General features: G+C 38.5%; 2 protein-coding genes across 8 annotated transcripts; both read left to right on the forward strand.

The window, feature by feature from the left end:
- The first annotated feature begins 18901 nt into the window (after window positions 1-18901).
- On the forward strand, window positions 18902-181358 carry LOC119795927 (mitogen-activated protein kinase kinase kinase kinase 4-like). Of its 5 annotated transcripts, none has more exons than XM_038304170.1 (32): window positions 18902-19215; window positions 19428-19493; window positions 83626-83682; window positions 106922-107047; window positions 111167-111277; window positions 111390-111480; window positions 114599-114729; window positions 114926-114980; window positions 117026-117104; window positions 117192-117367; window positions 117459-117531; window positions 127302-127512; window positions 129671-129832; window positions 134957-135043; window positions 135820-136155; window positions 138051-138206; window positions 146702-146992; window positions 148716-148822; window positions 151946-152094; window positions 152237-152334; window positions 152909-153087; window positions 153174-153291; window positions 155589-156050; window positions 158399-158513; window positions 160235-160402; window positions 164799-164942; window positions 167315-167449; window positions 173306-173406; window positions 173528-173677; window positions 173758-173917; window positions 174639-174778; window positions 177962-181358. In XM_038304170.1, the coding sequence occupies exons 1-32, from the start codon at window positions 19159-19161 to the stop codon at window positions 178043-178045; spliced, it is 4575 nt and encodes a 1524-aa protein (XP_038160098.1). In that variant the 5' UTR covers window positions 18902-19158; the 3' UTR covers window positions 178046-181358. The 5 variants fall into 5 exon arrangements, with proteins under 5 accessions (XP_038160098.1, XP_038160099.1, XP_038160100.1 ...); XM_038304171.1 differs by having other exon boundaries at window positions 155697-156050; XM_038304172.1 differs by lacking the exon at window positions 146702-146992.
- A 17078-nt stretch (window positions 181359-198436) lies between these two features.
- LOC119795924 (interleukin-1 receptor type 2) lies at window positions 198437-211199 on the forward strand. Of its 3 annotated transcripts, none has more exons than XM_038304166.1 (10): window positions 198437-198844; window positions 203457-203498; window positions 203865-204123; window positions 206362-206536; window positions 206619-206772; window positions 208724-208810; window positions 208919-208978; window positions 209085-209220; window positions 210123-210268; window positions 210446-211199. In XM_038304166.1, the coding sequence occupies exons 1-10, from the start codon at window positions 198745-198747 to the stop codon at window positions 210595-210597; spliced, it is 1311 nt and encodes a 436-aa protein (XP_038160094.1). In that variant the 5' UTR covers window positions 198437-198744; the 3' UTR covers window positions 210598-211199. The 3 variants fall into 3 exon arrangements, with proteins under 3 accessions (XP_038160094.1, XP_038160093.1, XP_038160095.1); XM_038304165.1 differs by having other exon boundaries at window positions 198438-198844; window positions 208718-208810; XM_038304167.1 differs by having other exon boundaries at window positions 198440-198844; window positions 203405-203498; window positions 208718-208810.
- The last annotated feature ends 3869 nt before the right edge of the window (window positions 211200-215068 follow it).

A 215068-nucleotide genomic window follows, 5' to 3' on the forward strand; every position in this document is an offset into this window, starting at 1 on the left:
ATTAAACGGAGTCGGAATTGATGGTACCAAATATTATAGTATATCATAAACTTGCTAAAAAAGACTCCATGCCATTTAGACAAGACTGCCAGCACTGTGAGGATTATGTCCTTCTGCCCAGAAGACTCAGGTGGCGGTATCAACAATAGCCTGCAACAGTATAACTAGCTCAGGATAACCTGAACAAGAATCAGAAACAAATCAAGTTAATTGCCAAGTAGGTTTGCACTTACATAGAAGATGACTTGGTGTTGATGGTGCAGACAGCCTGAGCCATGAAGCTGAGTACATGCAGCTGGTGAACCACTTTGTTGCATGGCAAGAAAACCATCATCTGATTCTAAATGTGAACAAAACAAAGGGAGTGATACCCTGTAAACATCATGGGAGAAGAAGTGGAGGTGGTGGATGAGTATAAATACCTTGCTGTTCACCTGAAATAAAAAGGTATGTAGGCTATACGCAAACGAGAAGCCATCTACAAGAAGGGACAGAGCAGACTGGACTTCCTAAGGGAGATTAGGCCATTTTGTGTTTGCAGCAAAGGCTACATATCTACTGTCTACTGTGGAGAGTGTGATCTCTTCTGCCGTCATATGCTGGATTAACAGCATCAGAAAAAAAAAAAGATTTAAAGAAGCTCAACAAGCTGATAAAGAGGGCTGGCTCTGTTCTAGAACCTCTGGAGAGGATTTTGCAACGAATAATTCTTTATTAAAAGAAGAACATTGTGAAAAACAGTGACTTCGCTTTTCATCCGATTGTTAAACACCAACAGGGGAGTGAGTGGTGGCCTAGTGGTTAGGGCTTGGAAACCTGAGGTTGTGAGTTCGAAACCCACTCTGCCGCTCTGGGTCTCTCAGCAAGACCCTTAACCCTCGGGCGCTGCACAATGGCAGCCCACTGCTCCCCAAAGGCGATGGGTTAGATGCAGGGAATTGATAAAAGTTTAATTCAGTTCAGAGTAACTCCAGTCAGAGGCATCTCCAGACATAGTGTAAGACAGTGGTACGGAAGATCACTACGGTGGCCCTGAGGTGCAAAACACTACAACATTAACAAATGCACAACAACATTAATGAAAACACAACAACGCAGAATCCCACAGAGCTGCTCTGCAATGGGCTTCAAGATCAGAAATACTTATTAATGCTGGTTTTATCCCAAACATTGTGGTCTTACCAAATAAAAGAAAGCTCAGAACATGAACTTACTGAGTTTCATTAAAAACATCTACCGAATATAATCAAAAGTGAGTGAAATTTTATTCCATTACATCACATTTTTCATGCAATCAGGCCAGCTCTGCGTATGATAGAAAGTAGGATCCTAACCAAATGGTTATATTTAGAAATGAAGTTTAAACTCTTCAAAGCTGACCTTAAAGCAGGGACAGAGGCCTGGCTATTACTCCCTGAGCTTCTTTTAGCCAACTAGCAAATTATCTGTGTGTGTTTCTACTGTAGGTTTGAGGCCAACTTTGTAATTAAGATGTCTGTCCAGCCTAAAAATCCTCCACAGATTTGAACTAAAAATATCACATGAGAGCACTGAGGACTCAGTCAAACACGTGGGGAATTCCTCTGTATTTGATGCCTGTATGCAATCCCAAAAAAGTTTGACAACTTACTCTTTATTGGTTTCTTTGCCATCACGATAAAATCACTGACAATAAAAGCAGCAAAGATACTTCATTTCACAGTCTAAAATGGTGTACCCATTTTGAAGGTAACAAAGCCGCTTGGTCTTTTATCTGTTCTGTCATATGACAAATATAAAATACATTTTAAAAACCCACACAAAGTAGTGTATATTTGTATAATGGAGGAGAAAGATACCTTTGATAGTTCTACAAATGAACCTGAAAGGTGCGGCATGCAGTAGTATTCCTCCCCCTGAGTCAACACTTCCCAGGTTTGCCTCTACCAGCGTAGAAATGTATTTTTCTGACCATCTTTCTTTGCAAAAAACTCAGACTATACAGAGAGTATCTTTTAATATCAAACCACAGAATCTTAATTACATTTTCTGCATGACTGAGCTATCTCTATAGCTATGCTGCTATAGGCTTAGACTGCTGGAAGGCATTTAATTGCTGTGGTGGTGCAAGGAAACTTCTAAAACCTGCAGGACAGCGGCCCTCGCGGACTGACTTTGGGGATGCCTGCGCTAGAGTCTAGATTTACCACGGACGCTCCTCTGACTGATAATTCCCTTGCTTTAAAGGACCAAGGCAAAAGACACGAAGAGTCACAGGAATTGCTAGAAAATCAGGGCTTTTATTAGAACCCCCCCCAAAAAATTTGTTCCCCCAAAAAAAGGCTGCTTATACAAGAAATTTAAGAAACAGAATTTAACTCAGGCAACAATGTGAACAGACCACACATCTGCACAAACAAAACAACTGACCTATAAAAAGAAATAACACATAAGGATTTACACGCTGGCTGATCAGACTATTACAGTAGGGGTAACAAAACGATTCAACATTCTAACTGTAACAACACATTACAGTTAAATTTGTTAAATTAAATTAAAGCAAAGAAGGAAATCGAAACACTTAAAATTTTAAATACCAAGTCATAAATCAAACACAAAAAGATGAAAAGTGAAGAAACCAAAGAAAACCCCTGCTCTATCAGGAGCTGGTGGCGCATTCCTATCAGCTCTTGTTCAGGTTCTCTGAGCCCTGGCTGCCATCTTGGTGAGGGCAAAACTATGACTTATGGGGGAAAAAAGATCAGACAAACGATTTCATAATGATCAAACCAAAAAACTGAATTAAGAGGATTGCACAGAAATGACCTAACTGAGCGTGCTAACAATTAGAGCAAATGTTTTTAAACCAATCAATAAGCAAATAAAGATTTTTAACTGTCACTGGATGAATAAATGAATGTCGGGGCAGAAGAATGACCCTCATCCAGGAGTGATGCTTTTGGCCATCATATTCACCATCTTATATCAGGTGCAGGGTCAGTTGTCCATGTGTGACAGATAAAGCTTAGCTTATGGTTTTATGACCCAATCTGCCTCAAACTTGCCTCTCATCTCTGTGTTCTGCTTGTTCAAAAATACCCATTAACAAACAAAGCTGGACTTACACCAAGATCAAGTTATACACATGTGGGCTCTGTTTACTACTCTCGTGACCTCCAACGGCAGTTGATAAAACTGGATTTTTGCCAGAAGTATCAAACAGGTGCAAAACGCAGCACAAGCAAACTGGGAAAGCAATAAATGATGGCAACTCCAGAACACAAACATTCAAATTTGTTCGGTTCGTTTGGTCACTGAAAACCCAATTGGTGGAGCAAATTTACAGCCTTCTGTTTTTGTGTTTAACTTGCTGTTTTTTGCTAGTATTTGCTGCACTTTTCCAAACATGTGTTTTGCTGGTTGTACGTTTTTGCTTTAACTTACTTTTTCTTCTCTTTTTTTGCAGCCTTTTTCTGTTGCATTTGTCTGTTTTGGAGTTTGTACTTCTTTGCAGGCCCTTTTTTATCCATGTTTGGTATCTGGTGCATACCAAAAGTGTCAGAATGAAATGCTCAGGTTTTTGTTCCTTGGGATAAAATACTGAACTATGTGGGATTTAAGTTCAACATCAAACATCTATGCTACTTTTTTTTTAGTCTTTTATCCAAATAAAGCCAAATCAAGTGTGAAACAGTGAAAGTGTTTGAATATTTTCACAAGGTACTTTAAGCTTTTCTTTTCTCTAACATCACTATGTATAAATTTGCATGTCTTACTTTATATCATTTCTTGTTTTGTCCAGGCTTCTTTTGCATGTTAATGTCCAGCTATTTTGTTTGCTTGAAACTAGGGTGTGATTAATCAAATCACACCAACTTGCTGTTAGGATTGCCTCAGTTAGAAATGAATCACCAAACAAGAAGTCCTGCACACAAGTATTGCTGCAATAACATTTTATTACTAGTGACTAAGCTGTGACTAATGCTTTGTGTCTGAGGGAAGCAGATAAAATGGAAATATACATGTGTTTGTTTCTTTTTTAAATGTGGTCCCTGATTGTGAATAAATCACTGCAGTTTTTTTTTTTTTTTTTTTTTTTTTTTTTTTTTATGGATGCCAGCACAACAGTGGAGCAAAGATCTGGCTAACCAGTGATAATAACAAAGAGAAAAAAACAACACAACTCCACTGTAAAAGAGAGACAAGGATTAATAAGAAAACACATTTTAAAATATATCAGAAAATAGAAAGTTTTATGTGATACTATGTGGAGAATATTAATACAGTTATGGCGTCTTTGTAGGTTTTTTTGTTCTGGTTTAAACAGGACCTCTTCAGACAGGGTGGTGATGTGTGACCTCTTCACAGAACAACAAAAAATCTCTTAAATTTAAATGAAATCAACAAAACATAAAAAAGTGTTTACTATGTCAGAAGTAAATGTCATGATCTGGCCTGTTTGCTCTCCCTTAATTGGATATTTCTTTCACCTGTCATTTCCCCTCCCTGCTTCAACTATCATTTATTCCTCTCACCTGTTTCCTTTGGTTTATATTCTGTTCAGCCTGAGTATTCGGGGCCAGATCATTATTTGTTTTTCTGTTAGCCTGTTATGTTGATGCCAAGGTTCTTGTCTTGGATCCTGGTGGCCAGTGGAAGGAGGGTTTTGTGTCTGTCTCGTCTCCTGCTCGTCCACTGTTCTTCCCCTGCTGAGTCCTCTGGGTTTTTGGCTCTATACGTGGGGAGGTTCAGTTTTTATCTTAGTAAGCCTGGCTCCAGGGAGGGGACCATTTTAAAGGTCCTGCATCAAGTTCTGGTTCCACGTCCTGTCTCGGCTACCCTCTTCCACCTAGACTCCCTGTCTGCACCTTATCCTGTCTGCTCCTGTGCATGACCACCTGGTCACGCTTCCGGACTCTGCTGGACTCTGAACCTGCCTCGGAGCTCTACATGGCCTGGAGGCCTGGATCCTGCCTGTTCTTTCTGTTCTGGATCCCTGACCAGGATCGGCTGCCTGTAAGACCTCTGGGACTGCAGCACTGGGGACATTCTTGGACTGGACTTTTAAACCAGGTAAGTAACCAACTCAGATAATCATCTTCTGTCAGATGATCTTAGTCACTTACCTGTGTTTCTCCCTCTAACAGAGTGTCTGAGATTGGGCGGTGCCCAGTCCCCCACCTGCAGTTGCCAGGTGCCACAGATCCTAGCAGCTCCCCTTTTAGTTTTGCTCTTCATTAAATAAACGTTTTGAACTTGCCTACTGACTGTCTCTCCTTGAATACTGGGTCCTTCTGTCCTCGTTTCATGACAGCAAAGGCAATTTTTAAACAAGTGTTTCACAAATAAAGAGCAATCAGAGCGTAAAGCTCCGCCAAGCAGCGAATGTTGCTCCATAAATAGCTAAAATTCGCACACGATCTTGATCATTATCAAATTTTATTCAAATCTTCCCTGGCATGAGGTGCACCTCTGGTAAACATTTCCTTAAAATCTGTTCATAAGTTCCATAGTTGAGCAAAGTGTGTGTCTGCAGCCTCTGGTGTCTGTTCTACTGGCTGTGTTTGGATCCAGCGACTGCTTCCTCCGAAGGGAACATTCGTTGGGCGGTTATGCACAACGCAGCGTAACAGAATGTTCGGATTCAAATGCTCCTTGTTATGCAGCCGACAAACACAGCCTTCTTTTCGCCCTTTTGGAAGGACGGGTATGTTGTATCCTCCATAGCCTTGGAAGCCGACTGCTCTATGCTGAGAGGAAAAAGGGAAACATGGTGAATATTGAAAGTGTAGTTTATTATATAATACAAGTAAGTGAATGATTTAGTCTTAATGAAAATAGTTAATATAAATGGTTAGTGAGTCAGATATTTGGCGGATAATGTTTGGTTTATTGAAAGGTTTTATCTGTCCCTGTGAAAATGGGTTTGTCTGACATTTAAGGACATATTCTAATATCTCTGCAGTGTGGAGACTATAAATCTGATATCTGTGACGAAGGTGCTGCTGCTGAAGCTCCTCGAAAATACGAGTAGCACACAGAACAGTAGTGAGAATTTTAAGCATCTAGTCTTTGGTTGCTTTGTGCATCAACTCTTGCGGTTGCTAGGCGACAGAGCGTACCCTTAGTGAGGGCCGCTGACAGCAGGATCAGGCTAGACCTGCTTGAATTCATAGCCAAAACTCTCCCTGCCTCCTTATTTACACGGCCTTTGAAGGACCCTGTCCAGGAAGACCGGGTCCTTTGGAAGCCGTAGCCACTGGAATCAAAAACAGCCACTTTCTTCATTCACTCTGCACTCTACTGTCTTCTTTAATCAGCAGATCGAGACTTAGAGGGAGGCATAGCTCCCCCTTCTTATGTTGACGTATTTTTGGCTGTGCTCGATTTAGACGGCTGCGTCCTCTGATTCTGACGCTGTTAATGGTCACTGCCTCCACCATCTGGTTTAGGGGGAAACTGCTTGTATCAGCACATGCCTCTAACTCACAATGTTAGAGAATACTTTAAAAAAATTTCCTGTGTCCGGATTATGATTCTGATTATCACCAAAATATAATGGATTGTTTCCATTAAAATCAGCTTATAACTTATTTAATTAATCCTGCTGCCTAAAACATAACATCCTTAGTGAGGTAAATTATAAATACATAAATGTCATGATGGGTTTTAAATGTTTTGCCCACATGCAGAAACAAACTCAGAGGCAGGGAAAAAGTTTAACAGTTTATTGATGGAGAGTGGCACTCAGAGAGACATAAAAACAGGATTCCCAGCCGGAAGAATATCCAGCGGTCAGGTGAACCGGAACCGGAAACACTAGGGGGAGATCAGAATGGTGAGTTCAAGGTCCATGGGAATTACAGGTCACAACTGAAAGTAGCCAGTTGAGGAATTCACAGTTGTTTTCTTGTGTTTGCTCCTTGGTTTCTGTTTGTGGGGGTAGTTCAGATAAGGCTGTTACTTGCTGGAGGGTGGACAGGCAGACTTGTTGGGGTCTAGAGGAGCAGCGGAGCAGACAGTCAACGAGCATTCATGAAGGAGACTGCAAACAGAAGCGGTGAAGGATTTCCTGAATCTCAGAGAGACAAATGGGTTCCTTCCACAGCTTGAGGGACCAGGCTTATCCAGTGAATCAGGAGATAATCCAGTCGAAAACCACAAAGGAGACAAAGGGTTAGATCAGAGGACTCAGAGAGACGAAAACACAAAGTTAGACACAGGTAAGCTCTGAGAGGCTAGAGTACCCAATACTGGCAAACACTCTGGCAAAGAGGTAGTGACATTCCTAGGGCTGGGTATTGTTCAAAAAATTTTGGTGCCGGTACCAATACCGATACCTTCACTTCGATACCGGTTCCTGAACGATACTTTTTTCGATACCAGTTTTATAATATCAATTCGAAGAAAAAGAAAATTACACAACATAATAAAGTACAAATCTTGAGTTTTATTTTAAGCTCTGATTTTTCCCTTTAAATTTTTCCTCTTACATAAAAAAATTTCAGTGAAGAGGACAGTTGCAAACAAGTCAGTGTCTAATATTCACTGTTACATTGTGAGGACCTTTTTACTTAGCAGTAAAAGGTCCTTAACATGTTTGCTTTCTCAGGAGACAAACAAGCCCGTTGAATGGGATCCTACTGACAGCGCACCGCTGGTATGTGGGGGTCTGAGCGGCTCCGACCGAAATAATATTGGAAGGCAGGATGTTAATCTGGATGAACTGACTGCAATGCTTAAGCTTTCAGATGGATTTTCCCACTTAAAAACATAATAAAACGACTTTATTCCCACTGATCACAGCAAATATAGCTGCAAGGATAGAGTAGCTCTGCCCAACGTGCGTCAGAGCCACTTTTTGACCGCGCAGCCAGAGCAGCAAAGCTGCTTCAGCCGGGCATCAGAACTAAACTGGTACAAGCAGCAAAAAGGAAGCAGCAGATGCGATTTTGCACGCAACATGATTCAATCCGCTCTAGCTTTGCACTGCCCACGGGCTGCTGGGAGGAGTATGGTTGTTGTTACGGCTGCGGTCCTCTCTTCTTGCAGTCAAACACCAAGCAACTTTCTGCTCTTAAATTGTTTCCTTGCACGATGTATTGCATTGCGCACTATTGGCATCAGTCTTAATAAAGTAAAGCCACACTTTTGACCTGGGGGGGCAATTTAAAGGGGTTCCACGACGCTCGCAACCAGTTCACAACAGATACACATGAACCCTGGCTGTAGGCATGACCACCTGTGTATTTTTCCTGGATGACGCAATCACATTAAGTGTTACAGCCAATCACCGAAACTTGGTACCGAAAGATGAGGCATGTTTTGATACTCTGTAGAACCGAAGCATTTCGGTCGGTAACATAAAAGAACCGATGTTCGGTACCCAGCCCTAGACAGTCCACTGCTCGTATACTCCTCTGGTGATGACCAGACGAGCCGCAGGTGTGGGTGGAAAACCAGAAGAGGCCCTCCAGGCCAACAGAGGAAAGGGCTGGATGGAGACAAAAAAAGGAACACAAAAACATTCCCCACAAACAGAAACCTTAGCAATAAATACAGCAGGCAGATCCAGATCAACAACTTTAATATCATACACGCCTTTTTGCATGGATCACTTTTAGGAAAGTTCGTTCAGGGCAGCTTTATATCTTTGCTGGGGATAGCTGGATTATCAGCCAAGGTTGAGCACAGGGGATTTATTTTACATCGTTTACATCTACTGTTAAATATTTTTGTAAAGCAATGTTTAATTTGAAGGCTGGAAGAAATTTTTTGGCCATACATACGATCATTAATGATCCATACCTTAGGGCCATAAATGTTGGGGGCAGCTGGGAGGATCTAGTGGGGGGGCAACTGCCCCATGCTGTAGAGCAGGGGTATCCAATTAAAAATCAGCAGGGTCGAAATAAAGAAAATCATCAACCAGTAAAGGTCCGTAGACATTTTTAATCATAATCTGTTGCTTTAAACAGAATTTAACACTGAAATAAAATGAGTTTTTTATGCATTAGTGTTATACAATGACTTTTTAAATAAAAAAATATTAAAAAACAAATTGAAAATGTTTCCATTTTAGAATATTTGTTTTTTTGAAGTAGAGAACAACAATCCTTCAGTTTGTTATAGAGACAGTTTCCTGATTCACATATTTTATAAAACACCTGAACTGACTGTTTGTTTGTTTTTTCTTTCTTTTTATGGGAGAATGAGAGCAGTGGGCTTTAGGCTGCCCTTCAAGGTTTTAAACTTGGGTTTGATTTGTAGCAAAGCAATTCTCAATCACATATCGAGGTGCTTATTCATAGAATTGTTTGTCTGTGCTCTGATGTTTCATACTATTACCCAGATAACCGGTTCATAAAGGAGCTCTTTAACCATATATTTTCTTTCAGAGGTGATCAATTGGCTAGAAAATAATAATAAAAAAACAAAACCATGAGAAATGAGCTGAGCCCTGCCTCCACAACCAGCCACATGGATTAAACCATCCTTTGAACTCTTCTCTTTTCTTTTATTTTTGGGTCAGCTGTTACCACCAGTGCCTGGAAAGGCACATATATTGTCTTGAAAAGGCCATATATCCCAATATATTGTTTAAAATGTTTGTCTGTGTAACTTTACAAATGCCACCCCAAATGCTAGCACAGGACGTTTATAAACTCTGGAAGGAAAGCATGCTGTAAGATTATTTGAATGAGTGTTGATACAGGTTTTGCATTTCAGCTTTGGTTTCAACATGGTTTTAAATTGCCTTGATATGCTTAATTTTGTTTGCTAAACTGGTTGTGTGCTTATGTGATCTTGTGTTTGACATATAAGAGCCACTGTGATGAAGATGCTGAGGAGAGAGCTCTATAGTCAGAGTCACCTGTGCATAAAGATTTGATCCATCAAGAACTGATGGATCAAACCAACATATTAGGAGAAAAGAAGAATGTATGTGACAGAGAAACACATAGTGTTGGAGAAGAATATCTTGCCCAAGTCATTCTGAAGAACACTAGCTGTCATTCGCTCTGTGCCTTTTTTTATCATGTAAAATATCTGGAAAAGTTCTATCAGGCAAATTTTAAGATGCACTTAATGGATCAAATAGTGATGACTATGATGAAATGAAAGTAAAATCTACTCCAGGGTGAGCTTGCAGGATGTTGTGATGTATCCCAGGGGTTAGGGAGCTGGATCCTCTCCTACCGGATTGACACAATGGAGGAGACTATGAGGATCTACATTCCTTTGCTGCCATGGGAGGAAATCCGGAGCACAATGCCTCAGTGCTTCAGAGAGAAGTTCCCCAACATTACCTGCATCGCTGACTGCACTGAGGCCACCCCACAGAAAACACACAACATTGCCACAATAAAGTAATTATTTATGTATTTATTTTTTTCAGAACTCAGAGTGGACTTATTATTAACACAGGAACCATATACCTACAAAATGTGTACCTGTCTAGCCCTCAGGGTGAGGACCATTTTTCCAATTTCACCATCAGATTGAGGGACATTTGTTGCAAAGTGAAGATATTTTGCTGGTCCTCACAAGCTATTTTGCTAATGATTAGTTCATTTGGAAAAACTCACACAAAGAGAAAAGACAATTAGAAGAAATTTATAGATACAATTACTTTGTATTTGGAGCTCAGACCTCGGCAGGACACTTAGCTCATAATTTTGATAGATGGATGAACAGGAGCAAAGAGTAGGGCTGTTTCCCCCCCAGGCCTGAAACTGGCGGTGGAGTGGAGATAGATGAAGTTGGTCAGTCTGTAGACTGCTGGTTAGCGAGGCGGTATGCTGAGCTTTATGGGGAGATCCAGAGGACTGTGTGAGCTGATACTAGAGCTTTACTCAGGGACCTGGAAGATGGAAGTCCAGTTTGGATAACACAGGTTGAGAGAACCTGTCGATGATGAGCAAGCATGAAGCGACAGTGGAGAGGAAAAACTCTCTGTTGGGAAGAAACCTCTAGCAGAACCAGTGTCAACATGGCAGTCTTCTGCTGGACCGGTTGAAATAAAGACGCAGAATGCAGTAAGAGTCTGAGAGGAATGACCCTCTGATGAAGCTTTAGCTGCGATGGTGAAGGAGGGGCTGGAGGTGGGTTGAAACGGTGTCATCTGAATGAAGTCACACAGCGCAACCACCGCCTGCCCACAGGAGCAGACAAGTTGCGTATCGGAGGCCTTTTAAGATGAACTTTGGATGCTGATTGGCTTTCGTGGAGAGTGTTTTAAAGCTTATTGGCTGTGTCGTAGGTGGATGTAGGAGAGCAATCACTTTCTTTAGTTTAACTTCCGACTAGGATCCATGTTTAGGGCTTAGGTGTCAATTGGGTCAGGGTTAGGATGAGGTATGCATTTGTAATGAATCATGGTTATCCACCTTAATATTCTACTGGGCTCTATCAAACCGTGCTTTGATATGATTTAATTTCATAAACTGACAGATCTAGATCTGAATTGAGAAAGCTTCCTGGAGAGGTGGCGAAACGTCTTCAAATCTTGAAAACCAAGTCCAGTGGATATTTTTTGAATTTTTACGGAATGACAGATCTAGCCATGGATTCAACTCCACCCTTAATTATGGTTCCAATTTATTTTTGTTTTTTCATTAATTATGGCTTGTAACGGTGTGGCACACTTTCCACTTTGATTTATGTAGAGGATCACACTGTTTATATATCTATATATAGGTATATAGATATATATATACTGTATATATATATATATATATATATATATATGTATACGTATTAAAGAAATATGTTTGAAATCAAAAATCTTGATTAAACAAATGAATAACTTTCAAAGGAATAAATTAATACTGAAAAATTGTTTTAAATATATACATTTTGTTTGATTTAATCGGGAAAAATACATTTTTAGGAAATAAATATTAGGTATTTATTTATAAAAGTAGTTTGGAATTAATTAAGTTTTGAAGAAAATGGCTCTTTATATAACCAAGACTCAAACAAACATACATATAAAAAAGACAATTGTTTCCATCAGCTCACTCATATTAAACATTTGCACAATTTTTCTTTCATTTATACATTTTTTATTTGTAATTGGGTTGTGCCTTCTGTTGCTTAGCAACCTGCTGCCAGCAAGCAGTGGATCCCCTTAAGCTTGTATGAGCACGTACTCTGAGCTTGATGGGTAATAACGGAAAAACATTTTCTTTTAAATTAATATAGCATATTGACTTTGGACTTTAATCATTATACTGAAATGTTAAAAAGGTGATAAATTAGGGTGACCAAACGTCTGTATTTCCCGGGACATATCCGTATTTCACGTCCTGTCCCGGGCGTCCCGGGTTTTTTTTAGAAAGTGAGGAAATGTCCTGTTTTTTAAATTACCTTCATTGGACCATTAAATTTACAGGCACTAGCGCACTGCGCACAGCGTTGCGTGTGACGTAATCCGTGAGCCGCGTCAACAACATGCAAGAGCGCAAATGTATGTTTACCGACAATTTACAAAAGAGTTTCCCCGCTTTCAGACCGGGTCGAGACAAATGGGAGGCCTTGTGCTCAGTGTGCAAAGCAGGCACATATGTCTCGGTGTCCAATGGAGGTGCGAGGAATCTGAAAAGCCACATGGACACCGAAACTAAAGATAGTCTATTGATATGTTTGTTCGTTTTTGGTACATTTTGAGTTATTTTTGCTACACAAGAGGTATTTTTTCTTAATTAGCTAATTTCTTAATTTATTTTTTCCAATAGCCTACAGAACAGACATTATTTAGTTCATTGCTGAGGCTGAGTATCATCTGTTATTGGGAGTTGAGAGTTATTGTTAACTTTTATTGTTAGGTGAGGGATGTTTAGATGACACATTATTTCTTTCATTGTGCTATTCATTTATTACATGAATCGTTAAGCATTTTTAATAAATACATTTTGAATAAAATTATCGTTTGTAATTGGAGTTATTGCTGTTAAATTTTACTGCAAAGCATTTCTAATAAATCAACTGTAAATATTATGTTATTGTAGGATTACGTAGGCCTGTCTTAAGGGAGTGCAAGTCACAGACATCTCTATGCATGGGATGCAGATAATTTGCGGCGAGAACATTATACTTTGAAGCCTCACCATATGGCCGATTTATGGATTTAATGAGTAATTTAAAAAAAATTCATGAAGTTGAGAGGACAGTGGAAACCAGCGGACCTCCGAGGGTAACGGCAGCCAATGCTAATCCAACCCGTCTGCAGCATCTCTCTCTCGGCATAACCGTGTGAAGGACCGCTGGCTCTGATGCGGAGTTTTTTGTTTTATTTGGCGAAATATTCATTTGATTTGTGTTTATCTGACTGTGTTAATTATTATTCCCCCACTAAATGAAAAAAATAAGACTTTATTATTATCTAGAGACTATTAATAACAGGAGGTGAAATGCAGCTCTAGACGAGCCGGGCATGTGGTGATGTCACTAGTATGCTTCTGTTCCAATTGACCCATATTTATGCTGCATGCTCCCGTTCTCCCCAAGTCCATACTTTCCTGAGTTCTTCTCAAGAACATACTTAGCGAGGACACGAGTCTGTACTATTGTGAATTGAGAAATGACCTGACTTAGCAAATGCATGACATCCACCCACACAGTGTTCTTTACTTTTCCCGACCTTAATGGCGACAGTTCACTTTTGATGAATCAAAAGACATCTATTTCAGATATCAAACGCCTTTTAGGTAGATAATCTGATTTAGAGAAAGTTTGACATGGAGCAAAAACAGATTGTTTGTGGAAATGAAACCTTTGCAACTAAACTTTGATGGGAAGAAATGGTTGACCACACCCTTCAAGTCGACTATGATGTAGTTATTTTCCCAACTGAAAATGACAGCTCTGTCACCATTGAGCCGCATCTCAGCCAAGCAGAAGATGGTCCAGAGATCCAAGGAGAAGCAGTTTTTTCTGGTTCAATTGGGGCTCCCCCCTCAGTGGAGTTTCTGCTGAAATCATCTCTCTCTGCTGACTCTACGTCTCTCAACTCAGACGAGGACCAGCAAGCATGTCAGCCATCTCCAGGGTTAGAAGAACCAAAGACTAACCAGCTTGCCGGTCTTTTTTTTGAGGCACCTTAAACCAGTGTTGGGAAAGTTCTCTTTCTACGTGAACTAGTTCAAAGTTCAGTTAAAACATTTTAAAATGAACTAGTTCAGTTCATAGTTCATAATTCAACATTTTGAACTAAGTTCACAGTTCCAAAAAATGAACTAGTTCATAGTTCTTTTTTTTTCATATATTGCTCAATTACACCGTAGCCTACTGTAGAACCACAGACAGCAATTATTTTATCAGTTGTAACTCTGAAACTGTGCGTCAGATTTCATCTTCATATCCAGTTTTGAATCCTTATCCAACCAGGGTTTACATTAGCATTGAGGGGACAGCATTTCCCCATTGTTGCTTTAATGCTTTGTTGCTGTCCATTCACTTCACACTAGTAGCAGCTGCAGCTTTCACCCCTACAGTATATTCTCAAAAACATCAGGAAAAATGTGCTGCTTGAATGGTCTTTTTTATGAGGAATTATTCAAAGAAACACAGGAAAGTAGTCTTTAAGGTGCAAATGTTTTTATTTTATTTTAATAATTTTTTCCATTTGAAATTTAATTTCAGTACATACTAAAAAGGAATCCTGGAAAATTATACCAGGCAGGTTTAAGTGCGGATTTTTTTCACTGAAAGCCGGCGGGCAAAGTTTGCAGAGAAATGTAAGATTGTTGCCATCATCCTCACCGACCACCTGGTCATAAAACTGTTTTAAGTGATCATACTGCTGCTTTGTCGCCTCCACGGTCGCCTCCATGCTGCTGTGGCTTCCACGCTGCATTTTGTTTTGATGACGCACGCGGCTGTAGGCTGCGACGCTGGTAGCTGGTGTTGCCAGGTTGGGTGTTTTTCCCGCTACCTATTAAGGCCTGTTTACGGTGTGATTTAGCCGAGGTTTCGCCTGGAGGGATCTATAGAAATTTGGCAACCTATTGAACGAAGTTGAACTGAGAGAGCGTGCCGTTCACAGACACCAGAATGAACAAGTTCACAATAACGTTCATCAGGCAGTAATGCAGTACGTTCAGTTCACGTTCGCCCAAAATATGAACGAGTTCATGAACTTTCGTTCAATGAACGCGTTCAGGCACAACACTGCCTTAAACATACCATCAATCTAAGCGTTTTGTGGGGTGATAGCAGCATGCAGATTTCCAGGTCCCAGTTTATAATGTGGCTTCCAAACCACAAGAAAACAAGAGAAAGCCATGGCAAACCCAGGCCACTGGAAAAACTGATGTTGAACACCCTAAGTTCTATAGAAGCAACAAGGTGCCACGCCATGCATCAGCGGTTACGATGATCCTCCATTGAACGGACTGTGAGACATATCCACAATCTCACCCAGCAGGTTACTGATCTAAAAAAAGAGCTGCAATATAAGACCGCTGATCTGCACAAGGAGGGAAGACAAATAATTTAATTTCAGGTTGACTGCAAAGCACAGATGGAACAAATCACAGAACTGGAAATAAGTTTGGAACGTGAACGTCACATGAGAGTCAAAAGAAGAGAAAGAGGAGAAGCAGGAAACATTTGCAGTAACCCAGCCTACAGGTGCTCTGCATGAGCTTAAGTTCCTTAAGAGGGAGGCTGAGAAAAATGCCTGGGGCAGATTGACTGGCAGAGGTTTGGTAGAAGAACAGCGGCTGAGGGTCAAATATGAGGAACAGCTGAAGACTAAAACTGAAAATGACTCCAGACTCAATAAACAGGAGGAATTGATCAAATCTCTGAAGAGTCAAGTTGCACAGTTGACAGTAGGGTTAAAACTTTCTTTGAAAAAAGAACATCATGAAGCTTCCTCACAAACAGAGAAGTCCATGAAAACTGAAGCTTCCAGTCAAACAGAGGCACCCACACAAGCAAGGCTCCAAAGAAACACAGTTGGTTCCACAGTTAGAGGTCCCCAGCATGGAAACAGGAGACAGAATACAAACTGAGGCTCCAATGCAAAACCAAGCGCCTACATATATACTTGCCATCCTGCAAATCCAGGCCCCTATCTTAAGGCAGGACTGTACATTACCCAAGGCCTCCACACATAGAAACCACCATCCAAACAGAGGCCTGCATGAATATAGAAGATATCCTCCATACAGCAGCCATTAGACAAACACAGGCCACCAGGTTGTCAGAAGCACTTAAGGGAAATCCATCCATTTTCGAAGTGTTTTCTCATGTAAATAAGCGCAACAGCATAAAAAAAAGTATAAAACAAATGATGAAATAGTCTATAAAATAAAATAAAAAAATCGTCCCTTCCTTGAACCGCCACCTTAACACGCTGAAAGGGTTTCAGTGCTCAGATGATACTAGAGGCTATGTTCTCGAGGGCTTAAATGCTCCTGGTAGGGTCTCCCAAGGCAAACAGGCTCTGGGTGATAAGCCAGACGAAGAGCAGTTCAAAAGGTTAACATTGAACTTAGCCAAAGAAATAAACCTTTTCTATATAGAAAATTAGTTAAGTAAGAGAATTTTTTATTTCAAACACAGATTTGCACAACTCTTCAGCAAATGTGTCCTTTAGCTATTTGTATAAATTTCATTTTTTGGCTTATATGTGTTGTTTTATTCTATATGATTGATATATATTGATATTTTGATAAAAAAATTATTTACTGATTTAATTGAACATAGATGTTCATGATATTGCTTTATTTAGGCTGTAACTGACTTTGCAAAGATTAACTGTTGAAAGAATGAACCATATATCTTGCCATGTGAGTGAAAGCTTTAGCCTTGACATAAAAATAGTTAAAAAGGTAACACATTATCACAGATATGTATTTTATATTATTTTCGAAGCTGCAAAGAAAAATAAATAACAGGTCCATGTAAAGTGCACTGGTGTGGATCTCCGATAACAAACCACTGATATATCGAATTCAACTAATTAGTAAAGATCAGAGTCAATGTCCGATCCAGTTATTGAATCTGTGCATCTCTGATTTTTGCCATGAGCAATAAATCTAAGTCTATATATATATATATATATATATATATATATATATATATATATATATATATATATATATATATATATATATATATAATAGTGTTTCTGTATAATTGTCATGATTGATCTGGAACTCAGTGGACTGGTGAACCGGAACTGGAAAGTCTGAAGGGGAGATAACAGGGATCAGTTCAGGGACCGTAGGAAATTTGACTGAGGCTTGAACATTACTGGAGAGGGACTCACGTTTGAGGGTGCTCTTGTCAATCCTTGAATCCAGCTTGTGGGGGTTAATCCTAAGAAGAGGTAACTCTTTTGAGGGCGGACAGATAGACAAGCGTTGGACCCAGAGGAGTAAAGGAGCGGGCTGTCACTTGGATTTCCGAAGAGGACTTGAATGGATCATGTGGAGGTTTTCCCCTGCTCAGTGTGTTCTCAGTTAATCCTTCCAGGGGGTTAGGTATCCAGTTACTCAGGAAGGCTTCCTGCCGAAGAGCAAAGACAAAAACTAGATAAGACTCAGAGAAACAAAGCTTAGGTTAGACTCAGCTAATCTCAGCTTGGCTAGAGTACCCAAAACTGGCAAACACTCTGGTGTAGAGCTAGTGACAGCCCACTGCTCAAATACACCTCCAGTAATGATCCAACGAGCCGCAGGTGTGCAGGGAGGCCCAACGAGGACAGTGCACCACCTGGTGGTGGAGAGAGAGAAACACTCAAACAACCCGCACAAACTGGATTCCTAACAATATCATAATAATTATCATTTGTAATTATATTTACTCTATAAATAGAATATATGATACAGTTTTATATATTCTATCCATCCATCCATCCATTACCTGACACCCTTATCCTAAGTAGGGTGGTGAGGGGTGCTGGTGACTATCTCCAGCTGTCTACAGACAAGAGGTGGTGTACATCTTGGACAGATCGCCAGTCCGTCACAGGGCAACACAGGAAAAACAACCATTCCCACTCACACTTAAGGAGAAATTTAGAGAAGTCAATTAACCTAACAGTCAAGTTTTTCAACATATTCTCATTATCAGTTCGTATGAAATCGTACGAAAAGTTATGCACTCCATTTCTTACGTTTTTCCTCAAAAAACCAGATCAGTGCGCATGCGCAGGCAGACAGACAAAAAAAGCAGACGTAAAACTGGGAAAAACAGTGCAATAATCACTTCTTTATGTCTCTAACAACGTTGCTTGCTGTTTTATATCTTAGGGTTAGGCTTAGGGTCAGGGTTAGGGCTAATTGTATTTAAAATTCTATGTTCTTGAATGGTGCGTAAGATGCGCATATGACAAAAAAAATGTCCAAAATGTACGGAATTACGGTGCATAACTTTTCGTACAATTTCATACGAATTCATAATGAGAATACACTGAGTTTTTGGACAGTGGGAGGAAGCCGGAGTACCCGGAGACAACCCATGCAAGACCCATAGAGAATTGAACTCGGAACCTTTTTGCTGCAGCAGTGCTCCAAAGCACTGCTGCATATATATATATATATATATATATATATATATATATATATATATATATATATATATATATATATATATATATATATATATATATATATATATATATGAAAGAATATATCTGCTCTGGCAGAGGAGACATGTTCTTCTACCTCCCAGGGTTCCCAAAAGTCTGGGACTGTCCCTGTTTGGGGTGGTGATGGAAGACAGAGGGACAGAGAGACCTATGGACTGAATGGGAGGGAGAGAGCTGCACACACAGGGAGAGAGAGAGAGAGAGAGAGAGCTGCACACACAGGGAGAGAGAGAGAGAGAGAGAGAGAGCTGCACACACAGGGAGAGAGAGAGAGAGAGAGAGAGAGAGAGAGAGAGAGAGAGAGCTGCACACACACAGGGAGAGAGAGAGAGCAGCAGAGGTCCCTGCAGGCAGTCAGTCATTCTGTCTGCAGCGCAGCGCTTCGCTCGGTATGTGGCAGGAGGGAGCGCCTGTCTTGGACTAAAACCACAGGAAAAACACGCTTTAAAAATAAAACATCAACAGGGGGATTAATACAAAACCTGACGAGGATGAAACTCTATCCGTCCGCTTGAAGACATTTTCCACTCCGCCGTTTTTTCTCTGATTTATTACCGCTTTTCACTAAAAAGATGGCGAACGACTCTCCGGCTAAGAGCCTGGTGGACATAGACCTGGCATCACTGAGGGTGAGTGTCTGTTAAACGGCTGTTTTTATCTTTAGAAATGAATGTGTTGCTCCGTAGCGACACAGCCCTGCGGAGGCTTTTCTTTGTCTAATATCCGCTGGCAGGAGAGGCAAGCCGGGCGCTGCCGGCTTATAAACTAAACGAACCCATCAATTACAGCTGGAGATCAATTAAATGACCCCCACCTTCCTTTATGTGTGTTTTATATGCAGGATCCAGCTGGGATTTTCGAGCTGGTGGAGGTAGTGGGGAATGGAACCTATGGACAAGTGTATAAGGTTGGTGAAATCCTCCATCAGTGTGTTAAAGCCTCAGCTGAGGAGAAACCGACGGAAACTGAAGCACAAACATGCAGTTGTGTATTTTTTCCTCTCCCAGACTCAGGAAAACGTTTATTATAGATGTCCCCCCCCCCCCCCCCCCCCCTTCCTCTGGGAGCAAAGCGCTCTGGCCTGGATTATCCCTCTGATAGTGTTTTGGCCTCTGCTCTGCTTCTCCTCCATCCTTTATTATTTTATTAACCCAGCCTTAAAAACAGCATCCCAGCAAAAGATGCTGCAGCTATATTTGCTCCCTCTTCTCTCATCCACACCCCAGTTAAATACCCCCTTCTGCAGACCATGCTTTTGCCTTGAACTGATCAGCCCAATCCCATCCTTGCATGAAGGGCTTTTTACCACGCTGACCGACCTGTGCGCCATCGGGTGGGCGGTGTTTCATTGCGCATTTGTGCACAGTATTGCCCAGCAGGCCTGTGCGCTGCATTAATGGGGATAGGCCTGCTCACATCCCTACAGCAGGAAACTGGGTTTAACCCAGATCTGCATGGCCTTTACCCATCAGAGGGGAGCAGCATCAGGATTCTGTTGATGGCAGATTGAAATGTTGGGAATAAGTCAGAGCTGCTGCTTCTGATTGATTAGCCCTGATTCAAGCCTGAGGTTTAAAGAAATATGTGTTTCACTTTTGAATTTGGTGGATATGTTTCTGCATTTTGCTTAACACTAAAATCTCGTGCAATGTGTAATGTGCAATAACTATTTAATACCCTGTGTAATAACCTGTTTCTTTATATGTGATACCCAGCGCAATAGTTATATAGATAGAAAAACATATAAACACCTAACTATATAAATACCCATGTGAATACCCTGTACAATATATTATCAGCCTGAAAGCTGAAGTTTTTTTAAAGCAGCATATATACAGGGCATCCACATAATTATATATATATATATATATATATATATATATATATATATATATATATATATATATATATATATATATATATATATATATATATATATATATATATATATATATATATATATATATATATATATATAATGTGGATGCACTGTATATACTGTATTTACCCCCATGCACCTTTTATTCTTTTGGCACCTTCTTCATCTTTTTGACTATTTGAACCAATGTAATGACTAAATTTCTCCACTGTGAGAATAATAAAGTATATCAATCAATCAATCAATTAATCAATCAATCGATCTGCCACAGAGAACTTATTAAAGACAGGTTATATTTACAGTCAGAGTGTTCTCTAAAGTATACCTAACAGTTTATTTAATTTCGCTGTGTATTTCATTACTATTAATTCTACTTCTGAGGCAGTTTGCTGTGGGCGTATATGGGATTCATTTTGTTCCATATATTTTTCTCTTTTTTTCGCTTGTTTTCCTGTTTTGTTATGTAACTTTAAAAAAACAATAACAAGAAACCTACTGCATAAGCAGAAAGAGTGAGTGTGATCTAAAAGCAGCTCATTATAAATGCATATTGTGAATATATCTGTGACGGGGTATTATTAATATTAAAGCCTCCGAACCTGTTTGTTATCCAGTTTCTGTTGGCCTGGTGTTATGATCGTTGGCTTGTCAGGTGGAGTAGTTAAAGCCCACACCTTAAACCGATTACAGTGTTCAAGGGTTTGGATACACAAGGAAAAGAGCAATGACAAAATGTTTTATCCTTGAAATAGTTACCAGGTTATTAGTATCATGGTATTTTGAGGTTTTAAAAAGCTACAGTTTTTAACATTTTCAAGATATTCCATTATTTCGTGCCGATGGGTAAAAGTCCTTTTTCTCTGCTGTCTGGTCCAGAGATTGGTCAAGTAATTGGCATCTGCAAGTTATCCATTAACAATTCATTGATCTTTATGATTGGATGAAGATTTATTGATAAGCAGCCATATAGGAAAAGCGTTCCATAAAAAATAATAAATCGCTGTATTTAACCATGTATTTTGTGAGCTGTATTAAATGCTGACTGATTAAATAGAAAAGGTGTTTTCTTACACATTATTTGACATATCTATAAGATATAACTAAACAGGAACCTATTAGTTAACTAAAGAATAAAAAGTAAATATAAGAAATGTATAAAAGAAATATATTGGAAATAAAATATGTGAAACACTTAAGATTTTTAATATTCAAAACTATTATTAAAAGACAGGGTATGTTGCTCCAACATGCTGTCAGACTTTTTGCCAATTCAATTTAATGGAGTGGAAAATAACTGTTATACTGTCTATTACCGCTTTCCCATTGGCCGACAAACCTGTTTCAACCCGCGAACTATCGGCTTTTAGTGGCAGTGGGAACAGCTTAGTGACGCGTGTCTACTCCGGTCAAACGACTCGGAAAGCAATATGTATGTCACAACATTTTTCTGGTCACATGTTGAATAACAAACCCAAATAGCTCTGCTTGTTTTCGAGAAACATGGCAGAGCACTTGCAAGATTGAGAGATTTGTGAGGTCCTTATGATTCGCGGAGTAGAGGAGATTCGTCACCAGGTTTCAGGCACCGTTTGAGTACGCCCTAGCTCCCGATACTTCACAGATTTCTGTCACACTGTCGACATCAGCAAAGCTTACCCCACATGATGTCGCCATCAGACACGCAGTGGTGGGGGACAGTTGCCACGCTATCTAGGGTTAGACCTGGCTTTTTGGTCTAATGGGAAAAGAGCCAAAAGCCGATTGTTAGCGGGTAAACCCGGTTTTGAAAAAAGGAGGTTTTTAGTGTGAAAGTGGCTTATTTTTGTTTCTATTAGAAATCCAATGCAGGGAGAGACTTTGTGCTGTTAGTGGTGCTTTAAACTCTCAGAATGTTATTATCTGACTCTATGATGTGCATTAACACACTAAAGCTTTTCCATTCTATCCTGCTAATTGCTAGCATGATAGGATTTTACCAACCTTTTTTTACAATGCCGTTAACTATTCTTTTCTTAAATCTACTTCAATCCCACCAGAGAAGTCAATGCTGCTTCTTCATGCAGTACGACTAAATGGACACTATCTAGATGATAACCTAAAGAGCTTATTTAATGTTTATATTTACAAACAGAACCTCATAAATTCTGCATCTTTGTTGCCAATAAGAATCATAAATATTCCCGGACCGGACTTTGGATCAAGCCATGTGTCTCCCCTGGCATTCCTTTCTTTGTATTGGCATTGCTTTTACTGCAAATAACTAGTGTTGCACCAATACAGATACCAGTATCGGGCGGAGCTCAGATCCAGCACTAAAATGGTGGTATCGGTATCGGCAAGCCAAAAAATAGGGCATTCTGAGAGCCAAAAGTTTATTAAACTATTGTCACCCATTCCAGGTAGACAATGAAAAGTTCTACTGGATTCACTTTGTATTAGTCTTTTCCTGCTTCACAAAGGTAGGCAGCAGCTTGACAAAGCCATGATGGTAATTATTTTACATCCAAGTAGTATGAAATTCTTCATATTCACACAAACATCAATTTCAAACAGATGGTATCGGTATCGGTCGATACTGCACAGCCAGGTATCAGGTATTGGGGCTAAAACATGGTATCGTTGCTACATTACAAATAACAGTGTGGCTCTGCTTAAGCATAAAGAGCAGTGCCCTTTTTGTAGACGTTGGCAATATAACACTGAAAGAATTTCCTTTTAAGCAGATGTTAGCAGTTAATCGGATTGGAACAAATTTTAATCCAATAACCCATTTATCAACAATTAATTGTAAGTTGACTGTTTGTTTACATTCCTAAGCGGAACTATTAGTTTGCAATTTCAGACCAAGCATTAAAGACATACATTTGCAGCAGATTGCTTCAAGAATTGCATATCCCTGACGTGCTGGTAAGAGGATAATAAAGCCCAGAAAGGAAAGTCTATGATATCATTTGTTCAAGACCATCTTGTTAAGAACTAATGCAATATGGCAACACAAAGTTTCGGCATTCAGTGGTAGAACTCTGTTGCTACTATGGAGTTACTTCACGTAGCCCCACAAGACATTTTCAGACATTTTGCTTTTTCTTCTTCTACTCTAATGTGCTGCTATCATCTGATATACATTTACACCGCAGGTGAACCACTCCTGTGTTTTTATGAACCGTACCAACCCTGTTGGGGAGCCGTCTTTCTGGTCTGTTTCAGGTTCTTTGATCATCTGCTACAAAAACCAGACTCTGGCATCATAAAACGTGTCCCAGCTGTTTGTCCCAGAGAAGATTTCATGACGTCAGCCTTAGTCGGAGACCTCATGCAGCCAAGGAAAACATTTTCACGACCCAGACACTTGACAAAGACGCTGTCACTGTGCAGATTAGCTGTTTATTGAGGCGCTCTGTGTGGACTTTGAGCAGAAAGGCTCATACTCGCATCAATGCCTGCTGATGTAGCGCAGTTAAGGTAGGCGCTTCCTGGAAAGGACTGATAATTGGTGTTCTAGTTTAAACAGTGATGGCTTATCATTTTCATGGGACAAATTCATGAGGATTGCTCAGATTGCATAAATTAGGTGGAATACAACATTGGGAAGGATTTAAATAAAAAAAATGCTTTGCAGCAGATAAAAGACAGGTTGATTTTTGCATTATATAGCCCCTATGACTCGGTAACAACCTCCTTCAGAACCTGCATCTGATGTGGGAGATGAAAGAAACAGGAACAAGAATGGAATGGAGTAAAATACTGCAGCACTGGGCCAGGAGTATGTTCTGTTGGAAAGAACAACAGTGAGCATGAAACAGTCAGGGCCTGAAAGAGCTCCATCAATAAGTTGATCACAGGAAATTCCCATAGCTTAGGAGAGAACATAAGGTGAAATTAAGACATTACACTCTGTTTTTTTTAAATTAACAGATCAATGTTAAGTTTATAGAACATGGATAATGTGTGAAAAAGGATGTTTTTTTAATGCTATAGTCAGCAAAACAACCAAGTTTATTTGCGCTCCTGGGAACCTATCCAGATACTCACCCAGTGCTGTATGTAGGCGGAAAAAACTTCAGCTGCTGCAGCAGAATTAGGTTGGAAAATGTGGGATCTTCCAACCCAATTAAAATTGTTTCTGTTACTCAGCGTAGTAAATATGCAGGAGTCTTCTAAAGTGCTTCCACAGGGCAGCTCACACGCATGCTTCAGACCAGACCTCTGATCCACAGCATGGCGTCGGTACTGGCAGAACTATCCCAAGTCCTGAGGATGACCCGCAGCAATGACTGAATGCTCTGTTTTAGTCACTGTGGCTTTAAATCAGACTCTGATTTGGGGTTTTATGGACTCCAAAGCGTGCTCTGCTGTTGCACCATAATTCAAACAATAAAAAGCTTCCCCCTAATTAGGCAAAACGGATTGGTTGGGTTATCATTTTTTTCATTTTGGAAACCAACAGTTCTGCCACCTTTTTTATTTTTCTTCTTATGCTTGGTGGGGGCGGGGCTAATGGCAGCAGTAAGCAAATCAACAAAACATTAAAACAGGAGTAAGAGATGCACTGGAAAGCAAACTAAACGTCACAGTTTAGGTTTAGTTCCTCAGGATTTAGTGAATCACACCCATGACTGCTGCTTAGGCTCTGAGTGAGGACGACCCTCTTCTTTTTTTCTGACCCAATAAATGTGTGTAGGCATCTTAATCCATGTGTTGCATTTCGACTCGCTCTATATACGCTGGATTCCTCCAACACTTGGCAATTGGCTGCCCTTTCTGGACCAGCAAACAGCTGAGGAGGGCGAACGACGGAGGTGTTGCAGCTGTTTGCACCAGCAACAGCTGCCAGGAAAGAAAAATAACATAGAGAGGGACATCGGGGGGGTGGTTAGTAGCACAAACAAGGCAGAAAATTATTATTGATCCCTTGATAAACGTTATTTAATCATTAAAAAAGCTGTGCTATTCACTGTTTAAGTTACATAAACGTACAGAAATATTTATCACAGATTTAAAAAATGATCATGGATGTCTGTGCAAGAGAATTAACTTTAATGTCAATAAAGAAGATTTAAAGGCATTAGGAACAGAAAACATGGAAGTTTTATATTTTTACATTTATTTTTTGGAGCGGTGGAAAATTAAATCACCTCAAAAGAGAAATGAGATAAAGCAAAAACCCTCCGGGGGTAAGACCACACTCAGCTGGTGGGGCTGGAAATCCCCCTCTCTGAGGAAACTGTTTATCCCCAGAATTAAAGACTCACTTGGCCTCTTTTATTTCTATCATCCTTTTTAAGAGTAAAAGCTCACCGTATACGTATTCCCTTTGAGTTCATAAAAGGAGGAAGAAGAGCAAACATATCCAACTGTTTTGTTTTCTCCCTTTTAAGAAACTAGACCCAGCGACAGTGTGGACGCCTGTGAGGAAGTAGTGAAACGGCGGAAGCCATCAGTGCAGTGAGGAGAAGTTGGTTGGCTTTGGTGCGATAGTTAGATTAGAAAACCACAGCCCTGTTCCTGTCGCCCCTGTCATGTAGCCACATAAATTACAGCTCTGTTTGGAAGAAACTAACAAAATCCTGATGAGATTAGGATGTTAAAAACAGAGCTAAGGACTGTGGTACTAGAAGATATTTATCTTTATGTGTGTCTAAAGAGCAGATTAGACTTCTGCAGCTGCACATATCAAATGTCCTTGGGTCTGGTCGCGAACCAGTTTTGCTGGTATGCTTCTGCAACGTTGGGCTGGAATTTCTAGGGATGCACAGCAGTTTCCCGCCAAAGCGCAAGGGGGAGCCTATTGAGAATTCGCGAGAACTTCAGCGGATGGTCACGAGAACTTTGTTTTGGCAGAGACCTTGGCATCTTTATATAATTTGTCTGAGGCATCTTACAAGTGGTTGTACTTCCATAACTCCTTGATTAACCTTTCGTCGTAGTTGTCTATTGTAGTTGTTCCTCAGGTTTTTTAAAATGGCGCACCCCGGTAACAAATAGAGAAGGACGACCACTCAGACAGCCAGAAATGCTTACCAAGGACCAATCACAGCTGCTTTTTGTCTGCGCACTTCTGCTTAAGGTCTTCTTGGGTTTGCGACAGTCCAATGCGTAGTCAGGAATTTTTTTAATTTTTTTTTGCTCGATGACAGTTGCCTAACCTCTGCACGGGGGGGGGCGTGGTCATGCACAGAGACAGATTTGACGGTTGTAGAGGCTATGCGTCAGAAGCATAAATTGGTCTTAACTAAACTCCCATTTACCCCATTTACACTACCCTTGAAAAACTTGATCCATGCCGAGACTGGTCCGAGCTCGGATCAGTTAACCAGGCCGAGCTTGGTTCTGACGACTGTTTACACATCTCGCTATCTCGGTTCCTCGACTCCTCGCCTCCTAGTGACGATCTGCGGTATTACTGCCAGTATTAAAGGAGGAATTCAAGCAGTTGGTGGCGGTAATGCACCAAAAGTTGTTTGCCAACCGCCATAAAACACAAGAAGAAGAAGATGAGGAAGGAGGGAATCAAGCAAATCAAAATGGCGGCGCCTGTCACATTCAGAAAGTTATGCTTGATTATTATTGCTGTACTTCGGTGTTTGTGGAGGGTCAGGCGAAGATGGCAGCCTTTACTTGAGAAAGTAAATTTATAGTTATAGTTCTTCTTCTGTTTTGTGTTGGTTGGCAAGCAACTTCCGGAGGGGCATTACCGCCAACTACTGGAATAGAGTGTGAATCGGGATGTGCAGCCAGACGGAGATGACGGGTTCTGGTCATGCGCTCTTGTTATCAGAGAACCGAGCCAGGAAAAAAACGGGCCGAGCCCACCTCTGGAACTGGTCTGCATTTAGCGCGGTCCGGTTGTGTCTAGCTCGATTCAGTTCAGTTTGCTTTCCATTTTCACATGATAAGTTATCTCAGTTACCGAGCTCGGACCGGTCCCGGCACGGTTTTTCAAGAGTAGTGTAAATGGGGTAATGATGTCTGTTTAAATCATTGAACACCAGCATCTTTTCACGCTGGAAATTTTTGTGCCATATAAATTAACCTGCTTCCATTTCCTGGATTGTTTAATTTGCATATATTAAAATCCATCAAACTCCCTAAATATATAGAATCCCCTTCAATACCAGATAGATACTTTTTGCTTTACTTTTTAGCTATTTGTTATCTATTCAAGATAAAATGTATCCTGACCCATATCATTTGTATCAGCACAAAAGGTATAAAGCGACTCATTATTTTCTTATTTTTTCCCCTCTTTATTTTTCTTTTTATTAATCAAATATAAACCTCAAGTCTGTCAACTAACAAAATCTTATGGCAAACATTTTGTGCTTCTGTATTATTCATAACTCAGAAGCCGACCCTTTCCTTGCTGTGTGAGGAGCTTTCCTGATGTGCATCAGGGAAACTCTGCTTTCAGGTCTGCAAACTGAGATAAACTACACCAGGAGTGCTTTTCTTATAAAGCAGAGTATTTAGATCCTATGTAAGTCCAGTATCTAAATATTTTATCTGCTTGATCTTCAGCAGTAGTCGCCTCCTGCACAAGCTGTTTTTCCCTAATTGCAGGCAGAAAACTCTTCTCATTTTATTATAAAAATGTATAGATAAATCCGACAAACAGCTTAAATTTGTTTATCTGAATAATATCTTTCAGGGAATCAGAAGTTGCGGTAAAAATATGATTTAAGTTTTGTACAGATAAAAACCTGACTTCAGTTTTACTTCCTCTGCACCTCCTTATCTGCCCTTGAAAACGGAAAGATGCTTGTTTTTTCCCCGTCTGTGGCTGATAAAGTGAACGTGGGTGTGGCTTTCCTCCAGCCTGTCGTCAGCGAAGCAGAGCCCCATTACTGCACAGCTTTCAGGGTTAAAATGCACAGCAGCATTTCACCAACATGCACTGGAGATCTGTTACAGGAGCACATGTCTGAGCCTTCATGCTTCGAGGTTTTCTTTTTTTTTACCCTCTTGGGACCGAAGTTTAGAGCCAAAAACACACAAGCAGTGTGATGCTTCTGTAAGTTAGCTAAATGCTTTTGTTAAATCAATGCAAACTTTACGATCGTTGTTGGTTTCCTAAATCAGGCCAGCCTCATAAACCCAGTGTATATAGATGGAAAGAAATTAAATGACTTAGGCTTAGACTTAGAAAACTTCAGTTGTCGTTTCTGAAGCTTTCCAGAATATAAATGAATATTCCCTTCCAAGAAGTGTAGCAGTGATCAAATATAAACAGTGTGGGTGAAAAAGAAAAAACATGGTTAAAAAAAACTCATTGATATGGAAGTTCAGAGCATTAATATATATGGTGTAAATGTAACCCATTATTAACATGTCAGTCTAAGGTAAGCATGTAATTGATTATATTTAACACTACAGCTACAAGACCAGCAAAACCAATACATTTTAATAATAATTTATCTTATTGTAAAATGTAGTTAGGATTTTTTCATTTAAACAAAACCTAAATGATATGGAAACAAAATAAAAGCAACAGTTATTCCTGAAGTTCCCCCAAGTCATTCCAGGCTCTCTCGTTAATAATCATATTTTCATTTTCTTTGTTCCTTCATTACACTATTCCCATCCCTCGCTGTTAGCTTAACTAGTTGGTCAATAAAGTCTATTTTAAGTGTAGATATCAGGGCAAGTCAATCCACCTTGTGTGTACAGAGCTGTAAGACCTTGAAATGCAATATTTAGTCAGATATTATTATTATCATTGCTAGATTGTGTTGATCAAATTTGATAAGTTAAGATGCACTCTGTTTTTTCAAGATACTTGATATTTTTTAGCTAAACCTTTAAAAATTAGTATTCATCCAGTTATTAATTCAGAATAGTTTAATGTGTATCATATTTGTAATAACTGGTTCAGTAAAAAAGACAGGTCCAAGTATTGAACCCTGAGGTACACAAAAGGTGTCGAATTCTGTTAGAAATCATCGAAATGCCATAACAGATGTTAGCTGCTTTGTAATTTGGGGCTGGAAAATGTAGCCAAAGCTTGTATCACCTTATTTATTTTAATAAAGTATCAATATCAATATAGACTAAATTAATTCCTCAAAAAAAACACCCAAAAAACATTTGGCAAGTTTATGACAGTCCTCCTAAGTAATGTTTTAAAAATATTCACTTTAAAAACAAAACACAACTAAATAAAAACTGGAATGCCAATCAGTGCAAATGTTTAAAAAAATCTATATTTTTAAGACTTTTTTTTGGAAAGACTATGACCTGGATGACTGAGAATCTTCACCATTATATTGCACTCCATCTTGAGAAAGACACCCTCGGAAAATGCATGAGTATGAGCAATTGCTGTTGGGCTACTGTATAAAACCTCGAACTCAACGATATTTCTGACATTTTTAATTAAAAAAGCTTCCTGGATGGAAAGCGAAACGTCTTCAAACTTGGAAACAAAGTGATTTGTTTTTATCTTTTATTTTTTGGAAGGCATTCAGTTATTATATTTCCCTGTAAGGGGATAATAGATCGTTTTAACGGCTGCCTTCTTAAGCCATTTGCAGTTGTAAAACTGAATATTTCAAGGTGTAAGAAAATGCTTTAACAGCTTTGATTCGCTTGTCAATGGCTTGCATATCAGAAGCTATTATTAGTGTGTCCCTTGCTCTGTAATGCAGAGGAACTAAAGAACTGCCAGAAGGAATGAACTCATGCAAAGCTGGCTCACCGGCCTTCCGGCTATTCAAACTGGAATGTAAGTCTGGCTTGTTGTGACCTTTCACAGCACAGGAAGTGAAGCGCGGCTAGGAACGACTGCAACAGCACTAGTTAAGCAAGCAGCTCTCTGCTTAGAGATTTTCTTTACAGTTTAACGTGCAGTTATTGGTGTGACCTTTCCAAACGGAGGAAGAGGAAGCTCTGCAACTGATAGTGGCAACAGGAACTCAGCTCTGCCTTGATTTTGACCAGAGAGTTCGATATGAACTGAAATCAGAGTACAGTTGGAGAGTAACTGAATCTCAAATGCATGTGGTTTTACGGTTAAATTTTATTTATTTTTAATGTTGACATTTTTTTGTATGAAATTTGCTGCATAGTTTGTTGTTCTTCTAAAAAATGTGAACCTTTGTGTTGTTTTCAATGAGTTTAATTGGAGTGACCAATTCTGCCTGCTGGCTATAGTTCATCTAAAAATAAGACAGAGCCTCCAACGTTATCTGGGTCATGTTCTACGACGCTCAGTGCATGGACTAACGCTTTGCTGCTGCTGCTCTGTGTGAACATTTATACATCAGGTTGGGTTTTCCCAGTCACAAATGGAACATTTTATGGAAGTAATATTTCTTTTTCCAAGCACAATATATTATTGGGTTTTCCCATTGTTCCAATATCTAAACAAGTTCATCATTCTTATACTGCACGTTTTTTACTGATAATTTTGTGAGTGCCCTGTCTTCCAGCTCACACTGATAAAAAAAAAAAAAACATGAGATCCACTTTGATCAGTGATTTTAACTAGTGAGGAGCTGCAAGAGGAAGCCTGACTCAGCGTTTTTTTAATCTTTTTCCACTCCTTTAGTTCATACAATACAATTGACCATGTGAAGGCGTGCAAGTTTTTTCATCTATGCAGGCTAAACCACTTTGTTTTACATCTATGTGTAAGTTTATTTCTACTTATTTTTAATATTCAATAGAGGCTAAAGTTAAAATCACAATAAAAATGGCCATAAATTGTCAGTTGGCAATTTTTCTTTAAGTGGTGTTTTTTCTATGATTGAATTCATTTCTCCACAGATTATAAGTGCATTTTATTTAATAGAAGAGGTTAATAACTGACCGATTTATTATTAACCAACGGTTTACAGAAACTTGAACCAGAAGAACTGTGCTTTTATCAGCATGCTAACATCAGGGATTTTAGATGAAGGCTAATATAATCTAATTTTATTTTTCCCCCTGATATCAGGCCAATATTTATATCGGATTGGGAAATCCCAATTTCTAGCTAAGTTAAGTATTATTAGGTAATCTTAAGAGAATGTCATATTAAAGTATTTAAAGAAAAAGATAATAGTTTCAGTCTTGCAGTACAATGCTTATCCTACCAAATTGCTGACAGATTTTTACGTGAAATGCCTTTAAAGTAAAAAAACAAAAAAACTGAATTTAATACAATTCAATTCAGTTTATTTATTTAGCGCCAATTCACAACACATGTCATCTCAAGGCACTTTACAATTTAACCAGATCATGCAATCAAATTGATTCAAAGTTTTCTATCTAAGGAAAACCAGTTGATCGACTCATTGACATGAATGCAATCCCTCACACTAAGCATGCTTGTAGCGACAGTGGAGAGAACAACTACCTTTTAGCAGGAAGAAATCTCCAGCAGAACCAGGCTCAGTGTGAGCTGCCATCTCCAGAGGCCCATTGTGGTTCAGGCAGACAGAAGCAGAGATACCGAGAGCAACTGTAAACCCGCTGTCACGGAAACCAGTAGCCAGGCAGATAAGCTCCCATGTCAGAGGATGAGGAGAGCACATCCAGCCAATCAAAGCCAGAATGAGCTCAAAATTCATGGAAATGCCCCTGCATGGAATAAAGCAGAGCACCATCTAAATGTGAACCGTTTCAATGAACAGGAGAGCAGGCGTAAGGCGCTGATGTCCTCTTCTTAGTCACACACAACCAGTCTGTCTTCCTGGAGAATCGTTGCTCTGATTCCTTTTTGTTGAACCTAAAAACTAACCTGGAAGTAGCCAAACTGATATGTGTAGAACTGAGTTGAGTTCTACTTTATCAATGTGGGATGGCTGCCAAGTCTGTCCGTGAAAAGGAGAGACCTTTAATGCAATACGTCGGGATGGTTGGGTGACATGCCAGCTAGTACCTGCCTTCCATTATCAAACTTTTTCCAAATCCTGTCGGCAGAAAGCACAAACATCTACAAATACACAAAGTGCTTCTCTTTGCTCCTTTTTTAAACGAGAAAATTGTCGCCATTTTAGCTAAAACCGAGTCAATAGCGATATTGACATGTCCTCACGGTATAGACAAGTCCTACAGTGTAGCCATGTTTGTGATGCCCCAGCAAGGCCCTTCAGATTGTCATCATTCCTACTTGTCCCGCCCCAAAAAACACTGCTGGCATGTCATTGGTCCGACCTACTGGTTGTTACATGACGGACGTATTAGCGGGAGTCTTTCAAAGTGGATTTGTTTGAGACTGAGAATGTAAATCTTGCAACAATCCAACTTGAAGCGCAAGGTTACCTAAAAGTCAACTACCCGGTAGTCTGACTCTCGAAAAGCCACTGGATCTAAGCAACATGCAAGATAGATCCAATAATTTCTTTTACAGATTTTTTTTAGGAAGTGAAGACTTTTACAAAAATGTCTAAATCTGTTCAGACCCAATAAGTGATGAACTATGAGAAGAAAAACTTCGGAATCATCAACTGATGGGACATACATTTGAAACAAGGGCCCTGGTCACGTGTTGCTGGGATAAGGCTGGGGGGGTGATTCTGTAATGGAAGCCATCATGGTCACTATAATCCTCTAGAATGAGATGGCACATGCTGGGCACAGAAGGAGGGAATTAAGGTTAGGATGGATCCAGTCAGGGGCGGATTTAGGAAATTCAGGGACCAAGGCAAAGACAGGCATGGGGCCCTCTGAATTGAGATCATAACACATAAAACAGACCCACTATACAGATACAGAAATTTTAATAGAATAAACATACATTATTTGTTCTATGTTTTGTCCCTTTTCTTATTGTTTTCCTCTCTATGTTTTGTACTCAGCTGATTTTTCATGCTGTCTCAAAGGGAATGAAGCTAAGCTCACTTAGCTGATTGCTCCGTCCTGTGTTTCCAAAAAGGCAATGCCAAATGTAAATAATACTGTCCTTTTTCACTGTAGACAAGCCATGATCTGCTTATCTGTTCTCCATTTTTTCATTTGGATGAAATAATAGCTGCATGAATCATGACAGCAGACAAGATAGAGGAGAGCAGGAGGAGGGGTTAAAAATCTACTTGCTCCGGAGAGCAGAGTTTGGTGCTTTTATATGTTGTTGCTAAAATCTCTGGTAGCAGAAAAATGTCGCTAGATTTGGCGCTAGGTGCTTTTTTAAAAATAAATGTGCTAGAGGAGTCTGAAAAGTCGCTAAATATAGCGACACTATAGCACTAAGTTGGCAACACTGCTCTTCGCATCCTTTGTTTTCATATGGTTTGCTGCTGTTTGTTTGGACCTTTCTGCACATGTGCAGCAAATGGACTGATCCAATATGGTGGACACTGAAAGGGGGCCCTTTGAGACACACTTAATATTATAAGAATTCTGATGGCATTTTAGTAAAGGATTTTTATCAAAACATAATTAATGTGGACAGATAAGTAAAAGCTTTAATAACCATACATGTAAAAGGAGTTTTATTGGGCCCCCGTTAAAGAGACAAACAGCCATATTTACATGATTACACCCCCTTTTTTGTCAGTTGCATGGAATTGGTGCAATTCTAGTTATTTTTTATAAAGCTTCCTCTCAACTACTTCTTGTTTATAAAATAAAAAATTCAGCTGGTATTTAAGCCAATTTATTACAAAAAAATAATAATTAGCATCACTTTCAAACTTGAGTCGTCGCATCGTTTGACTTGTGAGGATTTAGTTTTTCTGTCGAGCAATAGAAAATAACCAGTTTTTCTGCAAATCTGTTTTCTTTCCCTCTATATAATCTTAAACAGATAAAGAACTCAATCATACTAGTTTTTCTTTCAATAAAGAAATATAGCATTCACATTCTGTAAAAAAATTTGGAATTTCAAGATTTTTGTTTTTAGCTCTAAAAATTTTAGTGTCATTTGAAAACAGAGCGCTTTAATCCTTCACTGGGAGAATAGAATAAACATGTAAATTTGGGAATAATTGTTGGGGGTTATATCTCTTTTTTGATTCTCCTTTTTGGTAAAAATAATAAAAAAAAAATCAGTAATGTTGCTAAGCTGCGGTTACTTAAAACTTACAAGTAGGCTTTCAAGTAGAACCTCATTGCATCCGGTTTAAAATGCACACATATGTGTTTTATTTTGTGTTTGCAATCTAAAGAGCCTCCACTTTCTTTGCAGGGACCCCAACATGCTAATGTTTGGAAGAGCCTCAGTTAATTGCGTCAGATTTGACCATCTTCATCCTCACTAACATGTTAATATCAATCCTTGCCCCTCAGTTAATAAACCAATGGCCTGTTTTTGTTTCCTTTCTGCTCCTGTAGAGATGGTTATATAATACGACCAACTGCGGTGTTAATGTGTTGCTGGATGGAGGGATGGATGCATTCAGACAGTGCAACCAGATGGCGTGTTGAGCTTATTAAGAATCTGTCTGTTGAGTGGATGGTTGATCAACTGGAAGGGAAAGGTAACGAAACAAATACCAACAAGTTTTACTAGGGTTTTTCCTATTACAGCTTTAATTTAGGTATTGATAGGTGGGTTTGTAACAGGAAAGTTCATCTGATGTGTCACATTTGTCTAATCAGTCGCTCTATTTCAGGTTTTGAATGAAATCACATCCATCATGGCGATTCGATTCAGTATCGATTTTTCTGACCCAACGATCCGAATATTTTTTACTCAAGAATACACTACGATACGATTCGATTAATTGGTTAATTTTTTTTCTACACCTTACAGGCTAGACAATGTTTCAAATTTGAAATACATCAATGAAAGCTGTAATATCGTTATGCATTTTTTTGAGAAACGACAGAAAATAACAGAAGTAGAAAAGATGCATCAAAAAATACTGCACAAAATCAGTGCAATGAGTGCAATTCAATACCTCGGCTCCAGACGTCCCTGCCCCCTCCACAGACGCTCCGCTGCACCTCCCCCAAATTGCAGCTGACCGCAAACAGTGCCGCAGACAGAAGGCCGGCATGTTTTGTTTTTATGACCGAAATTGCGGAAAACAACTCATGAAGTTTGACCCGCTAGAAGAGCGAGTTGCGCGTGAATGCTGGGAGCCTTTTTCCACCTGGCTCTCCGCTCTTTTTGGCCCTCATGTCCCTCCGTTGTCGGACTAAACTCGCCCCCACTTCCTCACCGCCTCGGCCATATCTAGACCCAAAGTGTGTAGCACAGACCACGCTTCAATATTGAGCATAAATCAAAAATGTCTGTGTCAAGCTTACTGCAACACACTGCTGTAAGAGGATAACCAGGAAGCGAGGTAGGAGGGCAAAATAAGTTTAGTGCCACCACAGCACGGGAGGGAGAATTACATCCAGGAGCAAATGGATAAAAATAGACACAGTAAAAGCATTTCTGGAAGCTCTGAAGCAGTTACTAAGTTTAGGATTAATTATGGTTAACTGATAATTACCTGGAATGAGTGTGTAAATGAACATTACCATTGTATTTGTCTTTATAAATCTCTTTTTCTTAACTAGAAATGCTGTTTAACTTAATATAACTTAATGAAACTTTGATGGTAGCCCAACAAGTTGCTGCTTTTAGCCTTTATTTGTCACCAATCAGAGCACAAACACAGTTGCTATAGAACAAGCCATCCATATTATATAATCGGGAAGCTCAAGAACTTTTTCCCATTTACCTTAAAAATAAGATGCTCAAAACCACCAAAACTATAGCTAGTACATTTTGCAGTTTAGGGATGTTAACTTGCAGCTTAAAGCTGCTTAATAATAGAATCATGAGTAGGAGAGAGCAGAATTGGAAAGGCCAACCTTGATTTGGGATTAAAAATGGATGTTGCATCTTTAAAATATTAATAAAAGGCTGATTTCATTCTCAGATATAAAGCTTAGCTACTGATACCCTTAAGTGATGTCAAATAGTTAAAGTAGACACCTTTATACTAAGGTGTAATGGAAAAAACAATTTCCCACTCAAAGACAAAGCTCTTTGTCAGACTATGGCTAGTTAATGCCAATTAATCTAAAATCCCATGCTGAGTAATCTCATTAAATCCCATGTAGAAGTTATTAAAATCCACAAATGCTGATTAATGAAATGATTGGGTCAGTGATTTTAGGATAAGTGTTTTTCTGTTTTGTATCTCTAGTTCTTTGCGAGATGCCTAAAAAATGAATATTTTTGTAAAACAGTAATGGTATAATTTCCTTTGACGTTTGGATATTTGTTCATAGCTCCTGAGGATACACATATTTTCAGTATTAGATAATCGGTTGGTTTTTAATGCATTTTCAGACGGCTTCCATGCCTCTTTCTATGGTTCTTCCCAGGACATGTATTGATTTCCCACAGCAGCTGCTTACATCTTATATAAAAGCCTCTTCATTCTCTTATCTGTGACCTCCTCCTGCCTGATAAACCCACTGAAAGCCTCTCTGTTTGGATCCAACATGGCTGCACCTTTAGCTGGAGGACTTTTTTATTTTTTCTGCTGCAACACTTATTTCTCTACTGCAGCTGTTATGTTTAATTTGCATCTTTTATGGCCCCAAGATGTATATATAGGATCCTTACAGACAAAATATCCATTCATATATGAGTCATAATATTTTTTTTAATTTTCTTTCTGTTTTTTTACGGCACTAGTGGCTAAGGCCTCCGTACATGGGTGGTGTGCGCTAACCGCGCTAACGGCTGTGCCACCAAAGCATGCCCCTTAAATTTGTTTTTAAGAGTTTTATGGGGTTTTAAAAGTTGCGTGAGCTTTTGAGTAAAGACGGAAGTTATTGTTATTTTAAAACAAAAGGGTGATGATTTAAGCAGGACATTTAAAACGTTTATGACATATTTGTGTTAGCACCGTTAGCATAGCTAGCATTAGTTTGTTTCCTAGTGAATGTAGATTTTTGAAATGACTGATATTTGCAAAGGGCTTCCCTTTTTTCTTTTTTCTCCCAATCTATATATTATAGAGTTTGAGGGTTGAAAAGAAAAAAAAAGCTGTTCCTCATTAACAATTAGCATATTGCTGTATTTAAATAGCTTCTTTAATTGCTATGCTGTTTGGACTCATTGGTGAATACAGCGCTTATGCTAAAAACAGCTAGCCCTGAGCTGTCTTTCCTCAGTAACAACGTCTAATTCAAAGATCGTTGTTAGCTTTACCTGATAGAGGTAAATTTTGGTTTCCCAGTGTTTTGTGTGTGCGTGTGCGTGTGTGTGTGTGTGTGGGGGGGTGGGGGGGCAAAGTTGCTAACAGAAATGTTGATATGCAATATCTATATATTATATAGTGGTGCATCCCTTCTATAACATATGAAGGGACCAGTTTCCTCTGCAGTTATCCTTCATAAAGCATCTTTCTCTAAATCGCAGGTCTTCTGGGATCGCAAGAGTTTTGGTTGTTTAGACTTTTTTTTCATATTCCCGCCTGCAAAATGTAGTAAACAGATAAATGGTAGCAGAAGATGTCTTTCAGTCATCAATGCACACATTCATCGACAAGCACGAGCTCTTTCAATCTGGGCACCATTTCATTCACAACACCTGTCCCGTCAACCAGGAATCAGAATCAGAGATACTTTAATAATCCCAGGGGGGAATTACTTTTGTAACATTAGTCCATCTGTAATAGAGTGACTATAGGACTAGTTTGGTATAACACAATTTCATACAATATATATAATTAGGGGGTCCCCGCTCCATCTCCCCATCAGTTTTGGGGTCCTTGGCCTGGAAACCGTGGAAGACCCCTGATATAAGTAATTTAAATGATTCATATTTATTGCATAGAGCAAACCCATTGCGAACAAGTAGCTTATTAAGTCTGAGCGTGGCTAATAAATGCTCATCTAGGTCAAACATGTGGTGATTTAATAAAACGTCTTCAAGGGGTCTAAAGGCATCTTTCTATTTGCTAACTATAACTCTTAGAGGAGAAAAAAACAAACATTTTAATTAGGACTATAAAGAAGATTAACGATCATCCATGGACCTTGGGAGGAGGAGCTGGATCTCCTGGCCAGCCGTTTTTTCTCTGTCTTCAGCTTTAGCTTTATGCTTAATAGAAATTGGCCTAATAGATAAAAGCCTGACCAGTGTCCAGAGTTTGGCTTATTGCAGCCCTCCCTCCTCCATGTCTGCCCGCCGGCTCGCTCTGAGCGTCTGGCCGAGGCTCTTAATGACGGTTGTCAGCCTGTCTGAGCTCCTGTGGCTGGACGCAGCGGATGATTGCTCCGAGTGTGTGTGAAGTGCTCAGTGGGGTGGGTTACTGTATGGGTGGCCATATGGAGAGCAGGATGACTGGTGGGTGGGGGGGGTCTGTTTCTGCTGACTACAAGCTTAATAGAAGTCTCTGGGATTAGACAGCCGAGGGCGAAGTTAGCGTTGAGCTGTTGAATGTTGTCTTTTCTTTTTCGGGACAAAAGTGTCACTGAGGCTGTGCTTCACGACTGGCTGCTGTTAGTTTGAACTTGTTAGTGGAAAAAAACCAACATAATGAGCCATCTGAGATCAGTAAGTCTGAGGTGAACAGGACCCTCTAGTTGAATTATTATCTTATTTTGCTTGTCGGCAAACAGCGTTAATGGTCTGGAAAGCCGGCTTAGCATCCTTTTATTTCCTTTTAACAGTTGGAAAGTGAATAGTTTTTTTCTGCATACAGGGAAATATTCTGCCTTGCAGAACATAAAGAGCAGTCCTCACTTTCCTTTCATCCTTTCTGACTGTCCTCTGTGTCTTTTATGTGTGCCCCTTTCTGTGCACACCACACACTTGTTGCTGTGGTCATAATAAATCCTATTTTGTTGTCCTGGAGCTCTGCACCTTCTTTCAGCCCTGCATGTAGCAAAAGCAGCTGGCGGGGCCAACTGATGCCCTCATTAGCTTTTGTTTTCTTCTGCTTCAAACACACACAGCCGAGTCACCTGACCACAATCGCAGCCGTGCGATTGGAACACAGAGACGAGTCCCAGTCAGCTGACCAGAACCGCATCCTGGGATTGGCTCAGAGTTCCTCAAAGCACTTCCTCCTGTAGCCGGGCAGACTGCTCACACTCCCATGAGGACTTATGTGTTTGGAAGCACACAGACACACACAGAGGATGCGGCCGCAAGAGAGAGGCAGTTGCAGCCTGAAGTGCATTTTTGCTCAGGAATCATCTGTTTTTGTTCTAAAAACAGACTGTGGCCCAGTAGGGTCAATTTCTGTCATGCAAAAATCATATGCACCTTGATCTAATCTATGTCTGTTCTTTTCTAGTCCAAATATGCTGTAGTTGGTATTATTTGGTTAAAGCAGCTCTTTAAAGAAGAGAGGAGGTGTTCAACATACAGGGAATTCTTCAGTTGGTCTCTGACTGTTATGTAATGTGGGAAAACCCAATCAGCAGATAAGTACAGCAGATGCTGTCGTGACTCTGAGACTCTTTGTGTTACCAGGCAGAAACAAAGAGGGGGAAAAAAATCCTGCTTGTCAAACAATGTCCATAAAGAGGGGGAGGAGGAGTTACTCCTGTTAACATCTTCTGAAAATGTATCCAATGCTAATGTCATTGAATTAGTCATATTGGTTTATTTTGGCCTTCATTGGTGATGTTTGATTTGTTCAATTTAATTCAGTTTATTTATATAGCGCCAATTCACAGCACATGTCATCTGAAGGCACTTTACAGTTCACCAGATCATACAGTCAAATTGATTCAAAGTTTTCTATCTAAGGAAATCCAGTTAAATGCATCGACTCATTGACTCAAATGCAATCCCTCACTCTATGCATGCTTGTACGACAGTGGAGAGGAAATACTCCCCTTTAACAGGAAGGAAACCTCCAGCACTGTTTAGGTGACAGTGATGGAAGCTGCAGAGCCGAAAGGATTAACAACACTTTACTCTTATCTATATGTTGCTATAATCAGAAACTTAAAGGTTTTTCGTAATATCTTACGTGATAGTCCAAGAAAAAGTGGAGTATAAGGCTGTGTGGATGGAAAATTATGCATTACTTTCCATTTCTCCTCTGAAAAGTATGAGACGTGCTTTAAATCAGTCCTGTTTAATCTTATAGCCTGATGCTACCCTACTGAATAAAATGATTTACTGATCAATAGGTTTGTCTTGTTTTAGAAATTTTACAATAAAAATCGCTAATCGATAACATTTTCCATAACAGTGACAAATAGCTTAAGGCATTAATGTTTTAATACCACCACACTAAAAAAAAAATCAATCTCAACATTTAGCATGCTTTCTTGGCAGGATCCCAGATGCTGGTTAAATAAGTTTGCTAATTAATGCAAAATAAATACCCCAAATGTAACAGAATTTGACATCATTTTAAGGTTGTCAGAGGTATTTTTATTTCAATGTGCAAATAATCCAGAAACCTAAAATTGACAATATCAAAATATGTTAACACCACTTGTCTTTGGTATCTGTACCGCACAAATTAGTATTGCATCTGGATACAGTGTTTGAGTACTGCTAATTTTAGGAATATGGATAGTTTTTGCAATGCTTATCGATTAACAACATTATGCATTAACGTCTTGTTCAGATAACATGTTGATGATGGACCTCCCTGTGACAGAAGGGAAAGTATTGTCAAACTTTCACTTTCAGTGATTGTTTCCATTCAGTTGTGTATGTAAATGTGATATAGTCAGCTATATACCTCCTGAAAGCTCTATTTTGTTGTGTGTTCTACAGTTATGAAAGCATTTTGCTTTCAGCCATGTCTTAACATGAGAGAAATGAGAGGAGCTGGAGGCAGAAAGACCCACCCACTGTGCCTGCAGGGGAACATACTGCTGTTACATATGAAGTCAAAGACCTGCCAAAAGTGCACATGGGTAATAAATACTCATATGGGCTGTTTCATTTAAAACACACACAGGTAAACTACTCTCCACGTGCATTTTAAACATTATTTATGTGCAGATTTAATACCATGACTCCCAGCATAATGCACGCTCCTTCTCTGCACTAGCTTTTTATGTGCCTGCAGATTCTCTCTGACTTGCATGTGGACCTGTTTTTGCACACTCATGTTAACTTTGTTCATGTTGAGGGTGAAACCAACCTGAGAAAGTAAACTGCATATGATTGGTTTCTTTTCAGAAAACCCTGCCTGTACTGTTTTACTCCTAGTTGAGGCTAGCAACGTTAGCAAACAATCTTCTGGCTAATAAAGGTGTCACTACCCGGTCTGTCTCATCAGTTAATATATATATATATATATATATATATATATATATATATATATATATATATATATATATATATATATATATATATATATATATATATATATATATATATATATATATATATATATGTACGGTTAAAGTGCAGAAAAAAACTAAAAAAACTAAAAAAATTAGCTGCCAGAAGCAGGGTAGGATTCCAATTTCAGGAGAGATTGACATCTGATATAACGGGAGGATATAAACAGAACAGTTGTTAATTATCCTTTTAAGCATTTTTTTGTCTTTTTATGAATTGTAATCCCTGGAGGTCAAACTAAATTAAATATTAGAAATATAAATTTCTGTGTTCAGCAGTTAGCTGGAGAACAGTTAATTCAAGTCTCCCTTTCCTTAGTATTGACAGTAGTGTTGCACCGATACCATTATCGGGCGGGGCCCTGATCCAGCACTAAAATGGTGTTATCAGTATCGGCTGGTACCAACAAATAGGGCACCGATACCATTCTGAGAGCCAAAAGCTTATTTAACTATTGTCACCCATTCCAGGTAGGCAGTAAAAAGTTCTACTGGATTCACTTTTTATTAGTCTTTTGCCATCAAATCCATGATGGCAATTATTTTACATCCAAGTAGTATGCAGTTCTTCAAATATACACACACATCAGTTTCAAACAGATGGTATCGGTATTGGCCAATACTGACCAGCAGGTATTGGGGCAACAAAATGGCATCGGCGCAACACCAAATAACAGTGAAGCTAATATGGGAGCAGTAGCATTTTAACAGCAAGGCATCATTCATTTTGAATCAATATAACATAAGAACCAATAAAAACAACCTAATGATAGAAAAGAACCCGTGCAGTGTATTTACGTCTGTGTCTGTGTATTAGCTCTTAGCTCTGATTGCACCTGCTGTAACTGCAGGGATCCCTATGTTGTGGTTTTGGGTGTGCTGCTTTTGGATGTTTTTGACTGTGTTCTGATCATGCTGACAGCAGCTGCTGGACGGGTCACTATAGGGTCAGACCCCCCCTCACATCTCCTCAGGCTTTTGCAGGTTGTTATGGAGACGGATTTGGAAACTGCTTAGTAGGCAGAAGCTTCACTCCAAACAAGTATAGTCTGTGTGAGGTTGTCCCTAGGTGTTATAGATAAGATTATGTAAAAGAAAGGGTTAAAAATCATTGTTTTTCTCAGTCGAAAAAAACATTACGCTCAATATTTATTTTCAAGCAACAGCAGTGTTCCGTTATGAATACTTAAACATAGTGCAGAGCGGTATCAAATTAATTTTGACATCCCAAATCTGTGTTTTGCTTTGATTTGTTTGCCTTAACGGTGTGTTACTTCTCACAATCCTGAAGTATTCATACCAACATGTAGGTTGCAGTAAAGAACAAAAATTGTTGGAATGAAAAGAAGGAAAATAAGAAATTCTAAAAACAACCAGGAACAACTAGAGATCAATAATGGAAAGTCTGTTTTTTTATTTTCTTCAAAGATTCAGCTTTGGAACCCAAAAAAGAACGCCGTGTTTCAGCTCCCAAATGGCTCTTAACTCTAATTTAATGATTATAGGTGCTTTTTCGTTTATTTTTAAGCAGCTATATATTCCATGTCTTCCTCCTGTATTGTGATTCCCACAATATCAATCTTACAGCATCAACACCATTGCATCCAGATAACGATTATCTTAGTAGCAACTAACAATTATTATGCAAATCGATTAATCTGTTGAATATTTTTTCGAATAATCGATTAATAATCGTATAGCAAAACGTTCCTTAAAGTTTCACCTGGTTTAATTTTTATCAAATTAAACCAGGTGATTTTTTGCCCTCGGCCTGACAGGGGCAAAAAATCATACAGTGTACGCCCGGCTTTAGCCGACCAGATGAAAATTGCCAGGAGATTCGAGTCTCTTGAGAAAGGCTGGTTCATACGTGACACATTTTTGCACTGGTCTTCCAGATACTCCGTTATTTCTGTAACAACTTTTATTTATATCCTCTGAGGTATTAGCCCTGTTCAGAAGAAGATCTATGCTCTCCACAGGAGGAGGTTTTTACTACATTTTTTTCCAGTATTTTCACATTGGCCATTAAGGAATCTGACATGTTATTTTATTTTTTGTTTTTTAGACAATCCCTTTTGTAAATGTTTTTAATAAGAAATATAAATACATCTAAAAAAATGAAAGAAAATATCTGCAGGACATCTGTGTCACAACTGGGTTGATGCTGTCCGATCTTATCTGGACGACAGGCCCTCGGTGGTGTTTTGAAATAATCCGCTGTCATACAGCCGAAAGATCCGAGAAAGCTGTTGTTTTTATTAAATTTTTGCCATAAGGACATCACCTGTGTAGCCGCAGGTGTGTGTTGGATGTTCAGTGAACTGTGGAGAGTTGGCCTTAGCCTCTCAGAAACACATGATCCATAACTAACTCCTTTCTGTCTCTTTAAGCATCACTGATTTACTGCCAACCACGAGAACATGTCTGGACATGTTCATGACTGGCTGCTACGTTGGTGTGTCTGTGAATGTGGGTCACAACAGTTTCCTTCTTACTCTCTATGTATACATTTATATTTTAGAGATAAAAACATTGTAATATGCTGTTTTTTAAACATAAACCTAATTTTTAGTTGTTGTCTAACCTTAACATTTGAGCGCTGTGCATTAACAGTCATGAAATAAATGTTTTTATATATGTCATCAGAAACAATGATTATTCTATCGACTCCTAGCTGTGTGACTAAAATAGACAGAAAAAAACACATGAAATGAAATGACCAAAAAAGCGACACATAGAATGGTTGTCTAAAAAGACTTTGATTACAGGATATTTGAAATGGTCAAAAAATGAAAATGTACTCAAATCAGTATTGAAGTTAAAAAAGGAACGGTTACTTTTGTCAATCTATTCTGGTATTTCAAGGTTACAGACTGGAAAATGACACTTTTTAGTCCAGATTAAGGGGAAGAATAGTTGGAGACTTTTGGATGATTTTTGCACACTGATGGACAGTGGGGTAAATGTTACATATTTTACCTTTTAGAAACAATCAATTCAGGGTGTTTGAAAAATTCCTTGTGCCATAACAGACACACATTAATCCTGGCATACACTGTGAGATATTTTCAATAGTTGCACACAGCTACAGCTCACGATGTATGTTCTCACACTGTGCAACCCGACGCTCTGATGCGATCTACCTGCTCACACTGTACATTTAAAAAAACCACATCGGACTCAGCTCTGCAGTGAGATGGCGCTACTCAAACTCGTCTAACCGGGAGCCAAACCAGTAGAAGAGGAATATGAAGCTCACTCAAGAGAATGCTCTGCCTTGGCAATTTGTGAAGTTTTGTATGCTGAAAGCCCTAAAAAGAAAATGCGACGACATATTTCGACAAAGACATGGCTGAGCAAATTTGGCTACTATGGTCTATCAATTTTACAGAAAGAAATCCATTTCACTCGCTCCCCCGCCATGCTTCTGTGTTTTCATCTGAGAAGAAGAATCCTTGTTTGTGCATGCCCTCTGAGGGATTTGCCCACGATGGCCGACTGAAAATCAAACGTTTGATTTTCTCCCAACCTCACGATTCCTGATTGGGAGGTGGTTGTTGGACGCTGATCACCCTTGTTATCCTCTGTACACTACATGATGCAGGATGAAAGATCAGGCTGAAAGTTGGCCTGATCGAAAAATTCTTGCACGACTGAAAAGTCGGCTCAAAAAGGCCAAAAAAATCGCATAGTGTAAGCCCGACATTAGCTGTGTAAAACTAAAAGTATTACTCTTACTAAACTGGAGAGTCACAAAATACAAGGTCAAATTGTTTTATAGATCCATACATTAGATCTAAACCTGTAGTGCAAACACCCATGAACCCATCAGTTCTAGGGAGTGTAGAGCTTGCTCCTTGTTTCACCTCAGCAGAAAATTAGACTGGTCCCATTAAACCATGATGCTCTGTACAATGGCTTGAGTCACCTCCACCTTCTGAGTAGACTGAGTTCTTTTAATACACTGCAGGCATTAATGCTCAATTCTGTTTTGGTTTTGTGAAATACTTTCTTTTGCACGGTCGTCACCATTTACAAATATATGCGACTTGTTTATGATCTCCTGTGTGAACTGCATTCACACAACTTAAAGGAATAGTACACCCAAAACATGATTAGCCTTCATTTTCTACTCACCCCCATGCTGAACAACACCCTGGAGTACTTTTTTGATATCTCAAATGCATCTGGAGATCTGGGAGGCTTCTTGCTGTCTGCTGACATTCAAATAATGGAGGTCCATAGCGCCCGAGGCAGAAAGGTCCATAAAAGTCCACAAAAAACGTGTCAATATTCCTCCATACTGCTCGTTCAATGTATTCTAAGTGTCCTGAGTGGGTAGCGTCCATAATTTACTCGAATTGAAGTCATTTAGAATGTTTTTAGAGCATAAACAGTAGTGTATAGGATTTCCTAAAAGCGCGTTCACGAGTCTACGGAAAACGCGGCAGACCAAACCAGATGAAAGTGCGCATTCAGCGTCTGCTCTGCCGATAATGCAATCGTAGAAGAAGAAGTGTGCTGTTTACCTGTGCAAAGAAAGAAACAACGGAAGAAAAATGTCTGAGGACTTCAGTGTTGAGGAAGAGCATGAGTTCTTTGCGGAGCTGAATGCGTACTTTCATCTGGTTTGGTCTGCCGCGGTTTCCGTAGACTCGTGAACGCGCTTTCAGGAAATCCTATACACTACTGTTTATGCTCTAAAAACATTGTAAATGACTTCGTTTCGAGTAAATTATGGACGCTACCCACTCAGGACACTTGGAATACATTGGACGAGCAGTATGGAGGAATACTGACACGTTTTTTGTGGACTTTTATGGACCTTTCTGCCTCGGGTGCTATGGACCTGCATTATTTGAATGTCAGCAGACAGCAAGAAGCCTCCCAGATCTCCAGATGCATTTGAGATATCAAAAAAGTACTCCAGAGTGTTGTTCAGCATGGGGGTGAGTAGAAAATGAAGGCTAATCATGTTTTGGGTGTACTATTCCTTTAAGTGTCCCGCATGCGCAGTAGAGGTCGCAATGATGTAACAAACGAGCATGCTCTGTGTTTGCAGAAGTAAACATGGAGCGTATCTTGCAGACTTTTTTATCTCTTTCCCAACCTTAGCCATTGCATTAACAAGACTATATTTCCAAGTAGGGGTGTGCAAAATAATCGTCATATCGATGCATCGCGATTCTAATTGTTGTGATCTACTGCATCGATTCTTGAAGGCAAGAATCGATTATAAAAAAAAAAAAAAAAAAAAAAATTTTTTTTTTTTTTTTTTTTTTTTTTTTTATCATTTCAGTTTTCAAGTTGAAACATTTTAATGTTTTCGTTTCATTGGTTTGAAGGACCACTGAGGCCATGTAAACGGCACTGATTATCCTTATTTTGTTATTTTAAGTTTGATGAATCCTAAGATCTTTTTGTCAGTGTGTCCACGCCGGTAATAGTAATATTTCTGTCCAGTATTTGTTTTCATGGCAACACCTCCAAAAGTCATTTCAATAAATACAGCTATGTATGAATTCGGTTGCTTTCAGTTATGTATCAATTGAAGACACTATCCAGATCATACCCAGCCAGTCAGCCACTGGTAAGGGCTGTATCCTTTTACTACAGTGTTCAGTGAAAATATTGCAATGCATCGCAATATTTCAAGTATCGTGATGCATCGTGATAGAATCGCATCGTGGCATGTGAATCGTGATTCGAATCGAATCGTGACTTCTTTGCCAATACCCACCCCTATTTCCAAGAAGGTTGAAAATAAGGACTGTTCTCTGCATTTTTGCCATTTTTGATATTTTTCTTCCCACTCCTGCATAGAAAGACGCAGAATAGTGACATTAGTTGAGTATTTATGCCGTACTAGTTGGATGAATGCGACCTTGCCATTCAGACACAGGTCGCAGTTAAAAAGATCAGATACATATCAGATTCAGGACCATATAGCCAAGTGGCCTGGATCGCATTTGAAATAATTCTCTATCCTTGGGTGGAGGGCAGAGAGAGCTGTTGTCTGTCACACATCTTGTCTTGATCTACAGGCAGGGCCTCAAAAGCCCATCAAGTGGTGAAATGTTGCTTATTGCTCATTTAAATATAGAAGTAAATATTACTTACTAAGCATACAATAATATCCCAGAGGTTTTTGTCTGCTAAATCTCTCTCGGTTTCTCATTTAGTCAGGGATAAAATTAGCACGTTAAGCCATTCATTTCTTCTGCTTTCTCACAGCACATTCTTTCCCTCCCCATGTCAAACACTTGTAGCTCCTTTCTCAGGGGAGAGTAGCATTGGTTCAAAGTGCTGATTGCTGTCAAGGGCTCTGCTCTGTGCCTTCCGCTCTGTTTTATTTGACCTGATTCTGTCACACACTACAGGATCATTAACACAGTAAAAGGTAGATAAACTATGGAGTCAGAGTTCTGCCAAAGTACACGTACTAAATACTCATACAATAACTTTCTTTTAAAACACATTCACCTAAACTACTCTCCATGCATATTTTGAGTGTTTACTGTGTGCATATTCAATACCGATAGGCCTTTTGATACATCATGAGGGCATCTGCGCTCGTGATTTGCTTTACGGCTGTAGATTATCTCCTACTCGGATGTTTCTGTGCGCTCATGTCAGCTTTTGTCATGTTGAGGTATGAACCAAACTGAGAAAGTACGCTTTGATTTAAGGTGACCAGATTCCTCTAATCTAATCTGGGGACATTTCCAGCTCCGAGGTGAAAATAAATACATATGAAAATTAAAAAAGGAAAAGGGGACAGTCATGCTTACATCCCTTTTTACATATTTATTCATATTTAAACAACAAAAAGTGTGAAAAAAACAGCTAAACAACTTATAACTATTTAAATTAACTAACTATCTGAAGATATAAACTAAAGGTCACCAATCAGTTCTAAAGACGTATTAGCCCTGTTGGTCCCTGGAGAACCACTGAACCAGATTAACGAGTTTTCATTCCTTCTGTGTAAGTTTGTCTGAGTCTATTTACCAATGCCAGTTGCAGCCAATGGTCTGTCTTACTTTTTATTGATTATCTTGATTTACGTTACATTTCTGGTCCTCGTCTTTAGTAAAACAAAAGCCCTTTGTTTATTAACCTGGGCCTGAACCAAACATTTATCACAGTGATCAGCTCAATCAAATCAAATTAAGGGTTATAGCTATTCTCTTGAAGTTAACAATTGGACAAGTGAAGTCATCATTAAATATCTAAGTTCATTTCAACAAGGTTTGTGTTCTAACAGCAGCGGCCATATTCTCTATAAGAAAATATTGGTAAATATGGAACTTAATATGAGCTAAGCTAACATTAGCTTTGCTGTATAAATGAAAGTGAGGCTTGGATCAACTCTGATTTGTAGCTGAAAACAAACATTTAAATTTCCAAATAAGCTTGCAGCAACTGTATATTAGATTATACACTAAACACTACACAGGTACCATAAAATGAAACCAAAAATGTCTGCAACTATTTACAAATTCAAAGTCGAAAGCTGCAGAAATCCAGAACCAATCTGGCACAAATGATTGATGCAAAAGCATTGTATTAGCCTTTTACACAATGTAGCTTAGTAAGCCTTTTGTAATGCGCTATTAGCCTTAATATGCTTTGCTAACATTATAGTAGAGGCAGGACTTCCAGAAAAGTAGATTTCCTTACAATATCAAAATGCGCCTTGAGATAGTTTACATTTATGTTTTTAATAAAACGTCTCTTTGTCATGATCGGTTTAAGGTATCTGACCCACATGCAGAGAAACCACTCCGAGAACACGGGGAAAAGTTCAACAGGTTTATTTGATGTTGTGTATACAGAGGTTGGATCTGGAACTCAGTGAACTGGTGAACCGGAACTGGAAAGTCTGAAGGGTAGATCACAGAGATCAGTTCAGGGACCGTAGGAAAATTGATTGCGGCTTAAATAATGCTGGAGAAGGACTCATGTTTGAGGGGGCTCTGGTCAATCCTTGAATCCAGTCTGTATGGGTTTATCTAGAGAAGAGCGAACTCGTTGGAGAGTGGATAGGTAGACATACGTTGGACCCAAAGGAGTAATGGAGTAGACTGTCACTTGGATTTCCGATGGGAACTTGAACGGATTTGTGGAGGTTTTCCCCTGCTCAGTGTATTCTCAGTAATTCTTTCCAGGGGGAGAAGGTCCAGGTATCCAGTTTTCACAGGAAGGCTTCCTGCCGAAGAGCAAAGACAAAAACACATAAGACTCAGAGAAACAAATCTAGGTTAGACTCAGCTAATCTCAGCTTCGCTAGAGTACCCAAAACTGGCAAACACTCTGGTGTCGACGTAGTGACAGTCCACTGCTCAAATACACCTCCAGTAATGAACCAACGAGCCGCAGGTGTGCAGGGAGGCCCAACGAGGACAGGGCACCACCTGGTGGCGGACAGAGAAGAAACAAACAAACAACCCACACAAACTTGATTCCTAACACTCTTAGTACTTATTACGTTCGTTTGCTGTTGGTAGAATTCAGACTTTATAAAAAATGCTAACAGAACCCAACTGATAGCAAAACTTTAGCTTTTAGATGTTGTAAGAAGGTGTTTCTTAAATCAAGATCTGGATTTCTTAAAATATGTAAAGACAAACAACCAGATGCAGTAAATTGGAAACTCATAACATAAAGCTTTAAGCCAAGCTTCAGGCTTAGTGTTTATCTTTTCCCATCATGGCATTGTTCTGCAGGGAAACCACTATGTAATCACCCTAACCGCTCTCTTTTCCCCTGCTGTCGCTTGTCATGTCTCCCACTCCATGTTCTCCACCCGGTGATTAAAAACCCCAGTGTCCTCCCGCCTCCCGTAGTGTTTGATCCCATGGCAACTTGTGAGGCATGCTGGGATTGATGGTTATTTTTGGCCCCTCAGCTGATGAGTTGTGAAGGCCCTCAGACAGGAAATACCCACTTTGGAGGTGATGAAAGCGCAGTGATGCTGTGGGTCAGTCAGTGTTATTAAAGGGCTTCCACTTTACACTTTGAGCTTTTTATGATTCTGTGAAATTTGAATAATAGTGTCCTTTTTCAGTTTCTGTGTTTTTACATGTACAATATTGTTTAGTCAGCCAGTGATATATTTATGCTTTGGGTGTATATCTGGGCATAGCAGGCGAAATAAGTCACATGACACAGAGGGAGATGTAGATGGAGAAAACACAGATTGTATCAAAAGCTTAATATGCACAAACTTTAAAACATATTTTGCATACAGTGGGTAGAAAAGAGGACTCCAGGTTTTAAAATTGAGGTGTGGCTGATGGATTGCTCGACTGCAATACTTAAATTAGCAGATCTGCAGATCCTGATACTTTTTGAAAAACACACCTCCGTTTGCCGTAATATTAAAACTATTTTTGATTTATTTTATTTTGAGAGACTGGAATAAAATCCTTTCTACAAGCAAGTATGATGTAAACAAATGTGAAAAACAAATATTAAACTATAAACTGACTGTATGTATTAAACTAAAAACAGATGCCTTTAAAGTGCTAAATATTCCTGCTGTTCAATAATCTTTTAACCTAACAAATGATTCATAGAAATAAAGTGAATACACTGCAACTGTAGGGGTTTGTAACCAAAATTTGAACCATCTGATGCTATAACTGCCACTCAACAAGTTCCGGAAAAGGTTATATATAATGACAGAAAGGGCTGTACATCCTCAATAAATTGATATTTTGTCTTTGGCTTAATTACTGCACAGAATCTGTATTAGAGTCTCCTAATAAAACTGTTAATAAATAATAAATCATTAAACTAGACAACAATCCTTTCAATAAACGATTTGATCATGATCAATCTGATTAAATGTTTCAACCCAGCTTCTGCATTAAGAAGATGTAGGGCTGAATATTTCATTGCACTCAGGCTCTACCCTTTCTGGTAATGCCCCTAAAGAGGGGCGGGGGTGGGGGGCAGCTACTGCACATGCATGAGAGCATGAGGTCAGCACTTTTCCATGCAGCAGTTTTGACTCTAGGGCTGCAACTAACGATTACTTTGCAAATCGATGTCAATTTTTTTTCTATAAATTAATTAATTAGCAGTCGAATAGCGACAGAACTAAAATTATGCCAGCTGATAATAAAACATTTCCACTTGAGGAGTTCTCGATAAAGAATACTGACTTAATTTTTTGCAAAATGTTTATATATTTTTTGCAATCTTGGTATAATTCATGCTCTAAGTGGGTTTGCTCTGTCAACTAAAAGCCTGATTTACAGTCTCTATACTCCAGTTAACAATTATTCAATTACTAAAGTATTCCGTAAAAATTCAAAAAATATCCACTGGACTTGGTTTTCAAGATTTGAAGACGTTTCGCCACCTCTCCAGGAAGCTTTCTCAATTCATTCTAGGGGTCGGTCGTTCCCCCCTTTAACGACCGACCCCTAGAATCATAGACAGTTTCAGATATTACAGGCTAACGATGGAACTAACGACCCATTCATCGGTTTCTATTGCATGTTTCCAAGCGATACAAGGCGTTGTCTATATAAGACTCAAACTCACTGCAGATCCAGACATTTGAATTGAGAAAGCTTCCTGGAGAGGTGGCGAAACGTCTTCAAATCTTGAAAACCAAGTCCAGTGGATATTTTTAGAATTTTTACGGAATGACTATGACCTGGATGACTGAGAACCTTCATCAGCATATTACTAAAGTAGTTGAGGATTACTTCAGTAATCGAATATTAACAATTAAACCGATTTATTGTTTCAGACCCATTTGATTCTTATCTGTCCATTGCAGAAGATTGTGTTTAAATCATGTGACTTCATTCCTAAGATCTAAAAATATAAATGGAATGATGCAAGCCTGCAGCAAGCACTTCGCTGGAAGCACCTGAGGAAAAATTGCTTTCTTTGTTCAGTTGAGGATTCAGACGCTCTGTTTGCTCTATCCTGCTTCCTCCTGCTGGAATCCCAAATACTGCTTTGGCTTTTTGTTTAAACATTCCAGCTTTTAGGGTGGTGGAGGGTTCGCCTCAGCAGAGGAGAGGAGCAGGCGAAGGGGGATTATCTCTAAGAGCAGAAAGAAGGACATTTTCTGCTCATCTCTGGCTGTAACCCCTAAATATTTGATTCGTCTGTTTTTAACACACGTATCCTTGAGTGTTCATGGCTATTATCTAGACTTTAAGCTGCTTATAAGTTTTGCGTGTTGACGTTTAGTTTGTGAAATCACTTTTTTAGAAGCTTTATCAAATGGTGTTTTACTATATTATATGTAAACGTGTTTATAACGGTTAAGGCAAGTTAAGGCAAAGTTACAATTAAATAAAAAAAGGTTTGAAAGTGTAAAAATTGATTAACATAGAGGGATTTCAGATCTCTGGTACGTCAGCAACGAGTTACATCAGCAACAAGAACAAAATCCCAGCTCATGTTTGTCTGCCATCACACCTCTTTATTCTCTCCCTCCCTCTCTGCCTCGCTGTAGGTTAAATCTCCTACTATTTTTAGAGAGCCGCAGCGGAGCCCAATTGTAGGTCAGTGTGTTGGGAGGGAGGAGGGGCCCTTTTCTGCTGTGAAAAACATCATATCACACACCACCGAAAAGAAAAAATATGCTTTACCAAAGTATTCCCACCCCTTGAACATTTATCAGGTGACAGTGATGTTTTTCATGTATTTCATTGTCATCTTTGGTTATGTTGAGATTTTTGGTGTTCATATTTATTCTTCTTTTCTCAAAAAGTTAGCTGCATTCCACCTAAAAATGCAGGAAATAGCATTTCAGAGAGTCTTATAAAATTTGTAAAATAACATTTATTTTAATATAAATGTGATTTTTTCGACAATTAGTAATTAAATCGGAAACGCGGGGCAACATGAATGGAGCGAGGTGTTACATTCACAGCTGGGAAACAGTGCGATAATTTAACAGCTAGTAAAATAAGACAATACACATGTATCGGTCACATCATTAAATCAAACGCCGTGTGTCCCAGGGCACTAGCATAATTACATGAAGGGAAATGTAAACAGAAATGCCTTCTCCCGAAAATTTAAGCGAGCGTGGAGCGATTTCGCCAGATCGGCAGGAAAATTAAGGTGATTTTCAGCAGAGCATCCTCGCACAACTTTGAGCAGCAGAGCGAACATAATAAAAATAAAAATAAAGTATTTACAATTATTTCATTTTGATTTTAACCAAAGCAAATAACACTCTTAAAAAACATGCTGATGATGAAACAACCTTCAGAAAGAGAAGAGTTTCTATTTCCTCACTGCAAAACGTGGCTGCATCTGATTTTGACATTTATTGATGCCCCCATTCAGCCAACATAATAGAGAAAAACAGCAATCCTGGTCATACTGTTGGTTTTTTAATGAATAGAATTGAACTTTTTCATTATAGACAGTTGCTTTAGCTGTTTTGGATATGTATGTCCTATGCGGAGTTCATGCCAGCAGCTAATCTGAGCCAAATCAACCTCCCGCTCCAAGTTTCACAAATCATCCAAAAGCGAGGCAGCATTCGGAAAGTTAATGTTGACTTTAGGCTTAGACTGAACTGCTCTTTATCCCCCTGCTCTCTGCACAGCGCATCTACTGTTATTTAGAGGAAGAAGGTATATTATATACATAAATCTGTGTGCTTAACTTTTATCTTTGCCATGAAGCTTCTCTTTGCTCCAAATAGCTCGCTTTGCATAGTTTTGAATAGGATCTTATGCTGCTGGAATTTGCATTTGAATTTAGATATAAAATCTTTATCAAGTCAGCAAATGATGCGTAATTAAGCTATTTTTGGCTGAGATTGAATCAATGTTTGTTTAACCAATTTTATACTGTCGATAACAAAAGTTTGGATAACAATGGTTTGATGAGATTTGTGGGCTATTTGTGATCACTTTGTTAAAGCAAAACTAAGTAACTTTTGATGGAAGTATTTGGTTAATTTGAGATAAAACTGTATTTTAGGTCAATATAACTCTCTGTAACTTGAGAAGGTTGGGTTTGTTACTGAATGAATCATGTTATGAAGAGTGCCTCTTTATGGTAGTCATAACTCCTCTCAAACATAAGAGCAAATTAAGTTGTTGCTGGCAGTCACCAGGCCTGGACCTGTTGGCTAAAGGTTTCACAGTTTTACAGGCTGATACCAGTTCAAGCCGATGACATTTTCTTTTTAAAGTCGTAGGGAAATCATATTAGCCTGACGTAGTCCGACTCAATTCTAGTCAGAATATGAGTCTGACAGCTGTGATTATGGGGCGTGTTCGAACGAACCAGGAAAAAAAATGCCTCTGCACTCAATTGGATAGACCTACAACCAATAAGAGCAACGAAGTGCGTGACGTATGTTAAGCGACCAAGGGAGCCAGCTGATAAGCTAAACTTTTGCTGAATCCTGTAGGAAGGACGCCAAAAACATCTTTCTTTTCAACAAATGTCTTGATCGCGTTTCTCTGTTCCTCTTTTAAAATTAATTTGCTGTCGATATCTTCTAGAACAGACCTAATAGCAGAATCTACACACCTCAACTCTCCAGCGGCAGCCATTGCTGTTGTCACCCAAGCGCGCTTTGGTCACGTGGTTGATTACGTTACTGTTGATCATCTGTCCATCATCGTATAAAGCCCGCCATGACAATTTGATTGGCCCACCAGATATTGTGCGAGCATACTCCCGCTACTATTGAGCAATGCCAGACCGAACTTCCCGACCTCAAACCTTGTGGGCGGGACTAAGTTCGGAATGGCACCAAGGCTAAAATCATATATAAATGTCAAATCATTCTGGCTTAAACATGTCTATAAATGTACTCTTTATCAGACTTTATTGTCTCAAAATTTCAATTAGTTTCACCTAGTTTGAATTTATAAAAATTGTTCTTTTAGGAACCTTTTGTTATACGCTTATTTATCGATGAAATCGAAAAAATACTCGACAGATTAATAGATTTGCAAAGTAATTGCAGCCGTAAAATAAAAAATGTAAATGAATAATCTTTGTCTTATTGCGGCATTTTACTTGCTGCTAGATTAGGTGGTTTGATATGAAAGAACTGAGGAATATTTTTTGCAGATTTCAAAATGTTCTCCTTAAATAATCTCTATTTAGATAAATTTTTACCCATTGCTAATGTCAATTTTAAAAACTCCTTTTTGTTTACATTTTCTGGGTTGGGTTTAACATGTTTAGGTTCTCTATTCTCTTAGGTAGGCTACAAACTTTCCAGCTTAAGGCCCAACCCAAATGTTCATTCAGCACATGCAGACAAATTCCAGCGTGGCTAAATTTAATCTCAGTGGAAATCTGCCTCTTTCAGTAGCCCTAACATAACGCAGTTCTCTAATTAACCTCTCTTTATTCACAAATCACCCATAAATCCAGTTATGGGTTTAAGGTGTAGAACGGATCAATGCGGTTACACACCTTAAATATTGCCCCATTTATATTACCCCTCTGAAAACTGATCCGTACCGAGTTCGGACCGAGCTTGGATCAGTTAACTTGCTTGGTTCCTTGCAACTGTTTACACATCACGCTAGCACGGCTCCTCGCCTCCTAGTGACCACCTATGGTACTACTGCTAGGATTGAAGGAGGGAATCAAGCAAATCAAAATGGCGCCACCTGTAACATTCGGGAAGTTATGTTTGGTGATATTTGGTTGTTTGCAGAGAGTCAGGTGAAGAAGGCAGCCTTTGGCGAATTTAATACTTTTGAAGCCGTTTTATACATCGGAAAAAATCAAAATTAACTGAAATCAAAGTAATTTTTTTTTAAATAAGGGCATTTGTTCTTGAATTTATGAAGGTAGAAGAGACATTTTGCCAATGGAACAAGACAATTTACATTTAAAATAAGAAAACGTAATTGCTTTTTCTTATTTCCAGTACATTTTATCTAAATATCTTATTTTAAGAGTAAAGAAACTCATTCCATAGGCAAATCATCTCATTTACCTACTCAAATTAAGGGTAAATACACTTAATTTAAGAAATTTTTACTTTTTCCAGTGTAAAATGTAGTGTTAAGCAGATGTTTACAGTTCTTCTTCTTCTTCTATTTTTATGGAGGTTGGCAAGCAATATACTGATGTGCATTACTGCTAACTACTGGAAGCTGAATGTAAGGAGATGACACTGTCAATGCTTTGTTTGGTAACAGAGAACCGAGCCAAAGATGAAATGCGGCGAGCCGCACTGTTGAACTAGTACTAGATTTAGCACGGTTAGGTTCTGTCTGGCATCGTCCAGTTCCATTTACACCCAACAGTTATCTCGGTTACTGTGCTCGGACCTTTCTCGGCTCGTTTTCGAAAGGGTAGAGTAAATGCGGCTTATGTAACTGTCATCTCATATTCTGTTGATAGCAGGTCGCCCACCTTCTCCAGATTCTTTGAGGTATGGTATACCAGACGTATCGCCATACTCTCACCTCTGGTTGATCACAAGAGAAGATGTGCTGATCATAGTGACCACCTATCATTGCTTCTTTTTGTTTTATTAGTGTTTTAATTGAAAAGATACTTCCCCATGTAGATGTTTTATTTTTTAAAGTTTTAACTTGTGCTGCTTCCCTTTCTACTCTCTGATGGCTGAAGTGGGTCTGAAGGACAAGGCCCATAAATGTCAATTACTCTATCTATCTACCAATGAGGAGACTATTTTTTATTTTTTTTTTAACCAGACAAAAAAATTTACAGATATGTGTAAAAAGGTTGAGATCGAAATTGTGGCATTATCATGGCGGATTCAGTTTTTTCACCTTGAAATAATACTTGATTCTTGCTAGTAAAAAGCCAAATTTATTGTTCACTGTAACTTTAATGATAGTTATAAGAGCTGCGGCTTTGGTTTCATACCCTGATAGGGTCATATTCTTTAGTATTTTAGTATTTAAAGCTAGGAAAACATGTCATGTCGTACCTTTATGGTCCACAGATCTGGACTAAGGCCAACAAAATGTTAACTAAATTTATTGGAGGTAACCTTAAAGTTTTCCTGCTGTATAGTCTTGTGAGAAATGGATGCTATAAATAGAAATTTTAGATATTTCAGTCAACTAATTTTTCTCGATGACACATTTAACTTCTTCCTTTATCCTCGTTGTTTGACAGTTGGAGCAGGAAGGTTACGTCCCCTATCCTGTAACAGAGACCCAGTGTTAGCTAACCCAGGGTATAATGTTTCCTTTTGATGTCACGCCACCCAACTCCCAGCCTTTTCTTTTTTCAGCGCTGCATGTTTTCACTAGCGGTTTAAAACGTCTCCGTCTTAATTAAACGCGCCTCACCCTTCCTCACGCTGGAAAAAGAGTTGCTGTCTTTTATTACGGCCCTCTGTGAATATGAAACCTTCTTTCAAGCGTTACTGCTCACCATCGGTGCATTCTATATTTACCGCAGCCAGGGGCGACCCCCCCATTCATTACCCTCCCATCGCCTTTGAAGAGGTGATAAAAATGCCATTTTGAATAGTTCCAGTAGGTTGGATGTCACCCTGGCCCTGTGCCTATAACATCATTGGCTGCAATCATTGCAAATAATTTCAGGAACTGCCACATCTTTAAATCTAGGCCAGCATTAGACAGCAAACTGCTGTGTTCCTTTGGTTTTTGTCTCATTATCTGGCAGCAGCTTCCTGTCTTAAGCTAAACATGTCATTGCTGGGAAGCTGCATAGGGGGACACGGTCCAGACTCTGGCTTTTAACGATCAAGCAGGGGAAGAGACGAGTTCATCTAGAAAAGCGATCAGTTTCTTCGGCTCTTCTTTGAAAATCTTGGCTCAGTGTCCCTCTCTTTGAAGACACGCTCCCTCCTTTCTTTTCTTCCTTCCTTCCGCTTGTATGTTCAGAGGATTCTGTTTTTCTGCCAGGTTTCCCTGCTCTCTGAACACTGCAGTGCCCAATGCGCCATCTATCAAACAGGGGAATCATTAAGAGAGCTTGGGCTTGGTTGGAAACTGGGACGGGCCTTTTAATTTGCTCAGTCAGAAGAATCTATATATAATCCTACCGCAGGGGCTTGGCATTGCCTTTCAGTCCCTATCATGTCTTTGTATCTTTCCATCCTAATTTGATGCCCAGACAAAAGTTTGGTTTGTTGTTCTCCAAGGTAATAAGATGTTTTGTTAAAGTAAGTCGCATCTGATTCATCAAAAGGGGAAGATTTGGATCTGCTTATAAAGATATGGCTACAAGCAAATCAGCGGTGTTGCAGAAAACTAACACTGTCCTGAAGGTACTGACCCCATTGTGAAACATGGCGGAGGCAGCAGCATGCTGTGGGAAGCCTCTGAATACTAATGCAGTTCACACATTTCTATGTTGGTCAATGAAAGGAAATCCATTGGAATGTCGGGATGTAGTGGGAAATGTGGAAAAGTTCAAGAGGTAGAAACACTTTAGAAAGCCACTGTCTGGTTGAACAGCCAGGAATTAAAACTTCCAGGAAACATAATGTAGGCAACTTCAACCAGATCTGCTCGCTAGATATGCACCAGTCAGTTGGCAAGACATAAAAAGTGACTGAATCTATTTGGTCTGCTCTAAACCGTTGGAATAGTTTTGTTTCTTGTTTGCTGCATCCATCAGGACCTCAAAACTCCCTGATTTTTATGTCTGGACTTAAATCACTTTATTAATCCCAAGAGAGGCAATTCATCTGAGCAGTACAGGAGACAATAAGATAAACATGTAATGACAAAAAAAAAAAAAAAATGATTAAAAAGAACAATGCTACACGGAGCTTGAGGACCAAAATTAATAATATTAAAAACACAGAAAGATAGTAAAAAGATAAAACCGTTATCTTTTTTTAGAATACACCAGCCACCCTACATAGAGTTTCAAAGAATGGCTGGTGGTATAGAACCATTTTATTAGTGGTTAGTTTCTATAATGTGCGAGTATTAGGGCCAGGCTGGAGATGTTTTTTTCTTCTATTTCGAGAATAAAGTTGTAAAATTATGAGAATAAAGTCATAAAACGATAAAAATAAAGTAATATTCTTATTTTCTTAGTAATGTTAATGACTTTATTCTCATAATATTACTTTATTCTTGCAATGTTACGACTTTATTTTCGTAATTTTACAACTTTATTTCATAATATTACAACTTTATTCTCAAAAAAAAAAAAAAAAAAAATTTCTATCCTGACCCTAATACTCCGTCCTAATAGTAAGGCATTAAGAACACGTCAACAAATAGTATGTGCTTTTATGCTTTTTTTCCTCTATTTTTAAGTATAATAAAAATGTAAACTTGAAAAAATTTTGTTCTCTTTAATTGGCATTAAAATATAAACAAACAGCATAAATTGGCTGGTCAGTATTGAGTGTGCAAATTCCCTCCTTCAAGGAAAGAGTTGGTATTTTTCTCAAAGGCTTTATTAGGGCCTTTTCATAGCTTACAATTTTGTGGACTAGTCGTTAAAAATAAGTTTTATTTCAGTGAATCCTCTTTCTTAGCTCTGTATGATTTTCCTAAGTCACATTGCTTACCTTTTGACCCCAGTTTGAATCACATCGTTCCCTTTTCACAATCACATATTGCCTTGTTTCCATGGTGATGCACCACACTGTGTTACAGTTGCTGGAGGCGGTTAGGCGTGATGGGGATGAGTCGACTGACACAGAAACACATTCATCACATATAATGTTTATGAAATGTATGATAAATGCCCTGAAGCCTTTTTCTAATAGATGCAAACAGCCTGCAGAGAAACATTCAGGATTTCTATTGCTCATTAAATCAATCCGTCATTTTAGTCTCCAGTTTTTAGAAAAGTCAGCTAATTGTTTTATATATTTAAAAGTTAATACATTGAGCATTCAGCAGATAGTCAAAAAAATACTGATTTGGGAAAAAAAAAGGCATGTTTGGTGAGCATTCATGGTGATCCAGGACGGCTGCTGTCTTGGATTGGTAGCTGAGTGAAAGTAGGCCACCGGCATAGACAAACAGGGACACAGCTGATCAGCACACGCGTGTAATCACAGCCAGCCTTGTCCAACATGGCCGTTCGCAGCACATGCTGCACTTCCAGTGGAGCTCTCTTCATTCCACATCACATAGAGCCGAGCAGCTGAGAGGGCCGCCGTACACTGTGGGATCTGTTATTCCTGCTCAGCATAAAACCCATTTTCTTTTTTCTATTAGTTTCCATGTGGGAAATAGATTAATATGAAGGTTTCTTGACATTTCTTCCCTCCTGTTCCTTTCTTGTGATTTTTTGCTTGTTCTTGTTTTAGATATGTTCAGATAGAGAAATTTGAAAGAACATAAGTAGGTGCATTTTGATGCATTTTGGGAAAAATGTTTAATTTAAAGAATTTGAAGATAAAGTGTACTTAATTGTCTATAACATCTGATAAAAGAATCAACCTTTTGAGATGCCAGAGATGGTAAAAACCCACCAGTCCCTGGTTATCAAGCAAATAAAATCAACAATTTAGTCTCGGTTTTCCTCTGCTTTTTTCCGTGTGTTTGAATGTAATAATTTTATATACATTTTTAGCATTTGTGGGGGGAAAAAGGTCTCCAATTAAAAATCGAAAGAAAAGCTGTAGACGTTATCTAGTGGAAAAACCAACACATGGAAACAGTCTATGTCTTGTTATGCATTGAATCTCTACTTCTGCAAGACACTAACTGGTGATCCTTGGAATAATGCTCGCCAGCAATGTGTTGATCATAGCTGAGAAGACTGACAAATTAGTAGTTTAAGATTTTTTTTGATCAGCTTCTGCTTGTTTGCTATAAGCAGAGTGTAATCGGTCTGTTGTTTGATTTAGTTTTCCTGATAAGAGCTGAGTAAGGCTGGAGCTGAGATAGTTTAGGAATGATGCTTTAGAGGCAGATAGACTAAAGAGGCATGCAATGAACATATTTTGTCCAGTCCAGCTTTTTCTCAATGTTTGTTGGGAATAGGACCTTCTTCCTTCTTAACAAAGACAGCACAGCCGCAATAAAAGTCATACAGAATTTTGATTGTCTCTGCAAAGGAGATCACATCAAGAACATAGTGTGCTTCCCTTTTATAGAATGCTTAAAAGGTCCCATGATGATAGCATGATGGCTCATTAATTAAGTGCCAGCATCTTTGGGCTCTAAAGGGCTGGTTATCCTCCAGCAGCAGTGTGTTACAGTGAGCTTGTTGCAGATGTTTTTGATTTATGGCCAGTATTGAAGCGTGGTCTGCGCCATGTTATTCCACGCCACGCAAAAGAGGGACAATCAGGAAATAGCTGTGGGTCAAGATACAGCCGAGGCGGTGAGGAAGTGGCGGAAAGTTTGTACGACAACAGAGAGACATGAGGGCGAAGAAGAGCGGGGTTCCAGGTGGAAAAAGGATCCCAGCGTTCTCGCGCACCTCGCTCTTCTAGCTGGTCCATCTTCAAGAGTCGTTTTCAATAATGGCGGTCATACAAACAAAACAACCCGGTAAGGTACCAAACAGGAAATACGCATTAGGAGAGCGGATGTAGATTTGACCAATCAGAGGCCTCCTGTCTGCGGCACTGTCTGCGGTCACCTACAATTTTGGAGAGGTGCAGCAGAAGGGGTGGGGTATCTGCGTTAACTGCGACACACGATCGCAATTCTCACACAGTCATGTTAGCCTTTATGTCTGGCCTACCCACACTTATATGGGTAGGCTAAAATTTTCATGGGAGAGATGACAATTTGGTCCCATACCAAGGGAACATGCATTGGGGACACTTTTTAACTGTGCAGCCAAATGGATCTTACTAATCAGATAAAAAAAGTCTGCAATTGTCAAGCCAATAGGTGTGGTGACATAAAATAAACTCTTGATAAAAAAATTGTATTATCACAGAACCCTGATGAATTGGCACTATATAAATAAACGGAATTGAATTGAACTGAATTGAATTGAATGCTGCGTGGAGTGGCGCCCACACCTCCAAATTGTACAGTGACAGGTTACTGAGGATCTTTTTCGGCTTGGATTGAATGCAACATTTATAATATCTGTCACAGTCAGTCCGTGTATCATGTTAGGCTATGAGGAGGACAAGAGAAGTATCTTAAAGCTTCATCGTACTGTGATTAGGGAAAAAATGATTTGAAAAAATGAGTCTGCATGCCTTTTCTAAGGTTTGCCAGGTGAAGAGAATCAGACATTATGATGTTTGGTGGAGGACAGTTAACTCAGCAGGAACTACCATGAAAGGCATAATTTAATCCTGCAGATAAACTGGTCATAGTAGATAGTCATTTCTTCCCATCAGCAAAACTGAAACTGATGGTGGAGGTGCAGAAACCTTAAATGTACACAAGGACATTATGTCTACTATGCAGTCTTCTTGTACAGGTGGGAAATTTGTAGCTAAAATGTTTGCTTCAGATAGCTTTTTATGCAGGAATAAAAAGCTTTCTTTGAAAGTATCCAAAACAGCTGTGTCATGACTGCCTTCTTACTGGTTTTTACGATCTAGCTGAGGTCATCTGGGCTTTGATGGAGTTACCAGTTCAATATAGAAAGGAGGTAACTGAAGAGAAATTGGCAACATCTTACAAACAATCTATGCCCATTAAGTCTGACCTGTTTCTATTTAGACCTGTTGAACTCTACGTTTGGCTCGTCAGCCTTTATAATTAGGAGGTTATGGATATAAATGTGTTGTAGGCAGTGTTGGGCATGTTACTTTGAAAAAGTAATTAGTTATAGTTACTAGTTACTTCTCCCAAAAAGTAACTGAGTTACTAACTGAGTTACTCCACAATAAAAGTAACTAGTTACTAGTAAAAGTAACTATTGCGTTACTTTTGCGTTTCTCGCCCCCGTAAACCTCACCACCCGGCCCCCACCTTCTCGCGGTGTGTTTCTAAAGCCAGCTGAATAGAGCGGACGACAAAGACAAGAACCTGCAGAGAGTTTTGCATTTATTGCAACTCAACGTAAATGACATCAGGGGGGAACGCGATGTGAAGTTTTTTAACAGGGCGTTCAGATCTGGTGAAATTAATAACTGGGGATGTCTAATTCTGGAATCCTGTGTGTTTGGGTTGTTATAGATACTGCAACATCTATCTATCTATCTATCTATCTATCTATCTATCTATCTATCTATCTATCTATCTATCTATCTATCTATCTATCTATCTATCTATCTATCTATCTATCTATCTATCTATCTATCTATCTATCTATCTATCTATCTATCTATCTATCTATCTATCTATCTATCTATCTAGATCTATACTCTGTGTGTGACATAAAATATGGATCTCCATCCCTACCACAAAGGCCATCAAATAATGTTTAAAATAAAAAATACAGTAGGTTGAAAAGGCAGAGTATCCATCCATCCATCCATCCATCCATCCATCCATCCATCCATCCATCCATCCATCCATCCATCCATCCATCCATCCATCCATCCATCCATCCATCCATCCATCCATCCATCCATCCATCCATCCATCCATCCATCCATCCAGATTTCTCCCTTCTCCATATAGGCTATCATTTGATCGTTCACGCTCTCCATAGTTCTCCTGTGGCGCGAGCACAGGGCGACTGTTGCGCGCCTTTAGCGAGCATGCGCGTTTCCTGTCGCTTGCGCGGTGAATCGTGCCGCCTGCGCTGTGTGGAGATGCAGAGGAAACCGTTATGTGATGGGGAAACGCAGCTCGACGTAACACCGGTATTTCCATGTGAAAAACGCTGTTTTGCTGCTGGATCCTCCTCACTCTCCATCTCGCTGTGTGTGCTGTACGTTAACACCCGCCAGCAGAAACACCCACCTACCCAACTGACAGACGGAATCTCACTATACATCAGCCATTCTCATCCTCCCCTCTCTCATGACAAGGCGCGCACCTCTGGATGACCTAAAAAATAATCTTTAATATCTCTTAAATAAAAGTAGCACAAACAATATTTTTTTCTGCACAAATCTGCTCTAACGTTGCACTAACCATTCAGTCTATTTGCAGAGTTTTTTGACGTGGGTGGGCTGTCAGCTTCACGCAGCTGCGCACGAGTCCTATCATGAAAAAAGGTTCATTGTGCGACCTGAGTAACGCGGAGTAACGAGGTGTCTGCAATGGTAACTGCGTTATAGTTACAGTCAAAGTAATTAGTTAGATTACTCGTTACTAAAACAAGGTAACGGCGTTACTAACGCCGTTACTTTCAACGCCGTTAGTCCCATCACTGGTTGTAGGTCAAATGGTTTTCTAACAGTGGGGTTCAGAGTTAAAGTGAAAGATGACACTCATCCAAAATGGAACATGGAAATGTATCCCAGTCTGGACTGGCTGACTAGAGGAAAGCTATTAAAGGGAATAAAATCATTGAATGAAGTTAAGATGATGAAATGTAACAGACATTTGAGTGTTTCCAATTTTAAGATTTTATTCACAGCATTTAGAAAATAATTATTTCAAGAAAGTAAAACATTTATCAGCACAACAGATGTTGCTTATAGTTACGCTGTAAAACTGTTCAGTTACGTTTAGGTTTATTACTGTTTGGATCATGTCAGGAAACCATTTAGTGTAAATGTTTGCTAATTTCTCTTCTCTCATCCAGCCTATCAGGAGAAAGTATGGGTTGTTGTTAGGGCTGCAACTAACGATTATTTTAAAAATCGATGAATCGGCCGATTATTTTTTTGATTAATCGATGAATCGGACAAAAAATTTTTTTTATATTAACCTCTTTATTCCAAAATAAACATTTTAGACAGAACAAACAAGCACACAAGTACAGGTTGCTCATTAACTGTACTGGTGCAATATGAAAAAATAAATGTTTGTGTAAAAACTACGCAAACTTACATGAGAAATGTAGCTGTACATCCACAAAATATAGGCTACTTTGTTTCATAAAGCGCAAAAAGAGACAGGCATTTTTGTTTTTTAAAGCCCCTAAGGGGTTCAAACAATAGGTCCCCCCATTTCAACAAATGAGTTTTTTTAGACTAGAAGAGTTCTGCCTTTTAAGACAGGAAAGTATAGCAGTTAAAGTTGCTACTTGAGAAAATACTGAACCATAGAGATAAAAATAGCCCTGTGATTCTAATTATAAATTGTATTTGGAATAAAAATGAGAGAACTAGGGGTGGTAAAAAAACACATCCTCCAAAGACAGATATTTAGACTTAGACTTAGACTTAGACTTCTTTATTTGTCATTTTGTATGCACAGGGTGCATACAGAACTAAATTGCGTTACATACAGCTTATGAACGTTGCATTGATATTTCAAATATCAATGCAACGTTCATAAGCTGTATGTAACTTATGAACGTTGCATTGATATTTACATGGGAATGTGGCAGATAATTAATTGACATATTACTGATCTTGCTGGATTTTATTCTGCTTTACTTCCATAAATTGCAGGATCTTCTTTTCTTTATCTTTGCCAGAAGATTTAAACTTTAAAAGCATTGCCCTCATAATTTGCAAATTAATTTATTTATAAAGAAAATATAAACGCTGCTTAAACAAATTTAAATGAAATTAAAAGTAAAATAAGTAGCCAACCTTATCACTGCCTGTAACCTACTAACAAGGTAAGGAAAGCATCAGATGAGCTACCTGAGAAACTAACGTTACGTTTCCCCTCTTTAAAATGAAACAAACATGGTTACTCATCCTGCTGATCAGCTCTCTTCACTGCCATCGAAGGCTCCAACGTGTTTTCTTTTCAGGTGCTGCGTCATAACAGTGGTGCTTCCGTGCCATGGTCATTTGTTTTTACAAAAGTTGCATGTTACGACTTTTTTCACTTTACAAAGCGCAGGCTATTTTAATTATTGTGATCAATTTGCGCCGTCAATCCCGGCTCATGCGCGCTTCATTTGCAGTCTGGACGCTGAGGGTTAACTCCTCACTAAAATCCTGCGGCTCTGACTCTGACTGCCGCGCTGAGAGGGATTCCTGTGGGAGAGGGAGAAAGGGGTTGGGATGGGGGAGGCGCCCCACGGCAGGCAAAAGCCGCCAGTGACACCGTAAAAAGTCGCCAGATTTGTCGCCAGTCGCTTTATTGAAAAATAGTCGCTGGAGGGGTCTGAAAAGTCGCTGAGTTGGCAACACTGCAACTGCAGCGCTGACTCGCTCCGCCATATTTTTTTTTCTTCCCCCGGATGACGGCGGCGGCGGATGAAACATTAATCGCGCGACACAACTAATCGATGATTAAATTCGTTGCCAACGCTTTTAAAAGTCGATTTTTATCGATTTTATCGATTCGTTGTTGCAGCCCTAGTTGTTGTATTGATGTGTTGCGAGGCCAAAGCCCACAGCAAGACTTCACCCACAGAATTACCTTCCAACAAGATACATTATCTTCTATCCTCCAAAACATTGTTTTGTCAGCTGATTAAGCTTCTCCCTGAGTCTGCCTGCAGGCCTCTATAAACAGATCTAGTGTGTTATTCGCCTATCCATAACTTTGCAACTCCCAGTCAGCCAAGATAAACACTAATGAGCCTTTGAGAGAAAATCATTTTCCTTTAACTTCTCTATGGAGCTCTGTGCTGTCTCTGAACTAAGGAGGACATAACGAGGAGGTGGAGTCATCCCGCTGTATCAGTAATAACAGAGGTAATAGTGTCCGACAGCCAGTTCATTCCTGCAGTGCACTCAGTCACTTTAAAAGGAGTTGTACTTTAGGCTACTTACTTGGAGACACTCTGAGGTTTTTGGAGTGAGACTGAGTTGTTTAATTAAATGCTACTATACTAGGGCAGGGTATTGGTTCAAATTTCAAGAACGTATTCAATTTTGATTGAGAAGATTTAGAAAAATATTCTTTGGGTTGCTGGTATTGAAATCACGAATCGCGAGTCCTAGTCTGTAGCTGCATTTGACCTCCTGTCATTAATAATCTCTTGATAATAATAAATTCTTACTTTTTAAATTTATTGGGGGAATAATAATGAACACATTCACTTAAACACAAATCAAATAAACATTTTGCCAAATAAAACAAAAAACCAGCCATCAGAGCCAGCGGCCCTTCACACATGGCTATGCAGAGGGAGGGCTGCTGCAGACGGGCTAGGATTAGCCCTGGCTGCCGTTACCCTCGGAGGTCCGCTGGTTGCCGCGATCCTCTCAACTTTGGAATTTTCTTTTTAAATTACACATCCATTATCTGACACACTTGTTAACAACTTGCTAACAACCATTCACGCACACACTCACACCTATGGATAATTTAGAGAAGCCAATTAACTTATGTTTTTGGACTGTGGGAGAAACCTGGAGTACCCCGAGAGAACCCACGCATGCTCAGGGAGAACATGCAAACTCCATGCAGGAAGACTCTGGGCCAGGAATCGAACCCACAACCTTCTTGTTGCAAGGTAGCAGTGCCAGCCACTACACCACTAAGCAATGCCGAAATAAAATTATTTTACATATTAAATCAGTAAATGGGTCATATAGTGATGCTTAAAATATATATAAATATAAATATATAGTATAATCTTCTCACCTCAAATCATCTTTAAACGTGCTTTAAAGCTGCAGTCTGTTACATTGAGAAGAGAGCAGACTTGGACTGAAAATGTGAAGAAAAACAGGTTTCACGCCACTCCCCCACCCTCTCTGCTTCACTCATGCCCCACCTCCAAGCTCCACCCCTCTCACAGCATCTGCGCGGCTACCGCATGCGACCAGAAGCATCCAAGCAGCGTACGCGGCAGCTCTTCCATTGACATCTTCTTTTCTGAAGTCTTTGCCGTGTAAGCAGTTGTCGGCAGGGGCAGTAAGGGCAGTTTCTCTTTCGCTGGTGGCTGTCGCTCCGCCATGACTTCCACGCGCGTCCTCCTGACTGCAGCAGCCGGGGGGCAGCGGCAGGTTCAGCGGTGAGAGGGAGGGGGCGGGATTCAGCGTGTGTGAGCTGTGATTGACACTCCATCAGACGCTCCTCTGGCTGTGATTGGTTGTTTTGTCTCGTCCCGAAATATTCTTTCCAGATTGCAATACAGGCAGTAGGCGGGACCAATTGAAGCAGTTTTTTTCACAGGTTACATATCACATGTACTGCTGTCTGGGCATAGGGACAGTTTTAGCCAATATGACAAAAAAGTGATTTTTAAAAACGTACAGACTTCAGCTTTAATTGAACAACAGCGACATAAAAGAGAACTTTTAACTTAACACTCTGAGCGCTTCATTTAAAGCTGCTGGGACAGCTGTCAATCTCAAGAACGGACAGGTCTGCTCTGATGCATGCTGGGTAAATAGGGAGGGGCGAGAACAACATCCAAACACTTTGTTCTCAGTGTGCTGTTCTTGTGAATTGGAACAGGACCAGGTCTTTTAGCTTTTATTTGAATTCCATGGCTGTATTGTTATGCAAGGTATTGATCCTTGCATGGCATTAACTTTCAACAGCAAATTAATAAAGTAATAGCAGTTAATTCTGGGCGAAAGGACAGTGGAAGATGATTCAGAGCTTTTTTGTTTGGCAAACAGTGCAACATGCTTGTTTCCGTCAATGAAATTGTCCGTAGGGATATTAGATATTCCACCAATAACAGCGTACCAACACGCTGCGTCACATGTACATGTGACCAAAAGGATGCGATTCTTGTGATTTGCGATATGTGAGCTTAGTGCGAGATTACGTGAGACTAGAAGTGGAATTCTGCAAGGTGGCCCGGTGAAGGACTATCCAGTCAGATCAGCATACCCATAGTCAATACCCATTTATCTCTTTACTTTACCCCTAAATAAACTTTATACTACCTCAACGGGCGTGTTTCCCTGTAGTCATGTACAAAAAACCTATTTAATTACTTACTTTTTGGTGTTTTTTGAAGCGTACAGCGATCTGACCTTAACAGTTTTTTTTGTACACGACTAAAGGGATACACGCCCGTCAAGGTAGTTTAACGTCTATTTTCCATAAAAGAAAGTAAAGGGATAAACGCAAATCTGACATCTTGCACATGCTTATTGACTATGGGTATGTTGTCTGATGGGACGGCGGATTTTGAACATTTGAGCAAAGTTTCCAGGAGAAAAACAGGCCATAAAATGTGTCCCTTTTTTAGTAAAGGCCAAACAATGTACGGCTGTATAGCTGGCTTGCTAAAAGCCTGTCGTGTTATATATCATGTATCGCGATTATAGCCCAAATATATCATGATATTAGATTTCTTCATATCGGTAAGCCCTAGTTGGTTGCATTGAAACTAGGAAGTCATAATAAAACATTTGAACAGTTCTGGGAGAATTTAAAGGTTAGAAGTTGTTCCGATTGATTATCGATGCCGACAGATCAGACTCAATCAGGTGGTCAATAATGCCCTCCTATATCAAATCATTCATTACGGTAGAAGTAGTAACTGATGAATGGAGAACACAAATAGTTTAAGAAAACTTTGAAATAAAAGGAACTTTTCAGGTGTTTCTAGGCAGGAATGTATCTGTGTAAATCTGATATATTAATATACTGTATGGCTTCATTGCATAAGTTCTATTGCTTTTAAACTTTACTCATTTGAGTTAATAGTTACCCATGTTTCTGAACATGTGATTAAAGCTCCCTGTACCTGGAGAGCGAGCGTGCTGCAGTGTTTTAAACCTGCCACTGTCTCTCACATCAGAGCAAACGGTAAAAAAGCACATCATTTAGTCGAATGATATTTAACATCACTCATTGATTAATGAGATTAATATGAAGCCATTCAGCAGGGAAGTCCTATTTACCTTAATTGCTTTAATGGGGAGCTGGAGAATATGTTTTGAAATGAATTATTTGTTTATCTTTATGCTCTAAAGTTGACGTTGATGCTTATGTCAAAGATGAGCAAGTCTGGCAGCAGGATTAACCTTTTACTGTGTTTTAAAAACTCCTTTAATCATTAAGCATTGCTAAAAGCCTTTAGTACAAAAGAGTCAGTCTTTAAAGAGATTTTATTCTCTATCTGACCTTTTTATCTATTAAAAATACACTTTGTTAAAATAGTACAGCTATATATATATATATTTAAAGTCAGTTAAATTTACGTACTGAAATATTGAATATTTTGACACCCCTGCAGTGCATGCAGCCATACAGAAAGATGTCACTTGAATTCTGTCAAAGAAGTTAAAAAAAGCCTTAATCCACTCATCTCCGTCTCCCTCATGTTTTCTTTCTAAATCCGCCTCTCTCCCGTCCTTCATGCCTCCTTTTCTGCCTTTGTCTGTGCCGAACTGATGTGTTTTCTCTGCTGATCCTCCAGGCTCAGATGGTTGATGGAGGAATGTCATGATGAATGGAACAGTGGGAGGATGCCAAGTCGTTTTTTCTTCTCACTCTAGAATCACAGTCTACCGCAGGGGTAGCCAATTAAAAATCAGCAGGGTCCGAAAAAAGAAAATCATCAACCAGTAAAGGTCCGGAGACATTTTTAACTATAATCTCTTACTTTAAACACAATTTAATGCTAAAATAAAATTAGTTTTTTTTTCATCCATGTTATACATTGACTTTTTAAATAAAAAAAAAACAATATATAAAAAAAAATATATATATATAGCTCATTGGCTAATGTGTATCACATGTAGTCTGCTCCAGAGGACTTTACCATATTAACAGGAGAAGCAGCGCAAGCGAAATTAGAAACTCGCGTCGGACATGCAGTAATTTGTAAATGTTTTAAATCAGGTTGAGTCCGGATTAGCCAACAGGTGGGTCCAGATCCGTGACCTCTGGTCTACCAGCACCTCCAAATCTGATTTTTTATTTCTAGCTCAAGTTAAACCAGTGGTTTGGGTCTAAATAGAAGCAGAATTAGTAGAAGTAGTTCAGTTATCTAATAACCCGAGAAGCATGGTCAGAAATATTGTTGCCCTTTTCTGATCTCTGATTTTATAACATTTGATCCATGGATTCAATTTAGGATGCTTCTTATTGCTCTTTAAGATCTATAAACAACACATATTAATGTTAAACGTCCGGCCTTATATTCAAGTGAAAAGTGCTACTGTTACTGCCAATTAAATGTTTTTATTATTATTTTTTCTGACACTGTTTTTATGCTTTTGTACGGTGACCTTGAGTGTCCAGAAAGACTCCTTTTTAAATAAAATGTATTATTATTATTATTATTATTATTATTTTCCAGTCCAACAATATAAGGACAGATTTCTGCAAAAGGAGCACATGCATGATAGATACTCGTATAAATATTCCCAAAAAAAAAAAATTAAAAATTAAAAACAATCCACTGGACTTTGTTTCTTAAGTTTTAAGATATTTCGCTTCCCATCCAAGAAGCTTTTTCTATTTAAAATGTAAATATATCATATAAATCATAAAAATATCATATAAATCATATAAATAAATACTGGAATTTTTTTTTATTACCTCACTGGGAGTTGTGCTATTGTTTTTTTTAAAGATGCTCAAGGGCGCCTCATGTGGTCCATCAGGGCACTACATGTTTGACCCGTGTCCTCAGACCTCATGTCTGCTGCAAAGAGTGACAAACTTTAGATCTTAAAGTAAGCCGAAAAGAACTAGGATTCACCTTTTTTGTTGCATATCTGCTCACTTTGCTGAACTCTTTTAATTATTTCGAGATTAAGCATTTTATTGAGGTTAGTTACAGACTCAATCATAAAGGTCCAACATAAAGCAGCAGTTTTCAACCTTTATTTTTTTTTTACCTGGCTACACAAGACTTTTTTGTTGATTTGGTCAAACTTTTGATACAATCAATAACTGTGGAAACTTCTGTTGCTGCAAGTCATGGTTGAAGTTGGGCTTCTAATGTATATTAAAGTGTAAATTCACTCTATGTAGATTGCCAGACTCAGCGTTTTTCCAGCTCTCCCTGTTCAGCTCTGGAAAAGCCCTTAGGCTGCGGTTTGCTAGTTGGTTATGAGCCATATCCCCTTCAATGACACTCAGTCCTGCATGTGTGTCTAAAAATGGTGTGATTTCTCATTACGTTGTGGAAATTTGTACCTATGCCCAGAATTTAACGCTTTTGGTACTGCTAAATCTAATTAGGGCCATTATCTAGTGCTGCATGTTTCTATATAACTTCCTTTGTTTCTTCAAGTAGCTCCTGAGTTACTTTGCATATTTGCTTTGTTTACCCTGTCGCAAAGTACTGCATTGTTACTGTTCTAATTGTTATACACACATTTCCTTGCAAATTCCCTTAAAATGAAGAGACGGTTAGGTTTGTTTAGGTGTATGACTGCTATCAGTAGAGATTTCTAACTGACCAACCTTTCTTTCTGTCTGTTCTGGGCTTGATCCCCAGAGAGAGGCTGTTTTCTTGGCCTACTTACACAGAGCTGCCTGTTCGAACTCTGAGACCAAGCTAAGCAGTGCCAGACACTGAACTAAATGATCAGTGAAAACTAAACTCTTTACGGCCTATAGACTGAGTGAGTCATCTTTGACACTAAATTTGTCGACTTTGGATAAATAATCCTGTCCAAATGTCATACTTGTATCATCAACTGAAAATAACCTTGTGTTTTATGTCCTTCTGGCGTGAGTAAAAGCACCAAATGATTTAGAGCACAAAGCAATGAATGATGTCATTATCAAAGTTTTTACCAGTTTTGGTCATAAATGTAAGAAATTATCCCACTATCAAGATTTAAACCAATGATTGATGGAGAAAAAATAACTATAAACTATTTAGTAATTTATCAGGCTCGCTTTAACATTTAAAATCTGAGTCTTTATGATGGATAGAAAAAGATGTTTTCTAACCACCGGATAATGCCTGAAATAAGCTTTCCATAAACTCACTATAAATATAAATAAAGTTTTAAAATATAACTGTATATAATTGTTGTAGAGCTTGTTGGTGGGAAAACTAAGCACGTTTCTGGTGTTTTTATTGATTTAAAGTATTTTTATATACTTTACTTATTTATTTTCCCATTATAGTGTCTATATAATCTGAAATACTCCCTGCATGAATTATAATAAAGCTATTTATGCGCATAAACAAGCTATACACTATGGTGAAAGCCATACTGCTCCACTTGAGAAAGTAAGAATTTAATGTACTCTGCTTTGGATGGTTTGAACTAACTTATTCAGGTTTTTCTTTTTTTATGAGCTATAAAAATCTGCAGTGAATTTAATTTTTGTAATAATTTACATCAGTAAAAGTCAGTTAGATGGTATGTGTAAACAGAGGCGTAGCCAGAAATGTTTAATAAAGGTGGCCAGGCAATACGAAAGCGAATAGGTGCCAGAACCTCAGGGTCAATCTATACTGTTTTAATACGAACAACCACAACATCCATATTTTCTAATAAAGACAAACTATACTTTCCTACAGCCTTTGCTAACAAAAAGACACATATATAAACATCTGTGCTGATTAATTAAAGGTGTAGAGGACAACATTTCTGGGGTGAACATCTTCTCCATTATTCAGTCATTGCTTAGCTACTTTTACCAAAAATTGTTCTGCATAAAATGTATATTTATATGTACTACTATCGACATTAATAAAAGCTATTATTAAAGTAGTTATTTATCTATGATTTCACTGAAGACTCTCAGATGACTTGCAGAGACATAATTTTCTCTTTACCTCATATAACACAAAATTTAGCTTTTAAAAGAACATGAATTCTGTGTATATCAACTTTAATGTTAGTATTTTGATGTGCATGACCACAGCGAGCGTTTCAGTTGTCAAGTCGTAGTTAACGTATGAAAAATTAAAATGTTTAATAAGTTGGAACATTCCTCTTGATAGTATTACTGCTGCAACCATCTCTATTAGAGGGCGAAAAAAAATGGTAATGGTGGCCACAGGGGTGGCTAATGATTGGCTGACGGTGGCCATGGCCACCCCTGGCCACCCATCTGTGGTCGTAAAACAGGAGTTTGCTATGCTCTCTAAGCTAAAAGGATAACTGCTGATGTTTGAAGTATCTTATTTTACTGATTAGCATCGTAAGCTTTAGTACATAGATGTGTTTCTGTCATTTCTTATAGGAAACACGTATTGTATTACAAGAGCTTGGTGGAAACATTTGAATAGATGTTATGAATTTTGTATGTTTTTTAACCTCTTAAAACCCACCGGGTCGCCGGTTTGCTGGTCAGCCCCCATTTGTTAATGTCTTCAGTCAACCTATTGGCTATATTTGCAGCTGTCTGGCATGAATAATCTTGATGCGAGGTGCCACCCATTATTAATCTAGTGGGAAGTTACCTTAATGTCACATATCCAGCACATTATCTTTAGCTGTTTTAAATCCAAAATGGTTCCAGACATCAGATACAGTCGGTACAGCTTGCTGAGCGGTGTGTTACTTGGGTCGGCATTTGCACACGCCTGCTCATTTGAATGTGAACGTCACGCGCGTCACTATAAAACTAATCGATCTCATTCCCTAAACATCGATTTGGCAAAAATTTAAAGGAATCGATTCAAATCGATTAAATTAATTTTTTTACCCAGCCCTAGTAGTGAACAGAAAACATATAAAAGATTATACAGAAATGCCAAATATGTCAAAATTGATGCAAATAAATACATTTCAATTATTTTATGTCCAGGATTTAAAAGGCTAAAGATTTGGATGCTATTCATTTTTTTTTTACATAGTTATAGATAGAGCACATCAAATTAATTAACAGCTCTTGTGAGGACCACCAAAACCCTTCTCTTATTGAAAATATCTAAAGATAATGACAAACATTTACCTCTCTGCATGCCCCAATGATTTGATCAATAACGACGGGTGGGCTTTCACGTTTCCTGAGCTGTTTAACATTGGGCGTGTGTTTCCACGCGTCCGCTACTTTCTGCAAAAGTGTGTGCATCCATTGCAAGGCTTGCACCTGCTCTGCTTGTCCAAACTCCAGAGGCCAGAAAGATGAGATAAAGAGCTTGTTGTCCTCAAAACTGCAGCATCTCCACGGAAACAGGAATACTTGATAGTCAGCAAACTCAGATCTATACTTAGATTTTATCTGACAGTTTTTTTTGTGTGCATGTTTTAATGAGGAAGGATTAATTCACACTCACACACAAACTCCTAAGCGTCCCAGCATCTTCACTGTTCTCTATTAAACTGAATAGCATTTCAGTTCCAATGGCTGCTTTCCCATCCGGCTCATTTTAACACATTTATCTGACCTCTCTCCCAAGTCCCTGTGGGTTAGCCCTCAGTTAAAAACAGTAAAGAAACAGAGTTAAAGAATTTCTGTCAAATTAAAAAAATATCATAAAGTTATTTGCAAATTATCAAAGAAAATCTAAATATCTTTCTGGTAATTCAGAAGATAAAGAGAAACATATTTATTCATTGCATCAGTTTAGGATTAATAACAGCTCTATGAGAATTTTCCATAAACGGATGCCTTAAAGGTGATTAAGTTTACTTTTAATTTAAAAAGTTATTAGTTGTATTCCCTGCTGTTCATAAAATGTTATAAACAAATCCTTCCCTGTCGCCTCAGTGTTGGTATTAACCCCTCTACAGAGACACTGACATATCTTTATATATCGAACCTGATCAATATGGAGAAAAGTTATGTTGTAATTAGGCATAGACACTGTATAGTTAAAACTATTTTTACTCATTATTTTGAATAGGTAAATAAAACTCTAATCAGCAATTATAAATGCCAACTGATAGGAAATCATGATGCATTTTTCCTCCATATCACACAGCTCTAGTTACAGTATAATTGCATCTTAAGGTTTTACTAGAAACATTTTTCTCAGCATCATAATTATAATTTTTAAAATTTGTGAAAACTTTTGACATCTGATGATTTTCTCTTGATTGAATAAAAGATTTAACCGTTTAGGACAGACAGACAGACAGACAGACAGACAGCCCATAAAGCTACAGAAAGCATTTTTCAATTCAATTTAGTTTTGTAGTTTTAATCTATATAGTGTAAATTCACAACACATGTCATCTCACGGCACTTTACAAGCAGATCATCCTGTCAGATTGGTTCAAAGTTTTCTAAGGAAAACCAGCTGATTGCATCGACTCATTGACTCTTCAGAAATCCCTCAAAACAAGCATGCTTGTAGCGACAGTAGAGAGGAAAAACTCCCTTCCAACAGGAAGAAACCACCGTAAGAGTGACTTTGAGATTAGTTAATGCTGTAAAGAGGTTTTAGGGGAGTAAGAGTTGGAAAACAAGCAAACAATATTTTCACTTAATGAAAGATTCTGACAAATATGGATTTATGATTTTTTTAAGCTTGGTATCAGAATCCCGTTTTGTTGTGCAGCCTTACTAGCCTCGGCTTAAACTATATTTATTATTATCATCTTAGATGTAGCTATATCATAGCAAGTGACACTGATTGACTTTGTGGCCTGAAAATAATTTGGATTAATTAGCTGCATCACAGAAGGGAATGTGTAAGGAATGTTTAGAGACAACAGATGGCATTTTGTTGTTTTTTTCTTTCTGGGTTTGCTTTGGTGTTCTTCTTTCCTGATGAAGGCAAATCTGATGCTACGTCAATACACCACCTAAAATATAACAACTAGGATTGCAATTCATAAATAGTTTTTTATTTAAACTACAAAAATAGAGACAGATTAATCTCCACCAGATTTTTGTTTGAAATGTAATTGGATCTTAATGAGATGTGATCTCATCCTGGGGCTTTGGAAGAGGGACAAAATCATAGACCTTCTACCAGAGATATGGCCAAGCTTCTACAATCAACTATTTTCTCAAAGCATTTTCCTGATATATGAAGACCAACAGAAACCAACCATGTATTTAAACGACAGGGTTTATCTTCTGTCCTTTTAATAGAAGCTGAGATTAAAGAATAATTTGCTGTAAAATCCTCACCTCTCTCACTATGATGCAAAGAAAGGGCATCTTCTACATGTTTGTAGATGAATTTTTAGCATCTTATTTAACAAAACTTGATTTTTGTTCCCCATTGATTAAAAAAAACATGGATTTTTCTCAAAAGTTTATGTATTTTATGTTATATTTTGCTCAAGATTATGCATTTGAAAAGAAATTCATAAACAAATGTTTATCAGGTTTATTGTCTTATATAAAAGTTAAATTTTTTTAATACCAAAATTAATTATCTTCAGTTAATTCAGTTTACAGTGACGGTTTAAAGACTATTCATGAAAACAAAAATAATAAACTAATGTATGAATACAAACAAAGGTTGTGTGAGCTTTAAAATCAGAGGAGGTGAAAGCGAGCACGGATTTCCTCTCATTTCCTGAATATTATTTTTATTCTGGGATGGATGAAAGAGCAACCCAGACATCGCTGTCTGAGAACAGAGCAGACAGGCTGAGCATCGATAAAGATGGTAGTCATGGGAGAGCAGATGACCACATGGTTATATCACCCTGGGAAGGAGCGTGGAGTCAGCTGGGAGGTGCTAACAGGCTGCTTCTATCCTTAACATCCCGTGTTCTGAAAGTCCCTGAGAGGTTTTCCCCTCAACTTTACAAAGATTTACGTCTTCCTAACTTCTTAAGCTTTTAGTTCTTAGATGCTGCTCTCCACATTCATTTTTGATGATGAGGAAAAAAGCTTTCGTCTTTCCTTACATTGTCTTCCCCTTTTTAAAGTTGTAGGGAAATTATATTTAAATGTGAACTCATTCTGGCTTAACCATGTATTTAAATATACTCTTTATCAGACTATATTGTCCCAAAATGTAGAAAATTTATATTTTTAAGTAAATCCTGTCCTAAAATCTGTGGTATTTTTTCGTTATCTTATGCAGGCGAGTTAGTTATATGTCAGCTTGTACACCTAAATTCAGCCAATCATATATCGAAGGTCATCTGTCAATCCAATTTTTTCAGTCATAGCATCTTGATTCATAAGTCGCAGCTCATAAACGCAACGGTTCAAATAAGTAATAAGAATTATTTACTTTACCTCAAAGCAAGGGCTCAAACATGTACGGCTGTAAGCCTTCTACACTAAACCAAGCTTCTGCCACCCTGGCGTCCTCTTCCACAACATCTTCGTCCCCGCTTTCCTCCTCTAAATAAAAAATGTATTTCGGATGAGACTCATCCACGACCTCCGACACAAAACTCTCCTCGTCCCACATGTTTCTGCTGTCCATAGCGTTCCTTGACAGTAAGGCCACGTTCACACTGCAGCCTGAAGTGACCCAAATCCGATTTTTTGGCCCATATGCGACCTGGATCTGATGTTTTCATGACAGTCTGAACAACACAGATCCGATTTTTTCCAATGCGACCCAGGCCGCATGGCTATGTGGTCCTGAATCCGATACGAATCTGATCTTTTCAAATGCGACCTGTGTCTGACAGCCAGGTCGCATTCATCCGATCTGAACGCCATTAATACCCGACAAAGGTCACTATTCTGCGTCCTGCTACGCAGAAGCAGCAAGAAAAACAACAACAATGGTGGATGATGATGCGGAGAGCAGTATGTTTAACCACATTGAAAAAGTTGAGTTTTTATGGTTGTAAAAGATCCCTGGATGCACGCCGGCACTACCATCCATGTTTACTCCCGTAAACAAAGAGCACCCTGGCCTGTGATGCTATTGCGTCCTCTACTGCGCATGGGGGACACTTGCATTGTATGACTGCAGTTCACACAGGAGATCACATACAAGTCACATATACTTGGAAATATGAACGGCAACGCACACAAAAAATAAATAAATCAGATTTCGCAAAAAAATTGAGCATCCAGGCCTGCAGTGTGAACGTAGCCTAAGTCAACAATTTAATGCTACTTGGTTTTAATGTAATTTCCCATTGGGAACCTACTAGCACTAAGTTGCTAACTGGTTATCAAGATGCTTCCGACAAACTGGCTACAACCACTTTGCGAAATTTCCGCCACAATAATCCTGCCCCCGTTGCTAATTAACCAATCAGATTCACTTTATTCACTCGTGTAAAGTCGAACACCACTCGGGAGAATTCGGAAATGCAACGGTTGGAACAGCCGCTTCTCTGCGACTTAAACATGGTATAAACTTGCCAACATTTTGGGTTGAAGAGATCATTTGTTTTTGTTCCATTTACAATAATTGTTCAGTGCAACTGAATCAGCGTGTAGTCTGCTGTTTTCTTACAGGTCTGTTACTAATTTCTGTTCATCAGAAAGCCATAACTAGCTACAGCTGTGCAGAACGACTAAAGTCGATGTATTTCTTGTCCAACAATTTTTTTTTTTAGCAATTTCTATTTCTAATTTGTTCCTGATGAAACCTGTTTCCTTTCCTTCCATCCCCTCACAATGAAAATAGTTACTTCATGTCTTTATTTCCCTTTTTATTGATAGCTGAAAATGTGATTCCAGGCTTATTATCCCGTGTGGAAACGTTTACTTCCATGGCCAAAGTTTGCTGTGAAATCCAAGCTCTTCTGTGTGTATCTGTATTCTAAATGGTTCGGATGCTTAGAATCCTTTAGTGTTTGTAAAGATACAACGAGCCCTACACCAAAACCAAGTTTTTTATTAAGACGTGGCAATTATGATCAGGTTTCTGTCCATCATCAGCAGAATGGGCGCTCTCTTTACAGCAGACAGATGGGATTTCTCTCTGCAGGCTGGACAGGTGTGTGCGTGGGTCTGTGTCTCAGTTTTGAACAAGGGAACCAGAGAGGATGATGTCATCTTTAACCGTTGTGAGCCTGTTTTAGTGTGGCGGGACCACAAGGAGGGGGGGGTGGCATTCTGAGGTCACCTTTTTAACACGCAAAGGAATGGCTCAGCCACATTTTTAATAATTGAAGCTCCATCTTATGGATGATTGGTTCTGCAACACACCAAAGCTTTCCACACATGTAGACATACTCACACTGGGCCCCTCTGGACATTACAGGGTTGCAAATGTTTTTTTGTTTTTTTTACTTTGGAGACTAATGAAACCTAACCTCAGGAAGGCAAAAATGGCCTTTCTTTATTAGTGTCTGTCATGATGTAATCTGCATCATAGCAGCTGCTTCACTAATCTGTCAGTGTGTGTTAATATGTGACGTGAGAGAAAGTGGATCACATACGACGCTCCTCATGTGGTCTTAACCCTGAAAACTCCCCAAGAGTTTGTGAGATTTGGAGAAAAATAGTCGACACTCTGAGCGAAAAGCTGAAACTTTTTCTTCTGTTTGCTGTAAAGTTATTGAGCTGGTTTGTCTGGACAGAGAAACTGAAATATAAATATATACGTATATTTAGGTGTTAACTAATAGTAGAACCAAACACATTCACTTTATTCACTCGTGTAAAGTCGTGCACCACTCCGGAGAATTCGGAAATGCAACGGTTGTAGCAGCCGCTTCCCTACAACTTTAAAGATTCATCTTTATAAGGAATTCAAAATCCTCAATTTTTCTGATAGAAATCAGACATTAAGGATCATTAATCCTATTTTCAGATGGAAGTTTAAAGCAAAGAGTTACAGATAATTAGAAGAAATATGACATAAATCAATGCCTTGTGGCAAAGATACAAGTGTTTGAAATCATAAACGGTATCTTTGTTTCTGTTGGGAGATCTTTGGGTGTACGGAGTGAATTTTGTTCCATTGTTTTGCAGGCTACAAACTATTTTTTGTAAATGGAAATTTGAAAGAAATGCAATCTATTCAATTTAAAACGTCTAAATCAAAAATGTTTTAAGAGTAACACTGCTGATTTCTAAGATGTACATTTCCAAAGTTCTCTTTTTCAGATTGATTTTTACTGATTCATATTCTATTCACGAAATCGTATTGAAGAGAATTTGATCTGTAAAATGCGATTTGTAAAACTCAATCTAAAAAATGACAAAATTGGAAAAAAATAGAATTTTAAAGTGTAAAACCTGTGAAAAACTAAAATTAAGGTAGAAAATGTTCATTTGAAACAAGAAAATATAAAATAAATGTAACCTAGAAATTAATTTAAGAAAAATTGCTTAATTAAAAAAAAAGGTTTTCAAAGTAACTTTTGCCGTTTTCTCAGATTTTACTTCCTCCAATCATTTTATTTTTGTCAAATTTTTTGTTTAACTTCTTCAGATTTTTTTTTTGTTTTTGTTTTGTGTTTTATAAATGGCGTTCTTTTCAAACAACATTTTACGGATCACATTTTCATCACTTCCTGGGGGTTGTTTCTCTTGGTTTCTATTGGTCTGGGTAGGGCTTTATTTCAACTAAGATCTCTAATGTCCTTTAGACACATCATGCTGAAGAACACAAAGACAGATTCCTAATTTTTCAGCCTAGGGTAGTTTTATCAGATTTAGATAGTAGAGTTTTAATGCTTTTTATTGGAATATTATGGGTTCTTTAAAGATTGTGATTGAGGCTTCTTCTTCATTGGTCATACATTGCTGATTAGTTTGACCTTTAGTCTCAGTTTAAATGTCTGATGGTTGCATTTTAGTATTTGATGACCTCCTTAATTCATAATAAACACAAGCAAGGTGTGTTTAAAAAAAAAAAAAGCATTAATTTGACAGAAATTTCTCCCTCATGTTGTCTTGTCTGTGACTCGGATTTGTTAATCTGTTTTATAAAGTTCTATGCTGTCCTCACATGAATAATGATAGTTGGATGTTTAGAATAGATCTTTTTCTTTCCATCTGTGTTGGTTATGTTATTTTTTTAAGCAACATGTCTTCCTGCCTGCTGCTAAAGTTCCCAGAGTTTAGCACCAGCTCAAATGTGTTCTCCTGTCACTCTGGCAGTTTGTCCCCCTCAGCCTGCCTTGACCTTTTTCGCTAACCCCGCCCTCACATACATCTACACATGCTCTCACACGTCTCCAGTGGCTTAACCCAAATGGTTTAATCTCTCAGCACTCAGGCTGCGGGCCGCAACGGCTGCTCTAGGAGCCGGAGGGCCGGAGGTTCATGTGTCCGAGCCCCCCTTTTCTCTCAAAGAAAGCTGATCATGTGACAGTATAGAGGTATATGAAATGACACGGTCGCACAAACGTGATGCAGACATATTTCCCCTCTTTTTTTCTGGTTGTGTTGACATTTGATCACACCTCACTGCACTGGAAAAACGATCTAGAAACAAGTAAAAATGTCTTACCCTTGATTTGAATAGGAAAATGAGATAGTTTCCCAATGGAATGAGTATTTTTACTCTTTAAATAAGATAATTCGGCAATATGCACTAGAAATAAGACAATCCAATTGTGTTTTTTTTTATTTTAAATGTAAATTGTCTTGTTCCATTTGCAAAATGTCTCTTATATCTCCTCAATTCAAGAACAAATGCACTTATTTTAAGAAAAAATCCTTCTCTAGATTTCAATTTTTTCCAGTCTGGTTAGGCTGTACTGTCTGTCGACCGCTTCTGTCTCTAAATGCATGTTTACTACCTATATTTATCAATGATTTTAAACTTACTATTCATTTTTCTTTTTTTTTAGATTAAGTGATAACGTTGCTTTTAACTAAACTTAATTTTTTGGTTTCCTTCTTAGACAGTTTAGTGGAAGATAAAGAGGCATTCACTTTTTGCCGCACTAGGGGTCGTTAACACTAGACAAGCATGCTGTGTTTTACTGGACTATGTTTTGCGCTCTTTTGCTGTATGCTTATTTTATTTTTATTTCTTTCCTTAAGTCCACACTGAAAACACTGTTTTAAGTCTCTTAAAGAATGCTGAATGTCTGGATGTTCGTCTGTGATTCCCCATGCCATTGTGGCAGAAAATAACTTGTTTTCAATGTGGTTTTTTAGGCTTTATGACCAAATGAATCACTCTGAAGGCTTTTTCAGCTCATAAAACTGTCATTCTGGAGGTTTTTTGACTCCTAGCATCAGTCTGCAAAGCTTGGAAATTCATTTCTGGCCGTTGTAAACAAGATGGGAAAAGAAAAAGTGTTTAAACGTCTCTTTGTTCCATCGATTGCTCTATAATGGAACCATTGAACTGAAAAATGGGCACACAGATTGATAAATTATGGGTTTATATTTTTCTCATCCCTGTTTCTGTTTGTTCTGCTTTTGTTTTCCAGGGTCGACATGTTAAGACTGGACAGCTGGCCGCCATCAAGGTCATGGACGTCACAGAAGTCAGTGAGATCTTCTAGTCTTTTATTGTGAAAAAGTCATTAAACGCAGTGTGCAGTGTATCCTGGTGATGATGGCTGAACAGAGGGACCTACGCTGCTCTGAAACTGTTTAAATATTATGGAAAACTGCAAGCTAGTGTTTAAATGATTTTTTTATAAGTGGTATTAACAGATTTGTTATATCTGATGTTTTCTAATGTTTGCATAGAAAAAGGCAGAACATTGTGATTTTAAATGATGCTGTTTCAGGTAAATGAGGCCAAGTTATGCCCATTTATATGGAGTGAATTCTTCTCCTTTATTTTTGCAAAGCAAAGAACAGGTATTCTAGATGGAAATTCTGTTAAAACAAATCCAGAAATTGAAACATTTAAAAAGGTTTTATTCATATAAGGTTTTGAGAGTAACTTGGCATTTTTAAAATTTTTTCCCCTTTTTTTCTATATATTTTTTCCAATGTTATTTTTTCAAAGATTTTATATTTTACGATTTAATTTTTTCAAAATTTTTTTAGATCTTACCTTGTATTTTATTTATTTTTTTTTTATATGTTCCAGCGGGCCAACCCCTACATCAGCATTTTCTGTGCTCTCATTTGTTAGTTAAAGAGGGTTAAGTTAGCTGCATTTTTTTTAGATCCGCTTTTGTTAAAGGTTTTTCTGGCTGATATTAAATGGAAATACTAAGACTTCCTAAACAAAGACGGAAGGATGGATTCTCCTACCTGCCACAGGCAAACACACACATATATTAGTCTGCATGGAGGTTAGAAACATTCTTATTGTGTGCGCATCAAGAGCGAGTGTTTTTATTGGGCTTCATATAAAGAGAATGTGATCAGATCCAATTTACAACAATACAGTTTGTAAAAATCCATCTGAAAACAGGAAATAAAGAATAATGATTTAGAAATAATAAATCTGCAAAGAATTCAAAATTAAACAATTAAAACATTAAAATATATATTTTTTTGAAAAATATATTGAAAATCTGAGAAAACAGCTGATTTATTTGTTTTTTTAGCTTTATTTCTTTATTACATTTGTTTTTTTTTATTTTAATCTACAAAATATGTTCTTCGCTCTCTATATAAGATATAATTCCTGTTTTATTTTATTCATAGATTCCTAATATGAGATTAAAACATTGCATCAGAACAATACAAACCCTTTTTTGGTACAGATTTCTTGGTTTATTGAAATGTACATGTAGTAGCGGTTTAAAGTTAGTATTAGAAAAAAAATCTTAATCAGACATTAAAGCCTCAAATATTCCAATTTACTAGATATGACTGTACAGCTTTGAAAATAACCTCATGGCAATGTGCATTTCAGGAAGTAGATGGGCCCTGAGTCACAGATACAAATCTGTTTTAGTGCAATATGTGTGAATAACCGCAGGACAAAGACTAAAAACTGAATAAAAACTGGCTGTAGCAGTTAAAAGGGAATGTCACAGGGAAATGGGTCCTGTACCAAAATGGCTGGAAGGTCAATTAAAACAAGCCAGCAAAGCAAAATAATGGAAACAGAGACAACGACCCTCATTGCTGGAGACTTTATTCTAAAGAAATCATATTTAGTATTTGGTCATTATTTTATTACCTTATATTTTGCCAAAAAGCGAGGAAGCTTGAAAACAATGAAACACCATCCTAACTGTCCTGTAGCTGTTCTGCAAGAAAGGACTGGTGACTTTTATAATGTGTAAATACTGAAGCAACAAAACAAGACATCTGGCAATAATTAAATAGGCAAGGGCTTTTAGGCAAATCCAAACCATATAATCTTGAGCAAAAGAAATATGGCTTTATGGTATCATGGTTATAATTTAAGCTCCTTTCCTGAAATCTCTAAATTAGAGAAAATAAGAAAAAATAAAATGCTTGCTAAATTGTGGGGTGATCTTCAGTACTCTCTATAGTCAGTTAACTCCAAACAGTCAGCCTCAGTAACATAGTGGTATTTTTGTCACTCAATGCTAAGGTAGCTGTTTATTTTAAAAAAAACATCTTTACCTTGATTTGATCAAATAGTGTGAGGTCATGCTCCTGCCAGATAAGCATATTAGCCATGCTCCTTCCTCTGGCTTGTCATTGTTATTATTGATGATGTGTGAGCCTGTGGTGAGGCTGAATGCATGTAGAAGCAGCATTGCCATATAGGTGACTGTAATGCGTTACGTAGAGTAGTACATTAGTGCGCACATCTCTAAGCATGATGACATTTGGACCAGTCCCCTTCTTAAGTTATCATCTCACCTGTAGAGCTAGCAACTATAATGATTAGTTGAAGCCAATGTAAAACTCTGATCTATGTCCCACTGTGTGGGCCGCGTTTAATAAAGTGTATTTGAGTAAAGCTCTACAAAACCTGTTAGAAGGAACTGGAGACATCCCTTTGTGAGCAGCTTGTCAAGGGAAACTTAAAAAGTGTTACTCGTAATAATACAGTTTAAAGTAATACTACTAAATATTAAGGAAATGCATGTAGATGCCTAATTTAGAAGAACAAAAAACATTTAGTAGTCAAGCGATACAAATAAGAAAACTTTTGTTTAATTTATTGTCAACCATTGGTAAAGTCTAGCCTGACGTAGTCCTACTCAATTCTAGTCAGAATATGAGTCTGATACTGCTCCATAGAGCTGTGATTATGGGGCGTGTTTTGAACGAACCAGGAAAAAAAATGCCTCTGCTCTCAATTGGATAGACCTACAACCAATAAGAGCAACGGAGTGCGTGACGTATGTTAAGCGAGGCATAGTTGTTGTCCACAAAAATCAAAGCGTGCAGTTTCACGCCTAGAATAAGAAGATGAGCCTTGATCGCGTTTCTCTGTTCCTCTTTTAAAATTAATTTGCTGTCGATATCTTCTAGAACAGACCTAATAGCAGAATCTACACACCTCAATATTAAGCGGCAGCCATTGTTGTTGTCACCCAAGCGCGCTTTGGTGACGTGGTTGATTACGTTACTGTTGATCATCTGTCCATCATCGTATAAAGCCCGCCCTGACAATTTGATTGGCCCGCCAGATATTGTGCTAGCATACTCGCGCTACTGTTGAGCAATGCCAGACCGAACTTCCCGACCTCAAACGTTGTGGGCGGGACTAAGTTCGGAATGGCACCCAGGCTAGGTAAACCCCCCCAGAAAAAATGTATATCTTTTTAAATATTTGCTTTAAATTCCCCTTAATAGAGAACTCATGGAATAATAGTCTAGAGAACATGTTTCTATGACAGCCCTGTTTTTGTTGTCCATTCAGCCTTCCTGTTATCAGATGAATATCTTGCTCTCTCTTGCAGCTGCAGTGAGCCACAGAAAAGGCCTCAACTCGTCATTTATGTGTGACTTCTTTTTCTAAATGGCTCACTGGTGCTTAAGAGCCTTTACTCAGTAACAGAAGCCACTCTGAAGAGTGTTTTTGTCAATGCTGCTTGGTTGTGCTCAACGAGCCAACACCACTATAAATAAAACACTGTATTATTGAGCTTCGAGCTGCTAGTCAGGGCTAATCAAGCTGGAAATGGAGGCTTAAGAGACTAAATCAGATTATTTCTGAGAAAATGTAGAATATTCAACTATAGCTGAGAACTGTTGAGTGTCTTTCCCTTTCTGTAGGAAGAACACCTCTTGCATTATGTGTTGAAGCTTGAATATTTGCTTCTTCTGCAGCTTTCCCTGCCTTTATTTCCATCCCTGGTGTTTTTCCTTTGACTGCAGCCTGACACACCTCCAGGGAGACAACTGCCTAAGCAGTTTGAGCCTTCAGCCGACACTTTAACATGCAGGAATATACTTTGCTTGAAGATGAAGATGAACATGTTATCTAAAAACGATAATGAAATCATAAAGGAGTATTTCCTAAAGTTTCCTGAAGTTTAGTTTTTTTATTTAGCTTTCCTCCCCAATGAAGTTATCCCAGCTGGAGCTGTCCACTTCATTTCTGCCTCGTCTTGTTGTTCCTGTCAGAAAGAGATTCACAGCTTTAACAAATCTTAAAGTCACATGCCAGATTTTTGAAGCCATGTTTAGAAATCCACTTGGTAAAATCCACTAGTAAAATGCTAAAAAAAAAAAATAAAACCCACCAGGACAATAGGAGGGAGAGTCTTCCCATGGCTGGCCGGCGTTCTGTCAAATTAGCATACCCCGTCAGATCAGCATACCCATAGTTAATATTCATGCGCAAGACGTCAGACGAGTATACTAGTTTGACACTCTAAGTGTCAGATAAGCATACCTCATTAGACTAGCATACCCAAACAAAAAGTTGTAGTTGAAGGTAAACACACAAACTTACCTGAAAAGCATACCTAAACTCAAGTAGGCTAGTTCAAATATGCGTGATATAATGAACAAAAAAGTTTTAGTCTGAGGTTAACAGAATTTAAAGCTTAACTGCTTAAACGCAGACAGCCTCCCTTTCTGTTTCATTACTTCACACTAGGAGGATTTTATAAAAGTTATAAATATTATGCAAAACTTAAAAATGCAGAATTTAAGGCAATTTGATCATGGATTGAACTATTCCGTTAATCCCAACATTGAACAAGATTATAATTACATTTTTATGGGCCAACTACAACCTTGCTAGTAGTAGGCATCTTGCTCACGTTTGATTAACTGAAATTAATCCTCCTTCTGCTCTGCCAAGCCGCTGTATCCGAGGAGACGTAATGTCCAAATCAATATCATCAATGATTGGCTGGGCAGGAGGTTTGTTTTGTACAGGACGCGTTTTGTACAGGACGTAGATGGCTGCAAGTGCAGCTAGAGCCTTCTCTAAACGCACTCTAAATATATCCATGGACTGTTAGGGCCATCCTAGATTTTTTTCATTACGACATTACAAGAATAAAGTCGTAAAAGTATGAGAATAAAGTCGTAAAATTACGAGAATCTTGTATTTTATGATAACTCTTACAACAATCACTGTCTTTCCTAAAATGAGGAATGTCGAGCATCATGTGAAGTTATACTTTGACTCTGGTTTGAAAAATAAGGAAATCTTTTAGCACACCAGCATCATATTGGGCAGGATGTCAAAGTGGACTCAGGTCGCTGTTTGGTGGAGCCGGTCGGCCGACATAAGCCGGTCGAAGCTCCAAGCTTTCTGTCTGAAACAGGTTGTTGTATGATGACTTCATTCTCGTAATGTTACGACTTCATTCACGTAATGCTACGACTTTATTCTCAAAGTAAAAAAAATTTAAAAAATCTCTAGGCAGGCCCTAATACGCCGTTCTACTTTAATCATGTATAAAAAAGCTATTTAATTTCTTAGTTTTTGGTGTTTTTTGAAGTGTATGGTTGCTATGGATATGCTGGTCTGACGGGGTATGCTAATCTGACAGAACACTGGAACAAATCTACATTTCCAACCGTCTAAATCCAAGGGGATATATCAGGGCCATGTAATGGAAATATGTTAATGCATTCATGCAAACGGTATTGCTGAAGAGAAATGCATATGTAGGGAAATCGCTACATGGAAGTAATCATTTATCTGTATTCCAGTGGGATACTTTGATTTTTCTCTTTCCAACGCACTAAACTGTGCATTTCCTCTGGACAATAGCTGGACAGAGGAAGTTGGTGGCTTCAGTTCTACAGACACACTTGGCAGTTTTTCACTATTTCTATGAAGCAAAGAAAGGAGTTGTTAAAAGTCTCCCTGTGTATATTACAGAGAAGTCCAGGGATGGATGAAAGATGACTGGCTAGGAAAGGAAGAACTTTTTTTTTAAACTTTATTAGAGAATTTTTTGTAATACAAGAAGAAATAACTGCAATTTTGAAAAACAATCACCAGGGTTTGAAAAAAAAATTGTAATAATAAATAAAAAAATAACTTTAAATATTTTGCATTTAGAGGATAAAGTTTTAATAGCCTGTATGTTAGAAGAGGATAATGTAGAAAAATAAAATGTTGCTTCCTTTAAAAAAGAGATATATGAGGCTTTAGTCATAATAATAATAATTTTACATTTGTGGATATAAAACTTGGCCAACAGAAGCAAAAGATTACATAAGAAAAAATGGTCACAAAGTGTTTTTTTTATATTCTGTCATTCCAAATAAAACAACCTTTTCATAAGTATTGTTCAGAATAAAGCTACAAATACCTTGCCATAGACGCCTGGCGTACTCACAGGACCAGATTCAGAGTAACTGTTACAGAAAGTGCAGCGGTATCAATATTCTTTTTATATTTAATCAAAAATGACTCAACTGGGTAATAGTGGTGACTAATCTTAAAGGAGACCTCTTTTACATTGTTTACTAGAAAATATTAAGGAAAGGAAGAACTTAAGGTGCGTTCAGAGCAAACATGATATTTGAGATGCAAAGTGTTTACACCCTGCAGCACTTCAATTTAGAGAACCTTCAGCGGCGTGGAGCTCCTCTCATTTCCGGCTTGCACTTTTTATTCTATCTTTATTTGTTTTTCAAATCTATATTTACAAAATGTGTTTTTTGCTTCCAACCACAATTGGACAAACTTAATTCCATAAAACCAGAGGTATTTTATGTAACTTTGGATTAAATTTTTCCTTTTTTTCCATTTGAAAGTAATATTTTTTTGTTTCTATATCTTTTTGAGACTAGAAGAAGAAGTTTACATTAGTTTTCAAAGTTATTGGTAGATTTGCTTTTAAGGTGCAGTCAGCTTTCATGGCCATCTTCCTCACATTTTATTTTTTTTATGCTCTGTTTACAATTTGTTTACAGGAATCAGAGCGGGGCTTTCAGGCGGCTTCTCCAAATATTGAATTATTTTTTTCTTAAGACGCTGTTTAAGAAATGTGGCGGCATCCTTGCCAATGGTAATGGTCTTTCCTTATCAGTTTGAGGAAGTGGACCAGTTACTCTTGCTGCAAAGCTCCCCCAAAGCATAACGCATCATCTGCCGTACTGATGTTCTCAGACTTCAAAACTTTTGCCTATTTGCTCTAAATGTTTGGGTTTGCACCAGATTTTAGTTTTATCTACATAGATGGCAGAGCATGCCTCCTGTGTATTTTCATGTTAATTTTGAGCAATGGCATATTGCTCTATAAAAGGAAACTACATCCCTGAAAATGTTGATGTTACTTTTTCACACATCGTTTTATGAACAGCTGAACATTGTTTTTCTTTTCTTTGAATGAGGATTACCTCAAAAGGCACCAGTATTTACCTTAAATCTGTAACAGAAGATCTGAAATTGGGACATATTTTGAAGATCTGAAGGAACATGCTCTCTAAACTAAAATCAAAACTTGCTTTAACCCTCTGAGTTGATGCTACTCCAGTGTGGTTGAAAGTTCATGTTTAAAAGCGGGTTCTTTGAAAGGAAACCAACCAATAAGTGGTCCGCTATCCCCTAAGGAAGAGAGGTCAAGTATTCAGAACCATTTCTGAAGCTCGTTAAAGACTTCAGAGAGGGTGCAGTTTCACAGCACCTTGCAAATGAAAAAAAGTTCCCAAAATGATGAGATGATCAGTGGATGTATTGTTTATTCTTTGAACAACCTTTTTATCATAATAACTTTAAATATTCACTCATTATGGTGGAGAACAGTATTTTCTACCTTTTTAAACTCACTGATTAGAATTCTGTAAGTCCCTGTCTTGGTTTTAAGTGCTTTGGTTTAGGAATGGCAGTGTTGTGCCTGAACGCGTTCATTGAACGAAAGTTCATGAACTCGTTCATATTTTGGGCGAACGTGAACTGAACGTACTGCATTACTGCCTGATGAACGTTATTGTGAACTCGTTCATTCTGGTGTCTGTGAACGTCACGCTCACTCAGTTCAGCTCCGTTCAATAGGTTGCCAGATTTCTATAAAGCCCTCCAGGCGAAACCCCGGCTACATCACACCGTAAACAGGCCTTAATATGTAGCGGGAAAAACACCCAATCTGGCAACACCAGCTACCAGTGTCGTAGCCTACAGCCGCGTGCGTCATCAAAACAAAATGCCGTATGGAAGCCACAGCAGCGTGGAGGCGACAAAGCAGCAGTATGATCACTTAAAACAGTTTTATGACCAGGTGGTCGGTGAGGATGATGGCAACAAGTTTGCCCGCCGGCTTTCAGTAAAAAAATCCGCACTTCAGTAACCTTAAATTCCTACCTCAGCCTGGTCCCTCAGTTTGTGTTAGTAAAATCTTCTTGAACGGAGGTCTTCAACAGGGGATCCGCGACCCCTAGGGGGTCTACGGAGGTACTGCATGAGGGTCTGCATGGTTAGTTGATATTTTTATATTCCCCCCTCTGCATTTTTTTCCCCCACTAATTGAAATGTCTTTAAATACTCATTAACATGAAATCAACACACTGTAGTAAACAGATAAATGGAGGCAGAAGATGTATTTCAGTCATCAATGCTCACATTCAGTGACACACAGGAGCTCTTTCAAGCTGGGCACCGTTTCCTTCACAACAACCAGGAATCAGAATCAGAAAAACTTTAATAATCCCAGGGAGAAATTAATTTCTTTACATTACTCCATCTGTAATAGAGTGACTATAGGACACAATTTCATACAATGTATATAGTTAGGGGGTCCCCGTTCCATCTCGCCATCAGTTTGGGGGTCCTTGGTCTGGAAAACATAGAAGACCCCTGTTCTTGAGGGTTTTACTATCCATGTAACTTGTTTGTTAAACCTGCCTGGTATAATTTTCCAGGATTCCAGTATTCCTTTTTAGTATGTATTGAAATGGAATTTCAAATGGAAAAAATTATAAAAAAAAAAAAAAACATTTGCACCTTAAAGACTACTTTCCTGTTTTTCTTTTAATAATTACTCATAAAAAAGACCATTCAAGCAGCACATTTTTCCTGATGTTTTTGAGAATATACTGTAGGGGTGAAAGCTGCAGCTGCTACTAGTGTGAAGTGAATGGACAGCAACAAAGCGTTAAAGCAACAATGGGGAAATGCTGTCCCCTCAATGCTAATGTAAACCCTGGTTGGATAAGGATTCAAAACTGGATATGAAGATGAAATCTGACGCACAGTTTCAGTGTTACAACTGATAAAATAATTGCTGTCTGTGGTTCTACAGTAGGCTATGGTGTAATTGAGCAATATATGAAAAAAAAAAAAAAAAGAACTATGAACTAGTTCATTTTTTGGTTTTGAATTATGAACTATGAACTGAACTAGTTCATTTTAAAATGTGTGAACTGAACTTTGAACTAGTTCACGTAGAAAGAGAACTTTCCCAACACTGAGGGTTGGTGGGCTGCTCTAGATAGTTAGTTATTTTTTTTTATTTTGCACGAATATCACCCAGAAACACCAACCTCCTTAGAACTTAACTTTGTACAATCTATGAAATCTATGTTTCCAGTTATGCATTTGCTACTGAAGTAAATACAACATAAACCATGCAGAATTCAAACTACTGCTCCTTGAAAGCTAGAGCTTGTCTAATGTGAAATTTTTTCCTATCATTTAATTCTAATGGGTTATAAGAGGATCTAATTGAAGGGGAGGAAAAAGACTGAGAGCCAGAAAGAGTCTCAGAGCTCAGATAAGGAGAGAAAATTAGCGTGTCCCTCTGCTTTACTCCTCTAAGGTTCATCTGAAGTGCAGTAGGATAGCAGGAGGGGCTACTGCTACTTGGATGTTTTTTCAGCTCTGTTAGTTGTTGTTTTTTTTATCATATGTTTCTTTCTTTAATTAAATTATTCTTGCTTGTCTGTTTCCTAATCTCTGCCCTTTTTTTTTTAACCATAAATGCCACTTATAACCTGTGTTATTACTAGCCGCCATCTCTGTTGGCTTTCGGTATTTCTCTGCAACATGAGATAGAAACAACACCGGAGGAAAGGAGACAGATGTGACAGCAGCAGCTGTATTCTATGTCTTTAACTGCAGCTTGTAGCGTGATATAATGCACCAGGGTTCAGGTGAGAAGCCGTTGATCTTGATTAGTGAGAAAATCCCTGCTTAAGGGTCGATAGGCTGTTTTTTCTTTCTTTTTTTTCAGGACCTGAGGGGAATTATTTCTCTTCCCTCCTTTACCTTTTCTTTCTTTGTGTGTTTTGCTCATGGAATGAAGCAGACACTGTGTCACCTCCCACCCATTTCCACCATTTGCTATAGAAGTGTGAAACAAAAATGAAGGAACGTGTGAGTAAACGCCTGCTGCATCAGTGGGAGCTGGTGTTTGGAGTTCATGTTAAAGAATAATTCTATTCCATTAGGAAAGACAGAAATAGACATATTTCCTTTTCTCATTTAAAGTAGTAGGGAAGTCATATTTAAATGTCGAATCATTCTGGCTTAAACATGTATGTAAATGTACTTTTTATCAGACGATATTGTCCCAAAATCTATAAAATTTCTATTTTAAAACAAAATCCTGTCTTAAAATAAGTTGTTTTTTTCTGTTGTTATTCTATGCAGGCCAAATTAGTTAGAAGTAAGCTTGTACACCTTAATTCGGCCAATCATATATCAACGGCCATCTGTCAATCAAATATTTTCGGTCATAGCATCTTGATTCATATGTCGCAGCTAATATACGCAACAGTTGAAAGAAAAAATAAGAATCATTTCCTTTCCCATTGAGTTACGTCCCAGTGTTTACAGGGATGGACGTCTGTGTCTTCAGCAGGCGTAGAGCTAACAGAACTGGCAGCGTTGCGAGGCAAGGGCTCAAACATGTACGGCTGTAAGACTTCTACACCAATCCAAGCTTCTGCCACCCTGGCGTCCTCTTCCACATCATCTTCATCCCTGATTTCCTCCTCTAAATAAAAAATGTATGATGGAGGAGACTCATGCACGACCTCCGACACAAAACTCTCCTCCTCTTGCATATTTCCTCTTTCCATAGCGTTCCTTGACAGTGTCGTTTCTAAGTCACCAATTTAGTGCTACTTAGTCCCAATAGAATTTCCCATTGGGAACCTAAAAAAAAAAAAAAAAAAGATGCTTCCAAGACACCGGCCACAACCAAACTTGCTAGCGAATCTTCCGCCTCTTGATAAACGACCAATCACATTCACTTTATTCACTCTTGTACAGTCATGCTCCACTCGGGAGAATTCGGAAATGCAACGGTTGGAACAACCGTTTCCCTACAACTTTAACTTACTTTTAATAAAAACTTTCAACCATTCTGACTGTGTTGTCTGTGTAAAGTGCCTTGAGATGACATGTGTTGTGAATTGGCGCTATATAAATGAACTAAATTGAATTGATTAATTATGCCAGTAGTGGTTAAACACTTAGGGTTAGGCAGTAAGAGCAACTTTATCACTCTGTTTTTATTTGAGTGTCCACCTAAGCTTATTGAATATTCTTTGGTCAGAGATCTACGGCGTGTTTGTCAAGCATCTGGTCTGTAATAAAAAATATGATTTTAAACCATATACAGCTATGTGGAGTTTTGTCAACTCACATTTACACACATATTTTTTACTAAAACATTGTTTCCAACATGTCCAAAACAACTAGTCAATTTATCTTTAAAATATCAAAATGAAGAACAGGGAAGATTTGCAGGCTACTGCAGGAAAACTGAATGCTTGTCAGAGACATGTCATCGCCTGTTTGTCCCTGGAGGCCAAGAACCTGATTTTTCCGACACGTTCCACCCTGCGGCTGTCCACTCCTCTGGTGTCATGGTTTCTGCTAGCTCGGCTCCAATTGTGTGCTGTAATACTATAGCAACAATATGGCCGCCACCGAGTCTCCCCGCATCTTTCGTCCCCAAGAATAATGAGTGGCTTCAGGAGGCTTTGTTTTCAGCAAATTACTGCACTTGAGGGAAAGTAGGGAGAAAGTGATGAAGGAGAAAGGAAAGCATGCATGCTGTAAAGAGGAAATAAATGAATGTGGCACTAAAGTCATTATCGGAGGCAATAAAGGGAAGTGATGCTGCAAGGGCAAGAAGGACAGAGATGAATGTCCAAAAATAAAGGTGTGGACTTTAAATAAGCTGAGGAAGGACAAAATATAAAGGACGTTCATTATGAGAGAGTAGTTTAATTCAATTCAGTTTATTTATAAGGCGCCAATTCATAACACATCATCTCAAGGCACTTTACAGTTCACCAGATCATCCAGTCAAATTAGTTTTTATCTAAGGAAAAACAGATGATTGAATCGACTCATTGACTCAAAGGCAATCCCTCACACCAAGCATGCTTGTGGCGACAGTGGAGAGGAAAAACTCCCTTTTAACAGGAAGGAACCTCCAGCAGAACCAGGCTCAGTGTGAGCGGCCATCTGCTGAGGCCGACTGGGGTTCAAGGAGACGGAAGCAGACATAAAAAAGGAGCAGAGATACATTACTGCTTCCGGCATTACGATCACAATGTGATAATAGACCTGAGGACATGTTCTAGTTAATAGTGCTACAGGTGTTAGTAATCTATTAAGCTCTATCCTCTTAGCTGTCGGTTTTTAGCAAGACGTTAAAGCACAGCTGCGAATTATTTAGTAGCTGCATTAATAGCTACCATCTGACTTTCTTGTAGTTTAATGTTTCTGCCTCTAGGTGGCGCCATGTCTGTATCTGTTAGGTCATTTAGCCCAGTGCTGGGATTCTATTTAGGCCCAAAGAGGAACGATCAAAGCACGATCAGGACAGACGCTTGGAGCATATTGCTTTATTTTGTCATAATCAAATGGATTATGGTCTTTTTGGTTTAAGCATATAATGTTTAAAGTTTCACATGTAAGTGAAATGTTAGTTGCATTTGCTGCATTTTCTATTGCATAAAAAAAAAACACTTAAATATTTTTACTTCACTATACCTTTTATTTTTCTAGTATTATTCTTATTTGAGAACATTTTATGGCTGTTATTCTCCAGTTACTTCACAGCATGATAAACATATGATCATTTTAATCATAAATGCTTCTGACACATGCACACACATCTGGTTTGAGAACAAGTTTCATTGTTTTCTGTCACTGAAGTTGTTTTCTCCTTTCTAACATGCATATATTTCCTGCTGTAATTTTTTGGTTTCAAGGGTTTTATGCTGTGGAAACTCAAACTTAATTGTGCCTCCACCTAACAATATAATTTTTTTTTTAAATGGGTAAATAGTTGAGGCTGCAAAAGGTCCTATCTTTTTTTTGTCCGTGGTGTGGTGAGGGAGGAAAGCATCTGCTCTGCAACAAACAAACATGACTTGTGTCATGAGGTGATAGAACATTATGGTTTAACTGTATTAGCAGCGCTTCTGTTGAAGTAGCTTCAACTGCCCTGAATGAACTGCTGGTGTGTGTAAAACATCTTTACTTAAGAAACATGGATTGACAGCAGGCATTTTAAATGACAGGTGATTTATTTATACATTTTTTTTAAATAGAATAAACTTTATTAAATCTGTGCATTGTTATTGCAGCCCTGAATACAATGATATCATAATGATGATTGGGCTTAAATGTATCATTATTATTTATTTCATTTCAGACGAATTTGAGCTTGTAGCTCAGCATACTGTCAAAATCTTGGATTATTAATTCCTTTTATCCAAATACCACTTTGCTTGGCTATGGTTTCAACCTACAAAATGGTAAAGCATCAAACATGTTGGGCTAACTCAAATAACCGGATTAACTGTGATTGATCGATTATTTTTGACTAATCAAATCCCTACATACAGTATTGGTAATGAGACTATAAAAATGTTACTTGCTGAAAGAATACCCTTGTTATACCACTATAGGAGAAAAAAACTACAGAAAATCAAAGCATATATATATATATATATATATGCCGTTACACCGAAATCCCATAAAAATTGATGGAATTAATGAAAAAATCCCCCCAAAAATAATGGATTCTAATTATTTTAAAAGATCCGCAGAAACCCTGGATCATTTCCGTATGTTTTGCTGCTTTGAATTTAATCATCTCGCAAATGCTCTCTACCATCTCCAAGGGACTCAGAGGGGAGCAGACGGGAGCCACATTGGGGGCTGTAGGCTTTGCTTTGAGCAGCCGGTCTGGAGCGCAGCGGGGGTTGCTGACAGAGTATGAGGGATTTCGGGGTTAGCATGACATGTTGGTCATGTTGCTGTTAGCGTAAACAAAACGTGTTGCACAATGCTTGCACACTGTTGCACTTTTATCCACAACTTTCTTTCCGTCGTCATCGTAGGTCACTCTAAATGCAAAGTGGTCCCATACAGCAGACCTATAAAGTGCTGCTGGCGCGTCTTCCAACTCCTGCTCTTTCCCACTCGCCATTCCGACACAATTCTCCACAACAACTGATTTTTTCCCCTGCTACACCCGGCTAAGCTGCTTCGCTTCTTCTTCTTCTTGTTTACTACTGGTGGTTGGCTTTGGTCGCAGTACCGCCACCTTCTGCTCTGGAGTGTAAACGCTTCCCCTATGAGAAAAAGGAGCAGCGCAAGAACCGAACGAAACACAGGCGAACCAAACCGAGAAAGTCGAACCGAACGGTTCTGACGGTTTTCATAAATCGTCCCATCCCTAATATATATATATATATATATATATATATATATACAGTGCTGCTTGAAAGTTTGTGAACCATCCAAACATGGCTATTGTTTTCTAAAGAAAAATAATAATAATCATGTAAAATGAACATCCAAAGCTCAAATTGTAATGCGGACCTTCCAGATAAGGAACACAAAGACAAAAAAGATGCATCTTTTTATTATTTATTCAACAAAAGTATTTTATCTGTCAAAGACAGAAAATATGCTAAGTGCAAAAGTATGTGAACTCTTTCAGTTAGTCCCTTGTGGCACCGCCTTTTGCAGCCATTACTTCAACTAAACGTCTTCTGTAACCACAAACAAGTGTCTCACATCTGCTTTTTGGGATTTTTGTCCACTCCTCCTTGCAGAACTCTGCCAGTTGAGAGATGTTGGAGGGACATCTGGCATGTACTGCCCGTTTCAGATCTTGCCACAGCATTTCTTTGGGATTGAGGTCTGGACTTTGACTGGGCCAATCCAGAGTGCAAATCTTCTTTCTCTTAAGCCATTCTTTGGTACTTTTGCTGGAATGCTTTGGGTCATTGTCTTGTTGCATAATCCATTTCCGTCCCAGCTTCAACTCCCTGACTGATGGCAAGAGATTCTGATCAAGAATTTGTTGATAGCCCTGAGAATTGACGGTTCCCTGGATAATATGAAGTCGTCCAGGTCCAGAGGCAGAAAAGCAGGCCCAGACTTTCACATTTCCACCACCGTGCTTCACTGTTGGGAGGAGGTTCTTCTCTTTAAATTCAGTGTTTACTTTTCTCCAAACATGGCGCCTGTGATTGTGGCCAAATAATTCAATTTTGGACTCATCCGTCCAGAGAATGGACTTCCAGAAAGCCTCTGGTTTGTCCAAGTGTTCTCTGGCAAACTTTAAACGTGCAGCTTTGTTCTTTCTTGAGAGCAGAGGCTTCCTTCTAGCAACTCTCCCATGAATGCCATGTCTATTGATATTTCGCCTGATTGTAGATGCATGTACATTTATCCCAGACGCTGACAGAGAGGTCTGCAATTCTCTGGAGGTGATGCATGGGTTGGCCTTTACCTGCATCATTATTTTTCTGGTGCTTCTTTGTGAAAGTTTTGACGGCCGTCCACATCTGGGCAGAGTTGTAGTGATGCCTAGTGCCCTCCATTTGTAAATGATTTGTCTTACAGTGGATGGATGAAGCTGGAATCTTTTGGAGATGGTCTTATAGCTTTCCCCAGTCTGATGGGCTGTCACCACCTTCTTCCTGACGTCCTCAGATGTCTCCCTTCCTCTCGGCATTGTTGATCTGGTCTTTATGCCTTGACACAACAGTGGTTTGTTTGGTTTCGTCTCCCTTTTAACCAGTGCACCTCCAAACTTTTCCCAAGGACGTCTCATTTGATTGGTCTGCCTAATTGATTACTCAAGCACTAACATGTGCTTCACCTGAGTCTTTTACCTGATAGTCTTTAACAGTGCAGCTGTGGTTCATTTACTTTTGCAGATGCTCTGATTCTGTTTTTCATTTAGTTTGCTTTCAACTCCCACATTTTCCTCAAAACAAATGAATGGAATTGATGAACATAAACCTGACATTTCATATACAAAAACTGGTGATGAAAAAATAAGAAAATCATGGTAAAAATAAAGAAAAATCTAAACTACTCAACTAGTTCACAAACTTTCAAGCAGCACTGTATATATATATATATATATATATATATATATATATATATATATATATATATATATATATATATATATATATATATATATATATATATATATATATATATATATGTGTGCAGTAAACCACTCAGAGAACCAGGATAAAGGTTGAACAGTCTTATTGAAAAGATCAACTGGGATTAGATTCAGCAAACTCAGTGTACTGGTGAACTGGAAGTTAGTGGAGAAAACTTTCTTCCCAGAATCCAGTCGGTGTGGGTTTATCCAGAGGTAGGAACTTGGAGAGCGGACAGGTTTTGACTTGGTTGGATCCTGAGGAGCTATGGAGCGGACTGTCCCTTGGAAATCCAGGAGGACTTGAAGGGAACTTGTGGAGGTTTATCCCCTGCTCAGTGTGAGACTCAAAACAAACCTTCCAGGGGAAGAAGGCCAAAACATCCAGCTGCAGGATGGCTTCCCCAAACTGGCAAACACTCTTGCGTTGAGGTAGTGACAGTCCACTGCTTAAGTACTCCTCCCGATAATGATCCAACGAGACGCAGGTGTGCAGGGAGGACCAACGAGGACAGGGCGCCACCTGGTGGTGGAGGGAGAGACAAATACAAACAACAGACCACACAAACTGGATTCCTGACAACCTGATTTTGCCTGGTTTTGCCATTTGCAATAATGCTAAGGTGCAAAAGTAAGAATAATTTTCCAAATTCCCAATTTTGGTCTATTTAGAAATGTTAATAAGCATTGTTACGATCACATATAGATGGGAAGAACTGAGAGTAAACGCTGTTTAATAGCAGTTTGCTGTTCATTGTTCTCCATGTTTAAGCTGTTCTTTGGGGCTGTATTTGTAGCTCAAAGCTTATAATGCATTGGAATGCTTTCTGTTGTTTTTCTTCATTGCTGCGGCCACAGTATCTCTAATTATTCTGAATAGTTCCCAAAAACTCTGACATGACTGACGTTTTGAGGGCGTTGGGATGCTCTGCGGACCACCACTGTAAGCTGCATTTTTATATATTCAGGGTTGTTGCTTCTTTTCTGTTTGATAGGGTCTTGGTATAGTTGTTATTCAGATCCAATTAATGTACCATATCGGATGAGTCAGTTGACTGATGGTGGCCTGCAGGAGAACTCCTGGTGGTCTGCTGCTGGTGAGCGGATTAACAGATGAACTAGCTGGCTGGAGGTCTATCCTGCTGGCCCCCCTGACTGATTGCTTGGCGACCTGCTTGCTGAAATATCTGACTGCCTTGTTGGTTTCTGAGGCAGAGTCTGCCTGAGCAGCTGATTGACAGTGACTCCAGGGACTGGTCGACTGGCTGACCCCGTCATCTCTATGAGATTCAAAGCTGGCTCTTCTGATATTCTTGAAGAAAAAAAAACAACAAAAAACTGCTGATAAAAAGCTGCCATATAAAAGAAGAAAATTGTGGATATTTGTGGTTGAATTCTTTTTTTTTTTTTCACAGAAAAGCAAATTCATTTTACAGCACTTTCAGCTCAGCTTAACATATAGGCAGCTTAATGTTTTTAGATATACTGTAGAGAACTGTTTATAAAACAGCTATGTTTTAGAAGTAAATTTCTCCAAACAACCAGTTTCCTAAGTTAACATGGAATACGATATACTGGAAGGCCTTTAGTAAAAACAGTTTCTGTTTAAAACTCATCAAATTGTTATGTTTAAAAGTTGGAGTTTGGCAGGAAACCATTTAACCTGCAGGCCTTGTTTTGACTTGAAAAATGTTTAATCAATTTGACTGTATGATATATATTTATGTGTTTATGTACCTACTACAAGGAGAGAGGAAGGAGGTGGCAACCTGTAATGATAGGAACTGGTAGTAAGTAAGCAACATTATTTTTACCAGTTGAAACATGCTCCATGCATTGGGTAGTCCAGTGCTTCCCAAAGTAGGTGGCCTGCCCCCTAGGGGGATACTAATGTATTTGCAGGGCGCACATGGTAGAAATAAATTCAATAAGTAACCCATTTTTAAAGGTAATCTTTAAGAAATATATAATTGTAATTTACAGTTTTTTGTTTTTTTTTTACTGTCAAAAAAAAAAAAAAAGTCTTGTAAAGCAGATGGAGGGGACTAAAGATAAAAGGTTTGGGAACAGACTGGGTTAGTCTAAGAACCCTCAGGGGGGAAAGACTCGCACATAACCGACTGTTGGGGCAGCCAGATGCCATTTTTTTTTATTTTTTGACTACAGTAAGTTGTTGTTATCAACCTCATGCAATAGTTTGCAGTCAAACTGGTCAATACAAGGTCTTTTTGTTAACGAGAAAACACCTCAAAGCATGCGTTGATGTTACCTAATTCAACACAGAGCTTGTGTTCAATCTGTTTAAGCTGCAAATCAGAGTGTTTTCTTTAGTTGCCGTGGTTTTCTTCCTGCATCTTTGCATAGGAAGTGATAGAGTCATTCAAACACAGGTTGGCCTTTAAAGCATTCTCCTGGTATAACATCTTGATGATGGTTGTGAGTTTACAAATCATTTCAATCCTTCTGACTCTCTTATAAAGTGACTGTATCAAGGGTGTAACTTTGTGTTGAAAGTTGGTGGGGACGGCTCATAAGGAAAGGGAGCTACCTGCGCGACGCCTTTTTTTTGTTGTTGGAAAGGATAAAGCCAAAAAAATGCGAATAACATTTATCAATTTAATGAAAACATAACTGTTACAATATTCACTTATATATTTTGTGCAAAAAATATCACATAAATCTAAACAGACAGTACAAATCAAAGAAATCAAATAAATATATCAATTTTGTAGAACATTTATTGACAGTCAATTTTGGGTCACTTTTTAAAACTAATTTACTTTCAAACCAGGACTCGGACAAGATCTTATGGGGCCTTAAGCAGAATATGATTAAGCAACTCCGTCTTTCTGTCAAGAACATTCACCAGCAGGGTATCCAGGGGGGGATTTACCATTAGGCAATACTAGGCAGTTGCCTAGGGCCCCAAGTTCCTGGGGGCCCCATAAAACTCTGTTTCCATGTATGGTTAATACAACTAATCCTTATTTGTGCACATTAATTATGTTTTTGATAAAAATCCTTTGGCTAAAATGCCATCAGAACGCTGATAAATAGAGAGGAAAAAGGGACAAGAAGAGAGGGACAAAACCTAGAACAAATAATGGATGCCTATTCTATTAACATTTCTCTATCTGTAGAATGGGTCTGTTTTATGGGTTTTCTTCTCAGGGGGCCCCCTGCCTGTCTTTGCCTAGGGCCCCAAATTTCCTAAATCCGCCCCTGAGGGTATCAATACTGATTTGATAGAATCTGGGAGAGCGGACTATGTTCAACCATCCATTTTCTTTAACCTTATCCCTCAGTGGGATCAGGAGGTGCTGGTGCATATCTCCAGCCACGTTCTGGGTGAGAGGTGGGATCACCCTGGACAGGTCACCAGTCTGTATGTTCAACCAGCTTAAAAGTAATCGGTAATCAGATTTATTTTTTGCACTTTTACTAAGTGAACTTCTAACTCCCTTAAATCTGAAATTCCAATGCCAAAATTGTTTAAATTTTTTATCTTTGGACCCCCTGCAGAGTGACGTCACACCTGCAAGATCCTATCATTACCTTCCTGCTAGATTGCAAAAAGCAGCTTGCTCATGAGTTGTCAACATAACACGCTAAATCTTAAATGTACGTGTACATATAAAAGAAAAAGGGGTGCAGTGCTTGCTACTGAATGGCAACACTATCAAAGTCAGGAAAAAGTTTTAAGTGAAGCCGGGATTAAAACAGTAGCTACAAGAAGCTTCAAATAAAAGTTGTTCTTTATGTTCAACCTAAACACCAACTCCGATAGACCATCAGTAGAGCAGGTGTTTAAATTAATCAATCACTGCTGCGAAAGCTTATAGCAGTGAAAGCTAATATACCACAGCCATCACTTAATAAACGCAAAATAAACAACCCTCTAAAAACGGAAAACTGTAATGGACTGAAAGTCCTGTTTTTTATGTGGGAAATTATTTGCGTGTGTTTTAGTATAATTCTGATATATTGGCGCTGTTGTCTGTTTCTATGGCAACGATACTGAATGTAGTGTAGCTTACAGACCTGCATGGGTCGAGTTTTACCAACCCACACCCGCCCGAAACCGTTAGGATGACTACCGAACCCGACCCGTCACCCGCGGATATCTTCAATTCAAATCCGAACCCGACCCGTTGATATTTAACCCGCAACCTGACCCGTTAACCCATCATAGGCTATCGGTTCAGTTATATTTTAAATACGGTATTAACTTATTTTTACACTATTCTCTATTCTTTTACTACTTTAAGTCTCTCCTGACTAAAATTAGGTCTTAATATTTCCACAAGTCCCTCTCACCTGCAAGTCTGAGTCCACTGCTGTCCTTGAATGGGTTAGCATTGTTGGAGGGAAGCGACAGGTGTTATGGGGAGAGGGCGGAGGGGGGTGATGGGGCGAAAGCGAGAGGCAACAGATTCTTTTTTCTGAGTTTTTTGTCGGGGTTTGTGGACGGTGAGCAGCGGGGAGAACTTTTTTTATTTTCTTTCTGAGGAGCGGCATGAATGGGGTTTTAATCAGATATACACAGCACCGAAAGCAAAATATTGTACAAAATATTGGTGGGGACTGTCCCCCTACCGGTCAAGATTGGTGGGGACATGTCCACACCAGTCCTTAAGGAAGTTACGCCTATGGACTGTATAATTTAACTATGGAGTAATGCAGTTTTATAAATGGCAACAAGATATTGTATTCTTACATTTTGATCAGCTACCCATATCTGTCAGGCTCATAGCTGAAGGATCCAGTATTCAAGGAGGAAAAACAGATTTCTCAGAACGTTTATTGAAAACAGAATCGGGGTAGAGGCGTTGGTGTGTAAGGCAGGAACCTCTGCTGGGGGAGACAGCAGATTAGTGACCATGTCTTTCGGGAAGTGGATGATCACGAACGTGTGAGTCACTAACCTGGTCTTATAGTTCAGTCTGAATTCAGAGGTAGAGGGCTGGTTGCCAACGTGGCGTTGCGGTCGCTGCATAGAGAGTTCCAGACACTGATGTGTTGGTGGTCGGAGGACAGGTAGGAGATCAGAACCAAGCAGACTAATGTAGGCAGGATGATCCAGAGAGGGAAAAAGTCGGTGACGTGGTCGGTTGTCAGAGCACGAAGGCCAGAGATCTGGGGAGGTGCCGACAGAACACAGTGCGGCTGACAGGCTAGACAAGGGCAGGTAGGCTCAGGGGTCGGGAGACTATTCCGGTTGGTTCACAAGCAGGCAGAGATCAAGCAGGAATCAGAAGACAGGTCAGGCAAACAGATCAGATGGGGACAGGCTGGCTCAGGGATCAAGAGGCAGAACAGGTCAGGATCAGGTAGTCAGAACACAGGGATGCTGAAATAACCTGGCACTGATGACTGGTCTGGAGACTTGTTAAATAGAGACTGAAGCAGACAGATCAGATAAGCGCTAACAATAACTGGCAGAGCTAAGCAGATGTTGGAAATGAGTAATCAGACCCGACATCAGCGCTGAGATCATGACAATATGAGTCTCGCATCAAAGGACCAACCTTTGGTAATAAGACGGTACCGTTTGTCTATATTTGGTTTCACTGTGTGGTTCACTTGTACAAAAATATATTTTCCACTGAAGAGGTGTCAGTATGAAACTCACATCAATCCTGAAAAACTGCAGGAGGAATGATGTGAAAATCCCAAAATTTTCTTTGTTATTTTCTTAGTTGGCGCTGGCTGATGAAACAGTTTACTCAGCAGTGCAGCTGGTATTTCTGGTGCTCCAGATAATACAACAGCTGCCAAAGATGGGAAAACGTCATGTCATGATTGTAAGTTCAGTTGACCAAGCTTGGCTGAAGGGAAGCACTCAAAACTGGCACTAAGGTTCAGTGACGTGGGAATGATGGAGGAATAATCACTTGATCTCATTATGTTGTATATAATACTCCAAGCCTGTGACCCGCTTGTTTGGGTCTGTTCTGAGTTCCAGCTGGGTTTGTTTTGAATGACGGCACACAGTTTGGTTCCTTGCTTGGACCAATTTTCCATAAACACGCTGAAAAAAAAAAAAAAAGGATCTCTTTCTTTTTTTTTTTGTCTTTTTGAGCATTTGAACAAAAGAGGGCAACAATTTTCTGTCTAATTCACCAAAGTAGAACAAGCCTGATTTGGAGAAGAATAGGTCCAGTTAATGTAGTCATGTGTAAAGCACTGTTTGCTTTAATATAAGAATAACTGTTTTTTTCTTTGTTGCAACTTAATTAAAGATGTAGTCACGCTTTTATGAGCACTGCATGACTCCACATTACCTAACAGGAGCCCAAGATGGAAGGTTTAAGGCTGTAGTCACAAATTATTCTGTTACTGGATCCATGTTAGATTACAGTGAATGAGATTCAGAATGCTTATATGAGACCATTGAAAGCTGTTGTACAGGACATTCAAGAAATATATCTAGCTTGTATCGTAAAATCATTTACATATTTTTTTTTTTTTTGTAAAGGCGCTTATTCGCCTGAGTTTAAGCAAAAGAAGCGTTGGGTTTGAGGTTTTTTCTCTAGATCCATAAATGGGAATTTCGATGATGCAAAAGTTAGAAAAACATTAGTATTATCAGCCATTTTTTAAATCTGTTATATGATCTTGAAACATCTATTTTTATACAAATCTTTTATATTTTCACCCCTATTTTCATGTTTTCACCTCAAGAGCAAGGATTTTTTTTTATTTTAGGGCTGGAAAATGTATTGCTTTTGCAGTATAATCAATTTTTGAAAATATAATCTTCATTTAACAAAGGGACTTCATTTATGGTCACATGACATTTAACAGGAGTAATAAACTACCTTTTGTTGTCTAGCACTTTAGGTGACAGTAATGTGTTTAAAGGGGGGTTGCTGCCAGACAGAAGGGAAGAACGAGCTCAAACTAGCTCCATCCATCTGAAATCACAATAATATTTAAATCTGCATTTTAATTCTTGTGTCTCTTTATTTACATTATCAGAAATACAGGAAATCATTTTATGCGTTCATGACTTCAACTGGTTTTTGTTTTTTAGGATGAAGAGGAGGAAATCAAGCTGGAAATCAACATGCTGAAGAAGTATTCCCATCACAGAAATATAGCCACATATTATGGAGCCTTCATCAAGAAAAGTCCACCAGGCCACGATGACCAGCTCTGGGTGAGTTCACCTCATGACTTGCCTTACTTTTACCTCATCACTCTATTATGCAACAGCTTTGTGTTGCAGTGACGTAAAAATAAATTCAGCACTAAGCAATGAATGTAGTTGAATCCCTTGAATTATTTGAAGCTCGACTGCCACAGATTTATCTGAAAATACATCAGTAAAATCCAGCAGATTATGGTATATATAATCTGCTGGATCACACCATATCTATATAATCACACCATATATGGTATACTATGCAAATAGATCATGACCAGGACTAATTCAGAACATGGTTCATAACTGTTGTAGCAATAACTAAAAATACAAATATGTATATATATATATATATGTGTGTGTGTGTGTGTGTGTTAGGGGTGTAAATAATAATCGTTTTGTATCGATACATCGATCCAGGCCGACGATCCGATGCATCGACACGTCTGCAAGAGTATCGATTCATGTTTTTCTTTCTGTTCCTGGACGTAATTCGGACTCCCGTGCTGCGGTGGCGCTAAACCTATTTTGCCCTCCTACCTCGCTTCCTTTAGCCACTACCCTCTTTCTGCTTTCACACACACTCGCGTAAACACAGAGGCAATATTTTTCTTCTGTGAATGAGGTTTTCATAGGTCTAGGTGGAGTACAATTTTGCTACTTCTGTCATTTTCTGTTGCTTTTCAAATAAAAGGCATAACGGTATTACAGTTTTCATTGATTTATTTCAAATTTAAAACATTGTCTAGCCTGTAAGGTAAAAAAAATTTAAAAAAATTTATAATAATAATTAATCCAATCATATTGTGCTGTATTCTTGAGTATCGAAAATAATCAAATCATTGGTTCATAAATTGATTCTGAATCGAATCGCCATCATAGGTGGGATTTACACCCCTGGTGTGTGTTTATATTGTGGAGTTAAGAAGCTGAGGCAGAGGCATTTCTTGCAAGAAAAAAGGTTCAAATTTATTTAAGGTCTTCAGACGGAAAGATAGAGCTCTGACTGAAGCATCCTGAGTAAACACATTTATACCTTACAAAATCCCAACACACACACTCCCCCCAGGGAAACCAACCCGCCCCCTGCATAAAGAACTTTCTCACACTTGAACATTGAAGCAAAACAACTTGAGTTCATCAAGGCCATTCCCTGTTAGGTTAATAAATCTTTCACTGGATCTCCTCAAAACCCTTCATGCCATGAAGGAAGCTGAGTAAAGCATTCTTATCTCTCATGACCTTCATTTGGAACCTGTGAGGCTAAGATCAGACATATCTCAACATTTTTTACTCCACAATATAAATATAAATATATATTTTTCCATAGATATATAAATACACACAGTATATATAAAACTCCGTACCAAGAATAAAAATAAAAGCAGAATAAGACCATTGTATGTATAAAGATAAAAAATATAATAAAATTGTTATAATGAAACGGTAAAAGCCAACAGTACAATAAAACTTTAAAAAAAATTTAAAAAACAGAAAAGATATATTTGTGTAGAAATATTTAATGAATAATCAGCAGCACCTAACTGTGGATTCATACCTGCCCTTGGCTTTTCTGATCGATGGCAACGTCGCCTCGTCGTTTGTTTTCAGTGTCTAAGTCGATAAACACAGGGAGGAAAAAAATGGAGATATAACATGTGAGTCAGACAGTAAAGCTACATTCAGACAGCTGAAGCATCTCTGCTGCTCCAGCTACACGTTCAAAAAGTGGGTCTGATGCGCGTTGGGCGGAGCTGCCCTATCCTTTCTTTGCCTGTAACAATGGCGGATGAAATTGAAAGAGTCACTTGGCTTATTTTAATGATTAATGCTATACGTTCAGACCGCAAGTGCTGGAAGCAGCAAAAACGCTTCTGCTGCTTCATTTTCGATGCTTGACCACATCGAGGCACAGTGTGTCCACATGCTTCCGGTGCTTCTGCTGCTCATGTGTTTAATGGCAGAGAGCAGATGTGCTATATTTTCTCTTATAAGAGGGTAAAAAGTAGTTTTGATATGATATACACCAGATAAGCATACAATTAATTGTCCCCAAGAATGCAATAAACAAATAAATTTAGGTAGAAATTAAATTATACAGTGAGACATAAATGGGTGGGCAGAAGGTGACCCACTAAGACAGGCATCCCCAAAGTCTGTCCTCAAGGGCCGCTGTCCTGCAGGTTTTAGAGGTTTCCCTGATTTAGCACAGCTGAATATGATGATTGGAGTTGAGCAAAAGCCTGTTAATCAGCTATCAATTAAAATCAGCTGTGCTGAAGCAAGGAAACCTCTAAAACCTGCAGGACAGCAGGCCTCGAAGACCAACTTTAGGGATGCCTTCCTCATTTGCATAATGAGGCAGAAATGCAAACAGAAATGTAAAAACGACAGGCAGAAATAAATAGCATGGAAGAAATTAATAGGTTAAAAAATACAAAGGAAGAATAAAACAGTCAAAAATATTATAACATAAAAAATTAACAAATAAAGTTGAAGATTATAACGGACAATAAATGAATAAAGTAATTATTACAAAGGCGAATTAATAAAGCTAATTAAAAGAGATATATAAATATATACATTTATGTCTCACTACATGATTTAATTTCTACCTAAATTTAATTGTATGCTTAGTTATTTATTGAACATTTATTTATTTATGTATTTATTTTTAAATATGGTAGAGCTGGTCCTCCGTGCACCAAGACCCTGTGTTTTTTTTTTGTTTTTTTTACAGCTGCTTCTTTAACCACGTTTAACGGTTTCCACAAAAAGACCTGGGTGCATGTTACTTTTATGATAATTATATTTTCTACCAACCGTCTCTTAAGATGTGATCTGTCCCTTGAGTGGAAGCACTTTAAGCGCGTTTAAGGCAACGTGTTCATCATGTGTATACACAGAGAGCATGTCTGCAGAAATTCAGGGAGTTGTTCTAATAAAGGTTTAACTGAAATAAATGGAAACGAAATGTGGATCATTATACACATTTCTATCATATAGACGTGTGTACTTGTTTTTTAAACCATTCTAAACACGAATGGCAAAGCTTTTCTGGATCTGGCCTCTAAGCTGGAAATAAAAGTTGAAAGAAAGTTGCAGGGGAATATCTGTCTACACACAGGAGAGAGAATAAGAAAGCAAAGAGAAAAGGTGAATAAAAATGCATCTGGAAGTATTCTTATTACTAGGTTTAAAGCATTTGGGTCAAAAAAGAAAGAATATGATGTAGCACCGCTCATCAGGACAAGCAACTCCAATTAAATGACCCGGAAAATGAGCAGCTGTGTTTACATAATGTTTAACACACTGGCCTTCAGATTTGACAAAAGAGGCGATTTAAAGAAGTCTCCTGAATCTGGTACCTGAATGCTTCAGATAATAACGGCGTTTCTGGATGAATGTTTCTGGAATGCTTTAGAACTGCGGCTTATTGGTGAAAAAGGGAAGAAAACTTCATGACGGATTCAAACCTAAAGCTTCTACTTAAATAGATATCACTTGTGCTTTGATGAGCAGTTAGCTTGATCTAAGTTTATTTTATGCAGAATTTTCAGGCTATAATGAACTATTAGTGAAAAGTTTTCTGTTTAGTTTTGCAAGGAACTGCTTGACCCAGACATACAAGTCAGTAGTAGAACCTTACAGTGTTTATTTCTGTTTTCACATTTTCAGAAAGTCATAGTAACTAATTAGGACTATGAAATATAAATCCTACCTATAAAAATATAATGCACTGTAATTCAAATGGATGTCTATTATTTATTGATTTCTCCCAGGTTAATGCTTCTTCTTTCATCAGTAAATATGCACCAGTCAGAATTTTGCAAACATTTGACCATTTGATTCATATTTCAGCCAATTAGGATTAAACACAGAGGCAGCTTGGTGCCAGTTAGGTGAAACTTTTGCCTTCGTCTGTCAGTCGCTGCATATTTTAAATGGGTTGGAAAAGATTTTTCCGTTCAGTTTCAGCTGCAATAAGATCCTCACTGCGTTTAAGGATGTTTGTAATAATGTGGCTTCTTGAAATGTTTGTAGACGTTTTAGTAAAAAAAAAAAGGTAAGAGTTGTAGTTGGTCTATCTAAGCAGTGGTAGATCATTTTGGATTGTATTTTTCTCTCCTTCAGCTCGTCATGGAGTTCTGTGGTGCCGGCTCAATCACCGATCTGGTGAAAAACACCAAGGGCAACACTCTGAAGGAGGACTGGATCGCCTACATCTCCAGGGAGATCCTCAGGGTTTGTAACCGAAACGTTTAATACCTCATGAGTTTCCACATAACGTACACATATGAAATGTTTTTTGGAGATACGTTTGTGTGATATTATTTTTAATGGTGTGTTTGTGCAGGGGTTAGCACACTTACACGCTCATCACGTGATCCACCGTGACATCAAGGGACAAAATGTGCTGCTGACTGAAAACGCTGAGGTCAAGCTGGGTAAGAGCTTTTACCTTTAAGATGAGAGGAATAGTGTGCAGCACATGTTGCCAGACACTGTAAGATGTGTCGCACATTTTCAACACAAATGATTCACCTAGATAAGGGAAAATATTTAATAATTAAAAAAAACCTACCTTGCTGTTTGACATCTGTGGGAACCTTCCATCAGTCCATCTTATCTTTATTTCTTTAACTGCTTACAATTAAATTACCATTCATGATCAGAGCCCTCTCTGTGAACTCTCTGATTGCTGTCCTGTGACACTAAGTGTAAGCCACGTGTTTCCACTGCAGCCATGATGAAACACTAGCTTAGAAGGGCACAATGGATGGAGATCAGGAAAACGCAGAATGTAGAGCTCCAAACCCGATGATCAGCAATAAACCCGGTGAAAGTCTGATATATAAATATGTAGAAGAGGCTTACATTTCAGGTATTCCTTCCACATTTAGGCCTTTTTCCAACAGGGTTTCTTTTTTTTTCTCTGGCAGCAGTGGAAACATTTTATAATTAAGTTAGCCAGCACTAAAAAGATTGGGTCTATAACTGCCTTATAGACAAGCTGTCAGCTAAGCTGCTGCAGCAGCAGAAACAGGTTCTTTGTTCGGTTTACTTTGAAAATGAATACATTTTTTGAATTGTTCAGCAACTGACTGAACATTTTGAGCTAAACTAACAAGCTTATATGGAAATATTTCTTATTAACTCCTGAGGTAGGAAGCAAGTACTTATATTTATTGGTCTTTTTAGGAGTAGTTTGACTGCATGATAGATTTAGCTTTTATTACATTCAAGATTTTTTGGTAAAATTTCCACTAGTTTGTGAAATTAAGCTCTTTTTTAATTAATTTAATGCTGCTTTCGATAAATAAATAATCATAAAAAACTTTCAAACTTGTTATTTTATTCAGTTCTGTGCTACCAATTCACCCTTCAATTAAACTGTCGCAGCTTGAGCGGAAGTACCTCACCGTTTGGGTATCACAGAAGTAATGAATCAACCGAAATCCATCCATCCATCCATCCATCCATCCATCCATCCATCCATCCATCCATCCATCCATCCATCCATCCATCCATCCATCCATCCATCTATCTATCTATCTATCTATCTATCTATCTATCTATCTATCTATCTATCTATCTATCTATCTATCTATCTATCTATCTATCTATCTATCTATCTATCTATCTATCTATCTATCTATCTATCTATCTCTCTATCTATCTATCTATCTATCTATCTATCTATCTATCTATCTATCTATCTATCTATCTATCTATCTATAGATAGAAATATATAGATATATATATATATATAGATATATATAAAGGTGACTACCTCTTGAAGCTCATCAAGAGAGTACCAAGTGTGAGAAGCAGTAATCAAAGCAAAAGGTGGCTACTTTGAAGAACCTGAAGAACTGAAATTTTTTTCAGTTGTGTCACAGTTTTTTGTTAAGTATATAATTCCACATGTGTTAATTCATAGTTTTGATGCCTTCATTGTGAATCTACAATTTTCATAGTCATGAAAATAGTCTTTTAATGAGAAGGTGGGTCTGTACTATATATATATATATATATATATATATATATATATATATATATATATATATATATATATATTAGTGCTGTCAAAATTATCGCGTTATTAACGCGTCAACGCGAGGCCATTTTAACGGCGATAATTTTTTAAACGTGAGATTAACGCTATGTGGTTTTATGGTGCAATTTTCCAAGTACATCCCGCTGCAGCCTGCGGGAAGGCGGGGCTATTTTCCCCCAGTGTATGCATTTCTCATAGGCTTCGAGAGCGGAGCTCCTCAAGGGAAAAAGACGCTCATACACTGGGTGACGCTAGTGCCTTTTCTTTAAGCCCCACCACCAACAAACAAGTTGAGTGTCTGGTAACTAGTAGCAACCTGAAATACGCTGAGAAAACAGATTACTGAGGTGAAATGGAATCTGCTACGGCACTCTTGCCGTCTGTGTACGCCACAGGTCAGTATTGCATGTGTGTGTGTGTGTGTGTGTGGGTGGGTGGGTGCTTGTGTGTGTGTTCTCATTTTTGTTAAGAGGCTGAAAAGTAACTTTCTAGAGCATAGACTACCTCCATCTAGTGATGTCGGTCTATTGATTTTGATGTATTGATTGAAAATTGTTCATTATTATCTTGGTTAATTAACATCTAATGTTAACTCTACTGCATTTTATAGCAGTAGGGTAAAATGCTTGTCTTTGTTCAAAAGACTGTATTAACTGTAAAGACTGTCTTTTACATCAGCCTGTTTTCAGGGCCTTTTTTTTGGCCTACATATTTGTTATTTTTTGCTACATGCCTCCCCATCTTCTTGCCATATGTTTCTATGGCATAAATCAGTGTCTGTGACCTGTTCTCATTTAAAAAAAAGAACATTGGCACAAACCTTGCCTGTATGTATTTTTTTGTATGTCATCGAGAGTATTTAAATGATTTTCAATCAGGAAAAATATGTGCGATTAAAATGCGATTAATCGCGAGTTAACTTAGGCATTGATGCGATTAATCGCGATTAAAAAAATTTAATCGATTGACAGCACTAATATATATATATATATATATATATATATATAGAGAGAGAGAGAGAGATAGACAGACAGACAGACAGACAGACAGACAGACAGACAGACAGACAGACTATAATGAAATAGTACGTCTCTCATTAAGCAAAATCTCTTCCTCCTGCAGGCAAAGTAAGTTTATAAAGACAATTTTTAACGGCTTTACCAATATGTGAAAAGTAATTGGTTGAAATAGTTTTAAATTAGAAATTAACCTACGCACTGGTAATGACCATACGGATTATGTCATTATTTAACCTTTTCAGCCTGGCCATTGCATCTCTTGTCTATCTTCTTCTCTTTGTGCTCATTCTGTCAAAAAGGCTCAAATACTGGTGTTTAATATTCCTATTAAAAATAACTTAAAATTTTCAGAGCACTGCTGTTTTCATCTTTAGGTCAGTTATTTATTTACAGAATCGGGAGCTGCTATATATACGAATGTATTTGTGGAAAACACACAAAGTGTGAAGGATGCAGAACGGATTATTACTGTTTTTTTCCCCGCAGTGGATTTCGGTGTGAGCGCTCAGCTGGACAGAACAGTAGGTCGAAGGAACACATTCATCGGGACGCCTTACTGGATGGCCCCAGAGGTTATTGCTTGTGATGAAAACCCCGACGCTACCTACGACTACAGGGTAAGGAGGCTTCAGATGGACAGAAGAGATGAAAACATTTAAATGTCACCATCAAAACTTTCTTAGACCACAAAAATATTAATAAATCAAGTAATTTTCTTCCATTTAATGAGAAAAAAAGATTAGATACCTCAAACATCTGTTATTGTATGTTTTAATACCTGTGTTTGTTCTTGGTCTGTTCTCTGTCTTCCAGAGTGACCTGTGGTCCTGTGGAATCACAGCCATAGAGATGGCTGAGGGAGCTCCCCGTAAGTACAACCTGCTTGTTTTACTTCTCATTTATTCTTTTACTTTAAAGAAAACGGGATGCATTGCATTGGATGAGCTAAACATTGTGTTATAATAACAGGGAAAAAGGAATGATCAGTATTTGATTAACTTAATGAATTAATGAAATGTTGCGGACGATCTAAAAACAAAAAATAGATTTTTTTTGTGTAATGCCACAATTTTGGCTCCCCAGAGCCTCCGTAGCTGTAGTTTTACTCCCATGGTGCAGTTTGGCAAGCTACCGGTGAGGATGGGAAGTTAGTCTGGAAGAAAGGAATAAAATCATCCGTTGTTTTTAACTGGTTTGGGTTTGCTGCGACAGACGTGGAGCAAGAAACCCCACGCTGCAACATTTACCTAAAGGCCCCACAAACATTTTTCAGCATCCTAAACAGAATCTAAAAAATGCCAGTCTCTCCAGGACAAACAACCTCGAACAAACCAACAAAACTCAGCTAGAAGCCCAGGCTGGAGGGTGACGAAAACAAACATACCAAACACCAATGGGAAATGTTTGTGGAAACTAGGGTAATTAGCATTAGCTATAAGGATGGGACTTTTCTAATGGTAAAAAACTGACTTTATGTGGCAATTTTCTCATCATGGAACGATTTTATTACTAATATGCTGGATTACTTTTTTATCTGTGGACCCGATCCAGCTCTAAAATGGTGGTATCAGCGTCGGCGAGTACCAACAAATAGGACACCGATACCATTTTTGATGTTTGTATGTCACTTGAACGCAGCCTTTTCTCTACCGACACTCACTAGCGTTACCTATCGCTATTACCCTCTTCAAGACCAATGAGAGTAATTTCACTTTCTTACTGTTGCACTAGTGTTATAGATGTTATATAAGTTCATGAAAGTTGCACTATTTTGGCATTTGAGAGCCAAAACTTGGGGTTTAAAAGAGGTTATTAAATTATTAATGTAATTTTACTGTCTTACTGTTGAAGTACTGTTATTCATGGTATAATTTCACGAATGTCGCACTATTTTGGCCTTTGAGAGCCAAAAGTTTATTTAACTATTGTCACCCATTCCAGGTAGGCAATAAAAAGTTTTCCTGCTTCACAAAGGTAGGCAGCAGCTTGACAAAGCCATGATGGCAATTATTTTAAATCCAAGTAGTATGCAGTTCTTTATATATACACAAATATCAATTTCAAACAGATGGTATCGGCCGATACTGCACAGCCAGGTATCAGGTATCGGTGCATCACTAAATGGAATATAAACAATCTAAGATGGGATTTATAATACGGCCTGAGGAACGCTTCAAAACTAGGAAGTCGGAGCTTTATTTTAGAAATTCTGATTTAACTTGCTGCTATATCTTTATTAATTGTGCTTTGGTGCTCATGCCAAAAAAGGAAAATTAAAAACAATCCACTGGAATTTGTTTCCAAGTTTCAAGATGTTTCGCTTCCCATCCAGGAAGCTTTTTCAATTCAAAATGTGAGGAACAGCATTGAGTTGGAGGTACGACTGTATAAAACCTTGTACTCAACGCTATTTCTGACATTTTGAATTAAGAAAGCTTCTTGTATGTGAAGCGAAACGTCTTCTAACTTGGAAACAAAGTCCAGTTAATAATTTTTAATTTTCTTTTTTTGGAATGACCATGACCTGGATGACTGAGAATCTTCACCAGCGTTTGGTGCTCATGGTTTCCATAAAATTAACTGGGTTGTTATATTGTGGAGAATCTAAGCTTTCTAAGGATATACGTATTGTCTATTTTAGTAAAAGTTTAAACAGTGTTATTTTTAACTGTACTGCTGTGTTTAATGTAAATATGCACAACGTAGCGCCGGCGATCGGGTGGATGTTAATAAGTAGGGGGGAAATTGTAAAAAATCCTAATTTGAATTAAAAATAAACAAAACTGAGATTTTATTTTCAGGCCATAGCGCCCAGCCCTAATTTGGCTTAACCCAGTTTGCAAAAGTATGTTTTAAATTTTACAGGATGAAATGATTTAGTTAATATCAGTGTCTGTCTGTTCTTCGCTGCAGCTCTGTGCGACATGCATCCAATGAGAGCCCTCTTCCTCATCCCCAGAAACCCGCCTCCTCGACTGAAGTCCAAGAAATGGTGAGCTGACCGCTTCTTTCTTTGTCCTTGATCCAAGGACGGACTCCTCCGTGAATACGTGATCACAGCTCTGTTCCACCCTCACAGGTCCAAGAAGTTCTTCAGCTTCATCGAAGGCTGCCTGGTGAAGAACTACACCCAGCGCCCCCCCACTGATCAGCTCCTGAAGCACCCCTTCATTCGGGACCAGCCCAATGAGAGGCAGGTCCGCATTCAGCTCAAAGATCACATCGACAGAACCAAGAAGAAGAGGGGAGAGAAAGGTGAGCTCATGTTTTTCTCTATAGTTTGCAGTTGATCTAAGAATACATTTTAAGTGTTTCATGCCTTTTTTTATTTTTATTTACCTGCCAGACGAGACAGAGTATGAATACAGTGGCAGTGAAGAAGAGGAGGAAGAAGCTTCTGAGCAAGAAGGAGAGCCAAGGTGAACATTTCACATTTAAAGAAAACGACTTAAAAAAGCAGATTCAAGCTTTTTTTAGGTTCAACTTTGTAAAAACCAGAAGGATAAGAATCATAGAAAAAGTCATTTAAGCTGTTTGATTAACTAATGTTGGGGGAAAAGATCTAAAATAGAAACAAACTAGAAAAAGCTGTTTCGGAGAAACATCAAAGTGGGAATGCTTTTGCTGAATGAAAAAAGCTGAAATTAACTGCAGAACATATAAAAATGTGATAGGAAGTCATTAGAAACTTCAAACTGCAGAAAACAATTGAATCATCTGAAGATTTTATAGGGTAGAAACATCCGGCAGTAAAATGGCAGAAACAAACTCATCTTAAAAGCTGCACAGTCAAACCATACATGATATCAAAAAATGTTGATCAGCATAAAGAAAACAGTGTCATCCTTAGAGGATTGAAAATCTACAAACCTATGTGCAAGACTGACCATGAGAAGCAGAGGAAGGACAGAGAGAGAAGCTTATAGAAAGAGAGCTAATACCACTTAAGGAGCTGAATTTATCAAAAAAACTAACCTGCATGTTACGAGCCGCTGTGGTGATGAAAGCACCGTTGGCAGGCTTAGGCTGCATGTTACGAGGTTAGCAGATGCTTTATTACAGTGTAAATCTTAGAACCTGATTAAGAAATATGCACTGAGGTGTGTGGTCAACAGGCCTTGGTAGTGTAATTTGAAGAAATTGGTTGAGTTTGGGTCATAGCTACAAGCCATACGGCACAATGAATGAGTGTATGTAAGGAAGAGGCTTTTATTTTGTAGAGTCCCTTTAGTCTTATTTTGAAAGTCTATCATGGATGTGTGTCAAGGGAAGGGTCATGCCCAGCAGTGATATAGAATCCATTTCTAAATATGAAATCACTGGTTTTCCATGTTATTGGGTGAATAGATGCTGTATTAGAGCATAAATGGGAGACTTTTATTGTGAAATTCGCTCTGGGGTATGTTTTGAAAAGGTCCCTAGAGTCTAATAGAAACAAGCTGGTAGAGTTTGGGTCATAATGCTGAGCCATTTGCATCAATTAATACACAAGTATAATATAGAGGCTTTTATTTTGTAGGGTCACTGGAGTCTTATTTTGAAAGTCTAGCAGGGTTGTGTGTTGAGAAAAGGGTCAGACCCAGCAGTGATACTTGATGACTTTCCAATCATTAAATCACTCTTTCCCCTGTTATTAGGGCAGTAGATGAAGTGGCAATGGGAGGCTTTTATTTTGAAATTTGCTGTGGGGTGTGTTTTGAAAACCCCCTAGAGTCTAATTTTAAAAAAGTGGTTGAGTTTGGGTCATAATGTTGAGCCATATGCTGGGAAAAAAATATGAGTTTAATGTAGGGGCTTTTATTTTGAAGGGTCCCCGGAGTCTTATTTTGAAAGTCTATCAGGGTTGCGTGTGAAGGGAAGGGTCATGGCCAGTAGTCATATTGTATCCACTTCCTAATGTTAAATCAGTGTTGTCTCCCTCCATTAGATTAAAATGTGCTGTTTAAAGTGGTGGAGGTAAAATCCTTTGAAGCACGGTTACCTTGACAACGCTTAACGAGCCTGTCAGTGACAGAGAGACATGCGCATCACTTTCGTTCCTTAGTTCTCAGGCTTTTTTGAATGGGAATATCAGCTCCGAACAAACGAGTGCTGAAGACAAACCGTAAATGGTATCTAAAAAATTCTTTCAGTCTAAGCGAGAGCTATCCTTTGTCTCCAATTGGGGTAACTTTCATGGCTGTAGCTCATTCACAACCTTAATGGGAAGGAGGAATATAAAGGTTTGAGAAATCCTGCTGGTCTCATTGAATAACATGCAGCACAATGGTAGAGCAGAACTCTCAAAAGCAAAACTTTCCCTCCGAACAAACGAGCGGTGAGCCAAAACCGTATTAGGTATTCAAAAAATTCTTTCACCGTGAGCGTCAGCCATCTTTGGACTACAACTGGTGTAACTTTCATATTTCTACAATATTTCGTCTAGGCGTGGTGACGATGTAAAAAAGTGTATAATTGTCAAAATCTTGATTTTGGGGTTCGGACAGATTTGTTACCCCCGAACAAACCTTTTTCCTAGCTAAACGATAAAAGATATCGACACACTTCCTTCAATGTGAGTGCTAGGAAGGTCTGAGGAACAACTTCCACAAGGCTCATGTTGCTACGTCGAACGGTTCCCGAATGGGAGCGATACGAAAAAGTCTGTTTTTTTGAATTTTCAGTTCGGATTTTCAGAGAGCTCTCATTGGATTTCTATTGGGGAAGTGTGGACTTCTTCGTGGTCTGGGCCAAACTGTCGGAAAACCGTAAATGCCACACAAATGAGGGTTACATTTCCTGAATCCTGACAAAAATCCCTACGTTTTGATGTAAAATTTATCTAGATAGAGTAAAAAATGAGCGAGTGAGTTGAAGCTGTTCGGCATGAGTGAAATGTTTGAAAACGCTAGAGTGGCACACTCTAGCAGTTGAACATTCCGTCCATAGACTTCCATTATAAATTTGAAAATCTGTAAAATTTCTTTAAAAGTTTGAAGCTTCACTGAAGCAAAACTGTAAAAGTTAGCAAAAAGCTGAGTTAAACAGTAATAGCAGAAAGATACGGAAACATTTTAAAAGTTGAATGGTGTTTCTAGCTGAAAGTATGCTGAAGTAGTTAAAGGTCAAAGTAGCTGAAGTTTTAGCTGAATTTTGCTGAAATCTGAGAATTCTACATGCATTTCAATGGGGCCAAAAATCGCAGAAAAAGCTGAATATCGCAAAAACTACAAGAAATATCTTTACCAAAAGATATAGCATCATTCTCCTGAAGAAGCTGAACGTTTTGATACCAAATTTGTTGAAATCGGCTGAAAACTGTTGAAGTAGTTTAACGACCAAAAACGTACGGAATAATAATAATAATAACTAGAAAAAGCTGTTTCGCAGAAACAGCAAAGTGGGAATGCTTTTGCTGAATGAAATAATAAAAATTAGCGAAAGAAACTGAAATTAGCTGAGGAACATATGAAAATGTGATAGGAAGTCATCAGAAACTTCAAACTGCAGAAAACAATTGAATCATCTGAAGATTTTGTAGGGTAGAATCATTTGGCAGTAAAATGGCAGAAACAGACTCATCTTAAAAGCTGCACAGCCAAACCATACATGATATCAAAAAATGTCTTGAATGTGGGCACTAGAAGGGTCTTAATATAATGTCTCCCAAGTTTCTAGAAAAATGTCTAAAGAAATTTTGAAGGGGGGTTTACCTACTTTCCAGAAACATGTCAGGCGTGTTATGAATTAGCAGCAAACAGAAAAGCTTAATTCCTGTCCAGAAAGAGAGCAGAATGAAGCCAAAGTTCACAACATAGGCTGAAAAGTATTAAATTAGCTGAATTAGAAAAGAAATTACAAAGAAAAACTTGAATCTTATCTGGTTGAAGAAAAAATTAGTAGCTTAAGGATGGGAAGTAAAATGTTGAGGAAGATGGTATTGAATAAGTATCAAAATTTTGAAATCATATGTGGAAATGTCAAGACTTGGCAAAACAATTTGAAATGATTTAAAATGTGTCGGTTGATCAGCATAAAGAAAACAGTGTCATCCTTAGAGGATTGAAAATCTACAAACCTATGTGCAAGACTGACCATGAGAAGCAGAGGAAGGACAGAGAGAGAAGCTTATAGAAAGAGAGCTAATACCACTTAAGGAGCTGAATTTATCAAAAAAATTAACCTGCATGTTACGAGCCGCTGTGTTGATGACAGCACCGTTGGCAGGCTTAGGCTGCATGTTACGAGGTTAGCAGATGCTTTATTACAGTGTAAATCTTAGAACCTGATTAAGAAATATGCACTGAGGTGTGTGGTCAACAGGCCTTGGTAGTGTAATTTGAAGAAATTGGTTGAGTTTGGGTCATAGCTACGAGCCATACGGCACAATGAATGAGTGTATGTAAGGAAGAGGCTTTTATTTTGTAGAGTCCCTTTAGTCTTATTTTGAAAGTCTATCATGGATGTGTGTCAAGGGAAGGGTCATGCCCAGCAGTGATATAGAATCCATTTCTAAATATGAAATCACTGGTTTTCCATGTTATTGGGTGAATAGATGCTGTATTAGAGCGTAAATGGGAGACTTTTATTGTGAAATTCACTCTGGGGTATGTTTTGAAAAGGTCCCTAGAGTCTAATAGAAACAAGCTGGTAGAGTTTGGGTCATAATGCTGAGCCATTTGCATCAATTAATACACGAGTATAATATAGAGGCTTTTATTTTGTAGGGTCACTGGAGTCTTATTTTGAAAGTCTAGCAGGGTTGTGTGTTGAGAAAAGGGTCAGACCCAGCAGTGATACTTGATGACTTTCCAATCATTAAATCACTCTTTCCCCTGTTATTAGGGCAGTAGATGAAGTGGCAATGGGAGGCTTTTATTTTGAAATTTGCTGTGGGGTGTGTTTTGAAAAACCCCTAGAGTCTCATTTTTAAAAAAGTGGTTGAGTTTGGGTCATAATGTTGAGCCATATGCTGGGAAAAAAATATGAGTTTAATGTAGGGGCTTTTATTTTGAAGGGTCCCCGGAGTCTTATTTTGAAAGTCTATCAGGGTTGCGTGTGAAGGGAAGGGTCATGGCCAGTAGTCATATTGTATCCACTTCCTAATGTTAAATCAGTGTTGTCTCCCTCCATTAGATTAAAATGTGCTGTTTAAAGTGGTGGAGGTAAAATCTCTTTGAAGCACGGTTACCTTGACGACGTTAACGAGCCTGTCAGTGACAGAGAGACATGCGCTTCACTTTCGTTCCTTTCCTCTCAGGCTTTTTTGAATGGGAATATCAGCTCCGAACAAACGAGTGCTGAAGACAAACCGTAAATGGTATCTAAAAAATTCTTTCAGTCTAAGCGAGAGCTATCCTTTGTCTCCAATTGGGGTAACTTTCATGGCTGTAGCTCATTCACAACCTTAATGGGAAGGAGGAATAAAAAGGTTTGAGAAATCCTGCTGGTCTCATTGAATAACATGCAGCACAATGGTAGAGCAGAACTCTCAAAAGCAAAACTTTCCCTCCGAACAAACGAGCGGTGAGCCAAAACCGTATTAGGTATTCAAAAAATTCTTTCACCGTGAGCGTCAGCCATCTTTGGACTACAACTGGTGTAACTTTCATATTTCTACAATATTTCGTCTAGGCGTGGTGACGATGTAAAAAAGTGTATAATTGTCAAAATCTTGATTTTGGGGTTCGGACAGATTTGTTACCCCCGAACAAACCTTTTTCCTAGCTAAACGATAAAAGATATCGACACACTTCCTTCAATGTGAGTGCTAGGAAGGTCTGAGGAACAACTTCACCAAGGCTCATGTTGCTACGTCGAACGGTTCCCGAATGGGAGCGATACGAAAAAGTCTGTTTTTTTGAATTTTCAGTTCGGATTTTCAGAGAGCTCTCATTGGATTTCTATTGGGGAAGTGTGGACTTCTTCGTGGTCTGGGCCAAACTGTCGGAAAACCGTAAATGCCACACAAATGAGGGTTACATTTCCTGAATCCTGACAAAAATCCCTACGTTTTGATGTAAAATTTATTTCAATTGAGTGAAAAATGAGGGAGTGAGAAGAATTTGTTCGGAAAAACCAGAACAGCTCAAAAGCTAGAGCACGCACTCTGACAGTTGAAGAATTCCGTCCATAGACTTCCATTATAAATCTGAAAATCGTTAAAATTTCTTTTAAAGTTTGAAGCTTCACTGAAGCAAAACTGTAAAAGTTAGCAAAAAGCTGAGTTAAACAGTAATAGCAGAAAGATACGGAAACATTTTAAAAGTTGAATGGTGTTTCTAGCTGAAAGTATGCTGAAGTAGTTAAAGGTCAAAGATGCTGAAGTTTTAGCTGAATTTTGCTGAAATCTGAGAATTCTACATGCATTTCAATGGGGCCAAAAATCGCAGAAAAAGCTGAATATCGCAAAAACTACAAGAAATATCTTTACCAAAAGATATAGCAGAATTCTCCTGAACAAGCTGAACGTTTTGATACCAAATTTGTTGAAATCGGCTGAAAACTGTTGAAGTAGTTTAACGACCAAAAACGTACGGAATAATAATAATAACTAGAAAAAGTTGCATTTCCTGCGAAAATGCAGTGTGAATGCTGTACGCTAAACTGTAAGCTGTAAGGTTAAAATGGCAGAAACAAGCTGAAATTTAAAGTCAAAGCTGCTGAAATGGTATGGAATAGCAAAAAATGTCTAATTAGTTTCTTAAAAGTAGCTGAAGCCAACAGCAGAAACATGGCAGACATGTTATCAATTAACAGCAAGCAGAAAAGCTTAATGCCTTTCCAGAAAGAGAGCAGAATCAAGCCAAAATTGGAAAAAATATGCAGAAATTTTATAAAATAGCAAAAACGGTAACATAAACAGTAAAAAAGTTGAATCTTAACTAGTTGAAGAAAAAAATGAGTAGCTTAAGGATAGGAAGATAAATGTTGAATATGTATAATAAGTATTAAAGTCTGAAATCATATGTGGAAATGTCAAGACTTGTAAAAAAAATTTGAAATTAATTAAAATGTGTCAGTTGATCAGCATAGAGAAAACAGTGTCATCCTTAGAAGCTTGAAAATCCACAAACCAAAGTACAAGACTGACCATAAGAAGCACAGGAAGGACAGAGAGAGAAGCTTATAAAAAGAGAGCTAATAAAATTTAAGGAGCTGAATTTATCAAAAAATCTAACCTGCATGTTATGAGCCACTGTGTTGATGACAGCACCGTTGGCAGGCTTAGGCTGCATGTTACGAGGTTAGCAGATGCTTTATTACAGTGTAAATCTTAGAACCTGATTAAGAAATATGCACTTAGGTGTGGGGTCAACAGGCCTTGGTAGTGTAATTTGAAGAAATTGGTTGAGTTTGGGTCATAGCTACAAGCCATATGGCACAATGAATGAGTGTATGTAAGAAAGAGGCTTTTATTTTGTAGAGTCCCTTTAGTCTTATTTTGAAAGTCTATCATGGATGTGTGTCAAGGGAAGGGTCATGCCAGGCAGTGATATAGAATCCATTTCTAAATATGCAATCACTTGTTTTCCATGTTATTGGGTGAATAGATGCTGTGTTAGAGCATAAATGGGAGACTTTTATTGTGAAATTCGCTCTGGGGTATGTTTTGAAAAGGTCCCTAGAGTCTAATAGAAACAAGCTGGTAGAGTTTGGGTCATAATGCTGAGCCATTTGCATCAATTAATACACAAGTATAATATAGAGGCTTTTATTTTGTAGGGTCACTGGAGTCTTATTTTGAAAGTCTAGCATGGTTGTGTGTTGAGTAAAGTGGTCAGACCCAGCAGTGATACTTGATGACTTTCCAATCCTTAAATCACTCTTTCCCCTGTTATTAGGGCAGTAGATGAAGTGGCAATGGGAGGCTTTTATTTTGAAATTTGCTGTGGGGTGTGTTTTGAAAACCCCCCTAGAGTCTAATTTTAAAAAAGTGGTTGAGTTCGGATCATAATGTTGACCCATATGCTGGGAAAAAAATATGAGTTTAATGTAGGGGCTTTTATTTTGAAGGGTCCCCGGAGTCTTATTTTGAAAGTCTATCAGGGTTGCGTGTGAAGGGAAGGGTCATGGCCAGTAGTCATATTGTATCCACTTCCTAATGTTAAATCAGTGTTGTCTCCCTCCATTAGATTAAAATGTGCTGTTTAAAGTGGTGGAGGTAAAATCCTTTGAAGCACGGTTACCTTGACAACGTTAACGAGCCTGTCAGTGACAGAGAGACATGCGCATCACTTTCGTTCCTTAGTTCTCAGGCTTTTTTGAATGGGATTATCAGCTCCGAACAAACAAGTGCTGAAGACAAACCGTAAATGGTATCTAAAAAATTCTTTCAGTCTAAGCGAGAGCTATCCTTTGTCTCCGATTGGGGTAACTTTCATGGCTGTAGCTCATTCACAACCTTAATGGGAAGGAGGAATATAAAGGTTTGAGAAATCCTGCTGGTCTCATTGAATAACATGCAGCTTAATGGTAGAGCAGAACTCTCAAAAGCAAAACTTTCCCTCCGAACAAACGAGCGGTGAGCCAAAACCGTATTAGGTATTCAAAAAATTCTTTCACCGTGAGCGTCAGCCATCTTTGGACTACAACTGGTGTAACTTTCATATTTCTACAATATTTCGTCTAGGCGTGGTGACGATGTAAAAAAGTGTATAATTGTCAAAATCCTGATTTTCCTGAATCCTGACAAAAATCCCTACGTTGAAATCAGTTGAAAACTGCGGGACTAGTTAGAGTCAGAAAAATTAAAAGTGAAAAACAATAAGTGGGAATGCATAAGCATTCCCACTTGATAATAGTTTGAGAGACATCAGAGGAACGGAAGTGAAACAGGAGAGTTAAAGTGACGGCTGGAGTGTGTGCCGCCAGACATGTTCACATGTTGTAGTAAATCTTTACATCCAGTTCCAATTACATCCAGCAGATATAACATTAAAATAAAAGTATATTCATTTTATTAAATTGTAATATTATCTAAAGGGGCTGCTCAGTGACGCAGTAGGTAGCACTGCTGCCTTGCAGCAAGATGGTTCTGGGTTCAATTCCCGGCCTGGGGTCTTTCTGCATAGAGTTTGCATCTTCTCCGGTGTGTACCTTGTTCTCTCTGGGTACTCCGGCTTTCTCTCACAGTAACATGACTGTCAGGTTAATTGGCTTCTCTAGATTCTCCTTAGGTGTGAGTGTGTTTATTTATCTCTTTGTCGCCCTGTGACGGACTGGCGACCTGTCCCCCCACTTCTCTCGCCCGTAGACAGCTGGAGATAGGACCCCTCATGACCCCGGCAGAGATAAAGCGTGACAGAAAATGGATGGATAAATGGATATCCCTAAAAAGAAAATTAAAAACAATCCACTGGACTTTGTTTCCAAGCTTGAAGACGTTCAGCCAGGCCAAAAATCCCCTTTAACGACCAACCTTTCTGACACTTAGATGGATATGGGTCACTGCAGTCTAACAACAGAAGCCAAACGACCCCCATTGCAAATGGATGAACCCCTTAATTTGTTCCAATTAGCATGTTTTCAAAAAAACAAAACAAGGCTTTGATGGGCTACTGTATAAAACCTCCAACTCAACGCTATTCCTGACATTTTGAACTGAAAAAGCTTCCTGGATGGGAAGCAAAACGTCTTCAAAGTTGGAAAGAAAAGTCCAGTGGATTGTTTTTAATTTTCTATTTTGGAAAGACTGACCTGGATGACTGAGAACCTGCACCAGCATGATTGAATATCCAAAGGGGGTTACGATGGTTCCATCAGTAAATACAGCTGGAAAACTGATTGATGCAAATCAGACTGAGCATATGACCTGGATGTGTTCAAAGAACATTCGGCATTTTAGGAAGAGAAAAGATCTGACGAAAACACTGTTAGGAATAAAAAAGATTAAATAAAAAGACATAGTTTTTGATAATACAAAAGTTATACATTCAAGTATGGAATTAGGATAAGAGGTGGGATGTTAAGCCAAACATTTAAATATGGAGCAGAATAGTCTCAATATCTTGTGCTGTCTATTTGTTGATGTTAACACTCTTCTAGATCGATATTTAAGAGGTTAATTTTCAAATGTTTATGCTAAACAACCTTAACATCTCACCTCTTATCCTAACTGCTCTTTTCAGAGGTCAGATTGGATCTTTTTCAATTAGCCAGGTTGTATCAGTGACACCGTCTCGTTATTCCTGTCATCTCTGCTGTATAGCTCCATAGTCAACGTGCCGGGCGAGTCGACTTTGCGCCGCGACTTCATCCGGCTGCAGCAGGAGAACAAGGAGCGCTCCGAGGCCCTCCGCCGCCAGCAGCTCCTCCAGGAGCAGCAGCTCCGCGAGCAGGAGGAGTACAAGCGCCAACTGCTGGCTGAGAGGCAGAAACGTATCGAGCAGCAGAAGGAGCAGCGCAGACGGCTGGAGGAGGTGAGCATGAGGAGATTATCCTCACCTGATAGTTCAAAACGTCAAAAAAACCCACAGGCTTTAAGTGTACTTATATATACATTCTGCTTTAAAAACGGACAAGGTGTTATTTTATCTGCTCAAATGTATCTTTACTTAAGTTAAAATACAGATACCCGTGTAAAAAAGACTGGTAACAGTGAATGTTCCATTTGAACTCCTTTAAGTAAAAAGTAAAAAGGACAGATTTTATGTTTGGAAAAGTGAAATAAATTTTTGGTCTTAATTATACAAAAATACTATTTTCCTTACTGTGTTTGTTGGATAGAACTTAGAACATAGAAATACAGAATCTCTCTCGTTCTCATGTGCTCATTAAACTTTATCAGCCTCAGCCCTAGTACTGTTCCAATTCACAAGAACAACAAGACCGAGAATGGACAAAGTCCCTGGATGTTGTTCTCACCCCTCCATATTTACCCAGCATGCATCAGAGCAGACTCATCATACCTTGAGATAGACAGCTGTCCCAGCATGCACTGCGGCAGCAGCAGCTTCCAATGGAGCGCTCACAGAGCTAAGAGTATTAAGTTAAAAGTTCTCTTTTTTGTTGCTTTTATTCAGTAAAAGTACATTTTAAGATCACTTGAGGCAAGAACATTATACTACTATACTACTTTACTGATTTAATTAATAATTTAAAAGAAAATTCCAAAGTGGAGAGGACCGTGGCAACCAGCGGAGCTCAGAGGGTAACAGCAGCCAGGTCTAACAACAGTTCGTCTGCAGCAGCCCTCTCTCTGCATAGCCGTGTGTGAAGGACCGCTGGCTTTGATGGGGAGTTTTTTGTTTTATTTGGCAAAAAAAATTCATTTGATTTGTGTTTATCTGGCTGTTTTAATTATTATTCCCCCACTAGATGAAAAAAGTCCGAATTTATTATTATTTAGAGACTATTAATAACAGGAGATGAAATCCAGTCCATACTTTCCTGTGTTCTTCTGTAGAACATACTTGGCAAGGACATGAGTCCGTACCCAGGTTCTTGTGAATTGAGAAACGGCCAAAGTTTCATACAGGATCATATAGAGTGAACTAAACAGAACTGGACTCCCTATATCCTCCAAAAGTCTAAGCCTAGAGTAGCATAACTTTAGAGACAGCTCAGGATAACCTGAGCCACTCTAACTAAGCTTTATCAAAAAAGAAATTTTTAAGCAGACCCTTAAAAGTAGACAGGGTTTCTGCCTCACAGACTGAAACTGGTAGTTGGTTCCACAGGAGAGGAGCCTTGTACGATTAGAACTTGCATTTTTTTTTTTCAGTGGACAGGTAGATGAGTACACATCATCAGATTTTTCACCGCGGGATTCAGCCAGTTTCTGTTCTCTTTGTGCCTTCAAAATAAGATTGTACATTAGCATAAAGGAGACATATTAATTACTCACCTCCAGTTTATTTAATGAAATAGCACCAAGGAATTTCTGTGTTTATGAGTTTGAACGTTTGTAAAAATAAATCCTCTTGCAAGAAAATAATTAACTGAAACTTTATTTCAAAAGTGAGAAATTTAAGAAAACTTAAACAAACTTGAAGTATAAAAAAGAGATGAAGAGCGTTCTTTGCAGGGTTTCAGCGGATCATTTAAAATCATAAAATTTTTATTTTTTACATTAAGAAGTCAATTTGCTTTAAAATTTATTAATTGTGATTATCATGGCAAAATGCTTTATAAAAAAAAAAGTTTATAAAAACAATTTCGTCAGATATATAATATTGTGATATATTTGCGGGGAACTGCTTCCGGTTGATCGTAAAGCTGTATGTAAGGAAAAGAAGCTCGAGGTGGAGAAAAAGCTAGAGAACGGGAAAATGCTAATTTCAACAAAAGTGGCTGGAAAGCGAGAAATTGGTTGCAGCCTTATGACGCTAAAGATGACAATTTTGCCAAAATAGTCATGGGTACTTATTGATGGCATTAAAATTATTTTTAAGAGCATTAAAACGCATTCAATTAGAGATATAATTCCTGTATAAATCCTGTCTTTGTTTTAAGATTAAAGGCGGTGTGTTGAAAGCAGAGTAACATCCTGCAGGAAGCATACTGACCACCTTAACCCGACCAGCTGGAGGTTTCTGGTGAAACCTGCTGTAACAAACCACTCCTCTTCACCTACAGCAACAACGGCGGGAGCGCGAGATGAGGAGGCAGCAGGAGCGCGAGCAACGCCGGCGGGAGCAGGAGGAGAAAAGGCGCATGGAGGAGATGGAGCGCCGTCGCAAAGAGGAGGAAGAGCGCAGGAGAGTGGAGGAGGAGAAGAGGAGGGCCGACCGAGAGCAGGTGACCAGAAAAAAAGAGAATATGAAAAACAGCATCCAGAAGTTTTAACTACATTATATTTACAGAGATAAATATCAAGCTGAGGCTTTATTTGCTGTTTTTTAATGTTAGTTATGTGTTCGTCTAATGCAATATTTAACGGGGAATAAAAAAAAGATGTAGTTTAGAGTCACAGGCGTCACAAAACTAATGACTTTAGATCTGATGGAAAAAATTAGAAACTTTAGACAACTCTGCCTTATTTCAATGAATAGAGACTTCACTTAAAAACCTTTGAGTTGAAAAGACTTGATGTCGTACACTAAACAGCTAGGGCGTTCCAAACAAAAAGGTTACTTGCTCTTCTTTTGCATCCAAAGATAGCAGCGATGACTCGAGGAGTCAGAGAGAGGTCCTGACATCCAGCATGGAGCTGAGCAAAGATGTGTAAAAAAGCCTTTGCGTGCCAGAATTTTCAGATACCTTCAGTTAGATATATAATTGAGGCAGGAGCCAAAGCCTCTTGTGGATTCTTGATGCCAACACTAAATATAGTGAAGCAAGGGCTGATGGACTCTCTGCAGATAAACTAGAATCTTCTTTGTCATTATGAGACCAGAGTTCTAGGGTAACAAAGTATAAATCAGTGGGGTCTGAATGAAGACAATCAACAACCAGTAAAGGTCCAGAGACATTTTTTATTATAATCTGTTACTTCATTCAGAATTTAACACTGAAATAAAATGAGGTTTTTATGCCTCCATGTTATACGTTGAATTGTATAACAAGAACTTTTGCGAGATCCCGCAATACTTCAGCGAGATCCCGCAATAGTTTTGCGAGATCTCGCAAAACTATTGCGGGATCTCGCAAAAAATAAACTTTTGCGAGATCCCGCAGTAGTTTTGGGAGAAAGTATTGCGAGAAAAGTATTGCGAGATCCTGCAAAAGTATTGCGAAATCTTGCAAAAGTATTGCAGGATCTCGCAAAAGTAAATTTTTTGCGAGATCTCGCAAAAGTTTTGCGTGATCTCGCAAAAGTTTATTTTTTCCCTCCCTGTCCCTTTAGGGGCTCCGTAGAATCCTGCTTCACAGAAGCAGGTTGAGCCAAACATAATCTAAATGTTCAGGGTCATCTTTGAGCACAACATTTCACTTTTCTGTCACCAGTTCACAGCAGTTCTTGCAGCACTGCAAAAACAATCCAGAAATAAGTAAAAAATGGCTTAAATTAAGTATATTTAGCCTTAATTTGAGCAGGTAAATAAGATGATTTGCCAATGGAATGAGTATTTTCACTCTTAAAATAAGATAGTTAGATAATATTTACTTGAAATAAGACGATAAAATAGTTTTTTCTTATTTTAAAAGGAAATTGTCTTGTTCCATTGGCAAAGTGTCTTACTTATCTCCTCAAATCAAGGAAAAACACACTTATTTTAAGAAAAAATAACTTATTGAGATTTATATTTTTTGCAGTGAGCAGTCCACACTTACTTTCTCTTGTTTTCATCATCTTCTCCTTCTTTCCCATCGCCCGGCTTGCCACAGGTTTGCCTGCTGTGTTTAAAAGTAGCAGCAGCAGCAACTCAGACTGACAGCAGCTCATTGGCTAATTTGTATCACGTGTCGCCTGGTGCCGGACGCTCTGCAGTGCTTTGGCATATTGATAAGTGAAATTAGACACTGTCATCAGACAGCATGCAGTAATTTAGAAATGTTTTAAATCAGGGTGGGTCCTGATTAGCCAGCAGGTGGTCCCTGATCCCAACAACTGTCTGCTAATCCGTGACCTCTGCCATAGAGGGTTCTGGCCACTGATATCAACATAGCCTCTGCTAAAAATAGACCAATTTAACCAACATCTGGGCTCCCTCCGCCAGGGCTCTGCAGCACATTTCAGCTTAACCACTGGTTACACTGAAAACATGTAAGTCAGCCTAACCATTCCCAAATTTCAGCCAACCTCATCTGGTCAGCGTAGCTTCAGCCCTATCAGCCGATGAGTTAAATTTTAAATCTCTGCCTGAGTTGGTTATTGGCTTTTACAAAAAAGGGTTAATGCAAAAGACGGGGAGGAAACAATTTTATCCTCAGCTCTGATGTAGGAACATCGCCATTGCTAGCATGTTAATGTAAGAACAACTCGCCTCTGTGGTCAGTGATATATTTCAGCTTCTGCTTCTTGTTTATTAAAGCCATGCCGGACGACATTACTCTTTGCGATGGTTTTTCTTCAAACTTTTAAAAGTCGCTTAACATTAGCATTTCGGTTGGATGGAAACGCAGCTAATGCTGTCCCGCTTCGTAGCCACCGCCGTTTCAATCGGCCACACAGACGCTGCCACTGGATCAGTGCAACATCTCTCTGGTTTAGTCTGATAGTTTGCATATGAACTACGCCCCCCCAAGGAGGTAATTAAGTCTCTCCCCGCCTCCCTGTATGTCTCATAAAAAGTCCTGGTGGGAACCCTGCCGTTAAAACTGTAAGACACCCAGCTCAGATTGCAACATACTGAAGACAGGCAGAAATGAAAAGCATTTATTTAAAAAAAAGCTATTAGGCAGAGAAGACATAATATCTTCATTAAAGTGTTTTTATTGCCTAAAAAATATGAAAGAAACCACAAAATAAGTAGAATTTTTTTTTTTTTTTTCGGTTTCTTCCTCCATTTCTTGTTGAAATATATATTTTAGTTTACACACAATTGCATTTCTTCAGGAACTTTTCAGATTTATTAAAACTATTTATCCCAGAAATACCTTTAATTTCTCATAATCCTTAGATTTAACATAACGGGATTAAAAAATAAATAACATAACTTTCTCAAATGGAATATAAAGTGATTAAAAAGAAATCACATGGACAGAAAGATTATAAATTACACAGAGAACGATAAACCACAGCTAATAAAGGTACCAATGTATGCTTATGGTAACTCAACAACTAAGTTTTCTGTGCTCAATGATGTAATTATGGAGGCTGGAAAGTCACAGGTTCTGACTCCAATGTAAACTAATAAAAGATGACAGATTGGCTTTTAAATCAGATGAATGGTGGTGAAGGTTCCTAACCTGGCCATGAACTTTTCATTCAGATGGTTGCAATAGAAATACTGATAATAATGTCACATGGTAACATCGACATCTTTTTTTTAGACTGAATAAGTTCCTCTGATTATTACGTGGGAACGGCAAATATCTTCACTCTGAGGCTGGATGTGAAGGGAAGTGGTTTCTTTAAAGGTGGAACAGCAGAAAAACAAAATCATCTCTATTAAGATCAACTCCATCATTCTGTTTTATACAGCATTAATAATGGATTTGTGATTTGTTTTTTTAACAATCTTTTAATCATATAATATAAATTCTTATTTGTACTGTTCTAGTTGATCAACATGAGTTTTATACACACACACATATATATATATATATATATATATATATACAGAAAAAAAATTCTTTATTATAGATCAGTTAACTTCATTTGCTTTTAAATAACAGAATAAGGATTAAACCCAGATTAAGGGCTGGTTATAATCCGGCAGCAGTGTGTCGCAGTGAGCTTGTTGCAGATATTTCTGATTTATGGCCAATATTGAAGCATTGTCTTTGCTATGTTTTTCCACGCCACAAAATAAGATGGACAATCTCCCTCAAAAAAACTCATAAAATGTAAAAAAGATGGACAGGCCTGCTGCTGAACACTACAGAAATCAGCAGGAACTACCCATTTTTCATGATGTACATAAATGTAACAGGTCTTCCTTTTTTGTCATAACTACATTGTTCACCTTTGTTTAGCTTGTAAAAATCTGGCGTCACCTAATTTATTACGAGCATGTGGGTTTAACCAGGCTAATCATTCATGTCATAAAAAGATGCTTCAGTATCTCTTCCACTTTATTTAGTTTAATATTGATTTTTCTGTTACTACCTACGAAATAACTTCACTGATTTGATGTAGGAAAAAAATGCAGCTAGTTATTGTCGCCTAAAGGGCTGGTTATCCTCCTGCAGCAGTGTGTCGCAGTGAACTTGTTGCAGATATTTTGGATTTATGCCCAATATTGAAACGTGGTCTGCGCTATGTTATTCCACGCCACAACGTAAGAGGGACAATCAGGAACTAGCTGTGGGTCTAGATACGGCCGAGGCGGTGAGGAAGTGGGGGCAAGTTTGTGCGACAACGGAGGGACATGAGGGTGAAAAAAAGTGGGGATCCAGGTGGAAAAAGGTACCCAGCGTTCTTGCGCACCTCGCTCTTCTAGCTGGTCCATCTTCAGGAGTCGTTTTCCACAATGGCGATCATAAAAACAAAACAAGCCGGTAAGGTACCAAACAGGAAATACGCATAGCGTTGAGCGGATGTAGATTTGCTCAATCAGAGGCCTCCTGTCTGCGGCACTGTTTGCAGTCCCTTACAATTTTGGAGAGGTGCAGCAGAGTCTGCGGAAGGGGATGGGGGGCGGGAAAAACCAGACTTCACCTAAATCAGCCGACAGAGAAGTAATATTTGAAGGCAGGATGGTAATCAGATGGACTTTCTCACTTAAAAACTTAAAAACTACTATCTACACACGGATCACAGCATATATAGCTGCCATTGTTACAGGCAAAGAAAGGATAGGGTAGCTCCGCCCAACGCGCATCAGACCCACTTTTTCCACTGCGCAGCTGGAGCAGCAAAGATGCTTCAGCTGCGCATCAGAACTAAACATGTAGAAGCATCAAAAATGATGCAGCACGCGCGTTTTTCCTGCCTCTGCTGCTTTAGGTGTGAACGTCGCATATCACTGAGTTTTAGGTTTAGGAAACCTGAGTCCTCCTCCTCTGTTTAAGGTTGGTTTTTCTCTCCTAACATTGATGGCTTCCTTCACACCCCTTTCAAACCACCTGTCTTCTTTGTCCAAAATGTGAACATTCTGGACCTCAAAAGAATGTCCTTTGTCCATAAGGTATAGATGTACTGCAGAGTGTTGTCTGGAGGAGGTAGCTCTATTGTGTTTAGCCTTGTTTTTATACCTTTTTATTTGTATTGTTTCTGAATATCTGCAAAAAACGTAAAAAAAATGTTCAGCTATTCCTGCCGTTACCATAACAATGATTTTTTTTATTATTATTATTTGTTCGTTGGGTTGACAGGAGTATATCCGGCGCCAGTTGGAGGAGGAGCAGAGGCACCTGGAGATCCTGCAGCAGCAGCTCCTCCATGAACAGGCCATGCTTCTTGTAAGTCTTTGGCATCTCCTACTACCTGTGACATCAGGACAAATTTGGCTTTTGTTCCACAGTTTGTATTATTGTCTTAGTCATATTTCCATCTGCTTTTACATCCCAGGTGTAATTCTCAGAATGCTAAATTTCATTAGGCTGGTAAACTGGCTGGCACCGGTCCTTCATTATGCAGGGTTTCTGTTTCCACTTAGCTTCCCTGCCAACTGAACCGAGATGTTGGGATACTTTTTTTTTTTCAGGGAGGTTCAGAGATCCACGGGGATCAGTTAAAAGCTGAGGTCAAAACCGAATGAATTTTCTCAGGGTTTACAGGGGAAGTCAGGATGTTTACAGTGATGAAAATTTCGTCACCAGGAAACTAGTCATCCAACAGGAAGAGAGGGTTTCCCCTGACTCTACCGCTGCCCGTCTTTTGTAGATATGTTGGGTAACTCTGTGTGTTTGTGTTTCTTTTTTTGATGATTTCATTCCTCTTGGGGGAAGACAGAAAATACTTGTGTAATACAAGGATGTGACCATTACTGCGTTATTGTCTCTGGCCCCCCATTTCCCGTGGAGTCAGTTTATGAGCTCATTAAGTTCTATAAAAATAAGCTTTGCTTTTATGACAGCAGCTTCATTATAATGAGTCGAGTATTTATTGATCACTCATAAAAAAATACACAAAACTTTGGATGAAAGTTGGCTTTCAGCTGCTGCCTGCTTTAACCTGAGAGTTTGAATCAGTACTGGGTAAACCAAAGCTCCGTCTCCGTCCTCCCTGTACTCAGGAGTATAAATGGCGGGAGCTGGAGGAGCAGCGGCAGGCTCAGAAGCTCCAGCGACAGCTGCAGCAGGAGCAGGCCTATCTGCTGTCACTGCAGCAGAACCAGAACCAGAACCTGGACAGTGGTAAAAGTAGCCAGCAGCCAAGCACCAAAGCCCCGCAGAGCCTGGAAGCCGACAGGGCGAAGGCCCTGCAGACGCCTGAGCCGGATGCATCGAAGCAACAAGCGCAGAGTATTAGCAATGAAAAGACGCAGCCCAGCCAGGGCTCCAGCCTGGAAAAAAGGCTCCCTGTGGCTGACCAGCAGAGCTCCACACCTGACTCTGAGCCGGTCAGAGAGGTGAACTTTGTCACTAAACGCCTTTCATTTGACTTCAGTAAAACATTTCCTTTGCTTGTGTGATCTCACTGCTTTGGGCCTGCTGTGTCTTACATAGTGGTGGCTAACTCCTGTTTCCCATAGATGGGCTTAATGACTATAATGTGTTATTCTTTCCTCCAACTCACAACTTTAATGATTAAACTAGATTCTTGTCCGTTTAGTAACAGTAAAACTGAACCTACAAAAAGACGACTCATCTTTTGGCTAAATACAATCGCCTGCTTGTTTTTAAGACCATTTTAAGGTAGATAAAATAAAAAAAATGTAGTTGACTTTTAAATATCTATTGTTCAATAATCCAAAGGAGTGATACGTCTATTTTTTTTTTTATTTGTAATTAGAATTATCCTAGGCTGCTATGACATCATACTCCAAAGAAATCTAACCCAAGTAGCTCAATATCAAATCTGTAAATGTCAAATTTAATCAAATTAAAGAAAGAAATGAAACGTTTTCAGATTATATACATTTGCAGACGTCTGCTGAAGCTCGTTTTTACTGTTGCGATTCTCAATGGAAAACAATTAGTTCTAATTAAGAACTGATTGACTTAATAAAGAAAGTTAGAAAAGCAAACTAGGAGCTGCAGCTCTGATTTAAAGTCAGTCAGTATCCTTTATAGCAGCTTTAGACAAAGAAGTGGTTGTTGATGTCAGTCTCTGTTTATGGAGGCCTTTAATCGGAACACTTTCCAATAATGTGTCGGCTGGAGTTTAACCGCTAAGTATTAACGTCCCAAATTCACTTTCAGGTCATTGTTTTAAGATTTTTAGTGTAGAATGTTCAGAAATTTCTAACAAATGTTTCCTTTATGCAAAAGATACCTTTTTATACACAAGATAAATCTGATTCATATTTAGCTGCTGGAAAAATGTTTGAAAGAACAATAAAGAAATACGTTTACCAGCATTCACAACTGTCAGTTGCAACCATTTAATGATTTTTATTTCTTTATTTTAGATGCAGGGCAGATGTAAGAGGAAGCAGTCAGTTTGTTTCCTTACTGACACAGAAAAACGGCTTCTTTACCAATAACAATAGTTCGACAAAAGAGCTTCCTGTTAAAAGGGAGTTTTTCCTCTCCACTGTCGCTACAAGCATGCTTGCTGTAAGGTATTGCGTTCGAGTCAGTGAGTCGATGCAATGAGCTGGTTTTTGTTAAATAGAAAACTTTGAATCAATCTGACTGTATGATCTTGTTGAATTGTCTCTGTAAAGTGTCTTGGGATGTCATGTGTTGTGAATCAGTGCTTTATAAATAAACTGAATCGAATTGATTGAATTTATAACTAAATTAGTTGATGATTATTTCAATAATCAATTCAGCTGATTTATTGTTTCAGCCCTCATCCTTAGACATTGTTAAGATCTTAAAAACTAAATAAAAATTTGAAAATGCAAATATCTTGTAAATAATAAACCCCCCCAAAGTATTTTTTATTAATGTTTGAGCTGTCTTCTATTGGGGTACAAATTAAGTCCAGTTTAATAAAGACCAGACTTTAAAGGTGAAATGACCTGTATTCCAAATGCAACTTTTTGGTTTCTTCTGGGAATTGGTGCTGCAGAGCCGACTGCATCTCTTAACTTCTCCTCTTCCTGTGTCCCTTTGGCTTCTCATGTTGCTCCTAGTTGACTTGTGGGAATAATGCGGTGAAAAATAACACGACTGCCCCAAAATAATTCTTTGCTTTCTGTTTTGCTTGAACTGTTGCTTGTATGAATAACGCTTTTCTCTGTGGGAAAATAAACTAACCAACCATGCTGCCCGTTGACTTCTGTCTTCTGTGTCCTTTTGAAAGTACTAAGAGATGCTGACTACGGTTTCTGAAGCTTCTGTGTGTCCTCCGCAGGCCGATGAGCGGTACAGGAAGAACGCCCAGGGTTCTCCGCAGTCAGCTCAGACCAAACCTCAGCAACCTCCGGTGCCACCGCGCTCGGAGTCTTCACACGCCAACGGGAACGCCGCATCCGAGACGCCAGCGATGCACCGGCCTGTGGAACCACAGGTAACGATTTCTCCTCCTACTTAGCTGAGCGTATTGATCCCCTCCTATGCAATTATAAAGACACAGAGATAAATGTTATGTGGATGTCTACTGTTTGTTTTACAGGGACCCTCTGACCATTGAATTGTATACCGTAAATTCTCTAATATAGGCCCGGGCCTTTATTTCACTCAAGTGCATCGCGGTCCAGGCCTTTATTGGATAGAGGCCAGAATTAGAGACAGGCCTCTATTGCTATTTGAGCAAAACAGACTACCAGTGGAATGAATAAAAATGAGATTTTGTGTCTTTTTGAACCTATAAAACACTAGGTTCATTTATTGAAAAAGTACAGTTACCATGTCTCGCTTGGTTTGAAGTAAAAAAAAAAAAAAATTCCTCCAATTCTGTTTAATTCTCCTCCTCAGTTTTTCTCCTCCTCTTCATCTCTCCCTTTAATCTCCTCATCACTCGCGCTCCTCCTCATGTTCTGCTGCGTGTCTGTTCTCTTCCTCGCGCAGACGGGCAGCAGTCAGGGCCTGTCGTCCAGCTGCACAGGGCTGTGGTACTTGTATGTTACTTACTACCACAAATATAATGTTGAGGTATGCCCAGAAAAAACGTTTATAGCCCCGGCCTGTATTAGAGACCGGCCATTATTTACCTCCTCTGACAGCAAGACCGGCCAATGTTAGAGTCCCGGCCGCTATTGGAATACAGGCCAATATTAGAGAAATCACGGTATTTTATGTATCTGAGCTGCATAGAAATAGTATTGCTAAATGAATCTCTCCTTTTCAACACTTGATCCAGGTTTTTGTCAAAAATGGTTTAAGCAATCTGACCGACATGCAGAGAACCACTCAGAGACCAAGGGAAAAAGTTTAAGTGGACTGGTGAACCGGAACCAAAAAGTCTGAAGGAGAGGTCACAGTGAACAGTTCAGGGACCGTAGGAAAATTGACTGAGGCTTGAATATAGCTGGAGAGAAACTCACGTTTCAGGGTGCTCTTGTTAATCCTTGAATCCAGTTTGTGGAGAATTAATCCAGAGGAGAGGGAACTCGTTGGAGAGCGTACAGGTAGACTTACGTTGGACCCAGAGGAGTAAAAGAGCAGACTGTCACTTGGTTTTCCGAAGAGGACTTGAACGGATCATGTGGAGGTTTACCCCTGCTAAGTGTGTACTCAATAATCCTTCCAGGGGGAGAAGGTCCAGGTTATCCAGTTACACAGGAAAGGCTTCCTGCTGAAGAGCAAAGACAAAAAACAAGATTAGACTCAGAGAAACAAAGCTTCAGTTAGACTCTGCTAATCTCAGCTTGGCTAGAGTACCCAAAACTAGCAATGACTTTGGCATCAAGCTAGTGACAGCCCGCTGCTCAAATACTCCTCCGGTAATGATCCAACGAGCCGCAGGTGTGCAGGGAGGCCCAACTGGGAACAGGGCACCACCTGGTGGTGGAGAGAGAAAAACGCAAAAACGACCCACACAAACTGGATTACTAACAGTTTTACTCATTAATTTCACTCTTTAATTAAACTGCAGCTGATGTGACATTTACCACAGGACTGGGTCTGCCTTTGTGAGAAATTTGTTCCAATATTACTGAAACAAAAAACATGTTTAACAAACAGGAAATGTAAAGAAAATGTGTCTGCACTGCATGGACACACACAGACCACCCAGAAGTCTAAAGGTGAAATCTGTCTAACAGGATTTGTTAAGAACTCTTCTTCCAAATAAAAGAAAAAGATAAAATCTGACAAAAATTAAGAGAAACTGTCAAAAAAAACGTTTAAAAAATAATAAAAAAAGATTAAAAAAATAAATCTGAAATAGTAACATTTTTAGCTTTGCATCCACATTAAAAATTAAGTTTTTTAGATTCAAAATTAAAAATTTTTTAAACGTATTCTCTTCCAATATACAGTCAACAAGTTTGCTTTGCTTTCAGCAGTATGGGAACAAATATCTCTCCATATCTATGTCATTAAATAGTGAGAATATATCCACACTGCCTGGGATTTTCAACAGACAGTACAAAAATGAAAATCAATGTTCTTTATTTGGTTCACACATTACAGAGTTCTAGGTTATCTGGAAGTAAAATATGATTGTATTTGATCCTTAAATGTTTTGTCATTTTTTCATTATGCTTTTCCTATTCAAGTGATTTCAAAAACACTTCAATGTTTGCTTGTAATTTAAAAAACAACAACAAAACAAGCAATAATCTCTTGACTGATGATTCGCTTTTTTTCTGTATTTATTCTCTGTGGATTGAGTGTTTTTGCTGACCACATTCAGGTTGTTTCATGTGAATCCAGGGATCCAAGACGGATAAAGCATCTGTGTTCCTGCTGAAATTATCCATATAAAGTCTTGCTTTCATCACTTCTGTTTCATTTCCCCCCCAAACAGCTGCAGTGTTCTGTGAAAAAACTTGAAATCTTCAAACTAATGATTTATTCATTTACAGATGGGGAGGTTTGTGACATCACAACGCCAGGAGCTGATAGCGAAGGCAATGAAATACATTTATCTGGTTCATTTCCTGTTCTTCTTTTCCCACGATTGAATTAATTTTATTTAAGAAGTCAGTGAACACAGTGATACTATAAAAATGCATATTTGGTGTATCCTAGATGTTTTTTAAACAAGTCCTCACAGGCTAAAGTGAAAGGCTTCAGGGTGAAACTATCTATCATATTTAGCTCATAGTTCTGTTTTTCTGGCTGTGTCTCTGCTCCTGTCCTGTATGCCATCTTTTCGTGCTGTTGTTCAACAACATCTATAATTTACAGGCCTCCAGATTTGCATCAGAGTGACTCAGGCTGTAATAGTCACTTCCCAGCGAGGAACTCAACCAGCTTTGCATGAATAACCACAGCTCATTAAAGGCAATCTGCTCCAATATGCCACACAGATTAAAAATACGGAAGCAATGGCGTCGCGTAGTAAAATCAGGGTTATGATATAACTCACTGGTCGACTATTAGCTCTTGATTTAAAGCAGAGGAATTAGCTTCTGTTAACATATTGTCATTTAGCTTTGTTGTAGTTTTGTATATTCGTTTACTACGCTATAATTAAATGTAAATGATTGAAAATGTGGCTTTCATCCCATAAATTCCATTAAGAATCTTTTTTTTCCATTAAATACAAGCTATTTTTTTCATGTTTATTAATTAAGTAACTTAAAAATAACGAAAGAAGATTTTTTTTAAATATATAATTAAGATGAGATAGGAGATAGGATGCTAACCGTGCAACCAGAGGTAGGTTCTAGTAGTTCTGCTGCTCCTTCAGTGTTTGTGTGCATGTTTGACTTCAGATGTATGTTTGCATGCCAGACTTCTGCTGACTTACTTGTTAGCTCAAGTTGGTCTCCCTTTTTTTTCTTTTCTTTTCCTACCGTAATAGAGTTGGATGGATCTCTTAGGACATAATGTCTACTTATATGTTTGAAAATTCAGGCTGGATGGAAATTAAAGCCTAGCTTATATCTAAAAATCTATGAGAACTTGATTATACTGAAATGATGCATGATGTTAGGATAACTTTTAAATCTCAGCATGAATAACATAAATGCAGGAATGAATGGTTTGAAGACTTTTTAAATCTTAAATGTGTTTTTAAGATGAGGAACATCAGATAGATACAATATCTTCATCCTTTGCAGCATACATCAGCAAATATATCATAATTCAATTTAAAAGTGTGGGATTATTTTCTTTTTAAGCAATGAATGTCCCACCTACATGATAATTGAATATAAACTGGTTAGGCTCTGAGATTAAAGCCTGCAATTAGCCTGAGAAAGGCTGAGATTATAGTAGGCTTTAACATTTTTAGAGAAACCCAGTACTGAACCATCAGGGTGAGTTTATGCCAAAATTCTTCAATTAACCTTTGATTGTGCTATTATATTTGGATTTAGGCTGCTTACCCATGTAAGTGATGCTGAGTTAGAAAGAAAACTGAGGTAGGAGGCAGTTTACTTAGAGCAGGGGTAACCAATTAATAATCAGTGGGGTCCGAATAAAGAAAATCATCAACCAGTAAAGGGCCTGAGACATTTCTAATTATAATCTGTTACTTTAAACAGGTGCATCCATGTTATACATTGAATTATTAAATAAATAAAAAAGAAATAGAAAATTTTTCCATTTTAAAATCTAAAGTGTTTTTGGAAAGTAGAGAACAACAATCGTTCAGTTTGGTAAATATACAATTTCCTGATTCATATATTTTATAAAACACCTGAACTTAAGTTAAGTTAATTTTTTTCTTTCTTTTTTTATGGCTTAATGAGAGCAGTGGGCTCTAGGCTGCCCTGCAAGGCTTTAAACCTGGGTTTGAATGGAGACTAAGCCATTCTAAAGCACATATCAAGGTGCTCATTTTAAGCCTGGATCCATGTTTATTTTTTATTCTGTTCATGGTGGAGAATCCTGCTTCACAGCAGCAGGTTGAGCCAAGCATACTCAAAATGTGCAGGGTCATCTTTCAGCACACCATTTCACTTTTCTGTCACCAGTTCACCACAGTTCTTCCAGCAGTCCACACTTTCTCTGCTCTCTTTTTCTCATCATCTTCTCCTTCTTTCCGATCGCCCGGCTTGCCACAGGTTTTTCTGCCTTAATCTAAAAGTAGCAGCAGCAGCAACCCAGACTGACAGCGGCTCATTGGCTAATTTGTATCACGTGCAACCTGGAGCCGGACGCTCCAGAGGCCTTTACTGTATTAAGAGGAGAAGCGGTGCAAGAGAAATTAGACACTGTAGTCAGAGAACATGCAGTAATTTATAAATGATTTAGATCAGGTTGGGTCTGGATTAGCCAGCAGGTGGGTCCGGATCCGGATCGTGGTCCGCTAATCCGTGACCTCTGACCTAGAGTGATCTTTCTGTGTGAAACACATGCTGAGAATCGATAAAGACATCAGCGACGTGTTAAAAACACTGGGATAAAGCACAAATTTTATTGTCTTTTCTGTCAGAGTAAAACCCGGTTTATTCTTGACATTTCTGCAAAGCCAAATGACGGCGTCACAGCCTGATTTTCCTGATTTCTGAAAAAATGTATAATTAAGTGGAGACTCTACATGGAGGAGTGTCTGCTCTTACTGGTGAGAAGTTCTAAATATAAAAATCTGGAGACATCTTAAAATTTAGACGATAACTATAACCAAGATCCAAAGATTGTGAGAAAAACTTGGAAAGTAATTAGTATAACTGTTAAATAAGAGGAAGAGGCTTTAAAATGTGGAAACAGTTGTTTTCTACTTATAAACTTACCACTTTCTAGTTACCATTAACCTGCATGCATCAGGCATAACTGAGCCTTAAAACCTGACAAAAATGAAAAATATATCTGTTTTCTTGGTTCCTATTTTGGGTGTTTTTCTCTTGAGGGGTTTGGAGCTGTGTACATCTCCAACGTGCCAAAAGCATATTTTTATCTCAGGGTATTATTGTTACATAACGCACTTCAGCAGCAGATATAGTGTTCATTTATAGGGTTCGGAGCTTAGAATGAGTTTCAGCTGCTCGGCTGTTTTTTTTTAACAGATATTCTTAATCTCTTCCATTACTGTACATTTGAGAAGTCAGATCTCATTTTATCAGCTTACTTTTGGGTTCAAACGGCTGCTACCAGAGAAGTTTTGGCCCCAGCTGGCCCAGGCAGTAACTAAACGTGTTGCCTATGCTGGATTAAATGAGGAGGTTAACTGCACCGCTTTCCTTTTTTCGCCTGCTGAAAGGCTTCAGATTAGTTTCCTTTAATTAAAGTGTCAGATTTGAATCCTTTCCAGCTACTGAGAAGAGATAATGAACTTAGAGTGAGGCCTGTCAGATGAAGCGTTTTAAGCGAGCAGGAGTTAAATGAGAGACGTCCTTTGTACTGTAATTTAGATGATAATTATGCAACATATGTTTAGTGAGTGGTGGAAAAGCCAGCAGAACCTTAACAGGAATCCTAACATAGCCTGAAAGGTTAAAGAAGAGCATCCCTCCCTCTCTGCTGTGCTAAATCTGTGCTCCCGGAGCCTCATGAAGTGCAGTTTTAGCAAAGTATTTATTCTATTTTATTTTTTTTTTTCATATTTTGTCTTTTTTTTTTACTGCAATTATTTGTCAGGTTATTTTTTTTTCTTTTATAGGTCAACACTAAGCAGTACATCATTGTAAACCGAGAGGAAAATGATGGGTTAATTTCAAATGTGTTTACAAATCAAAGAAAGAGTGCCATGCATGTATGTTAACATCCCCTCCTTTAGTTAGGTGGCATTCAATAAAATGCTGCAGCTAATTCATCTTAGAAGACACGTGGTTAGTACCTGGACTCTAGCTGTGTGGGATTTCATCTTAAAGGTATAGTGGAAGATGTTTTTTTTTCTGGGTGGATCATCTAAATAAGTGGTCCTCCTAATTGTCAATCATTCCGGTGATATGTTTACGTAAGGACATCTTACGTGCTCATCCCCATTTTCACTCACCGGTGGTAAATCTGACATGGTCGAAAAATTTGCAAAAATTTTGAAATTGCAAACTTTCTTTTGGAAAGTAAGCTTGTTTGAGTGATGAAAACAGTAACTTTTGAACAGAATGTGCATGAGGAGTAATGCGCACGTTCACGCTCTCACACGCATTTAATAGGCGTTTCTACTCAGGAGCAGGTACAGGGTTGTGCATGTGCATTTTTGTTTTAAGTAGTGAGGATGGGTCCTTTAAAAAAATTCATGAAAATCATCCACTATACCTTAAATATACAGTAAATGAAAATGCTTTGAAAGCCACATAGGTTTGATTGTGAACATTAGTGATAACCAGCATTATATAGACTGAGGATTACAGCAGGTAGGTTAGAGAGAGACAGTAGAGATGTTTAAAACAGTTAGGGAAATTAAAACATTACAAGCTTCAGACATCTCTATGCGGAGTCCGTCTGAAAACGGAGAAAGTATGGAAGCATTTCCACACTTCAGAAGACCTCAGCAAAGTGATCATTAATCATACATTCAGGCAAGGCTTTTGGTAAAAGAAAGTCCTAAATAAAAGCAGCAAAAGTCCAGAAGAAGAGCAAGTTTCCATAATAATATCTGATTAGTTTCTACAAGCTTATTACCCTAAACCAGCCTTTAAAATACAAAGAGACATTTTGCCCCGAGTCCAGCTAATTAAAATTTGTTTATTATATTGTTTGTTGGCAAATATTTCAACTTTAGCAAAAATTAAACAAAACATTATTACGGATGTGGGATATTATTGGCATTCTGTTGGCTGGTTTTAGCTTCACAGCTAAATATTGGACATCAGTAGTTCCACCAATATAATACACTGATATATAAAGCGCTGTTTTACGGCAAAATGCCAGCAGGTCACATAAAGCCCAACAGGTGCGTGAGTTTCTCACAAAGGAGATTCTGAGTTAAAATGTGAGAGGTGTGGACGTTTTTTTTTTAGTAAAGGACAGGAGGGAAAAGACTACATAAGGACTGTTAGTAGTTCTATGGAAAGAAATCTGCTTATCGGCAAGTTGAGATGTGAAATATCGGCATATTGAATGTATCGGTACACATTCCAATATTCTGCATCGCTGCTTTTCATTTTTCTTAAATATCTTCCATAGGAAATCTGGTGCCACTTTAAAGAACTAACAGCATAGTTTTATTTTATGCATCTAAAACACGAAAAAAATGTTTCATAACAATGAATCATGGGATTTTATTAGCTTTAAACACAAAAAAACAACAAAAAATAACAAAAAAACAAAACCTAATTTCCAAGTTAATGACCAAAATAAACCTTGTGCCTATTTCTGGGTTTTTTAATGCCATTTTGGTAGGAAATTTAATTCAGATTCTTGAAAAAAAGAAACAACTGCTTGGTATTTGACATTAAATCACATCTGTTGGTTCGTTAAATCATTTTTAGCCTCTTTTAGGTCAGTGAAGGTAGACGGATTGGATGGGAGGATGGATGGATGGAGCTACATAGGGAATAATATTTAACAGACAACTGTTTAAGGCTGGAAGGGACAAAGAATATCCTCCAGCAATGAAGTAAATCCAAACCTGACAGAAAATGAATTTTTATCAATACTCTTCCTTCAATCTGATTGAGCTAAACTATTCAACCAAAGGCAATAGGTAACATTTTTGATTGTAGATATAATAAAGCTTATAGAGACCTACAGAGTGCTGACCTAGTGGGGTAAATGCAGATCTTTGGCACACTTTCAGTGTGTTATAAACAAGAACATATTATCTCATTTTAAATATGAACTAATTTGTGTTGTTCTTTCTCACAAAATCTTGGTAAATAAAATTTTAGCATGCAGTTGTCAAGTTTAAAGGGTAACGATACTTTTCTAGGAACTGTAATCCAAGTTCCTGTCATAGTCTGCTTCAATCCTAATCCAAGATGGATGAAAACCTGTTCTTTGTTTGAGTTATCTGCATGCAGTCTGATCCCTGCTCCCCGTTGTGTCTGTCTTGTCATCTAAAAGGTTCGTTCACATCTGGCCGCGCTGAAGATCAGCAGCAGTGTGGCCTCGCCAAACTCATCCGCTTCAACCCCGCCCGCCATGTCCCGGTCACAATCCTTCACAGAGCCGCTAACAGCTAGCTTTGAAAACCACCACCTGCACAAAAGCAATGAGTCCCACCATCTTCCTCCATCCTCATCGTCATCTCCATCATTCTTATCATCAACGCCTGCTCGCTCTGAGCCACAAACACAACCTCAGCCCAGACCCCTGCCCCATGAAAAGGTCCCGTCAGAAGACGCCCCGCCCAGAGTAAGACAGATTAGCTGCGGATCTAGTTAGATTTTTATTTTGTTTCTGTTTCATGATTAAATAAGAAGATCAAACATTTTAGTAACAGCATCAATACTTAAACTCCCTTTGGATTTTTTTTCCTTTTATCGCAGAAAGATGCTCACTAGAGGAAGACCATTTACTCAGATTAAATATGCTATTTCGATTAAGGTCTCTGGTAACAGAGATTATTTCTAATTTAGAATTATTACAAAGAAAGGTAGATTACTGATAGAGGTCCTCCAAGCTGGCTTTTACATTTAAGTTTACCAATAGAAAGATGAGGTTTTGGTTTTTGTTTTATGCAAAATGATCCCTAATATATTTAGATTGGAAGCCGAGTTATTGCAAGCATAATCCAACAGTTGCACTTGTATTAGCCGATATCTTACTAGCATTGCTAAGTATAAAATGCTCTTAAGGTACGTTAAACATTTCTCAATCTAACATGTTCTATAACAGAGACTGTAAGCTTAAAATGATCAAACAGATCAGGTTTGCCGTTACGTGTTCAGCCTTTCTGTTATCAGCTAAAGTTGGTTGTTTGTGAATTCGGCCTTAAGTAGGGTTGCCGACCGTCCCTTGAAAAACAGAATTGTTCTGTATTTAGAAATAGAAGCACCTGTCCCGTATTTAGTGGAAAAGGAACACACTTTTTCCCGTATTACTGTGAGAGAAAAAATATTGTCAGTAAAAAGCTCATGGAAAATGAAGAACAAGAGCACATCAGATACAAAACTTAAGGTAAACTTGTGCCTGGGCCCTGTCCTGCATTTTGACCAATGAGGTGACAGCATATATGTAATGATCCAGAATACCGTCATCCCATTGGTCGAGCCAAGTGTTGCTCATGGAGAAGATAGCGGGAAACAACAGAGCAGTATGGGGGACCAATGGGGGTGGTGCACCGTCAACAAATATGTTTACAAGTTTGCACAAGTTTGCTGTTGCACCAAAAATGTGCACTATTTATTTATTTTTTGATATTGATTTTTACAGTTTGAAGCTAAGCAGGACAGGCTTATGTTTAAAATACTTATTTTATTCAGCAAAGTTTGTTATTTTGTGTTAAAGTGAATTGCTGGATAATAATTTGTTTTCCGTGTGTTCATGTGACTCACAAATATGCATCTAATTCAATGCAGATTTGCGTCAAATAATAATTTCACACACAAATGGGGGGATAAAAAAATTCACCTTGACAGGAGGGGTAAAGGCAATCAGGTCAGCTGGACATCAGGTGTTTCTTTTTTTTTTTAGGGAGTTGGCAACTCTAGCCTTAAGCCACTAAATAAAATATCTTTAAGCATTTCTAAATACTTATCCACTGACAGGTGGCTTCTTTTCCTTTCTGAAAAGAGGAAATCACCCAAACAGTAAAAGAAGTAAATAAAATAGAAGTGGGATTAGTTGACATCTCTTCATAGGAAACAAAGCTTTCTCCTCTTCTGGGAGGATTCTGATACTTCATCAGGTTGGTCTACTTAATAGTTAACTGATGATGGATCAGATGGGTAAAAATTTTTTTAGCAATTAAGACTAAAAACCCATCATATTGACGTAGGATCAAGCTGTTATTATTGGAGCCTGACAGATGAAAATGTTTTCTGTAAATGCAGTAAAGCTGACGCCCGGCCAGACATGCTTCCAGAGTGTTGATGTGTAAGCAGGTTTCTGTTTTTTTTATTTTTTATCATGCAAGGTTCCTGTAAGGACAACATCAAGGTCTCCGGTGTTGTCGAGGCGAGACTCGCCTCATCACCAGAGCAACGCCCCAAAGAGCAGGGACGTGCTCCGAAATGCTGGAAGGTAAACTGGGAGGCAGAGGACTTAGCTTTCTTCTTTTTTTTTTTTTTTTCCTTCACCTTCTCTAACTTCAGACTCACAGAGGGAACAAAACATCAAAAAAGAAGTTTGATCAAAACTATATATATATATATATATATATATATATATATATATATATATATATATATATATATATATACAGTGGGGGAAAAAAGTATTTAGTCAGCCACCAATAGTGCAAGTTCTCCCACTCAAAAAGATGAGAGAGGCCGGTAATTTTCATCATAGATATACCTCAACTATGAGAGACAAAATGAGAAAAAAAAATCCAGAAAATCACATTGTCTGATTTTTAAAGAATTTATTTGCAAAATATGGTGGAAAATAAGTATTTGGTCAATAACAAAAGTTCATCTCAATACTTTGTTATATACCCTTTGTTGGCAATGACAGAGATTAAACGTTTTCTGTAAGTCTTCACAAGGTTTTCACACACTGTTGCTGGTATTTTGGCCCATTCCTCCATGCAGATCTCCTCTAGAGCAGTGATGTTCTGGGGCTGTCGCTGGGCAACACGGACTTTCAACTCCCTCCAAAGATTTTCTATGGGGTTGAGATCTGGAGACTGGCTAGGCCACTCCAGGACCTTGAAATGCTTCTTACAAAGCCACTCCTTCGTTACCCGGGCGGTGTGTTTGGGATCATTGTCATGCTGAAAGACCCAGCCACATTTCATCTTCAATGCCCTTGCTGATGGAAGGAGGTTTTCACTCAAAATTTGACGATACATGGCCCCATTCATTCTTTCATTCACACGGATCAGTCGTCCTGGTCCCTTAGCAGAAAAACAGCCCCAAAGCATTCTGTTTCCACCCCCATGCTTCACTGTAGGTATGGTGTTCTTTGGATGCAACTCAGCATTCTCTCTCCCCCAAACACGACAGAGTTTTTACCAAAAAGTTTTATTTTGGTTTCATCTGACCATATGATATTCTCCCAGTCATCGTCTGGATCATCCAAATGCTCTCTAGCAAACTTGAGACGGGCCTTGACATGTACTGGCTTAAGCAGGGGGACACGTCTGGCACTGCAGGATTTGAGTCCCTGGCGGCGTAGTGTGTTACTGATGGTAGCCTTTGTTACTTTGGTCCCAGCTCTCTGCAGGTCATTCACTAGGTCCCCCCGTGTGGTTCTGGGATTTTTACTCACCGTTCTTGTGATCATTTTGACCCCACGGGGTGAGATCTTGCGTGGAGCCCCAGATCGAGGAAAATTATCAGTGGTCTTGTATGTTTTCCATTTTCTAATAATTGATCCCACAGTTGATTTCTTCACACCAAGCTGTTTACCTATTGCAGATTCAGACTTCCCAGCCTGGTGCAGGTCTATAATTTTGTTTCGGGTGTCCTTTGACAGCTCTCTAGTTTTGGCCATGGTGGAGTTTAGAGTGTGACTGTTTGAGGTTGTGGACAGGTGTCTTCTATACTGATAACGGGCTCAAACAGGTGCCATTAATGAAGGTAACGAGTGGAGGACAGAGGAGCCTCTTACTGAAGAAGTTACAGGTCTGTGAGAGCCAGAAATCTTGCTTGTTTGGAACTGACCAAATACTTATTTTCCACCATATTTTGCAAATAAATTCTTTAAAAATCAGACAATGTGACTTTCTGGATTTTTTTTCTTATTTTGTCTCTCATAGTTGAGGTATATCTATGATGAAAATTACCGGCCTCTCTCATCTTTTTGAGTGGGAGAACTTGCACTATTGGTGGCTGACTAAATACTTTTTTGCCCCACTGTATATATATATATATATATATATATATATATATATATATATATATATATATATATATATATATATATATATATATATATTTTTTTTTTTTGTTGATTAGTGCTTCTACATGTAAAATAAGTTCAGTTCAGTTTATATAGCGCCAATTCACAACACATGTCATCTCTAGGCACTTTACAGTTCACCAGATCATCCAGTCAGATTGATTCAAAGTTTTCTGTCTAAGGAATATCAGCTGATGCATCAACTTATTGACACAGTGTCAAATCCCTCACACTGAGCATGCTTGTAGCGACAGTGGAGAGGAAAAACTCCCTTTTAACAGGAAGAAACCTCCAGCAGAACCAGACTCAGACTGCCGAGGCCGACTTGGGTTCAAGGAGACAGAAGCAGACATCAAATATTTACAGTATTGTTATCAACATAATTTATTTATATTATGAATGTTTATAACAAAAGCAATGAAAAGCGCCCTAACAAACATATACATTTATTCCAAAACGTTGACGATCCAAAAGAAATGCAGACAATGTGATGTAAAACCAAGTGCTACCAGGTCCAAAATGGTGCCCATTAAAATTGTCTTGAAATAGCAGCTTTTTCCATAATTATGGGCATCCTCGGTATAAACTGCAAAAACCTTTGAAAAGAAGTAAATCTTTGTTTGCAGAAGCAAAGTTTGAAATATTAAAGTGAGACAATCTTTAGTTGAGCTACATTATTCTATATGGAAGAAAACTGTAAAATTAACTTTAAACCTCAGTGTTTGAGAAGTCTAGAAAAAAAGGTCTCCTGTTGGTAATATGCCTGATTAACTTAAAGACAGAGAGCCAATCATTGTAGAGGGTTATATCAGTTTCAATAAATTAGATCTTAAAGAAGGTAAAAGTTAGTTTTTCTTGAAAGTTTCCTATAGAGGAGTTAGGATGTTGTGGATCATTGCGAACCCAGCTATGGAGTTTTACATAGAAGCTAAGGAAAAACAAAAAAAAAGAAACTATCTTTAATGTCATATGTTGAACTTGGGTTATAAATTACTGGATTTTCTGTTGCACAATGGCGCCATTTTTAATCTCAAGAATAAGTTATTATTTAAGAGTAATTATCAGCAGTTTTTATTTATTTTCTGCATCCGAGGATAGAGAAGTAAGGCTGGGTTTTACTCCCCAGAATTTATTCCAGATATTTTTCATCACTTCAGACTAAATTGAGTATTTTTAACAAAGGGAATTGTAGAAAATTAATCTCAGAATCTCTAGTATTCACTCTGATCCATAGATCCAGTTCATAGATTGCAGTGTAAACTGAAGAGCGGTCCTTTCATGCTGCCTTTCTTGCCTCTGCAGTTCAGCAGAGCCTCGGCTCCTCTGGGAACGGGTGGAGAAACTGGTTCCCAAAACGAGCGGTAGTAGCGGCAGCGGAGGCTCCAGCTCCTCCAGCAGCTCCAGTAACTCCAGCTCTCAAAGCGGCTCTGGGGAGAGGTTCAGGGCTCGCTGTGAGTTTACACGCACTTTAACTCTAAGCACCGCAGGGGGGATGCAGGGTTATAGATAATCCCACCTTCTTAAGGAACATTAAACAGACATTTTAAGTTTATTTATTTTTTTTTTTCTTACCGCCTTCTCCACCTTCTTCAGCCTCTTCCAAATCGGAGGGTTCGCCCCTCCAGCGACCGGAGAATGCCGGGAAAAAGCCAGAGGAGCGGAGGGACTTGGTCAAGGCAAACAAACCAGCGGTGAGCGTAAACTCTGAGCGCTCTAGCTGGCTTAGATCTTGAAACTTCTGCTTTGGGTTTGTTTGAGATCAGAAATGTGTGTGAGTAGTTTTTTCTTTCCTGATGATCTGCTCTCCATTCATGGCACGTACCGATCTTACAGTAATACTGTCGGCTGGAGCTTCTTGCTGACTTGATCTCCACTTCCTGTTTGAATCTTTTCTAACAGGCTCTCTTGGTGCACGGCTTCCATTTTAACCCATAACCTTATCTAACATTAATGAAAGATTTGCTTTTTCTCCATTTTTGCAGCTCTTTTTATTATTTAATCATTCTAATTAATCCACTAACCTTCCCTCCAGCAGCTCGACAAACATCAGCTCTCTGCCGTACGATCATTTCTCTCCTCGCTTGGCTTCTCATTGGCTCAATAATCTGCTTCCTCTCCAGCAGCATTCTGTTCCCTACTTCACTCAAAGACGATCAGTGATCAAATCTGCTGTCATCTGTTACCAACAGCCTGGATTAAAGGGGAAACAAACTCAGAGAAAACGTGCTCAGCGAAAACAAAACTTTTCCCCTTCATGATCTGCAGGACCTGACGGCTCTGGCCAAGGAGCTGCGTGCCGTGGATGACGTCCGCCCCCAGAATAAGGTGACGGATTATTCCTCATCCAGTGAGGACTCTGACACCACTGATGAAGATGATGATGAAGAGGTGGACCAGGAGGCGGGTGAAGAGTCGACGTCCGGCCCAGAGGACTCCAAAGCAGTGTACGTGCCGAACAAGGTGACGGTATCCATCAGAGTGACACATCTGTAGCCTTGACTTCCTGTTTGCGTCTCATCTTCTCCCTCAGGTCTTCCAAGCTGAGTAACGGAGAAACGGAGTCGGTGAAAACCATGATAGTTCACGACGAGGGCGAGAACGAAGCAGGGACGACTCGGTGCAAAGACAGCACGCTGGTTGTCAGACAGGTACCCGCCGAGCAGGAAGAAAACAACGGCCTTTCATTTACTGCATGCCTGTTTTCATCATAGCATTGCTTTCCTTCATCTCCCCACTGTTCTTTCATTTTGTCGTACGTTGTTGATTATTTTCTGTTCCTGCTGCTGAGGTGACGATAAAACCTGTAGCTGATCACTGATTAGTTTCACCTTAAACAGACACAACATATATCACAGTGACGGAGATGGATCTAGAGTTGCTAGACACCGAAGAGGAACAGGTTCTGTTAATGGAGTTGACAAAAAACGCGTAGGTTGTCCATTGTTGTTGCTGCTCTGTTTTTAAAAATGGCGCCCCCCGGCACCGAATAGAGAAGGACGACCACACAGACAACCAGAAAGGCATAGCAAGGACCAATCACAGCTGCTTTTTGTCTGCACACTTCCGCTTGAGGTCTGTGCGGGTTTGCGACCGTCCGAAGCTTAGTCAGGATTTTTTTTGAGGTGCGCGATGACGGTTGCAGGTCCTCTGTGCGGGGGGTGTGGTCGCGCACAGAGACAGATTTGACGGTTACAGAGGATATGGGTCAGAAGCATGCATTGGCCTTAAAGCCTCCATACATGAGTCATGCGCTCTAACCTCTGCACCATCTGCATGCTCTATAAAATCTGTTCTGATTCGGAATCCTCGTCGATGCTACAGGTGTTGTGAATGAAACGGTTCCCAGCTTAAAAGAGCTCCTGTCTGTCTCTGAATGTTTACATTGATGACTGAAAGACATCTTCTGCCTCCATTTATCTGTTTACTACAGTGTGTTGAATTCATGTTAATGTGGATTTAAAGACATTTCAATTAGTGGAAAAAACTGCAAAAAAAAGTTATCAACTAAAACTTTTGCAACCCCCGTGCAGTACCTCCACTGACCCCCTAGGGGTCGTGGATCCCCTGTTGAAGACCTCGGGTCTTAAAAATTCTAGGTTCCGTTCTCTATCTGATTAACTAACAGGCTGAGGTAGGGCTTGGATGTGCGACTTGACCAGAGGTCCGACATTGTTGCATAGCTAGACACAGATTGCAGCTCATTTTGCACTAATTCCCTGCGTAATTGTGCAGATTACAGAGCGCTAAGTTAGAGAACAACTTACGGCCTTGAACTTCGTGTCGTGGATCAAGTGTGGCGAGCAGCTGTTTGAAGTCAGGTTTTTCAACTTCAGACAACGGCAGCATATCCATCGCTATGAAGCATGTTACTGCATGAGTGATGTCCTTATGAACGCTTTTGTCGTATTTATCACATAGAAGGAAGCCCAGTTTAGCTTGGTTTGCCTACTTTGTTTTGGCAGAAGTTCCTGAAGATTTCTCAGATGACTTGGAACCGCGCCGGGGCCGACACAGCTCGTTCTCCATTTGGTATTAGCGGCTTAGATGATCAGATAAGCTGGTTGTGTTACCAGACTTCGTTTTTACCAGTTTACGTTTCTGGGTCCGTGATTATGATTGGTTGGTGGGAAAAGGTGACTGCAGCATCAACCTACATGATAGGCTAATATGAAAAGGAAAGAAAACATTGTTTCTATATTTAACTTTTATCCTCCCTCTTTTCTTTTCACAAGTCTATCGATCGATATATAGTATTACTGAATTGTTATCCAGCCCTAATATATCATCTATATTACTTAGCTCCAACTGCTAAATGTATTTACTTTGCTACTTAGGTGAAAAAAATGGTTAGTACTGTCAGTATTTGTTATATCTGTCTTTAAATGCTGTTTGGTCTTGTTTTATTTTCATCTTCAGTTATTAAGAGCTGCAGATTACAGGCCTTTGGGTTAAATAATCTCTGTTTACCTTAGATAACCTGAAATATTCGATCTCTAGTATCAAATTTCTTTTAAACTTCTCCACGGTGACTCTCCGACCCGTCTGCTCTGTTCATCGACCTCTATGCTGCTCTTAGTTAGACATATATTGGGAGATTTCTGTAGGCACATGGCTTCACTACAAATATCAGAGAAGAGATTAATGCAAATGCATGCCACACTTTTCAGATTTTTATCCGTATTAAATCATAAATTCCTTCATAGTTTTTAATTCTGCTTCACATTTGTTCTGTCTTCAATTAAAATCTGCTCCAGCAGAATATATTCAAGTTTGCTGTAACAGAAAATGTGAAAATATCTTTTTTTGTGTAAATATTCAACTTTATTGATTATTTTATAAAAGTAGTTCAATATGCTGTAGTATATTGAACTACTTTTAAATAGTACCAGGAGCTTAAGAGTCTAACCAGATCAGATACTAACGGGAGTTTTCTCTCTACCTGTAGAGTAGTGTCTGTAGCTCGCCCTTTGCTCCAGCTAACACGTACCCCTCCCCTGAGCTCGCCAGGAACACTTCTAGACCCATAGTTGTCTACCCCTCTTTCTACTTCCAGAGTGCAGGTGACAACAGAAAGCGTGTAGCCCCCGTGTCGGGCCAAACGCAGACCCTTAGCCTGCTCGCAGGCTTCTCTCCGAGCCCCGGCTCGCCGTCGGGGCAGGGACTCATCCTCCACACCCCCAGTCCCCCACACCACCACCACCATCACCACCACCACCATCACCCCACGCAGCACAGTGACAGGAACGGCTTTCCTGGCCGCATCCATCACCTCCCAGACCTGATCCAGCAGAGCCACCATTCCTCCCCCTCCTCCTCTGCATCCAACTCCCCTTCTTCTTCCAGCCTTGCCAGTCCCTCCACCATGGCCCCCCAGAGCCCCCTGGAGAAGCTCGGCATCCTCACAGAGGTATGTCATCCAGCCCCAACATGAGAGCCGGTCAGACTGTGGTTTAATACAGACATGGACATGCTGCCCCGTAATTTTACAAAAAAAAAGGTTATTTTACTCTATCAGTTCGATAAATAAAAAATAAAAACATTTCAAAGGATATTTTTACACGTTTTGGCACAATTAATTTGCACCCGGTTTTCAGTACCTGCTACATAATTATTTTGCAGTACATAATCTTTTGTAATATTTCCCCCTAGTTGAATTACACAGTTAATCTCTAAACTCACTCTGGACTGTGTTTAAGTTCTCCTGAGCTCAGCTTAGACTGTACAACCTGCCCATCGAAACAAGTCTCTATTCTAGCAGAAAAAGTTCTTTTAAACCTGTTTTGAGATTGCTATACCAAGCAAGATCAGGTTGTGTTGGATTGTTAATTTTCTTTGGAGCGGATTCTACTCAGAATAGATGCACCGATCTTCTAATGCAATAAGATAATTGCACTTCGTATGACTTTTGAAATCATAATCTGCATTCTCAGAAAAGGTGCAGTTCTCTTATTGTCCTGGAAGATTGTTGCACTTATTTTAAATACACAGTTTTTCAGAAGAGATTAATAATCTAACAGAATCAGCTTTTGATTAGTATGTTAATTTCAAAACAAGATCAAAAAGTCTTTTTGGCTTGATCTAAGATTGTAAGACTTGGTTAAATTGAAATTTTTTTAAGCAGAGACAGCACATTTTAAATTCTAAGTATTTACCCTAAATTTGAGTAGGTAAATAAGAGGATTTGCCAATGGAATTAGTATTTTTACTCTTAAAATAAGATAATTAGATAATATGCAAATGAAATAGGACAAAGTAATTGTTTTTTCTTCTTTTAAATATAAATTGTCTTCTTCCATTGGCAAAGAGTCTCACTTCCCCCCAGTCAGTTCAATAGAAAATTACCTTATTTTAAAGGAAAATGACTTATTTAGATTTCAATTTTTTTGCAGTTTGAGATGTTCATAGATGATTTCGAACATCTATAAACAAAGGTGTTGATGTCAGCAGCACAGCTGATATTTCTCTCCAGGATGGAGTCACGGCCAACAGGAACAGACGAGGCAAAGCTACTCTGAGAAAAAGCAGAGAACGTTAGAGATTGAACTAACAGATTCTGCAGAGTGGGAGAATAGAGATAGAATGAAGCAAAATGATAAAACTGGGGTCCCTATAAAGTAGTGTTATTTCCCAGAGACTTAAGGAGCAGCTTGATCACAGCATCAGAGGTCCTCCACCATCCTAAGCTGTTGGCACAAGGTTCTTTGCTTTATTTTACATCCACCTGGAGTGTTTGCTGCTGAAAATCCATACCTGGCATTTAAATGGTTGTTTTTTCTGCGCCTGAAATGCCACTTCTCTTGCTGCAAACTGCTTCCTTACCATCCTCCTTCCTCTGTGTGGAGGGGCAGGACACGAACATCTCAAAATGACAACAAAATGAAACCAGTCAACTCAATGGGGTGAAAATAGCACAATAACTTCATTTATTTTTATTTTAAAACTGATTATCCAGGGTGCTAATAAATGTGCATTTGATTAATAAATACTTTCTGAATGGCATCTTTCCCAGCAAGTGTACACAAAGGTTAAAGGTTTTAGGATGTTAGATTACGCCGCTACAATAAAAGATTGATATTTTTTTTTTTTACATATTTTTGTAAAGTGGGGCAGCATGTTCGGAGCTTTGAAGCTTTAATCAGCTGGACTGATAATTCTCTGCATATGAACTAAATATCCATAAATGAGCACAGTGCCCTCTGCTGGCCAGTACCTGTCATCCCTCTCGACCGCTCCTCAAGAAGACATGAGGAAATATGATTAAATGCCTCTGATAAAATTTTTTTTATTCAGTTTCTCTTCAGTAGCCGCTCTAACGTTGATCTGGTTTTATTGAAAAATACTAGAAAATTCTGCTGTATATCTCATCCTTTATCTTAATGTTACCTATTTTCAGCAAACAGAGCTTGTTCTTACATTCCCAGACAGTAGGTCGTAGCACTCGACGGCAAGTATAATTTCAATCCATGGAAAGAGTTCTTAGAGCTACGTTTCCCTCTTGTGTCGTTGTTTTTCAGTTAGTCAAAAACACATCCATTTGTTGTTTTATTGTTTTTCATCAGTTTTTTTTATATACGTCTTATTTTACCCCCTGGATTGCATTGCCCATTCTGTTTGCATGAAACAAATGTGTTTAAGTACTGTGTCGTGTTAACCAGTCTTTACGAAAGCACTATTTAATTTATGTCCATAAAGATGGCAATCGCCTAAAGTTGTGATGCTCCATCACCTTTAATACTTCCTCCTTTCTACATACAGAGCCAGTCAAGTAACAACATGCAGAAACACAAGTCCTCTTCATCTTTCACTCCGTTCATCGACCCGCGCCTCCTGCAAGTGTCTCCATCCACCGGCAGCGCCCTCAACAATGTCGGTAAGTGCCTGGACCATTTGATTGTTTGAATCAAGTTATTGGACCAAATCTAAGAGTGCAACTCATAAAAGATTTTTACATGTAGTGACGATTATTTGTCAAACCAAACATCCAATAAAGTTCCAATAAGCCACTATAGGCACTGGGGTCACGTTTTCTTGACGCAGGCAAAAGAAGTTGAAGTCCAAACTTGTAGATGTTCAGTTGATTTATTTTCTATATTTTTTGCAACGTTACAGAGTTCAAACATTCCCTTGCTCTGTCACCTCTCTTGCACTGATAAAAACCCATAGGCCCCTAACCCAAATGCATGCTGGTCCTTACCAGGCTCCTACAATTATAGAAAGTGGACCGCCCACATTTCTTCCTGTTTTACATAATAAAGAAAGAAAAAATGATAAAACAACAAAAAATAAATACACAAAATTCAGCAAGTAAGTTATAAATAAAGTCTATAAATAATAAAAAAAAATATATAAGTTTAGGAATTAACTCAATTCAAATGGATAAAGAAATAAAGAATAAATAGCTCCAACACAACTCTTTATAGAAACACAGCTGGTTGTATTGAGTATAGAAGAAAATGTTTGTCTTTTCAGACTTTTAAGATCCTGGGGATTGTATTCTGCGGGCATCGACAGAAAATTAGGCAATTGTTGCTTCCGTAACATTTTTTTTTTCAATAAAATGATGATCATACATTTATAATACATTGTGATGGACTTGTATCATTAAGAATAAAAGAAACATTGACCAATTAATCTGCAGTTAATGTCTCAACCTCACAGGCAAGATTAATTAGTTACGGTAAGAATGGAAGAAAGCGGCTAGAGATGTGTGTGTGTGTGTGTGTGTGTGTGTGGGCGGGGGGGCTGTGCAGGGTTGTTACCATAGATCCTTGAAGTAATCTATATTTAATACAGGTTGCTTTATATAATGCTTTCATTTGATAGTAATTCTTACTAAGTTTGGATGCTCAATGAGCATTTAGCCATTCAGAGCAATCTGGTGAGCTAAGAGAAGGAATTTGGACTCAGGTCCATCCCTCTACTCTGGTTCTGTCCACCAAGGTCAAAACTCGCTCTGCTCCATGATCAAAGAACCAATCCGCCTCTCTTCAGTCATCATTTACGATCAGTATGTTTGTTCAAGAGACATAAAATCAAAGCCATTTCAACTTGAACATTTAGAACCTAAACATAAGAAACTTTTCCAGAAAAGATTCTTTTAGGCTCAGCAGTAGGTTCTGCGTAGATCATAGAGTTTAAAACCCATCGTCACAGGAGCCCTCATCCACTCATGTACCCTATCTGCTGCCGCTGGTGACTTGCTCATGGGCTCTAAACTTCATCAGAAGCCTCACAGAGTTTGTTTTCCCTTCAGAGTTTTACATTTCTACATGTTTTTAAGGAGCATCAGCTCATTTCTGAAAGATTTCAACCAATAATATAATGTTAGGTTTCTCAGTTATCAATGAAATTGGGAGCAACTTTTTTCTTCATCAAATCCATTATTCTCTAATCTATGCTTTTCTTGATTCCATTATAAGGCTACATTTTCTGCCTTTTTATTTGAGTTCACCCTATAGTCACTGATGTTGTTTTAACATTTCATAAAAATAAATTCAAACGCTTCTCTAACACTGACGATGTGACTGATCCTCACCCCGTCTGATAAACTCCTTCACCGTCCTACCTAAGCCCTTCCCTTTGACCTTTTAGGCTACGCCAATGACGCCCGGCTGGCGGAAGCGTTGAGAGCAGATCCATCACGGAAAGGCTCAGTGGTCAACGTCAACCCGGTCAACACCCGTCCTCAGAGCGACACGCCGGAGATCCGCAAGTACAAGAAGAGGTTTAACTCTGAGATCCTGTGTGCCGCACTGTGGGGTAAGTTACAGAGCCTTTTGCTTTATTCCACAGGAGTTCATTAATTAGTTTCAGGAAGGAAACAGAAGCAGTTTAAGTGGAAGTTAAGACATCTAATTTAGGTCTTCACCAAAAGGTGTCAGCAAAGCTCTAAACAGGCTCCATCAGACACCACTGCTGTTTTAGCACCAATATTTTGATTCACACTGATCACTTTCACCTCTTTAAATTAATCACATTAACCTATAATAAATGCACCTTTTTGTTTAAATAAACAAAGAGTTTGGCATTTTTCAAAAATACACTTATATATATACTTATACAATATAATTAACTTATGTAAATATACTTATATAATATATACTTGCCTTTTTGAGAAAAAAAAATGTCAGTTTTTTTAACTGGATTTAATTTGACATAAATAAACGACTTTAAGCTGGAAGAAAAACTTGGTGTTCAGTTATCTAACCTAAGCAGGTTTTGGATTAAAATCTCCCGATATACGGCCCTGATTATCCTTCCCCTTGAGACAAATCAGTCGTCTTGTCACCTATGCAGAAAAACACTCCAAAGCATGATGCTTCCACCCTCATGCTTCACAGTAGCTTTGCTGTTGTTCCAAAAAGTTCCATTTTGTGCTCAGATGCCTACATGATATTCTCCCAGTTCTCTTAAGCTGAACTGAGACCCCTTGATGGCGCTAGAGGGTACAGCTACCCTTCAGCTTTTGAGAGGGCCTTTTCTCGCACTAAATGAACAGGAAGCTGTCATCACCACGGTAACAGTCCAAGCTCTAGGAGTGACTGATATCATGATACATCGGCTGACTATTGATCTCTATTTGATCAAAGTTAATTAATCAAACATTAACATTCCAGACCACAAAATAAGTAATATAAGTATGTGTGACTTGTGCGTATATCGTATCGTGTCAATACTGGCATCTTTAAGGTGCACTATTGTGTTAGAAATCAGAAAGTAGAAAGTGTTAGAAATTAGAAATTTATTGGGACACCTAATTATGGGACTATAATTGTCTGTGTTCCACTCTAAATACCAACACAAATACTACTGCTTAATGAAATAATTGTATACCTAGCTTTGTGATTAATGGTTTAGGTAGGGTGACCAAACGTCCGTATTTCCCGGGACATATCCGTATTTCACGTCCTGTCCCGGGCGTCCCGGGTTTTTTTTAGAAAGTGAGGAAATGTCCTGATTTCACTGCGCACGACGCTCCGTGTGACGTAATCCCTGAGCCGCGTCAGTGCGGGCAGCCCTGCTCTTAATCAGAGGCTCTGTTCGAAAACCTGGGCTGCATCCTCCAAGGACGCAGTCTACCTAGACTGGATCCTTCGAAGTCTTTGAAAATAAGGAGGCCGGAAGAGTTTTGGCTGTAAATTCGAAGAGGTCCACCCTTCGGCGGGTTTTACCGCCGTATGCTCTGTTGCTTAGCAACCGTGAAAGTTGACACACAAAGCAGGAAAAGAATCAATACCGAGGTTTTCAAAACTGTTTGTTTATTTTTTAAAAAGTTAAAGTGAACAAAGACTACACTCACAAGAATCCAGAGTTGAATAAAGATTCCAACCACCGGTAGCAGGAACAAATAAAATAAAATGTAATGATAGAAACCTTAGTCAGTTAAATAACCTGCTGCTGTCATTTTGCACATCTCTGATGTTGCTATTTTCAAATATCTATTACTGTAAAAATGTCCATAGCTGCATATTGGTTATTAATTCTCCAGTTTTATATTGTTAAAACACTTTACAGAATTTTATTGTTTATATTTTAACTCTTTCCTATTATGTTATTCTTATACATTTTTCTAAGGTCCTCATTTGTGTGACCATTTTCAATAATCTTTCTGTTGCTGTAAATGTGCCCATTGTGGGACAATGAAGGGATTTTCTATTCTATTCTATAAAAGGGTTAGAAATATATAAGTAAATCTAAACAATGTATCTACAAAATATATCTGCAAAATCTCTAATATTCAACAACAAAAAATACTTAGTTAAGCATATTGTGCAAAACAACAATAAAAAAATTTAACTCCTATCAGATTTATAGTTCCCACTCTGCAGATCTATTAGAATCTGTCCTTAAATTACAGCCAAACTCATTTACACAGTAACAGATAAAAACCTTTAGATAAACCAAACATTACCGCCACATATCTGACTCAATAACCATTAAAACAACTATTTTCATTCATTTCAGACGAAACTATTCACTGACTGGATTACATTAAACTGAACTTCCAATTTTCACCACTGTTCTGCGCCAAGTAACATTTCCTCTGATCACGGAGATAATCCCGATGATGAGACATTTGTTCTTTCAATCAACACTCCCCCCCCCCCCCCCCCCCCCCCCCCCCCCCCCCCCGCTCCAAGGTGTCCTGGTTTTACCAAACGAAAATATGGTCACCCTAGTTTAGGTACCAGATTTCTTTTGGAGTTTCAACATATTAATACCTATATTTACTATTATTTTACATTTCATTGGCAATCTAAAGTAGCCGAAAGTAGAAAACAATCATTGTCGGTCTTTAAGGCAAGTACTGCGTTCCAAAAACTCTTAGCTTATTTTTATTCTTTTTATTAAGATCGGAGGGCAGGAAGGACAAATGGGACATCTTAAAAAATGCCTTTTTAAAGATTTCAGACAAACAAAACAGTTATTCTACTTTTAGAAAACGAATGATTGTTATTGATAGAAAGTAAAAAGTAGTGTAGCTTAATATGGCTAACTGGCCGAGCTAAAAGAGGCTAACCTGTTAGCTACTGAGCACAGCTAGCCACAGTGCTAAACGGCTCTAACCCCTTTATATAATGGTCTTGCAGTGACTTTGTTCACCATAAACAGATGTTTTTCAGTTTTGTAATCGTTCAGGTGAAATTTCATCGCTCATTAGACACGCTAACGGACGCTGCGTGAGGTTATTATCGTTGTCTGGGCAACCGCAATGTTGTACATCATGTGGCAATGTTCAGCCAATCGTGTAGCGCAACGTCACTGGCATGCGCAAGACCCAAGCAGATCTGGTACCTACAACGGCATGATGCTCAATATGAATATTGCTAAAAAAAGAACTGAAATCATCACTAGCTGCGTTGGGTGCTCTGTAGTATGACGTAATTAGTGTTGCAAATTTGAAGTCACTACCTGTAACTGTATTGCTGTGTATGACGTCAATAAAAATAGTAATGACATGATTGCGTCGTTCAAGCAATATCCGATCCAGCTAGTTGGTCAATATCCTAGGCGATATTCAATCACAGCATCAGATGGTTATAGAATGCAAAACATTGTGTCATAGATGAATAACGATAGTTCAGTGGGTGAAATGGACGTACAGAGAAGTTCAAACCCCATCAACACCTCCTTTCTCAGCAAATCTCACAACTCTAAACTTCCACCATAAAACGGGCAAATTCAGACAAAGCGCTGAGTTGATGTCAATTCGGTGACATGTAATTATGTTGCTTTATATGGTTCTGGTGTATACTTTTGTCACGAAAATGAAATACAGACCAACCCACTTGTTCAATGGCCCAAGGGTCGGGTTCAGTCACTCCATGCCCCGCTGGCTCCCTGCCCCCGTCCACCAGGGTTCCCAAACCAGCCCCGGAGCTCACAGCTCGGTTCTGCTGCACTGTAGTCGCCCAAAATCCCGGACAATTTTTTTTAGGTATGAAAAGTAGGACGTCCGGAAAAACAGGACGTCTGGTCACCTTACCATATCAACAATTTTGATTTTTCAGTGAGTAAGTGCTTGTTGCTATGATGCGTCTTTGCTCAGCTGCTTCGCTCGTTGTAAACCAACCAATCAGCACACAGCTCATCTAAATATTCATGAGCATACCATAAAAGGAAGAAAACCTGTCGTTTCATTCTAGGGCTTTTAATCAGGCTTGCATTAGGGCTCATGGAACAGCAAATATGCAATTTTCAGCCCAATCAATACACCCTATTCAGAGACCTTAAGGACCAGCACCAAATACCCTATAGAATCAATCTATGACCCCTTTAAATACTCTGGGGCAGAGCTTGTCTGAATTGCATGTTGCCTTTAGCATTTTATTAGATTTCCACTTAGTATTCCTAATACCTGTATGAAATCCCTAGAGGGGCTCAGCTGCTCCTGTAAGGGAGGGCGGTTCCACTTTGGGACGAGTCTGATTGGCCAGTTGCTGACGTGCCTCCATGATGGATTGACATATGGCGTCACATCAACCAGCAAAATTGAATAATTGTCTGAGCTTTTTTCACTAAATGGTGTCTGACTTAGATTCAGACATTTTTAACTTACAGCAACACTTGAAAAGCACGTTTTAACTGTACTGTTTATCTTCTTAAGATCAGGATAAAAAAATTATATATGTGCATTTCATTGTGTGTCTTAAAGGTGTGAACTTATTGGTGGGGACAGAGAGCGGCCTGATGCTGCTGGATCGCAGCGGTCAGGGAAAAGTTTACCCACTGATCAACCGACGGCGCTTCCAGCAGATGGATGTCCTCGAGGGACTCAATGTCCTCGTAACTATATCAGGTAAGCATCCTCACAGAGGTGTATTCAGATAAAAACTATTTTCAAACAAAAAAATAGTCAGAGATACAGAAAATATAGAGAACTTCAAATTGAGTTTGAAACTAAAAACTAGTTTCACTTCTTTCTATCCGTCTCTCAGTCTAGTCTACTTCTCTATGGTTTATAGTACTGGAACATTAAGTGCAAGTAAAACGTGCAGCATTCTGTAATACTGTATAACAAATGGGTTGCTGGGAAAAAAGCCTTGTAACACGTCCCCCCCCCCCAAAGAAAAAAAACAAAAAGATGCAAAGACACACGAGTTTCAGACCAATTTAAACCCAATTTTCTCAGACTGAAAGTGTCCCTTCCTTCTCCTGTTTCTCAATATCCCACGCGCCGTGTCACAACATATATTTTGAGCTAACCGGATGTTGCGTGAGGAACATGTTGTCTGCGTACACTTTGTGATTCTGACACACAGCAGAGCTTTTCCATGATGGAAGGAAACGCCGCAGAGACGTCCGTGTCCTTCTGGGAAACTCATTTGCATTTCCGACTTGTAAAAAGTGTTTACGCATCACAACTGCTCTTCTGCATGTCAAGCCGTTTGTGTCGTGACAAGAAATTTCTGTGAGCTTGTAGACCACATCCTGAAGATCTGATGTAATGAAATTGCCAGGAGACAACGTAAATAAAGGTGTCCATGTTACACAAACCTTATAAAACGCAAGAGAATAATGGTTTTTCATGGAGATGGATCAACTCAACTGCTGATCACTTAAATCATATTAGAGCCTGTCTTCCACCAGATGTCTTCTGTGTCTTTAATTATACATTTATTTGATATATAAAAAAATGAGGAAACACTGTTTCTGATTTTATGTTTGTTTTTAATCCTTCTCAACCAGGTTTTTCTCACTGCTTTATAATTTAGACATATGTCATTAATTAGGACTGTGTTTATCAGATATTAATTACAGAAATCGGTCCAGTATCAGCCAAATAATTAATATCAGAATATATCAACCTAAAATAGCCCAGAGAAACATGTCAGTTTTATCTGCTTTTATTTAAATCATATGTAGAATATGTAAATAATACCTGATCAATTTCGATTCAGTTTATTTCTATAGCGCCAATTCACAACACATGTCAACTCAAGGCACTTTACAGTTCAACCAGATCATCCAGTCAAATTGATTCAAAGTTTTCTGTCTAAGGAAAACCAGCTAATTGCATTGACTCAAAGGCATTCCCTCACACTAAGCATGCTTGTAGTGACAGTGGAGAGGAAAAACTTACTTTTAACAGGAAGAAACCTGCAGCAGAATCAGGCTGAGTGTGAGCGGCTAGGGTTAAATGAGACAGAAGCAGAGATACAAATGTATGTTGATTGGTAATGATGTTGTTAAGTATTGTTCTCTGTTTGACAAATATCACTTAATCAAGCCTTTTTTATCATCCCGCACTATAAAATAAGTTCCCATTTTCAGATTATAAGCAGCTACTTTATTCCCAGGCTTTGAACCATGAGGTTCAGTTGCGGCTTTTCTGTTAATTTTTCCTGACGGCCAGAGGGGGAAGTCAAAGTTAGCAATGAAAAAGTAAGGGGCTAATTTTCATTTAGCACAAGACCATGCTAGCAGATTTATATAAAAATAAAATTAAAAAATTTATTATAAAAACAATTTCTCAGATATATTATATCGCGATATATTTGCGTGTAACTGCTTCCGGTTGATCGTAAAGCCGTATGTTCGGAAAAGCAGCTCGAGACGGAGAAAAAGCTAGAGAATGGGAAAATGGCAACAAAAGTGGCTGGAAATCAAGGAATTGTCGACGGTAAAGATGATGAAGGACTTTGTCGTGTATATAAGAAAGTCATGGGTACTTTTTGATGCCTTTCAAATTATTTCTAAGAGCATTAAAAAGCATTAAATTAGAGTTGCTCGTTCCTGTATAAAACCTTTTAAAGCACATCTGTGTAAACTTGAACTCAAGATATAAAATCTGCTACAGATTCCTTTAAAAAGAGGCAGAGGTTTAATATTCCAGAGAAACTGAAGGATTATCAAAGCATAAGTCACTAACTCATATCAGATTATTAAAATAAAGTAAAAACAGTGTTTCACTAGAAATGATGCCTGCAGATGAGTTTTAGACACAATAAATGGGATGAGGTTAACTGTAACAAAATGATATAATTTTAATTGATATGGGGCCAATTTTATTCGTAGGGCTTTTTGGATCCATATATCTCTAGAACTGTATTTGCACACACTGATATGGACTTAACTAGTATGTTGCGCCCTAAGTGCTTTAAAATAAAGATGGTTTGGATTAAAACAAAAAATAAAACAACAAATAAACAATCTTTTATTCTATGCCAGGTAAAAAGAACAAGCTGCGTGTGTACTACCTGTCCTGGCTGAGGAACAAGATCCTTCACAACGATCCTGAAGTGGAGAAGAAACAGGGCTGGACCACCGTAGGGGATCTGGAAGGCTGTGTTCACTACAAAGTCGGTACGTAAAATTCAACCAAACCTTTTAAAGCTGTGTCCATAAATCTATAGAAATTTCTCTTCCCGCCTTAGCGGGGCTGAAGAAAATCTATTATCCCGATATATTTGGGCTATATCGCGATATATCATGATATGTTTAAATTACCTTCAAAAACAATAGAGTGCATAACATTGCATTCATATACTCATTCTAACTTTTGGTTTCAAATAAAAAATATGTATATATTTTAACCAGCTCAAAGCTTTTCACATATAATACTGCCACATCATGTTTTTGTTTGTCAGTATTAGAGCTTTAACAAGATCCCAGCAAACAAATACTAAATAAAATGTGAAATAAAAAAAGGGCTCATTTGTGTATTTATATGAAAAAATGCAGAATAAAAAAACTACATTAACCTCAAATTACAAGAACTAAAGTTGAGATACTGTCCAAAAAATAGTGTTGCGCTGATGCAATTTTTTTGGCAACGATACCGATACCTGGCTGTACAGTATCGGCCGATACCATCTGTTTGAAATTGATGTGTGTGTATATGAAGAACTGCATACTACATGGATGTAAGATAATTGCCATCATGGCTTTGTCAAGCTGCTGCCTACCTTTGTGAAGCAGGAAAAAGACTAATACAAAGTGAATCCAGTAGAACTTTTTATTGCCCACCTGGAATGGGTGACAATAGTTTAATAAACTTTGGCTCTTAAATGGTATCAGTGCTCTATTTGTTGGTACTCGCAGATACCGATACCAACATTTTAGTGCTGGATTGAGGCCCTGCCCGATACTGGTATCGGTATCAGTGCAACACTACCAAAAATTAGAGCATTATTAAAGCATCTCTAAACTAACTGCTCTAAACAAACGCCTGCAAAACCCCTGTACAAGACCACATCACATCAGCGGTATTAGAGCATCTAAAAAACATTTAGATCACGTAATAAACAGCGCTCGTGATCTCCCTCCACCTCTTCGTTATCCTCTCATATAAGATAGCTTTTTAAAAGGACGAGGCTAATGTCATCGGCTTCACAGCTGATTTGTTTAATGTTTTAATATGTGTGCGGGGAGACGCTGGCATGCAAAGTGTACAACATTCTTCATTTACTTTTTAGGTGCTGTAATAAATTTGTACTCCTACCTTTTGCAAGCAATGGTTTTTGCACCTTTAGTTCAACATCCTGGGTGGGAGATCCAAACCATTGCCATGTATCGCTCCACTGAAACACCCGCTGTCGCAATATTTTGTTTGCCGGTTGCTGCAGTGTGCGTGCCACGGAGAAAATAATGCAGTTTGGAGGAGGGGTTTAAGTGTGTGGGAAAAATTAAACTCTCAGTGAAATAGATGCAGACAGCTTAATGTCATCATGTGAATTTATACTCGATGGTTGGGATAGAGTCATTTTAACTATCGTGTGAGGAAACATAAAGCCTTTATTAATTTGTTATGCTGACATTATTAATGCTGTACAACAAACCTTAACCTCGATTAAAGCCTTTTTAGGAACATTTTTAGGTTAACACTCCTTTTAGGACTCATTTGGATGTGACTGAAATATTTACCCAGAGAAAAGCTGTGGTTTAAGACACTAACCAAATATTTTCCTCCCATCTTTTCTTTGAGAAAATCATGTCTCCTCTGATGTTAACAGGGAACTCCAGCATTAAAAACTCACCCTACGATAAAGATGCTTAATATGACCGAGACAAGCACGTCAGCACTAAGTAGTGGAAAGAAAGCCCTTGATTAAGAATTTTTTTTTTTTTTTTTTTTATAATGGCAATTGGAGGCATATAAACACTCCTGTCTAAAATTCAGAATACCCTTGGTGATTTAAGTGCCACTGAGCACTTCCTGTTGGAAACTCCACTGTCTTTACTGGAGCCGTCAGTCGATAAATCCATTTCCCATTATTAATGAGACTTGATGGATGTTCGTTTATTAACTAACAGGTTTAGAAAAGAAGGGGACTCCGATAAATGTTTCACAATGAAAAGGCAAAGGACTAAGAAGCAGATGATGCTTGCACGAGCGCATTTCTCCTCCTGCACGCTCTGTTCAAAAGTTGCAATTGTCATAGCTCATACAAGCTTACTGTGTCCGAACATCCGCTCTAACCCCTAAATCCCTCAATCACTATATAGAGCGGGGATTATATAGTGGACTTTATAGTGAACTCAGTTAACTTACTATTGGAACAGATGTTCACTACTCTTTGCTCCCCGTCGGTCACATAACTCCTCCTCCAGCGCACGGTGCCTGCGCCATCTTTGCTATTAGTCGCCGCTGTGACAGCATAATGCTTTGCGAGGAGACCTCTCCATATGAAGCATTCTGAGGCCTTTCTTTCCTGCTTGTATCTCTGCTTCTGTCTCCTTGAACCCCAGTCGGCCTCAGCAGATGGCCGCTCACACTGAGCCTGGTTCTGCTGGAGGTTTCTTCCTGTTAAAAGGGAGTTTTTCCTCTCCACTGTCGCTACAAGCATGCTTAGTGTGAGGGATTGTATTTGAGTCAATGAGTCAATGCAATCAACTGGTTTTCCTTACATAGAAAACTTTGTATCAATTTGACTGTATGATCTGGTTGAACTGTAAAGTGCCTTGAGATGACATGTGTTGTGAATTTGGCGCTATATAAATAAACTGAATTTAATTGAATTGAATTGAATTTATAGACACTACTTCTCGTATGACCCTTTGCCATTTTCAAAGAACTGCGGTGAGAAAAGTGCGGTTCAATGACTTTCTGAAAAACCACTGTGCATGCGCCTGAAAGTACGCATGGACTGAAAAAGATAGCTAGTGCGAGCATGAAGGACTGCCTTATGTAAACATATCACCAGAATGATTGACAATTAGGTGGACCACTTATTTAGATGATCCAGCCGGAAATAAAATACCCTCCTCTATACCTTTAAGTGATTTGTTTAAACTTTGAAGCGATCATGTCAAAGTAAAAAAAAAAAAAAAAAAGGTCTGTTGCATTATTCAAATGTACGAAGGAGTGTGGTAGCCTGATGCCTCTTTTTCTTTCACCTATTACAGTATTTCTTTTATTTCGGCTCTGTATTCACAAAACAGATTGTACTAAATTCACGCTAAAAAAAACCCATGGCAAACGGGACAAAAAAGGAGCAAGTTGCACCAATTTATGGCTTAGCCACAGACACAACAGAAAAAAGAGGTCTTTTAAAAGTTTTAAAAAGATTTTGTCCGAGTCGATGCATTCCTGAAAATGTTAAGAGAAGCATCTGATCATTTTTCATAATCAATAATCAATTATGTACATTTTAAAAGATGTATCTGATCACAATCTTTCCATTGGTGCGTCTGCATGACGCCTTTTATCCAGATCCGTCCTAAAATATAATAATATTAATGAGAAGTCTTGTAAAAATGCCACCTGAGAGTGTAACAACCCTTTAGCATCAGGCTGCTGCAGCCATGGTTAAATGACTCATCTTTACTGCTCCAAAATAAGTTATTACATTGTTATTGTCCCTTTGGCTGAAATTAACAAAACGGAACAAAAACATTTTCTATAAAAAAGGTTTTGCTTTGTTAAAGAGGGCAGCTGCAAAATGGACGGTGGTGCTGGTTGCAGCGTCATGCAGGCCGCAGACTGGATGCTCTCAAGGTTATTTATAAACCTTTCAAACTACTTTGTTTCATATTAAAGTGACGGTTTACGTCTTATGGTTTAAAACTAGATGCAACTTTATGTTCGAACAGGACAATGACTGAAAAACTGATAAATTCAGCTGTAAAAATTAGAGTAATTTTTTTTTATTGTTTTGAAAAAAAAATTAGCAGATGAAAACTGGGTTCCTATCTCAATACTATCACCTTATTGTATTTTAAATAATTTGTAAAACAGAATTTGTAAAGAAAAACAATGAAATTAGATCCAAAGGACCTATCAGTAACCATATCTGTTCCAGCCACAGGCGTAAATTTCTGAAGGACTGGTGTGGACATGTCCCCACCAATAACTTCCACAGATTTAGTTTAGCCAAAGGTAACAGATGTTGGGTGCAGCTAGCTGTGTTCATAGCGTTTTCATTCAGTGTTTTTTTTTCCTCTTGTGCTGCCCTCATGTCCCGCCTCTTAGTGAAACATCATCAGATCTGTCACTTTGAGACATCTGATTTGCGGTCGCATTTCACTGCATACAAAGTAGCTACATGGTTGAAGGAGAGACACATAGGAGCACTCAGTTAGTTTGACCGACAGCTACTTCGATATATGTTTAAGTAAAAGTTAGGAGACAGGTTTGGTTAAAATAATTAGAGATATCACCGGAAAATCTGCGCATTAGTAGTGTTGCACCAATACCAGTATACTGCACTAAAATGGTGGTATGGGGGACATGAATACCATTTTGACAGCCAAAAGTTTATTCAACTATTGTCACCCATTCCAGGTAGGCAATAAATAGTTACACTGGATTCACTTTTTATTAGTCAACTTTTTGTTAACTATCACTATTGGCCTGCTCCAGTCCACTGTGAGTAATTTTACTTTCTTACTTGTTGCACTAGTATTATACATGTTATATACGTTCATGAAAGTTGCACTATTTTGGCATTTGAGAGCCAAAACTCAGGGTTTAAAAGAGATTATTCAATTATTAATGTAATTTTACTGTCTTACTGTTACACTACTATTATACATGTTATAATTTTATGAATGTCGCCCTATTTTGGCCTTTGAGAGCCAAAAGTTTGTTCAACTATTGCCACCCATTCCAGGTAGGCAATAAAACGTTGTACTGGATTCACTCTTTTATTAGCAACACTATTCGTTAGACATACGGAGCTTTTTCAGCTAAAAAGGGCAACAGATTATGTTTATGTATGTTTAAGTTTATGTAAGTTATACTAACTTTTATAATGCAGGAAGCTTGATAAAATATAGTTTAAATGTTGTGTTCTTCTTTAATAATTAAAAAAATATTGGCTTCACAGAGGTCCATGACTCACAGTTACAGGTGGGTTTTTTTATTGTACAGACAGAATCAGATTACAGAGCTTCTGCATATCTTGAAATTTTTTTCTGTCATCATGCTAATAGTAAATGTCTTTATAAATCTTTTTAAACAGAGCTCAGAGAGAAGTAGGGAGAGCTACAGATTTAAAGGTGAAACAGATTTACTGGGACATGCAATGAAATATATCTCCAAGTTTACCACAAAGTTTACAAGAAGATGGAATTGAAATTGTACTTCTAGGGATGCAAGATATATTGATTTTGGCATTGGAATCGGCTTTTACTGTATTTGTTATTTTTTTATACTTTAATGTTTTTGGGCCCTATAAAGTATATATAATGCACTAAAAAAAGCATCTCTCTAACTATCTATAATTATAAATATCAGTGTAATCTGGTTCTCTTCTGTTCTCAACAATAGGAAAACATTCAATACATATATGTTTGAGCTCATTTTTTGAAAATACAAAAACCTAATGAAAGTGTTTGGGTTGAGTAACTGTAGGTTCATCAGTCTCCACCCTTAGAGTGTCCCCACCAACCTTTATTACAAAGTTACAGCCTTGGTGTTCCAGCTCAGATCATCATTAGAATTTTTTTGAGTATTATTTCTTCAGTACAGGGGCCAGGACATGATCTACAGGGGCACTGGCCCCCTTGGCCCCTGTCTAGAAACTCCCATGAACGTCTTAAATGGATTCCCATTTTGAGTGTATATAAAAATCCAACCTGAACTAAAAATCCACTTCTTTTGAGAGATGATTTTTACCCAACCAACGTGACCGAAGTAAAAAGCATCCCCACCACATTTTTAGTTTTTGTGTCATTCTGATGTTTAATTTGAATGTTATTATTAATTTTTTTCCCCAGTAAAATACGAGAGGATCAAGTTCTTGGTTCTGGCTCTGAAGAACTCTGTGGAGGTCTACGCCTGGGCGCCCAAACCGTACCACAAGTTCATGGCCTTCAAGGTGGAGAACTGATGATTAATGAACCCAAATTACAACCAAAGAAAGCAACATTCGTCCCTCCTGCTGCGGCAGAATGTTTGGCTGTAAATGACTTAACTTATATGTTTTGGTCTACTTTCAGTCTTTTGGCGACCTGGTGCACAAGCCCCTGCTGGTTGACCTCACTGTGGAGGAAGGGCAAAGGTTAAAGGTCATCTACGGCTCCTGCTCAGGGTTCCACGCTGTCGACGTCGACTCGGGGGCGGTTTATGACATCTACCTGCCGACCCACGTAAGACCGCCCCAAAACCCTGCAGAGTTGATTTAAAAATAATGAGACCACATGAATACATCCTCGTTATTCACCTGCAGATTCAGAACAACATCCAGTCCCACGCCATCATCATCCTCCCTAACACCGACGGCATCGAGCTGCTGGTGTGCTACGAGGACGAGGGCGTTTATGTCAACACCTACGGGCGCATCACCAAGGACGTGGTGCTGCAGTGGGGCGAGATGCCCACCTCAGTTGGTGAGTGACTAGAACAATCAGGAAAAATGACTTCAGGTTATGGAGGGTGATGAGTGCCACTATTTAATATATAAATACCTCATTCATTTATTAAAACTGGAAATGAAAACAATTTTTGTTTAAGAATTCCTCTAAGTTTTGTTATCTCGCTCAGTAAGAAGCAGCCAATCAGATATCAGGGTTTCTTGGGACGTGGACCTAGTCCCGCCTATTTGACTTTGAAGGATGTGTGACAGTTTAAATAAATTCATGGTTTGCTTTAGTGCAGGAGCATTTAATAATTATTCTCACTTCTTAAAAAAAGAAACCAATTTATTCAATTAAGGCCCATATAAATAATTATGCATTTATGTACTTATATCCAGTTTTAATAAATTAATGAATATAATATTAATAATATTTAAATAACTATTTCATAAGTTATTTATTTTATTCCGGCACTCGTCCTCCTCCATATTAACTAAATGCAGTAGCTTTTAATTTAAGCAGGATTTGCCAATGGAATGAGTAATTTTTGCCCTTGCAATAAAATACTTAGATAGTATACAGATAAAATAAGATAGTAAAGTTCCTAATCGTATTTTAAAGTAAATAATAATATATTGGCAAATTGTCTTACTTACTGTATCTGCTCATTTCAAGAGAAAATATGACAATTTGAAGTAAAATTGATGAAATTTCAATTTTTGCAGTGTACTAATACTTGTAAATCTCTCCTTAGCCTACATTCGATCCAATCAGATCATGGGCTGGGGGGAGAAGGCCATAGAGATCCGCTCCGTGGAGACGGGTCATTTGGACGGAGTCTTTATGCATAAGAGAGCCCAGAGACTCAAGTTCCTCTGTGAAAGAAATGACAAGGTAAAAACCATGGCAACGTTTCACACTGCTTCCTCTCATTATCGCTGAACATAACCTTTTAGTAATTTAAACTTAAAAGCAATATTGAATAACTTTTTAACCAGAAAAAGCTTAATTTGAAATAATTTTAGATCCGCCGCCAAATGAGTCATTTTGCTCAGAGGGATGCTTTTATGACAGTCCAATTGAACCGTGCCGACTAAGCTAAAAGCCAGTTAAACCGACATGGATCTTAGCTGATCAGACATGTTCTCGGTTCTTTGATGTATGATTTAATCTAAAGGAGTCAATGTGTCCTTGTTTTTACAAGGAACTCTAAAAAAAAGTCTAAAGCCGGGCGTACACTGTACGAGTTTTTCAATCGTTGCATGCAGCTACGGCTCACAATGTACGACAAAACCACAGGGTTCAAAAGTTCACAGCTCAAGAAGTTTGTTCTCACACTGTGCGGCTCAACGCTCCGAAGCGATCTACCTGTTCACACTGCACGTCTAAAAACCACGTCGGTCTCAGCTCCGCAGTGAGATGTCACTCCTCGGTATCGTCTATCTGGAAGCCAAACGAGTGGAAGAGAAATTTGAAGCTCACTAGAGAGAAACGTGCTGCCTTGGAAATTTGTGCAATTTTGTGCTGAAAGCCCTAAAAAGAAAAGGCGACAACATATTTGGATAAAGACAAAACTGAGCAAACGTTCCAGCGCATATCATCATTACAATTTCTTTGAGTATTATGTCCTCTTTACAGGCGCCAGGACACTCCATTTCACTCCATGCTTCTGTCTTTTCGTCTGAAAGGAAGAGAAGAAGAAGCAGAATCCTTGTTTGGGCAATGAGCGATTGGCCCACGACGGCCGACTGAATTCTAAACCTGTTTGATTTTCTCCCGACCTTAAATTCCTGATCGGGAGGTGGTGGTGAGAGACTGATCGCCCCTCGTTTATCCTTGTATACTACACAACGCATAACAAACGATCAGGCTAAAGTCGCCCTGATCGAAAAAAAATCTTGCACGACTGGAGAGTAGGCCCGAAAAGGGCAAAAAACATCTTACAGTGTACGCCCGGCTTAAATCTGCTGGTCCAGAGGGGTCTACGATCAGATACATCAACATGGAGTGAGACCTTTTAATTTTACCAGTGAAATCGCCCCCTAGTGGCTAAATGTTAGACAGTGTTGTCAAAAAAAGAAGGAACTGTCATGATTTTACTAAGGTTCAGACCCAAACGCAGAACACCAAACAGAGAGATCAGGGAAAAGGTTTAACAGGTTTTATTGAAGAGATAATTCAGAGAGAAGTGTTGCTCTGAACACTGCTCAACCGGAACTGAAAAGTGAGGGGAAGACACAGCGGTGAGTTCAGGCTCAGTTGACTCATGAACTTGGAGAAAAGGATCTGGTTGCTGACTCACGTTTCCAGAGAAGTTGTTGAATCTTTGACTCCAGTCTGTATGCTGTAGTTCCAGTGTTTGTCTGATTCGGTGGAGGGCGGAACAGAGTTTACCCAGAAAGCGGTTGTTAGTAGGTGAACGGAGAAACTGACTGCCACTCAGATTTCCTGCGGTACTTGAACGGGTCGTAGTGGAGATGAATCCCTTTCTCAGTGCCAAGCTCAAACGATCTCTTGGGGAAAGTGGATCCAAACCTCCTGTTTGAACCCCAGCTCAGTTTGTAGCTCAGTTGATCCTTCAGGGATAGAAGGTCCAAAAAATCCAGTTTGCAGGATGACTTCCTGCCGAGAGGCAAAGACAAAAACAAAGTTAAAACTCAGGTTGACAAGAACTCAGTTTGACTCAGCAAAACTCAGCTTGGCTAGAGTACCCAAAACTGGCAAACACTCTGGCCTCGAGGTAGTGGCAGTCAGCAGCTTAAGAGCACTCCGTTAACGGGGTAACCATCAGCAGGTGTGTGAGGAGGCGGACCAGAACCAGGCGCCTCCTGGTGGAGGAAGGGAGACAAACACAGAAACACACAGACAGGAGTCCTGACAGGAACTGATGATAAAAAACAGAAAATTCAAAGAATATATTTGGGGATTTAACCACAGGACTACAAGCATTTGGGACCTCTATAGTTTTGCAACGACAAATTTTAAGTAATGTTTAACTGGTACTATGAAGTAAAATGATTTATGGTTCCTGGTTGCTTTAACTACAAGCCTTCCTCTGATCTGCAGGCTTTGGCTGTTTGTTTGTACAAGCCAAAACTCAAATAAGTTTTTCTCTATATTTACTCTGACCCCCAGCCTTGGTCATGCTGAAGAAAAGGATCTCCTAATTATGATGCTGCCACCACCATGTTTCATCATATGAATGTTGTGGGCTTGTTAGTTGTATGCTTTTATCATGTAATGGTTTTAACTTGGACTGGACCTTTGTTGTTTTCCCAATAGCTTTCTTCTTATCACACTTTCATAAATCTCCATTTTATTCAACGTACAACATTTTGTTTTGTTTATAGATTCTCCAAAATTGAGTCGCTCACTGATGGATTTCATTTGGGAGGCTGAATAAAAATAAATAAAATTGGCCCACAACATTTATTTTATCTTTATGTGTAAAGACAGTAAGAAGCATCTGTCATCTTCCCTGTTTCACAGTTCTGAGTAACTTTTTGTTGATCTGAAAACACACTGAAGTTTGTAGTTTGACAAAAACACAGAAAAGAAAGGTTTGAACGAGTACGGAGTTCACATTACACCACATATTTGTTTTTTTTTTCAGCAAGATGTTCCAGAGTTGCTCAAAGAATTCTGAAGTATTCTGACTGAATATGACTCCATATTAAACGTCTTATATAAAACACCTGTTTTATATAAGATTTTTATATCATCCTGAACAAATCTGGATTTAAAAACCGTTGCAGAGCATCAGACTGAAGTAATTTTCTAAATGTTCAGCCTTTGTTCGCTCAGCTGAGTAAGGAACTACAAATTGCCCAAGTTTCTGTTCTCTGTTTTCTAGATTTACTTCCCGTTTGCATAAAACCCAGGGAAGATTATGGGTTAGATTTTTCTTATTTGGTTGAAGGATTTTCAACTTGAAAACCCAGACAGGAAATGATAAAGACATTTTTTTTTCTTATTAACCTTTTGCACTTTAGGAAATATTTCTTTAACAGACCTGTCAGTAATTTGTTAAATAAAAGACCCAGTTAAAGTTCCGACCCGCTTCTGTCTCCTGTCCAGGTGTTCTTCGCCTCGGTTCGACCCGGAGGCTCCAGCCAGGTCTACTTCATGACTCTGGGCCGAAGCAACCTTCTCAGCTGGTAGAGGTCCAAGCCCCGCCCTCCGTTTTTTCTCCTCCTTCTCCTCACCCTTCGCATCGTCCCCCACCTCGCTAACACTGGATCTCAGAACCCACCTCTGATGTTTCTGTCAATCCTCGGAAAACGAAATGAGAAACGGACACACCAGCCGACCGGCCCATCAGAGCAGCCGACGGCGACAACTTCAGCTTCTAGAGCTCGACGCCCGGGGTTCTGGGGCTCAACCTGCGACGCGGCGACGGCCACGAAAAGGTCGCCGCCCCTCAGAAATACCGGAAATGACGACTTTCTTGCAGAAGTGAAATCAATAGCTTAGACGTTAAGGGAGGTAGAAAATAAACAACTGTGAATTTCAGAAAACAGGACAGACGACGTTGTGTTTTCTCTCAGCTGTCTCGGTGCTTGTCACGTCACGATGGGGTCGATGTCGAACTTCTGCTTCGTTTCCGTGCTCTCGGGTTGGTCCGTAACATCGATGTCTTTTAGCTAGGAGTTTTGCAAACGCTACTATCACTTCTACAGCTTCTACTTTCTGCAGGTCTGCCTCCTGTAAGGAAGCCTGGAGTTAGTCTTGTTTTGTGCTGCAGTGATGTAAATAACAGCAGCTTTGGGCGGTTGAGGGCTGACGCCTGGTTGGAGGATCAATCCGAAACCCTGGACGCAGCCTAGCAGGTGGGTGAGACCTGGTGTTTAATAGGAGCGTGTTTGATGTTCTTTAACAGGACGAAGGAAGGAGAAAGGACCGATCAGGCAGATGGATTTCAAATTAGTATTTTCTGAATTCTTATAGAGAGGTGTAACAAAGAGGAGTTAAACGTGTCTTTAAGCTTTCGTTTTTCCATTAATGCACATTCAGCCTCAGGCCGCGACTCGCTTGTTTCCTCCATTTTGAGCTGTATGTGGAGAAAGCAAGATGAAATCGAACCGACGCTCGTCGTCAGCTGTGACGGCCAGAAGTGGTGAACTGGTGGTGCTGTGAATAGCGATTCAGCGGTGTTTATGGACGGATGAATTAGAGGAAAGTTTAGCATGTGTGTGTGCGTATGTGTGGCGGGAGAGTTCGATGTTGTCGGCGAATCGAATTCCCATGGCAGGGAGGCAAACGCATGGTTCAGCGGGTTAGTTTCAGGTGCAGGAGGCGGACTATCTTCCATTTTCCTTCTTTCACTTCATCTTCCATCTATATTATTTGTATGTACTCAATGCACTAAGTGTCCAGAATGTAGAGAGACTTCTTACTGTGTGGTGGTCCAAGGCATGAGATGATGTTTCTCTTTGTATCTTTGTCACAAGTGGTCAATTCTAGGTGTTCAATTCAAATGAAAGTGAATAAAAGCAGACCTCTCATCGAGTGTGGATGTACTTTTCTTTCCTGCAGCCGTGCCCCCCTCCCTCCCTCGTCTTCTGGCTTCCTGAGAGCCCTGCTTGCTTTAACATGAGGACTAAAACTTTGTTGTTTCAAAACGTACACTTTTGGACTTCAGTATTGCTGTGATGAAGTGTGTCTTTTTAGGGCGACACAGAGCAGATCTTTTTTTATTTCCCCCTCATGCTTCAAAGTTGTTTTGACATTTTCTTGTACATGTGCATCTCAATAAATTAAAATATTATCAAAAAGTTCATTTACTTATGAAATTCATTTACAAATTTATAACAAAGAGTAAATATTTAAGTGTGAATTTCTGTTGATTTGAATCAAATTGTTTTACTTCATCTAAAAGGACTACTTTGACGACAGTCCAGTCCTGTTCACATTAGTTCAGGTAAGTCACTTCTGGGTCTGGTTCAGGAGTGACTCGAGACAAGGCCGTGTCCCGAACACATCGAGTCTTCATGTCCTTAATCTCCTCTGAAGGGCTTTCTTACACAAATCCTTTCAAGGATGCCGTTATTCCCGTTTGTGCACTTTTTCCTTCCACTTAACTTCTCATGCTTATTCCTTGTCAAAGCACTCTGAACTTTTAAAAACCTTTTAGTTTATCAGCAACATGAGTCTTTTTTAGGATTATTTCAGCCATAACATTTGTGTGTCACAGAAATCTGTTGTTATTAGTCGTATGTGAAACCCTGAGTTGCTAATCTGAATCTTGTTTATTTTCCTTTAGTTATAATCCACCATAATCCAAATAATTGAATAGATCTAATCTAATCTGGACTTTGTGAACCAAATATTTGAAATAAATGAACTTTTCTGTGGATATTCTGATTTATGAAGATGCTGGTTTTTCTCTTCGCCTCAAACTTAGATTTAAAGATGTCTGTATATTTGGAATAATGAGCAACGAGCTGCAGTATTGATCTCCTCCTTCTGTCCCGCTGGATTTTCCTCCATTTCCACAGATTATAAGAAAAAAAAGTTGCTCATCCATTTGTGCTCCAGCTACATATTCAAAGTTTTATAAGGATGCAAACAGCATTACACATACTTCAGCAGCTCCCTGTCAGTCCTAAAGTTTATGGAGAGGCTGTTAGAACCTCAGTTCCGTTGTCCGAGGTTCGCAGTAGTACCCACCGTGTTTGTTTTAATGCTTAAAGGCCTTGAAGAATGGCTGCATCCATTTTATGAAAATTATACTCTTATTATAAATTAATGCAATGACTTTTATAAAAGGCGAACAATGATACCATTTCTGCTGGTGGAAGAAAGCGTCCGCTTGCAGGTAAAAGTTAAAACCAGTGCCAAGAGGGCAGCATTTAAAACGTGTGAAACTATTATTAAAAACCACTTCTTAGGTATTGTTTTAAAAAATATATATAAAAAAAAAACACTTGAAGCATTGTGTATTCTTAAGTTTTAGAGGTAGTTAAGAAACGTGCTAGTTTTTTGTTGTTTCTGTAAGTCTATGTACACGTAAATATGCGACTGCGGTGGTTGAATATTATTACGCTCACCTTAGGTGGAAAAAAATGTTTACAGAAGCAATGTTTGTTACACTAATGTGTGCATCACGGTATTTATGTTTAATGCATCTGGGTTCCTTACACTTCTTGGTTCTGCTTTATGAGCCTGTTTTTGTTTTGTTTTTAAATTGGATATTTATTTTTTTTCTACCACCTCCCTCCTAAGCAACCTACATTGAAAACAATAAAGAACAGATGTTGTTCATTTCAGGTATTCACTTATTGCCATTTTAACCATGGTGACTTTGCAGTAACTTTTCCTGCAGGCTTGGATGTGAGGCAATGTGTTTCCCTCTGTTTCTGCCATGCTTCTCTAACTTATGTCCTCTCTGTGTATGACAGGAAGTTGTGTATTTTCCTGATTATATATTTTTTTTGTTTTCTTTGAATAAACTTAAAAAGTAATTTTAAGGGAACATCGTCGGTGGTCTGTGCTGCTCGTTTTTCCTCCAAGATAAAAGAGATTTATTTATTTTTTTCTTAATAAACATTTCTTACTCTGCCTAAAAATTAAACAGCGATTCAGATGAAAAAAAATGTTGGTACAGTGAGATTAATTTCTCTATTATTACACTTTAAAGGCAGCGTTGATCATGCAGCGATTCATATTCAGCCTGAATGAAAAAAAAAAAAACTCCACTGTTGTGTTGTAAATTATAACTTTTGGGGGAAGTCACTGTTGCTGCCACCATGTCTGATTTCAGGTCGACTGTGTGTCTCTGCTCAACTAAAAAAGGGAAGTTTCCACCAGATGAAATGTGTTTAACACGTCTTGTGCAAAGCTCCATATTTAGATGTGGGAAGTTTAATATTTGTGCCCAAGCAGAGTCAACTAGGCAGTTGTCTGGGGCTCCAAGGAACTTGGGGCCCCATAAAACTGTTTACATGTATGGTTAATACAACTATTCCTTATTTGTGCACATTAATTATGTTTTGATAAAAATCCTTCGCTAAAATGCCATCAGAAACCTTATAATATTAAGTGTATCTCGAAGGGCCCCCCTTCAGTGTCCTATACATTGGATCAGTCCATTTGCTGCACATGTTCAGTAAAGTCAAAAGAGACAGCAGAGAGAGAGAGAGAGAGCAGTGTTGCCAACTTAATACCAACTTAAGACCCCTCTAGCACTTTTATTTAAAAAAAAAGTGCCTAACGCCAAATCTAGTGATTTTTTTTCTGCTACTGGAGACTTTGGCAACAACATATAAAAGCAGCGAACTCTGCTCTCCAGAGCGAGTAGATTGGTAACCCCGCCTGCTTCTCTCTTCTATATTGTCTGCTGTCAGGATTAATACAGCTATTATTTCATCCAAATGAAAAATGGAGAACAGATAAGCAGATCATGGATTTTCTACAGTGAAAGGACTGTTTTATTTACTTTTGCTGTTGCCTTTTGGGAAACACCGGAGGGAGCAATCAGCTAAGTGAGCTTAGTGCTTGGAAAAATTTTTATTCCTTTTGAGGCATCATGAAAAGTCTGCTGAGTACAAAACAAAGAGAGGAAAACAACAAGAAAAGGGACAAGTAGAGAGGGACATTAGTAGAAAAAATAATGTATGTCTATTCTATTAAACTACACTATATTGCCAAAAGTATTTGCTCACCCATCCAAATTATTGGAATCAGGTGTTCCAATCACTTCCATGGCCACAGGTGTATAAATTCAAGCACCTAGGCATGCAGACTGTTTTTACAAACATTTGTGAAAGAATGGGTCGCTCTCAGGAGCTCAGTGAATTCCAGCGTGGAACTGTGATAGGATGCCACCTGTGCAACAAATCCAGTCGTGAAATTTCCTCGCTCCTAAATATTCCACAGTCAACTGTCAGCTGTATTATAAGAAAATGGAAGTGTTTGGGAACGACAGCAACTCAGCCACGAAGTGGTAGGCCACGTAAACTGACGGAGCGGGGTCAGCGGATGCTGACGCGCATAGTGCGAAGAGGTCGCCAACTTTCTGCAGAGTCAATCACTACAGACCTCCAAACTTCATGTGGCCTTCAGATTAGCTCAAGAACAGTGCGCAGAGAGCTTCATGGAATGGGTTTCCATGGTCGAGCAGCTGCATCCAAGCCATACATCACCAAGTGCAATGCAAAGCGTCGGATGCGGTGGTGTAAAGCACGCCGCCACTGGACTCTAGAGCAGTGGAGACGCGTTCTCTGGAGTGACGAATCGCGCTTCTCCATCTGGCAATCTGATGGACGGGTCTGGGTTTGGCGGTTGCCAGGAGAACGGTACTTGTCTGACTGCATTGTGCCAAGTGTAAAGTTTGGTGGAGGGGGGATTATGGTGTGGGGTTGTTTTTCAGGAGCTGGGCTTGGCCCCTTAGTTCCAGTGAAAGGAACTCTGAATGCTTCAGCATACCAAGACATTTTGGACAATTCCATGCTCCCAACTTTGTGGGAACAGTTTGGAGCTGGCCCCTTCCTCTTCCAACATGACTGTGCACCAGTGCACAAAGCAAGGTCCATAAAGACATGGATGACAGAGTCTGGTGTGGATGAACTTGACTGGCCTGCACAGAGTCCTGACCTCAACCCGATAGAACACCTTTGGGATGAATTAGAGCGGAGACTGAGAGCCAGGCCTTCTCGTCCAACATCAGTGTGCGACCTCACAAATGCGCTTCTGGAAGAATGGTCAAAAATTCCCATAAACACACTCCTAAACCTTGTGGACAGCCTTCCCAGAAGAGTTGAAGCTGTTCTAGCTGCAAAGGGTGGACCGACGTCATATTGAACCCTATGGATTAGGAACGGGATGTCACTTAAGCTCATATGTGAGTCAAGGCAGGTGAGCAAATACTTTTGGCAATATAGTGTATCTATAGCTGTATAATGGGTCTTTTTTATGTGTTGTCTTCTCAATTCAAAGTGCCCCATATTTCCTAAATCCCTGTGCCCAAGATAAGAGAAAAAATATTCATTTTATTTTACCCTATTTCTGAAGTATCAGAACAATAAAAAAGAGTTTTTTAAATTAACTTACTTAATATTTCACTGACTTGGTAAATTTTCAGATGTATAACAGGATTGACTCCCTTTGCGTATCCTACATGCTTTTAACATGTCATTTTGTCAATTTCCTTCAGGCAGAACTAATGTTACTGTTAGGTGTATAAGATGCATTTCAGCTTTGCACACTCATTTCATGGTAGACTGAGATGTCCACTCCTAAACTTTTATGCTACACAGGGTAATAAGGTGGGACCACTAAGCAGGATCCTTAGCATTTGGACCTCTGGATTTTACTAGCCAAATCTAGGAGCTATACGGTTGCCCACAATCTTTGATATAACCGGATGTATAGGCACAGCTCAACAAAAAAATTGGCTGTATCCAAACGTCTGCAGTAAACACTATACAGCGGCCAAAATCATTTTTGCCTGCGAGTGGTCTAACCTTGATCAATGCCCTGAGCCCTATAACTGGCGAGCCAATCACAACGCAGAGATGTGTTTGGAATTTCTGGATGCAAAGCGGGCGGGGTTTTGAGGGTGTGAGGACAAAGTTGTGCAATGCTGAAAAAATAAGTGAAGTAAGTAATTTGTCGCTCTGGCCCCGACAGAAGACTTTTATGCTGTGATTCAATATTCGCTTCAATAAGTAACCTAGGGAAAGGATAAGTCTTCCTCCCCGGACACTGGTGGTGGGATAAGACAGAGGATGAGTGGGACTTAGAAATGTCAGAGAGTGAGGGAACGAGATGTTGCAAAGCTGGGAAGCACGGAAGCTAGGTGAGATGCTAAAGGAAAGGTTTTTTAGATCATTGTCTTTGGAGGAGGTGTGGTCTCGATGTTGATTGGCTGAAACTTTACTGAGGGACATCCCAGGTGTCCCAGGTGAGGTTGATAAGATTCCAGATGGAATTTTAGCTCCAGCTTCATTTGTGTAACTTTTGTTTATTTGTAGTTCTTCTGCAGAAGGCTGTAGTTCGAATTTGACCAGCATCATTCGGGTGTGTATCAGCCACAGGGTTAGGGTTAGACCTTCCTAAGACTCATGGCTGTCTGGATTCAGCACAGCAGTCCAAAGCTCCTTTCCTACCCTGGATAAAGATTTTACCTCTGTTCTCGCAAAAGGTATAGAATAGGGATAGGAGCTACCGTAATTTCAGGTGTTGGTATCAAGCCACAGTTTCAACAATACCTGAGTCTTGGTTTCCTTCAAAAGTATTTTCACAGCACTCTGTGGCTGAATCGTCTTCACTTGTCATCTTGACACTGGCTCCACGTCCTGAACCTTCCTTTTAACCTGTACGACACATGGTTGATATGAAACTAGCTGTCATTACACCTTTTACTTACCTTTTAGTTACCTTAGTTACCTTGCTGGTATGTTTAGAGTCATTGTTCACTGGGAGGACCTATTTGTACGTTCTGACTGATGCCTTGAAGTGTGCCTTCAGTATTTCCACATACAATATAGTGCAGCAGTCCCTCTTGCAGCAAAACTGCCACCAAACATGATGCTTCCACCACCATGCTTGACATCTAGGACTGTCCTCTCAAGCCCACAACCTTTCCTCTTTTGTTTTCCAAATGTAACGATGTACAATATGGAAAAAAACTTTAATTTCAGACACCACAGAACATTGTAATCTCTTTTTGTAGGTTTTGATGTTAGTAATGGATACATCACTACTGAGTGACCCTCCAGCCAGTCTGGGTAAAGGGCTTGTTTGCCACGGCACCTTTTTGTTTAATGATTTAAATCTATGCTCCACTCTGAAACACATGAATTTCAAATAACTTGTTTCTTGCAAAGAGGCATTTTTCATTAATATTCCCACATTTTTACTTTCTTGGTTATAGCTGATCTTGGTTATAGATGAAAATGGCCACTTCTGGTATCTGTAAGTTTTTTTCTTGTGTTATTGTGACATTATGAAGGTCTGCAGTTTTATTTTGATATCCTTGCCGGGTCTATTTGTTTTTGCCATGTCACTTGTAATAGGCGTATTTTAGGTGTGGTCCTAGAATGTACCTGCTGGTGTTATTCCAATAATCCAGAAACAATGTCATGGTTTCTTAAGGAAATAGTTAAAACAATCTGTGGTGACAGCATTTAGTAAATCCTAACCTACCTAAAACAGGAAAGCCTGAGTCATTATTTCATGTCAGTGGGTAAGAACGAAAAAAGATTCAACTGTATCTGCAGGCTGTGTTGTATGAAATACTTCTAAAAGTGCATTTAGTGAAGTGATAGTAGTATTTTACAAAATCGATACCGGTGACTAAGACTGACAAAGTTCAGCAAGAACAATAGAGTAATGGTTGTTATATATTTGTTAGCTAAAGAAAGGGAAGTCAGCTCCACATTTTGATCGTTAGCAGCTTGCGTTAAGTTAAAATCTGCTGTCATGACATCAATACTGCACCAACTGCAGCAGATGAACCTGTCAATAAAGGCTTTTTATTTCCAGGCACACCCCATGGTCCAATCTGGATAAAATTTTAGATATTTAGGCTACTTTTCTTTTTTAAGCACTGCTAAAACATGCCTAAGAGGCAATGCACTGGAAAAAAAATCACTTATCATTTGCATCTTCTTGTAATGTAAAAATGTAAATCCCTTTTTTGTCCCACAAAGGGGAAATATGTGGCACCCGGAGAGCAAGCAGGGGTTAAGGGTTTTTCTCAGGAACCCAGAGAGGAGGCTGTGGGGATCAAACTGGATACTTGCAACCTTCTCAGAGCCCAAAGCGCATGGCTCTAACCCACAAGGGCAGAGGTCACAGATTAGCAGACCGTGGTCCGGATCCGGACCCAACCTGATTTGAAACATTTATAAATTACTGCTTGTTGTCGGCAGTGTCTAATTTCACTTGCACCGCTTCTCCTGTTAATATGGTAAAGCCCTCCAGAGCATCTGGCTCCAGGCTGCACGTGATACCAATTAGCCAATGAGCTGCTGTCAGTCTGTGTTGCTGCTGCTACTTTTAGACACAGCAGGCAAACCTGTGGCAGGCCGGGCGATGGGAAAGAAGGAGAAGACAATGAGAAAAAGAGAGCAGAAAAAGTGTGGACTGCTGCAAGAACTGCGGCTAACTGGTGACTGAAAAGTGAAATGGCGTGCTCAAAGATGACCCTGCATATTTTGAGTATGTTTGGCTCAACCTGATGCTGTGAAGCAGGATTCTCCACCATGAACAGAATACAAAATAAATATAAATCCAGGCTCAATATGAGCACCTTGATATGTGCTTTAGAATGGCTTTGTCTCCATGCAAACCCAGGTTTAAAGCCTTGCCTGCAGGGCAGTTCGGTCAGTTCAGGTGTTTTATAAAATATGTGAATCAGGAAATTGTCTATATACCAAACTGAACTATGGTTGTTCTCTATTTCAAAAAAATACTTTAGATTTTAAAAAGGAAAAAAAATTTTTTTTATATATATATATATTTTTTTTTTTTTTATTTAAAAAGACAATGTATAACATGGATGCATTAAAAAAAACTCATTTTATTTCAGTATTAACTTCTGTTTAAAGTAACAGATTATAATTAAAATGTCTCCTGACCTTTACTGGTTGAGGATTTTCTTTATTTGGACCCTGCTGATTCTTAATTGGTTAACCCTGCACTAGGCCCACACACACTTGCTTAAGCAGATTTTTTTTTTCTAGTGTACAAACATTTTACAATAATGGAATATCATGAACCTTTTAATGCATGCTGCCTGACAAGAAAAGAAGAAATACAGATGTTAGAATTTTGCCAAACAGATGGCTTTCTTTCTAAACCTAAAAAAAAAATCACCTTAGGATATTAAAAAGTCAGCAAAACTGGTTAGTGTAGAAAGTGAGTAAAAAGTATTAAGCTGAACCATATAATACCCTTTTTATCAATGCCGCTTTGCATTTGTGAGACATACTTTCTCTGGTCATGTTAACACCCTGTATTAAGCAGTACCTATTACAAAAAGGAAGAACATTGTTACAAACCGCTAACCACCTCTGTCTTCATGACAAATCCCATGGTGATTCATAGAATGTCTATTGAATAAAGCCTGTGAAAGTTACAACTGTCTTAAGATGGTAGAAATCTGCATCGAACGGAATACTACTTTCAGTGGTTCACTAAGGTCCACACCTTTTTGCTTATTTTTAACCAATCTAAGATTTAGTTCAGAGCTCTACTTTCCAAGTAAGGTACTAACTACTCATAACTTTGTATATAACCCAACACTCGCTGTTATAATGTCATTCCCATCTGACTGATTTCATGATTCTTTAACAAAGATGCGGCCGTTCCAACTGTTGTATTTCTGAATTCTGTCATGATGTGGTTGGTTTGCTAGCCCAAGATGCAGAACTCACAGAACAGACAGGCAGGATTCAAGTCCAATATTTATTGGTGACACACAGGGTTCTACCCTGGAAGGCAGAGAGGACAAACAGGTTAGGTTAAGGTTACAGAATACAGGCTCAAACTCACAGGTTTGCAGATTCAGACTGGCAGAGTTCAACAGGCAGGGTGGCTCTGGTTTGCTTCCATGGCAAGGACAGGACAATGACAACGGCAAGGCATGGCATGGCAGAGCATGGCAACGATCCGGCTCAGAGAGAAGCTATGACTCAGCTTATATAGGGAGAGGTTAATCAGCAGAGCTGATGGGAATCAGCTGAGTGCAGAGAACCAGCTCCCAGGAGAGGATCCACGGCGCCCTCTGGTGGGCAAACCTCTGAATCCCAACAGAAACAGAAGCCCACAGGAAGGGATCCACACAGCCCTCTGGAGGGCAAGCCCTTGGATCCCAACAAATTCTCCCGATTGATGCACGACTTTACACAAATAAAGTGAATGTGATTGCGCGATTATCAAGGGGCGGAAGGTTCACAGGCAAGTTTGATTGTGGCCGGTTTGTCGGAAGCATCTTGCTAACTAGTTAGCAACTTAGTGCTAGTAGGTTCCCAGTGGGAAATTGCATTGGGACCAAGTAGCACTAAATTGGTGACTTAGTTTTGTGTCGGAGGTCGTGAATAAGTCTCTTCTGTCTTACATTTTTTATTTAGAAGTGGGGACAAAGATGTTGTGGGAGAGACGGCAGAAGCTTGGTTTGGTGTAGAAGGCTTACAGCCGTACATGTTTGAGCCCTTGCCTCGCAACGCTGCCAGTTCTGTTAGCTCTACGCCTGCCGAAGACACAGACGTCCATCCCCGTAAACACTGGGATGGAACTCAATGGTAGAGTAAATGATTCTTATTTCTTATTTCAACCGTTGCATATACAGGTGCTGGTCATAAAATTAGAATATCATGAAAAAGTAGATTGATTTCAGTAATTCCATTTAAAAAGTGAAACTTGTATATTATATTCATACATTACATACAAACTCATATATTTCAGATGTTTATTTGGTTTAATTTTGATGATTACAAATGACAACAAATGAAAATCTCAAATTCATCATATCAGAAAATTAGAATATTGTGAAAAGGTTCAAAATTGATGGCCGCTGGTGCCACACTCTAATCAGCTAATTAACTCAAACCACCTGCAAAAGCCTTTAAATGGTCTTTCAGTCTAGTTCTATAGGCTACACAATCATGGGGAAGACTGCTGACTTGACAGTTGTCCAAAAGACGACCATCGACACCTTGCACAAGGAGGGCAAGACACAAAAGGTCATCGCTAAAGAGGCTGGCTGTTCACAGAGCTCAGTGTCCAAGCACATTAATAGAGAGGCGAAGGGAAGGAAAAGATGTGGTCGAAAAAAGTGTACAAGCAAGAGAGATAACCGCACCCTGGAGAGGATTGTGAAACAAAACCCATTCAAAAATGTGGGGGAGATTCACAAAGAGTGGACTGCAGCTGGAGTGAGTGCTTCAAGAACCACCACACACAGACGTATGAAAGACATGGGTTTCTGCTGTCGCATTCCTTGTGTCAAGCCACTCTTGAACCACAGACAGCGTCAGAAGCGTCTTGCCTGGGCTAAAGAGAAACAGGACTGGACTGCTGGTGAGTGGTCCAAAGTCATGTTCTCTGATGAAAGTAAATTTTGCATTTCCTTTGGAAATCAAGGTCCCAGAGTCTGGAGGAAAAGAAGAGAGGCACTTCATCCACGTTGCTTGAAGTCCAGTGTAAAGTTTCCACAGTCAGTGATGGTTTGGGGTGCCATGTCATCTGCTGGTGTTGGTCCATTGTTTTTTCTGAGGTCCAGGGTCAACGCAGCCACATACCAGGAAGTTTTAGAGCACTTCATGCTTCCTGCAGCTGACCAACTTTTTGGAGATGCAGATTTCATTTTCCAACAGGACTTGGCACCTGCACACAGTGCCAAAGCTACCAGTACCTGGTTGAAGGACCATGGTATCCCTGTTCTTAATTGGCCAGCAAACACTCCTGACCTTAACCCCATAGAAAATCTATGGGGTATTGTGAAGAAGAAGATGCAATACACCAGACCCAACAATTCAGAAGAGCTAAAAGCCACTATTAGAGCAACCTGGGCTATCATAACACCTGAGCAGTGCCACAGACTGATCGACTCCATGCCACGCCGCATTGCTGCAGTAATACAGGCCAAAGGAGGCCCAACTAAATACTGAGTGCTGTACATGCTCATACTTTTCATGTTCATACTTTTCAGTTGGCCAACATTTCTATAAATCCTTTGTTTTTATTGGTCTTCAGTAATATTCTAATTTTCTGATATGATGAATTTGAGATTTTCATTTGTTGTCATTTGTAATCATCAAAATTAAACCAAATAAACATCTGAAATATATGAGTTTGTATGTAATGTATGAATATAATATACAAGTTTCACTTTTTAAATGGAATTACTGAAATCAATCTACTTTTTCATGATATTCTAATTTTATGACCAGCACCTGTACATTTATATACATATTTGAGCCAGAATGTTTTCACATTTAAATATGATTTCCCTACGACTTTAAAGCTGCATCTCAAACTCTGACTGACAAAAATTGTTGCTGAGAGTTTTTTTTGTGTGCGCTCACTTTTCTTAGTTCTAAGCTTTTAACCAATCCTCAAATTAATGGGTAAAAAAAAAAAAAACTGAAATCTAAATAATTTTTTCTTTAATTGAGGTAGTATTTGAGACACTTTGACAATGGAATGAAATTTAAAATAGGAAAAACAATTGCATTGTCTTATTCCACTAGCATATCATCTTATTTACCTACCTTAAAGTAAGGGTAAATACACTTAATTTAAGTTATTTGCACTTATTTCCAGACCGTTTTTGCAGTGTATGAAATGAAGATGTGTCTTGCTCTTACAACTTCTCTTTAGATGCATTCTTTTGTGTAGAAGGAACAAATCAGGTTTGTGAAACTGTTTAGTCATCTGACCTATACTGTTGAGTATCAGGATATTAGATAGTGAGGTGCTCAGAAGAATTCCCAAAACATGCAACATCTTCCGATTTCTCAACGCACACGTGGTGAGTTAAATAACAATATTCACAATGTCTCACCTTTTAACCTTGGTGTGTTAAAAATACAGGTACATTGTTCTTGTGAAAGGCCTTTAATCTGCTTTATTTTAAGTTATACATTCACTATATTAAATAGGATGATAGTTAAAAGAAATTTATGTCAGTACAGCTCAGAAAGTCTGGAAAGTGCACAAAACATAGGTTTTGCATTTAACTTGTAATTTATTTAGAAAATAAATCTTTAAAAATCGCTAATTTCTTATTTTGCTTAAAAAACAAACAAACAATTAACTGCAGCTTAGAAACCCCCCCCCCCCCCCCCCCCCCCAAAAAAAAAGACCCATGTTTACTGAAGGGAAATAAAACAGCAAGAGTTTATTCTTGTGGTGGCATTCTTTTAATGTATTCCATTAATCAATATGGTATTTTATATGAATAAAAAAAACTTTTGAGTGATAATTATTGCTTTCTTTCTTTTTAACATATTGTATACTACATAGCTGGTGTATATCATTACAAGCCTTTTTCATCCTGGAAGATGCAACTTGTCGATTAGTTATTTTTAATGCTTTGTTCTCATATTTATACAGATTATTTGGGGAAATTGCATGAATGCACATCTTCATATAATTAATACACATATTCATATGATTAATAAACATCTTATTAACTTCTTACCCGGCTGTATTTGCAAGGAAAAGTGTTAACAGAGCTTTTTAAAATAAAGATGAAACTATCATATTTAAAATCAATATGAAAATGTGAAGTTAAATTTTTTTTTAATGTTTAGATGCCACATGCTAGATGTCCCTAATGAGGAATATTGCACCTTCTGTTTAGATGTTAATTCACGTGTTGAGAAACCAGGTTCCCAGACATTATACACTGCAATCTTTTCCATATAAACATAGCTTTCTAAAGTTCTGGTCAGTTTTATCGCTCCTGCGGCTTTTTTAATTTTTGGATAGAGTTGGCAGATTATGTGTCATGATGGATCTAAGGGAGCAAGCCCTTATGCAGAACACACACGGAGGAGGCAGGGAAAAAGTTCAAATGTTTTATTAAAGTCCTGAACACGAGAGAATAAACAAGTTCTGAGAATGTTTCATTGAGGTCTTGACTGGGACTGGAGACTGTTGGTTAGCAGAGTTCATGAGAAGCTAAGCGTTTAGCTTCAGGCTTAGCATGGCAGAGAACAACAGGCAGTATCCACATAGGATTCTTCAGGCTGAGCTTCCAGCTCATTGCAGGGAACAACAGGGAATATCCACTTAGGATTCTTCAGACTGATTCCACATAGGAACCTTCAGGTAAACTCCACATAGAAGTCTTCAGGTTAAATCCACATAGGAATCTTCAGGTTGGCTCACCAGGGCAGATTAGTAGGTTAAGCTCACCTAGACCTTCAGGCCAGAGACAGGTTTCCAGTGAGGCAGCTCTCCCAGAGCTTCAGGCCAGAGACAGGTTTCCAGTGAGGCAGCTCTCCCAGAGCTTCAGGCCAGAGACAGGTTTCCAGTGAGGCAGCTCTCCCAGAGCTTCAGGCCAGAGACAGGTTTCCAGTGAGGCAGCTCTCCCAGAGCTTCAGGCCAGAGACAGGTTTCCAGTGAGGCAACTCTCCCAGAGCTTCAGGCCAGAGACAGGTTTCCAGTGAGGCAACTCTCCCAGAGCTTCAGGCCAGAGACAGGTTTCCTGTGAGGCAGCTCTCCCAGAGCTTCAGGCCAGAGACAGGTTTCCAGTGAGGCAGCTCTCCCAGAGCTTCAGGCCAGAGTAAGGTTTCCTGTGAGGCAGCTCTCCCAGAGCTTCAGGCCAGAGTAAGGTTTCCAGTGAGGCAGCTCTCCCAGAGCTTCAGGCCAGAGTAAGGTTTCCAGTGAGGCAGCTCTCCCAGAGCTTCAGGCCAGAGACAGGTTTCCAGTGAGGCAGCTCATCCTGAGCTTCAGACCAGAGACAGGTTTCCAGTGAGGCAGCTCATCCTGAGCTTCAGACCAGAGACAGGTTTCCAAACTAAGATCAACACTGCGGCGTGGAAGCAAGGCCTGGCAGGAGCTTATAAAGGGGAGGTCTCCTGATGAGTAGATTAACAACAGGTGTGCAGGAAGATTCCAGCTCCAGGAGACCCACGGCGCTCTCTGCTGGAGGAAGGTGGTAAAGCTCCAGACTCCAGTCTAAAAGAAAGTAACAAAGAGCAGAAGAGGATCCTCGGCGCCCTCTGGTGGGCAAGCCTGAGGATCCCAACATTATGTTTCCATAGTATCTGACTAGTTTCTAGTCAGATTAAGACAGCTTTGAGTCTTGAAAGAAACTGCATAAAGCTGGTTTAGAATTTACAAGCCAAAGCTAGTAGCTTCCTAAAGCTGCAGTCTGTAACATTGAGAAGAGAGCAGACTTCGACTGAAAATTTGAAGAAAAACAGGTTTCACGCCACTCCCCCACCCTCTCTGCTTCACTCATGCCCCACCTCCAAGCTCCACCCCTCTCACAGCATCTGCGCGGCTACCGCATGCGACCAGAAGGGGGGGGCGGTATTCAGCGTGTGTGAGCTGTGATTGACACTCCATCAGACGCTCCTCTGGCTGTGATTGGTTGTTTTGACTCGTCCCGAATTATTCTTTCCAGATTGAAATACAGGCAGTAGGCGGTACCAATTGAAGCAGTTTTTTTTCACAGGTTACATATCACATGTACTGCTGTCTGGGCATAGGGACAGTTTTAGCCAATATGACAAAAAAGTGATTTTTAAAAACTTACAGACTTCAGCTTTAACCAACTACAGAGTTAAAACAAAAATATTTTTTTGTTATTGCACCTTTATGTATTACTTTAAAACTCCTCCCATGCATTTAGCCCACCTTTTTTAAAGAGTTCAACCTGCATTCCTAGAATGGAACTGTCCTGCTCTAGCTATGACCTTTCATGTTATGGTATGTTTGCAGAAGCACCCAGTCTGATCAATCTCAATACCTCAAATTAAGGAAATTAATAGCCCATCCGCGGTCACCATATTTAGTGCTATCTAAATAGTGTTAGCAGTTAGGAAGGAGCTAGGACCAGGAAGCAGGATGCCTCGCAGCCCCAGTGCCGTTTGCCCAGAGGCCTCCTGACATTCCTCACCATCACTTGAAGCTATGCAGTTCCCACAATCCTTTGCATCACAGGCCTTATTACCACAACCCACCTCACGGACCTTAACAAATAAAAGTTTTGTGACATGTACTGTATTTGAAAAATTAAAATGTCCTCACCTTAATATGTTTTGTGTTTTGAAATGCTGTTTGCTACATGTTATGTATAAGCTTTTTGCTACATTTGTGTAACTTGTTTTTGTAGTTCTTTTTCAGAAGGCTGGAATCCCAATTTGACCAGCGTCATTCATGTGAGCATCTGCTGCATAAAGATGTCCGTAAGGCTAAGGGCTGTCCGGATTCTGCGTAGCAGTCCTTAGATTCTTTCTTACCCTGGATAATGTTCTGTTTTCCCCACGTTCTCTGATATAAAACACGAATGTAAATGTCACAAAATAATTGCATCTCAGTTTCAACCTTTATGAGTATTCTAAAATTGCACATTTTTAAAGACTTTTTTATATGAAATAAAGACAAGAAAACATGATAACAAGATATTTAATATCCTTTAATCAGCCTTAACTATAAAAGAGTAATCTGTACAGGGCAAAAATGGAAAAGCATTTTTGAGTTTTAGTGGAATTTATTCCACTTAAGTATACCGTAACAGAAATATTTAACAATTACAGACACTGCAGGGAATCAATTCCTAACTCAGTGTTGCTCTCGGTGTGTGCAGACATGCCTGGTGCTAAACCTGTTTTCCCTTCTATTTATCATACAGCTACGCCCCGTTGAACTTTCATCTTAAGCCCCTCAGACCACAGATTATCCAAATAAGGTAACAGAACACGGTGGATGGAAAATCACAGATCATTATAGTTTCCAAAACAGTTAACAAAGAATTTGACAGGTTATCATAGGTTATTATAGGTCTTCAAAGGTCTCACAAAACAGAAAACATAGGAATTTTACAACCCTTATTCCATAACAGAGTATACAATTAACATTCCTACAGTTATCTCGAACATAACATTAAGCCTTTTCTTCAAGAGATGAATGGTAAAAGCTCAAACAACGTAATAACAATACCTGTGATCAGCTAACTTTCCTGTTTTCTACTAAACATCATGTTAGTGATTTATGGAGCTCCAAAAGTCTATGTAAGGCAAGCGTTTAGATCATCTGATAAATGTAAAAAAGGAAAAAAACAAAAAAAAACAAGACAAAAATATGAATTAGACAGGAGATCAAAGATAAAATTCCATTGTGCTTTAGGCCCCAGGTGTTCAAAGTCAGGTGCTTTATGTGTTTTCCTGCTTTAATAGACCAGATGGAGATAATTGAAGCTCAGCAAAAACCAGATGAAATCAGAACAGTTAAAACGGGGACAAATCCAAAGCATGCAGGACACAGGACCTTAAGAACTGGAGTTGGAAACCCTGCTAGGCCCTACCCCCAATGGGTGTTATTCCAATACTGGATAAGATGTACAGACAAGCAGCTGATAGAAAAATCATTTTTATGTTTGTTCAAGATTCAGTTTAAACTAGTGTTGCACCGATGCCATTTTTGGCCCCGATACCCAATAACTGCCTGTGTATTATCGTGTATTATATATATATATATATATATATATATATATATATATATATATATATATATAAATAATTGCCATCATGTCTTTGTCAAGCTGCTGCCTACCTTTGTGAAGCAGGAAAAAGACTAATACAAAGTGAATCCAGTAGAACTTTTTATTGCCTACCTGGAATGGGTGACAATAGTTGAATAAACTTTTGGCTCTCAAAATGGTATCAGTGCCCTATTTGTGGGTACTCACCGATACCGATACCACCATTTTAGTGCTGGATCGGGGCCCCAACGATACTGGTACCGGTATCGGTGCAACACTAATTTAAACGTTTTAATTCCCGGGGTCGTTTCCTTCTTTTGCATACTCATATTTTAGAAGATATTTCCTTGGTATCACTAATGAAAAGGTCCTAAATGCATGTGAAAATTTGATAAGAAATTATTCTGGGCCTGAGTAAGAGTAAACAAATAAAATCTACCTAAATAAAACCTTCCGGTCATCTACAGACAATACCTCTTGCTCATGCTTTAAAGAAGGAAATTAACACATTAGACTGAGATTACAACATGTGATATGCATCTGTAGCCAGGCTGGTGTCCGTGCAACAAGCAGTTGAAAGGTTAGGCATGTTTTGACTGGAAATAATCCAGGCAGACCCTTAAGATAACAAATTTTTTTCTTCAATTAAATTAATTTGTTCTTGGATTGAGGGGGCAAAAGAGGCATTTTGCCAATGGCACAAGAAAATTTACACTTAAAATAAGAAAATGCAATTGCATTGTCCTATTTTCAGGTGCATATGATCTAATTATCTTCTTTTAAGAGTAAAAATACTCTTTCCATTGGCAAATCATCTCATTTACCTACTCAAATTAAGGGTAAATACACTTAATTTATGAAATTTTTACTCATTTCTAGATTGTTTTTCCAGTGTATCAGATCGGGTTGCAGTTACAGATGTTGTTTGCTTCAGCTTTTTGCCATGGAGGAGTTTCTCCAGCAATAATGGCAGCCCACAGCTTGCATCAGTGAAGTGCCCAACACATGAGAATGTCCACACAGGAAAATGTCCAGTCGACACTTCTGATGGTGGAAACCAGCTTTGCTTTGCTGGGAGATGACAGAGGAGTGAGTCATGCTGTGACATAAATGTTTAGCGAACATGTGTCTATGTTGTTTAGTTTACAGTTTTGAGGATTGGTTTTCCTATTTATCGTCACTGTGATTATAAATAATTAAACAAAATGTCTGTTGGCATGGAAAATACATAACATAAAGACAACATTCCCTGCTGCCACTAATAATTGAGAACAAAGTCGACACAAACCAAGTAAGAGGCTCAATGAAAGATAATTTTTATGAGCAATGTCTTCATATTGCAAACCTTTCAGTTTCTGCAGCTGAACACCTTAAAAATAAATACCTTTGCTTGTGTGGGTGCAAAATCTCACGTACAGAGAAAAAAAACAGGGAGTGTCAAAGTGTTTGATAGCAAGACTGACTTCTTGTTTAGTCATATGTATGAATCCTTGGGGAGTCTCTGCTGGAAAGCAGCCTGTAATCTGCGCTAATTGTTCACAGTCAACACGATAAATCCTCAGGACCTTAGTTAAAATGACTCAGCTGTTAGAAAATTCTATTTGAGATCTAGAAATAAAACCCAAACTTCTGCTCTGCGGATGAATTCAACATTAACAGATGATGTTTGAGATTGATTCCAACATTGAGCCATTTTTTACATGCCGCACTGGAAAAAGATCAAAATCTAGATAAGTCATTTTTTTCTTAAAATAAGTGCATTTGTTCTTGAATTGAGAAGGTAAAAGAGACATTTTGCCAATAGAACAAAACAATTTACATTTAAAATAAGAAAACACAACTGCATTGTCTTATTTCAAGTGAATTTTATCTAAATATCTTATTTTAAGAGTAAAAATACTAATTCCATTGGCAAAGCATCATATTTACCTACTCAAATTAATGGTAAATACACGTAATTTAAGACATTTTTACTTATTTCTAATTCGTTTTTCCAGTGTGTCGATTTTCTGTCTTTGTTTGCAGCTCAGGCTACTGATTAATAAAGTCCAAAAAATATAACTTTCCAACTTTATTTCCAAAATTTACAAACTTTATAATATTCAGAAAGAATGCACAAACTGGATTAAATGCACAATCTGTGTTTCTGGTACGTCTAATTTAATCAAGAGAAAATACATTACATACAAATACATGTACTTGTATACATGCAGGGAAAACAGGTTTAAAATAGCAATAGACACAAGGCAGAGAAGTTGGTAGAGATACTTTTAAAATCGTTCTATTCTCCTAAAAAAAAGGAATTTTAACCTTGGTTTCTCCCCTCCACCCACCACCACTCTCGGAATGTCCCTCATACATGTAAATGTGTTCATGCTTGTGTGTTTTCCTGCTAAAGCAAATAAAGAGGTCCACCATCAGCGTCACGAGGAAGTCCTGTTGGAGAGAAACAACAACAAACAGTTGGAAAACATAACCCTTTGCCTCTTTCCAAAATTGACATTACACTTATACATTTAAAATGTATAAGTGTTGTCAAGCAATGGGACTTTGCCTTTAAAGGATGCATGAACGTGTTCTAGAGTCAGAAAACAGGAGTGTTGAGCTGTGCAGTACACTGCGTTACATTGGGAAACCTGAGAAATTTCCATCTTGTGAGGGTGGGAACCTTAAAAAGAGAGCATAGGTTCCCCATATGCCCAAAGGACATCCAGTCACTTCACACAGAAGTCACTCCATGCTGATACCACATCTCTCTGCCAGGACAAGTACGCCTCCACAACCACCTGTATACTGTAAGTACTGTTTAATGTTTGTTCAGTCATTTATCTTATCTATGTGCACATTCACCTGCCCTGCACTTACAACAAGGCTACTTAGCAGGATTCTCAGTCTGTATGGACATTGCTAAAATACATAATGTTCACATATTTTATTTGTAGCCAAGGAGATACTGTGTAGTGATAACATTAAATCATTATCCTTGTAATATGTTTGGAATTTTATGGTGAATATAATTCCTCTGCTTTCAACCACGATTTATAGAAGTTTTGGTGACTTAATGTATTTCAATGTTAATTTTCTGTTTTCTGTATCTTAGAATAATAAGTGAATAATATTTGTGCATATATATATATGTGTGTGTGTGTGTGTATACATATATGTGTATATAGATATATACATATATATATGTACACATACATATATATGTTTACATTTAAATATACACATATATACATAGGTAATATATATATATATATATATAGATAGATATAGATATATACACATATATGTACACATTTACATATACACATATATGTATACGTATGTGTGTGTATATATACATATATATATATATATATATATATATATATATATATATATATATATATATATATATATATATATATATATATTTGTGTATATAGACATATACACATATATATGTACACATACATATATATGTACACATTTGGATATATATGTTCAAACTTACATATACACATATATGTATACGTATGTGTGTATATATATTTGTGTATTAAAGAAATGACACAATATATCTTTAGAATCAAAATAACTTATTTAAACTTTAAATCTAATTAACATTAACTAATAATAACTCTAATAATATATCTCTTGTATAGTTCAAGGTATCAACATTCATGTATTTGGTTTGATCTTTTTTAAATCAGGAAAATTATGAGGATGCTAAAAAAATAATATAATTTTTAAATAGAAATAAATTGAAGAAAAAAAAGTATTAATGCATTTTAGTAAGCCAACAAAATAAGAATTATTTGCCTCTTATTTGTAATTATTATATCATTTGTATAATCCTATATCTAAGTTGAGATAAAAGTAACATCAGACTAATCCCAGCAGTCAGCAAAGTTTCCATTTAATGAAGGAAAAATGTCACAAACCCCTGTGAGTCATGTGTTCATTAAATTACAACATTGGCACTCCTACAACTTTGTGAATGGGTCAACTCCAGTGATGACGCTGCTGCAGTATTTTCTGAATGGACTCCCCTCTGATGACATGTAGCAAGGCTTTTATTGAGGAAAGAGTGCATCACCTTTGCCATTGTCATGGTTTCATGTGAGAAAGTGATAATCGCCATCAAATGTAATCACACGCAGGGAAGCAGACGGGAAAATCAGTAGGTTCTCGTGAAAAGTGTGTAATTCTTTCGAGGAAATCTGTCTCTTTTTCTTTTCTTAAACGTCGCTTCCTGAAAGTCAGTTTTAAGTTTCAGAAAGTCGTCCATTTTAAAGTAAAAGGGTGGTTTGGCTTCAAACCTTTTCCCTTTTTTTGACTAAAGCCCAAACTTGTTTTCTCTCTTTTGTATAGATATCAATATTTACATCATGGGAAAAGGAGTATCTTAACATATTTTTTTATTTCCAAATTTCTGACAGAACTTTAACAAAAAATTTAGAATTTTTTTTTTTTTTTTTTTTGTATTCTGACTGCATGCAACAAATAACATTTCCAGGACAGCATTAGATTCACTCCCTCATCACATATGATTCTTCATTATAATGTTCTCTAAATCAAAGATGTCCAGATTGAAAAGTCATATTTTTCCTTCAGGTCTTGAAATCTCTTCATTTCAAAATTTCACCACGTTACAAAGCAAAGTTAATTCTTACACTCACTAAATTCCCTTAGCAGTACACTGTCTTCCCATGCATTGGTACTATGTCCCTTTTTCATGATTCCTGGTTCCCACAGATACAGTTTTTCTGCAGTTCAACCTTAATATTTTATGGTAAGATAGATTTGGAAGACTATAAGTATTCACTTAAAAAAACACATTTTCAAAGCTAAATCTGGTTGTGTTATTTTTTTAACACCATTAATTGACTTTGACTTTAATTCCTGCATCAGATCAACATTAAAACAATAAAGAAAATACATGGGAATAGTTTTTAACACTTTAAAAAGTCAGAGATTATTCCATAGAATCAGCACTGAGGCTTTTACAGATTGATTCAACACATCAGCACTCTGAAATCCAAAAACCCAGATCTTTGGGATTCTCCAGTTTTTTAACTAACTGCACTCATTTCCTTTGGAAGCTTCCTTAACAAATCTGTGAAACAAAAAATATATATGTGCCACAAATGTTATTTTCTGTTAACAACAGATGTTTCCTATTTAAGTACGGTATACTCTTTGTCATGTGAGAGTTGTATGCATTTAGAGTAAAAACTCTTCACTTCATCCCTGTTTCCTTTCATTAACCCCTTAAGCCCAGCCCATCTGACACATGCTCGCATTTATCTATTTATAGAAATTGCCAAAACTCAGTAATATGGTGTTTCATTTACATGCCCTTAAAAATAGGGCTTTAAAATTTCTAAAACATGTTTCAAAATGATTTTTGTTTTATAGCTGTGTAAACAAAATGAGATTTAAAATTCCACCTGAAATGTGTGACTCTGCAGGAGTAATGCAACAGCAGGTATTCATTTTTAGCCACACCCCCTAATGGTTGGCATAATTGGAAACTAGAGGCTTAGACCTTTCCAAGGAGGGGCTGGATGTAATTGGGTAACTATTTCAGGTGGTGTAGCCAGCATCCGTTACATAAGCTTTCTCTGTTATTTTTAGTTTCTATTGAGTTTGGTGATATAATTGTGTGTTCAATGGTAAATTTCAATGAAACAACGGCTAAATCTTAGGAGCAAAGGCTTTGCCTTTGGCAGAAGATCTCCAATAAAGAAAATCAGCATATTTGTCTAGTCAGATTCCTTTTTATGAATGGAAAATTACATTGCCGCCTAGCACACTGCCCACTAAAACCTTTGTGGAACAAACATGCTTCAATTTATCCAGTCCAAATTTGCTTGAATTATAGTCAATAAGTGGATCTACAAAGTTTGTGATGTCATCCAGAGTTACTAATGGGGTTTCAATGTGCAAATTGGCGTGGCTAAATATCTTTCATTCTTTCTATGTTTAATCCCCTTATAAATCAAACATGGTGACGTATACAATAGTGGTTCCACCTGAAAAAATGACTCAATGCCTTTCTGTCTTACTAATACAAGCAATTATATTTCCAAGTCATAGTTTGGGAGCTGAACTTTAATTCACATGTGTAATTTCAGGCGGAATTTGCTCCTAAGACCCTCTGAACTTAAGGGGTTAAAGAAGCTAAAAGAACTAATGTCAGCAAAACAGTTCAGCATGAGCTTATTATAATCTGCCTTATAGCCCAAAGCTCGACTAAATGAAATGTCTAACATGAAGCAACACGATGCAGTGGTATTGTCAGTGCTCACAAAACATTTTGATAAGTTTTGCATTTTTATTTAATGATGCAAATGCATCAGCATCAACATGCATCAGCCATTACGGTTTGCCATTCACTATGAATGTTTCTTTAAAGAGTAAAATACATTTATGATATAAGGTGTTTAAAATTGTAGAAATCATCAAACTAATGTGTATTGTCTTTTTAAGTTTTAAAAGTCGGCTATATAAACAGCTTTGATTTTTCCAACAATTATAGGAAAATTAGAAAAGTAGTTAAAATTGCATTAATGTAGAATTATATAAATTAAAGTACAGTTAGCTACAGTTATGCACAAGATAATTTGTACACCTGCCAGTTGTAGATTTAGAATATGTTTTTTTCAGCTTTGAAGTTTATTTCTAACTAAAAATGAGACACTCATCCCTGAAAAGATGACAAAACAACTTAAAAACAATATTAATGACAAGCACAGTCAGACAGTAAACCTTTTATATTACCAATTTAAGAAAATATCTCCCATTAAAAGTTAGTTGTAACCATCTCAATAACCTGAGGTTAGATCTTTACCAGCACTGCAGCAATTTATAAATAAATGGGAATAAAAACTGAATAATAATAATAGTTTTTCTTTAAACATTTCTTTTTGTTCTTTCATTGCTTCTTCATTTTGGAGACCTTTGATACAGTGACTTTGAACACATTATTATGACTAATCATGTGGTTGTATTGGTAACCCCCTGTGGTTAAAACTAAGTGTGGGAGTGCCAGCAGTTTTATGACGACTTCTATGATGTCACAGTTCACGCTCAATAAAAGACATGAAATAAAGCCAGTAGGTTCAAATTTTAAATGATCTTAGGAGATAAAACAAGCTATGCTCCAGGATTTGCACTCTGATTTTAGATTTTCGTTTTCTGCATCATAACCTTTATGTTTATTTTTGCTTAAGCTTTTCTTTATGTATATTGACTGGACAATTCCCACATAGAGCATTTGAGCCAATCCTGCTCTGTTGGACCCAAAGACGAGAGTGTTTCACCTTTTATCGTTGGATCTTATTGCTTAAATCCTTGTGTCCCTGCAGACTGCCACCATGCTCTGCTTGGCATTTATGTTTGCCATGGTCTTTGCCACAGGTGTTCATGGAGCTCGTCTACTACCTCCCCTGCCTATGAAAGGTGAATATTTTTTTCCTATATTGTTCACATTACGTCAGGATTTTATAAGGCATGTTTGTGTGTTTTCTCTCAGAAGATTCTCACTTTACCTTAACGACAGTGTAAACATGCAGTACTGCATTATGAGTAGTACCCTGATTTATTTTTGCTATGGGAACCAATCCTGGCTGGATTTAACACTAGATGGTGGGTTATTTGCTTTGACCAAGCATCCATGCAGCATTATTATGAAAAATAATGTTATTTTTTTTCCCGTATTGCCATTTTTTCTATTAAAAACAAATGATTTGAAGAAAAAAAAAAATAAATCAACAAGAAATATTGTCATTAGTAGTGCTTAGTTTCTGGATGTTTTTTCCTCTGCAGATGGCTGTTATCAGGAATCCCCAGAAGTGGAGGTTTTTAGAGTGGAGGGGGAGGCTGTAATCCTCCAATTTCCGATATTCATGCGAGGTCTTCAAGTCCGTAAAATCGCTCCACCACTAGAAAAGTATCTCATCAGCAGGAACAACGGAAGCGATCAACTGAGGTATCAGAGCGATGGCCGTGTGCAGCAGCAGGGTAAAGAGCTGTGGTTCCTTCCAGCTCAACCTTCAGACTCGGGTGAATACACCTGCACTTACAGGTACACTGTCATATCCAGCCTCCAATTTAAATTTTTTATTGTATATTCAGCATTAAAATTCAGAGGTGTTATAAGATTAAGATTTTAAAATATATTAATATTTGCAAAAATACACATTTTGTAGCCTAATCAGAGGTTTTATAGATAAGTTAGGAAGTATTTTTAATATTTTCTTCAATCAAAAGTAAAAAGTAGCCATTAGGATACAACTTAAGTGGCTATTCCACCACCTATTGATTTAGTTTGATTAAACATTTATTAAAAAAGATAAGTTATCTGTCATATATATATATATATATATATATATATATATATATATATATATATATATATATATATATATATATATATATATATATATATATATATATATATATATACCTTCTCAACAATACTTCCAGTATGACATGTAGATATTGGTAAGGCACTTATAGTTTAATGATATTACAGATGCTGAAAGACAACAAAAATGATTTCATATTAGTAGAATAAAAGTTATGATTTCCAAAGGATAAGAAAAAGTTGAAATCAAATAAATCTTAACCCAAATAAAATTCCATTACAATAAATTAGTATATTTCCCTGCAATGAATTCATTTTAACCTGGAAATTAACCTCATTTTTGTATTTTTATGAATTGGTTCATATTTTGGCCTGTTGCAGTGAAGGGAAATGCTCTAAGTGGTTCAAAGATGGAACAATTGGATTATATTATGCATATAACAATTAAAACCAACATAACGGATAAGGCAAAGTGCTTTTTTCTGAAGAAAGATTTGTTGTTGGAATGAATTCTCATCTTAACTACATTTCCATATGGTTCCACAATAACGTGAGCTGAAGTTAAATTTTCTCAGTTTGATTTCAGTAGATAACTTAGATGATTTGCCATTGGAATTAGTTTTTTTTTACAGTTGAAATATGATATTTAGATAAAATGCACTTGAAATACAACAATGCTATTTTGTTTTCCTATCTTAAATGTAAATTGTGTTGTTCCATTGGCAATATGTCTCTTTTACCTTCTCAATTCAAGAACAAATTCACTTATTTTAAGAAAAAATGACTTATCTAGATTTTGATTTTTTCCGTGTATGTTTGCCTCATTGACTCTTTCCATATAAATCGCTTCAATCTGCTCCCCTGATGTATATTTAACTTTATTTTTGCTAAATACAAATTTTTTACTTTATATTAAAGAGTGAAATGTTTGTCACTTCAAACCCTTCAGAATAATAAAAACACAGTAATGGTATATGACAGCTGTTTCAAATGATCACCAATGATATTCGTTATGGATATCTCCTTAGCGAAGCCACATGCGGTGGGTAGAGCAGCCAAAGGTTTTCTTTCTCAAATCAGTTAGCATTTGGTTTAAAATATCCTTTAAAACTAAAACATATGGTGAATCAGAACTAAAATTATAGCTTTTTTTTCTAAAGCCAATGGAGTAACTTTACTGAGTTTATGTAAATAGTTAAATACTACCTCATTGGAAAAAATCTAAATATAGATAAGTCATTTAATCTTAAACTAAGAGCATTTGTTCTTGAATTGTGAAGGTAATAGGGAAGTTTTGCCAATGGAATAAGACAATTTACATTTAAAATAAGAAAATGCAATTGCATTGTCTCATTTCAAGTGTATAAGAGTAAAAACAATCATGCCATTGGCAAATCATCTCATTTAACTACTCAAATTAAGGGTTAATACACTTAATTTAAGAAATCTCCACTTATTATTGTTTTTCCAGTGCACTGATCATGTTCTACACTAGAAAACGGTCTAGAAATAAGTAGAAATTTCTTAAATTAAGTGTATTTACCCTTAATTTGAGTAGGTAAATGAGATGATTAGACAATAGAATGAGTATTTTTACTCTTAAAATAATATATTTAGATAAAATGAACTTGAAATAAGACAATACAATTGTGTTTTCTTATTTTAAATGTAAATTGTCTTGTTCCATTGGCAAAATGTATTTTTTTTACTTACTTAAAAAAATGACTTATATAGATTTAGATTTTTTCCTGTGTATTTTTTAACTGGATTAAGTAGATATAAATAGAATCATGTTAGAAAGTTTCTGTGTTTTTTACGTAATCATTATAAATGTGCACCTATTACCACTAACAACCTTTTCTTTCTTTTATTTTAATAATCAAAAACTGTCCCTCTTAAGTGGGATATTGCCTCTGACAGCATGCATCTGACTTATCTCTATGCTCCTCTGTGCAGAAATGAAACCTACTGTGTTACTGGGAGCATCACGTTGCATGTATACGAGTCATCCTCTGTGGACATAGAGAAGCTGTCCTATCCATGGCCTGCCTTAGTGGGAGAGACAGTGGAATTTAACTGTCCCTCTCTGGAATCTTTCAACCAGACAGGCAGACCAATCCAGTGGTACAAGGTGAGGAAATGAACCTTACAGTTGGGATTTCTCTGTTATTTAATGTAGAGCCTGATCTACAGCTAACAGTATCTTATTACAGGACTCCAACCCCACTCCTCTGCAGCCAGGCAGAGCTACCCTGATGATCCCTGCTGTAAAGCACTCTCATGCAGGAGTTTACACCTGTCAGCTAACGGCCCTCATTCACAACCAGCAGTACAAAGTCAGCAGAGCTATCCTGCTTCATGTAAAAGGTTGGTGTTGTGCAATTTCATTTCTAAGCTCTAGAACTCATTAAAATGTTCACCTTTGTATAGACTTATAGTGGATATTTCACTGAACAATACATCATTTAATCAATTCATTATATCGAATTATATTAGTTAATTTAAAGTGACAGTTATTCTGTAGATAAAAAGATATCTGGTTCTCATTTGGTTTATCTTGGGTTATTAAATAATCATGTCTGATCCGGTGGTTTAATCAGTGAAAAAGAACAAGTGTGCCCTGCCCTCTGCTGGCTAAACAGACACATTACTTTGGCACAACTTATGCAAGATTAAAGAAGCATAAAGGAACCTCTAAAGAATAATTTATACTTCCAATGCTTTAAAAAATGTTTTCACAATACACCCATAAACTTAAATCTATCTCAAATAGATCGATATAAACATATCAATGGTGCAGAATAAACAAGAAATACTACTTGTATTGCACTGCAACAACCACCTAAAAAACTCACCTAAATATTTGAGTGTAACGGTGATCATTAAAATCTAGTATGAAACAAATGCTCTGTAAAACCCTGAAATGTATTTTAGGGAACGTTAGTCATTGGAGTAAAGTGTTGGAGAGTTTTATAACAAGTTTAGGTAATAAGATTTAGTATCTTCAAACTGTGGATATAAAAACTGTTTAAATTTGATATCTTAAATAGCGCTGTTTGACTGAATCTGTTGATATGGCTGAGAAAATCTTCCGTTGTGGAAAAGTAGCAGCACTGTCCTAATTAAACTCCATTGCATTTTTTCATAAAAGTTGAAGTAAATACAGTAAGCATGTTAGAAACATCCTGAGCACACCGTGTTAGCAGCGAGGCTGCCATCACTGCAAAAAAACAGAAGAAAAATACTATGTTTTTAGATGCTATAAAAGAGAAAGAGATTTAGTTCCCTAAGAAATTAAAGATGAACTTAATTTACAGAAAGGGCTTAAATACACACCCGCATGTAAGAATGGCCTAGGCAAGATTTAATTTAGTATTAAAATCTAATTTAGAATATTAACCAAAACTTCAAAATAGAAGTTCTTGGATACTCTCAGTCTAGTCTGACAAAGCTTGTTCTGTTTTAAAGGTGCCAGATGGTACTCAGATTCAGCAGTAGTAGCAGCATAGGGTTGTTCTAAAGGGTTTTTGTAAAGTGCCTTGAGATGACATGTGTTGTGAATTGGAGATCGGTCTGTTTTTTTGGAGATCGGCCTGATTTTCAGTGTAGTCCTGTTTCTCTGACTGTGACTAACTGGATGTGCTCTGCATCCTCTGACATGGGAGCTGGCTCGGAGCTCGTCTGCCTGGCTGTGTGTTTCCTGGACAGGGCCGCCTTTTACAGCTGCTTTTTGTATCTCTGCTTCTGTCTCCTTGAACCCCAGTTGGCCTCAGCAGATGGCCGCTCACACTGAGCCTGGTTCTGCTGGAGGTTTCTTCCTGTTAAAAGAGAGTTTTTCCTCTCCACTGTCGCTACAAGCATGCTTAGTGTGAGGGATTGTATTTGAGTCAATGAGTCTATGCAATCAACTGGTTTTCCTTAGATAGGAAACTTTGTATCAATTTGACTGGATGATCTGATTAACTGTAAAGTGCCTTGAGATGACATGTGTTGTGAATTGGTGCAAGGGAAATAAGTTTAATTGAATTGGTTCTATATATAAAATGAATTTAAATGAATTCTATAAAGAGAAAACTAAGAGTATAGAAATATGCTCTTGATCTTTTACACGTTTTGTAAAAACGGCTGAAAACAGGTATAATCTTCTTAAAAATCACAATTTTCCATCACACAGAGTTGGTCCATCCCATAACTAGCTTTAAAAATGTGATATTTGGGGTTTCCTTTTGCAAGGAGCAATTCATATTTAAAGGTTTTACTGTCAGAATGAATGTCTCATTTGGGTTCTTATTCTGGATGCTTTTTCTGCCAGGTTCAGACCCTGCAATCACTACCTCTGTGCCTGATGTCAGCACACCATCAGAACCAGCTCAGCCCAGCAGTAGAACTCCCAGTACCACCAGTGGTGAGTCATCTTTGATTTCTGCAACCCTTTAGTAATCCAGCTTCCTATTGAAAGTAGTCATATTAGACGTATCTGATAAATTAACATTTTTTTTTACCCTAACTGCAGTAATAAAGCCACCAGTAATTATCTCGCCGCGTAATGGAACCATCTTTGAAGGCCCGCATGGTACGTGGTAATAATTACATCACAATGCAATGTTTCCTGGAAATATGCTCTGATTTTATATATTAGCAATGCTCCAATATAGATTTTCTTCTGTTTCACCATCTAGGTTCAAGCCTGGAGCTCTTCTGTCAGGTGCTCACTGAATGTCCACTGGCAGACTCAACTGTGGTCACATGGCTGGTAAACAGCCAATCAGTGGAGTCCTCATACCTTGAAAGACGGGCTCTGCAGGGAGGAAGAAGGTAACTATTGTCTCTGAACCAAAGTGTAAAACAAGACCAAGGTGTGACCTAGATATGACTGGGGGCATTGTATTAAAATGCTAATATCTCTCTAACTTGCAAACTGTTTTGATAATTTCATAAAAAATATCAGAAATACCAGTATGCTTTTTAAAATGCTAATATAAACCCTTGTTTTTAACCATTAACATGGTGTTAAAATGTTAAAAATGTAAAATAAATGAGCAGTTACACTGGAAAAACTGCCCTATTGATAATAATACACCCGTTATAGCAAGTTTGCTGATACAATCGTGACTCAACAGTGAACTGATTGATTCAGCTCCGACTTTATTAACAGAGTGAATAATGCATGCAGTTATAGTTAAAAAATTAAAGTAAAAAAAACAGGAGTATTAACCCATCACTAACATTTAAATCTTAACAAAATTCTTAGGTTGAAGATAAAACTAAATAAAAGTCAACCCTTTGCCAACTACTTAGACTTACCTTCTCTTGGTTGGTCACACATCTTGACCCACTGTTACTGTACATAAAGAATACCCAACTTCTGTGATAAAACCATAAACTTAGCATTACTTATAGCTTAATGATATTACAGATTCTGAAAGACAAAAGACTTCATAATAATAAGATAAAAGTTATGATTTCCAAAGGATAAGAAAAAGTTGAAAACAAATATATCTTAAACATTATTAAATTCCATTACAATAAATAAGTATATTTCCCTGCAATTAATTCATTTTAACCTGGAAATAAACATTGTTTTTGCAGCAGCATTTAGTTTAGGGATGCCTGCCTAAACTTATTAAGAGAAAAAAGTTAAACTATAAAGGCTAAATACAGTTTAATACCAACTATTTACTATGCTTGCTTGGCTGCCTTCTTCCTGCTGTTTTCAGGGTAAATCGGGTGTCTGAAATGTGTCAGATCGAACAGAGGCTTATTATCGCTGTCATAACTGAGGAAGATGAGCAGACTGAGTTGAAGTGCGTCACTCAGAACACAAGCGGGAGACAGGAAGTTGTTTCTATACTTCACCTGGAAGGTGAGCGCCTCATAAATTCTCCAAACAAGAGCTCTAACCTTTGTCTGAGGATGCATTAATAAGAAGCTAAATAGCATGTTTTGTTTCCAAATGTAACACAAAATATGAAAAAAAGCTAATGCCACTTTATAACAAACCATACCATAGCAGAATGTAAATTTTTTTTTTTTTTTACAGATACTACCTTTACATGGCTGGTAGTGGCTGTAGTGACAGTGATCTGCTTCCTGATGATGGTCTCAGCTTTCCTTTACATCCTCTTCAAGCCAAAGACTAAAAAGAAAATGGATTACATTCTCGCCCGCCAGAGCAGCACCTTTTCTGTTTAACTCTTGTGTCCAACACTCCCTCCAACAAACAAAAACTACTCCTATACATAATCTTTGGTAAACTGCCTACATATGACCTCCAGTATAGTGCATATAGAGTTTTATATATATAGACTTGCATTTTAAATCTTTCTTTTTTTTCCATGAATCATCTACAAGAGAAGGAAGATGTTACATGATAAAATGTTTTAAGCACCACTAAATAATGTTTATTTATGCGGTTGTTGCTTGTTGTGGTTTTGCACTAATGTCATTTAAACTAGAAGAACTCCCTTTATATTAGCTTTTTTTGCTAAATAAAATGTAGTAACTACCTCAGTGATAGCGTTACCAAATGTTACACATAACTATCTTTCCTACTGATTTACGAATGAGTTAAATATCATTATAAATTTGGATTGGGCTTTTTTTAATGCAGCAAAGGATCTCAGGGAAACATTTTTACGTTATAGAAAACATAATCTGCTGCTGGATTTTAATTTTAAACATTTGAAGGTAAGCCATAATGAGACTTAGTGTAGTTTTATCTATAGTAATATTCCTGCTGTTGTATCCTAGATAGAAAACAACCTGTTACTGTTGTTTTTTACCCATTGATTTTTTTTTTTTTTTTTTTTTTTTTGCTTTGTCCTGACAATTAAAGCGTTTAAAAAAAATATGATTTAAATCATTCCTGTGTGAATAGTTTGGTTTAGTTATTGGTATCGTAAATATTTACATTTTGATCATGATTTTGCATACCTCTAAAAATTTCAGAATTATTTTACAGGAAAGAATGCAAATCTTTGTTCGTTGTTGATTCCCTGGTTTTAAATCCCATTTAGAAAACACCCAAAATGAGCAGTATCAAATGTTTTTATTATTCTTTTGAGACCTTTTATAGCAACAGTTTGACGTCTCATTCTCTCAGCAGCATCTCCACCTCTGCTGCTGCCTCTTGTTGTGCTTCACCCAACGGCTGTTCCGTCTCTGCTGCTGTCACCTCCTGCTTTGCCCTACATAGAGGCAAAGGCTTCACTTAGAAATAGTGCTGCCACTTTACAATAGGGCTCTCCTTATAGGCTAATCGTCATAAAACGATCGGCTAATTTTCATAAAACGGAGACGGACCCAGTATTCAAGGTGAGACAGTAAATAGGAAAGTTCAAAACGTTTATTAATATAAAAACATAAACAAAATGAAACTAAAGTGGAGTTGCTAGGATCTGCGACTCTCGGATGCTGCAGGAGGGGGGCGGGGCACCGCCCAATCTCAGACACTCTAGTGCAGTGGTTCTCAAACTTTTTCTGTCATTCCCCACTTTGGACAAGGGGGAATTTTCAAGCCCCGCCTGTCCCCATCGCCCCAACACAATGCTAATAAAATATTCAACAATCTTAAAATGTTCCAATTTTATTGAAGTAACAAGTAGTATCTAAATACAAACTATCTACATCAAATAACAGCAAGCTCAAAAATAAAGAAAATAAAAATGCAGCTGTGTCAAAATTTGTATCAAGCTCAAAGATAGAAAAAATTAAAGTGCCACTCTGCAATCTGTTAATAAAAGAAAAGAAGTGAAATCCATCTGGCAAGACAGGTCTATTTATCCCTGCATTAGTGGCTGCAATGAGCCTGTTTTGCATTGCAGTTTCTCAAAACGGGGTTGCAGGCTGGATACTGCCACTCTCAAGTCATGCTCAATGTTCTGCTGAGATCTGTATTTTGTTTTCAGTGAAGCAACAGCTGAAAAGCCCATCTCACAGAGATATGATGTGGCAAAGGGAAGAAGAATGCACACAGCTCTCTGCCCGATGAGTGGATACTCCCTCTCCACTCCTAACCAGAAACATGAACATGTGGCTGTGTGAATCAAACGCAATTATTTATTTAAGATAAAATATTTCAAATTCAGTTATTTATGATCAACCTGCGCCGTCAATCCCGGCGCATGTGCGCTTTATTTGCAGTCTGGACGCTAAAGTTAAACATGCTGTGTCTCTGCTCTGACTGCAGCGCTGAGAGGGACTCCTGCAATAGCGGGGGAGAACGGGGTTGGGATGGGGGAGGCGCCCCACGGCAGCACCTGCCGCTGGAGGACAAGAAAAGGAACGATACGTGCTTTCACGTAAGAGTCTCCAAAAGGCGCTAGATTTGTTTTTTTTAAAAAGAGTCGCTGGAGGGGTCTGAAATATAGCGACAAAGTCGCCGAGTTGGCAACACTGGGGCGCGAAAGTTTATTCTGTTACAAATAATATGCCGACGTCACGTCAATCATTATTTTGGCACTTCAGTTCCAGGTGAAATTTTTCTCATATCTAATGTTCTTTTAATTAGACTGCATGTAGGCCAGTAATGATTACTTTGTGGGTTTGATTGGTCTAAAAAGCGGCAACATACAGCTATAAGGACAGTTTGCTCTCACACGTTCTACATTTATAGTCACACAACACCCACACACACACACCGGAACTTGGCGCGCCCCACCTGTCACGTCTCAATTCCCCACCAGTGGGTCGCGCCACACACTTTGAGAACCGCGGCTCTAGTGGGAGAAACACAGGTTAGTGACCACGATCATCTGACAGAAGATGATGATCTCAGTGAGTCACTTACCTGGTTTCATAGTTCAGTCCATCTCCCTGGAAATGGGTGCAATCCAGCCACTGGACTGAAGGCAGACGCAGCATGCGTCCCTGAGAGTGTCCCCGGTGCAGCAGTCCCAGAGGACTTGCAGGAAGCCGATCCTGGACAGGGATTAAGAATGATCAGGAACAAGCAGGATCCAGGCCTCCTGGCATCCTAGAGCTCCCAGGCAGGGTCAGAGTCCAGAAGCGTGGCAATGAGTACACGCACAGGAGCAGACAGGATCAGGTGCAGACGGGCAGGCTCAGTGGAAGAGGGTAGCAGAGACAAGACGTGAAACCAGATCTTGATGCAGGACCTTTAAACTGGTCTCCACCTTGGAGCCAGGCTTACTGGGATAAAAACTGAACCTCCCCGCGTAAAGAGCCAAAAACCTAGAGGACTCAGCAGGGGAGGAACAGTGGATGAGCAGGAGACGAGACAGACACAAAAACCTCTTTCCACTGGCGCCAGGATCCAAGACAAGAACCTTTGAACAAACAGAACTCAACAGACTGAACAGAAAGCAACATCTAATTATCTGGCCATGATAGCTGGAACTGAACCTAATATAAGGGAAACTGGCAGGTGGATGAGATGAATGATAATTAGGAGCTGGAAAGAGTAAAACAGGTGAAAGGCCTGAGTAATTAAGGCCAGCTACCACAGCAGATCATGACACTAATAAATAATATATAGATACGTTATCAATTAATCTGAAAACACTTTCATCCTGTTTATTCATTCAACATATGTGCATGCTAAAATTATGAAAATGTTTATTTTTCTTACAAGATAGTTAAATTGTTTGAAAAGTTGAATACAAGCATGTGAGGTATTTGCACAAACCAGCCAGAAAATCACTGAAAATTAAGTGTGCAAAGTGTTCAAAAATGTATAAACTGGGCCCAAACACAGAGGTCAACAAAACAGAGTTCATTCAGGTACTAACATTTAGAGCTCAAGCACAAACTGTCCCATTAAACAAGACTTTGGAAACTTGAACAGTGGCTAATCAGACCTCTGTCGACACAAAAGGGGGATAACTGACAGACAAACTAACAAACACATCAACTTAATTTAACATAGAAATACTTGCCAGACACTAAGTACTTTTTAAATTTAACAAATTAACAAAACTAACCAAAAGAAAGTACATCTAAACAATTGATAAACAAATTTCCCTTCCCATTACAACAAACGGTGTGACCCGCTGATTAGCCGACCAAATGAGAAGAAAGCTGGAGTTCATTGCAGCCCTCCAGGAGCACATCCAAAGGGAACAGGCAACTCAAAAAAAAGAAATGAATCAATTACATTTTAACAAAAATACAACAAACTGACAAATAGAGATAACTAAATGTGTGCACTGCAAATAGCTAAATAAAAGTCAGGCTAATGAATATATTTGAAATGTGTAACTAATTTTGAGAATGAAAAAAGAAATCACCACACTCCTTTAGAGTTTGACAGCAGGCTCACAGAAGTCTCACTGGACCAGAGATAATCTGCACTCACATTCAGCTTGCCAGGGATATGCTGCACCATGAAGCAGAATGGCGAGATACCATCGAGTAATGAGACTCTTTGTGTTCTTCATTTGCTGCAGCCACTGGAGAGCTTTGTGGTCTGTCTGGACAATGAATAATACTTCAGAGTCCAGTGCCAACTTTATTCCCTTCCCTTAAATAAAAAAGAAATAAAAAGCTCCCCAACGATTTTGTTTAGGTTCTGAGAAATGCAGAAAAAAAAAAAAAAAATCAAACATTCACAATAATAAAACATCCAACTAAGCTATGTTAATTTGCTCTCTCTTTGCAATTTTTCCAATTTTATGTCATTTGTAATTTTTACCACAAGAGGTCT

This window comes from Cyprinodon tularosa, unplaced genomic scaffold, assembly GCF_016077235.1.
Source record: "Cyprinodon tularosa strain WSP-4 unplaced genomic scaffold, ASM1607723v1 ctg527, whole genome shotgun sequence".
Classification (NCBI taxonomy): Eukaryota; Metazoa; Chordata; class Actinopteri; order Cyprinodontiformes; family Cyprinodontidae; genus Cyprinodon; species Cyprinodon tularosa.

Bases quoted from the DNA above. Each gene is read 5' to 3' on its own strand.
- LOC119795924 (XM_038304165.1), top strand. From the start codon at position 198,745: ATGCCCAAAGGACATCCAGTCACTTCACACAGAAGTCACTCCATGCTG. The intron at 203,499-203,864 runs GTGAATATTTTT...TTTCCTCTGCAG, and splicing joins ACCTCCCCTGCCTATGAAAG to ATGGCTGTTATCAGGAATCC. The intron at 208,811-208,918 runs GTGAGTCATCTT...CCCTAACTGCAG, and splicing joins AACTCCCAGTACCACCAGTG to TAATAAAGCCACCAGTAATT.
- LOC119795927 (XM_038304170.1), top strand. From the start codon at position 19,159: ATGGCGAACGACTCTCCGGCTAAGAGCCTGGTGGACATAGACCTGGCA. The intron at 114,981-117,025 runs GTAAGTACAACC...TCTTCGCTGCAG, and splicing joins GATGGCTGAGGGAGCTCCCC to CTCTGTGCGACATGCATCCA. The intron at 129,833-134,956 runs GTGACCAGAAAA...TTGGGTTGACAG, and splicing joins GGAGGGCCGACCGAGAGCAG to GAGTATATCCGGCGCCAGTT.